General features: G+C 42.5%; 2 protein-coding genes and 1 pseudogene across 2 annotated transcripts; 2 read left to right on the forward strand and 1 right to left on the reverse strand.

Annotated features, from left to right (window-relative positions):
* Nucleotides 1-70,990: 70,990 nt before the first annotated feature.
* LOC147432304 (putative membrane protein At3g27390) lies at nt 70,991-190,246 on the reverse strand. Its single transcript, XM_086492269.1, has 10 exons — nt 189,993-190,246; nt 189,806-189,914; nt 146,399-146,591; nt 145,250-145,386; nt 144,875-145,163; nt 115,131-115,237; nt 114,788-115,007; nt 114,507-114,711; nt 93,834-94,077; nt 70,991-71,804 (listed from the first exon to the last, which is right to left on the reverse strand). The coding sequence occupies exons 1-10, from the start codon at nt 190,084-190,086 to the stop codon at nt 71,522-71,524; spliced, it is 1,881 nt and encodes a 626-aa protein (XP_086348395.1). The 5' UTR covers nt 190,087-190,246; the 3' UTR covers nt 70,991-71,521.
* LOC147432305 (uncharacterized) lies at nt 181,624-182,295 on the forward strand. The gene is made up of 2 exons (XM_086491774.1): nt 181,624-181,668; nt 181,751-182,295. Exons 1-2 carry the CDS (start codon nt 181,624-181,626, stop codon nt 182,192-182,194), a joined length of 489 nt encoding a protein of 162 aa, XP_086347900.1. The 3' UTR covers nt 182,195-182,295.
* Nucleotides 190,247-243,875: 53,629 nt separating the features above from the next.
* Nucleotides 243,876-257,997, forward strand: LOC147432306 (ABC transporter G family member 11-like; annotated as a pseudogene).
* Nucleotides 257,998-288,358: the final 30,361 nt, after the last annotated feature.

Here is a 288,358-nt window from a genome sequence, read left to right on the forward strand (position 1 = left end):
GAACGTCTATGTATGACCTTGTGGATTTTGGATGTTTGGTAGCATGCTGGCTTTCCACGGTCCTCAAAAAACCTCTCTTTTTCTGGATCTGACCACAGAGTAGGAGGAGTGAATCTATCCAGGGTAGATCGCTTCTACGCTAGTGAGCACTTTTGTGACTTGGGTGGTTTAGTTTGCAATTTGGTAGGAACTTGACTTCTCTGATTATATGGCAGTGATCCTTACTCTAGCTGATAGTCAGAGAATGGGTTGTTATGCATCCCTAAGAGGATTTTTCTAGATATACATCTCAGCAAGCAGGTGGTAATATTGTGGACCAAGAGTCTTGATACACAAGGAGATGTTGTTAGAGTGGCCAATCACCGTAGGGAGCTTAGTCGTTTCTTTCTTTAAGAGTTAATAACACGATTGGCTGCTGCCCAAGGGGAGGAGAAGCGACTAGGTCGGGGCATTGCCTCCTTACAGAGGATGCGAAAGTAGCACCCTGGTAGTGCCTAGATGGAGGACTATATACAACATGCTCAACAAGAGTTAATGCAATGTTTAACGGCACCTTTTGGGCTTGAGTCCCTTGACGTGGGGAAGATGGGATCTCCATTTCTTCGATAGGATCAAGTAGTCCCTCCGTAACCATTCTTTCCATCAAGAAGTGAGTACGCCCACTTTCCCATGAATTTAAGTCACTTTCTTCTTGGATGACACTAGGTATGTCTACGGGTCTATGGTCTCGGTGAGGTTGTTGTTGCGTAGGGAACACGGTGTCTGTAATCTAGATCTTCCTAGGTGCTGGTTCTAGATCCCTTTGGGTATCTTCTACCAAACTCCTTAATTGCTTGACTCGCTCGATCTCCTCTGTAGGGTTTGGATAAGTTCCTATCTTCTTCTTGGATCCTGGCCATTGTGGCTCATGAAGATCTTCCTTGTTGGTTTGATGTGACAGAGATTAGAGACCAGTACCACCCAAAGATTGTTGGGCAATTGAACTAGCTCATATAAGATCCAAAAGTATTCTTTTAAGAGTTGTGGGCACCCCCTTCATTGATGTACGCTAGACTACATTTTTGGTATAGGATAGAGCTAGCTAGATTGCATGCCATGATTGTATACCCTATGCATATATATAGCCTTGTGATCCTCAAAATATCCAAGAAACATACAAAAATTACCAAGACTACTTAGTTTTCAAAAACAATGTCTTAGATATTCTAGCGGATAGGATGAAGAGAAAACTTGTCTCCACAATGACTTACGACAAAAGCAACTCAAATGCTAGTTATGGTGACCCACTGGGGTCTCAACAAAAGATATGGCTTACTAGAGTCTAGAGCTTGAAACACTCATGTGTCCTAGCTCTCTCTCTCAAATGACTTATGAAGAGACGCAACTCAAATTCTAGATATGGTCATCTGGTGGGATCCGTAACAAAGAAATAGCTTACTAGAGTCTAGAAATTGAAAGGATCATGTTTGCCATCTCTCTCTCTCTCTCTCTCTCTCTCTCTCTCCACTTGCCTGTAGTGTTTACCCTGCATACAGCATGCATAACTTTTGAACAAGTTAAAGTGGAAGGATAAGGCTCACCATGAATACATGTCCTCCTAGGAGGAACTAAATTTCACCTCAAATGGTGTTAGATTATGCTACAAGAAGATGATTTATAGGTTTTTTCCGCTAGAAGAAAAAATTAGATGCCAACTATTGCAAACACACCTACTGCATGAGGATGGCAAACATGTGAAGCATTGCCCCCATGCAGGGATTGAATATTTACATAATTACATAAAATTTTGTGTGATCACAAGGAGTTATTAACATGCTAACATAACCACAATTAACATAATCACAAACAAACCAGTTTAGGACGACCTAGTAACCCACAAAAGGCCCGTTGGGAAAATATAAAAGCCCGATGGGCCCGTAACTAAATATATACAAGGGCCTGCTTGGGCCTGTGGGGTGTTTTTTTGTGAGCCTTCCACACACACACACACACACACACAGATAGATAGATAGATAGAGAGAGAGAGAGAGAGAGAGAGAGAGAGAGAGAGAGAGAGAGAGAGAGAGAGAGAGAGAGAGAGAGAGAGAGAGAGAGAGAGAGAGAGAGAGATGACCTCCTACGCAGGTACGTTGAGAGGAGAGAGGGAGTGTGGGGGTTGTGTGGGAGCGTGCTTTGCATTACAGTGCGCGGCAATAGCGGAGTATCTAACCAAACAACTCAAGTGTTTGTGTTGTGTATGGATTGTGTGGTAACGTACCTTTTGTCGTATTGTACAACAATAACAAGGTACCTTACCACACAATGTGGATGTGTGTGTAAGCTATTCTATGGAGTAATGCTTACCATAGGAACATCACCTCGGTTTGGTGGGGAATATGATGTCGTTGTGGTAAGTATTTGCTCACTGTTTGGGTACTACATCAGTAATGCGATGATATTGATATCCTTATGGTGAGTCAACTTCCCTTCTCCTTGAAAAAAAACATATGGGCATGGTTGGTAATGTGGTCATATGATGTTCGTATGCAAAATATTATTACTCTTTAGATTCGAGTGGCACTTGGTCGATAATGCGGCTATAGAGTGTCGTTTGATAGAAGCATTTGTTTTTGCATAAATATGGCATTCAAGCTGTTAACCCGGCTTTATGAATGTCATATAATCTGTATGTGCATCTGTTTATTATGTTTTTTAAGTATTAAGTATATGAAATACTTGGTCGGTAACACGAGCGTAAAGAGTATTTCATATACAAATTTTTGTATTGTTTGTATTTTCTTTTAAGTGTCTTTGTCAAAATTTATCACATCTAATCATATTCAAAAGAAAATATTAATCATGTAACAACTATGTGTTCAATTCTTTATCAATCATCGTTGCTTTAATGATACATGAAATCAATCATCATTGATTTACTCAAATGATATATTTACAATAGTCATAAAAAATATTTTGTTCAATCTCAATCGTGTCTACCCCATTGAATAACATCTTTGCAAAACAATAGTCTACATTTCACTAAAATTCATACTCTACTTTTCTGTATTTGTCTACAAAATAGATTTTTTAATCTCAATTGTAAAATTTATATACACATTTTCATTAAATTTCTCACACCAATATGTTTTTCAAGAAATTATACACTATGTTTGTGAGTTTAAAATCTTGAATCGCTTTGTTAATTGAGGTTGGCAATACATTCATTACAAATCTTGAGTGTTGCCTTGTTATCGTTTCAAAATCTTTATGGATGTGAAACGTTATATTCAATCTATAAATTCTTTGTTAAAATTGCACGACATTTTCATGATTTGTCCTTCATAATAGTAATTGGGTCAAATATCCACTATCATTTCAGTCGTGTGATTCACCTTGTAACTGAAAATATGATGCGCATGTCTTCTATTGTAACCTTGTTTTTTTAAAGTGTTAACATGCAAAATGTGAACTCACATCTTATGGTCTAGCAAATTTGTTTTTATTGTTAAGAATTTTCAAACCGTATTGTTTGATCTGGGTGGTTTTCTAATGGCTTAATTATTTTTAATACATACTTTACAATCAAACGTAGCTTTTTGAAGTGAAAATAGTTATCAGCCCGTATTAATCTTATCTTACAGAGACTACAGTTTTTTGACCTCTTTAGGATTTGTCCAAACTAGTGTGTGAGATATTGGTTGCGCTTTGAAACTTTATTTGATATGTTGTTTTTTTATTGTCCAGGGTGGAAATGATGCCCGAGCAAAAGAAAATCATTATGCATGCTCAGTTAAAAGTAGTGTATGTTGGCAATATCCTCATGTACAGACGGTCGCATTCAGCAAAAAATCAAAGTGACATTTTCATTAAAGACCTCACTAGAACTATTTGAGAGAACACAGAGTGCAGATTGCGTTCTGAAGGCCAATACAAGTTGTTGCTGCCTTAAGAAAATTTGAAACCCCCCCTCCCTCCCAACACACACACACACACACACACACACACACACACACACACACACACACACACACACAAGATTAGGATTGTGCTTGGAAATATGAAAATATGTTGCAGAGATTTGAAAGAAGATCATCTTTTCGCTTGCCATATGCCAAAAATAGAGATGTGGGATAAAAAATGGGAGGAGAAAAAGATAAAGATGAAGCAGGTCAATGCCCAAGACCAGTCCACTTTACCCAAGTTAAGTTTAAGATGGTGCAAGATGTGCAAGGGGCCATGGGTGGTTGATCAGATACCACGACACTGGCACAATCGTGCACACAACATTGAACGCCAAGTGAGCATATCTGATCGGCATTCCGCATGAAGCACTAGTAGAAGGTACAAGGATTGGAGCAGGCTCTTTTGGTGTATACACACTATACACTATTAAAAGTATTTTGTTCTTTCCAGGCCAGAGCATATCACGTATATAGAAAAATACTATAAGGAAGGGGAAGAAGTGAAGTTTGATAGCTTCCAGATAGAGCAAGGCATGAAAACACTTCACCCCTCCATTGTTAGATACATTGGCTTTACCATCGTGGCCCCCTGGATCACAATCTTTCCATACTACAATGGGGGCACTTTGGGAGATATGATGTTTTCCATTCGTGCAAGGAGCGTTCAGACGCTACACACACATGCTTCAATATGGTTGGAGGAATTTTCCACCAATAAATCAACAATTATCAGAGATAGAGGCTGCATGTGTCAAAGCAGTGATTGAGTATATGCCAGCTATTTTGCACGCTCTAATTGATGGCGTTGCGGCTACTCACTTTGCTGGTATCGTGCACAAGAACTTACATCCCTACAACGTAATGCTAGATTTTACACACGCAAATAAACCTTGCATTGGCATTATTCATTGGGGCATGATGCTTAGAACCCCAACCAAGCGTGCATCAAACAATTTTCACTACAAGAGGTACTTCACATTAGCAACGCTCACAGTGCGATGCTCAAAAGTGAAAATTCACGGCGTCGCTATGGGTGTCACTATGAGCGTCGCTAGTTCATTTGTAACATAGCGACGCTCATAGCAACGACCATAGCGACACCGACAGGGATAAAAATTAAACCGAGAGCATCCAAAAACTAAGATCTCAGATTTGAGTTTTCGACGCTCAAGCAAAGAGGTAACCCGCGCTCTCCCTCTCTCTCTCTTCTTCTCCACACACACACACACACACACACGAGGAGAGGAAGGAGAGCCAGGTATGCTCCTTCCCTCTCCTCTCTCTGATGTTCCCTTTCCCTCTTTCTCTCTTTCTCTCTCTCTTTCACACACACACACACACACATTGTGTTTTTGAGAGAGAGAGAGAGAGAGAGAGAGAGAGAGAGAGAGAGAGAGAGCACATGCATAAACCAAAAAAAAACACCACACACATGCATAAACAAAGAATGAATACACACACACATTGAGAGAGGAAGAGAGAGAGAGAGAGAGAGAGAGAGAGGCATAAAAAAAGAAGAAAGAGAGAGGAGAAAACAAAGAGAAAGAGAGAGAGAATAGAAAACGAAAGAGAGAGAGAGGGGGAGAAAATGAAAGGGAGAGGTAAGGGGAGAAAACAAAGAGAGAAAGAGATTAAGTTAAAATTTAAATTAAATTAGGTAAGATTACATTTAGATTTATGTTTATGTTGAGTTTAAAATTATGTTAGATTTAGATTTACGTTAGATTAGATTTAGGTTTATTTAGGTTAGATTAGATTAGATTTAAGTTTATTTTGAGTTAGATTTACGTTAGATTAGATTTAGGTTTATTTACGTTAGATTAGATTTACGTTAGATTTAGATTTACATTATATTAGATTAGATTTAGGTTTATTTTGAGTTTAAAATTAGGTTAGATTTAGATAGATTAGACTTTAATTTATTTAGGTTAGATTAGATTAGATTTAAGTTTATTTTTTGAGCTATTTACGTTAGATTAGATTTAGTTAATTTACGTTACATTATATTGGATTTAGGTTTATTTTGAGTTTAAGATTAAATTAGATCTAGATTTATGTTCGATGGACTAGCTTTTTTCATATTTAGGTTAGATTTTAGTGCATGTCAATGAAGGTGCGCTTTGTCCAAAGAGCAAACACTAGTTACACAACAATATGTATATTCCCATCAGAAACTGACACCTATTAACTCACACACTAACCATATTCAATTAGCCGCGAATCACCACGTGTTCAATTAGGTTAGATTTAAGATTAGATTTTGGATTGAGTTTTTATACTAGAGTCTACCTTCGAGATTACGATTAAAAAAATAGAGTTAGATGAATGGTGATCGCTCTCTTCCTCTCTACGGATGCGACCTTAAGCTGGAAAGCTTTCAACGGCATGATACTCAGAATTGAGGCCAACATGTAATGTGCTAAGTAATCCCTCAAACAAAGATCTACTGTGAAAAGATGTTAAGATGTTGTGAAATGCTACAGCTAGAGAAGAGGCAAAGGGGTTTTGTCCATTACATGCATTCTCATGTAGACGTAGGTGTGTAGATTTCTTGTGACCACAAATATAGGCATTGACCAATAAAGACGAAATTATAACCCGGTGGTTCTGATCTCCGTGTACCTCTAGACCGACGTGTGTGGGGATTGGGCATGACTAGAGAATGTGAGGTAGTTTACAATGTGAACAAAGAGAGAGAGAGAGAGAGAGAGAGAGAGAGAGAGAGAGAGAGAGAGAGAGAGAGAGAGAGAGAGAGAGATAAAAGACGGAGAATGCCAATAGAAGATTAAATTTGTTGTCCAGGTTATAAGGTTTTTACCCTCATTATGAGTAGTGACGAGGATGTGGGAACGTCCAACCGAAACCTATCTCTCAACGAGGATCTTATGTCCTTGTAATCAATGCAAGAATGCTATGCGACGGACAAGACGCGTTTTTTTGTAGCACGTTCACAAACTTGGCGAGTTTGATCCATCTATTATAGATCAAGTTGTTGCCAATTATAACTCATCGGACTACTCTGACGCTGGGCAACAGGCAGCAATCTTGCAACGTGTTCGCAGGCGCTTTGGTCAAGCAGCATATGTGAGGCCACAAGATGTAGCCTCTGACAGCTCTGGGGATGATCATGCAGACCACATTCCCAACGAGGCAATATTTGATCCCGAGATCAATGAAATGATCGAGACGATCATGGATTCAGAAAGGCTTATCTATGATGATATGAAAAGTGAAGGCGATACGCCATTGTATGATGGAGCACGTGTGTCTAGATTGAAGGTGCTCCTGGTTCTTCTCAACATGTAGACAAAGTTTGGATGGAGTGACACTAGCGTCACAGCGCTTTTCAAGTGATCTATTACAATATGTTTACTTTAATAAAAAAACTCTAGATGTATAATGATCTGATAGATTTTTACACAACTGTACCGTATTTTTTTTTCTGTGTAGATTGCTCAAAGAGCACATACTGCCAATTGATAACGTGATGCCAAATTCCAGAGAGGAAGCAAGAAAGATCTTGTGAAACTTGGGAATGGATTACAATTCAATCCACGCTTGTCCTAACGACTGCATTCTTTTTGGAGGGGAATACATAGACATGGAGAAGTGTCGGAAATGTGATTCCGAGAGATATCGAGTAGATCTCCACGGAACAAAAATTCCAGAAAAGGTTTTGCGAAATTTTCCTCTGCTTCCTCGCATCAAGCATTTCTTCGAATGTAAGTCCATGGCCGCCCTAGCATCATGGCATGAGGAGAATAAATCTTTGGATGGTGTGCTACGGATTCCTGTATATTGCGTAGCCTGGAAACATATAGATGAAACATGGTCGGATTTTGCCAGGGAAGCTCAAAATTTGCGCCTAGGCTTGGCTATGGATGGTGTAAATCCATTTGGTCAAAGATCAACATCTTGCAGTGTATGGCCCGTTGTCATCGTCAACTACAACATTCCCCCGTGGTTGACTACAAAGAAGGGGCACCTACGGCTAAGCTTGATTGTGCCGGGGCGGTATAAAGTGAAGAATATGGATGTGTATCTTCGTCCACTATCGTAAGAGCTACAACAATTGTGGATTGGCATAGAAGTTATCCCTATGATCTACGAAACTTCTCAAGATCCCCCTCAAATTTCAATAATTCCCAGAAAGTGAGCATGCCATAAACCTCCTTTCGTTCGTTGTATATTCGCATGAAGAATCTCTTCGTCACTCGTTTTGGACTCTTATACATACTCCTCATATTTGGCCTTCAATTCCCAAAATTTCCTTCAATTCTCGTATTTGGCCTAGTATACATACTCTTCATATTTGACCTTCAATTCTCCAAAATTCTTAAATTACCCCTCATTAAGCTCACAAACATCTCCAAAGGCAAAACCTTTTGCAACCATATTGGTCTTTCCCAATAGAAAATGATACAATTAGGAGTTTAGATGGTATTGTGGGCTTTTCAGATGAAATTGTTGATCATTTTTAGACACAAATGCCTTTATTCGTGAGCTCATTGGTGCATAGTTTTGATTAAGACTCTTAAAGATATATCTGCATTGCCATAAAGATGAGATCCTTTAAGTTTTCTTTGTAATGAAGCCCTACTATATTCATTTGAACATTTTCATTATGAAAGTGTGTGTGTGTGTGTACGTGCATCTCTCTCTCTCTCTCTCTCTCTCTCTCTCTCTCTCTCCCCCCATTAACATGTCAAATGTGTTCTAATAATCCCTCAGTTTATTACAAAAAAATATTATCTCAAGTAGTGGCTAAATTCTCGAACTTAGAGCCTTTGCAAGAATTTTTTAGAATGGTGATGGGCCAGTGTTGCCAAATCTCATCAAGAGATCCCTCCTCCTTGTGGATGAGGTAGATCAAACCCTTGCTCATGCTATGAGGCATCTCCCCAGTGTGTAAAATGTGCTACTGTGCACTGCATAGGTCTTGTCCAATCACCTCCCAGTACTCCAATAAAAATGTAGGAGTCAAACCATTCTCTACTGGGAACCTACCACGAGGGAGTGCTCTGAGCGCCTCCTAAATCTCCTCTAGTAAGAGAGGGCTCTCAAGCACGTGTCGCATATTCTTAGTGACAAGGCAAGGAAAAAGTGTCCACACCTACTCTTTGCATGCATCCTTGTACTATGGTTGTGGCTCAGTTGAGAGCAACTCTCGATAGAATTCAGTAGCTACTGCTTGTATGTCCTCAGGCTCTTTGGAAACCCTCCCATCTTGTCTACTCAATTGGCAAACATTGGTCTATGCATGGGAAGGACCCACCATCTCAAAAAATTCTCTAGTAACTGTGTTTCCCGCTTGGGTCCATTGAGATACATGTTGGTGGCAGACAAACTCACGACGCTGCTCCTCAATGGTCGCTCACGATGGCAGATTGGGCAACCATTTGGAAAGGACACCACAACAACAATCCGGCTCCGTGTCCTCCACCAAAAGGTATGTCCAGGTATTCCATATTCTTAAGGCTTCCATATTGGAAGGACTTAAAAATACAACACCTCTTGGATCCCATACACATATTAAAGAATGTAGCCCAAACACTATGGGACCACATTATTGGCAAGAAGGACTCTTTGGGTGTGAGGGAGGATTTGAGGCTTTTAAAACGTCTCCCCACCTCTGCTGCTCCATGTCGTGCCCCAAATGGAAAGATTGTGCTTCCTAAAGCACCATGGATGCTAGCCAAAGAAGAAGTAGACAAGGTGAAGGGTACCATTGCCTCTATTTGCATACCAACAGGATACATGAGGTTGCTAAAGGGAGCTTTCACAAAAGCGAAGAAGGGTGGAAGCGTTCAGTTGTATGGGTTGAAGTCCCATGATTGGGACAAGATGCTTCAGGTAATCTTCATACTCCCTATTCTATCTATAGTTTGCGTGTATGACTATCACTCACTTTCCCTTCCCCTGATTTACATTGTAGTTCATTCTGCCGGTGAGTATGTGTATATGTCAAGACAAGAAAACCGGGGACGCTATTTTCAAAGTAGGAGAGCTAGTAAGGTACACCACAAGACTCCACTCAACTACACCTGTTTTATGTACATAATAATTTCAATAGGCACTTAGTGTATCCTTGTGTGTTTTCTTGCAGATTTGTGAGCTCTAAGGAAATCGAAATAGATGCTATCCCTGCTGCTCAAACACTTGCTACCGAAATAGATGCTATCCCTGCTGCTCAAACACTTGCTACCGAAATTGTGTGTGCCATTGAAGATGCATTTTTGCGATCAGTCCTTCTTAGTCAAATTCACCTCTTGGTTCACGTGGTGGAGGAGATTGCTATATGTGGAGTAATGTACGCACGATGGATGTTCTTCTTAGAGAGGTTTTTAAAGACTCTCAAAGATTTTGTGTGGCTACGGTCTCAACTAGAGGCGTGTATGGCCAAAGGGTGGATCGTTGAAGAGGCATTCGCTTACATATCAGAGTATTTGGCACAAGGTGATCCTTCAATGCCTCACATGTGGTCAGACGAGGAAGATGCAAGGATAACTTCACAGTTGCCAAGTGGAAAGAGGAAATTACTTAACATAGATATGAATCTATCCCGAGTGGTCAATAACTTTTGTACTCTCAATGCAAAGATTATGACCAAGTGGGTGGACTTGTGGACAGTGGCAAAGGCAAGGCGTTTGCAAGAGAGGGAAGCAGGGAAACAAGCACATGGAGGAAGGAGGGCACCCCCAGTGCCTAGACACCTTGCATGTTTCCCAAATCTCATTAGTGCAGAGTGGATTCATGAGAGAATGACCGAGGCAAAAGCGCACGGAGAAGACATCACTTGCAAAGAATGGGAGTATGCATGAGGCTGCGTATCAAAGGTAGAGCACTCATATACCTAAACCATATTGTAATGCTATTTTTTGACATATCTTTAATATGTATTTGATAAATTAATATATTTTTCTACTTTGTAGTGCCTTTCCTTTAACTCTATGTGGTCAAAGGGTCGTCACTTTCGTACGTGCCACATTGACGAGCGTAGAACCACCATGGATTGTGCCATCATAGGCAACTTTGACACAGACGGTGATGAAGTTAAGTACTGTGGAACTATTGAAAGGATACTAAAGGTTAATTTTAGAACCTTTCATACCTTCATCTCCGAGTGCAATTGGTTTGCAAATGTGTCTAGACAACATGAGAATGGCCTCTACATGGTGGACTCTAGTGTGCATCACACAGGGAGGTATGACAATTTAGTTTTACCGTACAATTGTGAGCAGGTGAGTGACATGTACCTTTTTTATTCTTATTTGCTTGTAGCGTTAGTTATACCAATGTTACTCACTTTGAGCTTCTATTTTATAGTTCATCTATATCCCATCAATCCACCAACCAAAACTTTGGTTCATAATTCCTGTAGCACCTCGGGGGAGAACTATTTTTTCCACTAATGAAGTGGAGACTATCTTTGACCCTCTTCCACCTCCGAATTTGGATGAGGTGGAAACAGAGGAGAGGGAGGTCGATGAATCAAGTCCGGCGGCATCAAGTCTTAGCGAGGATGATTGTCATGATGATGAAGATGATGATATGGAGGATGATGAACTCGAAGATGATGAAGGCAATGCATCCACAAACGACAATTCCGTTTTTGTCTTTATTGATTTAGGAGCCATGGGCCTTAGAATTTGATGATGCCTCATGTAGAGATCTTTTGGAAGATGATTCATAAACATTTTGCAATTATGAAGTTTTTTGGTCGTGTAATCCATTCATCTCTCTCTCCTCCCTTTCCTCTCTTTAGATTTGGGAATATGCTCACTTATGTTAATCAATTGACAGTGATTATTTTACTTGTAGCCAAGTGGAATCTTGTACCCCCCCCCCCCCCCCCCTCTCTCTCTCTCTCTCTCTCTCTCTCTCTCTCTCTCTTTCTCTTTCTTTCTCTTATTTTTAATATTTAAAATTTTATACGATATTCTTTAGTTTTTATTGAGAGGAGGGAAACACCAAAATTTGAGAGGGGGGGGGGGTTAAACCAAAAATTGAAAGTTTAGGCGCTAAATTTGACTGTCGGATATAACAACGATAATTTATGTGGTAATAACAACAATAACAAATGCAATAATAATAGCAAAAACAATCACGGTAATATTCTAAACACAAAAAAACCCCATCCTCCTCTCTCTTGTTTCTCTACTTGAATTGCACCTTCTCTCTATAAAACGCAGTAAACACTTGGCTCTTTTCATAGTGATTGACAAACTTTTAAAAATGAAATGCACATGTATTTATTCTCCAAATCCAGCGTAGTCAATTTTCTCTTATTTCTCATAAAACCGGAGAGAGAGAGAGAGAGAGAGAGAGAGAGAGAGAGAGAGAGAGAGAGAGAGAGAGAGAGACATGTTATTGCAGCTGGAGGGAGAAAGGAGTCTTGGTTGTTGATCACACAACCTAGTGCAAAACATATTTGAGGAGAAAAACGGTAGGACAAATGGTGGTCCTTGTGCTACAGAACGATTATGCAAAGGAGACCGTTGGGTTGCAATATATAAGATGCATTGCCAAACGAGGACATACATAGATTCACATCAACCACCTATGAATAAAGTAAACATGTGCATAGTCTATTGAGTATTGTAATACATAACGTGAAGTGCCAAACTGTGAGAAAAGAAGTGGGTTTATTTGATATATAGATTCAATGATGGAGATTGAGCATGTGCTACTGAGAAAAACATGTGGCTAAACTAAACTTAAGGAAGCATTGACGAACTGAAAAGATACAAAAAGCATCAACAAACTAAAAATTGAAATGTACTACCGGTCTGGTAATTATGTACGAGAGTCGTCCAATTGTGCAAGCCGGAGGACAATGTTCGAATCAAGCTACATAAAAGCAATGTGAATAGTTAAACATTTTGTTTTGAAGTTAGACACAAAGTGAAAATACTAAATATATACAATATACATCATGCAGAAGTGCTATACAAAAGTATGGTGGAGAGTTGGCACTATGGTCTCTCAAAAAATTATAAGAAATAAAAGCCGTGCATGTCACCGTAGGATTTATATATTGCGCCAAGCAAATGTATAGGCATAAGGAATTGAATATAGATAATGGACCTTGCAGTAGTGTCGAGATGTAGTCGTACTTGTGCAGTCGATATGTCCACTACTGCAAATATATTTCCTCTCTGTCAAACACAAAACAAGAGTCAAGACAAATAAAAAAGATATAGGATATTGATTAACCTTAGAAAGAAGCTGAGGTAACTTTATATTGTACGTCATAGACGATGTAGAAATTATTATAGAGATGAGTTCTTAGTTTGAAAGCCCCACTAGAACCTAGTGAAGCACATCGTTTCCATGGGCCATCTTACAAATTACAAAGTTTACATATCTTGATCATTGGAAAATCTCTTCTTTTGAAAACATAGCTGTTGCTGAAGAAGTGGCGGGTGTTGGACTTGTCCAAATTAGGTAGGCAAGTGTAGTGGTTTTGAGCGCTCTGGCAACACCTCCACCATGCTCATTGTATCCTTCCGACCAGCTATGGACCAAGGTTTAAAGCTTTCAAGCTATTATCACAGGTTGTATCAAAGGTGGTGGAGGCAGGGTGGGTCCTATAGACCCCAACTATAGCTGGTAATGGGATTCCACAAGCGTCGGTGGCATCATTCAACAGAATCGAGGCGACTAATATAAGGACATACATCATCGATATCATTCAGCAAAATCGAGTGTGTCTTACATAAGACAACTGAATTGAGTGTGTTTCTTGTATGTCCGATATAGGATATGTAGCACATGGCTTTCATATGTTGTACTAGTTACCGTTTGTTGGCAGCTTGATCGTGTGGAGAGCCATCAAACGGCCGTGGCATGGATACATGGGTGAAACAATAGCGCATATTTACTTAGCACCACTAGTCAGTCTCTTCTAGATCGCCTACAACCTCCTCCCTAGAGAGAGGGATATGCACTGATTGATTCGGTTTGCAAATGCATAGGCATGGAAAATTCGATGCAGATAATCGACCTTGAAATGTTCTCAAGCTAGAGTCATGATTGCTTGCACCTCAATTGCTCCTGCTTTGATCTCGTGCTCATCATTGCCATGCTTTCCTGCTTCTCAGAAGACCCAATGTCTCTTTCGAGTCGACACTTCTCCTTAGTGGTAAATTTTTTCAAATCCAACACTCTCTGCTCTATAAATTTTGCAAATAACTTGAGGTTGGCTTGCTTGAAAGTTAACCTGAAAGGATTGTGAAAGCCTCAGTGGGGAAGTCAAATGTGAACGGGGCTATGTCCACGCTCGATGCCCAATTTAGCTATGCTCGCTACCTCCTCTACCAAAACACCAACACTCCCTTTTTTCTACAACTCATCAATTTTTTCTCTTTGAAGCTACTCTCGTCAACTTCCTTTAATGATACCCCCTTCATTATTCCATGTCCGCAACCGTCCACCCTCCATATTGGACCTCCATTGACATCACTATGCTCAGTCCTTCATGCCGTCACGGCCCAAAACTTTACGTATGTTGTGGTGATAATTCCCTCACCTTAGCCAAGTAAAAATGTTAGGTCCCTTTCATGGACCTAAAAAAAAACTGCACCAAAACAACACATGAGGGGCCCTTGAGCCTAGGCACAACAGTATGGCTGGGTCTATAGTGGCCAGTAGCAGCTGAAATCTGATAAAATATAATTATGGGGCAAGAGAGTATCTCATAGCCTCAACTTGCAACACCAACATAGGGCTCTATAATTGAAAACAAAGTGTGATCAAGAGCTCTCTAGAAAATGGCATTCATTAAAGAGGATGACACCCCACACAAAACACCAGCAAGCGGCTTCCAAGAACCTTTAAAAGCAACAACGTGCTCTAGCCCTGCAGGGTCCACACGACTTCACAGACAAACAGCGACAATAGCTGGATGAGGGCACCAACACAACAACCTATAGGTTTGCCGGCCTACTCAAAACTCTATTGCGTAATAGGTATGTTCAAAATAGACCAGCTTGACCGTCAACAAGAGGGATTGGTACCACAACCCACTGTGGTGCCAATACTGAGAGAGAAACTAGTACCCTGCTCCTCTGAACCTGCTCTCTAACATATGATAACATTCCAAAATTCTAGTTTTTGTATTGCAAAGCACTGTCAACAACTCTTGACTAAGAATCTCATTGAATTTTTTTGCTTGTGTCAAGATGTTGCATAATGCCACATGTATTCCAAATGTAAGCATATGTGATCTCATTTGGCAAGATGCTCTCACTTTGGAGAAATGTCGTCACATGCTTGGGCATCCCAAGTCGAGAATCGGACACGACACACGAAAGAATCACTTAGAATACTTCACAACTTTAAAATTTGAGTCGACATGGCCCGATGTAGTTCCGTGTCTAAAGGTGTTGGCCCCAAAACCTGGTGCCCCTTTCGATATTTCTTTATTATATTAATGCTTGAGAAAAGTACAACACTCGAGTGGTCCTCTGTTCTTAGACTCTACGTCCACATGCTCTTAAGAGTGAGGCCCCTTTGGCTTATTTATTCTTACAAGGGATGCCCCAAAAGCTTCTCAAAAGCAAAAAGTTCCAAAAGCAACTGGTCTCAAAAAATGCAAAGAAGCAATCACCACAATTTGCAAAAATCCGTACCGTTTGTCCATGTCAGTAGTCAGTGCAAATCCAAGAGCAATCTACCACGTTATTAATTGTGGCATATCCCCCTCTTAAAAGAATTGTAATCACCTTCGATTACACCATAAACCTATTAATTAAACACTGACTCTAAGTACAGATGCACTTGATGACACAAATTCAGCACTTGTACAAAGACAACAGTCACATCCCATCACATTCAAGTCATATCACATAGAATCCATTCAAATCTAGGACCATGATTCCTGGCAACATATTTAAAAATGGCATCTAGAATCATACTGGACCTCACTGATGTCGGATTAACTAATCCCATATTGCGATCATGTCCATAGATTTCTCGAGACTAAAATGCTGTAATCATTTTGTCAATCATTACATCTTCACTCAAACACCGTCATGTACAAGTAATCATTTATAGAGATCCCAATCCATCAATCAGACACTGAGTTCATATTGAACCAAGTGTTTCAATCATTCACTTCTAGCTGTGTGGCCATCCCATCCCACAGGAACTCTTGATACGCTTCAATCATTTATCATGATTTAAAATTCTTGATTCTTATCATTATCAGGTTCATTTTTGGAGCTGTCATTGATCCAAATTTGTCATCATTTCAATCTCTATTTTCACCTGTTATCTGAACACAAAGAGAAAGTTCTTTCAAAAAACATTAATTTCATACATAAATTAAATTTATCTCCATTTCAAAGTTCTTTATTGATTGAACATGCAATTCAAAAGTCACACACTTAGTTCATACTAAACACAGTGTTTCAATCATTTAGTCATCTCATCCTGATTATGATCTTGAATCGACAGATTCATTCATGAGTTGTTGTCGCTTCCAATTGCTTTTAGATGCACATTCCTTGCCATGTCATCCTCGATTTCACGTGCAAAACAAGAAAAATTTCAAGCAAATGGTTCACCTTGTTGCAAAAGAGTCGATGTCTGGCTCCATGCTTCCAAATGCTTTCATATGCATGTTCCTCTCTCCTTGTAGTTATCCGCACATTGACAACAAGAGCTTCCAAAAACATTCATTCCATACATACTGATTTTTTTGTGCAAAAACCCCAATTTTTCAAAGTTGTTGGATATAAGATCTATTTGTGTTAACATGTAGAGCTTGTTGAAAGGATCAACTTTGTCTTCTATTGCATATCCAAATTCTCAACCGTTGAAGAGATTTTTGAATGTCTTTTGGCGAATTTCGTTGCCAAAAATTTGTCCTATTCTATCCTTCACTTCTCCCACCGGATTTCAACTTTTCTTTGCCTTCCTGCTAAAAGGTGTTATCTCTATCTCATTCTCCACCAAACCCCATGTGTAATTTGGGATTCTTTATGGCTTATGCCCTGTAAGATAGAGCGATCAAGATGGGAGCATGCCTGATGCGCGATGAAGTAAGGGTGGAGCAGCTAGTAAGTCCGGGGTCCGCACATGAAGATTCTTCAATAAAAATTTTCAAAATGTCCAGGACCGGTATGCTTTGAGAAAAGCACACGCTTGAAGCTCTAATACCACTTTCACAGACTTGGGCACCCCAAGTCGGGAATTGGCATGATACATTAAAAAATTGCTTAAAATACTTCACAACTTCAAAATTTGAGTCGACACGGCTCGGCATAGTTCTGTGCCCAGAGGTTTTGGCACCATCTCGCACCCCTTTTGGTATTTATTTATTATATTAATGCTTGAGCAAAGTACAACACCTGAGGGTCCTCTACTCTCAGACTCTACTTCCAGATGTCCTGAAGAGTGAGGTCCCTTGAGCTTATTTATTCTTACAAGGGATGTCCCACCAAAAGCTTCTAAACTCAAAAGCAACTGGTCACAAAAACTGCGAAAATCCGTCTTCACAATTTGCAAAAAATTGTAAAGGCTACCACGTCATCAATCAGTGCAAATCCGTACTGTCTGTCTACGTCAGCAATCATCAGAAAATCTAGGAGCAATTTGCCATATCATCAATTTGTGACAAATGTCTTGCTTTACATCTGATGAAAACAGTCCAAAGCATCCTGGCCCTACCCTTTTGGGAAATATCCTACAATCAATGCGCTCAAAGAAACAAGATATTGGATAGCCCTTGATTAATAATATCATTGTGGGTTCTTATGTCCATTTCATTGTCTTTCAAATTTCCACATGACTTCAAGATGCAAGCATATGTGATTACATCTAGAGAAATACCCTCGCTTTGTATCTGCTGAAAACAACGGAGAGCGAGATAAGGAAAATAGAGCAGGCGAGTGAGATTGCTGTCGATCATGATGCTGATGCGATCTCTTCAAACGCAGAGGATGTGAGAGGATTAGAGAATGATGATGATGATGGTGACAAAGAAGATGATGGCAAAGATCTGTGCACCTTTGTGCAAAGTTACATCGATGTAATCCATACTATGATGGTTATTACTTCGTTTCTGTAGAGGAGAAGAAGAAGCATCCATCACGCCCTGTGAGAAGAAGCAGTTGCTATAGAGGAGGGAGATTTGAGCACACTCCACCAAACACAAGGGTACTGAGTGGCCCCCTTGTCACAGAAAAAGGCCACACCCACACTCCCCCTTTTTACTACTTCTTGCACCCCAATCTCTTCGGCTACAATCTCTTTGTTCATCATCATCATCACCCCCATCATATGCATTGTGACTATCTCTATGCTCGTCATGCAACTCTCTGTGAGTCCTTTGAATACCTGTGGCTACGGCTCCTTCTATACACTATAAGAGGAGTTGTCTATAACCGCTAACATTGCCGCGGAAAAACAAAGGAAAAAGGAGAGAAAAATTTGTGGGGGCGGCAATAACAGCGGCTATGAACGCGATAGTGGTTTATTAGCAATAAGAGCGGTAATAGTCGCGGCAATATACCCACCGCTGCTATTACCATGATCTTTGCCGTTGTTATTACCGCGTAAATTACTGCTAAACGCCAATTCAAAAATAAAGGTGCTCATTTGGGCCACCCAAATTATAAGCACCTTTATTTATGACCTGCATAAAACAATAAGACATCAATTGTTTGGAAGAGTATAAAAATTCCAAAGAACTGAAATTGAATTTACTTTACCTTGACAATTAAAAATGTAGAAGATCAACTATTTAAGAAAGTTACAATGAAAAGTAAATAGTTGTATATACATTGTGCCACATTAGGACTTTACGAAAGTTTTGACAAAACACTTTTTTATCTAATCCTCGTCGTCATCCTAAGGCACGTATGTTGGATCACTTTGACTCTACATAAACCCAAACCAAATTAGACAATTATCCACATCTCAAAACAAGTGATACAAAATTACTTGTTTAAACTTACCGCTTGTAGTGGTCCAACCGCCGCATCAAATTGCTCGTGAGAGATGTGGTTGTTTTCAAACAACCATCGCCAAGTATCAAATTCTGTATGTTGCTCTCGATACTTGACTATCTCTCTGGTTAGTCGAGAGAGAGTGACATTTTCCTAAGTTAGCAATAACAATACCAAATTATCAACTACAATCTTTATAATCAACGATCAACGTTATAATTCAAATAATCTTACATATTTATCATTCCAAGCTCCCTTGCCTCCTGAGCCATAGTGCATGGGAGTTTGTCTTGCACGGGCCTTGTGTTGTTGTCTATATGATGAGCTTGTCGTAACTTGATCGCTCTTCTCTTGAATTGTCCACTTCCACTCCACGTCTGTCATGTTGCCACCGCGGTAACTCCTGTCTGGATCTCTGACCTGGTTGACTGCTGCGCGTCGCACGCTGGACTACTTGTTTTTTAGAAATGTCTTTATGTAGCCCTCCAACCATTGTTGTGAAAAACGTTGATCGGGGCCGTTTGGAAATCTAGCTAACAGAGCGTTCTCAATGTACCGTGCATGATCGAGCAGTTGGTCTCTGAACTTTATAGAACAATTCTTATACGTTCATGAATGTATAAGAATTTGTAGATGGCGTCAAAATGTCCTGCCCTGTGCTGTGCCGAAATCAACCTCCCCGCCATATTTAACCCTGTAATAGCGCACATGCGTGTCTGGCACGGGTGCGTCAATATCCTCGTCTGCTGCGTCAGGGGCGGCACGCTTTGAAAGTGGGGACTTCGTTCCCCCGCCACCACCAAAACATGAAAAACCACAAGATCCGCCGCCGCTTCGTCTCTCACGGTGCTCGCTGCCCCGAGACGAGCGTCGACCCGCTGCCAGAGGAAATCCGTCGACGATGTTCTGGTGAAGCCGGAGTGGAATGGAGTGGCGTAGGACCCTGTGATGCGATGGGAGTAGGACCCTACGATGGAATAGGAGTAGGACGATAGGAAGGGAGAGGAGAGGCAGGTGCCGTCGGTGCGAGGCTCTGTAGGTAAGGAGTCCCTCCCTGACTCCCCCATGGTGTAGTCTACGGAGAAATGCCATAGGTCGCAAGCTGCTGCGGAGTGTAGCGGCCAAACAAATCCTCCATCAAACGGAGGTATTTCTCTTGTAAAGAGATAGCCCATTGTAAGTCAGGATCTACGACCGGTGCGTGAATCTGAGAAGGGTAGGTGTAGGATGGCCATGCCTGCAAATAACAAAAAAAAAACCTATGACACTCATGGTTTATGGCTAACTACATAGAAACATTATTTATTTCTTTGCTTGTTCTCATCGACTCAAGACTCGGGTCTACTGGAGGCGATGTCCACCCTGGGTGGGAGCCCACCTGAGATGTGAACTAACCAAAAGAAGAGCCAGTTGGCTGCTCCTCACCAGTTGGTCTATCGTTTGACATCTACATTACAAAGAGCAATATAAGATTAAGCTTTCCACCCTACTTACTCATCTAAATATACGTACACAAGTATATTACCACACAAACACGTAGATATATATACATACTAGTAGACCTAAGTAGAGGCTAGTAGTGCCAAAGGTCAACTGCACCTCTTTAGATATCATCATAGTCTCAACCATGGTAAAACCAAAGGTACGTTGCAGTAATCCATGCATGAGTGGATCAATGACCGCAACGCCACAATTAAAAAAGGACTATACTCAAAGAGGAAGCGTCTAATCTTTGGATGCTATGCTCCCGTACTTAGTGCCTACATACATGCATAAACAGATATATATGTTCACACATATATATGTTAAGGTTTTAAATGTATCCCTATTTCCCTCTCTCTTTCCCTATCCCTATTTCTCTCTCTCTTTCTTTCTCCCTCTCTATCTCTCTCTTTCTCTCTATCTCTATTCCTCTCTTTCTCTCTCTCTCTCTCTCTCTCTCTCTCTCTCTCTTTCCCTCTCTCACTCTATCTCTCTCTCTTTCTCTACCTCTCTCTCTCTCTTTCTTTTTCTCTATCTCTATTCCTCTATTTCTCTCCCTCTCTATCTACTCTCTCTCTCTTTCCCTATCCCTATCTCTCTCTTTCTCTCCCTCTCTCACTCTCTCTCTCTCTCTCTCTCTCTCTCTCTCTTTCTTTCTCTACCTCTCTTTTCCTCTCCCTCTTTCCCTCTATCTCCTTCTTTCCCTCTCTCACTCTATCTCTCCCTCTTTTCCTCTCTCCCTCTATCTCTCCCTCTTTCACTATCACTCTCTCCCTCTATCCCTATCCCTATCCCTATCTCTATCTCTCTTCCTCTTTCCCTATTACTCTCTCCCTTTATCCCTATCCCTATCTCTATCTCTCTCCCTCTATCCCTATCTCTCTCCCTCTTTCCCTCTCTCACTCTATCTCTCCCTCTATCTTTCTTTCTCCCTCTTTTTCTCTCCCTTTTTCCCTCTCTCACTCTATCTCTCCCTCTGTCTTTCTTTCTCCCTCTTTTTCTCTCCCTTTTTCCCTCTATCTCTCTCTTTCTCTCCCTCTTTCCCTCTCTCACTCTATCTCTCCCTCTTTCCCTATCACTCTCTCCCTCCATCCCTATCCGTATCTCTATCTGTCTCCCTCTATCCCTATCCCTATCCCTATCTCTCTCCCTCTTTCTATCTCTCCCTCTTTCCCTAACATAAACTCCCTCTATCCCTATCCCTATCCCTATCTCTTTCCCTCTCCCTCCCTCTCTCTCCCTCTCTCTCTCTCTCTCTCCCTCTTTCCCTATTTTGCTATCACTCTCTCTCTATCTCTCCCCCCCCCCCCCCCCCTCTCTCTCTCTCTCTCTCTCTCTCTCTCTCTCAATCTATCCCTCTTTCTCTCCCTCTTTCTCTTTATCTAACATTTCTCTCCCTCTCTTTAAATCTCTCTCTCTCTCCCTCTCATTAATTCTCTCTCTCTCTCTCTCTCTCTCTCTCTCTCTCTCTCTCTATTTATCTACCTCTATCCCTCTTTCTCTCTCACTCTCTTTATCTATTTCTCTCCCTCTCTCTCTCTCTCTCTCTCTCTCTCTCTCCCCCCCCCTCTCTCATTGATTCTCTCTCTCTCTCTATTTATCTACCTCTATCCCCCTTTCTCTCTCTCTCTCTCTTTATCTATTTCTCTCTCTCTCTCTCTATCTCACATTTCTCTCCTTCTTTATCTATATCTCTCTCTCTATTTAAGATTTACCTCTCTTTATCTAACATTTCTCTCCCTCTCTCACTCTCCTTATCTATTTCTCTCCCTCTCTTTAAATCTCTCTCTCTCTCTCTCTCTCTCTCTCTCTCTCTCTCTCTCTCTCTCTCTTCATTTATCTCTTGAGTCTCTCTCTCTATTTCATCTAACACTATCTAAACAATCATTTCCAAAACGTGCGTGACAAATCAATCATTTTCAAACGTGCGTAGCAAAGTAACCATTTTCAAACGTGCTTAGCAAAACAACCATTTTAAACAAGCCGTGCGAAACAACCATTTTCTAATGGACGAGGTATGTTATAATGGATTCTCTATTTTCTCTATTTATTTATTTGTGTGTGTGTGTGTGTGTGTGTTAGAAAACAAACGGGGAAGAGGGAGGATGTGCTTTTGTGTTTACATCTTCTTTGTAGAGTGGTTGAGCTTCGAATAGGTTGAGAGTCCAAAGAAGATGGTGGAATATCCTCTTGCCAAAACTTGGACGATACCCTCTTCGATGAAACTTGAGAAGCTTGGAGAAGGAAAGAGGGGGAAGGGAGAGGTGGGGGGGGGGGGGAGGGGGGGCTTGAGAGCGATGTCGGAGAGCAAGAACGCATGGTATGCTGCAAAAACGCGGCATACTCTGCCTTCTTTCCTTTTTTAGGCGTCAGTTATTACCGTGGCTATTATCACGCCTATTACCGCGCTGATTACCGCCCATATTACCACTGCCAGTCATTTCAAACGGATACATGCGAATCTGAGGTTGCAGGGGGGGGGTACAAACTACCCCCCTACCCTTAGCTATAAAATATTTCATTTTTTAGCCTTTTGAGTTTTTTGATGAAGATTTTTAATTTTTTATGGATACTTTATTTTGTAGTACTTTTAATTGAATTTTTCAAAATCTCTTTTAGTTGAAAAATAATTTTAACACTCATTGTCATATATTTTCTTTGACTTTAACTATATGTAATTTTTTAAATGGAATTAAGTGTTTTCTTTTTTTTTTAAACATGACTAAATAAACAACCTTTCGCGTGTGCAGGACATCGATTGGGATGATCGTGGTCCTCCTGGAGGCCGAGAGCGAGATCGTTGGCTCAAAGAAAAACTACCTTGTCCTTGCGCCAAGTACAAAAGGGCAATTCCTCGCTTGAGACGCATTGCTTTGGAGCACGTGGAGAACGAAGGGCTTTGACATCCTCGAAAAAGCGCTCGGAGAGATGATAGCACGACTCACCCGTCGCTTGAGGAGGTGCCCCATTGGTCTGTGTTCGGTGGTGGTGCACTGGCGTGCAAGGCCGAATTGTAGAGGCAAGAGCGGCTGGGCGATTTGGGTGCACCGCATGGTGATCCTACCGTTGGCTCTACGTCGACAGCTTCTACGGCGTCTTCGTCACACTTTGAGGTAGAGGATGAGTATATGTTCGATATGTGTGATGAGTTACTATCTCATGAGCGTGACGTGTGCGAAGAGGATTGTCAGCCTTGCACTAAACGGGCTGCCGAAACGGAGGATAGATTGATGACGAGTGCCCGAACACCTCTTTACGACGGTGCACGGTACTCAGAGGCATATCGAAACTCAATGGCCAGAGTTTGGGTTGGAGCCTCGGCACTTGAGGCTTGGGTTAGCAAGTGATGGTGTGAACCCCTTCGGCACTAAGTCTACTTCATGGAGCACTTGGCCTGTGGTGATCTTCAACTACAATATTCCACCATGGGAGACAACCAAGAAGGGAAATATACTTCTTTCCTTGCTTGTGCCAGGGAAGTACAGTGTCAAATATTGACATTTACCTCGAGCCCCTCATTGAGGAGTTGGAGGAGTTATGGAGAGGCATTCCTGTTGTCGATGTCTCACTTGCAAAGGGGGGGAGAGAGGCTCAAATGAGGGGAATCCTTATGTGGACTATGCACGACTATCCTGGGCTTGGAGAGATTTCTAGTAACCCCCTGTCCTCTATCTCTCTTTCCCTCATTCCCTCTCTCCCTTTAGCTCCCTTTAGCTCCCTTTAGTTCACTCATCTCTCTAACCATATGATATGTATGCAGGGTTGTCCACATCGGGCCACAATGCATGGCCTACTTGTGGGCCATCATTGGTGACGGAGAGGCCAGATTCCTTACGCAAGGTAATCTATCCAAACAACTATCGTTTCTTACCCCAAGGGCATATCAAGCACAAGGCTCCAACAAATGGGAAGGCTCCTCTAAATCTCAAAATGGTAGATTGGGCAACCATTTGGGAGGAACACCACAACAACAATCTGGCTTCGTGTCCTTCATCAAAAGGTATGTCAAGGTATTCCATATTTTTAAGGCTTCCACATTGGAAGGACTTAAAAATACAACACCTCTTGGATCCCATGCACATATTCAAGAATGTAGCCCAAACACTATGGGACCACATTATTGGCAAGAAGGACTCTTTGGGTGCGAGGGAGGATTTGAGGCTTTTAAAACATCTCCCCGCCTCTGCCACTCCACGGCGTGCCCCAAATGGAAAGATGTGCTTCCTAAAGCACCATGGATGCTGGCAAAAGAAGAATTAGACAAGATGAAGGGTACCATTTTGCACACCAATAGGGTACATGAGGTCGCTAAAGGGAGCTTTCACAAAAGCGAAGAAGGGTGGAAGCGTTCAATTGTATGGGTTGAAGTCCCACGATTGACACAAGATGCTTCAGGTAATCTTCATACTCTCTATTCTATCTATAGTTTGTGTGTATGACTATCACTCACTTTCCCTTTACCTGATTTACATTGTAGTTCATTCTGCCGGTGAGTATGTGTATATGTCGGGACAAGAAAGTCAGGGATGCTATTTTCAAATTAGGAGATCAGCTAGTAAGGTACACCACAAGACTCCATTCAACTACACCTTTTTTATGTACACAATAATTTCAACTAGCACTTAGTGTATCCTTGTGTGTTTTCTTGCAGATTTGTAAGCTCCAAGGAAATCAAAATAGATGCTATCCCTGCTGCTCAAACACTTGCAACAGAAACTGTGTGTGCCATTGAAGATGCATTTCCTCGATCGGTCTTTCTTAGTCAAATTCACCTCTTGGTTCATGTGGTGGAGGAGATAGCTATATGTGGAGTAGTGCACGCACGATGGATGTTCTTCTTAGAGAGGTTTTTAAAGACTCTCAAAGATTTTGTGCGGCTACGGTCTCAACCAGAGGCATGCATGGCAGAAGGGTGGATTGTTCAAGAGGCATTTATTTACATATCACAGTATTTGGCACGAGTTGATCCTTCAATGCCTCGCATGTGGTCAGATGAGGAAGATTCAAAAATAACTTCACACTTGACAAATGGAAAGGGGAAACTAACATGGATATGAATCTATCCCGAGTGGTCGATAACTTTTGCATTCTCAATGCAAAGATTATGACCAAGTGTGTGGACTTGTGGACAGTGGCAAAGTCTAGGTGTTTGCAAGAGAGGGAAGCATGGAAACAAGCACATGGAGGAAGGAGGGCACCCCCAATGCCAAGACACCTTGCATGTTTCCCAGATCTCATTAGTTCAGAGTGGATTCATGAGAGAATGACCGAGGCAAAAGCGCGCGGAGAAGACATTACTAACAAAGAATGGGAGTATGCACGAGGCTGCGTACCAAAGGTAGAGTACTCATATACCTAAACCATATTGTCTCACTATTTCTTAAAATTATCTTTAATATGTATTTGATAAATTAATATATTTTTCTATTTGTAGTGCCTTTCCTTTAACTTTATGTGGTCAAAGGGTCGTCACTTTCGTACGTGCCACATTGACGAGCGTAGAATCACCATGGATTCTGCCATTATGGGCAACTTTGACACAGACGGTGATGAAGCCAGGTACTGCGGAACTATTGAAAGGATATTAAAGGTTAATTTTAGAACCTTTCATAGCTTCATTTTCAAGTGCAAGTGGTTTGCAAATGTGTCTAGACGACATGAGAATGGCCTCTACATGGTGGTCTCTAGTGTGCATCACACAGGGAGGTATGACAATTTAGTTTTACCGTGCAATTGTGAGCAGGTGAGTGACATGTACCTTTTTTATTCTTATTTACGTCGTGGTAATACTTTAAACACAAAAAAAACCTCCCGTCCTCCTCTCTCTTGTTTCTCTCATTGAATTTACACCTTCTCTCTACAAAATGCTATAAAACAACGTGGTAAACACTTGGAGATTTTCGTAGTGTATATTCATCCTCTGGCTATCATGGACTCATTGTTCTCTCATGTCGATCTTGTCTACCGTAATCTCCATCCTCTTGTTGATCATGTCTATTGTGATCTCCAACACCACTATCTCTTTTGCAACTCCTGTGACACCAGCTTTTTAATACACTCGTTAATCTATGCAGGCAAACCAAAAGCATGGGGGAGGGTATAGGGTAACAACTATCAATTAGGCATGGTGCAAGGGGGCTCTGAAGAGTAGAGGTCAGTTTGCGAGTCGAATGACTCTAGCTTCATCAGAGAGAGCAGCGGATTGTGGACTAGAGCGATGCATGGGTTGCGAGTTAGGGGCGAGGGCTTGGGGAATGGTGTTCTACCCTTAAGATGGCCCCCCATGGTTGTAATCATGGTCTCAAAGTAAAATTGGCCCTCATTCAATAATCCCGAATGAATGCATGCATATTCAAGCACAATGCTAAAAGTCTTCAGATCTGTCTTAATGCTTTTCTCTATCAGCTTCACAAATGACTTGGCAACCAATTCATCCTTCCTTGATCGAGAATGTCTTGCTAGTAATGCATTCATGGTTGCCACATTGCAATCTAGAAGCTCATCGAACAATTCGTGCACCTCTGTAAGCATTCTAGAAGTGGCATACAATGAGTGTCAAGAACCATAGATCAATGTGCAATGGCCCCTTAATGGCCCATCCCTAGCTATGTCAGCATGTATTTCGTGGCCCTTGCATGAGGCTCCTAAGATGCTACAGGCTTTTATTATAAAAGAAAAAGTGAACACATCTGGTGTCATGCCAATGTTGCACATCTAAGAGATTCATCGCTTCATCACAAATCTCATGCTGGATGTAGTGAATTCCAATTTTTTCTAAACGAAAGCCTGTTGAATATCTCCTGTGCATGATGCACTTTGCAAACATATCAAGTAAGGAGTTCACAGGAATGGTGATGTCTGAAGCTTCTTGGGCCTTTGATGTTGCGCCGTTGCTTTTTGACGGTGGAACATTGATGCTTTTCAATACTGGAACGCAGACGATAACACGATGTTACGTTGGTGCTTTTCAATGCTAGAACGCAAGCGATCACAAAACGTTCGATCTAAATCTCAAAGGAGGGTTGGGATTGAGCCAAGTGGCTTAACTCCGTGGCCTCCTTTAGGAAAAGCGCCTTAGGCTCACCAAGGAATGAATACTTGTTCACACGGGTACGGAATACCCTTTTTGGTTAATCGAACCATAGACAATGCTCCCATTAAAGCTAAGATTATAAGAAGCGATGCCCAGCACGCAAAGGCAATTCACTAAAGCATATTGAAAATTTACAAGCTTGCAAATATAATTTTAGGTGTGTTACCTCCGTCTGCACTGCATCAAAGATAATCTGTCTCTCTCTCTCTCTCTCTCTCTCTCTCTCTCTCTCTCTGCGTGCGCGCGCACCACCTGCGCGATTTCATCTTGCTGTCCTTTGCACCGTGGGGAGGACCAGGAGAAGTCGGCGAACATGTTGGCGATTTCTTCCATGTCCTTGAGGAATTGCTAGTTTCTCAACCTGATGGACTCCGGATCCCTGGTATCATAATTTGGCCCTCGTGCCTTGATCATAGGAGTAGGAACGTGCTGCATCGCTCTATGAAGGTCCACCCTGGTTTCAAAGCCATGGGGCCTGTAGAAAATGTCGTCAGTATCAAAATAAATCTCCTGCACACTGTCATCAAACCCTGACTGATGCTCCTCGTACTTGAGGACGCCACCATCATCTTGTTGTTTGTCACTGCGCTCTGTAACGTCGCTGAGCTGCTCATGACTCCCTTGCACCTTGACCATATGCATAGGTCTCTGCTGCATCCCTGCAACCAACAGAAGAGAGGGGAGACCATGGCAGGTGGCGCCGCTACTCGAAGTGACAACGTCTGAATCATGTCATTACAAGTTTTGGATCGTTTCATAACTGTGAAAACGAGCGGGAAAAACGCGATTCACACCCACTTAGTAAGAAAACGACTTTTTTATACGCCCAAGCGTGAAAAAACCAAGGCTGAAAAGCTACTTTTCTGTTGGAAAAAAAAATTCTCACTCTTGGAACAGTCACGGCGCCGTGACTGTTCCAAAATGGAAAATTTCACATTTGCTATAAAAAATTTTGCTTTTCCCATGAGAATCTTATTTTTAATATTGTGAAAGTTTTACACGTGGTCCAAAATTCTTCGATGAACTGTGAAAATGGGTGGAAAAAAGGCCCTTTTTTTCAACTTGTGAAAAGATCGAAAACTTGTAGTGTGTCATTGCATCCCTGCTGCAGCACGAGGACCTGACGAAGGCATCGCTACCCGCAGACGTGCGGACATCATCGCTGTCGAGAAGAAAGAAGATCGTCTGGAACGCATCATTGCATATATGAGTCCGTGTCAAGTTTTTAGGCAAAATTTGATGCTTCTGCCTGTATTTACACTAAAACTTGTGTAAATTTCCCGGTTTTCTTCAAGGCCACACTGGACACCAGTTTTTTCTAACACTGGTTACACTTAACCCTTACACATGAGAAACTAGAAACCAGCTAGGGTAGCATACCATAGCACACAAAAAAGGGTTGTACCTTGAGAGCTAGCCACCACCTTAGGGTTTGCCACCCCATCCGAAGGTGCTCACAACACAAGGTGAAGAGAACAGTCTTAAGACACCGAGGCCCAAACCGAGGCCTACCATAAACATCGCCTCCTTGAGGGCACTATTAGGATTTGAAGGACAAGTACGAGATCATGAACAAATTGACTATCTTTGCTCTACTGTGGAAGGGAAGAAGCACATGTTCCCATCTTGCACTTCTTAGCTGTAGCCCCAAAGTTCTCTTGAAGAAAGGCTTGTTCATCCTTGGCCATATGTTGTGGACTAATTTTGAGATGATGCTCTGGTTTGGATTGCATCTAAAGTTGTTGCTCTATGGGTACCTTGACTATTGCCCACAAGTTTTTCTCCATCTAGTAGCCTCTTAATTTTGTTTGCTAGGTATATCCCTACACTTGTTGTGCTCCCAATATTTGAGAGGGGATATAGAGTTTTGAAGGTCATCTCCTAGGTTTTTCGAGGGGATGCCCGGCCTTTTGAGGCTCATCCCACATATAAAGGTCCTTGGTAGTGCCTAGTTATGTCCTTAATTTCATATTCCCCATTCAAGAGGTTATTTGGATCAAGTAGTTTTGTTGCACCCCTATAGAAGAGGGGACAAAGGGGTAGAATATTGGTGGACTCTTTGTATCATCTTTGATGTGTAGAGATTTCCCAAAGAGCTTGTCCCATCTCTCTCTATCCCATGCCCTCATGCCATCATTCCTTCTGATAGATAGTACATGCAATCCATGGCTATAAAAAGAGAGAGTAGAAGATAGTGCAAGGAGGAGACTCTAGAGAGAAGGATTTTGTGTGAATTGAAGAACAAGAAATAACATACTTCGTTGATTGATTCATAAAAGGCCTCTTTTATAGGGATGTAGGTGGAATGTATATAGCTATTAGGGATCCTCTGCTTCATGGCTACTGTTGGCCTGCTCGCCTACCTAGGAGTAAGGGGGGGCTCAAAGGAGGAGGGATGGGTGGGGGACGATTTCACAGTAGATGAGTATGTTGGCACGGCATGGAGGCAGCCTCAAGGTGTTGGGCAAGGATTGTGTCCCGGGTGGGGGCCTCTGGCCTCTCACCCTTTGCACCCTATCAGCAAGACATTAATAGCTATTTTTTGGATGATGGAATGGAGGGCACCCTATCCACCCCCATATGGGGTATCAAAGTGCCGGTTCATGGTGGTCTGCTAGCAGGTCGGTAAGATTTCAACTCGTGGTAGAATCCGGGGTGTTGGTGACAACGGTCTGTGGTGGAGATGGTGTTGGCTTGGCCCCCCATTGCTTGCGGCTTTTTTTGGTTTGATGGCGTTTGATAGCTTGAGGAGTAATCATCTCATTGTGCATGGCTCACCAAAATAGTCTATTTCGATGCTTGGATCTGTGATTCTGTGGACACTATCCAAGATCTGATCTTTTTGCTTACCGAGAAGGTGGGGTGCGTGGTTCCCTTGGTGATAGCACGCAGGCCCATGGTGGCACTCTCTCCCTCCTCAGGTTTTTTTTGGTTGGTGATGGAGTCGTGGGCTCCCCACATAAGCGACGATATGCTCTCCTTTGAAATATTGTATTCTTTGGTCTCTGTTAGTCTTTATTATCCTCAGTAGCCTTATGAACTTGATGTAATTATGTTTGGACACCACTTGATGCTCTTGGACACCTATGGTGAGGAGCTTCTATGGATCTGTAAGTTCCACTAATTATATTTTTACTACTCTCATTTGTATGGAAAAGACCGTAAATAGCATTTAGTCATTTTGTGTGTTTAAGAGCTAAGAGTTCAACGTAGAAGATAGTATGCGAACAAAAGCTTTTGTAGAGAAAGACTCTGCAAAATATGAGTGAGAATTTTGATATGTTGGAGCTCAACTCAAAAGTGTGCCTGCGGCTGCTAAGTGAGATGGTGCTTGGATTCTAGTTCATTTTGTTGACTCTACTTGTACTTTTGTAGAGATGTATATCCCATCAGATTTGTAGACACTAGACTTGTATGTTTTGAAATTGGCCGACATATTGTAAATGGATTTTTTAACATAGTGATGGATTCTATTTCTATCTCCTCTCTCTCTCTCTCTCTCTCTCAACACTTATGGTGCAAAGTGATTTAATACAATATGTGATGTGGTGCATTTATGATTTAAATTCGGATGATGCAGTCATAAATTGAGTCAAGTGATGTCGTTAAAGTCAACAAAGATCATCAATTGTTGATAGTGTGGAAAGAACAATTTAGTGAACAATGTAAACCCAACATGGTGGTCTTGCTATTGGTGTCAATTTTTCCTTGTTGTGCTTAACACTAGGTTGGTAACCTAACACAACATAAAAGTATCTTTTTAGGGTTTTGAAAAAAACCTCCCAACTCATACAAATCCATTGTTTTTGAAAAATCATTTCTTTTGGTTGCTGTTAAGATACCATTACTTATGGAAAAATAATAAAATTTATAATTTCCTCACTATTTGTTCATGGTAAGCCTCAAAGTTGATATACCATATCATTTCACTCAAAAACTGACGAATGTTTTGAACCATATCATAAATTTTTCCATAAACTTCAATGAGTTAGCACGATCATAACATGTCGTTCTTTTAGCCTCACGAATTTTGTTTGGGGACAAAGCATACAGTTTAAAAAGTAGCATCTTTCCCATTCTGCTGACATCTCATCAAAGATTATACATCCAAGCTCATTGTGCTAATAACACTACAACACGTTGGAGAGGGGGAATAGGGAACACATCCAGCACACACAATACTTGCCTCTCTATAGCCCAGGGATTCCACAGCACCCCTAACCTCTCAAAAAACACCTTCAAATTGGCATATCTCTCCCCATATAGCTCCGTTTGACGAGCCATCTGGACCAGCATGGAAAGCACACTGAGCACCACATTCTAGCACATAAAACCATCATCCCGGGCACAGAAGTCCATCACCATGCTTAGCTCTTTGCAACACACCTTTGGCCAAAAAACATCGCATCAAGCATACATTCTCATAGCCACCTGGCTGCACATGCACTTCACACCTGCTGTAGCACCTCCTCCTCCACCTGTAGGCATACACACCTCCACTTGTGCCCACTTCCAGTGTCGACAGGGTTTGGCTGCACCATCATTGCCCACCCCCCTGTTGAGCATTTATGCTCAACCACAAAAGAGCTTTATTCCACTATAAAGTGCAAAACCTGGCACACACTATGAGAAAATTGAAAATTGAAACCCTCTATCACCTAAACCTTCAAGTGGGTTGCCCCACCCCCTGCATAACATAGCTTCCACCTGGATCAAACACCTGGATCTGTTCACTTTCATCCATCTGCAACAACCTCCAATAGTGCCCTACCCAAGCACGTAGCCATCCATGAACACAAAAGGCCTATAGCACTTTAGCACCTCTTCGGAAATCATCTTGTCTCATCAACCTATATGGCTCTGCAAACAGATTACTCGAACCAACCGAAAGAACTGGTTCTGTAACCACATCATCTGTACGAACCAACACTTCTGACCCTCCCTCCCAACCATGTAAGTAGAGCTCCTCTCAAAGGAACCCCGTATCTGATGGATAACATACTGCACAGTTTCACTTACAAGCATACCTTTCAACCATGGGTTGCATACCTCTTTTGAAAGCTTGGACACACCCTGGGAATCTCCTCCATATGCCATAGAACACATCTCTTGCACTGGCTTTGTCATAAAATCTAATATCTAACCAACCCAAATGATTTTCTCATATTAAATTGATCACTTAATGTGGGAGAATAAACGGGAACAAGTGTTAAGATATAGATATGTGCTTATAGATCTATCTCAACACGGGGCCAATAGTAAAGGGGCCCAAATGGGAGATGGTCTATCAAGAGCAAGGCTAACCAATGGAGCATAAGACCTTCGGGTTAGCTTCATTGAAGACCTCCAATAATGTGTGTAAAAGTCCTTTGACCTTAGGTAAGCTAGGGCTGAGCTTGAGGTGGGAACCCGGCCCAAGCTCGAGGTGCTTGTCGTGCTTGAGGTGCTTGATTAAGATGCTTGAGGTGCTTGACTTGGTGCATGATTAAGGTGCTTGAGGTGCCTTGAGAAGCTTGCCTGAGATGCTTGTGGGAACACCCCCTACTTCAAGTGCTTAGTCATGCTTGATGACTAAGGGGCTTGCTCATCCAAAGTCAAAAAGATCCCTACAAGGAGGGGGGCGAGCCTACAAGGGGGGGGGGGATGAGAGAGAACACACACACACACACAAGGGAAGCCCCAGCTTGAAGAGGCAGCAAGGACACTTGTCAAGGTCCTCCTCATGTTGCCCTCATGGTGTGCCTGAAGCCTATTGGTTGGCCACCCAAGGGGTCCAATGATAATTTAGGATATTTAATTAATTGATTTTGCATTTATCAAGTCCTCTCTCTCAAAGGGGAAAGGGGGACACTTGTCCCAAGGCTACCCCTGTTGCTTGTAATGGCTCCTTCTTGTGATTGGCTAGGCCTGGAAGGGTCCAATGAGCTTCAAGCATGAGCTACAAGGGGGGGTCGAACCAAGCAAGCTAGGGGGGTGCTTAGGGGGTATACTCACCCACACACACTCACAAACACTCTCATTGTGTGCTATGCAAAGGGCAAGAGCTCCCTCTCCAAGCAAGTAGAGGTTGAGAGCCTACACCAACACTCTTGGCTATGGAGTGCAAATCCAACCAAGAGCCATGCTTCAATGCTTGAGCTTGTCATCTCCTTCTTCTTCATTACTATGCTATTATGTATGCTAGCTCAAGAGTTATGATAAGTGAGGAACTAGCTCTTTCTCGTATGAAATGTTTCTTCTTCCTCTTCCCTACCCTCATTCCCTGCTAGCTCTCTCCACCTTCGAAGGTGTTTGAGGTCTTGGGACTGAGGCTTGGTATAGTTAAAGATTTCTTCAAGTTTAGGTTATGCTATGATGGTGATGCATGAAGCTTTCCATCTTCATTGCTTCACCTAGGTCACAAGGAACACAAAGAATGTATTGTAACAAGTCTCTCTTTATGGGAGAAATCATAATACAAATACCTATTGGAGGGGGGACCGGCTCCACATAAATCCGGTCCTCAACTGTTGTCATGTTCTCTAAATTCTCTCTCTTGCAAAAGTATTGTCTATGCCAAGTTAACTAATTTCTATGATTATGTTGCTATCTTCAATTATGTCTACCCGCTATGCTCACAAAATCATTTCTTGAAAGTATTCTCATTAAATTCCGCTACTCTCAAATTGAATAGGCAAATTCCATTACATTGGTATCAGAGCATTTGGTTTCTCTTTTCTTGCTTAAGAATAGAGGTCCTTAAGTAGCCTATAGATGGTTGATGTTGTTAATTATAATAGAGTAAATGGAACTGGGATCTAATATCGGTTTTGTTAAGCCCACTATGTGGGGGATGGTGCACACCTCGGGAGATTTGGACTTAATAATGGAGTCTTTTTAGACTTGCCTACGGCTTTACCATTATTGAGCCATAAGAAGTCCGAAAGGAGCGAGCCCTTGGCAACTCTGCTATGTTAGACCTACTCCTCTACTCTCTATAATTAACCACTTTGAGCCGTGGGTGTAGATACTTAAGAGCCGATTTTCAAAGGCTAAGAGGAGTGGCAACTAAGGTTTTGTATTGCCAAAGCATACACTAAGTATAAACCTAAATTTTGTTAACATGGATGACAATAATCAAGAGAGTAGAATGAACATTGATAGCTTTGATTTTGCACATGAAGGTGCTAATGATGATGCTCCCATGTTTGTGAATTATCTCGTCACTAGGTTGCAACAAGCTATGGGCAACCCTGTTTTGCAAGCCGAAGTTACTCAACAACTTCGTGCTTATGGAATTTCCCTTCCTCTCCCAGAGGAGAGAGAGCTTAGGAGGCCTCTTGAAGAGACCCCCAAAAGAAGACTCTCTCCCATTCGAGAGGAGGAATCCAAAGAGAAAGAAAGCAATGACAGTCTAAGTTCTTCTGAAGATGTGGCTCCACGAAGACAGCGGTCTAGACGATCGCCTACTCCTCCCAAGAGGAAAAGAGCAACCTATAGTCCTTCTCCTCATCACTCTGAAAGGCAAGAGAGGAAACAAAGGAAGAAAAGGGCTAGGAAGAGGTCACCCTCTTCTCCTTCTTCTTCACCTTCCTCCTCTTCCGATGAAAGTTATGGCTATTCTCCTAGAGAATACAAGAGGGGAGGACATCGCAAATCATTTCCTGCATGGCGAAGGTCACAAAAGATAAAGAAGTTCAAGGAGGGAGGAAAGAGTATCTCTTTTCTCACCTACGATGGCACCTTTGGTGCTACCGACAAAGTGTTGGCCTTCATCCAGCAATTTGATGCGGCCTTTGGGGATGAGGGCTTCACAGAGTCCTCCAAGCTACGCCATGTAGCTATGCACTTCCAAAAATCAGCTCGTCAATGGTGGGCTAACCTTCGTGGCAATGGAGAAGCCCCAAAGACATGGAAAACTCTACGATTTTCCATCATGAAGCAATTTCTTCCAAGTGATACTAAAGATAAAGTTCTTACCGAATGGCGCGGCTTGAAGCTTCTCTCTCATGAGTCTATCAACAAGTATGTAGACAAGTTTTGGGATTTACATCTCAAAGCTACTGTCTTTCAAAAGATAGACTTTGCCGAGCAAAGACAGCAATTCTGTGCGGGATTACCTAAAGAGATGGACGAATACATCAACTCTCAACGGCCCGGTACTATTACCGAAGTAATCCACCACACCATGGTTGCTTCACGCATCAATTTCCATCAAGGGGCTAGACGTAATGTCAAGCCCATGGAAAACAAAGATAAAAATGATGCAAAGGGGAAATCCAATGCTCAAAATAATTCCCAAGGCACTTCCAACAACAACAATCGATCCAAGGAGAAGGGAGTTTACAATGGTAAAAACAAACTCTCTCCTGAAGAGCTGGAAGCTTTTCGCAAGGACCATAAGTGTTTCAAGTGTGGGGAGCAAGGACATGGCTATCGTTCTTGCCCCAAGAAGAATACTCGCAATGAGGCTCCTAGGGCTTCCACCATCAAAGCTCCAAAAGAGGATGCTCATTGCAAAGGATCATCACTCTCCTATGCTTGGGGAAAGGTAAGAGAGCATGATGCCTTCATCTTGTTTGACCCTGGCTCTACTCTCAACTTCATATCAATAGAGTTGGCCACCAAGTTGGGCATTCAAGCTTTTGAGATGGGAGATATAGTAACAGCTGATGCAGCTTTCAAGGGACAACAAGCCTCCGTTACTCCCTTGATTGGGAAGTTGAGGCTTCATGTCCAAAGCTATGTCGACAAAGAAGACTTCTTCATCTCTCCTCTCCAACATCAGGATGTTATCCTAGGGGCACCATGGTTTGATCGCATGGCTGCCAACATGAAGTTCCCTGAAAGGAGAATTTACTTCACCTACAGGGGAAAGAACATGTATATAGATGCTAGTGAGCGTGGTCGCACTATTCCACTTGTAAATTCTCTTTCTTTTGATAAATCAATGAAGAGCTCAGTTTCTGCGTACATGATTTATGTCAAAGAGTCTCTAAAAGCTAATAATGTTTCATCAAATGAAAATGATAGGAATCAAGAAGAGTTAGACTTGTCTACTTTTCTAAAAGGATTCCAAGATGTGTTCATCGATGATATCCCTATGGACCTACCTCCAAAACGAGGGGATGATGACCATCGTATTGAGCTCCTTCCAGGAAGCTCACCGCCTAACAAACCTCCTTATCGAGTCTCACAAGCTCAACAAGAGGAGATTATGAGGCAAGTACAGGAATTGGTAGACAAAGGGATGGTGAGGCCTAGTTCCTCTCCCTTTTGTTCTCCAGTCCTTTTAGTGCAAAACAAAGATGGTACATACCGTATGTGTGTGGACTATCGAGCACTAAACCATATCACTATCAAAAACAGATTTCCCGTGCCTCGGGTAGAAGATCTGTTTGATAAGCTACAAGGCTCTACCTACTTCAGTAGGATTGACCTTAAGAGTGGCTATCATCAAATAAGGATAGTGGATGAAGATATCCTAAAGACCGCGTTTCGCACAACATTTGGTCTTTATGAATATCTAGCCATGCCTTTTGGCTTGACTAATGCACCAGCTACTTTCAATCGTCTCATGGAGAAAATTTTTAGACCATATCGTAAATTCACTGGAGTGTTCTTTGATGATATCATCATCTACTCCAAGTATTTGGAGGAACATAAGCAACATCTCCAAGTGATTTTTCAAGCCTTGAGGGAGAACAAACTTTTTCTCAACCAAAAGAAAAGTGAATTCTTCCTTCAAGAGATTCAATATCTAGGTCATATTATCTCTCACGATGGTATTCGTATGGATCCATCAAAGTTAGAGGTAATAAAATCATGGCCTAAACCAAGGAATCTACATGAGCTAAGAAGCTTTATTGGTATGTGTGCATACTATAGACGCTTCATAGCAAAATTCTCTCAAGTAGCAAGACCACTACACGACTTAACAAAGAAGAACGTTAAGTTTGTATGGACTGCTAAGGAGAAAAATGCTTTTGAAAAACTCAAAGAGAAGCTTGCTTCCCAACCAGTCCTCGTGCTTCCGGATCTCTCAAAGCCATTTGAGGTCCAATGTGATGCTTGTGGTGATTGCCTTGGAGCGGTTTTGCTTCAAGAAGGGCATGCCATAGCATATGAGAGCCGAAGGCTCAATAGTGATGAACGAGTCTTGGGCATTTATGAGAAAGAGCTTTTAGCTGTTCTACATGCCCTAGACACATGGAAGCACTACTTATTGGGGACTCCATTTATCCTACGAACCGACCACCAAAGTCTCAAGTATTTCATGACGCAAACCAAGCTTTCCGACAAACAAATGAGGTGGGCAAATTTTCTTTCGCAATTTAATTTCCATATTGCTCACATAGCTGGTAAGCACAATCAAGTTGCCGATGCACTTTCACGACGACAAAAAGTTAATGCGGTGTCTATAGCTACTCACAATGATCTATCCTCTATGATAGATGAGTATGCTACTAACCCTGACTTTAGAGACATAATGTCAGCCCTTGCTTTGGGGAAGAAAGAGGAACCATTCACCTTGCAGGATGGTTATCTTCTCCACGGCAATAGGCTATGTGTTACCCATTCCCTTCATGAGAAGGTTATGTATGAATCCCATGATCCTCCATATGCAGGGCATAGAGGTATTCAACCTACTCTCCGAGGAGTAGAGAAGTATTTCTATTGGCCTACCCTGAAAGTGGACATACAAGAGTATGTTTCAAAATGTGTAGTATGCCAAAAGACCAAGTATGATAGAGGGAAGCAACCTGGATTACTCCAGCCATTGCCTATTCCAAATTCACCATGGGAGAGTATATCCATGGATTTCATCTTTGGATTACCCAAGTCTATCCATGGGAATACAGGAATATGGACAATAGTCGACAGGTTTAGCAAGCAAGCACATTTTATTCCTGTCAAAAAGACTATTAAGGCACATCAAATGGCAACTCTCTTCATATCTCAGATTTTCAAGCACCATGGATTACCCACATCCATCGTGTCAGATAGAGATCTTAGAATGACCAGTAATTTCTGGAAAGGTCTCTTTGAAAATCTAGAAACAAGATTGAATTTCTCTTCGGCCTATCACCCACAAACGGATGGCCAAAGTGAGATAGCCAATCTTACGATACTCGATCTACTCAAAACTTATGTTACCGAAGTAGATCAACGCTCACAATGGGAAAAGTATTTACCGCTAGTAGAGTATGCCTACAATAATACTGTACATACTTCTACGGGGAAAGCACCTTTCGAGATCATAGAGGGAAGACCTAAAAGTCCCTTGCTACTCAAAGTACATGGGAAGATCTTCGCCGCCGATGAGTATAGCCGTGACCTACAAGCATCTTTTCAAAAGATTAGGGAGGCTATAGCCATCTCTCAACAAAGGCAAAAATCTGCTGTTGATCAGCACAAAAGAGCCTTAATGTTCAAAGAAAATGATTGGGTCTTACTCAAGTTTCCTAAGGCTCGATTAAGGCAAACGACGGGCAAAAATCCTACGGGCCATCAAAAGTATTATGCTAAACTAGCAAAAAGATACTATGGTCCTTTCCAAATCTTGAAGCCTATCAATGAGACGGCTTATCAACTCAAGTTGCCCAACCATTGGCTTATACACAATGCCTTTCATGTAAGCCTACTTAAGCCCTACAAAGGAGAGCCACCAATTGAACCAATTATTGAAGACCCTCCCGAAGTCGAAGACCAAGAAGAGGTGCTACAACCCGAAGCTGTCCTTCGGCATGAAGACAAGGTACTACGACATGGTAAGATAATCCGACGGTATCTTATTAAGATCAAAAATTATCCTTTTGAAGATGCTAAATGCATGCAAGGAGTACAACTTAAGGATAGTATGAACCTTTTCAATGCTTACAATGCTACATTAGAGTAAGAAAATGTACAAATTTCTTTTAAATGACTCATGTTTTTGTCTTATAAGACTAGTCCTCTTTTTAATTGTGCACAAATTTAACTAGTATGCATGCTTAGAATCATGTTTGTGATGACGACATCTCTCAAACACCAAGTAGAATTTGTCACTCTACTTTGGGAGAATGAAATGGACTAAAGAGCAGACATGCTTGCGGCAGCTATGTCTCCCAAGCACCAAATGGATTAGTCATCCATCTTGGAAAGATGTCGTAGGGTAAAAAAGGGATCCTCTACCCGCTAAGTACGATTGACTAATGACTAAGGCTTTATCTCTTCTACCTCATAGTCCAGGACGACTATGATTTCAAGAGAGAGGTAATGTCATAAAATCTAATATCTAACCAACCCAAATGATTTTCTCATATTAAATTGATCACTTAATGTGGGAGAATAAACGGGAACAAGTGTTAAGATATAGATATGTGCTTATAGATCTATCTCAACACGGGGCCAATAGTAAAGGGGCCCAAATGGGAGATGGTCTATCAAGAGCAAGGCTAACCAATGGAGCATAAGACCTTCGGGTTAGCTTCATTGAAGACCTCCAATAATGTGTGTAAAAGTCCTTTGACCTTAGGTAAGCTAGGGCTGAGCTTGAGGTGGGAACCCGGCCCAAGCTCGAGGTGCTTGTCGTGCTTGAGGTGCTTGTCCTACTTGAGGTGCTTGTCATGCTTGAGGTGCTTGACTTGTTGCATGATTAAGGTGCTTGAGGTGCCTTGAGAAGCTTGCCTGAGATGCTTGTGGGAACACCCCCTACTTCAAGTGCTTAGTCATGCTTGATGACTAAGGGTCTTGCTCATCCAAAGTCAAAAAGATCCCTACAAGGAGGGGGGCGAGTCTACAAGGGGGGGGGATGAGAGAGAGAACACACACACACACACACACACACACACACACACACACACACACACACACACACACACAAGGGAAGCCCCAACTTGAAGAGGCAGCAAGGACACTTGTCAAGTTCCTCCTCATGTTGCCCTCATGGTGTGCTGAAGCCTATTGGTTGGCCACCCAAGGGGTCCAATGATAATTTAGGATATTTAATTAATTGATTTTTCATTTATCAAGTCCTCTCTCTCAAAGGGGAAAGGGGGACACTTGTCCCAAGGCTACCCCTGTTGCTTGTAATGGCTCCTGCTTGTGATTGGCTAGGCCTGGAAGGGTCCAATGAGCTTCAAGCATGAGCTACAAGGGGGGGTCGACCCAAGCAAGCTAGGGGGGTGCTTAGGGGGTATACTCACCCACACACACTCACAAACACTCTCATTGTGTGCTATGCAAAGGGCAAGAGCTCCCTCTCCAAGCAAGTAGAGGTTGAGAGCCTACACCAACACTCTTGGCTATGGAGTGCAAATCCAACCAAGAGCCATGCTTCAATGCTTGAGCTTGTCATCTCCTTCTTCTTCATTACTATGCTATTATGTATGCTAGCTCAAGAGTTATGATAAGTGAGGAACTAGCTCTTTCTCGTATGAAATGTTTCTTCTTCCTCTTCCCTACCCTCATTCCTTGCTAGCTCTCTCCACCTTTGAAGGTGTTTGAGGTCTTGGGACTGAGGCTTGGTATAGTTAAAGTTTTCTTCAAGTTTAGGTTATGATATGATGGTGATGCATGAAGCTTTCCATCTTCATTGCTTCACCTAGGTCACAAGGAACACAAAGAATGTATTGTAACAAGTCTCTCTTTATGGGAGAAATCATAATACAAATACCTATTGGAGGGGGGACCGGCTCCACATAAATCCGGTCCTCAACTGTTGTCATGTTCTCTAAATTCTCTCTCTTGCAAAAGTATTGTCTATGCCAAGTTGACTAATTTCTATGATTATGTTGCTATTTTCAATTATGTCTACCCGCTATGCTCACAAAATCATTTCTTGAAAGTATTCTCATTAAATTCCGCTACTCTCAAATTGAATAGGCAAATTCCAGTACAGGCTTCATGCTCTCTTGCACCTCCTATTCGAACTCACTTACACTGTCATCAAGCCCTTCATCATCAATTGGCCCTTCAAGGTCACTCATCACTTCCTTCTATCCAGCTTCAGTCTCCTGCTCTTCAATCACCTCTTCCACCGCTGCATCATGCTCCTCTAAGGAAGAGAAAAACTTGTTCGCTACTGTATCCATCTCAAGTTCCTCCATAGACATGGCTTTTTTATCCCTCGTGGCAAAAGTCTGCACATGTTGCACCACCATGGCACATTCCACCGCTACTTTCATCATCACAACCATTAGCATGGCACCACACAGTACCTTCACGTGCATTCCATCATCTGTAGGTCTAGATCGCACCTTTTGGCTTTCATCAACTACCTAGGTTTGCTCTGTTCCCTGCTCTTCTTGCACATGTGCTATTACCATCTCATCAAACATATAAGAGGGCAGCTTTACCTTTACCAATTTGGGTTCATCAGATTCCGTCTCTTTGTCATAGGATGTGGACTCATCCGCTCTATCCTCTTCGCTTGTCTCCCAGAAAATTGAGCTTGTATCCTCATCGGCATCGGCATCATATACCGACTCCGTATCAGCACCTGCATCCACTTGCTGCTCCACAAAATCTTGACCATCTTCACCACTTTGCAAACTTTATTCATCAACTTCTAAACCCTTGGTATCTGCATTTCTATTGCATTCCGCTACCTTTTCATGCAAACTTTCAACAAGACCATGCTTTACCTCTTCAATCCGTACTGGAACCTCCACATCTGCTACCACTTTTGCATCTTGGTTCACCTTGACATGGAGCTTACCCTTGTTGACAAGCTCTTCCACCCTCGGCACATACACATCACACACTGGAAATATCCAAGGAACATAACCAATAGTAGGTCTTACCTCCACAGGCCTTGCATTTCGCACAATTGAAATCACCTTTGGCTGGACTCAAGAGCCCTTCGCTACCTCCGCAACAGGTATATAATCTGCTAGCTTTAGCATTCCCAACTCCAGCTTCCGCTTCACCTTTCAGCTCTTTATTTTTGCCAGATAGACCATGTCTTCATAGGTATCCGCACCATCTTCGACCTTTTCTCTAATCCTTGGATGCAAGCACTCTAACGGCTTTGACAACTTCAAAGATTGATTGCTTTTGACCCGAGTAGCAATCTCTAACTGCTTCCAACACGCTTCAAACTGCTCAATGAAAAGAGAGAAATCTTTACTTACATCCTATCGTACCGTACCGCCTTTAGCCTTGCACTAGCCTTTTCCGCCGTAACCACCTCTCGAAACCACTCCAGAAACTGACTCTGAAACCTTTGCCATGTTTCTTGATCATTGCTCTCTAAGCCATCGAACCACACCTTGGCTCGTCCTCGCATCAACAACGGCGCCGTCTGTAATCTTTGCGCATCCGTCGACATACGCATCGACAACAACCATAATTCGAAATCTGCTAACCAATCCTCAGGATCTTGGACGCCCATAAAGACGGGGCTAAAACCTGTCTCCACCATCTCTGTCAACTTCAACCTCAACCATTAAACATCTCGACCATCCGCCAACCACTTTGTTGGCTAAAAAACACCACTTCGAACCGCAAATTGGAGCATCAGACAGCTCCTCCGTGGGGGCACCAGAAGATGGAGAGGGGGAATAGGGAACACACCCAGCACACACAATACTTGCCTCTCTATAGCCCAGGGATTCCACAACACCCCTAACCTCTCAAAAAACACCTTCAAATTGGCATATCTCTCCCCATATAGCTCTGTTTGACGAGCCGTCTAGACCAGCATGGAAAGCACACTGAGCACCACATTCTAGCCATAAAACCATCATCTCGGGCACAGAAGTCCATCACCATGCTTAGCTCTTTGCAGCACACCTTTGGCCAAAAAACACCGCATCAATCATACATTCTCATAGCCACCTGGTTGCACATGCACTTCACACCTGTTGTAGTACCTCCTCCTGCACCTGTAGGCATACACACCTCCACTTGTGCCCACTTCCACCGTCGACAGGGTTTGGCTACACCAACGTGCACGAAAATCGACGTGGATATCGGCGGCTCAAAGTTTGTTTTAAAAGTAAAAAATCTTGGTATAAGCATCGGCATTGTATCGTTGATATATGCATCGGTATATAGAACGTCAAAATATACAATGGAATACATGCCGACAAACACACTGAAATAAGCATCGAAACAATATTGTGCATATTACGAGGCCTATACCAATGATTCAATACCGATACCTGTACTGGTATCAAAATCTACAAAAAAATAATTGGGCAAAGAGGGCTAGGAGCTGATGCTGCATGTACTGAAACGCCAAGAAACAACCCTCTCTGCCCAAAGGAAGAGTGCAAAAGCAACCACACTCCACCTACAATTTGACATTGAAAAGCGAGTAAGTACATGACAAGTTTAAACATGGCAAGTTTCCAAAAGCATAATCATAACTTCGACTCCCAAACCATAGGCACAAGGACATGAAAATTTTCTAACCATAATTAAAAGATGATTCGAAAACTGTATGTATAACCATGACGCGATTGCCAAAAGAGATTTGCAAAACCAGAAACATAGTCTACTTGCCATACCATAACCATAACCATAGCCCTCTTGTCATACCATTACCATAACAGCCATATCATCATTGCAAAACCATAACCATAACCTGATTGCCAAACCATAACCATAACATAATTGCATACCATCATTGCAAAACCATAACCATAACATGTGTGCCATACCATAACCATACCATGATTGCCATACTATAATTGCATAACCATAACCTGTTTGTCATACCATAACCATAACCATAACCTACTTGTCATACCATAACCATAACCATAACCTACTTGTCATACCATAACCATAACAATCATACCATTGTTGCAAGACCATAACCATAACTTGATTACCAAACCATAACCATAACATGATTGACATACCATCATTGCAAAACCATAACCATAACCTGATTGCCAAACCATAACCATAACATGTATGTCATACCATGATAACCATACCATAATTGCAAAACCATAACCTTAACCTCATTGCCATACCATAATCATAATCATAAACGGAATGCAAAACCATAAACATAAGTGTGAAATTGTACATGTATACAATGAATGAGCACAATTGTATCAAGAAGACCACAGCTACCAAAAAAACATATATGGATGATGTCACCCTCATGGTAATGCCTCCCAATCGACGGCCTCTCTCTCCTCTTGCACCTGAGTCAAAAGGGCCACAAGTCTATGCTTGTACCCACACTTCTCCTCTCGGCATGTTGGAGGGCGCTTCACGACACTTCTTGCAAAATAAAAAACTAATCACAAGATAAATCTCCAATAACATATATAAATTTGACAATTTAAAGCATACGTGTAATACTTACAAACTCATATCGAAGTGTGTTGTAGACCCCACTCCCAAGATGTGACGCTCCAGAAAACTTCAAACATGCTTTGGCTGCATCTCTCTTCTACTGAAATCTCTAAGGATTGTCTTGTGTCTCTCGTGCAATCCCCGCCTACCCCTCTACGTCCAACCATACCAGCTTTGGATTGGCGTCCCTGTACTTGTCTCTCATCTCTGACTGATGGTGTGACATTGTGGAAATCACCACGCTCAAGATCCAGTCATTTGAGACTGGATCATACCCCTCTGCTAGCCTGCACTCTCTGTGAATGGCTTCGACGATGTAATTATTTCTTTCATCATCTTAATCATCCCAAATCTCCATCATAGAGTGGCCAAATTAAACTATATAGAGCTGCAAAATCCTTTGTCGCATGGCCTTTCTGACCCTATCCCCACCATAACAACCCCATCTTTGCTCTTGTACACCTTGATAGGATCATGCTCGTGTGATCCCCAAGGTGTACGTGGTGTGCTAATCGGTGAACTATCTACTAAAGAGAGTGGTAGACGCTCTCTTGGTGGTGTGAACACATCGATAGAATCGCTACCACAACAACCACCGCCTTGAGAATGATGCCTATTTCGTCTCGAAGACGAACCTGCCGTCGGTGTAAGGGACACACTCGACTGAGGTGTAGGGCCAGTCTGTGTAGGGGCACACTAGTCCTAGGGATAGGGATGGCCGTAGTAGGTCTAGAGGAACTAGCTCCCCAAAGGTTCTGTGCACGAAGATTAAGACCACCAGGTAATAATCTTGTCTTTACTGGTCAATGCCTATATATTAGGACTCGACATAAGTCACTTTTTAAAATTTGTTTGCATTTTTGAAGTCTATGTGCACTATTGAACTCCGTTTGCGTTATTCTACTTCGTTTATTGAAGTCCGTTTGTGTTTTTGAAGTACACAAGTCGTTTTAGAAGATCGTTGCGTTTTTTAAGTCCGTTTGCGTTTTTTCTACCCAGTTTTTTGCTAGCTCTAACAACCTCACATTCTCTAGCCATGCCCAATCTCGGCACACCTTGGTCTAAAGGTACACAAAGATCAAGATCACTAGGTAATAATCTCGTCTTTATTGATCAGTGCCTATATATTAGGATTCCATATAAGTCTGTTATTTAAATCTATTTGCGTTTTTTAAATTTGTTTGCATTTTTTAAGTTTATGTGCGTTATTAAAGTCCGTTTGCATTATTTTATTTTGTTTGTCAAAGTTTGTTTACATTTTTGAAGTACACAAGTCGTTTATGAAGACCGTTGCGTTTTTTAAGCTCGTTTGTGGTATTTTTTACCAGTTTGACGCTAGCTCTAACAACCTCACATTCTCTAGCCATGCCCGATCTCTGCACACCTCATGGTAGTTCGTAGGCTAAACACATAAGCGACTAGCCCTACCTTAGTAACGAAGCCGGTAGGCCTAAACATTTCGATGGAAAGAGGCTATTAACACTAGGGTTGTGTGAATATAAGTCACTTTAGTGGCTGTAAGTAACTTTTTTGTAAATTCTTATTCTCACCAATCATAGAAAATTTCACCAAAAGATTTCAAGGATTTGTGTTCCAGGCAAGTAGGGAGTTGAAAAAAGATGTAGATAAATAGTTCCATATAAAATTAGTATTTTTCAAGGGTCATCTTTTAGATACAATTGAACAAATCTTGCTCAAAATTTTTTATAACCCCTTCAAAACCTTCAAAGCGCATTGAAACTTAGTTAAAAAATACTTGGACATGCATACGATAAGAATTTATGCATATACTATTTTTAGGAAAAAGATTATGAACTCTTTTTAGGCCTCAAAGACATGTATGCTATCAAAATTTTAAGCCAGTTTAGTGGCTTTTTACTATTTTTAGACCATCATCATTTTTCATTTTGAACTTTTTGGGGATAAAGATATACTAAAATTTTCTTCTAAGTGATAGGACCTTATTGATATCATGGTTTCATGAAAATAAGTAGTCTTAAATTAACTTTTATAGAATGAGGTGCCAAGCCACTTAAATGGCTTAAACATAAACCTAGTGTTAACTTAAGCGGCAAGCCCTAAGCGATAGGCCTTAAGCGGTCTGAATATCGATTCGCCTTAAGCGACTAGCCTTAGTTAAGCGGCTAAACAACTAAATAACAAAGCAGGTGGGCCATAGCGACGCGGCTAAGTGACTAAATACCTAAGAAACTGACCTTAAGCGATCAACCCTAATTAAGCAATGTGAATACCGATTAGCCCTATATAACTAGTCATAAGCGGGTAGGACTAAGCGATGTGGCTAAGAGACTAAATACCTAAGCAACTAGCCCTAAACGGCTAGTCGAAGGTGGATAACACTAAGTGGCTAGCCCTGCCTTCAATGGCCTAAAGACGGAGTAGTCCGATCTGAGCGCCTAAGCGACTACATACCTAAGTGGCTACCTTTAAGTGGCAAGCCCTAATAAACCGTATGAATATCAATTGGACCTAAACGACTAGCCCTAAGTGGTTAAGTGGCTAAATAATGAAGCTAGCCGAGTCGCGTGTAGGACTAAGTGGGCTCGGTTAAACGATTCAATACCTAAGCAGCTAGCTCTAATTAAGCAGCTAGCCTTCGCCGGTTTAAATTAAGTATGGACTAGTCTTAAGCGATGAAATGATTTATTACCTAAATGGTTAGTCTTAATTCAAGGGGGTAACCCTCATTAATCAAATAGCCCAAAGTGAACACGTACGTCCGATTGACATAATGTCGCTTTGTCCTAAGAGATCGACATAACAACGCGGATCAACGATTTGCAAATTAACGAATAAACCTAATCAAACAACAGGTACTTAGAACCTAACAGTATAAAGTTTCTAATTCACATTCACAACACCTACGACAAGTGACAATCAAACAAGTAACAATATAATTTTTTAATTTTTACATTTAGTTACACAAAAATAAAAAACTAATTATAAAATAACACAAATCAAAATAAATCTTTCTTTTAATGATCAAATAGCGTTATCTTTCTTTGTTAGTGATGATATTTGATTATTATTTATAAAATAACAAAAGCTATATTTTCTTTCATTTTTTGTGTATTTAAAGTGAAAAATATGTGTGTGCGTCATATATAGTGTGTTTATGTTGTTTAGTGTGCATTTTTGTTTATTGCGTGCATGTTTATGTGAATGTGTGTGTGTGTATGTGTGTATGCAACAAAAGAAAATGATAGAGCACTCAATTGCCTTTCTAGACTTTGATTATGATCTTGTTACAACCATGACTTCAATGCACCCACTACTCTCATGAATATCCTAAGTTAATGGAACATGATGGATAAGGTGTAATTGATAAAACATGTACAATCAAGCAATAAAGAGGGCTCAAGAATAGGCAATGACATGATATGATTGTAACAAAAAGTTCTCCAATACAATGTGAGACCTTATGACCATTAATCAAATCAAGCACATAGTGTTTATAAATTATTATCATCTATGCACACATGGACTAGTATTATTGAATGTGCTTAAAGAAAGGCTTGCTCTAGAATGATGGTTGGTGCAAAGGGTTTCCAAGACAATATGCAAGTAATTGATCTACACCCTTGTTGTGCAATTGAGCTTGTATGTGCCATAGGTACAAAGGCTATGGAGGACATTGCTACTTCTAACCATTCGAATGTAGGGAGGTTTTGGCATAGTTGACGTTGGACTAGATACACTACAGATTGTGATGAGATCTATGGGGATGGTGGAGATTGAGAGGCTCATGCCTTGATTTGTAATTTATTCTCAAGAAATATCATTTCCTATGGGATTTGGGCTATAAGGCACCTTTGTTGAGTGACCATGGAGAGATTCCAAGGTGCAACTTTAACATGGGAGGTGGTTCGACCACCCCTACCATATAGACGAGTTTTATATGGTGCCCATGCTAGCGCGGTGTTATCTTGGTATGGATATGTGCATTTGTGGGTGAAAGCCAAGATAAATGTAGTTTCACCTTGTGTAACGGAAAGCAATCTCAAGCTTTTGGAGATGAGATAGTGTGAGGGTTGTCCATTTCAAGGAGTGTGCTTAGTATCGGTCATGTGTGACATTGACCTTGTATTTGAGAGTATGAAGCTCGATCCATGTGGAAGGTTCACCTTGCATAAATAAAAGAAATTGAAGTGGCTTAGAGTGTCCAACAAGAGCATCTTGTCCATGACACATTTACCTTTAACAAAGGATTTGAAGTCAGGAACTTGCGTCATCAGAAAATGATGCTGGAGATGAGCTTTCACATTTTTGAAAATGTTCCATAAAATGTGGAAAATTGAATGTCATTCTTGTTTGCAATCTCCCTAAGAACCTGCTAAACATTGCATCTATGTCTTCATGTGTAAGACCCACCATTAAGAATAACAAATGCACGGTTTTGAAAACACCACTTGCTACTAGCAAAGATAAGTATGCAAATAAATATCAATTCTTATTCTCTCATGCACAATTCTCTAGTTGTATCAAAAGATACGATAATCGATGTGGTAATAGCCGCGACAATGGTTTGTCAGCAAAGGACTACAAATAATTTTCTATCTATCCAAGTCCTCCTCCTCGTCCACATGCATATATGTTTGATTGCCATGACTCTACATTAACCAAAACCAAATTAAACAAATTAACATTTGAAAACAATTATTATAATATGGTTTTCCTAGACTTATTACCTCTAGAGATCCGACCGCTGAGACAAATTTCTCGTGATATGTGATGGTTCTCCAACAACCATCGCATCTCAATGATGACCGCTCCACCTATGAGCTTGCCTTAACATTCCTTTTTCCTTCGTAGCCTCCCTTCTTTTCTCTGTCACACTCCACTACTCCACCCTCCCCTCTATTGAACGCAAATCTTATCCTCTCCCCCCTTAATAAACCCCCTAAACCTTGTCCTATCTATTTCATCCCTAAACTTCATAAACCATCCATCATCTCTCTACCTATTTGTTCCTATAAAGGTTACCTCTTTGAGAAAGCCTCTATTTGGCTCCATTTGGAGCTCTATCCAATCCTCCTTTGCCAAAAGCAACACCTACAGAGCTCCCTCACCCTAATCCAAGACACATACAAACTTCCCCTTCGACCTAACACCCTCCTCTTTACTTTTGACGTAAAGGCCCTATACCCTAGCATCCCCACTATTCAAGAACTTACCACTCTCAAATCTACCATATTCTCTCGCTTTTTTGACCCTCACAAAACCAATTTTGTCCTCTAAGTTGCCTCCTTGATCTTATCTCATCATTACATCACCTTTAAAGGAAAATTCTAGAACCAAACCAAAGGTAGTACCGCCATGGGCTCAAACTTTGCCATGGTATTGTCTCTTCCTCTGTCACTTGGAAACCTCTTGCCTCCTCTTACTCAACCCTAACCTCCTCTATTTCAAGCGGTATGCTGATGATGCTTTTGGATTATGGAAGGGATCCCACAATACCCTTACCCATCTCTTAAATTCTTATGGTGAACCTCTCCAAGAGCACATTAAAATTTTCAGTCCCATCTCCCATACCCGTGCCATTATCCTTGACTTCGAATTATTTAAAAGTGACCGCTTCACCTCATCTAAGCCTCTTGGACTCCCAGTGCTATCAAAAACCTTTGAATGCCAACAACTACATCCCTTAGATCTCATGGCACCCTACCCATCAAAAGGTTGCCTTCATCATCTCAAAGCTCAAATGGTATATTATTTAGGAATCAACCTTGAAGGGATACCTCTATCTCTGCAACCTTTTGTACCTATGCCTTTCAGCTAAGGCCTACCCGACTAGTTTTCTTCTAAAAGTTTTTAACAAAGTCTCATACCACAACCGCACCTCACTCCTCCTACCCTCGCACAAAATAACAGAAAATCCACCCATTGTGCTTAAAATTCCCTTCACACCCACCACTAGAAAAATGCTACCCTCCCATTGTATTAGCAATCCCATTTCTAAAGCTTGCCAACTCGATGCCAATCTTTCCCACCTCCCTAGACCTACCATTTGTTGGACCTCCTGGCCCAACATTCATAGCCTTCTTGTACATAGCTTACACCCCACTTGATACAAGTTTTCTCTTTATGCCTTTCGCTCCACCCCAACCCCGCTGGCCTACTCTTTTGGTTTCTTAAAAAAGTTTCAGTTTTCAGTTTTCCTTCCGTCTTTTCTCTTACACTTTACCCCCTACATCTCAAAATTTTGGAGACACTGGAACCCCTTGCCTCCCTCCCCTAATATTACTTTTGGACTCTTTTTATGCCACCCTCACGAAGTTTACCTTTAACCACTTTAATGTTTACTTCTCACCTAAAGAAGCCCCTTGTTCACATTTCTATCCCACCCTCTCTTTTCCATAAAACTCTACTCTCAAATTTGTACTCTGGTACCTTGGATTTTGACCTATGCCTAAATCACCTTAACTCCTCTTAACTCCTCTCCCTGTACCCCGGTACTTAGTCTTGAATTCCACTCCTCTCCATGCACTTTGGTACTTAGTATTCCATAACACTCTTTTCAAAAATATTGTTAGCCCTCAAATCGTAACCAAGCACCCTTTATAAACCCTACCTCCTCCCCCCTTACATACACATTTTACCAACACCACCACTGATGAGCTCTTAAGACCAAAACGCGTTTGGTGGTACTCCCCCTATTATTGCCAGCTATATCTCTCTCCCTCTTTTCCTCTACCTCTATCTCTCTCCCTCTCTATCCCTATCTCTCTATCTCCCTCTTTTCCTCTACCTATATCTCTCTCCCTCTCTTCCTCTATCTCTCTCCCTTTCTATCCCTATCTCTCTATCTCCCTCTTTTCCTCTCTCTTCCTCTTTCCCTCTCGCTCTCTCTCTCTTTCTCTCCCTCCCTCTCTATCTCTATCTCTATCCCTCCATCTATCTCCCTCTCTTCCCTCTTTCCCTCTACCTCTACCTCTATCTCTATATCTCTCCCTCTCTCCCTCTATCTATCTCCCTTTACCTCCGTCTATCGCTCTCCCTCTTTCTCTATCTTTATCTCTCTCTATTTTTCCATTTTTCCCTCTCCCTCTCTCTCTCTCTCTCTCCCCCCCTATCCCTCCATCTATCTCCCTCTTTCCCTCTACCTCTACCTCTATCTCTATCTCTCTCCCTCTCCCTCCCTCTATCTCCCTCCCTTTTCTCTATCTTTATCTCTCTCTCTCTCTCTCTCTCTCTCTCTCTTCTATTTCTGTAATCACACTCACAAGCTAATTATTTGCTGACCACAAGCTAATCACACTCTCTCAAGCATTGCCGCGAATAATCGAATACTCAAGCAATCAAGCAAAGTGAGGCAAAGAAGCAAACACCCTCTACAAATATGCAAGATGTATGCGATTTTTTCATTTGTCTATCCTAATGTATAGGTGTTTAAGAAAATAGGGTGGGGTAGGTTGTTAAAAGAGCTTACCTCTATTCTCTATCTTTGCACTTGTATCTTCTTGCGTCCTCTTGTGTGTAGAGCTTTTGCGCGATCGTTTCTTCTATCTCTCCGATCCACTCCTTTTTCTCACGGTCCAACGGCATTGAAAAGGTGCTCCACCAAAGGGTCTTGTGTGTGTGTGTGTGTGTGTGTGTGTGTGTGTGTGTGTGTGTGTGTGTGTGTGTGTGTGTTTGCTTGTATGGGTGTGTGTGTCTGTGAAAGAGAGAGAGAGAGAGAGAGAGAGAGAGAGAGAGAGAGAGAGAGAGAGAGGTAGATCTTGATAGGGAGAGATGGAGAGAAGAGAGGAAGCATGTACGATAGAGGCAATGCAAATAGAGCAAAGTATGCCCAAAAACACGCATGTCTTGCTCTGTTCCTTTTTGAAAAGCGCCAAAAATTACCACCGATATTACCATGGATATTATCGCGCATGTTACCGCCACGGATATTATCAGGTGTATGAAAATCAAACATTCAAAAAAGGCACCCTAGGTCAGAGCCTTTCCTCCACCCTCACCCTAATTTTCCATCCCATTTGGTACTTTTTTTAATTAATTTTTAGCCCCCTTTTTCTTTTTTACTCATTGCATCTTTAAAAATTATATTTTAAGTAGTATATTTGATTTTTAAAAGTTTTTCTCTCTTTTTTTACTCATTACACTTTATTTAAAAATATTTTTAGTCATTTCTCTCAATTTTCTTATTGAAAATCTAGTTGACACTTAACCTACAAATTATTTATTTTTTAGAGCACATGTTATTATTAATACAATGTACTACTCATTGCACTTTAATTATATATATTTTTTGTCATTTCTTTCAATTTTCCTATTGGTACGATAGCTGACACCTAATCTATTAAGTAATTGTTCATTTTTTAAGCACATGTGGTTTTTAATAGATTTTTTGAATTAACATGTCGTTGTGTCATGCATGTGCATGATGATTCGGATGCTCATGGCCCTTCGAATGGCCTCGAACATAATCGATGGCTCAAGGACAAACTCCCTTGATGTTGCGCCAAGTGAAAAAGGGCAATCCCTTGCTTGAGGTGCATTGCTTTGGAGAATGTGGAGAACGAAGGGCTTTGGTGACCTCGAAAAAGTGCTTGAGTAGATGAGAGCGCAGCCGCCTCCTCACTTGAGAAGGTCCCTCATTGGTCTATGTTTGGTGGTGGTGCTCTAGCATGCAAGGCCAAGAGACAATGACAAGATCTACTGGGTGAAGGCATGGTGCGTGGTGACACTCCCACTACCTCTACTTTGACAACTCCTCCATGTGCGTCTTAGGGACACTTTGAGTTTGAGTATGAGCGTATGTTTGACATGGTCGATGAGTTATTGGCTCACAAAGACAACATGTGCGAGGAGGATTGTCAACCATGCACTCAACAAGAAGCCGCAATGGAGGACAGATTGCCGACGAGTGCCCGAACACCTCTCTATGATGGTGCACGATACTCGGTGCTCCAGCCATAATTGAAAGTCCTCAACCTGTAAGTGAAATTTGGTTGGAGCAATTCAAATGTAGATGCACTCCTTGGGTAAGTTCTATCAATGGATTTTTATACATGTTACTCACTTCATGGTATGGGCTTGTATACGTATTAATAATCTCTTTTCAGTGTAGTTTGGTGGGAAAATTTCTTCCTAAAGATCATTACATGCCTCTAGATCGAAGAAGGTCTAGATCGTATGTCATTACACTTGGCATGGATTATGATCACATCCACGCATGCGTCAACAATTGCATACTATACTGCAATGATCATGCATATGCTACTTCATGTTCTGTGTGCGGGGAAGCACGCTACAAGACCGGAGTGAGTGGGACACACCTACCCCGTAAGGTATTGAGACAATTTCCACTAATCCCTCGCATTCATCACATGTTTAAAAGCAGGTCTACCGTGGAGCTACTCACATGGTACACCCACCACTACTCAAATGATGGAAAGATGCATGTCCCTGCCAATTCACCTGCACGGAGGCACATAGAGACACAGTGGCCAAAGTTTGGGCTAGAGTCTTGACACTTGAGGCTTAGGCTGGCAAGCGACGGTGTCAATCCCTTTGGCACCAAGTCCACTTCATGGAGCACATGGCCTCTGGTGATCATCAACTACAACATTCCTCCATGGGAGACAACCAAGAAGGGCAATATCCTTCTTTCCTTACTTGTGATGGGGAAGTACAAGGTGGAAAATATGGATGTCTATCTCGAGCTCCTCATCAAGGAGTTGGAGGAGTTATGGAGAGGCATCCCTGTTGTAGATGTCTCACTTCCAAAGGAAAGGAGAGAATCCAATGTGAGGGAAATCCTTATGTGGACCATGCATGACTATCCTGGGATTGGATAGATTTTTGGTATGAATCCTTTCATTCTTCTCTCTAGTTACCATCTGTAGTTTGAAGCTTCTCTCTAAATATGTGATATGTGTGCACATCGGGCCACAATGCCTGCCCTACTTGTGGGCCATCATTGGTGACGGAGAGGCCAGATGCCTTGCGCAAGGTAATTTATCCAAACAACCATCGTTTCTTACCCCAAGGTCATAGCAAATACAAAGCTCCAACAAATGAAAAGACGCCTCTAAAGCGCATGATGGCAGATTGGGAAACTACTTGGGAAGAGCACTGTGACAACAATGATCCAGCCCCGACTACTCCACCAAAAGGCATGTCAAGGTATTCCTTATTTTTAATGCTTCCATACTGGAAGGACATAAAAATACAATACCTCTTGGATCCCATCCACATATCCAAGAATGTAGCTCACACCTCTGTGGGACCACGTTATTGGCAAAAAGGACTCATTGGGGACGAGGGAGGATTTGAGGGCCTTGAAACATCTCCCCACCTCTACCACTCCACATGGAGCCCCCAATGGGAAGATTGTGCTTCTTAAAGAGCCATGGATGCTAGCCAAAGAAGAGCTAGATCAAGTGAAGGGTACCATTGTCTATTCATACACCAACAGGATACACACAAAAGCAAAGAAAGGTGAAGCGTTAATTGTATGGGTTGAAGTCCCATGATCGGCACAAGATGCTACAAGTAAGTCTTTCTCCCTTTCTCTCTATTGTTTAATTGTTTAAGCAAGTAAGTCTTTCTCCCTTTCTCTCTATTCTCTCTATTGTTTAATTTTATGGCACATATGATTTGTGTGTATGACTTTCTCTAACTTTCTTGTTTATTATTTTCTTATTTTAGTTCATTTTCTCAATGAGTATGTGCATATGCCGGGACAAGAAAGTGAGGGAAGCTATTTTCAAACTTGGAGAGCTAAGCTAGTAAGGTAAACCACAAGACTACACTCAACTAGGATTTTTTATGTACACAATAACCTGAACTAGCACTTAGTGTATTCTCGTGTATTTTCTTGTAGATTTGTGATCTCCAAGGAAATTAAAAAAGATGCCATCCCTGCTACTCAAACACTTGCAGTGGAAACCGTGTGTGCCATTGAGGATGCATTCCCCGATCGGTTCTTTTTGGCCAAATCCACCTCTTAGTTCACGTGGTTGAGGAGATCGCTTTATGTGGAGTAGTGCATGCATAGTGGATGTTCTTTTTCGAGAAGTTTTTAAAGACTCTCAAAGATTTTGTGCGGCTACGGTCCGAGCCAGAGGCATGTATGTCCAAAGGGTGGATTGTGCAAGAGGCGTTTGTTTACATACCAGAGTATTTGGCACAAGTTGATCCCTCAATGCCTCGCATGTGGTTAGACGAGGAAAATGCAAGGATGACTTCGCACTTTCCAAGTGTAAAGGAAAATTATTTAGCACGGATATGAATTTATCCCGAGTGGTCAATAACTTTTGTATCCTCGATGCAAAGGCTATGGCCAAGTGGGTGGACTTGTGGACAGTGGCAAAGGCAAGGCATTTGTAGGAGAGGGAAGCATGGAAACAAGTGCATGGAGGAAGAAGGGCACCCCAAGTTCCTAGACACCTTGCATGTTTCCCAGATCTCATTAGTGCCAAGTGGATTCATGAGAGAATGATCGAAGCAAAAGCACGTGGAGAAGACATCACGGACAAAGATGGGAAGTATGCACGAGGTTGCGTACCAAAGGTAGAGTACTCATATACTTAAACCATATGTTATATTAAATGTAAATAAATGACACATACTTGCACAAAGAGAGACACGGGTAGACAAATAGATTCAATTGAAATAAAGATATAACCAAATGGTCATAATCATCTCACTGTTGCTATAAAGATTTCAATTGAAAGAAACATTACAATAGAATTCATGAATATAGATTTCAATTGAAGAAAAAGTTACACCCAATAGAATTCATCCAAGGTACACCGGCACGATTTGAACTTGGCCACTTAGCTCTCTACAAACAATCTTTTTTTCCCTTCGCTGCATTACTTTGCCTCCCCCTAGTAAGAAATAGAGCTATGAGGGCTCATTGTCCGCAGTCTCCTCCACTATGTCATGTTGGAGTTGAAGAAGGTTGGATTGATCTCTTATTGTGATCAATGTCACAAGGTTGAGCTCTTTGTCCACCATTTCCACATCTATGAGACCATTGTCCTCCAAGCCTGTCGACTCTCAAAAAATAGAAACAAACTGAGAGCAGCTTGCAACAAATTGAGAGCGCTTGTACCAAAAAGAGATGAGAGGTGACTATGTGTCGATCATGTACTTGGCCACCAAAGTGTCCAGTGTAACTTCGCAATGTATGCCATCCACCTCCTTAATATACCATCCTCTATCAAGAAGCTTGTCACAGAAGCAAGAGTCTAGAGATTTACATACTAGCATAGTCTTCACAACATGTATGTGGAATCTGTGAAAAGGCTCCACAAATAAGCTTATATGACAGAAATTAGCAATCTTCACCAATTTAATGGATACAAGTTTTTTAGAGACCTCTACACATCCCTAAACAGCTTTCTCTGGAGTGTTTCATGTTGAGGTAAAGGTGTTGTGCCTCTTACCTCGGTGGGACACATCAAAGACGTTCGATCGTCCATTACTTGTACACACCTTATTCTTTACTAGATAGAAGAATAAGGGGCTCTCTCACACACATAGTGTTGAGCTGCTCCATCGACATCCTCTCTCTCTCTCTCTCTCTCTCTCTCTCTCTCTCTCTCTCTCTCTCTCTCTCTCCGCATAGGCACTGCATTCACACACTTACAATTGGTATCAGAGCATGACAGCTTTGAGAGCTTTGAGGTGATAGCTCGCTCTCTCTCAGTGGTGGACAGATCAAGAAATCTTGAAAGCTTTGTGAGAATGCAAGCTGAGAGTGATGTATCCTCTTGTTGAAGCTTAGAAGACAGTGTGAAAGATTGTGTGTAAGTGAAGGTGCTACCATAAAAACCGTGTGTGAATCAAGACTATTTTCAGATTCATTTTTCTCCTTGTAGAAGATAGATTTGAATATTCTCCTCATGCCACCCATCCGTTTTGACATGGTTTACAACTTTGCAGAAGAAACGTTTTGCAAATTCCTCACCGTTTTGCTGATATTCAACTCAAACTGAATGTATATAGAAATTGTTTTTTTTTTGCTTTTGTATAGTATGCGAGTTTGATGCACTTTTGGAATCATGGCAGGTGCTCGAAGTTAGGTGCATAAATTTTGAGCTGAAGATGCAATTTCAGATTGTGCAAAGCTTGTGGTTTGAGGGTTTTTGGTAGATTTGGGCAATGAAGTACGGAGGCGTTTACACACCATCGAAGTGGCCTCTTGAGAGACACGGTTTTTGGAGCACAAAGGTGGAGATTCTTTCACAAGTTCTCACAAGATACTTTGGTAGTGATTTTGTGCTTGGATTCATGGTCTTTGCGGATCGATTTGCATATGGTTATGATGCATGGTTTATGCCCACTATACATGCATTCTGGCGAGCACTTTCAAGTACCGGTGAGCTCTCTTGAGAGCATTGTTTTTGCATTGATCAAGTTTTTGGATTGCAACTTTTTTGGTGCTTGTTTATCTGCGACACTCCGTTGATGTATGTTAAGTCTGGATTGCCATTGTATTTGAAAATGTGGAGCCTTTTTGGCATTTCTATTCATTGGCATTGAGTAGTGTTGGGTAAAAGCATGTTAACGTGACATGCTTTTTGTGCTAGTTAGCATATTCAAGTTAGCATATCTAAAAAAACTTGGGCTCACGGTAAAATTCTCACAAATAATATCAAAATTTGTCAGAGTTTGTACAATTAGATTCCTTCTTTTGAGAGATTTCTATTGATTGTACTAGTTAGCATATGTCAAAATTGTGTTAATTTGCACTGTCAGGGACAGCAAAAATCATGACACATTAACATGCTTTCACCCTGTTATGGCTTATGGCTTAGAGTCCTCTTTCGGAGACTATAGTGGTCGAGGTTTAATCCCACTTTGCCATACTTTTGGTTGACAAATTTTTGTCAGTTTGTAGTGGTTGAGAGCTTCTTCCACTCTGGCATCTTGTATGCGATTTTACGGGTGATATTTTTCTCTAGTTACAAAGGAGACTCTGCTAAATTTTTGCCAGGTTTATGCGTTTTGTGATAGGCGTTAGAGAGCTGTTTTAGCCACAATTTGGCTTGTGCCTATGTGGATGGTCATTTCGCTTGCGCTCTCATTGTGTATGGTCACTATTTATACATGATTGATTTTTGGTTTTGGTAGAGGGTTATGCTCTTTGTGCAATGTTTGCCATCGTTTTAGTGGCAGCTGTTTGATCAGCCAGTTTTCATTTGCATTGTGTTGAGAGGTTATGCTCTTGTGGACAATGCATTTACACTTTGTGTGGGCTGATCTATAGACTCATTTTGTGCTTAGTTATGGCATCTTGTAGTGACATTCTGTCATTGGATATACATGTTGGTGTGTATAAGGCAAATCCCACAGGGGCAAACATGTGGTTTGTTGGCATTGTGGCAGATTAGGGTACACGAGGAGACGTTGTTTTAAGTGGTGGAGGTAGCGGAAGTTTCCATTGGTTGTTGGTGAGAGTACGAGTGTGGTAGACACTCCTACTTCTGCAGGTTCACCTAGACATGCATGGAATTTGTCTCACAATTGGACAGTAGTGCTTCATACCATGTTAGTCCTTGCAGGGAGTGGCTTAGCACGTTTTTTGCTTTGAGACGCGATGGTAGTCATGGTGTGGGTGAACATTCATTTGCACTTTGCAGGTGGGAGTATGTTTCCACTCCATGATGTTTAGTATGTGCATGATGCTCATAGGAGTTTGATCTCCATCTCGCAGCTTAGAGATCATGGGTGTCATGTTCAATTGATTGATGAGTCTTACTTGATGAGGAGCTTGTGATAGCATGAGGCCATTGTCGTACTCGTTCGACTCTTCTCTGATTTCTTGGTGTCAAAGACGCCATAGTCTTTGTGAGTCCGTTGCCATGCAGACGTTCACAGTCTAGGCAAGTACACTTTGTTGATGAGCAGTGTGACACTTCACTCAATGTGCATAAAGGGTCTGAGGATAGACATGTAAAGCAAAAAAACTTCTTGAGTGTATGACTAGAGCAGTCACCGCGTGGTGGTGATGGATTTTGATGCTTTGCCAGTTAGAGAGCAAAGCAGTGAGTCACGTCTGCGAGACAATGTAGTTTTAGTGACTTTGTAGACATGTACTTTTGCAGATGAGCTCCAGAGTGTTGTGCATGACATGTTTGTAGATGTAGAGTTAGAGAAGCCATGCTCTAGCAAGACACAACAAATTGATCCTTTTAGGACAGAGATGTCTCCTACCATGGAGATGAGCGATATGGAGTTCTTTGGCATGCTCATGCTAGAGGCTAATATGGTGATGCCAGGACATGAGCATACACTCCCTATGGATGACGAGGGAGTGACGACTATCCTAGAGTCAGGATTGATGCATCTATATGCGACTAGTTCTAGTGGTGATGCAATGAGGGTTGAGATACCTACTATAGATAGATTGGTAGAGGTCACTACACATGGATTTTATGCAACTGGTATGAATATGCTGGTAGAGATTATGTGTTTGTCATCAGCCTTTGGGACCCTCATGTACGGCCTCTTAGTTTTGACACCCGGCATATCAGCTGTAGTGGGAGCATTTGCAGTTGGGGTTGCTAGTTGTGCAATGCTACCTGATAGTAGCATGATGATCATGGAGTAGTGCAGCTCATTACAGGATACTTGCAGGGTATGCATGTTGATTCTAGCAGAGATATATGCTTCTGCACACCCGATAGAGCCTACACGACAGCATGCATTAGCTTTGAGAGAGCCAATGGGCATAGGGTGAGATGAGTTTCCTCCGTTACCTACTATACATACTAGTAGGTCCTATAGTAGTACCACTTATCGGCACATTGCCTTTAAATGGGAGATTTTTGAGGTAAAGGCGTTGTGCCTCTTACCTCGGTGGGACACATCAGAGACGTTCGCCTGTCCATTACTTGTACACATATTATTCTTTACTAGATAGAAGAATACGGAGCTCTCTCACGCACATAGTAATGAGTTGCTCCACCCACATCCTCTCTCTCTCTCTCTCTCTCTCTCTCTCTCTCTCTCTCTCTCTCTCTCTCTCCTCTTCTTGCTCTCCGTACATGCACCGCAGTTGCGCACTCACACTTCACTCACTGTTGTGTCCGGGATAGGCCAATCCATGGAGTTCCAATTGGTAGGAAGAAGGAGTTTAACCAATGTACCTTTGTTATGTCTTTGGTTGAGCTGATAGAAGTAATCGTGGAAGAAAATGCCCTCATTTGCAAGGATCTTGCTAGATGTTCCAACATACTGCAAAACACCAATGTGAGCGTGGATTACATAAATGAGCCCTACAATACACTCCAATATCTCCCATTCCTCATATGAAGAAGGATAGACATCTACAGGTAATAACCAAATGTAAGAGACCCCTTAGCCGCCGCTAAATAGAATGTAAAAGACCTCCATAGACTACTACTCTTGAGAGCAGTGACTTATACATTTACATAGCTCTTCAAAAGGGTAAAAAAAGTAAGACACCAAGTTTTGAAAGGAAGACTACAAAAGGAAGGTCTTATAGTTGCATCGTGGGTGATGCACCATTGAGACATTGCCACCATTCGCAATCACGTTAGAGTGAGTGTAGACATGTTCTATTAAAACCTCCCTCGCTGTCTTCTTGCCGACCTCCACTTTGAAATCTAGCACTCGTGCTTTCCATCTTGAATGCAAAAGATTTGTTGAAGAGGATCATTTTTGCATTCTTGGCTACATGAGAACCCATGAACCTTTGCATATCGTCTGCTCCTGCCATTAACTATCTATAGTAATAGAGTTTGAGATGGATACAGAGCAGATGTTGTTGAGTTGGCCTCCTTGGTACACTAATGGTCAGGCTAGTTGGAGAGAGAGTACAACAATCCCTGAAGCTTTTGGGTTGGGAAGAAGAAGAAGAAGAAGCCATGGTTCTTTCTGAGTGAAAGAAGAAAGCCTCAACTTGCTTGTAAATAATTTTGAACACTGTCTTTCAGTACCTTTTTGTGGTCGGACTATGATAGCTTTTTGTAGCTGTCTTTCAATACCTTCAAGGCTATTAGAATCTTTTTATAGCGGGTCCACATATGGATACTACAAACCCCCAAAAATAAAAAATTACCTCACATTTGAACAATTGTTTTAGTATTTCTTCTTTGTTTCAGCTATTTTATATGTTATGTTGCCTTCTGCTAATTGGACACGCTTCCTTTTCTCTCTCTTCAATATGGCCCTCTAAAAGACCTCTAAAATATCCTAATGAGAGCACAAGATTAGAATAGGAGGCAACCCGACCATTAGGCAGAATAATTATTAGATCCATTAAGTCATAGTAGAGAGAGAAGGAAAGGTCCACATTCCCGAATTGAGGACAATAGAAGTAGAAAGGAATTATGGTAGTTACCCATAAGACCAAAAATCTATCACTTTCATTATACCCAACAAAAGCACAGATTCACCCATTGAGGGAAGTATCACGTCCTAAATCATGGAAACTACCCATACAACACAGTGACCATCAACATCACCATGCACATCTTAAGACATCGCCTGGCCTTGTACACTGGAGGCTAGAATCTCCTATTGAGGAGAGTGTAGGGTACTTATAGTAGGGTCATTAGAAGACTATAGCAAGAAAAGAAAATCATAGTCAAGTCTAATGACCAGTTGTGTGTGTGTGTGTGTGTGTGTGTAACTCATGGAAAATATTCTAAGTAATTACCACATGACAATATAACCCATTAGCTCTATTAAGGATATTAGAAGGCAATTACAATAGCGGCAAGATAGCATGCAAAAGCTTCTTAATAAAAAATGTAATAATGGGCTAACGATACTTGGCAGATTGTAACGAGATGTGGTCTTCAAAGCCAAGTAAATTGATCAAGTGACTTGCCTAGGAGGCAAGAAACCATTTTGACTTAAAGTGACAATATAATCATTACTCCATCAAGCCTAGCATAGGCCTAGTATAAGTCAAAATCTCCTATAAAGGAGAGCACTATATAATCATACATGTTGTTTATTCATAAAACACTAGGAAAGCACAGATAAGCATTCTTCTCAAGCCATATGGGAAGTCCTGTCTAGGTAGGTCATTAGGTCGGGCTAAGTATAGTGAAAAAATGTGTGTGTGGCATGCGTGCGTGCACACCCACTCTATGCCATGCATTGTACTAAATGAGATAGTACCTAATGCCTTATCAATAAGATGAGATTACTAATGTTTGATTTGATTTTAGGCGAGCAATTCTCAAAGCGTACCTTAATAATAATATTTGTGACGTCTGTTTTCCTGACTCCACTTGAGTATCATTTATTCCATACTCTAAAAATCTCCTAAAGGCAATGAAGGAGGTTGTTGAGGAATACACAGTGAGGTGAAGGATACCAAGGCAAGTACTCAGGGAGTTGGTAAAGGGTTCCCAAGTTTTGTTTCCTAGAGATGAGGGCTCTACTATAGCCAGATAGGAGTCAAGAATAAGAAATCTTCATATAGAGGTGTGTGTGTTTGAAATGCAAAGCCTAACAATAGTTTTGATTATTCCAACTATTGAACCATACCATGGAGTAGATCAGATTTTACATAGGAACAAGGGCAATGATAAATGTACAAGGACACTGACAATATACCCAAAGGATAACACCATGACACATGTTTATTTAATAATTTACATTAGCCTAAACCTCTACTGAATGAAAAAATGTTTGATGTAGAGCTTCCTTTCTCCAGGTATTGCTATTGATATGATCCACTTTGAAGATATCCAATCCCTAGAGACAAACCTCCACTAATCCTACAAGGAGAAGAATCTAGTTGTCACCTGCATCCATACAAAAGCATTTAGTTACACACTAGCTATGCGTGTGTGTATTATAGGTGTCAACACTGGGTCCAGTTGTTATCCATGTCACACGTACTAAATTAGTTTATAGCTTATCCTATGGACTCTCATATGTCAAATGTATCATCAAAACCAAAAAAAAAGAAAAAGCTTTCTTTGCAATTAAAATTAGATAGCATCTTGTTTGTATTTCGGCAAAAAGCCACAGTACTTGCCATCACTTTGGAGACCCTCACAAGAAGGTTAAGTCTTTTAAACAATTTAGAAACTTATAAATAATCTTGTAATCATTAAAAAAATAGCATTATTCTTTATGGGATTCAATGCTCTTCACCATGTTAGAAATTTGACTATAATGTGTAAATCTAAATCAACCTTCATGCAAGAAATCTTAATAACTTCTAAGTGTGTATCTTTTGTTCCATTACAATATTTTTTTATGTTAAATCAAGAAAATCTAACTAATGCTGGACATCAGTTTGCTGCAATTTGAAATAGATACCCAAAAAGCTCTCTAAAATCGACACCCCTTGAGTTCGGATTAGGGTTATTACAAAAAACATAAATAGTATTGATTTTGCAAAGGATTCTGTCTACGACTGAACCTAATCACCATCTATACAACTTAACCATCATTGTCAATTTTGTGCAAGCATACAACACTCAAAAAAGTACCCCGCAGCTAAGTCAAGTTAAATGTATTCTTGAGAGAAGTCGCATTTCCATTTCTTGCTTGAATCAAGGTAATCAAAATCTCAATTTGTAACAATACCGCCTGTCTAACCAAAATCGGACAGAATATTGCCTGTAAATAGATCAATTTTTCAAAAAATTCGTTTATGCCATCTCACATTGAGATCCTCCACGGGAGGTTTATGGCTTTCCAAACGTAGTAGGTATGAAATGTGATCAAAACCAAACTTCATAGTAAGTGTCAACCACAACCAGCCACATAACTATTTACTTTGCAATTGTATCAAACAAGTATGGCACAACCTCATAAGACCCTTTAAGGCTCCTACATACAGTAAAAGCACCTGCTAAGTCCAGGCATTGGAAATCCAAGTTCTACGTTCACATTTTTTAAGGATATTAGTTGCATACATTATTGGGAACAAATGTGACTTGAAAGTATGATTCTCAAAGTATAAGTTTTTAATAAAGAAACCAATCAACAATCTGGTCTTTTGTGAATAACCATGGCACAAACCATTTCATCATTATGACTGGTATCTTATTTTTGCAAAACATCCAAATCCAACAAGTTATGATGCAAACTTATCAACAAATAAGCATGTCACATTTATCTTCTAAGTAGGTGCATGAGCACCTACCTGCTTGTAGGTCTGGTAGCTAGCCCATTTTGGACGTATAGATTGTTGTAGGCTTTGACTTGAAGGTACTCCCTATGTGTGTGTGATGATTTTGCCAATGTTGTCTGGCATCATCCTTGCATACTCCATGTATGTGTGTCTTTGTTGGATAAAGTATCCTGAGATACATGTAGATAGGCCAGCCACAATGATGACTTTGAAGGGTTGCCAATCATGGATAATCTACAAGGGAAATATGGGCATATCTATGTGTACGCTTGTGTGTGTGTGTGTGTGTGTGTGTGTGTGTGTGTGTGTGTGTGTGTGTGTGTGTGTGTGTGTGTGTGTGTGTGAGAGAGAGAGAGTTCTTGTGTTGAAAGAGTGGATAAAGGGATAATACCAAGGGCGAGAAAATGAGAGGGGAACAGATGCGCCCCAAGATATCGTTGAATGGAGCCCAACCCACTCAATTCGAAATAGCCTCCTCAACATAGGGGCTCTAAGTATAGGTATGTCACTTCGTCTCTAGACCAAAAAGAGTAGGTTGTGTTTGGTAGTGATCCCTTTACATCTATACTATGATTTAGGGAAGCTAAGAACATATTAGATGTCCATTTTTTTGGTCTTTAACAACCATGGTTCTCATTATGAGGAGGTGTAGTGTAGGTATAGTATTCACGGATTTTCAAAGTGTGAATCATCATGTTTGAGCACTGGTTAGTTTCATTATGGAAACCGAGATCCCAATTGTGCCAAGACACTGTCTTCAAGATAAGTTTGTGTGTGTGTGTGTGTGTGTGTGTGTGTGTGTGTGTGTGTGTGTGTGTGTGTGTCTCCCTCCCCCATCCCAGAGGAAAGATCCACTTGGTGGAGGATAGTCCACCAAGTGTAGTAAATACTTCTTTAAAATTTCATTGTTTAATCCTCCAAGGAGAAGAATATGATACTATGAAAACTACATACCTGGAACCTCATCTTTTTCGTTGATGTGTCACTCCAAATTTGTGAACTATGTCATTGTGGTGGTTACTATATTCCAATTCTGCAAGACAAAGATCAAATGAAATTCCACTTCTGTTCTTAGGTGTACATTGATTACAATACATGGATTTTATGTAATCTTGTAGGTACTTGACAAATTTAGGAGCCAAAGAGCCACAACCTATCCCTTTGGATTGGGTAGGTCAAGCTAGTATTAATGTAACTTGTAGGTGCAAGAACAATTTAGGAGCTAAAGAGTCCCAACCCATCCCTTTGGATTGGGTGGGTCAAGCGAGTATTAATGTAACTGATCTTCTGCCATTGTATGGTGCTAGCCCGACCAAAGGCTCGCTAGGAAAAAGTGTGTGTGTGTGTGTGTGTGTGTGTGTGTGTGTGTGTGTGTGTGTGTGTGTGTGTTTGAAATGAAAAGCCTAACAATAGTTTTGATTATATCAACTATTGAACCATACAATGGACTAGATCAGATTTTACATAAGGACAAGGGCAATGGTAAATGTACAAGGACACTAACAATATAACCAAAGGATAACACCCTATCAGATGTTTATGTAATAGTTTACCTTAGCCTAAACCTCTACTAAATAAAAAATGTTTGATGTAGAGCTTCCTTTCTCCAAGTATAGCTATTGATATGATCCACTTTGAAGATATCCAATCCCTACAGACAAACCTCCACTAATCCTACAAGGAGAAGGATCCAGTTGTTACCTGCATCCATACAAAAGCATTCAGTTTAGAATTGGCTATGCGTGTGTATATTACATGTGTCAACACCGGGTCCATTTTTTTTCCATGTCACACCTACAGAATTAGTTTATAACTTACCCTATCGACTCTCATATGTCAAATGTATCATCAAAGCTAAAAAAAATAGGTTTCTTTGCAAAAAAATGGACAGCATCTTGTTTGTATTCTAAAGAATTTGTCAAAAAGCCACATTACTTGCCATCACTTTGGAGACCATCACAGGAGGATTAAGGCTTTTAAACAATTTAGAAACTTTTAAATATTCATGTAATCATTAAAAAAACTACATTAATCTTTAGGTTATTCAATGCTCTTCATCATGTTAGAAGTTTGAGTATAATGTTTAAATCTAGATCAAACTTCATGCAAGAAATCTCAATAACTTCTAAGTGTGTATTTTCTGTTCCAAAACATTATTTTTTATTTTAAATCAAGAAAATCTAACTAATGTTGGACGCCAATTGCTGCAATTTGAAATAGATACCCAAAAAGCTCTATGAAATCGACATCCCTTGAGGCCCACAACAAAAGGATTAGGGTTAATACAAAAATCATATATAGTATCGAAATTTTTGTCTATGGCTGAACCTAGCCACCATCTATAAAACTTAACCATCATTGTCAATTCTGTGCAAGCATACAAGACTCAGAAAAGTAACTCCCAACTAAGTCAAGTTAAATGTATTCTTGAGAGAAGTCGCTTTTCCATTTCGCGCTTGAATCAAAGTAATCAAAATCTCAATATGTAAAAAAACAATACCGCCTATTTAACAAAAATCGAACAGAATCTTGCATAAATAGATCAATTTTTCAAACAATTCGTTTATGCCATCTCACATTAAGATCCTTCACGGGAGGTTTATGGCTTGCCAAACGTAGTAGGTATCAAATGTGATCAAAACCCAATTTCACAGTAAGAGTCAACCACAACCAACCTCATAAAAAGTTACTTTGCAACTGTATCAAATGAGTATGGCACAGCCTCATAAGACCCTTTAAGGCTCCTACATACTGTAAAAACACATGCTAAGTCGTGGTATTTCAAATCCAAGTTCTACCGTTACGTTTTTTAAGGATATTAGTTGCATACATTTTTGGGAAAAAAATGTGACTTGAAAGTATGATTCTCACAGTATAAGGTTTTAATAAAGAAACCAATCAACAATTTGGTCTTTTGTGAATAACCATGGCACAAACCATTTCATCATTATGACTAGTATCTTTTTTTTGCAAAACATCCGAATCCAACAAGTTACGAGGAAAATTTCTCAACAAATAAGCATGTCACAACTATCTTCTAAGTAGGTGCATCAGCACCTATCTGCTTGTAGATCCGGTAGCCAGCCCATTTTGGACGTATAGATTGATGTAGCTTTTGACTCGAAGGTACTCCCCATGTGTGTGATGATTTCACCAATGTTGGACCGGCATTAGCCTTGCATACTCCATGTATGTGTGTCTTTGTTGGATAAAGTATCATGCGATACATGTAGATAGGCCAGCCACAATGATGTCTTTGAAGGGTTGTCGATCATGGATAAGATACAAGGGAAACATGGGCATGTCTGTGTGTACCTATGTGTGTACGCTTGTGTGTGTGTGTGTGTGTGTGTGTGTGTGTGTGTGTGTGTGTGTGTGTGTGTGTGTGTGTGTGTGTGTGTGTTAACAACTTATGGGCACGCAGAAGATGCGTCAAGAGAGGGTGATGAAACAAGGTTGAGCAGATGTAGAAAACATACCAACAGAAGGAGATTATGAGATCCGCGAGCATGTAGAGAATGCACTAGGCGGAGGTGAGAATGAGAAGATCACGGCTTGCGACAAGTAGGGAGTGCTCCTGAGTTCTCATGTTGAGAACGTAGATAAAGGGATAATGCCAAGGGCGAGCAAAAGAGAGGGCAAGAGATGCACCTCAAGATATCATCGAATGGAGCCCAACCCACTCATTTCAAAATAGCCTCCTAAACATAGGGGCCTCTAAGTATAGGTATGTCACTAAGTCTCTACAACAAAAAGAGTAGGTTGTGTTTGGTAGTGATCCCTTTACATCTATACTATGATTTAGGGAAGCTAAGAACATATTAGATGTTCATTATTTTGGTCTTTAACAACCATGGTTCTCATTATGAGGTGTAGTGTAGGTATAGTATTCACGGATTTTCAAAGTCTGAGTCATCATGTATCGAGCATGGTTAGTTTCATTATGAAAACCAAGATCCCAATTGTGCCAAGACACTATCTTCAAGATAAGTGTGTGTGTGTGTGTGTGTGTGTGTGTGTGTGTGTGAGAGAAAAAATCTCATCTTTACAAAATGGTGTACAAGACATGATACCATTGATCAAGAATACACTTATCTAGAAAAAGTTTTGTACATTATACACGAAAAATTCAATAATAAAGACATTCAATTCTTTATAAAATTCCTTGGTACATTAGCATGGTCTAAAACATTCCAAGCAGCCCATGATTGGAAGGAAGAAACCTATACCTACCAACCAACCAATGATCATAGTTAGTAAAAACTAAGGCTGTAATTAATGGGTGATGGTTTGACCAAGTATCATACAATTTCGTCTTCTTGTTATTCGTTGTTCTCAAGTCAACAACTCCTCTTCTTATTCCCCTCCACATAAAAGGCAAGAGGGAGTAGTTTGGCTTTTCTAGCCATGGTTGGAAGATGTGTTGGGTCTTTATATATTTTAATAGGTTTTCTAGTTTCCTAATGGGGTCCCTAATCGCTATAGGATTGTCTTTAATTAACAGCTTGTTACATACTTCTTGAATTTTGTTTGCATCCCGAATGACACTCATTCCAGCAAAGAATTTTGGTCCATTGGAGTCGGAATGTGTGAGCAAGATATCGATCAAATTCAAAAATGATCTCTTATTATCTTAAATAAACCCAAAAGTCAAATAATAATTATACTCCAACACGCTGATGGTGCTTAGGTTACATAGTCATGTTTTCTATGCTAGGCCTATTGACCCATTGAATGTATTTGAATATATACCACGCAACAAACTTTCAAATTTTTGAACATAAACAATGCAAAATTTTGAGATAAATTTGCAAGAGTTTCGTTTGCTTTTAGGTTGTTTTCTCAATAATAGTCATTCCTCTCCTTTGAAGAGCCTCATTTGAGGATTTTTGATACTTTCAAAGTGATAAGTTATAGCATTGAAAAAACTCACATATTCTATCGATATATGGTAATCCTATTAATTGTTACCGATTTAGTGGTCCTGCTCACTTATTACTGATCATTCGGGCTAGAGACGGCCTCATGCCAAGACTTTATTTGTTAAAAAGTGTTTGTAGACATGAAAAATCCATAATGTACAAGATTTAACACAAGATTAGAACGTGTAACCATATCCTCTCAAGAGTTTTATCACTACCTAAAATGTCGACGTTGAAGCCATCCTTTTTTGTCAAAGTTTTATCTTGCTACATAGTCTTGTTTTCATTTAATCACGGCCTGGAATATGGTCAATGATCCATAGCTTACTCAGATTCTTGTGCAAGTATATGTATGTGTAAACATGTGCATGCATGTGTTCATCTATATATGTGCATGTATATGCACTTTTACATGTGTGTGTGAGAAGTCACTTTGTATATCTTTCATAGAGTGCACTAATTAGATGCTTAACAAACTATTAAGTAGCTAATCAAAAATGTGTTCTATAGATGTGCGTGTATATGCATTTATACATGTGCGTGTGAGAAGTCACTTTGTATATCTTTCATAGAATGCACTAATTAGATACTCAACTATTAAGTAGTCATCCAAAAATGTCTTATCAGGTTATGTGTGTGTGCTATTTGAATGTGTGGGTGTCGATAAACTTACGATTATGCCTTCATCAAATCAAGTCAAATATGGTGCTTTTTTTACTTGATACCAACAACCCAACCCATTATCTAGTAATCCATCTTGTATGCACATGTAGGTGAAGGTGTGTGTATGTATGTTTAAGTGTATGTGGTGGCATGACGCACATGGTGTGCAATATGAGATCAATTTCAAGCATTGAAGGAATGATTGCATGTGTATGTTGGCGCACATAAGTATGTATAACCAGGAGCTCAATATCAAGGGTCTTGATGGAGTGCCTCGAAGAAGTTTGCCACGTCGCATATTTTGCTGCCTTGGAAGGGGGTTGCACGATTGAATATGTGTATGTGAATATATTGCACCTTGTTCATGTGTGTGTGTGTGTGTGAGAGAGAGAGAGAGAGAGAGAGAGAGAGAGGGAGAGAGAGGAGCAATACTTGTGTATGTGAGCAATACCCCCAGTATTACTGTAATGCTAGAACTTGTGCCATCATGCACCTTTGTTTTCTAATGTTTCATATAGCTTAGCACACAAACTACGAGTCATTCAATGTAGCCTTACTTAATGTGGGATTCTTGAATCAGCAACAAAACTGTCTTTCAGGTCTACATACTTGGATGGCAATTCCATGTCTGTAGCAATGTTTATAAAGAGCTCTACAGATTCATGTGATGGTACTTTTACAAAAATATCCTTTAGGTTGGACATGGAAAAGGAAAGTACATACCCTGCATCTTGTGAAGTCCAAACTAAAACTTCCATAAGACATCATACAATTGCCCTTCTTAAACTCTTCTGCGAGTAATTTCCACCATGTACTATATACAAGAAGCTCTGACCTTGTTACAGAAAAAAATTCATGCATACATTGATCAATCTCCAAAGCTCCTCTATATGGATGTGTCCCACCATGGCTTGCCAAATTGGAGAGACACTGAGAAACCCCCCCCCCCCCTTGCAGGGTAAAAACCCCTTCCAAAAACAATGAACATTCCTCTACCTTTTCTCCCCTTCCTTTCGAAACCGAAAACAAAGGAGGCACAAAATGGATCAATGCCAATACAGTGAATCACTTCTTGTCGATCACACTCTATCGTCGTCATCCACCGAAGAATACCAACTGCCTCCTGCAATTTTCCCTGGAGATATTGTTCTGTGTGGGCTGGTCTCAGTATATCTTGCACCTTGCGACTTTACAAAGCGAACACTGCCCTCCGATGAAAAGCTGGTATCTGGACTACCCTTGCTCTTGCCAACTGGAGATGAAAAATTTCCATGTGCATAGGTGATCAAAAGTTTAACTACCCCTTGGTAACGGCGTCTAAATGTGGGCAATCGAGAAACTGACGTTGCTATTCCCTGGACCCTGTAATCAGCACCATTAGTTCATCTTTGACGAGGCAGAAAATCTGGAAATGCCTTTAAGCTAAGGCAACATGCATATGAAACAGCAACACGTTTTTTCTTTCACAAAAATACTAAACTACTTAGGCTAGTAAAATTGTTGAACCAGAAGCAAGACCAACCCGATGTTCGTGATTCACGTGACCCAAACCCAATAGCTTCAAGAAATCCTAGCAGTCTTCTCGTGTTCTTAATATTGGAGTCTCCTCTGTAAATGGGTCAAGGGTCCTCGATCAAGAACCCTGATTCCTGAATCCTAATACATATACCCCAATTCCCCACCACAGTATCTTAAATTTTCTTTGGTGACTGGCTCATGAAAACGGTCATACAGCACGCTGACTAGAGCTTTTTTAATAAAACAAAGCCAGATTTGTAGACTTAAAACTCGTTGCTTTTTCACTGGAAAGTGAAACCAAACAAAGAATAAACTCGTCTTGTGTTTAATTACTGGCGCAAGTCCACCGTGCATGAAATAAATTCTAATCAATAATAACAAAAATTGTGTCCTGTTCAAATTTTCTGCACAAAGAGAATCAGAAAGCACATAAACAAAATGCCTCCATGCACGAGCGCACACTCTTTCTTTTAAGAAAGCATAACTATTTTTATTACTGGTGGGAAGCCTCAAGGGGAGGAAAGCCCACAATGAGTATAATGCACAATAAGTAGGTCATAACTCATGTCAGAACAAGCTCACATGGCATGACCTACGCCGGACGGGAGGAGGAAGAGAACCTGCCAAGGCCCCAGGGACGCACCGAAAAGGAGGATCAAGAACTGAGTTCCCAGGCACGCAGCACGGCATTTCCGTCGTCATTTGCAGCAGACTTTTAGCCGCAAATCACGGGGAAACTATACGGAAGGGCTGACGTGGCATCTCTAGCACTGACCTGCTTTTTCTAGTGTCAATTATTTAAGGCATGATTTTTTGAGCTTTTGGGAGCACCAGTTTTTTAAACAATAGATTTTCGTGCTTTTGAACACTTGTAAAAGGAGGAGTTCAAGGACCTATAAATATGGACCTTGGTGAAGCTTCAAATCATTCAACTTTTGGACGAGTGCTCCTCATGACAACTGTGTTTGGAAAATAAGTAATAGAGAAATACCGCAAGGGGCGCCTGGTTGAGGGGCCGGTGCATCTGGGAGTTCAACTCCACCATTTGGTGTCTTGTCTCAAGTGTTCATGAAGTGTTCTTTCAGTTTAAATGCCTATACTATTACCAAATCTGTATCGATTGTCTAAAATTCCGTTCCATGATTTTTTGAGCTTTTGGGAGCACCAGTTTTTTAAACAATAGATTTTCGTGCTTTTGAACACTTGTAAAAGGAGGAGTTCAAGGACCTATAAATATGGACCTTGGTGAAGCTTCAAATCATTCAACTTTTGGACGAGTGCTCCTCATGACAACAGTGTTTGGAAAATAAGTAATAGGGAAATACCACAAGGGGCACCTAGTTGGGGGGCCGGTGCATCTGGGAGTTCAACTCCACCATTCGGTGTCTTGTCTCAAGTGTTCATGAAGTGTTCTTTCAGTTTAAATGCCTATACTGTTACCAAATTTGTATCGATTGTCTTAAATTCTGTTCCAATTGTTATTCCGTTAGCACGTGGTGCCCTTTCTGTTTTAGTGTATAAGAGCATTGGCTGTTGCGCTTATAGCCAAGCAAATGTCACGTGACACATCCAATTCTATGTGTCCGTGGACAACGACAAGGGTTCAGCCAGTCCAGTCACCAACCCTATGTGTCCATGGACAAGCTACAGCACAACAAGGGTTCAATCAGTCCAGTCAGTCTAGATTAGAAGTGTTCTAGCACTTTTGTGAGTCTGTTCGCAGACAGTGCATGCCCAGTCACTTAGTGTAGATGCATATCCTCTAGGTGCACACAGCATGATCATAAGCATTCCCATCAGAATCCTTCAGGGGAATTTTTTAGTGCATTTAGCCTATTTTCCCTATTTTTGACATTTTTCACTTGTTATTTTTAAGTGACTTTTGTTGGAAAGTAGGTAGGGCAAATTGAGTAAGTATATAAGAAAACCTAGACTAGCACTAATTGGCAGAAGAGGCAGCAGGAGCACTCGCTCAACAGGCAACTTCTCAACAGAACCCCAAGCCCTAGCGTTTTTGCTCCATAGCAACCACCGAGCGTTTTTGCTCCAGATCAGCCAGCGTTTTTGCTCTTGCAGATTCCTGGCGACAGAAGACTCAGCAAGAGACCTAGCGTTTTGCAGTTGCAGGCCATCCGGCGACAGCAGAGCCATTTTCAGCCCTAGCGTTTTTTATTTGCAGATCAGCCCCAGCGTTTTGCAGATTTACCGCGACGAAACATCAAGAACCATCAGCGTTTTCAGTTTTCAGCCCTTAGACACCGCAGATCAAGCCCCGAACCTCGCAGACCTCACCTTCCCGCAGCAGTTCCTCGCCATACGGTCAGTTTCCGCAAGGTTTACAGTTTCAGCCCGGAAAACGTAGATTTCAGCATCTGCGTTTTCAGCGCGTCGTCGTTGCATCGTCGTCATCGACATCGTCACCAACATAGAGTCAGAATCCAGCAGATAAAGATTTGCAGATTTCAGCCCTTAGCGATTTCAGTTTTCAGCCCGTCTCGTCGTCGTCCTCATCGTCGTCGACATTGTCGGCAAGTCCAAGCATTGTAGAGATTTGTGCAATCATAAGTAGACCGCTCTCGCCATAGAGAGTGGGGCCTTCGGAGGAGGGTTTGACAACATCTCCGGTGTCGTATTCTCTTCTCTCTCTATCTCTCAGTCTCATACACTTGCACGCACAGTGTCCATTCACTTTGTTTGTGATCATTGCACTCTCTCATTAAGAACGGAAGGCTCTACCTTCCGTAAGAACGAAAAGGAACCTTGAGCACAGTTCGGAGCACTCATCTTGAGCAAAGTTCAAACATTCATTCTGCTGCACCTTACAGCAAACGAGTATATATCTATATGTAGTATGTATGTATATATACATACATATGTGTGTGTGTGTGTGTGTATATAAATATGTATGTGTAAATATATATATATATGTATGTGTATATATATATATACATATGTATGTGTAAATACATACATACATATATTCAAACATTCATTCTGTTGCACCTTACAGCAAACGAGTATATATCTATATGTAGTATGTATGTATATATACATACATACATATGTGTGTGTGTGTGTGTGTGTGTGTGTGTGTGTATATAAATATGTATGTGTAAATATATATAAATATGTATGTGTAAATATATATATATATATGTGTAAATATATATATATGTGTGTGTGTGTGTGTGTGTGTGTGTGTGTGTGTGTGTTGCTGTTTTACTTAAATACATAAGCACAAAAGAACCACTCTTGTTGATCCTCTTGTTGTTTTCTTACAAATAACAGGTAACAAGATTGAGGAAGATGGACTCACAAAGACTTGAAAGTACGGAAAACTGAGATTCACTCCTATAAATACGAAGAGAACTATTTGTTTGATCATTGATTGAACACCTATTCTGAAATACTGTTCGGGTATTGTTTGAGCTTGTCTGAGTTTGTTTGGACCTATTTGAACCTTGTTTGGGTACTGTCTGAATTTGTTTGATATTGATGAAATTTGTTTGCATCTGCTTGGCTTCTGTATGAACATATTTGACTTGTTTGGAATTCATGAAATTTCCCGCCTTGGCTGAGGGTTTTTCCCACCTTGGCCGGATGGACCAGAAAAATGATCCTGCCTTAAGCACGTGCTTGGACAGCTGTTATCTCCTATACAATCAAGCAAGAGTCTTGATTTCATACATTTGAACCACTCTTGGCGGATGGACCTTATGTATTCATGTATATGAGAATTGTAACAGACTTGGACACTCCAAGTCAAGAATCTACCGCGAGAGCACCAAATAACCACTTCATAACAGTTCACAGTTCACAATTTATTCGACACTGGCCCGGCGGAGTTCCGTGCCTAGAGATATTGGGCCCAAAGACTGGCGCCCCTTTCGGTATTTCTTTTTGTATTAATCTAAGTTCAAAGTACAAGAGTGCGAGTAGGCGCTCACACTCAGACTCTGCGTCCAGATGCTTTGAGTTGTGAGAGACCTGCTCACATATTTAAAGGTACAAGGGTTGCTATAAGCAGAGCCCCAAAAGCTGAAATCAAAAGCTTCAAGTAAAAGCTTTGAAAATAAAGCAAAAGTTCTTCCTCTCTCTTTCTTTTAATAAATAAAGCAGAGAGGCTTTCTCTTTCTCTCTCTTGCTAAAATAAAGCAAAGAGGGTTCTCTCTCTCTTTCTCAACAATTTGCGTAGAAAAAAAACGCCAAAAAGCTGCCCAGCTTTCCGTAAATCACGCTGATGTTTGTACAACAAGCCACGTGTTAGCCCGCCATGTCAGCAAATCAGGGTTAGGGTTAGGATTAGGGTTAGGGCAGAAATAGGGTTTTTGATTTTAGGGTTAGGGTTTCAAGCAAAATTAGGATTTTTGGTTTTAGGGTTAGGGTTTCAATAGAATTAGGGTTTTTGGCAACCACGTCATCACTTTGTGACAAGAATGCATCTGTGAGTTGTGCATATGTGGGCATTTGCATTGGCATGCCATTGTATTGCATCTGTGAAGCATGATTTCTCAGAATCTCACTATAGTGCATCAAGAGTTTCGGCTTGGATGAGACTGTTGTTGAGATGGGACGCTAGTGATTATGCAGTTGGTGTAGCAATTTGTCAAGATGCACGTCCTCTTGTGTTTGAAAGCACGGAGCTTTCTGACGTTGAAATGCGTTATCCAATGTATGAGAAAGAGCTTATGTCGTGGTCCATGCTCTGAAGTGACAACATTGTTTGTATGGCTCTACCTTTGTTGCATAGACTAATCATCACTCTTCATGATATGCTCGTGATCAGGGCAATCTCAAAGGCCAAAAGGCTGGATGGGTTGAGCTTATGTAAGAGTTTGACTTTGGACCCCGAACAAGAAAGGATCCAACAATCAAGTTCTTGATACACTCATCCGGAATCCTGATGTTAATGCTTCATCCATGGCTGAAATCTTGACGGATTCCTATACCTCTCTTCATAAGCTATAAGGCCAACCAAGCTATCAACTACCCATGCTTGATTGTACTTCCCCACGAGTCCGCACGTTGTCTTCATATTCAAGCCTTGCCAGTCCTTAAAACGGGGGTGCCCCAGTATTGGGAGTTTTACCCTAAGACTGATGCTAGCAACTTGTCCACGTGGCTCAAGCGCAATGCGCACGTGACAATTAGAATTTTGTTATGCAAATGCTTGCTAGCTTAAGAGGTTGTTTTCGCTTTATCACTTTCTCTTTTTAATTCACGCTTGTGACACTCGACCTGAGCAACTACCAGACCATCATAATTTGCGACACATTGGCCAAACTCTATGGAGCAACGTTGGAGGAAGAGATGAGTTATTATATAGAGAGAAAGGGCCTTCTCTACCATCACCACATCTTCACTCTGCCTTGCCTAATTCATCACGCAAAGGTGCAAAATAAGTTGTGACAGGTTTTAGGGTTAGGGCTTTTGCATCGAGGTCATAGACTCAACTGATCATTGTGTTCGTTTGATCAGCCACACTCTCTCTCTAGAAAGGTGGTCCATTTGTCAAACCAGAATCCTTCGCGACCAGAATCCTCCCTAGATTCTAAATTTCCCTAGAGGCACTCATTTTCTCTTCCTAGAATTTGCTGATTTTCTCTCTCTAAATCTGAATTTCTGATTTTCTCTATACTGCAGACTTTCTCTCTCTAGAATTGGACAAAATTTTCTCTCTAAAAACAGAGTTTTTCTCTCTAGAGCTGATTTTCAGTAAAAATCACCTTTTACAGCTATTTTTAAATCTAAAACACTGGCGCCACAAGAATCTCGTATTTTTACAACAAAAACCCAGGCACGCCCCTAAATCTGCAAAATCAGGTGTTTTTTGGCTGGTGATGGCTAAAAAGGGAGCCTAGGGAGCCTCTCTCTCTCTCTCTCTCTCTCTCTCTCTCTCTCTCTCTCTCTCTCTCTCTCTCTCTCTCTCTCTCTCTCTCTCAGGTGCAATTGCAAGAGAACGCACAGGCGCAGCAGCAGGGGGGCGTGTAAGCAGCAGGTGCAATTGCAAGGGGCTCTCTCTCCCAGCTGACAGACTCGCGCAGGTGCAACTGCAAGAGAACGCACAGGCGCAGCAGCAGGGGGGCGTGTAGCGGCAGCAGGTACAACTGTAGGAGAGCACGCAGGCACAGCAGCAGGGGGGCGTGTAGGTGCAACAGCAGAAGGGCGAGCAGGTGCAACAGCAACAGCAAGTGCCTCAGCACACGAACCTTCATTTTGCTGCAGCGACCTGTTCTTTCACCAGTTTTCTACATTTGCTGCCCGCAGACCTGCAGGGATTTATTTGCAAGGAATTTGGAAACTGCAGAGCTCACAGAAATTGCAAATTGACACATACAGAAAGCAAACATATGCCATGTAGGCTGAATGGGGAAACATATGTATGCATAATGCGGTGCGTATAGGTTGCTCTCTCCTCTCTCTCAGAAAGTGAAACAAATAAGGCAAGACAAATGGCGGCGCACTACATGGTCACAAGCAAGAGGATGACAGCCATTGAAAAGGAGTTGAAAGAATGCAAAGCCCACATGGATGAGTGGAAGAAAGAGAAGAATTTAATTCTCGAATGGAAAAAGAGGGAGGAACAGGCGAGGGAACTAGAACGCAAGGAGTTCCGGGATGAAATTCAAGCTTAAAAAAGTAGCATCTCAGCCCTTCGGGAGGAACTAGACGAAACCAAAGAGGGAAGACGCCTTGAAGATGGGGAAATTCAGCCATCAATGATTGACGAGTTGAATAGTATACGAGCACAAGTCAAAGAAATAAAGGAGGAAGGAGAAATGAAGACCTCATGGGTGGAGGTTCTCTCCAAAACGCAAAAGAAAATGGAGGAGGCTGAAAAATGGATTGAAGTTGTCAAGAAGGGAAAGGGCAAGGAAATTCCGACTACACCCGACATCATCAACAAAACACTAGAAGAGGAACAACGAAGAAGGGTACGCGCTCTACACGTGAGAGTGACCGGCCTAAAAGATTCAGATAAGGTGGACCAAGAGGTGAAGAGCCTCATGTCCATGATGGGGGTGGAGAAGCCCTCGCACACACAAGCTTGGAGAGTGGGCAAGAAGAGTGAAGGTATTGGGGAGAGTTCAAAAGGACGGGCTCTCATTTTGCGCTTTCCCTCCATGGAAGAAAAGAAAGACTTTTTAAAGAAGAGGCCAACCCTCAAGAAAACAGGTATCTTTTTAGGAGATGATCTTACGCTCTCACAGCTTGCACATATGAGAGAGGTCATGCCAGAGATTATAGCAGCAAGGGAGAAGGGGAAGTTAGCTTTCTACAGAAATGGACGAGTAGTGATTACAAAGCACCGCTCTACATGACGGTGCGAGACCTATGGGACCACTCTCAGGATGGCAGTTTGGAACTGTAATGGTTCGTATAGACTTGATGTGGGGGCCTTTGAGGATAGCTTCAGAGACAGAGACATTGTTTTCTACTCAGAGACTCATCAGACTCCACGACAGTTGATGCCGCACATGTCAGGATACAGATGGGAGACAGCTTGTAGGACGTGCACCAGAACTGCGCATGGGACTAGAGGATCAGGAGGTGTAGCAGTTCTTTTCAGAGAGGAGCTCCAACCACTATTGCACATAGTTCAGAGAGATGATCAGGCCAGATACTTGTGGGTGAGGCTGAGGGCAGAGACTGGACGTTTCTTGTACATCGCCATATGCTATTTTCCTCCCAGCAATTCAGTATATGCTTCACCCAGAGAACAGTCTCCTTACTCTGTACTTGATGATGATATCTGGGAGTTCTCCAGAGATGGAGACATCATACTCCTGGGGGATTTCAATGCCCGTACAGGCAGAGCTCACAGACAGTCTTCTATGACACATCAGAGGAGATGCTTAGAGAGCTAGAGCCAGAGGAGTTGGGACTTGAGAGATGCTCACACGACAAAGAGCATACAGAGTATGGGAGATACCTGAGAGAGATGACGACTACTCACAGTTTAGCCATACTGAATGGCTTAACGACTTTCCCATTGTCTACAGGTTTTACTTGTTTTCCACATAGACATGGGTCCAGCACTGTAGACTATGTTCTGACACATCCGAGCTTTATCTCTCACATTCAGGATTTCACAGTGGGGCCCAGGCCAGTTGGGATAGCAGTAGATCATGCACTTTTAACATTATCAGTCTCCTTTGAGTACAATACATCTCAGGCCTCACGGGGTGGTGGACATACACGCTATACTTTTACACCAGAGACTGACTCAGTATATGTAGAGGAGATACGTAGGCTTTTATGCACATCAGAGCCAGTATACACAGTGGAGGAGATCACATCTATGCTGACAGTGACATTACATGGGGCAGCGACAGAGGCATATCCGCACACTCAGCCTGGGCAGAGACGTCGTTCTGGGCACATGCCTCAGAACAACTGGTATGATGAGGAGTGTCGACAGAGGAGAGCTCAGATACAGCGGGACCTTACATTGGGAGTGATCACCTATAGACAGTCTCGCATTGCTACACGACGACTTGTGCGACGGAAGAAGCGAGCTTTCTTGGTCCAGATGGAGCAAGATTTATATCAGCTCTTCCTTAGTAGAGATTCAGGAGAGGCTTGGCGTCTATTCCATGAAAAGTCTCCCCCACCAGTGATTACTTCTACAGAGATATGGGGGCAGTATGCAACATCTTTATACACTATACCTGGACAACCACCATTACCAGACCCACCACAGCCATGTCCGGCTACAAGCACCTTCTTTACCGCTGAGATGGTAAAGGAGGCCATTGACAGGATCAAGACCAGAAGGGCACAGGATCATGAGGGTTTGGTAGTAGAGCACATTATACATGCTGGGGATTTGTTGGCAGAGATGCTTGCACGGCTATTCAACCGTGTCATGTGTGAGGGTCTCCCTGAGTCTTGGAGATTATCTACTATTGTACCTATCTTCAAGACAGGTGACCCCACAGTGCCGGGGAATTACCGTACTATCATGGTAGGACACACATTGGCACGGTTATATGCATCCATCCTCGAGCATAGGCTGAGCAGTTGGGCAGAGATTATGGGCATACGAGCACCTGGGCAGGCTGGTTTCGGAAGGGGTTTCTCCACACTAGATCATGTCTTTACACTCAGGGCTATCATTGAGGAGGGTCGAGCACATGGTAGACGGATATACTGCAGCTTTGTGAATTTTCGCAAAGCCTTTGACACAGTGCCGAGGGCCAGATTGATGCACCGGCTTATGGAATTGGGGGTACCCACAGAGCTGATGTGGGGGATCATGGCATTGTACAGATCAGTGATGGGTCATGTACGCACATCAGAGGGGATATCCGACATAGTTCACTCCACCATCGGAGTGAAACAGGGATGCCCACTGTCCTCTACTTTATTTGGTATGTATGTTGATGGGGTCTCTGATTATATTGACAGAGGAGGAGATAGAGGTGCACAGCTTGCAGGGACATGGATCCCTCTTTTATTGTATGCTGACGATATCGTGTTGATATCAGAATCGCCAGAGGGTATGCAGAGACATTTGGACGCATTGCATAGTTTTGCATAGGATAGTGGATTGTCTGTCAACCTTGGTAAAACCAAGGTCATGGTATTTAATACCACGCCACAGTGGGTTAGGAGATCAGCACCTACTTTCACATATGGACAGGACAGTATGGAGTACACTGATGCATACACATATCTTGGGGTGGTCTTTAGTGGACCGAGGTTCACACTGAAAGTGGCAGCAGACACTAGATTGACTCGTGCCTATGCAGCCCTAGGTGGTTTAGAGAGGATTTGTTCGCAAGTTCAGTTCCAGGAACCTCGAACAAAGCTCTGGCTTTTCGATACTTTGGTCGCTTCAGTTATGCACTACGCGGTTCAGGTTTGGGGCCTGTCTATTGACAGTGCTGGATGGACTAATATGGAGAGACCCCTGATATCTATGATTTCTAGACTGATTAGAGCCAAGGCCTCAGTCCCACATGACATCATACGAGCGGAGCTGGCTGCCCCACCTATGGAGGTTGAGGCACTCACCAGATCAGTATCATTTGTACACAGCTTATGGGACACCACCAGGGACAGGTATGCCAAGCTTGCTCTCGAGTCATTTAGACAGCTGGCATTACAGGGAGATACATCACGTTGCTATGCACAGATGAGCTCATGGTTTCAGAGGCATGGTTTCAGCATGGACAGGCTGCCCCCTTTCCAGTATTCTCTTGATGCACCATCCTTGGCTCTTACACGGATGGAGACTACTAGACTCATTCGGCAGGATCTTATCCAGCTTGATAGCAAGAGGACATGGATAGAACCATCACGGGAGTTGGGTACGAAGAGGGTTTTCTATAGAGAACATCTTCTTCAACTCACGACAGACGGATTTGTCACACGGCCCAGTTACATGGACACACATCTATCTCATAGGTTACGATGTGCTATTGGCCAGATTCACACATCTTCACACCAGCTTGGGATTGAGACAGGTAGATTCAGAGGCATACCAGCAGACAGTAGGATATGTCCGTTATGCCATGCAGAACCAGAGACAGAGTTTCACTACATATGTCGCTGCACAATCTACTATGAGATACGGGGACGCTTTCATTGTCTATTCAGAGATGGTTTTGACTCGTTAGACAGAGTCATGAGATATCAGGATCAAAGATGTCTCGGATTATTCCTACTTGAGATTCAGAGACATAGAGACGCTCTATTGAATGGGCAAAGACAGAGACAGTCCCAGAGACGCATCTCAGATTTCTTCAGTCTGAGTACCACAGAGTCAGAGGGGACACCACCACCAGAGAGCTCGGTTCCCACCCATACACACATCAGCGGTACTCTCATTGATCGAGCTATAGAGTTAGGGAGATCGAGACGACCGCGACTGAGGAGGGGGGCCACGCAGCACCGGCGGAGATTGCGGCAGAGGATCCACAGGATTCTAGCACGACACCCAGAATGTCGATCGGGATAGGCTTCATGCTACTGCTATATTGTATCATGGTGACACTTATCCCCACTCTGTACCTTTATGGCATGATACCATTGCTCAGCCTACCAGCCACCCATAGGAGTCCGTAGCACTCCTATCATTTCTTTGTTTGTAGTTTTCTTGTTTGTACCCAGACTTGGTACTAGACTCATCATTGTAATCAGTTGGTCTCATAGGTCATTTTGGCCTCTTGTAGACGTTAATATATCATTTCATTTCATTTCTCTAGCGCCCTGGCTTCTGGCTGATGCTGGCTATTATTGTTGCGCAAGGTTGACACGTACGGTCACGTACAACGGGTACACGTACGAAGACGTGCAGTACTAATCGAACTAAAAGAATTAAGGCGTACATTGACGTAACGTACAATGCAGAAAAAAATCCATACCTCTTACACATTACAAGAGAGACTAAACCAAGAAGTTTTCAAACTCAAAAGTTAGAACATGATAGATCATATGAGTCGTGACATAGACCTTAGTACTTAGTACTAAGTACTTGCAACTTAAGTCTTACAAGTTAGAACATGAAAGATTTGTCCATGGACATTGGAAACGGCAATGTTCGAAACAAGAAGAATCGTGATCTCCAAAGTGGTGCCGGCCATAGTAGATCCGCCACCCGAGCCTCGCCGCGCATAGGTCATGGTTCTTTGAGCCAATGCAACCATTGGGCTCTTGGTCAAATGCTATCGAAATTGCGAAACGATTGCACCCACCAAAAGGGGGAAAGGGGGGGGGGGGGGGGGGGGGGGGGGGGGGGGGGGGGGGGGGGGGGGGGGGGGGGGGGGGGGGGGGGGGGGGGGGGGGGGGGGGGGGGGGGAACAAAAAAAAAAATGAACGAGTCATGTACGAAGTCGTACGGTGCGGTACGGAACATACGAATCGTCCCGTACGCCGCACGAGGACAACCCTGCTGCCCCGAGGAGGAGGCAAAAGAAGCGCCCCCCCCCCCCCCCCCCCCCCCCCCCCCCCCCCCCCCCCCCCCCACCACCACCAAAAAAAAGCCCCTTCACTTCCACACAAAGGACAGAACAAAGCTAAAAAGCATGACAAAAAGCAAAAGAAAGGCGCTGACTTCCTGGGTTATTCGGGTCGTCAGTCTGAAGGAGTACCCAGTTCTTCTTCTTCTTCTTCTTCTTCTTCTTCTTCTGACAGTTCTTCTAGCTCTTCTGACTCGAACGAAGAAGACAGAAAAGGCAAAAAGCGAAGCAAAAAGCAAAGCTTCGGAAAGGGCAAGAAAAAGGCAAAGAAGTCTAAATCTCGCCCCGTGGTTGACAGTTCTACAGAGGACTCGCCTTCAGATAGTTCGGACTCTGACGACAACAACTTTAACGCAAAGAAGAAGAATTTTTATAAAGCCAACCAGTATGACTTTCTAGAAGACAAAAGCAAGAAAGTCCAAGAGTTTAAGGAAGGTGGACAGTCAATTAAATTTGACATGTTTTCTGGTTATAGACATGCTTCGAAGGCTTTGTCTTTTATACAGCAATTCGAGCACTCTAAGATTCGAAGAGCTACCTCTTACTTTAAGGGGAATGCTCGGACAGTGCCACTTAAATGGCTGAAATTCAAAAGGCTTTTTATTTCTTCATGGCTCACTCGAGAGTATGAACGCGATATACGAACTGCTTGGAACCATCTTCGGATGACCAAGAAGGATACAGTGGACGCTTATTGCGAGAGATTCTAAAGCTCTTTTCTACCCGCCTCTTCATTCAAGAAGACCTCGTTCAAGGACCAGATTGAGCGGTTTACCATGGGTCTACCTAAAGAGATCCGAGATCACCGCTTGGAACAAAAGATAGCTTCCATTCAGGAGTTGATGAGTCATGCGAAACGGGGTTTTGCCATTCACTCTGGTAGTCCGACCTACCCCACAGATGAGATCATGACGCAAAGAGCCGAACAAACTTCGAAAAATGAAAGTAGAAAGAGAAAGAGCAACCCAGAACAGAAAGACAAGGATGCACGACCCAAGCTTACTCCTCAAGAGAGGGCTCGCTTCATATAGGAGGGGGAGTACTTTGGATGCGGGGAAACTCGGCATATCTCCGCGAAGTGCCCTAATAGGGCACAGAAAGAACAGAACGACAAGGACGACGAAAGGCCTGAGAGTTCAAGAGCAGCTGAGGACCGTGGAAGAAAAGACAAGATGAAAACAGGATTGGTTCCAGATTGCGTGGGTACTGATCCCAGCACGATGGACGAGAGTACAGAACTTTGCCGAGCTTGGGGCAAAGTGAAAGACCAAGAAGCCCTGATCTTCTTTGATGGAGGAGCCAAGGTCAACTTCATTTCACCGGAATTGGAGGCACGGCTCGAGATCACTCCCGATCGGATGGGACCACTTGCAGAGGTAGTTCTAGCGGCACCCGGCAAGGACGTAGCCATTACACCTATCATTCGCAAACTTCAGTTGCATTGTCAGGGGTATTTGAGGCATGAGGACTTTTACATAATGCCTTTGGAAGGTTGTGATGTTCTCTTGGGAATTCCCCGGTACCACAAGAACAACCCCGTGGTCGACTATCGGACGAAGAAAGCGACATTGACCACAGAGAAGGGTAGAACCATTGTACTCGATGAAAAACTTAAGGACAAGTCTGTCCCGATTGTATTAGCTTTGAAATCCAATCTGTTTGTTTACTCATTCTTTTTGAAAGAGTTGAGTAATGAGGATAGGACAAGTATGTATGAACTTGATAAAGAACGCCAAGATTTTCTCCACGCTCATGCCGATTGCTTCTCAGAGGGCCTGGCAGGCGAGTTACCACCCACTCGTCCTGAAGATCATACCATTGACCGTACTGCTCTCCTGTGTTGTTGGTTTTAAAGAAAGACGGATCTTGGAGAATGTGCATCGATTATAGAGCTCTCAACAAAATCATCATCAAGAACTGATTTCCGATTCCTAGAATCGATGATATACTTGATCGACTTCAGGGATCCTCGTGCTTTAGCAAGATCGACTTGAAAAGTGGATATCATCGGATTCGAATCGCACGGAGACGTCTACAAGACAGCCTTTCGAACGACTTTTGGGTAATTTGAGTTTTTGGTGATGCTTTTTGGCCGAACTAATGCTCCTACGACATTTGACTGAATGATGGACAGGATTTTTCGAGAGTACAGACTATTTGTTGGCACTTTCTTTGACGACATCATTGTTTTCTCCAAGGATGAGGCAGAACATAGAGAACATCTGCTTCAGGTCTTTCAGGCATTACAAGATCACAAGTTAGTGATTAATGCAAAGAAAAGTGAATTTTTCCTACCAGAGATAAACTGTTTGGAACACATTGTGTCAACAGCCGGAGTGCAGATGGATCCAGCCAAGATAGAGACTACCGTGATTGGCCCGATTTGAAGAATGTCCATGAAGTTAGAAGCTTCTTGCAATTGTGTTCGTACTACGGGCGGTTCATTAGAAAGTTTGCAGAGGTTGCTTCCCTTTTGTATATCTTGACATAGAAAGAAGTCGCTTTCTCGTGGGGACCCACAGAGGTGACTGCCTTTTAGACATTGAAAGAGAAATTGACTACAGGACCAGTTTTGACTTTGCCGGACTTGCAGAAGTCATTTGAAGTATATTGTGATGCTTGTGGTCGTAGTCTGGGTGCGGTCTTAATGCAAGAAGGCCATGGCATTGCTTACGAGAGCCGATTGTTCTCAAGGCCGGAATTGATAGCACAGATTTATAAGAGAGAGCTTTTGGCGATTATCCATGCTCTTACTCACTGGCGGCACTACCTACTCGGAGCGGATTTTACTGTCTTTACAGACCATCAGAGTTTGCGCTACTTCTTGTCACAGAAGCAACTATCGGAAAAGCAGATGCGGTGGGCGAACATCTTGTCACAGTTTCACTTCCAAATTGTCCATGTGCAGGGACAGAAGAATTTGTTGGCAGATGCTTTGTCTTGGAAGCCGTTGCTTCTAGCTATTTCCGCGATACATCATAGGAGCTCTGAGGATATGCTCGATTAGTATGCCACAGATACAGATTTTGCAGACATTTTCACACGGATACAGGCTGGGGAGATAGTAGCCGGATATTCCATTCGGGATGGCTACATGATGAGGAAAACCATGTTGTGCGTTACGCAGCTATTGAGGAAAAAGGTTATGACCGAATGCCACTATCCACCTTTTACGGGTCACTGCGGCATTGCTATCACCTTGAAGGGGTAGAGAAATACTTCTTTTGGCCGAGACTCAAGAAGGATGTGGACGAGTTTGTGCGCAGTTGCTTGGTATGCCAAAAGGTCAAGTTTGACAAGCATAAAGCACACAGATTGTTACAACGTTTGCCCATACCGACCCGCCTTTGGGAAAGTATTGCAATGGATTTCATTTTTCATCTCCCGAGAACACAGAGTGGTCACGATGGTATCTGGACTGTTATTGACAGATTTAGCAAGCAGGCTCATTTCATTCCAGTAAAGAAAACAATCAAACCAAATCACTAAGCGAGACTTTTTGTGGCCCAGATTTTCAGATTACATGGCATGCCTGAGACGATTGTCTCCAACAGGGACCCCAGATTTACGAGTTTGTTTTGGAAGGCAATTTGGGAGAACAATGGCACGCGGTTGCAGTTCTCGTCATCGTTCCACCCGCAGACTGACGGGCAATCTGAGATTGCCAATTCAGTGGTTTTAGATTTATTGAAGTCTTATATCTCGGATCAAAAGACTCAATGGGAAAAGTATCTACCCTTGGTGGAATTTGCCTACAATAACACGATACATACTTCGACAGGGAAGGCGCCATTTGAGATTGTTGAAGGTGCTGCGAAGGTTCCACCCTTCCTAAGCACGAAAGATAAGATTTTTGAAGCGGATGAGTATACGCGCGACTTAGACACGGCTTTTGCCAAGGTCCGCGAGGCTTTGCAGAAATCTCAAGAACGACAGAAAAAGGCAGCGGATCGCCATCGTCGCGATTTGAAATTGAAGCAGGATGATTGGTCCACTTACGTTTTGAGAAGGCACGCCTAAGAAAGAAGAAGGGAAAGGAGAGGCTTTTTCCAAAGCTTAGTACACGATACTACGGACCTTTCCAGATCTCCGAAAAGATCAATTAATGTCTCCTTCCAATTGAAAGTGCCTAACACTTGGAGGATTCACAATGCATTCCATGTGAGTCTCTTGAAATCTTTTAAAGGTGATGTGCCTGATGATGGGGAGCCCGATGAGCAACCCGAAGTGGAAGAAAACGAGGAGATCCTTGTTCTTGAACAGATTTTGGCACATAAGGACACAAAGAATAAAGGTAAAGTCCGAAGGCAGTTCTTGGTTAAATTCAAGAAACTATCCTGCATTGGATGCGAAGTGGATGGAGGAGGAGGACCTAGCAGATACTCCTCAGATTGTGAAACTTTACTTGGATGCTTTTGGTTTAGCATAGTCTATTCCAAATGGAACCCCGAATTCAGCTTGGGCGGAGATCTGGTGCAATGGGTATGCATGAGGGGAGTTACTCCGCTTCTTTGTCAACAGATGCCTTGATTTTGGAATACTAGAGTCACTGATGTCTCTTTGAGCTTCAGGGATATTGAGAGCTGACAATATTCTGTTGTATGACTTTATGAAATGGAATCCCAGATTAATATGAAACTGATTTGTTCTTGACTTGTGTAAGGGCAGGAATTGATAGACGAAATGATTGCAGCATTTTGGTCTGAATGATCTCGAATAGACATGGTGCAATCGGGGTTAGTCAATCGGGCATCTATGCGGTCCTGTGTGGATCTAGATGCGATTGCTAATTGCATTGCCGATAAATCATGGTCTAAGATCCGAATGAATGTTAAATGTGATTTGTCATGTGATGTCCTGTGATGTCAAGTGATGTCCTGCAATGTCGTGTGATGTGACTAGATGTGCGTTCCTAGTGCGTCGGTACTAACAATCAGTGCCTACTAAGACAGTTTATGGCCTCTATTTGTTTTGCAGGCGTAATCGAGGGCGATTACAATGCTTTCAAGAGGGGGGTATGTCACAACCCAGTGACGTGGCATGGTGGACACAGTACACACACACACACACACTACCCCTAGGGCTGAAAACAGGCCCGTAGTTAAATTCCTTGCAGAGAAATGCTGACGTGGCAGCCTCTGCATTTTGCGGCGTAATTCACGGGCAATGTACGATTGATCACGTGGTAGTAGATTTTTACGGTAGCTTTTAGGGGCCAGCTTTATTGTACGCTGGGGGCTTTTTGGGGAATTGTTTTATTCTCCACTTAGCTTGAGAGAGAGCTCTTTTGCTTTATTTTTAAAAGCTTTTGATTCACCAGCTTTTGGGCTCTGCTTTTAGCATCCCTTGTAATCTTTAAATATGTGCGCAGGGCCTCACAACTCAAAGGCATCTGGACGCAGAGTCTGAGAGTGAGCGCCTACCTGCACTCTTGTACTTCGAACACAGATTAATACAAAAAGAAATACCGAAAGGGGCGCCAATCTTTGGGACCAATATCTCTAGGCACGGAACTCTGTCGAGCCAGTGTCGAATTAATTGTGAACTGTGAACTGTTTTGAAGTGATTATTTGTGTTGTCGCAGTAGATTCTTGACTTGGAGTGTCCAAGTCTGTTACAGTGTCTTTTGTCACATCACTCGCCAAAAGTGATTACAGAGGCACCTACATTGCTACTTTGTGGATTTCCACGGATCCTTTGACATAGTCTTACTCCCTATGCCACTAGAGATGATTTGGGGGATATACTCTCTGTGCGAGCAGGTGACAAGTCAAGTGCGCTTCCCAAGAGGCACCTCAAAGCCCATTGCTAGCACTATAGATGTGAAGCAAGGCTATCCACTCTCACTTCCTCTATTTTGCCTCTACATCTACGAGATATTGTGACAAGTTTTAGGGTTAGGGTTTCTACGTCAAGGTCATAGACACATCGGTCCAATTCGTTTGTTTTGCCTGCCTCAGATTCACTCTCCCTAGAAAGGTGGTCCATGCCAATCTCTTGGTCAAAGCCAGAATCCTCTGAGCTTGAACAGTTCTCTCTATGTGGCATTGCATCACTAGAGCATTTGAGTGACCTTCGGGTCTAGGACTAACTCGGCTGTGTTTTGCAGATTCCGGCCGAGGGCCCTAAAACCTAGAGAAAGAAGAGGTATCAACTTATGGGTGTTCAACAAGGGGCCCAAGTTATTGAAGTAAAAAGAAACTGACACACTCCCAACTTATGAAGTTTTGCCAAGGGGCCAAGTTTAATTAAAAAAAGGGCACACACAATGCGTAATAAGGCGATGACCTGGCAAACAGTAGGGATCTTCTGCAATTTCTACTACAGTGATGACGTGGCAAACTACGGCATCTTCCGGGATTTATGTTGACATGCCACGTGGCAGATAATACGGATTTCTGCGAATCCTACTGGCTAGGCTGTTGGCAGTTTTGTTTAAGTTTTGGGGGGTCACTGCTTTTGGATAGGATGCTTTTAGAAGTGATGATTTTGGGGGCTTTGCTTTTAGCAACCCATGTACTCTTTATAAGTGCCCCTAGGGCTATTCTTTCAGGCATATGGATGCAGACCTGGAAGATTTGGACCCAACAAGAGTTGTACCTTTGCAAGTCAATAATAAAGAATATCGAAAGGGGTGCCAGCCAATGCATTTTGGCTCGAAACTCCGTTAGGTCGTGTCCTCTTCTCTATCTTTTATTCAAGTGTTTAAAGGTTAAAGTGTGAAGTTTGAAGTTATCTCTTTGTTTCCGTCCGAACAATCGTCGGAAGTGATTACAAATATCACAGTACGTTCTTCGAGCAAGAGACGCAAGCGTGGATCTAAGAGGTACTCATAATCATATATGTAGTATGATAATGATATTGTCTTCGTCTATGAGCAAGGACTATTGCTCCGTTTGCAAGCCTTGGATGAGTTTTGCACCAAGGGAGGACTCACAGTGACCCTTGGGAAAACCAAGAATCTAATTTTTCATACGTCCATACAGATCAAGAAAAGAGCCCTATTCACACTAGCCAGAGCCTGAGTCGAGGGGGTAAATATACCTTGGGATTACTTTCACAACTATCACAAGCCTCTATAGAGAGGAAACTCCATTGCTCGTGTCATCTATAAGTGCGAGTGTGATCTTTCCAGTTCTTTTCACGTCCTACAACTGTAGTTTTACGTGTTTTGGTGAGTCATTGTTCGGTGGGTCAAATGATATGCCCTAACTAAGCATTACTTAATGCTACTACTCCTCAAGCCATTCCTTTAGTAACTTGTTTAATTGTCAAAAAATCTAGTTGAGGATTGAGTTCCTCTCATTATGTGAGAGGCGTATGAATGGTCAGTCTAGATCGTATTGAAATGGTGAGAGCCCCTGTATATCTAGACCATGTGTGTTGAACCAGTGTATCATTTGTGCATACCGTGATCCACTCTACAAAAATAGAAAAACACAAACAATTATTCACTTGAAAATGCTTTTAGAGAAGGCATAGTCAAAAATGTTAAAGAAGCTTACTTGGATGCAACTTTAAATTCATTGCTTGTCCAAACATGAAGAAGAATGTTATCACCTTTATTGTGCACAGCTTGGACAACAACTATGATATCCCTGCTCATGTCATCAATGCCCAAGAGTAGGTGTTGGGTCTCAAGTCAAGCGCCCCCCAAGACAATTCTATATTTATTTATTATCAAGAATTTGAACACCTTGCGCCACCACTCGCTCATTAAATTGAGTATACAATGGCTCTATTGCCATTTAAAGGCACCCCTTGCCCTTCAAAAGGAACTCCGAAAACCACTTCTAATGATAAGTATCACAACATCAACTGGTTCCAAGCAGAGAAAATCTTTAATTCAAAAGCATCAGTGAGATAATTTTTGGCAAAAGCAAATTTAAACTATGTCCAAGCCTTTGGAGAGTAAGGTTAAGCTATAAGGGCACTCCACCACTTCTTTGAGAAAACCAGCAACTATGGAAAGTTTAGACTCTTCCACGAAATTGCCGTTATTAAAGACAACATTAAACTATTGGATAAATTGTAAAGCGTTTGGTCAGTCTTGAATACCTCAAAAAGTATCAAACTTGACCATGGAACCGCCGCCTTTAAATGGTTTAGGGTCACAATACATTGGATAGGGTACGGACATGGGAGGATAAAAGGATGCAAGTGGTGGTGACAAAGTAGAAGAACTATAGAGGTTGAAGAAAGAGACAGAATAGGGTTCTCATTAGCCATGGTGTAAAAAACTCCCATCCAAGTGGACTATGGAGGACAAGCAATAGAAGTTAAACTGGAGTAAGAAAAATCGGCATTCAGTAGAAGGGCACATGAGAAGGTAGAGATCCCATAGATGTCCGAATAGAGGAAACACGGGGATCGATTGGAGCAACTGAAAGCCAGGGTTGAGAAATAGGTGTCGACCGAGGTAAAGTAGTTCCCACAATCTCATAAAGATCTCGATGATCTTCTCCTTCTACATAAGGTGCTTATTACTCCAAAGTAATAGCCGCATGCAATTTTTAAACAAGGTCCACCAAATATTCAGCATCAAAAGCAATTGTCCCGGGAGCCTTTGAAACTAGAGGATTTTATTAAGCAGGAGTCGTCAATGAGGTTCCATTTGTTGCTTCTCCTGAAGTCGAGGGTTGATTTGGATTGCCTCCGTCCAATAGGATCGCCCTCTTGTGACAACAAGAAGAAGATTGAGCTCTAATCCCACTGCAATGACCCAATGCATGGAAGACTCACCAAAACACGTAAAACTACAACTGTAAGACTTGAAAAGAACTGGAAAGATCACACTTGCACTTCGTAGACAACACAAGAGTGGCCCTCTAGTCATGCGCTTTTGGCAGTATTTCTTATTATCAAAAAAATTTACTTGTCCTACCACACACTCATAGATTGAGTTTAAAATGGCTCTATGGCCTCTTAATTGACGATACCCTTGCCCTTCAAAAGCAACTCTGAAAATCACTTCTTAAAAACAATTCTAAACGCGTCAACTCTCAAAGGCATCAAGCGTCAATTGTGTGATAAAACTGGTGTCCCAAGAAGCTCCCCCGAAATCTGCAAAGGGACATGCCTCTTCACCAACAGCGACGTCTTTTGACAGTTGTCTACATACCTTCCCCAATCGAGTGTGCCTCTTCATCAATTATTTGCGGCTGTTCACTCATTGATGTAGTCTACTGGTCTAAGGACATGTTTATTAATCATCTTTGTCTCCTTCATGAGGAGCCTATTGTCACATTGTTCAATGAATCAGTCTACTAGTCAATCTCAATTCTATGAGTTCATCAATTGGTTGTGGCTACTCGCTCAGTGATGTGGTCTATTGGTCTAAGAACGTCTATTAATGATACGGTGTGTTTCTTGAGATGTACATCTTCATCTTGTATATAAGGAGCTTATTGTCACATTCTTCAATCAATCAATCTATTAGTTTATCTCACAATGTTCAAATAATCTATCATTTTATCTCAGTTTGAGTATCTAGATCTTAGTTTTCAAGTCATAAAGAGCTAATCACACATAAAATTTATCTATACCCTCACATACATGGCAATGGCATGTAGGAGCAGATAGGGGGGTACTCATTAGTAATACTACAAGTCAACTTCATTGACCGAGTCTACTTACTAGATTGATGGCGCACTTATCTTGCCAACTCACTCCATAGCGATTCCAAATGGAACATAAAATACAGTTCTAGTTCGTGTTGGATTCCAGTTTGTTTTTGTAACCATATCATTTTTAAGTAGCAAAACATTTGATTGTCTCTATCAGAAGGTTTAAAAAATAAATTGCTCCATCTTGGACCACACCCGAGTATGTTCTGGGGCAATCACAGTGCTAAGATATCATAGCCTGCAAGCTGAAAAAGTTCTTAAACAGATGGTTGGATAAATACCTTCTACTCCATGCCAGCAACTCGCCTTTCCTCACCTCATCCTCGGGAAGTAAGCTTGTTGCTTGCCACTCATTCCATCGACTCACATCACCACATGTAAGTACATATTTCAATAGATAGAGCTCCTCGTTTTCTTTCAGGTTGGCTACTCGAATTTGTTCTTTTAAAACTAAAAGTGGCTCAAAAAACCAGTCAAACACTCGCTCTTGAGGCCGATTATCCATGGTAACCTCATAGCCATCAACTGTATAAAACAGAAACATGGATTCAACATTTTACAAAGAGATCCGTATAATACTTTCTATAGAAGAAAGGCATGCCCCATACTCATCAATGCATTAAGCAACAAATTCAATAGCAAACATTTAAAGGGGTAAAAGAGCTGCAAACAAGCAATGCCAACCTTGTAAAAAATCAGATAAGCTTTCAGCCATCTATAGAAGAAACACGTAATCGTCAAGGAGTGAAAGCCTAAGGCCCCGCTAGTATTTTCAGCAAGTTCTCTACTTCCACATTTTCACACTGAGGACACTGATTGAGCAGGTGCCAGGCACCAAGAGAGAGAAGGAGACTACACAATTAAATTGTGGATTTCCGCAAAGCTTTTGTACCATGTTTGGTTGATTCTGAAATGCGTGGAGTCTCTGAAATGAACTATCTTGAGATATGGCTTCACCATCACTACAGTGTAAGAACAGGTTGGCAAAGTGTAAGATGTCCTTGGGATGGTCATAGGATCTCGGTCATGTGCTTGTGTGTATGTTTATCTGTGCGTAGTCACACAAAAACGCGTTGCACCCCCTAAACAGGAAACAAAACACCAAACGCTCGAAATGTTTCAAAACAAACATGAAAAAAAGGGATGAAACATGTTTCTCAGGTGAAAATATTTCAGGTCTAATTTTGTAGCCTCAGAATCAGCCATGAAGCAGTGCAAAGTATATCACCACTCATGAGAGCTTCTTCTCATGCATCTAAAAGTAGTTATTGCACGTTTCCCAAAATTCTCCAATTCCCAATTGGCTCAATTTCCTCAATCCCCTTGATCCCCCATTCTCTCAATTTCCCCCAATGCAAATTTTCCCTATCATCAATTTCCAACTCCCAATTCTCTTCACTACCAATTTTTCCCAAATCAAAATTTCCCTAATTCTCAATTCTCTGAATTTCCCAATTCAAAATTGTCAAATTCCAATTCTCCCAATAACCAATTCCTGATTCCCAACCCTCCCAATTTCCCCTTCCCCAGAATTCCACCAACTCCCAACTCACACAATTTCTCCCATTCCCAATTCTCTAAATTTCTCCCAATTCCCCTCATTCCCAATTCTGTTTCTCGATTTCCCCCCCCAAATGCCTTGATTCTCAATCCTCTTTACTTTCCCAAATTTTGCACGTTTCAATGTACTAACTTCATAACTTGAAAGTCGCAAGCTATTGAAAAAAACAACCATAATGTGTCTTAAAGCTAACTTCTAAGTTTGCCACCATGTATATAAGATGCTCTCTACATATTATGTTTTCTATAACTTCTTGAAACCTATTGTTCCTTTTTTTTTTTTTGCTTGGCATTTTTTATAAAACACGAAACATTTCTAGTAACTATGGGTCACCATGACTACTACTTCCATCTGTAGATGAAACAATGATCTAGGTACATTTTTCATACGCTTTGAACTAAGATAGGTGGGGAGCGATGTCAAATGCAGAAGTTCAAAAGGACAAAAGCATAATTGTTTTCTGCAAACTAGATGGAGGAGCCTTCAACGTAAAGAGCCCATAATCCCCTTGCCGTAGATGGTCATCTGCGTGCATCTATAGTTCTAGACTAGATGAGATGACCAGTGTTCAATGTGAACTGAGTGACTGATTTGTGGGATACATGCTTGTCTTGTGGAGATGGTCATAGGCATGTCTCTATTAAATGTGAGAAAAGATTTGAATCCGATACTGACATCCGTGAACAGATCAGCACGTTCTGGATGTGATTGCTAAATAAGCTACAATATTCATAATTTATAATGTGATGTGATTGTTCAATGATTGGTGTCTTGTGCAAGTGCTAGATGTGTACAGTCTAGTGCATGGAAGGATAGAGTCAGTGTCTGTTGAGCTAGTTTTTGTCCTTGATCTGTTTTGAAGGTGTAGTCAAGGGCGATAACTCTTCTTCTATGCCATGTCACAAGTTACTAATGAGGCATGGCCCTAAATGGGGTTACGCCCCTTCAATGTACCCCTGCAATGAACGGACCAGTCAAAAAGAAACAAACCCTAAAACTTGTGTCAGTTCTTGCAAATGTGGCAAGTCAACCGAAAAGGACTTGTTTTAAGCGCCTGAAAGTGGCAAGTCAAACAAGTTTGTAGCCTGAAAATATGATGATGTTGCACCTGTACGGACATCCGGAATTCGTAGCGGATTTTTGTGAACGTGTTTTCGGGCACTAGCTTTTCATATTTGATGTTTTTTGGCCTTGGGTTATTAGATATGGCCCCTCTCTCACACTCTACAACATGCAAACTCCCCTACTGTTGTACTTTACATGTCGAACCCCCCCCAACCCTCTCTCTCTCTCTCTCTCTCTCTCTCTCTCTCTCTCTCTCTCTCTCTCTCTCTCTCTCTCTCTCTCTCTCTCTCTCTCTCTCCACCAGAGAGCTCGGTTCCCACCCATACACACATCAGCGGTACTCTCATTGATCGAGCTATAGAGTTAGGGAGATCGAGACGACCGCGACTGAGGAGGGGAGCCACGCAGCACCGGCGGAGATTGCGGCAGAGGATCCACAGGATTCTAGCACGACACCCAGAATGTCGATCGGGATAGGCTTCATGCTACTGCTATATTGTATCATGGTGACACTGATCCCCACTTTGTACCTTTATGGCATGATACCATTGCTCAGCCTACCAGCCACCCATAGGAGTCGGTAGCACTCCTATCAGTTCTTTGTTTGTAGTTTTCTTGTTTGTACCCAGACTTGGTACTAGACTCATCATTGTAATCAGTTGGTCTCATAGGTCATTTTGGCCTCTTGTAGACGTTAATATATCATTTCATTTCTCTCTCTCTCTCTCTCTCTCTCTCTCTCTCTCTCTCTCTCTCTCTCTCTCTCTCTCTCTCTCTCTCTCTCTCTCTCTCTCTCTCTCTCTCTCTCGTTATTGGCAACATACAAGCATCAACCCTTATTGCCTATGCAAAGGCGTCCGGAGCCAGTGGTGGGCAGCTTGGAGGTGTGGAACCACAAACGTGGGCTGGCTGTAGCAGGGTGCAGGCTGCACAAAGCAAGGCGCAGCCAAAGGACAGTCAGTCAGGAGCACGCAGGAGCTCTCCCAGGCAGCGCGTGTAGCAGCACACAATGAGCAGCAGTCGCAATGGTGAAGCTGACGCACAGCAGGTCAAAGTCAGTGTCACAGCAGGTCAAATTAGGGTGCAAGAGTGACGAATTAGGGTTCTGCCAACAGCTCGAATTAAAGTTCCACCAGCAGCACAGCAGAGTGACGAGTTAGGATTTTGTCAACAGCACAGCAGAGTGACGACAAATTTCGCAAGCAACCACAGCGTTGGTTCACATAGCACCTTCAAAGTGGTGGTCGACTGCTTTGGAAGGGGTTTGAGCCTTCAGGAGCAGACACAACGCATCATCTCTCTCTCTCTCTCTCTCTCTCTCTCTCTCTCTCTCTCTCTCTCTCTCTCTCTCTCTCTCTCTGATGAGGGCCGACCCGACAGCTTTCATCCGGGTAGCCTTGGCACCAGACCCGCCCATGTACCACATCTTACATCCCCCCATTAGTACGAGATGGAGCTAGATAGCTTGATGCATTCTCATGATTGTACTACCTTGAGCATATAGACATGCATATACACCCTAGAGATAGAGCTCCATCCCTCCTCAAATACTCCACTACCTACATTCAGTTCAGTTTTGTATCAGTTTTGTTTCATTTGTCTTTCCGATAGACGGATGACATACACACCATGTACATTTGATTTGTCTCATAGGCCGATTTCGGCCTGACATAGACGTTAAAAATCTTTCTTTCTCTCTCTCTCTCTCTCTCTCTCTCTCTCTCTCTCTCTCTCATAGTTACCCGGAACGCGGAACGCGGAACGGGAACGGCAACGGGATCCCCGCGGAACGGGGGAACGGCTAGGGGTCCGGAACGGGAGGTATAAAAAACACCCAAATAGTGCAATTTTTAGCTCCTTGTGTTTAAATACAAGGAGTATTAGAGTGCTTTGACTCTAATACTCACAAAAAACTCGTTTTGAAGACCATTCAACCTTGCTATGACTAGATGATGAGAGAGAGAGAGAGAGAGAGAGAGATGGAGAGGGAGAGATTTGAGAGAGTGGGAGGGAGAGGAAGAGAGCTTGAAGGCTTGAAGCCTTGAGCCTTGAGAGAGTGAGTCTTGAGAGGGAGAGATCTTGAGAGTGAGAGGGAGAGAGCTTGAGCCTTGAGGATTAGCTTGTGAAGAGAAAGGGGGAGGGGGGTGCATTTTATGAGTCCTTGAGGCCTTGCACACTTTCAAAAGAAGCCCAAACATTTACTTCAATTTTTTCAATTTTTGCCAAATTTGTTTGTAGCCGTTGGCCGTTCCAGGGGCATTCCGGAACGGTCCGGGGGCGTTTCGGAACGTTCCGGAACGGCCGTTCCGGTTTGCATTGGCCACCCGGAACGTCAGACATTTCGGGACGTTCCGGAACGTTCGGGAAGGGAACTGCCCCCCGGAACGCCGGAACGGGGGCTAGGGGGCGTTCCCCGGTAACTATGCTCTCTCTCTCTCTCTCTCTCTCTCTCTCTCTCTCTCTCTCTCAAGAAGTGAAACAAACAAGCAAGAGAGATGGCGGCGCACTTCATGGTCACAAGCAAGAGGATGACAGCCATTGAAAGAGAGTTGAAAAAATGGAAAGTTCACATGGAAGAGTTGAAGAAAGAGAAGAGCTCACTTCTTGAATGGAAAAAGAGGGAGGAAAAGGCGAGGGAACTAGAGTGCAAAGAGTTCCGGGCTGAAATTCAAGCTCTAAAAGGTAACATCTCAGCCCTTCGGAAGGATCTTGCCAAAGCTAAAGAGAGAGGACGCCTTGAAGATGGAGAAATTCAGCCATCAATGATAGATGAGCTGCATATTATACGAGCGCAAGTCAAAGAGATAAAGGAGGAAGGAGAAAAGAAGACCTCATGGGTGGAGGTTCTTTCCAAAACGCAAAAGAAGATAGAAGAGGCTGAAAAGTGGATTGAAGTTGTCAAGAAGGGGGGGCCTAAAAGATTCAAATAAGGTGGACCAAGAGGTGAAGAGCCTCATGTCAATTATGGGGGTGGAGAAGCCCTCGCACACACAAGCTTGGAGAGTGGGCAAGAAGAATGAAGGTAATGGGGAGAGTTCAAAAGAACGGGCTCTCATTTTGCACTTTCCCTCCATGGAAGAAAAGAAAGACTTTTTAAAGAAGAGGCCAACCCTCAAGAAAGCAGGTGTCTTTTTAGGAGATGACCTTACCCTCTCACAGCTTGCACATATGAGAGAGGTCATGCCGGAGATTATAGCAATAAGGGAGAAGGGAAAGTTAGCCTTTTATAGAGATAGGCGAGTAGTGATTACAAAGCGCCACTCTACATGACGGTGCGAGACCTATGGGACCACTCTCAGGATGGCACTTTGGAACTGTAATGGTTTGTATAGACTTGATGTGGGGGCCTTTGAGGACAGCTTCAGAGATAGAGACATTGTTTTCTACTCAAAGACTCATCAGGCTCCAGGACAGTTGATGCCGCATATATCACGATACAGATGGGAGACAGCTTGCCGGACATGCACCAGATCTAAGCATGGGACTAGACGATCAAGAGGTGTAGCAGTTCTTTTCAGAGAGGAGCTCCAACCACTACTGCACATAGTTCGGAGAGATGATCAGGCCAGATAAATGTGGGTGAGGCTGAGGGCAGAGACTGGACGTTTCTTGTACATCGCCATATGTTATTTTCCTCCCAGCACTTCAGTATATGCTTCACCCAGAGGACAGTCTCCTTACTCTGTACTTGATGATGATATTTGGGAGTTCTCTAGGGATGGAGACATCATACTATTGGGGGATTTCATTGCCCGTACAGGCAGTTCACAGACGGTTTTCTATGACACCTCAGAGGAGATGCTCAGAGAGCTAGAGCCAAAGGAGATGGGGCTTGAGAGATGCTCACACGACAAAGAGCATACACAGTATGGGAGATACCTCAAGGAAATGACGACTACTCACAATTTAGCCATACTGAATGGCTTACCGACCTTCCCATCATCTACATGTTTTACTTGTTTTCCACACAGACATGGGGCGAGTACTGTAGACTATGTTCTGACACATCCGAGCTTTATCTCTCACATTCAGGATTTTACAATGGGGCCCAGGCCTGTTGGGATAGCAGTAGATCATGCACTTTTGACATTATTAGTCTCCTTTGAGTACAATACATCTCACGCCTCACGGGGTGGTAGACATCTACACTATACTTTTACACCAGAGACTGACTCAGTCTATTCAAAGGAGATACCTAGACTTTTATGCACATCAGAGCCAGTATACACAGTAAAGAAGATCACATCTATGCTGACAATGACATTACATGGGGCAGCGACAGACACACTCAGCCTGGTAGGAGACGTCGTTCTCGGCACATGCCTCAGAACAGCTGGTATGATGAGGAGTGTCAACAGAGGAGAGCTCAGATCCAGCGGGAGCTTGCATTGGGAGTGATCACCTATAGACAGTCTCTTATTGCTACACGACGACTAGTACAACGGAAGAAGCGAGCTTTCTTGGTCCAGATGGAGAAGGATTTATCTTTATCTCAGCTCTTCCTTAGTAGAGATTCAGGAGAGGCTTGGCGTCTATTCCATGCGGAGCCTCCCCCACCAGTGATTACTTCTACGGAGATATGGGGGCAGTATGCAGCATCATTATACACTGTACCTGGACAGCCACCACTACCAAATCCACCACAGCCATGTCCGGCTACAAGCACCTTCTTTACCACTGAGATGGTAAAGGAGGCCATTGACAAGATGAAGACCAAACGAGCACAGGATCATAAGGGTTTGGTAGCAAAGCACATTTGGGGACTTGTTGGCAGAGATGCTTGCACGGTTGTTCAACCGTGTTATGTGTGAGGGCTTTCCTGAGTCTTGGAGATTGTTTACTATTGTACCTATCTTCAAGACAGGAGACCCCACAGTGCCGGGGAATTACCGTACTATCATGGTAGGAAGCACATTGGCACGGTTGTATGCATCCATCCTTGAGCATAGGATGAGCAGTTGGGCAGAGACTATGGGCATACGGGCACCTGGACAGGCTGGTTTCAGGAGGGGTTTCTCCACATTGGATCATGTCTTTACACTCAGAGCTATCATTGAGGAGGGTCGAACGCATGGTAGACGGATATATTGCAGCTTTGTGGACTTTCGCAAAGCTTTTGACACAGTACCGAGGTCCAGATTGATGCGCCGGCTTATGGAATTGGGGGTACCCACACAGCTGATATGGGGGATTATGGCATTGTACATTTCAGTGATGGGTCATGTACGCACCCTAGAGCGGATATCTGACATAGTTCACTCCACTATCATAGTGAAACAGGGATGCCCATTGTTCTCTACTTTATTTGGTATGTATGTTGATGAGGTCTCTGATTATATTGACAGAGGAGGAGATAGAGGTGCTCAACTTTCAGGGACATGGATCCCTCTTTTATTGTATGCTGACGATATCGTGTTGATATCAGACTCACCAGAAGGTATGCAGAGACATTTGGACGCATTGCATAGTTTTGCAGGGGATAGTGGATTGTTTGTCAACCTTGGTAAAACCAAGGTCATGGTATTTAATACCACGCCACAGTGGGTCAGGACATCAGCACCTACATTCACATATGGTCAGGCCAGTAGGGAGTACACTGGTGCATACACATATCTTGGGGTAGTCTCTAGTGGACCGAGGTTCACACTAAGAGTGGCACCAGACACTAGATTGACTCGTGCCTATGCCCTAGGCGGTTTAGAGAAGATTTGTTCGCAGGTTCAGTTCCACGAACCTTGAACAAAGCTTTGGCTCTTCAACACTTTGGTCGCTTCAGTTATGCACTACGGGGTTCAGGTTTGGGGACCATCTGTTGACAGTGCTGGATGGAGTAATATGGAGAGGCCCTTGGTATTTATGATTTCCAAGCTGATTAGAGCCAAGGCCTCAGTTCCACATGACATCGTACGAGCGGAGCTGGCTGCCCCACCTATGGAGATTGAGGCATTTACCTGATGAGTATCATTTGTACATAGCTTATGGGACACCACCAAGGACAGATATGCTAGGCTTGCTCTTGAGTCGTCCAGACAGCTGGCATTACAGGGAGATACATCATGTTGGTATGCACAAATGAGCACATGGTTTCAGAGGCATGGTTTCAGCATGGACAGGCTGCCCCCTTTCCAGTATTCTCTTGATGCACCATCTTTGGCTCTTACACGGATGGAGATTACTAGACTAATTCGGCAGGATCTTATCCAGCTTGATACCAGGAGGACATGGATAGAGCCATCACGGGAGTTGGGTACGAAGAGGGCTTTCTATAGAGAGCATCTTCTCCAACTCACGACAGACGGATTTGTCACACGGCCCAGCTACATGGACACACATATCTCATGGGTTACGATGTGCCATAAGCCAGATACGCACACTTCACACCAGCTTGGGATTGAGACAGGTAGATTAAGAGGCATACCACCAGCCAGTAGGATATGTTAGTTATGCCATGCAGAGCCAAAGACAGAGTTTCACTACATATGTCACTGCACAGTCTATTATGAGATAGGGGAACGCTTTCACTGTTTATTCAGAGATGGTTTTGACTCGTTAGATAGAGTCATGAGATATCAGGATCAGAGACGTCTCGGATTATTTCTACTTGAGACACAAAGACATAGAGACTCTCTATTGAGAGGGCATAGACAGAGAGTCCCAGAGACGCATCTCAGATTTCTTCAGTCCGAGTACCACACAGGCAAAGGGGCCACCACCACCACAGAGCTCGGTTCCCACCCATATACACACCAATGGTACTCTCATTGACCGAGCTATAGAGTTGGGGAGATCGAGACGACCACGACTGAGGAGGGGAGCCACGCAGCACCGACCGAGATTGTGGCAGAGGATCCACAAGATTCTAGCATGACACCCTGAGTGTCGATCAGGATAGACTTCATGCTACTGCTATATTGTATCATGGTGACACTTATCCCCATTTTGTACCTTTGTGGCATTATACCATTGCTCAGCTTACCAGCCACCCATAGGAGTCGGTAGCACTCTTATCTCAATTTCTAGTTTGTAGTTTTCTTTGTTTGTGCCCAGACTTGGTACTAGACATAGGTCATTTTGGCCTCTTGTAGACGTTAATATATCATTTCATTTCATTTCATGTCTCTCTCTCTCTCAGCATAGACAGATTGCCTCCCTTCCAGTACTCACTGGATGCACCCTCTCTGACTCTTACACAGTCCGAGATCACCAAGCTCATCCGCCAGGACTTGACTCAGCTACACACCAGGAGGACATGGATATAGCCAGCACAGGAGTTGGGCACGAAGATGGCTTTCTACAGAGAGCATCTGCTCCAGCTTACGGTTGATGGTTTTGTGACGAGGCCCAGATACATGGACACCCACTTGTCTCATGGGGTACGATGTGCTATCGGCCAGATACGCACATCTTCACACCAGCTGCGGATCAAGACTGGGAGATACAGCGGAGTACTAGCAGAGGCTAGGACATGCCCCCTGTGAGACATCGAGCCTGAGACAGAGTTGCACTACACATGCCACTGCCCCGTCTACTACGAGATACGAGGCCGCTTCCATTGCTTGTTCAGAGAGGGCTCTGGACCATTCTCCAGAGTCATGCAGTACGAGGATCAGAGATGCTTGGGTTTGTTTTTGCTCGAGCTACGCAGACATAGAGAGAGCCTGATGAGAGGAGAGGCTAGCCAGTCTCAGAGACAGATCACAGATTTCTTTAGAGCTGCCAATGGACACCTGGAGGAGTTACTACCACAGCAGAGCTCGTCGTCTCACACCAGAGGCACACTGATCGACCGAGCGACTAAGCTGGGGAGATCCAGACGCCCACGACTGCGGAGGACTACACAGCATCGACGGAGGCTGCATCAGAGGATTCGGATCACTTTGGCTCGACATGCACGACGCCCGGTCAGACTACTAACCTTGGAGGAGATTGATGAGATCCGCCAGCGACCGATGCTGGATCTCTTGTGATCTAGCTATCCCACCTAGCTGCTTAGTTCACACCTAGTAATTTAGGATTCCATAGTATGTTATTGTAACATTCGTCATTTCATTTTTGTCATCTTGTTACTCTGACTTTGTATCAGATCCACCACATTGTAACTTTCTGGTCTCATAGGTCACTTTGACCTTTTGAAGACGTTAATATAACATTTCATTCTCTCTCTCTCTCTCTCTCTCTCTCTCTCTCTCTCTCTCTCTCTCTCTCTCTCTCTCTCTCTCTCTCTCTCTCTCTCTCTCTCTCTCTCATAATGTAGACAAAGACGTAAAAGAACCCATGGCTTTCATGGGGGTTCATGAGCCGATGCACTCAAGAGCTTGGAGAGTGGGCAACAAGAAAAATGGGAGCAATGGGGAAACCTCGAAAGAAAGGGCACTCATCCTCCGTTTCCCCTCCATGGAAGCACAGAAAGACTTTCCGAAGAAACGACCAACTCTTAAAAAAATGGGTATCTTTCTCGGGGATGACCTTACCCTCTCACAGATCGCTCATATGCAAGAGGTAATGCCAGAGATTAGAGCAGCAAGGGAAAAAGGCAAGATTGCCTTTTACCAAGATGGAAGAGTGGTGATATTGGAGCGACGCTCCACATGACGGTGTGAGGCCTATGGGACTGCACTCAAAGTTGCTACCTGGAATTGTAATGGATCTATGCGTCTTGATGTAGGTGCTTTTGAGGAGAGTTTTTCCGGGAGAGACATCATCTTCTACTCTGAGACGCATCAGGCCCTTGGGCAATCTATGCCTCACATTAGTGGATACAGATGGGAGACAGCCTGTAGACCGGAGACACGATCGAAGCACAGAGGGTGGGACTCGAGAGGAGTGGCAGTGTTATTCAGGGAGGAGCTGCAGCCATTGATACATATACCTCGCAGGGATGAGCAAGCTAGGTACATGTGGGTGATATTGAGAGCAGAGACAGGCAGATATCTTTACATTGCTATTTGCTACTTTCCCCCGAGTACGTCAGTATATGCACCACCTAAAGGACAATCCCCCTTTTCTAGCTTGGATGATGACATATGGGAGTTCTCTAGAGATGGTAACATTATCATTCTAGGGGACTTCAATGCTAGGACTGCCCATCATCAGACAATATTTTATGATACCTCAGAGGAGATACTGAGAGAGTTGGATGTGGTGGAGACGGGCCTATCTAGACGATCGTTGTCACAAACGGGAGCGCATAACAATATAAAATACATTCAGATAAATAGGATTTATCACTTATTACTGAAGCCAGAGGATATAGAGAGAAATAAATAGAGAGAGAGATAGAGAGTGAGAAGATCGACACAGTACTGGGGACCAGAAGATGGGTTGGTCCCCCCCCGTAATAGTATCTTTATTACTGAGGAGAAGTCTATACAAGCACTTGAACCGAACGTATTACCACGTTCGTTCTAGAATAAGACTTGATGGTTCCCGGAAGCCTCAGCTTCCGATTCCTAGGGCAAAACCCTATTCCAAGGAACTTCCGTTCCTTATTCCGATTCCTCGAGAATCAAGGTTCTCGCCTCTGGATCTCACCTTCCAGACTCAGGGCATGGCATCCCTGCAACTCTTTTCCAACTCTCTTTCCAGAGTCCTCTTCCCACAGAACAACTCTGCTTTCCCGGACACGAAGTCCTTACTTGGGAATCCCAACTTCCGGATCACAACTTGAGAGACTACCTCTCTCCGATCCGTGGATCTACTTCCCAAACTCGGGTACGAAACCCTTGGGCTGATCTGGCTCTAGTTCCTCAGAGAGCTTTTCTCTTGCAGAGGCTCATGCCTTCCTCTGCTCCTACTCCCTCACGAAGAGGAAGTACACCTGCAATCAAATACTCAAAGATCATAACATGAAAATCGTTACCTTCAAAGTCTCGACGCTCGAAACACAACTCGGTTCTCGAAAAAGAAATTCCCCAGAAGAGATCTCTACATAGAAAATCCTCTCTTCCAATCCTACACACAAAAGAGGTGTGTTCTGGGGTTCCTTCTCGTATATCAGCCCCGTCTACGACGTTTATGGGCTGAAAACAGAGAAAAACAGCAACTTGTCGCGATGGAAACATGCTTCGTAGGCACTTCTTCGCAAGGCAACTCGCGCACTGGGTCTTGGCGACATCTGGTACACTTGGGGCAGCCATGGGCATCACCGGCAATGTCTTCTTTACGGCTGAAATCTGCAGCAGCATCTGCTCCTTGCAAAGATTGGTCCTCCCCTCTGAGTGAGGGCATGTGATACTTTTATAGCTCCTAGCCACGGGCACGAATAGCTGCTCGCGTAGAGATCGCGGCCGTTTTTTTTTTTTTTTTTTTCTGTTCTGCCAAGAAAAGAGAGAGAGAAAACGCTGGCTGATCTGTTGCCTTATTTATCAGATGGCTGCCCACTTATTAAGTGGGCGGCCGGCGTATTTTAAAAAATAGTTTGAACTTGTCCAAAAACTCAATAAAACATTATAAGTTAAAAACAATGCTTTCACAGCACTTCCCAGGCGTCCCTGGATGCAATCACATGCACAATTGCAATGCAGACATAGACTTCCTCGCGGGAAAGCATCTGCTTTCCCGAAAAGCAATCCCGCTTTCTCAAAAAGCATCTGTTTTTCCTCAAAGTTTCCTCTGAACCCATCTTCATTCAAGTGCTTGCTTTTTCCTTGTGCACAATTCTAACACAGTTCGGAATTTCCTCCCGACTATGGATATTCCCTTTCCGATGCACCCGTCACCCACCATGTGACGCATCAGGAATACCCATCACCTAGTCCTTTCCTACCGAACTTACGGTACAATCTCCTTCACGATGCTCTATGTCACCCATCCTATGATGCATCAGAGATGTCCGTTCCCGGATGGTCGGATACTTCTTCCCGATGCTCCCTGTCACCCATCCGATGTGACGCATCAGAGGTACCCGTTCCTGGTGGCCTTACAGATATTCCCTTTCACAGTGCTCCCGTCATTACTCTGTATGACGCACTAGGAATATTCTGTACTCGATGTCTCCAGTGAGAAAAACCCTCTCACTTAAAATTCCAATAATTCATTTAGAATTATTTTTCCTTGGTGTTCCAAGCGAGAAAACCCTCTCACTTATAAATCCAATAATTCATTTAGAATTATTTTTCTGTCAGATAAAGCCAATTTGGCAACAATCGCAGGATGGGGAATATACTGAATATGGATGGTACTTGATAGACATGGGGACTGCACATGGATTGGCCATCTTGAATGGCCTATACAAATTTCCTGCTGCGGGAGGTTTCACATGCTTTCCACACAGACATGGAGCCAGCACAGTGGATTGTGTCATGGCACAGCCAAGCCTCATCTCTAGTATCCAATATCTCACTGTTGGGCCCAGACCCGTTGGGGTGGCAGTGGATCATGCTCTTGTGTCGTTGACCATCTCTTTCCAGTTCAGTGTAGCACACAGGCCACGCGCAGCTGCCCCTACTCGCTACACCTTCACGCGGGAGACGGACTCGATATACATAGATGGGATATACAGACGCTTGTGCACTGAGGAGCCAGGACGACCTCTGAGGAGCTTACTACTATACTGACACAGACTTTACATGATGGAGCAGCAAAGGCATACCCGCACACTCAACCTGAGCAGAGACGCCCTTCTGGGAGCATGCCCCAGAACAGCTGGTATGATGCGGAATGCCGCGAGACTAGAGCTAGACTTCAGAGGGAGGTGCTTTTGGGAGACGTCACTCACAGGCAGTCACAGATTGACTTCCGACGCCTAGTGCGGCGGAAGAAAAGGGCATTTTTGGCTCAACTAGAGCAGGATCTTTACCAGCTATTCTTGAGTCGGGACTCACATGAGGCGTGGCGGCTCTTTCATGAGCAATCCCCCCCCACCTGCCATTACCTCTACAGAGACTTGGGGCCAGTACGCATCATCTTTGTACACAGTTTCTGGACAGCCGCCCCTCCCCGACCCCCCCCGATCCATGTCCACACACATGTGCTTTTCTCACCGCTGAGATGGTAAGGAAGGCCATTGACAGGATGAGGACTGGGAGAGCATATGATCATGATGGCTTAGTGGCTGAGCATTTCATACATGCCAGAGATCTACTAGCAGAGCTTCTAGCAGTTATGTTTAATCGTGCCATGTGTGAGGGCTTACCTGATACTTGGAGCCTTTCTATGATTGTACCCATCTTCAAGTCAGGAGACCCTATGGAGCCTGGGAATTATCGCAGTATCATGATTGGACACACATTGGCACGATAGCAGCAGCTGAGTAGATGGGCAGAGAGGGAAGGGATACGTGCAGCTGGGCAGCCACGTTTCAGGAGAGGCTTTTCTACTCTTGACCATATCTTGACACTCAGAGCCATCATTGAGGAGGGCAGATCACATGGGAGACGGATCTATTGTAGCTTTGTGGACTTCCGCAAAGCATTTGACACAGTACCCAGAGCTAGATTGATGCGCAGATTACAGGAGATGGGAGTACACACATAGCTCATTTGGGGGATCATGGCATTGTACAAGTCGGTAGTGGGGCATGTACGCACCCCAGAGGGATGTCCGCACCGGTTCACTCCACTATTGGTGTGAAGCAAGGCTGCCCGCTCTCTCCTACTCTATTTGGTATGTATGTGAATGAGGTTGCTGACGCACAGCTGGCAGGGACATGGATTCCACTATTGCTCTATGCTGATGACATTGTGTTGATCTCCGACTCTCCAAAGGGGATGCAACGTCTGTCACCAGCGTGTGACTACTATCTATCCTTTTTGTTGATTTCTTTCTTATTATCTATTTACTTTCACTTTTTGGAAACACCCCTCGGGAAATCTAACTGCCCTGCATTGCATAGCTAGTGTGGAACTGTCCAGAGGGAGTCCAGGCCTGAGGGCAAGAGAGCACTAAGGTTGGACAAGGACTATGGTTAGCCAAGTGGGGTCATTGACTAGCCAAAGTGGAATCCTTTGCTACAGAGGCTACATTTCAGTTCTGGATGTGGCCGCAGTGTACAAAGAGGGTCGGATGACCTAGAAAGATACAATGGCAGCATCTCCTAAAATTTAGGGAACTGCTATTTTGGGACCTGAAAATGTGTTGGCGTCATTACCTCCGGAATGACAAAGGGAACATTTTCTTACTCTGCCGTGAAGTCAACTGGGCAACCGGTTGGGATATTTTTAGGCGGCAACCCCGAAACGGGAAAATGCTTGTAAAAGTGCCAAGTGGCACCTTCTGGTGCACTTGCCTTATGCAACAAGAAGTGGCGCTGAATTTGAAGAGGAGAGAGCCTCATTTTCAGATTTTGTCACAGGTTGAGAGCTATGGAGTGCTTGCTTTCCCTCTTATGCACAGTGCGGTGCCAGGAGTGATGCCCTGCACGCTACGCACTGCCCTCTCTCTCCCCTTTGGCAGTATGTTATGCCCCTCTAGTGGGCTCTTCATTTGACCAATGTACAGTTGTGTGGGTTCATGCGCGATTGCCGAGGCAAGAGCCTCTTGCACAGGTACTGGATTAGCTAGCGGCTAATCCCCCCGCAGGTACAGGTGAATTCGGAGAGGTTTCACGCCAGAAATCTCGTCCGATTCAAAGGGCAAGTAGCCCTACAGGTGCGGGAGCTCGAGGACTTGCTACGGATGCGACCGGCACGCGAAACGGAGCCCGAAACAGTGAATTACAGCCTGCTGTGTATTTTTGCAGGTTTAGGGTTTTGGCCCTAAACGGACCCTAATACCCCCAGGAGGTTCGGGGACGCAAGGGGACCGCTGTACAGGCGATCTGGTGCATTTTCAGGGCTGAAAACAGAGAATTCAGCGTGCTGCAGATTCTCGCCAGGTTTTGCAAAGTGCCCGTATGCGTCGGGAAAGTCAGTCAATGCGTGGGAATACTGACCGTGAAGGGTTCTAGTACAGTTATGCTGCCGAAATCGGGCTGGAACAGTGGAAATTCAGCCGAGTTTGTGCGGGGCAGCTTGTAGGAACCACAGCGTTTATTCCCTCTTTTGAATAATAAAGAAATACCGAAAGGGGCGCCTAAGTTAGGGGCCAATCTGGTGTCCGTCTACTCATACAGGTGCAATCTAGCAGCCTGTATCCCTCTCCCCTTTGATGTGTCTTGAAAGTACAGGTAAAATAGACGACTAATAATGGGTGAAAGCTAAATCAAGGTTTATAGTAAAGTCTACCGCCCTTTTTGGATCGAACAGGCCGGTTACAACGTCACTTGGATGCTCTACATAGATTTGCCCACGAAAGTGGTTTGTCTGTCAACCTTAGTAAAACCAAGGTCATGGAATTTAATACCACCCCACAGTGGATCAGGAGGTCAGCGCCCGCATTCACATACGGCCAAGAGACGGTGGAGTACACAGATGCTTACACTTACCTTGGAGTGGTTTTTAGTGGACCAGCATTTTCACTGAGGAGAGCAGAGAGACTAGATTGACCAGAGCCCATGCAGCATTGGGCAGATTGGAGAGGATGTGTTCACAGGTTCAGTTTCGAGAGCCTCGGACGAAGCTCTGGCTATTTGACACTTTAGTGGCGTCTGCATTGCTCTATGGAGCTGAGATATGGGGGCCTTCATTGGATCATCACGGGAGGACAGGTCGCACTGATGGCTGGGGGGACATGGAGAAGACTTTGGTCTCAATGATCTCATGGCTCATTAGAGCCAAGGCTTCAGTACCACATGCCATTATCCGAGCAGCGCTTGCTGCCCCCCCACTAGTAGTCGAGGCGCTTACCAGATCTGTCTCCTTCATACACCACATGTGGGAGCTTCCCAGAGACAGATATGCCCGCCTTGCACTTGAGTCCTCTCGACAATTAGCCATGCAGGGAGATACAGCATGCTGGTATGGTGAAATGACATCATGGTTTCAGGCGCATGGGTTCAGCATAGACAGATTGCCCCCCTTCCAGTACTCATTAGAGGCACCCTCTCTGACTCTTACACAGTCCGAGATCACCAAGCTCATCCGACAAGACCTGGCTCAGCTAGACATCAGGAAGACATGGATACAACCAGCGCAGGAGCTGGGCACGACGATGGCTTTCTACAGAGAGCATCTTCTCCAGCTTACAAAGGATGGTTTTGTGGCGAGGCCTAGATACATGGACACTCACTTGTCTCATGGGATACGATGTGCTATTGGCCAGATACGCACATCTTCACACCAGCTGCGGATCAAGACTGGGAGATACAATGGAGTACCAGCAGAGGCCAGGACATGCCCCCTGTGTGGCATGGAGCCAGAGACAGAGTTGTACTACACATGCCACTGCCCCGTCTACTACGAGATACGAGGCCGCTTCCACTGCTTGTTCAGAGAAGGCTTTGGGCCACTCTCCAGAGTCATGCAGTACGAGGATCAGAGATGCTTGGGTTTGTTTCTACTCGAGCTGCGCCAACACAGAGAGAGCTTGATGAGAGGAGAGGCTAGCAAGTCTCAGAGACACATCACAGACTTCTTTAGAGCAGACACTGGACACTCGGAGGAGCCACTACCACAACAGAGCCCGTCGCCTCACACCATAGGCACACTGATCGACCGGGCAACCGAGCTGGGGAGATCCAGACGCCGACGACTGCGGAGGACTACACAGTATCGACGAAGGTTGCATCAGAGGCTTTGGATCACTTTGGCCCGACATGCGCGATGCCCGGTCAGACTACTACCATGGAGGAGATTGATGAGATCCGCCAACGACCGATGCTGGATCTCTTGTGATTTACCTACCCCAACTAGCTGCCCTCCCCCGTTCACACCTAAAAGTCCAGGATTGCATAGTATATTTGTTTTGTCATTTTGTCATTTTGGTACTCTGACTTTGTATCAGATCCACCACATTGTAACTTTTTGGTCTCATAGGTCACTTTGGTCTTTTGAAGACGTTAATATAACATTTCATTTCTCTCTCCCCCCCCCCCCCCCCCACCAAGTTCAATCATTGAGTTTCTCTTCGTTTATTGTAATTGCTTTCTCACTTGGACCCAAGCCTGTTGCAAGTGTGCCATAATTCAACTACAAGCAATATAATAAATCTTTTTTTTTCATATCTACATGGCAATACCTGATCAAGTGTAAACATCGTACCATATCAACTGCGGCTCAAGGGTCGGCGAGGTCTCTTAAAAAGGTCGTTTCTCTAGTTGCATTACCAAGGAGAATGCCAAGAATAGCAATTCAAACTAACCAGGGGAGTGTTACGCCTCTAGACATGATAATGGGCAACTACAAATTTTCTCGCTATTACGGGCGGCCCCAACGCATCGTTAGTCAAGGGACATTAAGAGAGGCCGTTACGGAATCTTATACATGCATCCCAAGGACTATTTGTTAGCTCTCTTGTGCGATCATGACACTTGGACTAGAGCACTTGGTAGTCCTGCTTAGACACCCAAGCTAGGGTGGGAGTTGGTGGTGTATGGGTCTTGGGGATTCCAATCCTTGAGATGTGGCACAAGGCCAGAGTAGCTACACTCTCTCACGCTCAGATCCAGATCTTTGGCTGGGAGATGAATTGAGAATCTCTTTTTTATGCTGTTTTATGTGCGTGTGGCTGTGGGTGTGGCTTCTATTATGTCATGTCTAGAGGGGTCCTTGGGGAGTACTAACACAAGAAGCAATGATGCTAACCAAGAAAAAGCAACCAATGCGTGCACACAGCCAAACAGCACAACATCACCACAAAAAAGCATCCGCATGTTTTTTAAATGTTGAGCTAAATTTGTACAATGATTTTCGACAACCTTCTATCGTTTTGAGAGGCTTTCTAGAGGTAATGGACCTCAAGGCCACTTTGTAACACACACAACTCAAAACATATAACAAGAAGCCTTGTGTGATTGCTAGCAATTCCCACTCACAGCATGGTTGAGAAGTTGTACAAGTACAATCCTGTGTCTTTAAAGAGATTAAGAATCGCCGTAAGGGACACCAGTTTCAGAGTCTCGCCCTCTCTGCCAATGGGTCTCGTTAGAGTGTGCAAGAGGTAAATTATTTTACAGTTTTGTCTCTCTCTCTTAAAGCGGTGTGGCTTGGAGATACAGTGAGTCACGAGTGGCCACCCCTCACAGGTGTATCAGCTGCATTGCACTTCCCTTGCAGGCATACACCAAATGCAATTATGCCTATGTCACAACTGAATTCCTCGAGCTACTCTTCAAGTTTGAAGACCGACAGTCACGGATTGGAGTACTTCCAAAGAGCATGAGGAGGATGGAGAGCCATTGAGACAGAGGGATGGATTCTGACTCCACCTCAATGCTCATTATATATATTCCACATGGCATATTTATGCCACCTCATTGCAAATGACACGTGGCATAAAAAATGTAGATACACAAACTTTGATCCTCAAATGACCTAGGAACTGGATGGTGGTCTTGCCTCTAGCCAGCCTATCGGGCGGACATGGCTGAACATGCCTTGTACAAGTACGTCTATCTCACATACTACCGGGCACAGGCACAAAACAGCCTTCACACCTGAATCTGCTCCTAGGCGATATCGAAGCCACCACCGGACAAGAAATGAAACTCTAACATCATCATCAGATGGACAAGAAGTGAATAACAACACCATCAGACAGCAGCTGCCATCAGGAGACTGGTGGTGCCACATCAGCACAGCACCACAATAGAACAGTGCCATATGGAAGTAGGGCAGCAGCCTGAGCCAGACATAAGCAACCAGTGTGTGCGCCCAACCAAACAGCACAACATCACTGCAGAAAAGGGTCTGTACGACCAGATAACAAGACCGCTTGGAAAAACCTTCGCAAAACTTACTTTCAAAAAGCTCTCACGTAATAAGACTTATTCGGGCTGTTGTTTCAAAGATGTACACCAGTTTAGGGAGGGCTTTTGTTTTTGGAGAGAGGCTTTTCAGAGCCTACATAGTAGAAAATGATGCCCTTGGGATCACTTCTAACACATACAACTCAGAACACAGAACAAGAAGCCTTGTATAATCACAAGCAACTCCCACTCACAGCCTGGGTGAGATGTTGTACGAACCCAAAAGCGTGGACAATCTTGTGCACGTATAATTTGTATAGAAACTAAGCGATGTTTCGCCTGTTCTCTTCTAGACTACACTATGGCAGGCATTTCAAAAACCATCAAAAAGCCATGGAAGCTATTTTCGAAGGTAAAACGCAGAAGAAAAACCAAACTTCCATCAAATTGGGTGCCTTGTGGTACCTTCCTAAATTGTGCTGCAGACACACTGGTGTCGGCGTCTCATTATCATCCCTTTGTCACAGAAAGCCAGCATAAATACCTTCTTTTTTGAAGTGAAATAAACAAACAAAACTTGCATTGCACGAAAGAAAAGCATCTTACGCAAAAGTAGGCCAGAAACTCCAGCCTTTCCGGAACGAATAAGATTTTTAAGAAGTGAATACGCTGGTAGACCAACATTAATGTATTTCCCTTTGGCACTATTACTAGATCGTACCCATTCCTCTAGGTCCCCCAGCTTGATTGCTCCTTCCTGTAGAAGGGCTCTTCCATACATTTCACATGTCCTGAACATGTTGTCCCATATCTAAAATTGAAAAAGAAACGTAAATAGAAGTTTTTATAAACTAAAGTTCCCACCAATTACAACCACTTTGATATACCTGGACCATCTTGACCTCCTGGAGCGTTTGTCTGAGAGACCTGGAATAAGTTAAGGAGTGAGCTGTGCTGCTTACTTCTGACCCTGACCGAGACCCTAAAGACCCAGTGCTCTTTGGGGTAGGAACTGGTGATGTTGCCTCCTCTGTGGACCACTGCCGTCTGGTAGGTCCAACTGAGTAACTTTCAGTACTTGCAGCCGTCCTCTTGCGATAACGGGGCCTGGCTGCCAGTATCCATAAACATTATAACTACAAGTATATAACAAAGCTCCAAATTGAACAGACAAGGAAAGCGTATGGAATAGCAGGATTTTAAAAGCTCCACTTTTTCAAAGTTACGCACCTTGGAAGGCATGACCCCTCCTGCAAATAAATCAAATCATTGGTGTACTCATCAAACTGCGCCACCACAGCAATAACATAGGCTAGACCACACTGAACCGAGCTCTCCTAAAATAGAAAACTACCTCTTTAGACCTCCAAACTAGAAAACAGCAAAAGGTAGTGAAAATCGAGCACCCATCAAGCCATCAAAGCTATTCCTAGCAAACACAACGCTCCAGCACAGAACTGAACCTTGCATGCAGTAACGAGTCTAGCACATAATCTGCTCTACATTCATCCACATAAAAACAACCACTGGCGCACACAATTTTCATATAATTTTGCAGCGATACCAGTAGTTAAAGTCTTCTGAATCGAATCAACCTCAAAACTCTATGCTTCTTGAGCCTTTTAAATTAATCCCCTCACAACCTTAGTGGTTACTAGTTAGGGCTCCTAGTCATTTCAGCTTTGTAACTTGCACTGGTTAATTCAACAATGGTCCTCCCAAACCTTTAAGATACATTACAAGCAAGGGTTCTATTTTACCTTCAGATCTTCTTTCGTACATACACATACATACAGATCATTTATATAATGCACACATACATTGCAGCTTCTAGTCACTTAAGCATTGTAACTTCTCTGCCTCGATTCAATGATGGTCCTCCCAATGCAAGCAAGGGTCCTATTTTACCCTCAGATCTGCTTTCGTACAAACCTAGATATCACTATATAATCTCCCCCCCCCCCCCCCCCCGCCAACACGTGCGCACGCATGCACCCATGAGCATGCATCAATGGGAAGTTCTGTGCGCAAAGCTTTTGCCATGGCTTTAGAGATGCAGAGCAAACATAGCCATAACGAAGCCTCGCAATAGAAGAGCATTACGCAGCTTGAACTAGGGTAGAGGGGCCAGTAGCAAGACGGGTGCCAATAACAACACTAAGCACCCCCCAGAAGAAGCACACCGGCACTTGGGTTGTTGGCTTAGGGGAGCTGATGTGGAGTCTTGCCATTCGTTGAATCCATGGTTCAAACCCAGATTGCGTGTGTCCCTATTTTGGCCTCCTGCCAACTCTAATGTCTTGACGTCCTCTTTTTGCATCGATTATCGTGCAAACCTGTCGCAAATGCTTTGTCTGACAGTAGCTTTGGAGCCACCTATGCCGTCTGGAAGCCCTACTCACTGCGCATCTTTTGCGCCCCTTGCAGCTCAAAATTGGCCATGGAACAAGAAAATCTGTCGCGTACAAGTTATTTGTCCCGCTACTGGCCCCTCTACCCTAATGCACTAAGAAGATACTTCATCAAGCACAAGTGCACCAAATAAGAATGAATTTACTCAATATCAATTGGTTGCACTTGGACAAAAACGTCACAATATAATATTTGCATATCCGCTATACAACTATACCATAAACGCAGATAAGTTCAAGACAAGCCAGATTAGAGGAAATGCAAGTTATAGACTCATGGTAGTCATCCACAAGACAATATAATCATTAGCCTGATCATGCATGGCATTGAAATACTATGTCATCCCCCCTAACCTCATCAATGCCCAATAAAGGGGGTAGAACTCCACACACACGCACACATGAGCATACAGCAACACAAAGGTATGCCTACTGAGTTTTGTTCATGGCTCTTAATATGCACAACAAAGTCCACTATAATGAAACCTGGCACTGAGGTAGGAGAACTAATACATGAATGATAATTTAACAGGGCATACACACCACTTGAGATTGAAAGCAGTAACTCAATATCAAGGATCATTCAACACAGGAAAAATGCACGTCTCTTTGCGTTGTAACATGCACCCAGATTAATCCAGGAAAAGCCCAGCTTCACCTTTAGAGGGAACTGTCACAACCAGCTGACGTGGCATAACCCTTTTGGACAAAAAGAGAAAAAGGATGAGCCAAGCCCAAACTTAATCGGAAGCGTGGAGCTGAGTTTGAGGCTAGCCATCCGTAAAACGTGGCAGAAATCACGGAACAGTATGGACAGGAGGGCGTGGAAGTTCTGGCGCTGAGTTGCTTTCTGATAACTTTTTTTTTAAGCTTTTACAGCAGCCATTCAAGGTGGAAAGGTACGTGTTCAGAGCACAAGGTACGTAGTATCAAACAGTGAGTTTTAACAATCGTAAAAAACTGTACCTTTATAGTTTTAAAGAAATGTACAAAAGAATATCGGATATTCGTAATATGTTCATAAACAAATAAGATCACAAATCGTAACACAACTCTTGATATGAACTTACAAATCACAAGTCAAATGACACACATCTCTAATGTCTGTTCTCTAAGACAAGTCTCTTGTGTCTATTCTATAAGAAGTTCCTATTAGGTGCAACAGAATTATTTAAGGATTCTAACCAAGAGCTAGTACTTCGCACAGACACAAGGTTCCTTTACTTCACTGAAGAAGAAGAAGAAGAGAAACCGAACACAACGAAAGAGTGAGGCAGACAGAGAGAAAGAGAGATGACACTGGATGTTGGGTCCCAACTACCCTCAAGGGCTCCCTTGCTCTGCCGCCAGAGCAAGCATTTGCTTCTTATTACTGCTGCAAACTGTTACAATGGTTGAATGCTGATGAGATCCATTACTAAATGCTTAAGTGGTATGGAGGTATTGAAGGTAAAAACGCAATGGACACTGCAAACGCAAAATATTATGCTGAAAATGCTGATGCAGACGACTGTTTTTGCTGATGGAAACGCCAAGAGATGCGCAACGCTCCAAGGAGAGGAAATGCCAAAGATGAAAACGTTGGATGCTGATGTTGGGTACTAGGGTGCTGGCTGCCCATGCAAGGGATACTTCTCTGATCTGATGAAGGGTGAGCCAGGGCTAACGTATATGCTATTCATAGTGGAGATCAAGCAAAACTTAAATCCCACGATTCCACTTTCAATATGTAATAAGTGGACTAAGGGACTGTTCACATGCTTAAGTGACTTTATGAATGCATCTGTGCAAGAGGATATGCACTCAAAACGGTCTGCCTCATCATGCACGTCCTTATAGAGGCTCACAGAGGGCCAGACTAGATCCCTAAGCTTTCCTAACTAAAAATGATGCTTACCTGTAGCAGAAGCATGTCCACGTGGCTTAAGTGCATTTGGTCATTACTATGTTTTTGTGAGGATCCAATAACTTCGTTTTGGTAAAGCAATTAATAGCCAAAGAAAAGTACGATTTTGTAGTGTAACTTTTGTAATGTACCAACATACAGTGCAATCCATATAAACGGATCCAAGCACCGTACGGCCAAACGGGATGAATGGATCCATATGCTGTACATATCGTACCTTGCAACAGTTATTGAAAGCTTTGACTTTTTGAAGCTTCCTTAGGGGCCAAGTTGTCTATAAAGTAAAGGCCTTGTCTGAGCTATGGGCATCTAGTTGTGGAACCAAGCTCATACTAGCAATTGTACTGCCTCACTATGTTTCATCTCAAGTGTTAAGTTCTCCTTCAATTCAAATATTTCAAGCGTTTGCAGATTTGTTCCAGTTGTTTAAAAGGTTGCTTGAGTCAATCCCCCATTGGCAATGATTCCAGGCCAATGTGAAACATACGTACGAAACAAGGTTTCCTAGGTATGAAACACGTTTCCAAGAGCGTTTGAAATGTCCAAAACGCATGAGTAAAAAGAATCATACCTCTAAGGATATTTATTATCCCACTTTAAAATTCTTGTAAAAAGGGTTCTATAACAAACTGCTGACGTGTCAAAGCCTAAAGAATGGACCCAACTTACAGATGTGGCCAAGGGGCCTAAACCCTAAGAAGAAGAAGTACTACCAACTTATGAGGACCCCGTTCGATGGGGCCCCAAGTGACATAAAGGAAGAAAATAAAGCAGGATCCGGACGCACGCAAAAACTGATGACGTGGCAGATTTCCGCTAGCATGATGACGTGGCAATTGTACGGATTTCCGTGATTTACGCTGACAACTTTTGACATTGCTTTTTGGACCAGATGCTTTTGAGTTTTAAGGCTTTTCACTGTAAATGCTTTTTAGGCCAAGGGCCTTTAAATATGAGGTTAGGACTCATTCTTTGGCATGCTTCCTGGAGAAGGTGCAGAGTTTGGAGTACCGGCTTCTACTGTGTTGATGCAATATAAAGAAATACCGAAAGGGCACCAAGGTTTGGGGCCAATACTCTCTGGGTTGGAATTCCGCCACTCCGTGTCACCTGTCGTCTCTCTCTTTCAGTTCAGTTGTTATTGAAGTGCTAACAGTCTGTTCAGTCTGTTCTTTTCTATTGGCACGTGGTGCCCGTCTTGTGCCAGTGGTATCAAAGCATCAGGCGTGTGCTTTTCTGAAAGCATACCAGTCCTGAAAAGAGTAGACTTCCACCCTTACTTCCTCGCGCATCGGGCGCGCTCCCATCTTCACCACTCATGTCTTACAAGGCATAAGCCAATTAAGATCACTTGCAAGAGAAGGATCCAGATTTGTTTCAAGTCGCTGTTTTTCTCAGAAGCAGTGCCATGCAGATGTTGATGTCTACAACTACCAAGCAGCATACTCCAAGTACTTGGCAAGCTCTCAAGAGGAAAAAAAAATTACCCGAAGTTATATGGTTTCTGACATCTTCCTTCCAAGTGCAACTTCTGGCAGAGTGGGGTATCCTGAAATGCTTGCCATGGAAACCCTAGCAGATTATAACTTGAAATTTCTCGACATCTCTCAGTAGATGTCTCTTCACGAGAAGATGACCTTGGAGGTTCAGTGTGATTGCTCTCTCTTGGGACTACCATCGCCGCCAAAGAAACATTGTCTGTCCAAGAGCTGATGGACCATGCTGTGCTCGACTACGACCTCATGGAAGGAACCTAACCCTAATTTTTTGTGCAGGTTTCAAGATAGAAAGTCAGTCGCCTTTTCGATCTCGACTGATGTCAAGATTGCTTTTTAAGTTTGAGTTATGTTTGATCTTGTTTGGTGATCCTGTTTGAAATTTGTTTGAAATGGATGGTATCTCTTTTGAACCTCTTTTGGTGCCGATTTGAATTATTTGACTCTGGTTTGATACTGGTTTCAATGATTAATGATTTTACTCCCGGGTGGAGAAGTGAGAAATACTATTTTGGTATTGTTTGAACCTTGGAACGATGCATGCCGATGCCTGGGGAGCGTTCCGTTGTATGCTAGAAAACCTCCGAACGACGCAGGCCGATGCCTGGGGAGCGTTTGGTTGTATGCTCGAACATCCAAGCGACGCAGACTGCGGTCTGGGGAGCGTTTGGTTGTATGCTTGAACCTCCAAGCGATGCAAACTGCGGTCTGGGAGCGTTTGGTTGTACACTCCTCTGAGCTCACGGCCCGGACCTTTTTAAGTTATTTGCGGGGGGGAGTGACGAGGTAGTCGTTGAGTAGCTTCATACCGCAGACCGTTTGTCTCAGGGGAGTGCTCAGCGGCGCTGTTTGTTGCGTCTTGTAACATGCATATGTAAGCATTTGTGTTGCATTGTGATGTGCCAATTACTGAATATTCCTAATTGGATGAGATTACTTGGGTATGTAATTTTAGTGCATCAAGACACCCATGGAAGATCAGTACGGTCTGGGTGTGATGGCTAATTTTACTACGCCAGAATATCAAGACTTCCGATCTGGACGAAAGGAGAAGCTAACTCCTTAATCAAAGAGCAGAAAGGAGAAGCTAACTCCTTGATCAAAAGAGCAGAAAGGAGAAGCTAATTCCTTAATAAAAAGAGCAAATTGATTGTCCCTCGAAATATCCCTCGGAATGACCCTCAAAAAATTTTGAGCTAACTTGAGTTGTTTTGCAGATATGCTGTAATCGCGGATGATTACTCTCTTTCAAGAAGGGGAGATGTAATAAATTGATAACGTGTCAAAGCCTAAAGAATGGAGCCAACTTACAGATATGGCCGAGGGGCCTAAGCCCTAAGAAGAAGAAGTAACAGAAGAAGTCCTACCAACTTATGGGGACCCCGTTCGATGGGGCCCCAAGTGACATAAAGGAAGAAAATAAAGCAAGATCCGGACACACTCAAAAACTGATGATGTGGCAGATTTCCAAATTTGCGCTCGCATGATGACGTGGCAGGCTGTACGGATTTCCGCGTTTTGCGCTGGCTGATCACGTGGCAGCTGTACAGATTTCCGTGTTTTACGCTGACAACTTTTGGCATTGCTTTTTGATCTAGATGTTTTTGAGTTTGAAGGCTTTTCACTATAAATGCTTTTTAGGCCAACGGCCTTTAAATATGAGGTTAGGGCTCATTCTCTGGCATGCTTCTTGGAGAAGGTGCAGAGTTTGGAGTACCTGCTTGTACTGTGTTGATGCAACATAAAGAAATACCGAAAGGGGAGCCAAGGTTTGGGGCCAATACTCTCTGGGATGGAATTCCGCCACTCCGTGTCGCCTGTCGTCTCTCTCTTTCAGTTCAGTTGTTATTGAAGTGCTAAAAGTCTGTTCAGTCTGTTTAGTCTGTTCTTCTCTATTGGCACGTGGTGCCCGTCTTGTGACAGGTTCAAAACCAAAAATTATACACATGAATAAGTACAATGAGTATGATGTATGTGACAGTTACAAACACGCTTTCAAAGTTCAAACAAACACCAACATATTGATAGACGAGGCCATTGTCTCCACGAACCACCATATAGAAGTAAGAGTCGCATCCATAGATGAACAAAGATGTCTAAACTCTCATCCAATGAGCCATCAAATGCTTGACACACAGACAATGCATAGCATAGTATATAAGCCAAATGCACATGGAGTTTGTTGCAATAGAATCCAGAACACCATTCCGGTGTTCCCTGGCCTACAAGGGGCGTTCCCGGGTAACAACGGTTTGAACTTGTCGAGGACCCATACCCCAACTCGACACAATGGTTGGACAAAGCCGTTTTCAGGGCTTTCACTACACAATTGGATGCACATCAAGAACCTGTTCTAACGGTTTTCGTGTAACCGTTGGACACAATTAGATTTCAGGCATCTCTCTGGATTCGTGTAGTCGGTCCCAATCTCTCCAAGCGACAAGTGTTAGGGAGTGAGGGTTGTTTTGTGGCTATGCCTAGCCAGTGTGAGGTAGGTTTCTCATGTCGGGTTGTGTTTAGCCATGTTTAGCTCGGGTTTTGGCTTGGTTCCATGGCCAGATAGGCTCTTCGAGGACTGGGATTTTTTATCCAAGTCCCTCTATTTTTCCCCAAAGCATTTGGTGCTCCTCTCTATAACAAGCTTGGACACCCCAAGTCAAGACTCTACCATGACACAGCAGAGATTCACTTCAAAAACAGTTTACAATTCACACTTGAGTCGACACGGCCCGGCGTAGTTCCCTGTCAAGATGTATTGGTCCCAAAGACTGGCGCCCCCCTTTCGGTATTTCTTTTTTGTATTGATCTGTGTTCAAAGTACAAGAAAGTGGGTACGTGCTCACGCTCAGACTTTGCGTCCAGATGCTCTGAGAAGTGAGGCCCTGCCCACTAATTTATAAGTACAAGGGATGCCCCACAAGCAGTAAAACTTAAAAGCTTCTCAATTAAAGCAACCATCCCAAAAGCTGTTATAATCAGCCAACGCAATTACAGTAAAAATCCATACGCAGTGCCATGTCAGCAGCGCCGCAAAAAGTGAGATTTACGTACAGCCAGTCAGTGGATTTTAGGGAGCGTCCGTACGGTATTGCCACGTCAGCCTGTCGGCGCGTTTTGTGGGTCCGTACCCTTCTGCCCGACTCTGTGAGTGTGTCCAAGGGCCTGCCACATCACTAGTTTGAGACATACCCCCCTCTTGAAAGAATTGTAATCGCCCTCGATTACGCCTGCAAAACAGATAGAGGCCATAAACTGTCTTGGCAGACAATGATTGTTAGTTTCGACGCACTAGGTACCACACATCTAGCACATGTACCAATCGACAGTCACATCATAGGACATCACTTGACAAATCACATTCAAAATCATTCCAAATCTCATACCATGATTAATCAGTAAAGTATTTAGCAATCGCATCTAGATCCAATCGGACCTCACAGATGCCCGATTAACTAATCCATATTGCAATCATGTCTATAGAGATTTATGAGAACGAAATGCTACAGTCATTTCGTCTGTCAATTCTTGCACTCAAACAAGTCAAGTAAACATCAATCAATTCATATTCAATTTCGGGAATTCCAATTCATAAAGTCATACAACAGAATACTGTCAGCCCAGTAGTATCCCTGAAACCCAAAGGGACATTAGTGACTCTATAACAATAATCGGGGTAATCTGTTGACAAAGGAGTGGAGTGACTCCCCTCCTGTGCATGCCCCCTGCACTAGATTCACCCATGCTAAAATCGGGGTTCTATCAGAGTAGACTATGCTAAACCGAATGCTTCAAGGTAAAGTTCCACAATCTAAGGAGTATCTGCTAGGTCCTCCTCCTCCATCCACTTCGCATCTAATGCAGGATAGTTCTTGAAATTAACCAAGAACCGCTTAATCACTTTACCTTTAAGCTTTCTATCTTTATGTGCCAATATCTAATCTAGAACGAGTATCTCCTCGCTTTCCCCCACTTCCGGTTGCTCATCTGGCTCCCCATCATCAGGCACATCGCCTTTAAAAGACTTCAAGAGACTCACATGAAAAGTATTGTTAATTCTCCAAGAATCAGGCAGCTTCAGTCTAAAGGAGACATCATTTATCTTTTCTTTTATCTAGAAAGGTCAATAGTATCTCATGCTAAGCTTTGGAAAAAGCCGCTCCTTTCTCTTTTTCTTTCTCAGGCGTGCCTTCTCAAAACGTAGGAGCACCCAATCGTCTTCCTTCAATTTCAAATCGCAACGGTGTCGATCTACTGCCTTCTTGTGTCTTTCCTAAGATTTTGCTAAAGCCTCCCGGACCTTAGCAAAAGAAATGTCCAAGTCCCTCGTGTACTGGTCGACTTCAAAAATCTTATCTTTCGTGCTTAGGCAGGGTGGAACCTTTGTAGCACCTTCAATAATCTCAAATGGCACCTTCCCCGTCAAAGAGTGGATCTTGTTAATGTAGGCAAATTCCACCAAGGGCAAAACCTTTTCCCATTGAGCCTTTTGATCAAAAAAGTAAGACTTCTGTCACAAACGGGAGCGCATAACAATATAAAATACATTCGGATAAATAGACTTTATCACTTAGTACTGAAGCCAAAGGATATAGAGAGAAATAGATAGAGAGAGAGAGATAGAGAGTGAGAAGATCGACACAGTATTGGGGACCAGAAGATGGGTTGGTCTCCCCCCCGTAATAGTATCTTTATTACTAAGGAGAAGTCTATACAACCACTCGAACCGAACGTATTACCACGTTCGTTCTAGATTAGGACTTGATGGTTCCCGGAAGCCTCGGCTTCCGATTCCTAGGGCAAAACCCTATTCCAAGGAACTTCCGTTCCTTATTCCAAATCCTTGAGAACGAAGGTTCTCGCCTCTAGATCACACCTTCCATACTCAGGGCATTGCATCCCTGCAATTCTTTTCCTACTCTCTTTCCAAAGTCCTGTTCCTATAGAATAACTCCGCTTTCTTGGACACGAAGTCCTTTCCTTGGGAATTTCAACTTCCGGATCACATCTCGAGAGTCTACCTCTCTTCAATCCGTGGATCTGCTTCCCAAACTTGGGTACGAAACCCTTGGGCTGATCTAGCTCTAGTTCCTCAAAGCGCTTTCTCCTGCAGAGGCTCGTGCCTTCCTCTGCTCCTACTCCCTCACGAAGAGGAAGTACACCTGCAATCAAATACTCAGAGATCATAACATGAAAATCGTTACCTTCAAAGTCTCGACGCTCGAACGCAACTCGGCTCTCGAAAAAGCAATTCCCCGGAAGAGATCTCTGCATAGGGTTCCTTCTCGTAAATCAGCCCCGTCTATGACGTTTATGGGCTGAAAACAGAGAAAAACAGCAGCTTGTCGCGATGAAAACACGCTCCGTAGGCACTTCTTCGGGAGGAACTCGCGCATTGGGTCTTGACGACATCTGGTACACTTGGGGCAGCCATGGGCATCACCGGCAATGTCTTCTTTACGACCGAAATCTGCAGCAGCATCTCCTCCTTGCAAAGATTGGTCTTTTTCTTTTCAAAAAAAAAAAAAAATCTTTTTTTTTTCTGTTCTGCCAAAAAAAGAGAGAGAGAAAACGCTGGCTGATCTGTTGCCTTATTTATCATATGGTCAACCACTTATTAAGTGGGCAGCCGGCGTATTTTAAAAATAGTCAGAACCTGCCCAAAAACTCAATAAAACCTTATAAGTTAAAAACAATGCTTTCACAGCACTTCCCAAGCGTCCCTGGATGCAATCACATGCACAATTGCAATGCGACATAGACTTCCTCGCAGGAAAGCATCTGCTTTCCCGAAAAGCAATCCGGCTTTCTCAGAAAGCATCTGTTTTTCCTCAAAGTTTCCTCTGAACCCATCTTCATTCAAGTGCTTGCTTTTCCTTGTGCACAATTCCAACACAGTTCGGAATTTCCTCCCGACTATGGATATTCCCTTTCAGATGCGAGCGTCACCCACCTTGTGACGCATCAGGAATACCCATCACCTAGTCCTTTCCTACCGAACTTATGGTACAATCTCCTTCGCGATGCTCTATGTCACCCATCCTATGACGCATCAGAGATGTCCGTTCCCGGATGGTCGGATACTTCTTCTCGATGCTCCCTGTCACCCACCCGATGTGATCCATCAGAAGTACCCGTTCCTGGTGGCCTTACAGATATTTCCGTTCTCAGTGCTCCCGTCATTACTTTGAACGACGCACTAGGAATACTCTGTACTCGGATGTCTCCAGTGAGAAAAACCCTCTCACTTAAAATTCCAATAATTCATTTAGAATTATTTTTCCTTGGTGTATTGCTTTTTCGAGAACCGAGTTGCGTTCGAGCGTCGAGACTTTGAAGGTAACGATTTTCATGTTATGATCTCTGAGTATTTGATTGCAGGTGTACTTCCTCTTCGTGAGGGAGTAGGAGCAGAGGAAGGCATGAGCCTCTGCAGGAGAAAGCGCTCTGAGGAAGTAGAGCTAGATCATCCCAAGGGTTTCGTACCCAAGTTTGGGAAGCAGATCCACGGATTGAAGAGAGGTAGACTCTCGAGATGTGATCCGGAAGTTGAAATTGCCAAGGAAAGGACTTCGTGTCCAAGAAAGCGGAGTTATTCTACAGGAACAGGACTCTGGAAGCAGAGTCGGAAAAGAGTTGCAGGGATGCAATGCCCCGAGTCTGGAAGGTGTGATCCAGAGGCGAGAACCTTCGTTCTCAAGGATTTGGAATAAGGAACGGAAGTTCCTTGGAATAGGGTTTTGCCCTAGGAATCGGAAGCCGAGGCTTCCGGGAACCATCAAGTCCTAATCTAGAACGAACGTGGTAATACGTTCGGTTCAAGTGCTTGTATAGACTTCTCCTTAGTTATAAAGATACTATTACGGGCGGGGACCAGCCCATCTTCTGGTCCCCAACACTGTGTCGATCTTCTCACTCTCTATCTCTCTCTCTCTATCTATTTCTCTCTATATCCTTTGGCTTCAGTACTAAGTGATAAAGTCTATTTATCCGAATGTATTTTATATTGTTATGCGCTCCCGTTTGTTACAGTGGTATCAGAGCATGGTCTCCTCTCTTTCTCTATAAAGGAGGACGACTCTGGGAAGATACGGGAAGAACCCATGACAAGCCAAGAGAGAAGTAAGCAGGCGGAACCCTAAGTCCTGCAAGGAAAAGATTGCAGAGTTGAAATTTTTTTCTCTCTACAGAAGTCGACACAAGACTTGGGATTCTCTGAGAGGGCGACAAGAGCATGATGCTCAAGAACCTAGAGAATCCAAGGAGAGGAATGCTCAAGATCCTTAAGAATCCTGAAAATATTCATGAACATCAATCCAGAACCATAGCCAAGAAATCCCGTCATCTCGGGAAGGATATGAAGACGGTCTCTAGACCTAGAAACAATTCAATCAAGTTTGATACTTTTGACGGAAGGGAAGATTTTCTGAAAGCTACTGCTTTCATTCGACAGTTTGAAGTTTCCTTTGCAAACAGCAATTTTTGAGAAGTATCGAAGGTGAGGCATGTGACCAAACACCTCAAGGGGATTGCAGGTACTTGGTGGTATACCAAAGCTCTGCAAGGAACCTACAACAAGAATTCAAGGCTGAATTCTCCGACAAATTTTTTTCCTCTACGCTTTGAGGAAGGCATTCAAGAAGATTGGGATCGGTTTGCCTAATAGGACCACGAGCGAGTCAAAGCAAGTAGTGGTTCACTCTTGCCAAGGTAGCTCCATTCTTGATCCTCTCTGAGGAAGGAAAGATGAACAAATTTAATGAAGGACTTTTGCCCGAATTTTGTAAACGCATCTACAAGATACTTTGCAGCAAATGGTGGAGTCATCAATACAAGCTGAAAGTGTACACCTCTGTGTACATAGAATCTAATCCCCACAGTGGGACGGGAACCATTGAACACAGAAACAATGAATTTTTGTTACCTCTCCTCGAAGGACACATTGCTATCCGGAGAAAGTTTGGAGTAAGAGAATTCAATCTAACTTGTGAGATTTTGAACAAAAGACCCTCGAACTTTAAGTGAGGGGGCAGGTCTTTGATCAAAGTTAAATCTTTGAGGAACTCATAAACTGTGTATTGCTTTTATGCACAAGATATGCATGTGTCTAACCAGGACAATCACTCTCAAGTGTTTATGAGAGTAGAATTGAGTTGAAACATTGCTTTATGCGATGAATTGGTTTGCTCAACCATCCGGAAGGTCAACTATTGATCTCGTATCCGGTAGTTCACCAACAAATTACGTGCTATTGCGGGTAGGACGGCAGAAAGGAAGGAACCATTCCGAGATTTCAACCAAAGAAAAGCTTTCAGTAAGCTTGAGGACCTTATGAACCAACACCTCCTACCCGGTAAGGGAAGATATGGTAGTGCTTTTCGCACAAGTGAATGAACACTCTCATTACGAGGGAAGGAACAAGAGACAACTACGGCCTGTGCTCGAGGAATCCAAGGATTGAAATCCTAGATTATTTGATGAGCGGGTTTTGCTCTAAGATCGAGCCAAGGGATGGTGAGGTGAGCGTCTTCGCTCTAAGGATCTTACGAAGGGAAGGCAATTTCCCAGGTTCACCAAAACTTTTAACATAGCTTAAGTATTATGTACACTTTTGAGTACATGGATAACACACGAAGATGCAGAACTATGCCAAGGACCTCGAGAGTTTGTTATACTCTCTTGAGCGCCTTTTTGCGCACAAGGATATTCCGACACGAGAATCTCTATTTGAGATGTGTTGGGTAGAAGGAATTCGAGTTTCTCTACGGAGAAGAGGTTTTCTCATGGTCGTTGATCATTGAGTACGCTATGTGCTTTTACCATTACAGTAGCAACTTTTGGTTGCAGTATATGTTTCTCCATGAGCAGGTCAAGTAGCATCTACATGCTGCTGGAATAAATTCGAACTATTATGTTCGTAAGAATATAGTTCGTCAACCGTTTCAAAATGGTAAGAATCAAAGAGGGTTCGCTCTATTGTGAACGAGGTTTGAACGTACGTTCAGAAAATGCTATGGCTAGAATCTTATCTGCCTGAGATTTTGCAAGTCGTCATTGATGCTCGCAAGGTGAATCATTTTTTACGATTTTGTAAGGAAGAGACGCTAATGGGCATCGAGAAAACACTGTTGGTGGTAATAACTCGCAGGAGGAAAAGATTGGAAGGAAGTGCCGCCGTGCACAAAGAATCTTCGGATTGGAACCGTCCGCCTACGTTGAGCGACGGCCCGGAACAAGAACCTTCTTTAAGGTGATCGCAAACTTTGTTTGTGAAAGAAAGACGTCGAGCTTAATGCTCTATGACTTAGGCATTCCCTATGTGGGAGGACACAAGAGGTTTAATACCCTCTGGACTAACAGCGCAGCATTATGCGCAAGGACAGATACCTAGATTGATCTCTAGGAAGATTATTCTTCTCGAATTTAAGAAGACGGAATCAAGTTAACAGAGTCTCGGATAAGGAAACTTTGGATCAGAACAATTGGCTAACCAAAGCAAAGGCTCCGGAATAAGAACTTACTTTGGTAAGATGACACACTTTGTCTGCCTCAGGAAGATTGACATGAGCTTAATGCTCTCGACATGCCCTACGCGAGAGGACACAAGAGGTTTAATATCCTCACGACTAATAGCGCAAGGTTATGCGCAAGGGCAAAGACCTAGATTGATTTCTAGGAGGATTATTCTTATCGGGATTGAGAAGGAGGAATTGAGTTAACAGATTCTCGGACGAGGGAACTTTCGATCTGTTGGAAACACGCGAATGATGAGTTCTTACATGGCGTGTAATTTTGATGATTGGTGAAGGATATCCTTGAGGTACTAGAGGAAGGAGATGAACCGGTAAGGTAAGTATTCAATGTTTGAATTTTTGTTTATTTAATTTTAAAGTTCTCTTTTGAGAAAGAACCAGCTCAACTCACCATTGAGTAAGATTTGGAAATTTTCCACTTTCTCCCCGGGCAGTTCAATTGGACCTCTACAGTTGAGGAAAATTGTTTATAAGTGAGAGGGATGTTGCTAAATTGGCTTTATCTTACAGAAAAATAATTCTAAATGAATTATTGGATTTATAAGTGAGAGGGTTTTCTCGCTTGGAACACCAAGGAAAAATAATTCTAAATGAATTATTGGAATTTTAAGTGAGAGGGTTTTTCTCACTGGAGACATCCGAGTACAGAGTATTCCTAGTGCGTCGTTCAAAGTAATGACGGGAGCACTGAGAACGGAAATATCTGTAAGGCCACCAGGAACGGGTACTTCTGATGGATCACATCGGTTGGGTGACAGGGAGCATTGGGAAGAAGTATCCGACCATCCGAGAACGGACATCTCACATCTCTGATGCGTCATAGGATGGGTGACAGAGAGCATCGCGAAGGAGATTGTACCATAAGTTCGGTAGGAAAGGACTAGGTGATGGGTATTCCTGATGCGTCACAAGGTGGGTGATGGGTGCATCTGAAAGGGAATATCCATAGTCGAGAGGAAATTCCGAACTGTGTTGGAATTGTGCACAAGGAAAAGCAAGCACTTGAATGAAGATGGGTTCGGACGAAACTTCGAGGAAAAACAGATGCTTTCTGAGAAAGAGGGATTGCTTTTCGAGAAAGCAAATGCTTTCCCGCAAGGAAGTCTATGTCGCATTGCAACTGTGCATATGATTGCATCCAGGGACGCCTCGGAAGTGCTGTGAAAGCATTGTTTTTAACTTATAAGGTTTTATTGAGTTTTTGGGCAGGTTCAGACTATTTTTAAAATACGTCGGCCGCCCACTTAATAAGTGGGCAACCATCTGATAAATAAGGCAACAGATCAGCCAGCGTTTTCTCTCTCTCTTTTTTTGGCAGAACAGAAAAAAAAAAGATTTTTTTTTTTTTTTGAAAAAAAAAAGACCAATCTTTGCAAGGAGGAGATGCTGCTGCAGATTTCGGTCGTAAAGAAGACATTGCCGGTGATGCCCATGGCTGCCCCAAGTGTACCAGATGTCGTCAAGACCCAGTGCGCGAGTTCCTCGCGAAGAAGTGCCTACAGAGCGTGTTTTCATCGCGACAAGATGCTGTTTTTCTCTGTTTTCAGCCTATAAACGTCATAGACGGGGCTGATTTACGAGAAGGAACCCTATGCAGAGATCTCTTCCGGGGAATTGCTTTTTCGAGAACCGAGTTGGGTTCGAGCGTCGAGACTTTGAAGGTAACGATTTCCATGTTATGATCTCTGAGTATTTGATTGCAGGTGTACTTCCTCTTCGTGAGGGAGTAGGAGCAGAGGAAGGCATGAGCCTCTGCAGGAGAAAGCGCTCTGAGGAACTAGAGCTAGATCAGCCCAAGGGTTTCGTACCCAAGTTTGGGAAGTAGATCCACGGATTGAAGAGAGGTAGACTCTCGAGATGTGATCCGGAAGTTGAAATTCCCAAGGAAAGGACTTCCGTGTCCAAGAAAGCGGAGTTATTCTGCAGGAACAGGACTCTGGAAACAGAGTCGGAAAAGAGTTGCAGGGATGCAATGCCCTGAGTCTGGAAGGTGTGATCCAGAGGCGAGAACCTTCGTTCTCAAGGATTTGGAATAAGGAACGGAAGTTCCTTGGAATAGGGTTTTGCCCTAGGAATCGGAAGCCGAGGCTTCCGAGAACCATCAAGTCTTAATCTAGAACGACCGTGGTAATACGTTCGGTTGAAGTGCTTGTATAGACTTCTCCTTAGTAATAAAGATACTATTACGGGGGGGGACCAGCACATCTTCTGGTCCCCAATACTGTGTCGATCTTCTCACTCTCTATCTCTCTCTCTCTATCTATTTCTCTCTATATCCTTTGGCTTCATTACTAAGTGATAAAGTCTATTTATCCGAATGTATTTTATATTGTTATGCGCTCTCGTTTGTGACAACTTCAATAAATCCAGTACAACTGAATTTGCAATCTCGAATTGCCCATCTGTCTGCAGGTGGAAACATGATGAGAACTCCGACCGTGTGCCAATGTTCTCCCAACTAGCCTTCCAAAACAAGCTCGTGAATCGGGGATCTCTATCAGAGAGTATTGTCTCAGGCAGGCAATGTAGTCTCAATATCTGCGCAATAAACAATCGCGCTAAATAATCCGGCTTGACTGTTTTCTTCACTGGAATGAAATGAGCTTGCTTGCTAAATCTGTCAATAACAGTCCACATACCGGCATGCCCACTCTGTGTCTTCAAGAGATCAAAAATGAAATCCATAGCAATACTTTCCCAGGGGCGGGTGGGAATGGGTAAAGGCCGTGCTTTACGCTTGTCAAACTTGACCTTATGACATACCAAGCAACTGCGTACAAAATCGTCCACATCCTTCTTGAGTCTCGGCCAAAAGAAGTATTGCTCCACACCTTTCAAGGTGGTGTCAATGCCGCGGTGACCCGTAAATGGTGGACAATGGCCTTCAGTTAGAACCTTTTCTCTCAACGGTTGTGTAACGCACAACATCATCTTCTTCATCAAGTAGCCATCCCGAATGGAATATCCTGCTACTACCTCCCCATTCTGTATTCGATTGAATACATCAGACTGATCTGTGGAGTATTGATCGACCATGTCCTCGAAGCTTCTATGGTGAATAGCAGAAATAGCCAAAACCAACGGCTTTCGAGACAAAGCATCTACCACCAAGTTCTTCTGCCCCTGCACATGGACAATTTGGAAGTGAAATTGTGACAAGATGTTCGCCCACCCCATCTGCTTTTCCGATAGCTGCTTATGTGACAAGAAGTAGTGTAGACTCTGATGATCATTGAAGACCGTAAAATCGGCTCTGAGTAGGTAATGTCACCACTGAGTAAGAGCATGGATAACCGCCAAAAGCTATTTCTCATAAATCTGTGTTGTCAATTCCGGCCTTGAAAACAATCGGCTCTCATAGGCAATGACATGGCCTTCTTGCATTAAGACCGCACCCAAACTACGACCCCAAGCATCACAATATACTTCGAATGACTTTTGCAAATCCGGCAAAGTCAAAACTGATCCTGTGGTCAATTTCTCTTTCAAAGTCTGAAAGGCAATCCCCTCTGTGGGTCCCCACGAAAAAGGGACTCCTTTCTGTGTCAAGATAAGCAAAGAGGAAGCAACCTCTCCAAACTTTCTAATGAACCGCCAGTAGTAAGAACATAAGCCCAAGAAGCTTCTAACTTCATGGACATTCTCCAACTTCATGGAAATCTGTCCTTGATGGTGATTTTATTGAGAGCTCTATAATCAATGCACGTTCTCCAAGATCTGTCTTTCTTTAAAACCAACAACACCGGAGAGCAATAGGGTAAAGTACTCGGCTGGATAAGACCCTTTTCCAAGAGGTCCTTCACTTGGTTCATAATCTCTTCATTCTGGGCTCGGCTCACACGGTAAGATGGCCGGTTCGGTGGTGTGCTTCCAGATATCATATCAATAGTATGATCCTCAAGCCGAGATGATGGCAACTCGCCTGGCAATCGGCAGGAGTGTGGAGAAAATCTTTGCGTTCTTTATCAAGTTCAGACATATTTGTCCTGTGCACATCATTTAACTCTTTCAAAAAGATCAAGTAAACAAACAAGCTCGATTTCATTAATTTTGAAACGGCCGAAGCCGATACAATAGAGACAGACTCGCCCTTAAGTTTGACATCAAGTACAATGTTTCGGCCCTTTTCAGTAGTCAATGTTGCTTTCTTCGCCCAATAATCGACCACGGCGTTGTTCTTATGGTACCAAGGGACTCCAAGGAGGACATCACAACCTTCCAAGGGCATTATATAGAAGTCCTCGTGCCCCAAATACACCTGACAATGCAACCAAAGTTTGCCAATGGCTATGTCTCGTCCGGGTGCCGCTAGAACTGCCTTTGCTTGTGGTCCCATCCGATCGGGTGTAAATCTCGAGCCGCGCCGCCAATTCAGGTGAAATGAAGTTTGCCTTGGCTCCTCCATCAAAGAAAATCAGGGCTTCTTGATCCTTCACTTTGTCCCAAGCTCGGCAAAGTTCTTTACTTTCATCAATGGTGCTTGGGTCAATACCCATGCAATCTAGAACCAGCCATGCTTTCATCTTGCCTTTTCCGCCACGTTCCTCAGCTGCTCTCGAACTCTTTGGCCTGTCTTCATTGTGTTCTTACTGTGCCTTTTTAGGGCACTTCACGGAGACGTGCTCATGTTCCCCGCATCCGAAACACTTCCCTCTTTGATATAGTTGGCCCTCTCTCGAAGAGTGAGCTGGCGTCGTGAATCCTTGTCTTCCTTTTCTTGGGACTCTCTCTCTTTCTACTTTCATTATTAGAAGTCTGTTGGGTTCTCTTAGTCAAGATCTCATCAATGGGGTAAGTCAAATTGCCTGAATGTATGGCAAAACCCCGTTTCGCATGACCCATCAATTCTTGAATAGAATTTGACTGCAGCAAAACCGCTCAATTTGTTCTTTGAATGAGACCTACTTAAATGAAGAGGCCGGTAGAAAAGAGCTCCAAAATCTCTCGCAGTAAGCGTCCAAAGAATCTCCCTTGGTTATCCGAAGATGATTCCAAGCAGTTCGTATATCTCGTTCATACTCCCGACTCAGCCAAGAAGAAATAAAAAGCTATTTCGAATTTTAACCATTTAACTGGAGCTTCCTTTCTAAGTAGAAGGGTGGACCACCACGTTCGAGCAAGATGTAGCCCTCCGAATCTTGGAGTGGCTTTGAGTAATGCCCTCTAGAGAAAGCTATGTCAAACTGCTTATGAAGGCTAAAGTCCTCGAAGCATCTCAAAATCCAGAAAAAGAGTCAAACTTAATTGACTGTCCACCTTCTTTGAATTCTCTTACTTTCTTGCTTTTATCTTCGAGGAAGTCATATTGGTTGGCTTTATAAAAATGCTTCTTCTTTGCATGAAAGATGTGATCGTCGGAGTCCGAATTGTCTAAGGATGAGTCCTCTGTAGAGCTGTCAGAAATTGGGCAAAATTTAGACTTCTTCGCCTTTTTCTTGCCCTTTCCGAACCTTTGCTCTTTGCTTCACTTTTTGCCTTTTCTATCTTCTTCGCTCGAGTCAGAGGAGCTAGAAGAACTGTCATAAGAAGAAGAAGAAGAAGAACTGGGTAGTCCTTCAAACCGTACACGTTCTTCTGCTTTCTCACCGATGCAAAGGAAGATTGACGGCCCAAATAACCAGGGTAGTCAATCCCCTTCTTGCGCTTTTTCACTTGCTTTTTGGATTGATTGTTCATGTCCAAAAGCCGACTGATCTGTGTCTGAACCACCTCCTATAATTCCTGCTTTGTAAACATCCTCGGAGAAGGAGGTTTCTTGATATACCTTCATAAGTTCAGAATAGTCTGAACTCACAAATTATAAGAGGGAATAAAGCACTCATAAAACTATAAAAGCAAGGGACACAAGAAAAGAAAAGAAAAACAAAAACAAACAAACAAATAAACTAAATCACTTTGTTTGCTACGAAACAAAACTAGAACCGAGTAGGCCGAGGTAGGCCGTACTCTTCCTCTGATTGCTCATAAGAATCTTCTCCACGATCTCCTCCTGCATTCGCAGATGCAGAAGAAGTCGACTGATTTCTGTTGGAATCCATAAGTGTCGCGAGAAAAGGATCGGATTTCCTGGTAGAAGAGAAATCAGCCGGGCTTTGATACCACTGTAAAAAACCTGGACACCCCAAGTCAAGATTTTACTGCGACAGAGCAAAGATTCACTTAGAAAACAGTTCACAATTCACACTTGAGTCGACACCGCCCGGCGTAGTTCCGTGCCAAGAGGTATTGGCCCCAAGGATTGGCGCCCCTTTCGGTATTTCTTTTTGTATTAATCCGTGTTCAAAGTACAAGAAAGTGGGTAGGTACTCACTCTCAAACTCTGCGTCCAGATGCTCTGAGAAGTGAGGCCCTACCCACTAATTTATAAGTACAAGGGATGCCCCAAAAGCAATAAAACTTAAAGCTTCTCAAATTAAAGCAACTGTCCCAAAAGCTGCTATAATCAGCCAACGCAATTTCAGCAAAAATCCGTACGCAGTGCCACGTTACCAATGCCTCAACAAGCGGGATTTCCATAAAGCCAATCAGCGGATTTTATGGAGCGTCCGTGCCGTACTGCCATAAATGCCTGTCGCCGCGTTTTGCGGGTCTGTACCCTGCTGCCCGACTCTGCGAGTGTGTCCCAGGGGCCTGCCACGTCACCAGTTTGTGACACTCTCCTATTGCTCGCCGATTTCTCTACCTTTTTTCCAAGGTCATAGAGCTGGAGGGCTGGGTCAGGCAGATCCGTGTAGGCCTCATGGCATGCATTCAGCCCCAATGTGGGGGCGCCCTCTAATGGACCCAAGGGGCAGCAGGTGGAGGTCATCGGCAGGCAGCCCTAGTGTTTTCACCAACAGCCATAGCGTTTTTGCCTGGCCGCACTCAGCGTTTTTGGTGGGCAGCCATGGCAGAGTTTGCAGATGATGACGGGCTTCTTGTGGAGGTGATCCTTTGCTAGGAGAGACAGGCAACAGATCTTCCCCTTCGTGCCATCCCCTCATGGCAGCCCATCTTGTGGGCATTTCAATCAGAGGCATAGCACCATCCTTGTGTGCCAACCTAGAAGAGCAAAGATCATTTCTCTCTCTCTCACAACATGGCAGAGATGCTTGCACGGTTGATCAACCGTGTCATGTGTGAGGGCTTTCCTGAGTCTTGGAGATTGTCTACTATTGTACTTATCTTCAAGAAAGAAGACCCCATAGTGCCAGGGAGTTACCGTACTATCATGGTAGGACACACATTGGCACGGTTGTATGCATCCATCCTTGCGCATAGGCTGAGCAGTTGGGCAAAGACTATGGGCATACCAGCACCTGGACAGGCTGGTTTCAGGAGGGGTTTCTCCACACTGGATCATGTCGTTACACTCAGAGCTATCATTGAGGAGGTCGAGCACATGGTAGACGGATATATTGCAGCTTTCTGGACTTCCCAAAGCTTTTGACACAGTACCACTGGGCCAGATTAATGCGCCGACTTATGGAATTGGGGGTACCCACAGAGCTGATATGGGGGATTATGGCATTGTACACTTCAGTGATGGGTCATGTACGCAACCCACAGGGGATATCTGACATAGTTCACTCCACTATCGGAGTGAACAAGGATGTCCATTGTCCTCTACTTTATTTGGTATGTATGTTGATGAGGTCTCTGATTATATTGACAAAGGAGGAGATAGAGGTGCTCAACTTGCAAGGACATGGATCCCTCTTTTATTGTATGCTCACGATATCGTGTTGATATAAAACTCACGAGAGGATATGCAGAGACTTTGGCCGCATTGCATAGTTTTGCAGGGGATGGTGGATTGTCTGTCAACCTTAATAAAACCAAGGTCATGGTATTTAATACCACGCCACAATGGGTCAAGAGATCAGCACCAACATTCACATATGGTCAAGATAGTATGGAGTACACTGATGCATACACATATCTTGGGGTGGTCTTTAGTGGACCAAGGTTCACACTGAGAGTGGCAGCAAACACTAGATTGACTCGTGTCTATGTAGCCCTAGGTGGTTTCGAGAGGATTTGTTCGCAGGTTCAGTTCCAAGAACCTCGAACCTCGAACAAAGCTGTGGCTCTTCGACACTTTGGCCACTTCAGATATGCACTACGGGGTTCAGGTTTGGGGACCATCTGTTGAGAGTGTTGGATGGAGTAATATGGAGAGGCCCTTGGTATCTATGATTTCTAGGCTGATTAGAGCCAAGGCCTCAGTTCCACATGACATCATACGAGCAGAGCTGGCTGCCCTACCTATGGAGATTGAGGCACTTACCAGATCAGTATCATTTGTACATAGCTTATGGGACACCACCAGGGACAGATATGCTAGGCTTGCTCTTGAGTCGTCCAGACAGCCGGCATTACAGGGAGATACATCATGTTGGTATGCACGGATGAGCTCATGGTTTCAAAGGCATGGTTTCAGCATAGACAGGCTGCCAGATTTCCAGTATTCTCTTGATGCACCATCTTTGACTCTTACACGGATGGAGATTACTAGACTCATTCGGTGGGATCTTATCCAGCTTGATACCAGGAGGACATGGATAGTATAAGGGGGAAGTGAATGTTGAACTTTGCTCAAGATGAGTGCTCCGAACTGTGCTCAAGGTTCCTTTTGCTTATGGAAGGGAGAGCCTTCCGTGCCTTTAGTGAGAGAGTGCAATGGACACAAACAAAGTGAATGGATACTGTGAATGAAGGTGCTGAGAGTGAGAGAGAGAGAGAGAGAGAGAGAGAGAGAGAGAGAGAAGAGAATACGACACCGGAGATGTTGTAAAACCCTTCTCCGAAGGCCCTTCTCTCGATGGCGAGAGAAGTCTATGCTATTGATTGCACAATCTGGTACAAGATGCTGATGCAAAACTAAGTGATGCTATGTTGAGGCCGACGGTGGTGCCGACGATGACGAGACTAGGGCTATACAAAGACGTCGGAGATCTAGGGTACTTCGTGATGTTGATGATGCGGCAAGGGGCTGCAATAAGGCAAATCACTAAACTTCTTGAAGGCTAAATACCGAGGCTGAATCTGCAATCGTCTTGCTGCTGTTTTTATTCGCTAAATCTGCTTGCTGAAAAACGCTGGCCTGATGGGGCTGAAAACGCTGAATTGCAGGGCTGAAAATGGCTCCTGCTGCAAAAACGTTGTGAATCTGCTGGTGCAAACCACTAACGCTAGGGCTGATTTGTCCTCTGATGTCGCCAGGCGAATGCAGATGCAAGAACGCTGGCTGATCTAGGTTCTTGATAGAAAACGCTAGCCTTGTTGCAGATGTTGCAAACGCTAGGCATCCAATGCTGATAGGGGGTCTTGCTGAGCAGTTGCCTGTTGAACAAACTATTCCTGCTGCCTCTTCTACCAGAAAGTGCTATCGCTAGGTTTTCTTATATACAAACTTAGTAAATTTGCCCTAGCTAGTTCCCAATAAAAGTCACTTAAAAATACTAAGTGAAAAATGTCAAAAATGGGAAAAATAGGTCTATGCACTTTAAAAATGCTCATGATGGGTTCTGATGGAAATCTGATGATCATGATGTGTTCAACCAGAGGATATGGATCTATTCTAAGTGTCTGGACATGCACGGTCTGCGAGCAGACTCACAAAGGTACCAAATCACTTCCTATTCTAGACTGACTTGATTGAACCGAACCCTGGTCATGTTGTAGCTTGTCCACGTACACATAGGGTTGGATGTGTCACGTGACATCCCCTCCTTTTCAAAGTGAAGTATTGGTACCGAACTGTATGGCGTCGAGGGAGATCGCCAACAAGGTCTGGAATCCTGGAAAGGACTCTCCGCCGGCCCACTCTGATGAGTGGGTCATGCGATACTTGAACTTCATAAAGGTCTGCAACGCTTGCTTCTTTGGGCCGCGCCGAAAGCGACACAAAGTCATCTCTGGCTCCTTCAAAACTTCAACTTCGTCTATAGTCATGCTCTTCTTTCTTCAAAAATCTCCGAGGATGAAAATTCCTAAAACCACTACCAACACAAAAACATGAACATACCCAATCCATGTAAAGTGACTGGAAAAATGCTAGTCTTTCGAAAAAACTGTGCATGCAATGCAGATGAACAAAGTGACGGAGTGCCAAACGGGTCATCAAACACACGCAAACAATGGGGTCGAATCTTGACTTTCCGATCTAAATCAATCAACTGTGGCAAAACACAATGGAAATGCCCATGCTTGGTGCTTATACTTTCATGTGCTCTTTCTACGACTGTGTCATGCCAAAGAAGAGACATGGAATGTGACTTCCTTGAATGCATACTTTTTAGCTTTCATGAGAAATCCGCATACATCCGTGCTCATCCATGAGTGAATCGTGCTCAACGTATAATATGTCATGCCTAGGAAAAGAGAACACGTAAAGACGCTGACTAAAATACAGGAAAGCATCACGAATGAAACACTGAAACAATGTGTGCTGACTAATCATTCGAACACATAGTACTTCATGTCAGGGTTCTTTGAACCTAGGCTCAAGAGCCAAGATCGGTTCTTCGTGAGGAATCGAAACTTCCTGAGGGGGTTCTTTGGACCTCGACTCGAGAGCCAAGATCTGTTCTTCGTGATTGATTGTCTCTGCAATGAGGTTAGCTTCACTAGAAACAGTATCAACTAACCCATCATTCTTGTGAACAATCACATCGTGGTCATACAAATCATCATGCTCGTGAGAAATCACATCTTGATCATCATGCAAATCATTATGCTTGTCCTTATCATCCAAATCATCATGCTCATCATTATCATGCAATTCATCATGCTTATCAGCATGCAAATCATGTGTGTCATGCTTTGGAGAAAAAAATACTAAAAGAGTCTCCTTCTCCTGATCCTCTTGCATCTCGCAACAACTCTTGAATGTGTCAGTCGTTCATTGCTTGTCTTGCTTTGTTCTCGCGATCTGCTGCCTGTCTGTCTTTGTTCTCGAGATCAAGTTCTGCTTCTGATCCAACTTTGCTTCTCATGCTTTGGCTTCCAAGCGTGCTTGCTCGTGCTCATGCTCTATAGCTGTCATTCTTTCTTCGTGTTCACGATCTATTTTTGCTTTGCTTTTCTGCGGTCTCCAAGCGTGCTTGCTCACGCTCACACTCAAAGTCGACCATTCTTTCTGCTTTTCTTGCTTCGCGTTCTAACTTCCTTTCCATAAAGACCTGCTTCAACTCCTCCATAGGAGTTAGTGCAATCCTTGGCGTAGATGGGAAAGAGGGAGGGTCAGAAAAACCTCCTGGTGGGGAAAATTCTTCTTCGCCTCTCTCATGCACATCACCTCCGAGCGAAGTATCCATTCCACTTCGAGTGATGACCATCCACTGAAGTCGTGGGTTCTTGTGGGTTCTTGTGGTCTTGGGTTCTTAAGTTCACGAGGAACTTGGGTTCTTGGGTTCTTGAGGTTCTTGAGGTTCTTGGGTTCTTGAGGTTCTTGAGAGCCTTGAGGTTCTTGGGTTCTTGAGTTCTTGAGGTTCTTCTTTCGCTTGCAATCTGTGTTAGAGAAGGATCTTCTCTTCACCCGAGTTCTGCTCTTTTCGTGCGGGCGCACCCTTGGCGGCCTTGCACTCACACCAAGGTTGCTTTTTTCCACCTCACGTCGATTGGCCGGCCGCTAAGTGCACGGTCCGCTCTCAATGAGTGAAAAGAAGCACAAGGGGAGATTGGACAAGCCCTTCTTTCTTGGGATTCTTGTCACTCTTCAATAACACGATTAGGAATCGACACATCCAAGAGGACTTGGGTTACGTGCGACCGCAACAAGCAAAAAAAAAAAAAAAAAAAAAATCTTGTAGTTCTTTCCTTGAGTGATACAGAACACTGTCAAAGCTCTAATACCAATGTAAGGTGCAACGGAAGTAAATGTTGAACTTTGCTCAAGATGAGTGCTCCGAACTATGCTCAAGGTTCCTTTTACTTACAGAAGGGAGAGCCTTCCGTGTCTTTAGTGAGAGAGTGCAATGGACACAAACAGTGAATGGACACTGTGAATGAAGGTGCTGAGAGTGAGAGATAGAGAGAGAAGAGAATACGACACCGGAGATGTTGTAAAACCCTCCTCCGAAGGCCCTTCTCTCGATGGCGAGAGAAGTCTATGCTATTGATTGCACAATCTGGTACAAGATGCTGATGCAAAACTAAGTGATACTATGTCGAGGCTGACGGTGGTGCCAACGATGACGAGACTAGGACTATACAAAGACGTCGGACATCTAGGGTACTTCGCGATGTCGATGATGCGGCAAGGGGCTGCAACAAGGCAAATCACTGAACTTCTTGAGGGCTGAATACTGAGGCTGAATCTGCAATCGTCTTGCTGCTGTTTTTATTCGCTAAATCTGATTGCTGAAAAACGCTAGCCTGATGGGGCTGAAAACGCTGAATTGCAGGGCTGAAAATGGCTCTTGTTGCAAAAACGTTGTGAATCTGCTGGTGCAAAATACTAACTCTAGGGCTGATATGTCCCCTGCTGTCGCCAAGCTGATGCAGATGCAAAAACGCTGGCTGATATGGGTTCTTGATGGAAAATGCTAGCCTTGCTGCAGATGTTGCAAAACGCTAGGCATCCAATGTTGATGGGGGGTATTGCTGAGAAGTTGTCTGTTGAACAAACTGATCCTGCTGCCTCTTCTGCCAGAAAGTGCTAGCGCTAGGTTTTCTTACATACAAACTTAGTAAATTTTCCCTACCTAGTTCCCAACAAAAGTCACTTAAAAATAATAAGTGAAAAATGTCAAAAATAGGGCAAAAAGGTCTATGCACTGTAAAAATGCTCTTGATGGGTTCTGATGGAACTCTGATGATCATGTTGTGTGCAACCAGAGGATATCCATCTATTCTAAGTGTCTTGACATGCAAGGTCTGCGAGCAGACTCCCAAAGGTGCCAAATCACTTCCTATTCTAGACTGACTTGACTGAACCGAACCCTGGTCATGCTGTAGCTTGTCCACGTACACATAGGGTTGGATGTGTTACGTGACAGATAGAGCCATCACGAGTGTTGGGTACGAAAAGGGCTTTCTATAGAGAGCATCTTCTCCAACTCGCGACAGACGGATTAGTCACACGGCCCAGCTACATGGACACACATCTATCTCATGGGTTATGATGTACCATAGGCCAGATACGCACATCTTCACACCAGGTTGGGATTGAGACAGGTAGATTCAGAGGCATACCAGCAGACAGTACGATATGTCAGTTATGCCATGCAGAGCCAGAGACAAAGCTTCACTACATATGTCACTGCACAGTCTACTATGAGATACGGGGACGCTTTCACTGCTTATTCAGAGATGGTGTTGACTCGTTAGATAGAGTCATGAGATATCAGGATCAGAGATGTCTCGGATTATTTCTACTTGAGATACAGAGACATAGAGACTCTCTATTGAGAGGGCATAGACAGAGACAGTCCTAGAGACGCATCTCAGATTTCTTCAGTCTGTGTACCACAGAGGCAGAGGGGCCACCACCACCACAGAGCTCGGTTCCACCCATACACACAACAGTGGTACTCTCATTGACCAAGCTATAGAGTTGGGGAGATCGAGACGACCACGACTGAGGAGATTTCATTCATTACAGTAGATTTCATAGCCTACTCATACTAGAGGTACACTGCTTGACCGAGCCACTGAGCTTGGCAGATCCAGACGCCCACCACCTTGGGGGGTCTGCCCACTACCGACGAAGGCTGCAACAGAAGATACAGATCACTCTAGCTCAACATGCAAGACGCCCAACCAGAGTATTGACCATGGAGGAGCAGTCATTACAGTAGATTTCAGAGCCTACTCATACTAGAGGTACACTGCTTGACCGAGCCACTGAGCTTGGCAGATCCAGACGCCCACGACCTCGGGGGGTCTCCCCACTACCGACGAAGGCTGCAACAGAAGATACAGATCACTCTAGCTCAACATGCAAGACGCCCAACCAGAGTATTGACCATGGAGGAGGTCGATGAGATCCGACAGCGACCGATGAGAGATTTCATCTGAACCCCACCCCCCCCCCCCCCCCCCTATTTCTTTTTCCTTAGTGTTTTAGTGTTAGTTCTTTGTAACTTTGTAATTTCCGTACTGAGACATGGTATCAGATTCACCAATTGTAACTTTTTGGTCTCATAATAGAACATTTCATTTCTCTCTCTCTCATTCTCAGATGTCCTGTCTCTTTCTACCCGATTGATCTCTCTACTCCACAGGTGCCTTGTTCATGTGTTTGGCATTGCACGTGTTCTAGATCGGAGTCGAGGTGTTCACCGGATCACGAGCCAGTTCTTGTCTTCATTGCATCTTCCGCTGCCACCTTTGACAGACACATGTCCAAGTTCTGCTCTACACAACAGATGTTGCACTTAATGTATTCATGTTCAAGTGAATGCATCTGTGATTGTGCATCCATGAATTGTATTGCATTTGTGGAGCATTAACTCTTGAAATTTCAACTCGAGTGCATCAAAAGTTCTACTTGGATGAGATGAATGGATAGATGGTGAATCTAGTGCATCAAAAGTTTCCGAAAAGGATGAGATGGCCGGACAAAGCATCATTCTAGTGCAACAAGAGTTTCAAAAAGGATGAGATTACTAGATAGAGTAGGATGACGTGGCAAGACCCTTTGGACCAAAAGAGGAAAGAGGATGAGCGGAGCTCGAACACGACCAACGGAGCATAGCTAAATCTAAGACTGGCCACCCCTATATCCCGGTGGAAATCAAGCTATGCTTTGCGGGAGAAATCATAAAACAGTACAGACGTGATAAGGCGGTCAGTTTTGGTGCTGAGTTGCTCTCTGGCGACATTTTTTTTGAAAGCCGAGCATTTGGGGCAGTAGCTATTAAAAGCTTTGACTTATTGAAGCGTTTAATAATATTTATTAACGCACTTGCTTTTAGGGGCCAAGGTGCCTATAAATAAAGGCACTTGCAATTGCACGCACGGCCTAAAAGCTTAACATAAAGAAATACGGCAAGGGGCGCCTAGTTGAGACGCCAATGCATATGAGTGGGAAACTCCACCTCACTGTGTCTCATCTCAAGTGTTGAGTTCTCTTTCAGGTCAAATATTTGAAGTGTTTGCAGATTTGTTGCAATTGTTTAAGAGTCTGTTCCAATCGATCTTTCCAACTGGCACGTGGTGCCCTTTGGTTGTAGAAAGTCCCAAGTTATAGATTCGTGTCAGTCATCCACGAGACACAAAGAAAATATCCATATCAGCCAAAATTCTTGAGTTGAAGAGAATTATATCTTAGAAACGTGCTACAAGGCAGGAGTACAAAGTAAAGAGAGCTCTTACAAAGACCCTTAATAGAGAAACAGAAGCCACTGTTTTGGTGCACACGCCCATCTAAGGTCTAGTTTGACTCCAAACACATGTTGCCAATGCAATTACTTAGCTCATGTCATTTCTATAATGTACAAGCTCACAGCACAAGTGGTTGCATTTGCAACTTGGTAATCTAGCAGCAACCTCATATGTTGAATTTTTCCTCTCTTCGGTGATATTTAGAAAGCATCTCTGTATATACACTGTGGTCTCTCCCATCCACAAAAGCAAAACTTATGGACCTCTTCTTACTCAAAAACAAACTCGCTTTATAAGAACTCATTCATCAGAAAAGCACCTGGTATACAACGACAGCTCCATACAAGCCAATGAAAACACTTGACAACGCTGCACATAACACGGCTATGACCACCACCAAGGGCCATAATAAAACGGCAAGGCCAGCAACAGGGACACATACTGTCTCCAAAAAGGGCCCTTCACGGCCAATCAGATCTTGCAAGAGCCTTCTCCATCCTCTTATAAGCATATAGGGACTTTTTACGATTGCAACGCAAATTATCAAAGGGACATCGAGCAGCAACCCTAACAGTCCAACCACAACACAACCTGGAAGGTCAAGCACCCTGGAATCCAAAGAGTGCTTTTCAGAAAACCTGTTTGTTTAAAACAAAACATTTCAGTTAACAGATTTGATATGCAAACAATTCACTTGATCTCATATGGTTCAAAACTTGGATCCGGCTCCTTTAGGTATTCATCCAAGTAAGAAAAATAAGAATGAAAACAGAAGTCAGTGAAGTCGCGGACCACAGTACAACTTCCTCTTATGGTATCCCACACTCCATCCTGCAGAAAATGTCACTTATATGTTAGAAAGTTGCAACTCTCACCATTAAGATACTCTGCGAATAACATGGACAACATGGCAAGCATAGCAACGACACCAAGCTGGGAAAGTGTGCACTGCACATGCATGAAGAGGAAGAGATTTTTACACACAGCTTGACCAAGAAACAAGTTAATAAGAGCTTCAAACAACCACTCCATGTTTGCCTCCCTTCAGAAAAAGGCAACCACAATTCTTGGAACATACTAAACCTGTAAAAACGATCTATCTGCATATTACCAAAGCTGGAATGTGTAAAAGTTGGCTCAAAGAGTAATAACATAATTCTACCAGCAATTGTCAATTGAACAAAAACCTGAACCTAAGAGCGAAACATTCATAAACTAGAAAAAACAGAGCCCTTCCTACCTCCTTTTCGTACCCTGCTGCTCATGAAACCTGTTCTGACAGATCCTACCCCTGTCACCTGTCCTTACCTCTGCTGCCCCTGCAGTAGTTAGTCCCCCCACCCCTCTTCCCTTTCAGCTTCTCTTATGTGCTGTCCCTGCAGTAGTTAACTTCCCCTCCATGGTGGGCCCCATGAAGGGTCTGCACCGAGGACCGGTAGTTATGTAATGTAAGGTACCATAATTTTAAGATAACCTTATGTAATTGTTACTTCTACAATATAAAAGCAGAAGTCACAGCTAAGCAACATCAATTGTCTGAAATAGGATAGAAAAAAAACCCACACTTTCTTTGAAGCAAAGGCTGCCAGACCTCCCAAAGACAGATAACAGAAATGACCAAAATAGTTGATGGAAGGTTTGATGCATATAATGTCAGTCTTGCTCACGATACTCATTTATACATACAATGGTCTACAGAGAAACCTACAACACAATACTCATTTACACATACAATGGTCAACAGAGAAATGACCAAAATAGTTGATGGAAGGTTTGATGCATATAATGTCAGTCTTGCTCACAATACTCATTTACACATACAATGGTCACCAGAAAAACCTACCACAAAACAGTGAAAAAACTTGTTTTCCCGTCCTTCTCTCACAGCTTCAAATGTTGCCACCAATGGTGTGAAAAACCCATAACCTATGCCCACAAGCACACTTCCAGCAACTCCAAACACCAGTACTAAAAGAAAGGGAGCTGGCAAAATTAGAAGCAATACCACCCTCAGCACTGGCCCAAGCCTCCTTGTCCTGAAAATGAAGAGCTCTAAGATGATTTGCATGGTATAATCAGATTAGATTGCAGTGTCAAATCCAAATCTACCAATACATAACAGACAAATGTAATATAAACCTAACTTCTGAAACTAAAGATAAGAAACAAAATTAAAACTTAATGTAAATCGCAAGCACACACACGATTAGAAGGCCTAAGGGAATGAAATTGGCTATGAAAGCGTTGAAGAGGAAGGGGAAGAGACTACACAAGAGCTCAAAGAATGGGAGAAAATTTTCAGAAAACAATTACACCAAGTCACAGAGATGGAAGCCTTTGAATAACAGCAAAAACGAAAAAGTGCAAGAGGTGCTGGCTCTTCGATTCTACCACCAAAGACTGAAAGAAATAAAGATGGAGGTGTAAATGCTTCAAGAGGACTTATCAAGGATGAACCGAGCCACAACCACCATAGGCCGCTCAATCCTAAAGCAATAGAAGCCATGTGTCACGAGATTGTGACAACCACTACATATATTTGCTGGTTTCTTTCCCTAGATTTTTAGTTAATTTTTGGGACCCTCTTGTTGATATCACAAATGCCCGGACATTGCATGGCCAGTGTGAAACGGCCATTGGCCAAGAGTTTCACCCATAGTCAAGAAGAGCCGGTTGGCCCGACCATCCGGCCATTGGCCAAGAGTTTCACCCATAGTCAAGAAGAGCAGGTTGCCACGAGATGGTCGGGCCAACCGGCACTAAAATCCGAGCAGTAAAAGGTTGGTTAGGCTCAATTCAAAATCATTTAGGCCCCTCGGCAAGACTTTATAAGTTGGTGGGTACTAGGAAATTAAACCAAAAGGAGTCAAATGGACACTTGGCAATAGGGGAGCTGCATGCAGGCCAACACACAGCTTCCAGAAACCTCATCCGAGAGGGGGCGCCCAAAAGTGAGGCAAAAGGCTGATTTTATCATAAGTGCTACACAGAGTGTGTGTGTGTAGTGGGTGCAGGTGATCACAGCTTTAATGGAAAGTTTACCTTTTCTCTTGCTCTATGTAGCGCAACGATTTGCTCTTGCACATCTCTCTCCCGCCTTAGCACATATGGTAATGCCCCTCTAGTTGGGCTTCTCACATGACCATGTACCGTTGTGGGGGTTTTATGCACGTTTGCCATGGCAAGAGCCTTCTGTACAGGAACCTGATTAGCTAATTGCTAATCCCCTTCACGTACGTACAATTCCATCGCGAAGGAATGCGAAAACGAAGACTTTTCTGTTGGGTTAAAGGCCTAAATAACCCCTTTTTGTACATTTTTATACTTTGTCCAGGTTCAATATGAACCTGGACACAATTTTTTAAAGGTAACTTATAATAAAAGTGGGAAAACCCAAAACTCACTTATTGAGTTTTCCCCAAAAACATGAGCCCTCTCTCTTCTGCTAGCGCTTCCTCTCCTGCTGGCCTTCGCTTCCCCTCTCTGCACACACACTGCACTTCCTCGCGTGCTCTTTCACTTGCACACACCGCCGTGCGCTCATCAATTGGTATCAGAGCCCGATTAGGGTTTGCCCCCAAACCTGCAAACGCTGAATTTCAACCAGGAAGGTCAACTTTAACGCGAGATTTTGCAATTTCGTCGCCAAAGGACTCGTCCTCGGACACTAGAGAGCTCCCGGCAACCCAAATTGACCCAAAACAAGCTGAAATTAGGTCAAAAACAGGAAATTACAAGTTATGACAACGAAAATACAGGTTTTGCAAATGATGTATTAAGGTGTGGGAATACTTTTGCTAAGTCCCCGCTCCCCGAAAACCCTAAAATTGCCGAAAAACAAGCCCTAAAACAAGTGTTTTAAGCAAATTTCAGATTTACGCAGGTTTTTGCAAGTGTTTTTATGGTGCAATTACATTGGGGAAAGTGCAAATAGATGCAATCCACGCACATTTGACAAATTTTGTCGATGTATGACCATCTGTGGCTCAATTTCATGCAATTTTGATGCTACAAATTGGGGCTTTTGCGCCTACATGCTTCTAAAGGCTATGTATTAGCCTTATGTATGTCTTCTGAGGTTAAAAACAACTAAATTTGTTGTTTTCGAGCACAAATTCGCGCGCTGAAATTTCCTGCGCATAAATTTCAGAAATTGAATTTTGTGCCCAAATCGACCTATTTTGCCCCAAATTACTCCTGTGACCATTTGGAGCTGTAGTGCACATCTCTGTGAGGCTATACTCCGATTTTTGCGCATTTTGCCCAAAAATTCAGCGTATTATCCCTCTTATTTCGTGCAACTATGGCCTCATCTTCTTCGGATGTGAAGAACCTCTTCGAGATTAGGAGGTTCGATGGTACAGGTGTTGATCTTTGGAAAGACACAATTCAAGGAATCCTGTGTCTTAAGGATTGCGAAGGGGCGCTTGAACAGGTGAAGCCACAGAATATGACAAAATGAAGCATGGGTAGCATAAACAAGAAGGCCGTTACATACATTAAAATGGCCATGACAGATGAGACCGTCATTGATGTGAAAGGTCTCACGACTGCTCTTGATGTGTGGGAGAAGTTAAAGGAAATATATGAAAATACAACGCCTGTCAACCAGGTGCACTTGATGCGAAAACTTGTTGGCATGCAACTAGATGAGTCCAAGAGCGCGGCAGAGCACTTGTCATTGTTCGCAGGTACTTTGTCGCAGTTACAAGATTCTGGCTTGCCCCCTTTTGATGATAAGCTGAAAGCTATCTTCTTGCTTATGACCTTACCTGAGTCATGGGAAACTTTGGTGGTTTCGTTGTCCAATAACCCCAATTTGACCTTTGATGGTGTTAGGGGTTCTATCTTGAATGAAAAAATCAAGAGGAAAGCAAGTGGAGAGGGAGGCAGCTCTGCCAACATGGTTAGAGGCAGGACAGAAAAGAAGAATGCTTATGCACAAAAGAGTAAGAGTAAGAGTAAAGAAAGGGGAAATGCAAGCAAAGGCAAGGGTGATGTGACTTGCTATCAATGTGGCAGGAAAGGTCACAAGAAACCCGATTGCAGGTACTATAAAGCTGAGTTAGAAAGGAAAAAGAATGGTGGAGACAAAAAGAAAGAGAAGAAGGAAGTCAAGGCAGATGCACAGGATAGCTCAAAGGACAAAGAGAAGGCCAATTCGCTTCTAGTGTCGTGATTGAGGGGCTGTCAGATGTAGAGGACATCTTGTGTGCCACTTTGTCAGATGATGATGCTTATGACTTTGATGCCTCTCTAAATGTTCATTCACAAGACATGCAGATCACCAAGAGAGATCACCAAGAGTGATCTTATTGATGCTTTGTTGACTGTCAATGATGCATTGTCCCAGACTTGGATTGTTGATTCCGGTGCTTCATTTCATGTGACTCCTATCAAGGAGTGTTTCTCTACTTTTGATGCGGGCAAGCGTGGCCATGTATACCTTGGAAACAATCATGCATGTTCCATTGAGGGTATTGGCACTGTGCATCTCTCCATAGATGGCAAAAATGAGCTTGTCTTGCATGATGTTCGATATGTGTCGGGAATCAAGAAGAGTCTGCTTTCTGTTAGTCAGATGGATATGCATTGTTACAGCATCTTGTTTGAGAGAGGATCAGACTAAAGGCTAAAGGCTGATTGTAAAGGGAACAAAGAAAGGGACACTTTACTGCATGCATGGAAAGGCCGTGTTGGGCAAGTTTATTGCATTGGCTGAAATTAACTCTCACATGGAGTTGTGGCACAAGATGCTTTGCCATATGAGCCAAAAGGGCCTTTCTAAGCTTTGTACTTTGAACAAGCTTGATGCTAAAGACACAAAGCTTGACTTTTGTAATGAATGTCAATATGGCAAGCAAGTAAAGCGTTCTTATTACTCTGGTGTCTCTCGTAAATCTTGTGTGCTTGATCTTGTACATTCCGATGTATGTAGCATGCCTACTAAGTCTATGGGTGGTGCATGTTATTTTGTCTCCTTTGTTGATAATCATTCTAGGAAAATTTGGGTTTATTTGCTTAAGTCTAAGGATGAAGCCTTTGCTGCGTTTAAGAGATTTCATGCATTTGTGACCACCCAAACAGGTAGAAAGCTAAAATGCTTGCGTACAGACAATGGGGGGGGAGTACACAAGTGCTGAATTTAACAAGTTTTGTGAAAATTTGGGCATTAAAAGGGAGCTTACTGTACCATACAGTCCCTCTTCTAATGGTGTGGCTGAAAGATTCAATAGGACACTTTGTGAGAGGGTGAGATGCATGCTGTCCACAGCTAATCTCTCTCATGGATTTTGGGGAGAAGCTTTGAAAACTGCATTGCATATATGCAATCGATCCCCTCACATGTCTTTGAAAGGTGACATCCCTGAAGAGGTTTGGTCTGGCAAGCCTGCTTCATACGATCACTTACGCATTTTTGGTTGCGAACCTTTTGTGCATGTTAGACCTGAGTTGAGGAGTAAACTAGATGCGAAGTCCATTAAAGGCCTCTTCATGGGATATGGTGAAGAAGGCGAAATGGGTTACAGGATTTGGTTACCTCAGCTCAAAAGGGTTGTACGCAGCCGGGATGTTGTTTTTAATGAGGCAAGGCTGCTTCAAAACAATTATGCCTCAAAGCATGACCATAAAAGGGTGAAATTTCAGCATGACCAGCCACCTGTTAGGCCTATTTTTGATACTCAGGATGCACCACAAATGGCTGAAAATGTAGATGATCCAGTGGTGTTTGAGCCAGATGATGTTGGACAGCAAATTGTGGCTCCTAAAGGGCATTTGCAGCCAAGAAACAATGCTGAAAATGATGTACAGCAGCCCATTGTTGATGATTTTGTAGTGCCACCTGATGTAAACCTATTGCCGAATAATGTGGATCATTGGGTGAGGCGGTCTACTCGTCAAAGACGGCCTGTGAGTCGATATGACCCCTCTTTGCATTACATTATGTTGACAGATGAGGCAGAGCCTCTTACGTATAAAGAGGCAAAGACATGTGAGCACAATGACAAGTGGGAGCTTGCTATGCAGGAAGAGATTAAAGCTTTGCATGCTAATCATACTTGGGATTTGGTTGAATTGCCCAAAGGAAGGAAGGCTATTCCTAACAAATGGGTGTACAAAATCAAAACTATTGATGCAAAACCAAAGTATAAGGCAAGGCTTGTGGCAAAGGGATATGTTCAAACCAAGGGCATAGACTTTCAGGAAGTATTATCTCCTGTTGTGAAGATGACCACTTTGCGTGTATTGTTTGCCATTGTGGCTGCTCTTGATTTGGAAATGGACCAAATGGATGTACATACCGCTTTCTTGCATGGTGATGTGGAAGAAGAGCTTTACATGAAGCAACCCGAGGGTTTTGTCATCCCTGGCAAGGAACATTTGGTATGTATGCTCAATAGAAGCTTGTATGGGCTGAAACAATCATGTAGACAATGGTACAAGAAGTTTGATCGCTTCATGCTTAAACATGGTTACAAAAGAAGCCATGCAGACCATTGTTTGTATACCAAACGTGATGAGGATGGCAGCCCGATCATTCTTGTGCTCTATGTAGACGACATGTTGATAGCTGCAAAGAAAAGAAGCACTGTAGATGCTCTTAAAGGGCAGCTGAAATCTGCGTTTTCAATGAAAGACCTTGGGGCAGCTGAACATATACTTGGAGTGCGTGTTACACAACAAAGAGACAAGCGACTATTGTATTTATCGCAAGAAAAGTACATTGAAAAGGTGCTGGACAGATTTAACATGGCTGAAGCAAAGCCTCTTGGTGTGCCATTACAGCCATATGTTAAAATTTCCAAGGATGATTGTCCCAAGTCAAAGGAAGAAGCCAATGACATGCAAAGTGTACCTTATGCTTCAGCTTGTGGTTCACTTATGTATGCTACGGTTGCTACTAGGCCTGACATAGCCCATGCAGTGGGAATTGTTAGCCGGTTTATGGCTAATCCAGGCAGGTTACATTGGGATGCAGTGAAGTCCATTATGAGGTACTTGAAAGGGACTAAAAACAAATGCCTCTACTATGGTAAAGGACCAATGGAGTTGAAGGGATTTTGTGACTCTGACATGGCTGGTGATGTGGATACACGGAAATCCACAAGTGGCTATGTATTTACTCTTGCGGGAGGTGTTGTTTCATGGTGTTCTAGATTGCAAAAGATTGTTGCATTGTCTACGACAGAGGTTGAATATATTTCAGCCACTGAGGCTTCCAAAGAAGCTATTTGGTTAGCACGCCTATGCATTGAGTTTGGTTTGCCTGCCAAGGCGCCTATGCTTGGTTGTGATAGCCAAAGTGCCATATGTCTGGCAAAGAACGCCATGTTTCATGCACGCACAAAGCATATTGATGTGCGGTATCACTTCATACGAGAAGTGCTTGAGGATGGCCTTATTACATTGGTTAAGGTCCATACATCACATAATCCAGTCGATGCTCTCACTAAGTGCTTACCCAAAGCACATCATCATCTATGCATAGAGATGGTGGGAGTCACGTAGCTTAAAGGCGCCATTTATGCCTTTAAGTGGGAGGTTGTTGGGTTAAAGGCCTAAATAACCCCTTTTTGTACATTTTTATACTTTGTCCAAGTTCATATTGAACCTGGACACATTTTTTAAAGGTCACTTATAATAAAAGTGGGGAAACCCAAAACTCACTTATTGAGTTTTCCCCAAAAACGTGAGCCCTCTCTCTTCTGCTAGCGTTTCCTCTCTTGCTTGCCTTCGCCTCCCCTCTCTACACACACACTGCACTTCCTCGCGTGCTCTTTCACTCGCCGTGCGCTCATCATTTTCTCGCATGAAAACTTGTCAGATTTACAAGGGAACTGTACCATTGTGTGTGGGAACCTCTGAGACACGCATAGATGTTTGCCCCCCTCAGAACGATGCGAAACAGAAAAATTACAGCATACTCTGCTTTTTTGCAAGTTTAGGGTTTCGCACCTAAACTGCAAGTTATCACCACGGGAGCCTCGGGAAAGCCTTGGGTGCTTGTACAGGACAATTTAGAGTCGTCTAATTCAGAGGGCAAGTGACCCTACACGTGCGGGAGCTCAAGGGCTGGGCAAGTAGACGAGGATGCGTTTAGGACACAGTTGTCTGCTGTTGTGAATGTGTTTTCTCCGTCGGTGCACCAACAGCATGCAGGGCAAGGAGCACTCGCATGTTGCGGAGTCAGTTGAGGCTCCAAGGCAAATTCCTTTTGTTCGTGAACAAGTGGTTAGGACGCCAGTTCCACAGGCTTTACCAGTTCAGCCAGCCACCTTTCGGAGTCCAAATGTTGGTTTAAATGGATAGAGAACCAACTTTCAGGCTATGCAACAGGTTTTTCCACCACCCACGGGACATCCTAGGTATTTCGGGGGTGGATTAGTGTTTCAAAGCATGGCTGGTTATGCGCCTCAAAACCAGCAGTATATGCCAAGAACAGTGTTTGGGGGTATGCAAGGCATGATGCCAAACCCCATGTATGGTAACATTGGCATCCAGCAAGGGTTTCAATGCAATAGAAATATACATCATTTGACAAAAGTATGAAGGTCTCATTAAGTCAATTGTACACATGTTTGACAGTTTTTCTTGCGGATGAGAGCGATGATAAAAGGGTGCTTACCACACTAAATCATCCATGGCATGTACAGTCACCAAATGTATTGCAGTGTTACCTTGAAGCTGCAATCCACGTATATCCCAACTCAGACCACTTCAATGGAGCAGAGGTCAAAGGGCTTGGTACGTGCTCAAAAGAGGGGTGATGATAGAGCTAGCACTTCACATGTACGTAAAAATTCAGTGCAATAGAAGTGTACATTGCTTGACAAAAGTATGAAGGTCTCATTAAGTCATTTGTAAACATGCTTGACAGTCTTTCTTGTAGATGCATGTGATGATAAAATGCTAACTACACTAAATCATCTATGGCATGTATATATGGCATGCAATCGAGGACGTTTGCGATTTTAAGAGCGGGGTATGTCACAAAATTGTGACAACCACTATATATATTTGCTGGTTTCTTTCCCTTGATTTTTATTTAATTTTTGGGACCCTCTTGTTGAAATCACAAACGCCCGGACATTGCATGGCCAGTGTGAAACGACAGTTGGCCGAGAACTGAAATCCGAGCATTAAAAGCTTGGCTAGGCTCAGTTCAAAGTCATTTAGGCCTCTCAGCAAGATTTTATAAGTTGGTGGGTACTAGGAAATTACCACCAAAAGGAGTCAAATGGACACTTGGCAGTAGGGGAGCTACATGTAGGCCAACACACAGCTTCCCGAAACATCATCCAAGAGGGGGCACCCAAAAGTGAGACAAAAAGATGATTTTTATCATAGGTGCTACACAGTGTGTGTGAGTAGTGGGTGCAGATGATCACAGCTTTAATGGAAAGCTTGCCTTCTCCCTTGCTCTATGTAGCGCGATGATTTTCTCTCGCGCATCTCTCTCCCCCCTTTGCACATATGGTAATGCCCCTCTAGTTGGGCTTCTCAGATGACCATGTTCGGTTATGGGGGTTTTATGCGCGTTTGCCAAGGCAAGAGCCTTCTATACAGGAACCGAATTAGCTAATTGCTAATCCCCTTCAGGTATGTACAGTTCCATCGCAAAGGAATGCAAAAACGAAGAGTTTTCTCGCGTGAAACCTTGTCCAATTTACAAGGGAACTGTCCCTTTGCATGTGGGAGCCTCTGAGACACACACAGACGTGTTTTCTTTGCTCAAAATGATGCGAAGCAGAAAATTACAGCCCACTGTGCTTTTTTGCAGGTTTACGGTTTCGCACGTAAACTGCAAGTAATCGCCACGGGCCTCGGGAAATTCTTGTGCGCTTGTACAAGACCATTTAGAGAGATTTCCCGCGAGGAATCTCGTCTAATTCAGAGGGCAAATGACCTTACACATGTGGGAGCTCAAGGGCTACCCACAGAAGTGATTGGCACGCAAATCGGAGCGCAGAACAGAGAATTACAGCTTCCTATAATTTTTGCAGGTTTAGGGTTTGGCCAGTTTTGATGCCTACATGTCCAAGGAGCTTCGGGGAAGCTAGGGAATCACCGCACAGGTGTTTTGGTGCAAATTGGAGGCCAAAAACAGATATTTCAGCGTGCTATAATGCTCTAAAGTGCGTGGAAAGTCACTGTTTGCTTGGGATTTTGTCCGTGGAGACTTCTACTGTGGTTATGCTACCGAAATCAGGTTAGAGTAGGGGAATTTCAGCCCGATAAAAGCGAAAAAGCTTGTAGAAGTTTAGAGGTTTTTCTCAAGTGCAACAAGAATAAAGAAATACCAGAAGGGGCGCCAATCTTTGGGGCCAACAGGGTGTCGTTGTCTGCTTGGGAGTGCTTTAGCTGCCAAGCCATGTTTTGTTTTGAAGTGTTGAATTCCAGTCCACAGGCTTATTCATGAAGTTCCTTTGTGTCATAAAATTCAAGTAAAGTTCAAAGATCGGGTGAAAGCTTAAGTCTACCACCCTACGGGCCAGTTTCACCATGGTACCTTATGTCACTCGCCATGATGCAGCAACAGGAGGCCAACCCAAGAAAGAAAGGAAGAAAGTTTTATTAACATCCAGGAGAGGTTGATACCTATGGGAAAAATCAACTACATCCTTTACAGCGTCCCCCACTCCATCAATAAGAAAAACTCAAACTCAAACTCGGTAGCTCAGAGCTCCATGGTCATGAGCTGACCATTACAAGAATGTATCATCCATGATTCTTACAAGAATATAAACATATATCATCCATGATTCTTACAAGAATACAAAAAATTTACAATCATGTGTTCCTGAATCTGCTAATCTGGGGATGAGGGGATGACTTGTTGACAAAATCTCCGATGATAGCTTTCCCGCCTCTATACACTGCACATTTCCCATTGTTCCTTGCTTCTCTCACTTTTGCTAACTCGGATGATCTATTCCTTAGTTGAATGGGTATGAGCTCATCACATATCCACATTGATGTTCCCTTTAGTGAGTTTGTCTGCTTCATGGCTGCTATCTTATCCCTCATGCCATAGCATAAGACCTTTGCTTGCTTCTCCTTGACCTCCACATGTATTAATTCTCCTAGATTAAAGAGTGAAACTACTGTAGACAATCTTTTTGTGAGTGTGTCCGTTAGTGAAGTGTATTCTGGCTCATCCTGCGGGCCAAGGAGTTTATGAAGCCTATCATCAAGAGATTCCAAAGAAAAGAAGCCATGAAGAGGAGTGTGACGAACCAGAAGCTCAATGATAAAGGTGGATTGAGGAGAAGGTAGAATACGATTACATAAACAAGCTCATACGGGATCAAGTATCCCATGCTCATGCAATGATGAGCCTCTGATGATGGCTCAAAACCAAATAATGCACTAAAGATCTTGTTGTCCGCTCTCATATGGTCTGAATCTCCATCTCTAAACAATTTGTAGGTGTAGGCACCTCTGGCGCCAAGTGGGGATGATTTTTGCGCTAGACTAAAAATCCACTTCTCCTCGCCCAAAAAACCCACTTCAAGCACAACAACAAAACAAAACAAAAACCAAAAAGAAGGAAAAAAAAACTATTGTACTGTACGATCCGTACAATATGCTATAGGGTACAGTACAAATCCATACATAGAATATATCCAACCTTGCTTCCGCATGTTTCCTTGTCACCACACCTTCCATTGCACTGTAACATGGTATCAGAGCCTAGGCTTGGCAGCACCTAGTGGATCTAGAGCACAAGAAAGGGCTGATTCTAGCTATGTTTTTCAGCCAGCACAAGGCCTACTAATGACTCCGTTTTCGTTGCGGAAAGCACCATTGGACCAGCGTTTTTGCATCAAGAGGGGTTGATCGGTTTCTATTGCGTTTTTGTCCTTGAGTAGCTACGATTTTCAGCCAGTGAAAGATGCAAATAAAGTCTATCCAACTTACAGAGCCTAGCTGAGAGGCCTAAATTAAAGAAATTGACGCTCAAAGTTGTACCAACTTATGGTACTCCAACCGAGGGGCCTAAAACCCTAAAGACCAGAGCTTGCACTCTGAAAGAGGGTTCCATAGATCGCGATGGCATGCTCATGTGGCAGATTGTACGGATGTTGGCGTGGCATGCTGTACGAAAATTCCGCGTTCCATGTTGGCAGCTTTTGGGAGCATACGCTTTTGGGTTTGCACTGCTTTTGATACAATGCTTTTGAGGCTCTCACTCTGCACAGCATCTGGACGTAGAGTTTGAGAGTTGAGGTCCCCGTGGAGTTGTACTTTGCAATGATTAATGATAAAGAAATACCGAAAGGGGCGCCAATCTTTGGGATTAATAATTCTAGGCGCGGAACTCCGTCGTGCCGTGTCCTCTCTCTCTCTCTCTCTCTCTCTCTCTCTCTCTCTCTCTCTCTCTCTCTCTCTCTCTCTCTCTCTCTCTCTCTCTCTCTCTCTCTCTCTCTCTCTCTCTCTCTCTCTCTCTCTCTCGCGCCATGGCTTTCTGCTGCTGCACGCCACTTGAAGAGCTAGGGAAGCTTACGCAGTAATCTCTCTCTATCTCTCTCTGTGCGCCCACAACTACGCCAACTGTGCACACTACCATCGCACCTGCAGCTGCATATTGAAGTTTGCTACATCAAGGCAAGCAGCAGCACCCTCGTCCGTCAGCAGTCCAGCAGCTCTGCAGCATCCCGATTGTCCAGCCTCCCCATCCAGCCCATCCAACCCCACGCCATTAGCCAACCCAACATGGAGGGGCTGGAGTGACCCTCCCCCCCACCTTCCCCTCCCCCCTCACCTTCCCCCCCTCTCTTCTTCCTTCACTATTGGAGGTCGCCATGACTTCCATGGAGGACCGACTCAAGAAAATCGAGGCGGGGCTCCATTCCCTTGTGAAGGAGAACAAGACTAAGACAAACTCCACACTCACTCACATCGAGAACAAGCTATTGAAGAAAATGAAAGCAATGGAGAAGACCATCAAAAGCCTCGAGTTAGAGAATGCGAAACTCAAGGAGGAGATCATCTCCTTGAAGGAAGAAGTGGCCGCATCAAGAGAGCTCAAGGAAGAAGGAGAAATACAAGAAGCTGACAAGGTGGCCATCAAAGAAGAAATCACCAAGGAGCTCACCAAAGCAATGGAGGTCAAGATGGAAGCCACCAAGGAGGGATGGGTGGATGTAGTCCGTAACAAAATCAAAAAGGAAGTGAAGGAGGAGAAGAAACATGAAGAGACACTAGGGATGCACGCCACCCTCAAAGAGAAGAAAATGCGAGAGGCCCGCATGCTTAATGTGCGGGTGAGCGGCATCAAGGAGGAGGGTGGGGCATCACCGGAGAGCGATGGGCGCACGTTGTGTGCCAAGTTGGGATACACAACCACCCCCTTCACTAAAGCATGGAGAGTAGGGAAAGACCCGCAAAAGAGGGTCCTCATGCTACAATTCAAGGACCTCATGGACAAGATTGCCTTCTTAAAAAAGAGGATCGCATTGAGAGGATTGGCGGGAGAGCCAATATACATTGATGAGGACCTCACCAAAACCCAAGTGGAGCATCGAAAGCTTTGCATGCCAAAAATCATGCAAGCAAGGAGGGAGGGTAAGAAGGCATTCTATCGGGATGGGCGGATCTTTGTGGATGGCAAACCCATCGCATAGGGATTCGCGGCCTATGAGACTATGGAGACAATCAAGGAAGCGGCACCTTCTGAGATCACCATTAGGGTATGGAATTGTGATGGTTGTTTATGGACTCAGCCAGGACGTCTAGAGGAGGTGATGGAGGGGAGGGATATCATCATGCTCACAGAGACACATGAGCGCCAGGAGAGAGGTCTCCCACATGTTCGCGGCTATCATTGGGAGTCTTCGTTTAGGAGGTCCACAGGGAGGCAGCCAGCATCACAGGGATCAGGAGAGATCGCCCTCCTAGTACGGAGAGAGCTACAGGACAGAGTCACAGTGATGAGCAGGGACACAGAGGCCCGCTTCATGTGGGTACGTATACAGTTAGCTCCGGGAAGAGCCATCCATGTTGCACTATGCTATTTCCCTCCGCGCAGATCACATTTTGCAGAGCATGCAGAGACACAGCATGAGCCTACATTGGAGGGGGAGACTCTAGAGGAGGATGAGGAGGAGGAGAGTGTAGCTGAGGAGGAGGAGGGGCCACAGACACAGTCACCTTTCTCAGTTCTATCAGAGGATATCCTTCACTACGCGGCATTGGGAGAGATCCTACTTGTAGGGGATTTCAATGCCCGCACACAGAGCTGACAGTGTGAGATATATGACTTCGATGATCCCACCTTACTACACACCATAGCAGCAGAGGACGTGGGGCTAGGGCGGACCTCAGAGGATAGAGGGAGTGACTCCACCAGATATGGGTCACACTTATTGGCATTGGGCTCAGCACACCTCTTGATTTACAACGGGATGTCCCGCTGGCCGACATCGAGAGGGTATACGTGCTTCCAGAAAGGGGGCAAGATGGGGCATGGAGGCAGGAGAGGGCAGAGCATAGTGGATTACATTTTAGGCTCCATAGGGGCCATGGATATCATTAGCTCTTTCACCATCCCACCACGACCCATTGGGGCAGACCATACATACATCAGTCTATCTATCAGGACTAGTTCACCCACATTACCTCCTCCTCCCTCCACACAGCATACCACTATACACTTCAGTGAGGAGCTATCAGAGATATACAGATACCATGTGTAAGCAGGGATTCGACAGCTAGACCCAGACGCCCCACTCTCGACGCTCACCAGTGAGCTGACTACCATTCTCCACTCTGCGGCACTAGAGAGTTTCCCCTTCACCACACACTCTAGTGATGCACCACGCCCTGGGACGATGCCCCAAAACAGATGGTATGACGACGAGTGCAGACAGCTATACCGGAGCCTCAGAGCACAGCATGTCACTGGACAGATCTCAGAGAGACAGATGCACAGGCAGATGGGCACTCTTACTAGACGTAAGAGGAGAGCCTTTGAGGAGACACAGTGGTGGGACATGTATCATACACTCACGAGCAGAGAGGCAGCAGTCTCCTGGAGAGACATGAGACAACGGGCCCCCCCTACACCTATAGAGGACCCTGCAGTTTGGCATGCATATGCTAAGACACTATACCAGATGCCGGACCAGCCTCCCATCCCACACCCAGTGGAGCCCCGACCCACAGCTCCCACTCTATTTACCATAGACATGGTGAGACGAGGTATCCAGAGTTTACAGCACCGACGGGCTGCGGACCATATTGAGCTTCAGGGTGAGCACTTCATGTATGCTGCACACACTTTGGCTCCATTGATTGCACATATGTTTAGCAGGGCACTAGCAGAGGGATTTCCAAAGAGTTGGACTCTACACACCATAGTGCCTCTACACAAAGAGGGGGACCGTATGGATCCAGCTAACTACAGGACTATCATGATTGGCCATATGATGGCCAAGATCTATGGAGTAGTCTTAGAGTCTAAGTTGATCAGATGCCCTAGCGGACTTTCACATAGCATCACTAGCACCATTGAGGTGAAGCAGGGTTGCCCGCTCTCCCCTACTCTCTTCGGCTTATATATAGATGAGATAGCATACTACATCAGACAGAGTGGAGGAGCAGGTGCCGACCTCTCAGGCACTCAGGTACATATTATGTTATATGCAGATGACATTGTTCTACTTGCAGAGTCACAGTAGGATCTACAGCTCCACATACAGGCTCTCGGCTCCTTTTGTACAGACAGAGGGGTGACAGTGAACCTTGGCAAGACCAAGGTTCTGATATTCCACACTTCAGGGATTGTTCGGAGGAGATCAGTCTTCCCATTTGCAGATAGCCAGATTGAGGTGGTAGAGTCATATGTGTACTTGGGCATCACGTTCACTGCTAGGACGGGCCGCTTCTCCATGGCACAAGCTGCTAGAGACCGCACCACCCGAGCATACACAGCGCTAGCTATGCTTGAGAGGGGCTGCCATCAGACACATTTTCAGGAGCCTCGCTCGAAGAGCTGGTTATTTGACACCTTAGTCACTCCAGCCCTACTATATGCTGCCCCAGTATGGACCCCAAATCTTTCAGGGCATGTGGAGCAGACTTGAGAGGCCACAGATACTGATGCTTGCCCGGATGATTCGAAGTAAGCCATCAGTTCCCCATGATATTGTGAGAGCAGAGTTTGGTGCTTCACCTATGGTAGTGGAGGCACTATTCCAGACTGTGGGATATCTTCACAGATTGAGAGACATGAGAGCAGACAGACTACCTCGCCTTGCTCTAGAGGCGTCTCGAGAGCTAGCAGACTCAGGAGATCAGAGGTCATGGTATGCTAGTGTGACTAGGTGGCTTCAGACTTATGGTTACTCTATGGACAGATTGCCTCCTTCACAGTATGATCCAGATGCACCACACCAGGTCTTCTCACACACTGAGAGGAACACAGTCATCACGTATGAGCTCATATAAAGATACACAGAGCAGACCTGGATTACACCTTCGCGGCCATTGGCCACGAAGATGGCATACTACAGAGACCACTTCCTCACGCTCACTGAGGATGGGTTCATACAGCGGCCTAGATACATGGACATATATCTACCGCATGGCACGAGGGTGGCCATTGGACAGCTCAGAATATCATCACATCAGCTAGAGATAGAGAGTGGCAGAGCAGCCCGCATCCCACGTGAGGCCAGGCTATGCAGATTGTGCAGACAGGAGGTAGAGTGTGAGAGCCACTTCCTGTGCAGATGTCCCCACTATGTTGAGATCAGATCACGATACCCCATCCTGTTTGATAGACCGAGAGATTCACTACAGTCAGTGATGACATCATTGGATCAGAGGCTGCTGGGGAGATTCTTGATAGAGATGCACCAGCATAGAGAGCGAGCCCTTGAGATGGGGGAGGGTAGAGCTGAGGACAGACAGACACAGCTCACGGATTACTTCCAGGCTCTAGCACCTACACAGAAGCAGCCACAGCCACCCGCATACCAGGGGATGACTCTAGCACGAGCTGAGGAGGCCAGAGCTAGACGGAGACCACGGCTACCAGGATATCGCTCTCGAGCATCCCAGAGACATAGGAGAGAGGTTCAGGCCATCAGGGCACGACATGCAGCCCACATTCAGAGCAGAGCAGAGCAGACGCTTGACCTAGCTCACATAGCTAGACTCATCATATCAGGCTCGCGGATGTATAAGATACTACACCCTACCCTCACCAGTGGCTGGAGCTGACTCAGCCACATACACCTTACACCCTCCTCCCTCCTATCACAGTTGTATATTCTATCATGTATACCGGATGTTTTGTTATTACCCGGTCACACTACATTTTGTACACAGGATGCTTTGTTATTACCCGGTCACACACGCCATTGTATATACCAGATGTTCGATTATTACCCGGTCACACCCCACATTTTTGTTACTTCGCACGCACACAGGATATCAAGCGGATATATACTTTGTACATTGATTTGTCTCATAGGCCAGTTCTCTTTGGCCTTTTGCAGACGTAAATAAAATCTCTCTCTCTCTCTCTCTCTCTCTCTCTCTCTCTCTCTCTCTCTCTCTCTCTCTCTCTCTCTCTCTCTCTCTACATTATATATATATATATATATATATTAAAATTCAGTGATTTTGAAGTTTTTGTTCGTGTGTTGCTATTGATTTCTCGCTTGAAGTGTCCAAGCCTGTTACAGGCTGCAAAAACGCAGATCTGCGACGTAAAACGCAGCAGATCTATCACGTAAAGCAAGGCTGAGAACGCAGATTTCAACGATGCCAATGATGGACAGCAATGGAGCACTCAATGCCGGCAAGGGAATGGCCAAGGACAAGCTCAATCGGCTGCCAAAGCACCGGACCGCATCTGTGAAGGCTAGTGTTAGCAGGTCTCACACTTCTCCGTGACGGGATGGGCTGAAAACTAAAGCGCTGGCTGATCCACTGGGCTGAGGGCTACCGCTGTGGCTGATCTTGGCGTTTTGTGCAAAACGCAAGGGTAGATGACCACTGGTAGCAAACGCTAGCTGACCTTGAAGCAAAACGTTGGGTCTTCTATGCTCCTCAAGCTAGCGCTGGCTCATCTGTAGAGAACGCTCGCTGCCTGGCTTCTTTTATAGGTGAGGAAATAGGCCTTATAAATTTATTAAGGCCTAGGTAGAGAAAATTGTCCACCATACCCAACAAATAATTGATTTATTAATAAGTTAGGTCAAGGGATGTAAGTTTGGGTGAAATTGTCGCACATCTGCCCACCCAAGAATCGGATCGAAGCAAGGAATGGCTCGTTGGATTCTTCTAACCTAGTACTACATGCACGTCATGCCAGATGCTCACCATAGTGTAATAACATCTGTCAAAATGCGTATAAAACCATTTATGCAAGAGGGTTCCAAAACTGGAAAACATGATCTAATGGACTTGTTCGGACTCCAATCTAGGAAGAAGGTAAAAATTGGCTTTGGAAGTCGATGAAGCATGTCCACATGGCACACAGAGCCATGTGCACGTGACATCCCCTCCTGCTTAAAGTGAGGTACAGGTACCGATCTACATGGCCTCCATGTATGAGGCTAGCAAATCTGAGTAGTCGATGAAAAATTCCTCATCCACCCAAGCGTATCCCTTGATCCTTGAATTTGAGCTTCTTATTCCCAAACTGAAATTGCAGCATTGGGAAACGCTCTGGCTTAATGCCGTTAACTCGAACAATGATCTCTGGTGGTTTCTTTTGGATTGCTTCTTGGAAGTCCACACTTGTGGCGGCAACTCAATAGGTCCACTTTGGAAACTTGTTGTGCCTCCCGAAGATGCTCCAAAGAAACGGCCAAGTGAGGTTTCGGCTTCCAGAAATTGACCATCCTTGTTTTAAGTTTCCTAAAATCCACACAAAACTCAAATGAGTTTGGTTTCTTACAAACAAAGAGAACTGGTAACCCAAAAGACTGTACCTTGGGAGTGTTAAGAGTTCACGCATCTCTCTTGGTTCATCCAGTCGGTCCCGATTTCTCCCACGGATAGGTGCTAGGGAGTGAGGGTTGTTTTGTGGCTGTGCCCGCCTAATGTGAGGTAGCTTACTCATGTCGGCTTGTGTCTAGCCATGTTTAGCTTGGGTTTTAGGCATGGTTCCATGGTCATTAGGCTCTTGTAGGCTGGGAATATTTTTCCCAGCCTTGCAATATTTTTTCCCCATGGCCACTGATATTCCCCCCAAACCAAACCCCCCCCCCCCCCCCCCTCCCCCCATTTTGTAAGGTCGTGGCTGGTGGACAGCTGCCCAAGTCCAATAATGAAAGTGGAAAGAAGAAGAGCCCCCAAGAAAAGAAAGATAAGGATGCACGACCCCAACTCACTCTTCGGGAGAGAGCCAACTACATCAAAGAGGGGAAGTGTTTTGGATGCGGAGAAAATGGACACATCTCCGCGAAGTGCCCTAAAAAGGCACAGAAAGAACAAGATGAAGAAAGGCCAGAGAGTTCGAAAGCAGTTGAGGAACGTGGACGAAAAGGCAAGATGAAAGCAGGATTGGTTCCAGATTGCATGGGTAATGACCCAAGCACGATTGATGAAAGTACAGAATTTTGTCGAGCGTGGGGCAAAGTCAAAGATCAAGAAGCCCTGATTTTCTTTGACGGAGGAGCCAAGGCCAACTTCATTTCACTTGAATTGCGGCGCGGCTCGAGATTACACCCGATCGGATGGGACCACAAGCAAAGGCATTTCTAGCGGCACCTGGCAAGGACGTGGCCATTACACCTGTCATTGGCAAACTTCGGTTGCATTGTCAGGGGAATTTGGGGGACGAGGACTTCAACATAATGCCCTTGGAAGGTTGTGATGTCCTCCTGGGAGTCCCTTGGTACCATAAGAACAATGCCGTGGTCGATTATCGGGCGAAGAAAGCGACATTGACTACTGAAAAGGGCCGAAACATTGTACTTGATGTGAAACTTAAGGGCGAGTCTATCCCTGTTGTATCGGCTTCAGCCGTTTCGAAATTAATGAAAACCAGTCTGTTTGTTTACTCGATCTTTTTGAAAAAGTTAAATGATGAACATAGGACAGATATGTTTGAACTTGATAAAGAACGCCAAGATTTTCTCCACTCATGCCGATTGCTATTCTGAGGGCCTGCCAGGCAAGTTGCCACCAGCTCGTCCTAAGGATCATACCATTGATCTGATACCTGGAAGCACACCACCGAACCGACCACCTTACCGTGTGAGCCGAGTCCAGAATGAAGAGATTATGAACCAGTGAAAGACCTCTTGGAAAAGGGTCTTATCGAGCCAAGTACTTCACCTTACTGCTCTCCGGTGTTGTTGGTTTTGAAGAAAGACGGATTTTGGAGAATGTACATTGATTATAGAGCTCTCAACAAAATCACCATCAAGAACAGATTTTCGATTCCTAGGATCGATGATATTCTAGGATCCTCTTGTTTCAGCAAGACCGATTTGAAGAGCGGAATCATCAAATCCAAATCGCGCCGAGAGATGTCTACAAGACAGCTTTTCGAACGACCTTCGGTTTATTCGAGTTTTTGGTGATGCCTTTTGGCCTTACCAATGCTCCAGCGACCTTTAACCGAATGATGGACAAGATTTCAGAGAGTACAAATCTTTTGTTGGCACTTTCTTTGATGCCATTATTGTCTTCTCCAAAGATGAGGCAGAACATAGAGAACATCTGCTACAGGTCTTTCAGGCATTGCGAGATCACAAGTTGGTGATTAATGCAAAGAAGAGTGAATTTTTCCTACCAGAGATACACTTTTTGGGACACATCGTCTTAGCAACAAGAGTGCAGACGGACCCGGCCAAGATTGAGACTATACGTGATTGACCCGATTTGAAGAATGTCCATGAAGTTAGAAGCTTCTTGGGCTTATGTTCTTACTACCGGCGGTTCATTAGAACGTTCGCAGAGGTTGCTTCCCCTTTGCATATCTTGATATAGAAAGGAGTCCCTTTCTCGTGGGGACCCACAGAGGTGACTGCTTTTTCACACATTGAAAGAGAAATTGACTACGGGACCAGTTTTGACTTTGCCGAATTTGCAGAAGTCATTCGAGGTATATTGTGATGCTTGTGGTCGTAGTCTGGGTGCAAGAAGGCCATGTCATTGCCTATGAGAGCCGATTGTTATCGAGGCCAGAATTGACAGCACAGATATATGAGAAAAAGCTTTTAGCGGTTATCCATGCTCTTACTCAGTGGCGACATTACCTACTCGGAGCCGATTTTATGGTCTTCACAGTTCATCAGAGTTTACGCCACTTCTTGTCACAGAAGCAGATATCGGAAAAGCAGATGCGATGAGAGGACATCTTGTCACAATTTCACTTCTAGATTGTCCATGTGCAGTGACCAAAAAAATTGGTGGCAGATGCTTTGTCTCGAACCCATTGGGTCTGGCTATTTCCGCGATACACCATAGAAGCTTCGAGGACATGGTCGATCAGTACGCTACAGATCCACATTTTGCAGAAGTATTCGGTCAAATACAGCATGGGGAAGTAGTAGCGGGATATTCCATTCGGGATGGCTACTTGATGAAGAAAACGATGTTACGCGTTACACAGCCGTTGAGAGAAAAGGTTCTAACCGAATGCCACTGTCCACCATTTACGGGTCACCGCGGCATTGACACCACCTTGAAAGGTGTGGAGCAATACTTATTTTAACCGAGACTCAAGAAGGATGTGGACGATTTTGTACGCAGTTGCTTGGTATGCCAGAAGGTCAAGTTTGACAGGCGTAAAGCACAGGAATTGTTACAGCCTTTACCCATTCCTACCCGCCCTTGGGAAAGTATTGCTATGGATTTCATTTTGATCTGTCGAAGACATAGAGTGGGCATGATGGTATCTGGACTGTTATTGACAGATTTAGCAAGCAAGCTCATTTCATTCCAGTGAAGAAAACAGTCAAGTCGGATCATTTAGCACGATTGTTCATTGCGCAAATATTCAAACTACATGGCATGCCTGAGACAATAGTCTTTGACAGAGATCCTCGATTCACGAGTTTGTTTTGGAAGGCTATTTGGGAGAACATTGGCACACGGTTGCAGTTCTCGCCATCTTTCCACCCGCACACAGATGGACAATCTGAGATTGCAAATTCAGTCGTACTGGATTTATCGAAGTTTTACATTTCTGATCAAAAGACTCAGTGGGAAAAGTTTTTGCCCTTGGTGGAGTTTGTCTACATTAAGACGATCCACTCTTCGATGGGGAAGGCGCCATTTGAGATTATTGAAGGTGTTACGAAGGTTCCACCCTGCCTAAGCACAAAAGATAAGATTTTTGAAGCCGACCAGTACACGAGGGACTTGGACATTGCTTTTGCTAAGGTCCGAGAGGCTTTAGCAAAATCTCAAGAAAGACACAAGAAGGCAACAGATCGACACTGACGCGATTTGAAATTGAAGGAAGACGATTGGGTGCTCTTGCATTTTGAGAAGGCACGCCTGAGAAAGAAAAAGGGAAAGGAGCGGCTTTTTCCAAAGCTTAGCATGAGATACTATGGACCTTTCCAGATAAATGATGCCTCCTTTAGACTGAAGCTGCCCGATACTTGGAGAATTCACAATGCTTTTCATGTGAGTCTCTTGAAGCCTTTTAAAGGCGATGTGCCCGATGATGGGGAGCCAGATGACCAACCCGAAGTGGAGGAAAGCAAGGAGATACTCGTTCCAGAATAGATATTGACACATAAAGATAGAAAGCTTAAAGGTAAAGCGATAAGACGGTTCTCGGTTAAATTCCAGAACTATCCCGCATTGGATGCGAAGTGGATGGAGGAGGAGGACTTGGCAGATACTCCTCAAGTTGTGAACCTTTACCTTGAAGCATTCGGTTTAGCATAGTCTAATCCAATAGAACCCCAATTTCAGCTTGGGCGGAATTTGGTGCAGCAGGCTTGCACAAGAGGGGAGTCACTCCGCTCCTTGTCAACAGATTGCCCCGATTTTTGATAATAAAGTCACTGGTGTCCCTAATGGTTTTCAAGGATACTGTGAGCTGAAAGTAGTCTGCTGTAGTGACTTTAAGATTTGAAATTTCCGATAATATGATATTGATTTGTACTTGACTTGTTTAAGTGCAGGAACTGATACACGAAATGACTGCAACATTTCGATTTGATAAATCTCTATAGACATGATTGCAATAAGAATTAGTTAATCGGGCATCTATGAGGTCCTGACTGGATCTAGATGCGATTGCTAAATACATTGTCGATTAATCATGGTCTGAGATTGGAATGATTTTTTAATGTGATTTGTCATGTGATGTCCTGTGATGTCAAATGATGTCCTATGATGTGACTGTCGATTGGTACATGTGCTAGATGTGTTGTTCCTAGAGCATCAGTACTAACAGTAAGTGTCTGCTAAGACAATGTAGGGCTTCTGTCTGTTTTGCAAGCGTAATCGAGGGCGATTACAATGCTTTCAAGAGGGGGGTATGTCACAAACCAGTGATGTGGCATGCCCGGATACACCCACAGTGGCTGGCCCTTGGATAGTGACACGTGGCATACTGTACGGAACCCCCGCCATATGCGCCGATAGGCTGGTACGGATTTCCGAAAATTGCGACGGGTTTTACGACGCAGAAAAAGCTGAGCTGACGACGTGGCACAGCGTACGGAATCCCTTAATTTACGCTAGCAGATCTGTACGGTAGCTTTTGGGGCTTGATGCTTTAATTTTTAAAGCTTTTGGGACAACTGCTCTATTTGAGAAGCTTTTGGGGCTCTGCTTTTTGGCATCCCTTATAACATATAAATAAGCGGGCAAGGCCCTCACTTCTCAAAGCATCTGGACGCAGAGTCTGAGAATGAGAACCCTCCCACTCTCTTGTACTTTGAACACAGATTAATACAAAAAAGAAACACCAAAAGGGGCACTAGTCTTTGGGGCCAATATCTCTAGGCACGGACCTTTGCCGGCCCGTGTCGAATCAATTGTGAATTGTGAACTGTTTTGAAGTGAATCTCTGTTGTGTCGCGGTAGAATCTTGGCTGAGAGGAACCCCAAGGGCCGCTAGAGCAAGCGCAGGAGTAGATAACCAGGTTGTACAAGCCTTGGAAACCCAGATTGCAGCTCTACAAAGGGAATTAAAGTTAGAGCAAAGACAAAGAATCCATATTGCAGAAGGGTCTTTGGCAGCATAAGAAAGATTAAAAGCACAATAACAAGAGCTCCAGAAAGAGAATGACGAGCTAAAGCAACAATTGGAGACGATGCAAGAGCTACTGCTCAACAATGCAAAAGAGGCAACAAGAAGAGATGAAGTGGTGCAGGAGCAACTAGCAGACCTAAGACAAGAGGTAGAGTAGGCACAGGGTCAACCTACAGACCCGGATCCAAGCGACTAGAGTCAACGCCCAGCAAGAGCCTATGGAGCTCATAGAAAGTTCAGAAGAACCCATATTGGTGGAGATACCTCCACAAATCCAAGAAGAAGGAAAGGTGCTAATTGCAGAAGAAGTGGCCTGCCTCCATAGTTTAATAGAGAAAGCCATTGAAGATAGTGCCAAAGCCGCAATAGAATGGGAGCAACGAATGCTACACTCTGTAGGTGTTGTCACAAGGCGGGCACCACGTGCCAATATAAAAGAACAAACTGAACAGACTTTTAACACTTCAATAACAACTGAATCAAGAGAGAGAGAGACGACGCGACACAGAGTGGCGGAATTCCACCCAAGAGTATTGGCCCCAAAACTTGGTGCCCCTTTCGGTATTTCTTTATATTGCATCAACACAGTACAAGCCAGTACTCCAGACTCTGCACCTTATCCAGGAAGCATGCCAGAGAATGAGCCCTAGCCTCATATTTAAAGACCCTTCGCCTAAAAAGCAATTACAGTGAAAAGCCTTCAAACAAAAAAGTATCTGGTTCAAAAGCGAAGCCAAAAAGCTACCAAAGTAAATCACGGAAATCCGGACAGCCTACCACGTCATCATGCCAGCGCAATTTTCGAAAATCTGCCACGTCATCAATTTTTGCGTGTGTGCAAGTCTTGCTTTATTTTAATCCTTTATGTCACTTGGGACCCCTCGAACGGGGTCCCCATAAGTTGGTAGGACTTCTTCTTCTGGTACTTGTTCTTCTTAGGGTTTAGGCCCCTCGGCCGGCATCTTCAAGTTGGTTCCCTTCTTCAGGGCTTTGACACGTCAGCAGTTTGTTACATCTCCCCTTCTTGAAAGAGAGTAATCGTCCACGATTACAGCATATCTGCAAAACAACTCAAGTTAGCTCAAAAAAAATTCCGAGGGACAATCGGTTTGCTCTTTTTATTAAGGAGTTAGCTTCTCCTTTCTGCTCTTTTAATCAAGGAGTTAGCTTCTCCTTTCGGCTATTTTGATTAAGGAGTTAGCTTCTCCTTTCTGCTCTTTTGATCAAGGAGTTAGCTTCTCCTTTCGTCCAGATCGGAACTCTTGATATTCCGGCGTAGTAAAATTAGCCATCGCACCCAGACCGTACCGATCTTCCACGGGTATCTTGATGCAGTAAAAAAGTACATACCCAGGCAATCTCATCCAATTAGGAATATTCAATAATTGGCACATCATAATGCAACACAAATGCTTACATATGCATGTTACAAAACACAACAAGCAGCGTCGTTGAGCACTCCCCCGAGACAAACGGTCTACGGTATGAAGCTACTCAACGACTACCTCGTCACTCCCCCTGCAAATAATCTAAAAAGGTCCGGGCCATGAGCTCAGAGGACTGTACAACCAAACGCTCCCCATACCGCAATCTGCGTCGCTTGGAGGTTCAAGCATACAACCAAACGCTCCCCAGGCATCGGCCTGCGTCGTTCGGAGGTTTTCTAGCATACAATGGAACGCTCCCCAGGCATCGGCCTGTGTCGTTCCGAGGTTTTCAAACATACAACGAAACGCTGCCCAGGCATCGGCCTGCGTCGTTCCGAGGTTCAAACAATACCAAAACAGTATTTCTCACTTCTCCACCCGGGAGTAAAATCACCAATCATTGAAACCAGTATCAAACCAGAGTCAAACAATTCAAATCAGCACCAAAACACGTTTAAAACAGATACCATCCATTTTAAACAAATTCCAAACAAGATCAAATAGAACTCAAACTTAAAAAGCAATCTCGACATCAGTCGAGCTCGAAAAGTCGACTGACTTTCCATCTTGAAACTCGCACCAAAAATAGGGTTAGGTTCCTTTCATGAGGTCGTAGCCCACCACAGCATGGTCCATCAGCTCTTGGACAGACAGTGTTTCTTTGGCGGCGATGGTAGTCCCAAGAGATAGCAATCACACCGAACCTCCAAGGTCATCTACTCGTGAAGAGACATCTACTGAGAGATGTCGAGAAATTTCAAGTTATAATCTGCTAGGGTTTCCACGGCAAGCATTTCAGGATACCCCACTCTGCCAGAAGTTGCACTCCAAAGGAAGATGTCAAAAACCATATAACTTCGGACAAATTTTTTTCTTGAAAGCTTGCCAAGTACTTGGAGTGTGCGGCTTGGTAGCTATAGACATCAACATCTGCATGGCACTGCTTTTGAGAAAAACAGTGACTCGAAACAATTATCGGATCCTTCTTTGCAAGTGATCTTAACCGCTTATGCCCTGTAAGAGATGAGCGGTGAAGACGGCGGATGTGCGATGAAGTAAGGGTGGGACTTGGGAGTGGTTGATATGTCCAGGTTGGAGGGCGAAGATACCTCAAATAAAAGTCCAATAGCTCTATCTGCTCTTTTGTAGGACCGGTATGCTTCAGAAAAGCACACGCCTAATGCTCTGATACCACTGTCACAAGGCGGGCACCATGTGCCAATATAAAAGGACAAACTCAACAGACTTTTAACACTTCAATAACAACTCAATTGAGAAAGAGAGAGAGAGAGACGACACGCGACACGGAGTGGCGGAATTCCACCCCAGAGAGTATTGGCCCCAAACCTTGGCGCCCCTTTCGGTATTTCTTTATATTGCATCAACACAGTACAAGCCAATACTCCAGACTCTGCACCTTATCCAAGAAGCATGCCAAAGAATGAGCCCTAGCCTCATATTTAAAGGCCCTTGGCCTAAAAAGCAATTACAGTGAAAACCCTTCAGCATCTGGTCCAAAAGCAAAGCCAAAAAGCTGCCAACGTAAATCATGGAAATTCGTACAGTCTGCCACATCATTAGCCATCGCAAAACGTGGAAATCCGTACAGCCTGCCACATCATCATGCCAACGCAATTTTCAAAAATCTGCCACATCATCAGTTTTTGAGTGTGTGCAGGTCCGGCTTTATTTTAATCCTTTATGTCACTTCGGGCCCCATCGAACGAGGTCCCCATAAGTTGGTAGGACTTCTTCTTCTGTTACTTGTTCTTCTTAGGGTTTAGGCCCCTCGGCCGGCATCTTCAAGTTGGCTCCCTTCTTCAGGGCTTTGACACGTCAGTAATTTGTTACAGGTATCCTACAGATTGATACAAATGTGATCAGAGAGGAATGGATGTAGCCATCCCTTCCCTACCCTTTACTTAAATATGAAGTGCTTTGTTACAAACGATGCCGATGATGAACAGCAATGGAGCACTCCATGCCGCCGAGGGAATAACCGAGGACAGGCTCAATGGGCTGCCAAAGTACCGGACCGCATCTGTGAAGGCTAGCGTTAGCAGACATCACACTTCTCCGTGACGAGATGGGCTGAAAACTAAAACGCTGGTTGATCCGCTGGGCTGAGGGTTACTGTTGTGGCTGATCTTGGCGTTTTGTGCGAAATGCTAGGGCTGATGACCATTGGCACAGACGCTAGCTGATCTTGAAGCAAAACGTTGGGTCTTCTGTGCTCCTCAACCTAGCACTGGCTCATCTGTAGAGAATGCTCGCTACCTGGCTTCTTTTATAGGTGAGCAAATAGGCCTTATAAATTTATTAAGGCTTGGGTAGGGCAAACTATCCACCAGACCCAACAAATAAATCAATAAATTGGTTTAATCATAAGTTAGGTCAGGGAGTGTAAGTTTGGGTGAAATTGTCGCACATCTGCCCACCCGAGAATCCAATCGACGCGAGAAAAGGCTCGTTGGATTCCTCTAACCTAGAACTAAATGCACGTCATGCCCACCACAATGTAATAACATCTGTCCCAACGCATATACAAACCATTTATGCAAGAGGGTTCCAAAACTGAAAAACCTAATCTAATGGACTTGTCCGGACATGCAAGTCCTGTGAACAGGCTCACAAATTTGCCGGTACTAATCCTTCTAGAATTTCAAACACTCCTATCTAGGAAGAAGGGGAAAATTGGCTCTAGAAATCGATGAAGCATGTCCATGCGGCACACAGAGCCATGTGCACATGACAAGAAAGTGTCCCAAAATCTCTAAAAGTAAGTTTCTAGGGTGTCTTCCTTGGTCATCCTCAGATGATTCCAAGCTGTAATCACATCACGTTCGTATTCTTGAGTGAGTCATGAGGAAGTAAATACTCTTTTGAACTGAAGCCACTTTGTTGGTGCCTCCCTCCGTAGAAGCAGGGTAGACCACCAAGTCTAGGCGTTCCCCTTGAGGTAGGGTGCCGCCCTCCGGACTTCGGAGTGCTCTGGATAGCGTCCTCCGGAGTATGCAATAAAAGCGAGGGCCTTGTGAGTATCCTTAAAGCCAAAAAAAGTGTCAAAACTTTATTGCTTGCCCGCCCTCCTTAAAATCTTTGGGTTCCTTGTGCCTGTCCTCAAGGAAACCATATTGGTTGGCTCTGTAAAAATGCTTCCTCTTTGCAAACATCGGCCCATCAGACTCTAAACTGTCCGAGGAAAAGGAATCCTCGTTTGAACCATCAAAGTACTTCCGAGATCTTCTATGGGATCGACTAATCTTTGCCTTCTTCTTGCCTCTGTTGTGTCTCTGGATCTTTCTTCTCTTCCTGCCCTTTCTTCCCTCGTCACTGCACTCGAAGGTCGAAAAACTGTCAAAGCTATCAGAAGAAGATGAGGACGAACTGGAAACATCCTCAAATCTAACTCATATTTTTGCCTTCTTGGCATTTTCAAAAGTAGGTCTCTGACCCAAGTAGCTTGGATAGTCTCCTGCTCGACTCTGTTTTCCGGGCCACTTCTTGGTCTTCATGAGTGCTGATTCGTCATTCTACTCCTTCAAACTCAACCTCCAAATACACCTTCTGAGCAAGAGTCCTAAGTGTGGTCGGCTTCTTCAGTGCTGACTTCAAAGGTGATCTGAAGACGGAGCGCCATCTACAATGCATCTCGTCAATTGGGTACTTGGCCAAAAATTTCACATATTGTGGATCCTTGGAGTACCAAAGCATCGGTTGGGCACAAGCGTCAACCTGGTGTTGCCGCTGCATCTCTAACAGACTTAGTCACTCCAAGTCAAGAATCTACCACGACAGCACCAAAAACCACTTCAAAACAGTTCACAGTTTACAATTGATTCAACACTGGACCGGCGGAGTTCCGTGCCTAGAGATATTGGCCCCAAAAACTGGCGCCCCTTTCGGTATTTCTTTTTGTATTAATCTGTGTTCAAAGTACAAGAGTGCGGGCATGCGCTCACACTCAAACTCTGCGTCCAGATGCTCTGAGTTGTGAGTGGCTTACCCACGTATTTAAAGATACAAGGGATGACAAAAGCAGAGCCCCAAAAGCTGAAAAATCAAAAGCCTAAAAATAAAGTAAAGGCTCTTTCTCTCTCTTGCTTGTAAAGTAAAGCAAAAAGGGGTTTTCTCTCTCTCCTCAAGCTCTCTTGAGCCTCAGTAAAGCAAAAGCAAAAAGAGCTTCCCTCTCTTTCTCTCTCTCAACTTGCGTAGCCAATAAAAAGCGAACTCCACACAAATCTGCCTTGCTTTTTGCTGCCGGAAACTGCGCCGCTTTTTACGGGATGACATGTCAGCAGTACGGCAATGCCACATCAGCAATTAGGGTTAGGATTTTTTTGGCAAAATTAGGGTTTCATATTTTTTAGGGTTAGGGTTAGGGTTTTTGGCAAAAATTAGGGTTTTTGTTTCCCTGCATTTAGGTTTAGGGTTTTAGGGCAGCCACGTCATCACTTTGTGACATAACCCCCCTCTTGAAAGCATTGTAATCGCCCTCGATTACACATGCAAAACAAACAGAGGCCATAAGCCGTCTTAGCAGACACTGATTGTTAGTACCTAGTTGATAGGAACACACATCTAGCACGTGTACCAATCAACAGTCACATCACACGACATCACAAGTCATCACATGACATTCAACATTCATTCGGATCATAGAGCATGATTTATCGGTAATGTAGCTAGCAATCGCATCTAGATCCAGTCGGGACCTCATCGATGCCCGATTGACTAACCCCTATTGCAACCATGTCTATTCGAGATCAATTAGACCAAAATGCTGCAGTCATTTCGTCTATCGGTTCCTCCACTTACAAACAAGTTAAGAACAAATTAGTTAAATATTCAAGAATTCCATTTCATAAAGTCATACAGCAGAATACTGTCAGCTCTCAGTATCCCTGAAGCTCAAAGAGACATCAGTGACTTTAGTATACAAAAATCAAGACATCTGTTGACAAAGGAGCGAGTAACTCCCCTCTTGTGCATCCCATTGTACCAGATCTCCGGCCAAGCTGAATTCTTGGTTCCATTTGGAGTAGACTATGCTAAACCAAAAGCTTCGAGGTAAAGTTTCACATTCTGAGGAGTATCTGCTAGGTCCTCTTCCTCCATCCACTTCGCATCCAATGCAAGATAGTTCTTGAATTTAACCAAGAACCGCCTTCGGACTTTACCTTTATTCTTTGTGTCCTTATGTGCCAAAATCTGTTCACGAACAAGGATCTCCTCGTTTTCTTCTACTTCGAGTTGCTCATCAAGCTCCCCATCATCAAGCACATCACCTTTAAAAGGTTTCAAGAGACTCACATGGAATGCATTGTGAATCCTCCAAGTGTCAAGCAGTTTCAATCGAAAGGAGACATTATTGATCTTTTCGGAGATCTGGAAAGGTCCGTAGTATCGCATACTAAGCTTTGAAAAAAGCCTCTCCTTTCCCTTCTTCTTTCTCAGGCGTGCCTTCTCAAAACGTAAGAGGACCCAATCATCCTCCTTCAATTTCAAATCGCGACGATGGCGATCGTCTGCCTTTTTCTGTCGTTCTTGAGATTTCTGCAAAGCCTCGCGGACCTTGGTAAAAGCCGTGTCTAAGTCGCGTGTATACTCATCCGCTTCAAAAGTCTTATCTTTCGTGCTTAGGAAGGGTGGAACCTTTGCAACACCTTCAACAATCTCAAATGGCGCCTTCCCCGTCGAAGTATGTATCATGTTATTGTAGGCAAATTCCACCAAGGGTAGATACTTTTCCCATTGAGTCTTCTGATCCGAGATATAAGACTTCAATAAATCTAAAACCATTGAATTGGCAATCTCACATTGCCCGTCAGTCTGCGGGTGGAACGATGACGAGAACTGCAACCGCGTGCCAATGTTCTCCCAAATTACCTTCCAAAACAAACTCATAAATCTGGGGTCCCTGTCGGAGACAATCGTCTCAGGCATGCCATGTAATCTGAAAATCTGGGCCACAAACAGTCTCGCTAAGTGATCCGGCTTGACTATTTTCTTCATTGGAATGAAATGAGCCTGTTTGCTAGATCTGTTAATAGCAGTCCACATACCATCGTGACCGCTCTGTGTTCTCGGGAGATCAAAAATGAAATCCATTGCAATACTCTCTCAGGGGCAGGTGGGTATAGGCAAAGGCTGTAACAATCCCTGTGCTTTATGCCTGTCAAACTTGACCTTCCGGCATACCAAGCAACTGCGCACAAACTCTTCCACATCCTTCTTGAGTCTCGACCAAAAAAAGTATCTCTCTACCCCTTTCATGGTGGTAGCGATGCCACTGTGACCCGTAAAAGGTGGATCGTGGCATTCAATCATAACATTTTCCCTCAGCGGCTGTGTAACGCACAACATGGTTTTTCTCATCAAGTAGCCATCCCGAATGGAATATCCCGCTATTGTCTCCCATTCCCGTATCCGTGTGAAAACGTCTGCAAAATCTGTATCTATGACATACTAGTCGACCATATCCTCGAAGCTCCTATGATGTATCGCGGAAATAGCCAGAAGCAACGGCTTCCAAGACAAAGCATCTGCCACCACATTCTTCTGTCCCTGAACATGGACAATCTGGAAGTGAAACTGCGACAAGATGTTCGCCCACCGCATCTGCTTTTCCGATCACTGCTTCTGTGACAAGAAGTAGCGCAAACTCTGATGGTCTGTAAAGACAGTAAAATCTGCTCTGAGTAGGTAATGCCGCCACTGAGTAAGAGCATGGATAACCGCCAAAAGCTCTTTCTCATAAATCTGTGCTGCAAGAAGACCATGTCATTGCTTACGAGAGCCAATTGTTCTCAAAGCACCTAGACTACAACCACAAGCATCACAATATACTTCAATGACTTCTGCAAGTCCAGCAAAGTCAAAACTGGTCCCGTAGTCAATTTCTCTTTTAATGTCTGAAAGGCAGTCACCTCTGTGGGTCCCCACGAGAAAAGGACTCTTTTCTGTGTCAAGATATGCAAAGGGGAAGCAACCTCTACAAACTTTTGAATGAACCGCCTATAGTATGAACACAGTCCCAAAAGGTTTCTAACTTCATGGACATTCTTCAAATCGGACCAATCACGGATAGTCTCTATCTTGGCCGGATCCATTTGCACTCCTGCTGCTGCTGACACAATGTGTCCCAAAAAGTGTATCTCTAGTAGGAAAAATTCACTTTTCTTGGCATTAATCACTAACTTGTGATCTCGTAATGCCTGAAAGACCTGAAGCCGATGATCTCTATGTTCTGCCTCGTTCTTGGAGAAAACAATGATATTGTCAAAGAAAGTGCCAACAAATAGCCTGTACTCTCGAAAAATCATGTCCATCATCCGGTTAAATGTCCCAGGAGCATTGGTTAAGCCAAAAGGCATCACCAAAAACTCAAATAACCCAAAAGTCGTCCGAAATGCTATCTTGTAGACGTCTCCCGACGCGATTCTGATTTGATGATATCCGCTCTTCAAATCAGTCATGCTAAAGCACGAGGATCCCTGTAATCTGTCAAGTATATCATCGATCCTAGGAATCGAAAAACTATTCTTGATGGTGATTTTGTTGAGAGCTCTATAATCGATGCACATTCTCTAAGATTTGTCTTTCTTCAAAACCAACAACACTGGAGAACAATACGGTGAAGTACTAGGCTAGACAAGACCCTTTTCCAAGTGGTCTTTCACTTGGTTCATAATCATAATCTCTTCATTCTGTGCTCGGCTCACACGGTAAGGTGGCCGGTTCGGTGGTGTGCTTCCAGGTCTCAGATCAATGGTATGATCTTCAAGACGAGCAGGTGGTAACTCACTTGGTAGGCCCTCTGAGAAGCAATCGACGTGAGAGTGGAGAAAATCGTGGCATTCTTTATCAAGTTTAGACATATTTGTCCTATCCTCATCACTCAACTCCAAGGTTGTACCAATACGTACGTGTGGAACCGTACTATACGGTACATCCGTATTGATCCGTACAGTACGCGTACGAATCGTACAGTACGATGATTTTTTTTAAGAAAACTTTTAAAGCCCTTTTAGGCTATCTGGATATCGATTTGCGTGACTTTTTCGCTGCCCAGTGCCATTGCCAAGCGTTACAAAGAAAGGCTTTTGCAGACTGTGCAGAACCAGGTACCTACTAGCCCCCCCCCCCCCCCCCCCCCCCCCCCAACTTTCTCTCTCCCCCCTCTCTCCCCCTCTCCCTCTCTTTCTCTCGAGTCTCTCTCTGCGAGAGAATACACCAGTCAAAGCATCCACTAAATCCTCGATTCCTCTGAGCTCTCTGAGTCTCGACTCTCACCTCTGACCTTATTATTTGCATGTTTTCAGCAGGCTGTTTTCATCATGTCGAAACCTACGAACCCTTTGTGGAAAGAGCACACCAATGTAATTGAAGTTGTGAATACTCCTCGGAAGGCTGGATCAGGTTGTCGCAAGTGGTCATGCAAGTACTGTGGTTTCACGCTGTCGAGTACAATCACTCGAGTTGTGATGCATCTAATTGGCATCAATTGCACAAATAATTGTGGCAAAGTGTAAGATGGTACCTCCAGGTGTGCGGGAAGCATTGATTGCTGAGAAATTCCTTGCATTTGCAACAACAGACAAAGGAAAAGTGGCAAAACAAACACAAGACCGTTTGCAAGATGCTCTTCTTGGACAGCTTGGTGACTCTTCTACACAGGTGGAGGAGAGCTCAAGGTCTCAGCAAATAGCAAACAGGAAGAGGGCTCATATCATGCAGGAAGAGGAGAATGAGGAGGTCGGTGATGTGCATGTGCGTAGGCAGACCACCTTGCCTTCACGTGTGTATTCTGTGTCTTGGATAAAAGAGCGTCAGAAAGTGGCTGAGATGGAGATTGCTCGCACTCTCATTGAGTGCAACATCAGTTTCAATGTCTTGAAGAATGAACAATGGAAGAGGATGGTGAGGTCCATTGCCCAGGTAGGTGCTAGTGCCACAGATACATGGTATGGCCTCGATTACAAAAAGATGCGCACCACAGCACTGGAGGAGCAGAAGGCCTTGATAGATAAGGCGTTGCAGCAATTTGGATGCACCATCATCTCTGATGGATGGAGTGATGTACGCAGGTGACACATCATTAACATACTTGTGTCTTCTTGTCTTGGTACATATTTCTTGCATGCTGTGGATGCAGGAAAGGCAGGAGATAAGATCACGAGTGAATTCATTTTTTAGCATATTTCAAGGGCCATCTATGACGTTGGTAAAGAGAATGTGGTTCAAGTTGTCACAGATAATGCAGCCAACTGCAAAGCTATGGGAGAAATGGTAACGGCACAGTTTCCTCACATTTTTGGACTCCATGTGCAGCCCATTGTTTAGATTTGTTGATGGAGGACATAGGCAAACTGCCTTGGGTGCAGCCAACAATTTCAAAGGCTACCATTGACCACATTCTTCCGAAAGAAGCATCAGGCCTTAGCCATCTTTCGTAGCCATAGTACCCTTGATATGGTGCGGCCCTCCAAGACCAGGTTTGCATATATGTATTTGGTGTTGCAAAGACTCTCCAAGGTGAGGGATCCACTGTTGCAGACAATTGTGGACCCAATTGGAGAAACATGGCTCGTGCAAACAGTGAGAACACCAAATCCATTCAGAGGCATGTGTTGGATGAGTCTTTTTGGACAGAGGTCCATACCTTGATAGTGGCTTTGCAACCAATGTATGTCTTGCTACGAGTCACGGACATGGAGGGCTCGACATTAGGCCTTGTCTACCATCACTTCATGCAAATGAAGCGCCACATCACGGCATGCCAAGCCTTGACTCAGGAGCGGTGAGTGTCAGATTTTTGCATGCCATTCTTTTTACATCTAGGCCATGAATCCATTGCTAATTTGAGTGTGATCATTGCTGATTTTTTTGTAGGCGAGATGATATCCTATTCTTTATAGAGAGTAGGTGGAAGTTTATGAGCCGTCCTACTCATGGGATGGCTGCTTTACTCCATCCTTTTTACAAGACCCCAGAGTTGTTTCATGAGAATGATCTCCTCACACTAAAGGACGAGTACATTAATGATTCGTTTGAGGAACACGAGCAGCTGGCAATAGATGTAGAGATGTGCAAGTACATGAACAACTTGGGGCCATCGTTTTCACGTCAGGTAGCATTGCGTCCAGAGGCAACCAGTTGTCCTCTCACTTGGTGGCAGAGTTATGGTCGCCAAGGTCTTCCATGCCCGACTACTATGGCTCTACGTTTGCTCTCGCAGGTATCTTTTAAATCTCACTTTATTTCTCTATCTTGGGTCTTGCACAATGCGTTTAAATCCTGCCAACGACACCGGCAAATGCTTTAATGCAGGATTGCTCAGCGGGTGCTTGTGAGCGCAACTGGAGCGCTTACTCTTTGATCCATACAAAGATCCGGAATCGCCTTAGCACTTCTCAGTTGGAGAAGCTAGTGTATTGCAGGGCCAAAATGAGGCTTGTGCGCTCTTACCACGCTTTGGGGACACCCAAGCAGGTAGTATGACGATGTAGTATGACATCCTATGTATATGTTTCTTATTTACACTATTGTTAACAAAATGTACATTGTACAACAGGTTGATCCCTCACGTATCAAGCTGGTAGTTGATCCTGTTGTGGAGGAGGCAGACCAGCATATCAGAGATGAGCAAGAGGAGATAGTACGCATGCTTCATAGAGAGCTAGAGGATGTTGATCGGCGTGTGACAAGGTCTCGTGCACATACTTACAACATTCCATTACGCCTCCAGGATACAGGTGAGGGGAGTGCACGACGGAAGAGCATTCGCAAAGGCAAGCTACCCATACGTACTCCTCGGCAGTGTGCGAATGAGGCAGTCCGTCTCATTCACACTCCAGAGGGAGAGGAGGATAGTGATCCAGACCCAGTTGGTGCAGACGAGGCCACATATGCTATGGTGATAGAGCCAGAGTTTGATGACGAGGGCAATGTCGCGGCAGATGGCGACATGCTCTTTTCAGCATCATCTTCTTCTTCTTCTGACGATGAGTTTCACTAGGCACTAGTGACTGGTTACTAGTCAAGCGTCTAGACATTTTCACATATTTCAGCAGGATGTTGTTTTTTATGTACGCTCTATCAAGAGCCATTTTGGCTTGACATTTGTCATTATTTTGGTTCCATCCTTATTAGCAGTTTGTGCCATGTGGGCTACTTGACTCTTGAAGCAATGTTTGTACAGTTCTGAGTTTATTGTCAGCAACTTACCTTTTGTTCAATTGCTTCATGCTTGAAGGTTTGTCATTGTTCAGAGTTCTCTTGTCAGCAGGTAGAAATGTTTTTACGTTGTTCAATGTATATTGTTTCTTGAAGGTTGGTACTTGTTTTGAAGTTAAGTGAATCTCTAGTGGATAATGTGTGTAGTAATGTGTCCCCAAGTACTTTGCATGATATAGATTGGTTAACCCTCTAACGAGGAAAATAAAATTTCCTCTCATTTATTGTTTTTTTACAAAGGTACGTATTTTTACGTACCTAAAAAATTTATCCATACGGCATGACATACAGTACGTACAGTCACGACCCGTACAGTACGTATGGTACAACCTTGCTCAACTCTTTCATAAAGATCGAGTAAACAAACAGACTCGATTTCATTAATTTAGAAATGGCCGAAGCCGATACAATAGGGACAGACTCGCGCTTCAGTTTAATGTCACTGTAACAGACTTGGACACTCCAAGTCAAGAATCTACCACAACAACACCAAATAACCACTTCAAAACAGTTCACAATTCACAATTGATTCAACACTGGCCCGGCGAAGTTCCGTGCCTAGAGATATTGGCCCCAAAAACTGGCGCCCCTTTCGGTATTTCTTTTTGTATTAATCTGTGTTCAAAGTACAAGAGTGCGGACAGGCGCTCACACTCAGACTCTGCTTCCAGATCTCTGAGTTGTGAGTGGCCTACCCACGTATTTAAAGATACAAGGGATGCCAAAAGCAGAGCCCCAAAAGCTGAAAAATCAAAAGCCAAAAATAAAGCAAAGACTCTTTCTCTCTCTTGCTTGTGAAGTAAAGCAAAAAGGGGTTTTCTCTCTCTCTCAAGCTCTCTTGAACCTCTGTAAAACAAAAGCAAAAAGAGCTTCCCTCTCTTTCTCTCTCTCAACTTGCATAGCCAACTCCAAGCAAACTCCAAGCAAATCTGCCTTGCTTTTTGCTGCCGGAAACTGCGCCGCTTTTTACGGGATGACACGTCAGCAGTACAACAGTGCCACGTCAACGATTAGGGTTAGGGTTTTCTTGGCAAAATTAGGGTTTCAGATTTTTAGGGTTAGGGTTAGGGCAGAATTAGGGTTTTTGGTAGAAATTAGGGTTTCTGTTTCCCTGCATTTAGGTTTAGGGTTTTAGGGCAGCCACGTCATCACTTTGTGACAGCATCCCCATCCTTTCGTACTCAGTGGGAGGAGATGGCCGCTCCAAATCTTCAGAAGATGGACAATGTCCATTGGAATATTCATTATTCTCGTTCGGGCCGGAACGATCGCGCGCCACAGTTTCCTCCCGGCGGGATTCGTCGACTAAATCCATGCATGTTGTGAGTAAAGGGATCGGATCCTTCATAGAAGAAGAATCGATTGAGCTCTAATACCATTGTAACAGACTTGGACACTCCAAGTCCGGAATCTACCACAACACACGTGAGCAAACTAAAAGAACTGAACAAAACTGAGAGAGAGAGAGAGAGACGATACGGCACAAGGAAGTTTCGTGCCTACAGAGATTGGCCCCAAAGACAAGCGTCCCTTTCGGTATTTCTATATTATAAATGCTTCAAAAAGTACAATGTCCGAGGCTCCTCGTCTCAATAGTGCTCCCTAGAGTAACTGTCGGGGACTGAGGTCCTGGCACTTTACTTATAGGCCTTGGGCCTTCCAAAAGTAGTGCACATGAAAAGCTTCGTGTCTAAAAGCATCTGGGTCCCAAAAGCTAGCGCTCCAGTAGCCAACGCAATTCGCGGAAATCCTTACAATCAGCCACGTCAGCAACGTGAATCGCGGGTCCGTACATTTGCTACATCATTAGCCTTTTTTTACGACTCTTTTTAGTCTTTAGTCCTATTGGGCCCCATCAGACAAGACCTATAAGTTGGTACAACTTATAAAAGTGAAAGTCCTTTCATTTTTTGCTTCTTAGCTTGGTTCTGCAAGCTGGTACGGCTTTTTCTATATCTTTCAACGAGGCTCTGACCTCTTTTTGTCCAGAGTCCATCCCTTAGGTAATGCCACGTCATCACTTTGTGACATGCCATGTAAACAATAACCATAAGAGTTGATGGGCAACCTTATTACTGTCAATCGATATCACCTTGATATTGACTTGACAATGGCGGCCTGTAAGATGCAACGGAAGTGAATGTTGAACTTTGCTCAAGATGAGTGCTCCGAACTGTGCTCAAGGGTTCCTTTTACTTACGGAAGGGAGAGCCTTCTATCTCTTTAGTGAGAGAGTGCAATGATCACAAACAAGTGGAGGACACTGTGAATGAAGATACTCAGACTGAGAGATAGAGAGAGAAGAGAATACGACACCAGAATGTTGTCAAAGCCTCCTCCAAGGGCCCCTCTCTCGATGGCAAGAGAAGTCTACGCTATTGATTGCACAAATCTGGTATAAAGGTGCTAATGCAAGTTCTTGATGCTATCATGCAAAGACAATCTAAGTTGATTAAGACGGCGACGACAAGGCGCGACGGCTGGCTGAAAACGCTAACTTCGGGGGGGCAAAAAGATGGAATGTCTGGCTGAAAAACGTTGCAGTCCTGGCTGAATATCACCGCTGAAAACGTTGATGTAGTAGGTCTGAAAATGCTCTTTTTATCTACTGAGAACGTTGGTACATCGGCGCTGAAAACGCTGGTTCTATTTGTGGACAGCAGGGCTGAAAACGCCAGCAAATCAGGGCTGAAAACGTTGGCGCTATCTGCCGGAATACTTGCTGAAAAACGCCAGGTTTGTTGAGGGTTCTTGCTTGAGAAGGAATGCTAGAGGGCCTACTGCAAGAGGTTGCATGTGCTCTCTTTGCTTCTTCTCCTCTACTGAGTGACTGCCAGTTTTCTTTTATGTTAACTTAGCAAAATTGCCCTACCCAGTTTCCCAACAAAGTCACTTAATATTGATAAGTGAAAAATGGCTAAAATAGGGAAAATAGGTTCTGTGCACTGTAAAATGCTCCTCATGGCTACTGACTATAACACTGATGATCATGCTATGTGCAACCAGAGGAAATGCAACTACTATGTCTGGACATGCACGGCCTGCGCACAAGCTCACAAAGATGCCAGAACACTTCCTAAGACGACATGAACCCTGGACTTGAAGTAGCTTGTCCACATGCACATAGGGTTAGATGTGCACCTGACATCCCCTCCTTTTTCAAGTGAGGTACTGGTACCGATCTGCACGGCTTCCTTGTAGGCTGCCAACAATTCAAGATAATCTTTGAAAAACTCTTCGTCGATCCACATTGCCTCTTGGGTTCCTCGATCCTCGAACTTCAAAAAGTATTGTCTCACTTGCTTCTTCGAACCATGGCGAAACCGATGCAACAACACTTGCTCCGGCTCCATGACCTCAGCTTCATAGATGATCTCCGGTTCTTCTTCTTCTGAAATGTCCTTTGGAGGTATTCCCTGAAACACTTTCAACCATGGAAAACGTTGTACATTGACCATGAGTTAGGCAACTGCAATTTCATCAAAACCTCATTTATCTTTTTAATGACAGGAAATGGACGTACATTTTGAAAGACAACATTCGACACTTCTTTCCAACTTGCTTAAGACGTTGCTTCATGATTCTTAAATACACCCAATCCCCTTCCTTGATCGAAACATCCTGACGATGCTTGTTAGCCTGGCGTGAGTAAGACTCCTGCGCCTTGCTTAGCCGAAGCTTCACACTCAGAAATCTCATCCAACAACTGACTTTCAGCATTGGCATCAGGCATTCGACTGACCGAGTGAGTCAAAAGTGACTGGAACGGACGGCCAAAAGCTGCCTCATATGGAGTTCGACCAATGGCAGAGGAAAAAGAGTCATTCAAAATAGCCTGAACAATGGAAGATAGAGCTCCCAAAGAGACTACTGATCATGAACATATGACTTTAAAACATCAAAAGCCAACTGATTGTAAATCTCTGTCTGACGATCTGACTGTGGATGAAAAGCCGATGAAAAATTCAACTTAGTGCCAAAATTTCCAAAGAGTGCGCGCCAAAAATTGGACGTGAACTTAACATCCCTATCTGAAACAATCGATTTTGTCAAACCACAAAGGGGGTACCAATGCTTTATGAACAACCGCGCTACATCTTGTGCGGTGACTGTGGCCTTACAAAGAATCGACATGCAAAACTTGTTAAAATGGTCCACAATTGTCAAACATTGAGTGTTCCTTGAATACAAACTAGGTGGAAGGTTAGTCACAAAATCCATGGAAATATCTTGAAAAGGTTCATCAAGAATAGGCAACGGAAGCAAGAGGCCTTTCTCCTTACCCGGACCTTCTGACAAATAGTGCACTGTGTGACATAACGAAATACATACTTTCACATTTTAGGCCAATAAAAGAATCTTTCTATTTTTTCCAGAGTGGTGTTCATTCCCCTGTGCCCACCCGTGAGAGTCATGTGAATTGTGCAATACAATTGTCCTGAGAGAGGACAACACACATGGACGGTGACGAAAATATAACACACCATCACGAATGAGATAGTTGCTTGGTCCTTGGGAAGCAAGAGCCTGCAACCATGCTTACCAAACTCGGAATCCGCATATTGGTTCTTCATGCTGTCGAAAGACACACCCTAAAGAGAAACTGTGGATCGTGACTCAAGAGCAGGGATATGTCCTTTGCAACTTAACGCATCTGCAACAGGGTTAGCTTTTCCAGGCACATACTCAAAGGCCAGCGCTGATAGCCAAAATGTAATAGCCAGGTGTAAGAGCAAAAACACAAGCAGTTGATGCTTTCCAAAAAAACTAGCTGATCTGATCTTGGGAGGGTGAACCTGATGCGTGTGAAGCGCCTTGGATCATGAAGAGCCTGAAGCTCTGATACCATGTGATGCATGAGCTCTGTGAAGCGCCTTGGATCATGAAGTGCCTGAAGCTCTGATAACATGTGATACTGCTCTGATACCATGTGAGTGCGCGTGTGCAAAAGCGTGAGAGAGAGAGAGAGAGAGAGAGAGAGAGAGAGTAGAACACAAACAAACGTTGATGTGGGAAGAGGGGGCGATCAGCCCCCATGACTACCATGAGCAGAAGACCTGATACACAATGACCAGATGATGGGAGTGGATACCCCCTGGCCCCATAAATAGGTGCCCAAGGGGAGGTAGAGCAATGCCAGATAAAATCCCCCAAGATCCAACAAGAAAAGAAATATATATGAGGGCGCGCCGGCATGGTGGGCAGCCGGCCCCAAACTCAGGCGGCCGGACCAGGTACAACCTAGACTATGGGTGGCCAGCCCGGAGACATACTAGTCGTACAAGTATGCCTAGACCCATGTGAAGCAACAAAGTGGTGTAAGTCTTAACACTGGTGCTGTAGGGATTTCCACGTTTTGCGCTGTTGGCCGCTGGGCATTGTTACGAGATGCTTTTGAGAGCAGTTGCTTTTGGGTGAAGTGCTTTTGAACCAAATGCTTTTGGGGCTCTGCTTTTGGGCATCCCTTGTAAGTTTAAAAGAGCACTTGGGCCTCTCACGCTACAGAGCATCTGGGCGTAGAGTTTGAGAGCAAAGGACCCTCGGGAGTTGTACTTTGCTATGAGCAATAATAAAGATATCCGAAAGGAGCGCCAATCTATGGGCTAGTGCTTCTACGCGAGGAACTCCGACGTGCCGTGCCATGCCGTGCCATGCCGTGTCGACTCTCTCTCTCTCTCTCTCTCTCTCTCTCTCTCTCTCTCTCTCTCTCTCTCTCTCTCTCTCTCTCTCTCTCTCTCTCTCTCTCTCTCTCTCTCTCTCTCTATATATATATATATATATATATATATATATATATATATATATATATATATATATATATATATATATATCTAGTAAAGTTTAGTGATTTTGAAGTTTTTGTTCGTCTGTTGCTATTGATTTCTCGCTTGGAGTATCCAAGCACGTAACACAAAAGGTGTCATCCCATTAGATGTAGGAGACCTTCACAAAGGGTTACTTATTGACTCTTGATAGAACCAAAGTTTCATTTAATGCATAAATCACCATTAGGGTCTCACAAGAGAAAGCCAACCATTCAAAGGAGGCTCCCTAAATCCTAACAATCTTCCATTTTGGAGTAGCTATCCTCTCAATCTTTCCCTCTCCCTTGTGTTAGTAGTAGCCTCTACAATGAGCCCTAGAGGAACGATAATTGCACCTTTGTATCAGTCTATTGTGGGTGTCTTTATCATAGCCCAATCCATCCACATAAAGCATGTTAAAACAGCCCCCTGGCTTGCATTTTCAGTTTGCCTCAGCAATCCAGACTGTTTACCACAAGGCAATCTCATTGAGCACTAGTCACCAAGTACCCCCATCCTTTGCGTTTTCCAACGATACCAATCACCCTTCTGGTTGGGAGGATTTTTTTCAGATTGTAAAGGCATCCTGGAAAAAAGTATAAACTCTATCACAGTATATCAGACCAAAACTCTATGTTTGCAACCCATTGAAGTCATCTTCAGCCAAGCAACGTCGGATCCAAGGCCATCATCCTCGCCCACATCAGCTCAAGAGATCCCTCTTTGTATTGAAACATTAGGGTAGGAGTTAAAACCATTCAAAGGAGCAAACAGATTCTCTGGAATAGCTCATTTCCAAGTCCTCTATCGATTAGGTCTTCATAAAAGGCACTCTCATTGTATCAGCGGTAGCTGTGGTTTCCGCATACAATCAATTTGTGCACCGAGAAGCACGTACCACTCTCATAGCGAGGTGGGGGGGCCCTTGAGAGGTGGAACCCCATGTTGTGTGCTATCTTCCCCAAGAGGGTTAAAGAAAAATCTCTAGAAGCTCTTTTTGAAAAGAATAAGCAACAAAGCCAGTGTTTTTCAATTAGCGTAATAAATAATTTTTGTGTCACGTTTTATCATCTACCACACCTAACACTCAGAGTTCAGTGCATCGAATAACATACGCAAGCATGCTCTACTAGCTTGTGCACTTGCACATCAAACTTGATGAGATTGTCTAAACCATACTCTCCTTCTTAGTGTTCATAAGCTGCAAACCAAACTGCATCACTTTGGTAGAGTGAGACATCACGATGCATGATCTACATTTTGCAAATGAGTCCTCCTGAAACTCATCCCGCTGTAGGTGAGAGGCCGTTCCTTCGTTTCAAGTTCCATGTCGCTATGTGAAATGCAACTGCTGCTGAATGCTTCATTGTGAAAAGCCGCTAAACGCGTTTTCATTGTCCCAACAAGCACTGACAAAAAGGCTTGTCAATCTCATGCTGAGAAACTACCCTGCAGGCAGTTGTTTATTCCTACACATTTGCCAAGGTTTCTAGTGTGATTTTTGTGTGAATAGTGTACGCACACATGTGAACTATTTTGTAGAGGAAATAGTATCATCCAGCAATCGTGATAAGACTGATAGCAGGTACCTTGCCACACCATAGCATGTGCAAACGACATGAGCAGGCCATAGCCCCAAAAGAACAGCTGTGTTGCCAATGCTCAGCACGGAAATGCTGAACGGCAGCACCAAAAATCCTGTAAGCAGAAGGCTCAATGTTAACAGCATGGCTTTACCATGGAAAATTCATGCATGCAGAAGAAACGGAGAAGTACCTTTGAGTGCTCCCAGCAGGAAGAGGCCAAAGAAGAAAGGCAGGAAGAAGAGGAAATTCCAGAACACGGAAGGCCAACTCACAATAGCATCCATGGCGTCCCTTGCTGCGATGCGTTGCCACTATTGGGCTGCCATGGCACCGCGACTCTGTGTGTGTGTGTGTGTGTGCGCGCGCGCGCGCTGGGTAGCTAGCTCGCGTGCCAGCTAAAAAGCTTCGCTGTAGAGTCTGTGTGCTATTTTGGGAGATCTAACGAACAAATATGTGCGCTAGGATGTGCCGTGTATTGCTAGTGCCTTTCCGGGCGGCTTACATGACCGGTCAGAGGTGTATTAGTTATTACCCCTCTAATTTGTGGAAATACCCCTCAAATTTCAAAAATTTCCAAAATACCTTTGTATCTATTTTGGTTGAATTATTCAAGCTTATCATTCCTTTCATCTTTTCTGACAAACAAGATCCGTTTTTGAGTGCTTAGCATGTAATTTATCACAATTTACCTCGCAAAAAAGGGCAATTATATCTAAAAATAATGAAGCAATTCATCTCCAAAGCCTACATAACCTACTCAAATTCTAGTTTTAGTATCTTGTATTGATAGACAATCAGTCTTCTTATGATAGGTACAATTTTTTTAATCTTTGAAAAAATTTAATCCCACAACCAGGGGTATTTTGGGAATTTTGGAAAATTTGAGGGGTATTTTGGGAAATTATAACAAAATGTCGGGGGTATCGGGGGTATTTTGGGAATTTCCACAAATTAGAGGGGTATTTTGGTGTATTTTGGTAATTTTCCCTATTAATTGTTACCAAAATATCCCTCTAATTTGTGGAAATTCCCAAAATACCCCTCAAATTTAAAAAATTCCCAAAATACTCCCATAATTTGTCATAAATTCCCAAAATGCCCTTCAAATTTTTCAAAATTCCCAAAATACCCCTGGTTGTGAGAATAAATTTCTCCAAAAACAAAAAAAACTGTAGCTTTTCATAAGAAGAATGATTGTCTACCATACAGTATGCTAAAACTACAATTTCAGTTGGTTATGTAGGCTTTCGAGATGAATTCCTTCATTATTTTTAGACATAATTGCTTTTTTTTGGGAGGTAATTTGCAAAAAGTTACATGCTAAGCACTTAAAAACCAATCTCAATTGTCAAACAAGTAAAGATTAGAAAATCTTGAAGATCCAACGAAAATAGATATAGGGGTATTTTGGGAATTTTTGAAATTTGAGGGGTATATTGGGAATTTCCACAAATTAGAGAGGTATTTTGGTAATTTTCCCTAATAAATATAAGGTATAGAGTCCTAGATTTAGCAAGTGCCAATCTTCAACGATGTGCCTCCGGCCATCGTTGCTTCCTATGCCCTGCTGATCAAAGGGCAGTTTCGCACGCAAGACAAACAAATGATATCAACCCATTTGGACGTTTGCTCCGTGCAAAAGTTGAGCATCAGGAAGCATGGTTGTCTTCTTCTTTAGAAGGCACAGGTAGAAAGCTCCATTTCCCAACTTTTAATATTGGTTGTGTTGAAAATAAAAGCATTGATTGATGATGGAGGCAAAGCGGGGGTAGAACTTGGGTGTGCAAAACTGCTTTAAAATAACACACTGTGCAATCCCATCTTTTCAATCCGATGCCCGTATACACTTCCACCTCTTTTAGTTTTGATTGCACAAGGGGAGTCTTTGAACCTTGTAAGCACTTCAAAGCAGCCCATTCAAACTACATAGACAGTACAAACGTAAAAGCCCACAAGATATGGTGCAACCAATAAAGTGGTGATCTTGGTGGCCTTCCCACAAATCCATGCATTGGACACACAACACAATATGAACCTAGCCTTATTCAGAGTGGGTGTGTTCCATGTGGACTTTTTGCACAAATTTGCAATGCTTATGTATAATTATGGGTGTTTACACCCCAACATCCAAGCTTGGACAACCATTGTGCGTGTCAATGTGGATGATAGCCGATCACACAAAGGGATTTGGCGCGCTAATCATAGGTTGGACAAAAAGTTGGGCACTATGTGTCCAAGGTTGGACAGGTATCAAGCTCACCATGTGATTGGTTATTTTGCATGTTGAAGCTTTAGGCTATTCAGCCATCGCTGCCAACTAAAAAGGAAGAAAAACAAATTGAGTTAGTGTGAACAATGCACCTTCCCATCCAAAAAGTGGACTGACAAGCTTATTTCAATGTGTAAGTGGCCTCAACCTCTTCTGTCGGACAAGATAAGTGTGTGTATTCCTAGTGTGAAAGTCCAAACTTCCAAATCCTTATACGAGTGGGTCGCTAACCCCAAATTGACAATGATCACACACAAAAGTTATGTGCTCGCACATCATGGCTTCAATTCTACCTTTTACATCAAAAGATGATGCCCCAAGAATTTAAGAGGATATAGGATTCTTCGTGAAGTAATTTACTAACTTCACTGACCATGATGGAAAGGATAAACAAGACACCATTTTGGACCACACATAATGATGAGACTAAAGTAAATAGAAGATGTTGGGCCAATGTTGCATACATTAATTACTTTCCTTCCAAGATCCCTTCGGCTCCTTAATTTCAAAAGTAAGCACTCGGTTGGACGCGGTACACACGCCAATACCTCATCCTCCAATAGTCCTATCTGCCACACTCCTCCTCTGATGGTCCTCTCTGGCATGCAACTACAGCTGCAGCACTCCCTGTTCGCATCTCCTACCCGTCCCATCCCCTGTCGGCCCTCAACTGGACCTTCATGAACCCTTTACTCAGCACCACTGGGGAGACGAACCATGACAAAAATATACCCCGCTTGGTGGATTCCTCGCACTCTCCGTCTCATGCGCACGATCTTTCAGTAGATGGACTCTGCATCCCGCTCAGCTCCAAGGCTGCCAGCTCTTGGCTGCCTCATGCGCACAATCTTTCAGCAGATCAAGTCTCCATCCCGCTCAGCTGCAAGGTTGTCAGCTCATCGCGTTGCGATCACCTCTGGTTGCGTCAAACCACACACACACACACACACACACAGATTGCTCCCCTGCAAACCTTCGCACGGCCTTCCTGCGTCTCCCTCTCGTAATCTCTCTGCGTTGCGCATGCAGTTTCCAAAATATCAATCTCTCTACCCACACACAGACGCACGACATTCAAACACCCTCTCTCTCCTATCCACGCGCCATAAAATCCACTTTCTGCCTCGAAGGCAACAAAGCATCTAGCCAGATTCTCCTTAACGAGATGTGCTTCAAAAATCAGAGCCACATACTGATGAGACTAAAGTACATAGAATGATGAGACTAAAGTACATAGAAGATGCTTAGCATCCGACGGGAGCAAGATGGAAATATGTGACAATGGTAGTCCTTTGTTCCAAGGTATAATGTCATTGGAGCCTTTATAGCAAATGCCAAAAGGTCTAAAAAGTCTTATCTCAATTTTGAGTTATATAGGAAACAAGCACTAACAAGATAAAGAGAAGAATGGAGCCCGGATTGCATCTGGGATTTTGCAAACAATGAGGACAATTTAACCAGAAACGGCCAGTTCTAAATATTAGAAGAAGCAAGCAAGCTAGCCAAAATGTTTTATAAGAATATTTTAATATTGTTTTATAAGAAAATATAGATTTGATAAGCATAGAAAATAATAAAACAATTTAGTGAGATGAAATTTGTTGAAGTCTTTAAATGAAAGGACCCTTTATCAATTCCTCACATCATGGGATCAAACTCGCTCTTTCTACTCTCATTAGATCGAATCTTCATAGATCCCACATCAACTTAGCAATTCAAGTTCGACATGTCTCAAATAAGCAACACGCAGTGAGCGACCTTGACCTCACAACCTCACCAAGCAAGAGATAAATCTTCGGGTTGAGCCACTCCACCTGCGAGCTATTTGATGCAAGAAAGACTAGCCCAGACATATAAAAAAAGGCAATTTTCTTCTCCTAGCTTTGTGATGCAGTCTCTCCTGCCAACCCTCATATCACTTCTCCAATTGGTAGGTTGCCCACCATTTTCGACCTCCCTCCTATGACTTTGCTTGTGATTTCCTCCCTTCGACAAAGCGACATCTCACTTAGACTAAAGGCATCAATCACTTAGACTAAAAGTTGTATGCAAATATTCATATCCTTTATTCTCTAAGTCTTTTTCAAACATGCCCAAAAGTGAAAGAATAGCATTTGAAAGGCTAAGTCTTTTAAGTCTAGCAAAGAAATTTGAACGACCTTCACCCTTGGGGTGCTAAGGCCTTCAAGAGGCCAACAAAAAGTAGTATGAAAGTAGTATGTAAAACAGGAGTCTCTTATAGTTTTCATATGTTTGAAAAACTAGGCGTGAAAATTTTGACCTGCACATTGTAAATAGATATCGTACTTATATTGTTGATCGAACACGTTGTTTTCTTAGTACGTGTCTACGATTTTGGATGTATTTGTTTTTGTAGAATCCAACACGGTTCTCTTTATAGTCTTCATTGAACATGTCGCCAGGCTACAAAATTGACTTGTACTTTCATTATGTTTTGCCATTTCTAAGGGCAAAAATGAAATATGCTCTTCCATAGGGAAGGGTACTACTTCCTTGTCCCTTTCTTTTGAAAGAAATGGGAGCCCTTCAATCCTAACACTAAGAGTGATTGTCGTGACCAACTCAATTTGACTCAAGTTCTATAATTAGCTATTTGTCATGTGACTATGCATCACAATCCATGAAAATATTAGCTTTTGAGGGGCTTTCAGCGTGTCCGCCATGGTTCACCACTTGCAACATGCAGGTGTGGGTGTATGGGCGCAATCACGTAAAACTAGCTGAGATTTCAAAAAAGAAAGCCTTCTTTGGGACTCTTGGTGAATTCCAACTCCAATCTAATTACAAGCTTCTATTATTATGGTCATCATATTTGAGATAAAAACTTAGTATATAGAACCACAGTCAAATGATAAGCTCTTAAGATCCTTCTATTGCCTTCCTAAGTGAATTTCCCTAAAAGTGTATGCATGTGCTTGAATGGAAAATTCAAGTGATTAGAGATACAAAGTGTGTATTTTTCAATTTGTATCGAAAAGTTCAATACAAAGTAGGGAGCCAAAACGACTTTTTCAGAAGTCGTTAATTAATTAGTTTGGGGGGGAGGGAAGAAAAGGGAAAGGGAAGGGTGGGGGAAAAAAACGCGAAAGGAGAAGGGGGGGGGGGGGGGGGGGGGGGGGGGGGTGTTGTATCCTTTTTTTAATGGCTCAAAGGGAACTCAAAGACGAGCGAAGGCATATAGCCTAGTGGTTTAGGTTGAGTTTCATAGTATGTACGCGATGAGTTCAAATGTTACTCATTGACATTGGTTTTAAATGGTGACATGCATGGACATGCTAAAGGATCTTGGGGAGATTCTATGTAATGAAAAACAAAAGTAGGAGAAGTGCACTATATATACATAGCAAGTCTAGCAAGTGGCCTTTTTTTTGGGAGGCATGTTAGGTTCTTTCTAGCATTTTTGGAAAGGGAAATTTGACAAAATGCCTTTATATTTTCTAGAAACTCCTAGAATAACCCACAAATTTCAAAATTCCTAAAATAGTCGGCATGAAATGCCAAAAAAAAATCCCAAAATGCTCTTACATTTTTCCAAAATTCCCAAAACACCCCAATTCTTGCAAACGTCTTGAAAGATTTATATTTTTCCCCAATTCTTGATAAGAAGATTGGTACTCCCTCGATAGATGATGATAGAAACATTAATGTAAGACTTTGTATTTCCAAGTCTTGATAGGAAGATTTGATAGAAGTTGTAGAAGTCAATGAAAGTAGAAAGTTTCTTTTTTTCCGCCAATTTCACAAACGTGAGTGGAGATTGTATTATGGGCTCTCAAGATGAAAAGTTTATTTATTTGTAGATATATATTCCTTGGTCAATCTATGTTTTAACAACACAGTCGAAAAGAATAAACTATGCAGAAAGTGGAAGAATCTCTTCAAAATTGGAACAAGGGTTTTGGGAAATTTGAATTTTGAGGGGTATTTTGTGAATCTCTACAAATTTCAAGGGTATCTTGATAATTTCCCTGTCAGAAAGGCAAGACAGATACTATCATGCTTTTTTTTCTTTAAAAGCTCTTTGTGTATTGGTGCTATCCAAGAGGGGTAAACATCCGAGCTTCGCATACATGTTCTTTTATTTTTGGTAGAATAGCGTGGACATCATTTCTCAGCCAAGGGCGTGTCAACACATTCCTATCACTATTTGGCCTGGAGGGACCCCTTCAAAACAGATATGTTTTTTCTGTTAGGCACGGTGGATCATGAGGCAGTCTTGAACATTGGATCACTAGGTCAACTAGGGTGAGTTGGAGATAGGCTAGTTCATCATTCTCAATACATCGACTAGTTCACCAACTTACTTCCATGGGTTGAGAGTGTCCCGTGGTCCACAGTGCCTAGCCTTAACCATGGATACCCCCAACTATCACGTGATGTTTGTAGACATACTACACACCCACATAAATAATTTACCACTATGATATGACCCCATTCGTGGTCTCATCCTTTAAAATCCAAAACTACAACATTGCTAGTTACTTGTAGCGGTCTTAAGTTTGCAAAACACTGGATTTTATTGTATTTTTAAGCGGGTAAAATTGCAAAATCTTGCGTAGACCTTGAAGAGAACTGGAAAAATTTAACAACCCGCACTGTAAATTTACTGGAAAGTGCTTCAATTTCAACGTACAAACCAAGAAAGTTTTAAGTGTGCCCCTTTTTTTTGTTAGAAAAAAATTCTTTCGGGAAAGCGTAGATTGCAAAAAAAGGAAGGTTTTTTGCATAGCTCTTAATGTTTTTGCATACCCTAGGAAACTCTTTGGGATGCACACTTTTGAAACTTTTGACAAGGACCTTCAAAAGTGAGATGCACAAAAGCATGTAGCTCAGCTGCTCAGGTGTTTCAAAATTCAAACAAAAGAGACCCAACAATTCAAATTCAAACGGAGGCTACTTGCCTATATTTCTTAGAATGACATCATTTGCTAGTTACCTTAAATTGACATTCTTTTTGGCAAACACAAATATGAACTCCCAGCCAAAAGGAGGGAGGTTAGAAAGGGTGGACTGGTAACCAACCAATTGGAGGAGTGACTTGACGGTTCGCAAGAGAGGCTACGTCACAAAGCTAGTAGAAGAAGATTGCCTTATATATATATATGTATATATATATATATATATATATATATATATATATATATATATATATATATATATATATATATATATGTGCTCGCCTGTCTCATATCGAATAGCTCGCAGGTGGAGTGGCTCAGTTCAAAGATTTCTCTCTCGCTTGGTAAGGTCGTGAGGTCAGAGTCGCTCACTGCATGGTGCTTATTTGAGACGTGTTGAGCTTGGATTGTTATGTTGAAGTGGGATCTACGAAGATTCGATCTAATGAGAGTAGAAAGAGCAAGTTTGATCCCATGATGTGAGGAATTGATAAGGGTCCTTTCATTTAAGGACTTCAAAAAATTTCATCTCACTAAATTGTTTTATTATTATTTTTTATTAAATCTATCTTTTTTCACAAAAAACATTAAAATAATATTTCATTAATGTATCTTTTTATTTTATTGTTTTATTACATATAAATTCTTCATAAAATGTGAGAATTACCAAAAAATTTAATTTTATTATATCTTATGCTTATTAGACTTACCTTTTCCTATGAAAATGTTAAAATTTTCTTTTGTTTTAATTTGGCAATGGTCCCCTTTAATGTTTTTATAAAATATATAAAATTTTCACAAAATGTGAGATCAAATATTTTAATTTTATTATATCTTATGCGTATTAGAGCTACCTTTTCCTATGAGAATGTTATTACTTTTTACTTTAATTTGTCAATGGGTCCCTTTAGTTATTTTACTTCCTTTTCATTTTATTTTGTTTTAGGAATGTCAATGTGAGCCTTTCAGTTTGTTGTTTAAGTCGAGCCCTCCGTAACATATAATGCATTTGTGATTATGTGTGTATAATGGATGATAAAATTATATATTAAAATACAAAAACATGACATGTGATTGTAAGCACTCATTCTACTCGCATCCTCCATGATGATGGATCTTATCTTTAGGAGGCCTTTGTGACTCTTCACCTTTTTTAAAGGAATCCTAAGGATCGAGCAAGATTCTACAAGCAAACCAAAAACCAAACAAAACCTATCTAGGGTAGAGGAGTTAGTATAGAGGTGGTGATATTGTGGCGCTTCAATCAGGAGCTTTGGTGGATGACTTTGAGCACTAAAAAGCGGAATCAAACCTCTTAAGGAGGGCTACTTGGCAGATGAGGCGATTTAGCTCGCGATGGAGTACAAGTGCTTCGCGATGTAGATCTTCCCATCACTGTGTAAAAAAAACATGCTCCAGTAAGCAAGGTTAAGCCTTCACCGAAAGAGATACGTCTTAGCGCGGGATTCAAACCAGTGAACATACCAATCCGTGAGACGCACGTCATGTGTTGTACACCAAATACTCCATCCTTGTCATCTCTGTTCAGGAGCGCACAAAACTTTTTTATTAGGGGGTAAAAAGTATGTCTTTTGGAGCCTGGCCACGTATCTCTACCCTATGTAAGTGAGGCGCTTATGTAGCCCTGCCAACTCTATCAATACAAAATATAGCTTTAACCGTTTCTAACAGAATTCATCCAAAGCACACTTCTAAACTAGAGGGTGCACCTATAAACATGTATTTGTATTATTTGTGCTCGATAGGAGGATGTACAATAACTCATAAGAGCTACATGTTTACATCGAAAAGAGGGGCATTTTAAAATTGAATTTTGAAAATATGCCATAGGTTTGTGAAGAAAGAGGGGTTATTTTATTCAAAGTCAATATGTGTGTAGAGAGGGTTTTTTATTAATCTCGATGATCACAATGATATCTAGGATTTTTGAATAGTGTACCCCCAAGCTTCTATACTATATCTAATGCTCCTTGCACTGCCTTGTGCCACATGACACAAGTTAATTCAAGGAGTGTTCCACAAGCGAGGAGTGGAGACCAAGGGGCTTCAATCCCCCCCCCTCTCTCATCTTGTCTCTCCCTTTCTCTCTCCGCTGTTCTAATTGTAATATTCATTGCCATCGCACCCCCTCCTACCCCTTCCTCACAAGCTATCTGTCATAAAATCTAATATCTAATCAATCTAAATGATTTTCTCATATTAAACTGATCATTTAATGTGGGAGAATGAAACGGAAACAAGGGTTAGAATATAGACATGTACTTATGGATTTGTCTCAACACGGGGCTAAGGTTAAAAGGATCCAAATGAGAGATGGTTTGGTAAAGAGCAATGCTACCTAATGGAGCTTAAAGACCTTAGGGTTATCTTCATTAAAGACCTCCAAAAGTTAGTGTTAAAAAGTCCTTTGATCTTAGGCAAGCTAGAGCTGACCTTGGGGTGGGAATCCTACCCAAGCATGAGGTGGTTGTCGGCTTGCTAAGTGTTAGTGGGAACCTTGCCCAAAAGCTTGAGGTGCTTCTCACATGCTTAAATGACTAAGGTTCTTGAAGTGTTCAATTCAAAAAACCCTCAAGAGGTATCAACGTCTCCATGCTTGATTGACTAAGTTCTTGAAGTATTCAATTCAAACCAAATGACTTAATAAGCATAAAAGACACATGTTGAAATGATCCTCCACATGTGGCCCTCATGATGTGCTTGAATGCTATTGTATATGTTTTAAAAGGGTCCATTGAGAATTTAGATACATAAAAATAAATAATTAAGTTCTTTTTCTCAAAGAAAAAAAAGAGGACATGTCCAAATGAAATAATGAAATAATGAAATAATACGAGAGAGAGAGAGAGAGAGAGAGAGAGGGAGGTGTGGACCAAGCATGAAGGGGGGGTATACTCTCCCCCCCCCCCAACACACACACACATTCTCTCATTGTATGGAGTTCAAAGTGCAAGAGATCCATCAGCTTGTTGAGAAGTGGAGAGCCTACACCAACACTCTTGGCTATGGAATGCAAATCCAACCAAGAGCCATGCTTCAATGCTTAAGCTTGCCATCTTCTTCATCTTCATTACTATGCTATTATGCTATGCTAAGCAACAAGAGTGATGATAAGTGAGAAACTATTTCTTTCTCCTATGGATGATTCTTCTTCCTCTTCCCTACCCTCATTCCCCGCTAGCTCTCTCCACCTTCGAAGGTGTTTGAGGCCTTGGGTGTTAAGTATGGAGCTTGATTTACCCTTGTAATTTTCTGTGGTAAAAGCGCACATTTGTAAGGCCCCCATTATGAGGAGAAGCCATCGTGCGTGAAGGAAAATCACTCACCGAAAACCAAAATTTTCACGGACAAGAATCAGGGGCAACTTAAAAGGCCTCGGGGGCGGAGGGCCCCTGAGACTTTTTTTTCGCCGGAATATTATGGCCGGACGGCGGTCAGAAAGTGGTCGGAAAACAACTGGTCGGTTGGCCGGTGGCCGGTAGTCAATGGCCGATGGCCGGTGGTCGGAAGTCAATGGCCAGTGGCCGGTGGTCGGAAGTCAATGGCCGGTGGCCGAATTCAAAAGCGGACTTGTCTTCTCAAGGGCGGCCACACATGGGCGGATTGGAGGGTCCGATTTGGACTTATTCGCACAAGGGCGGCTACACATGGCTGTCTCTCATAAGAGAGGGCAGCCCTTTTGGCCTATAAAAGGAGGCCATTTCTACACACATTTCATAGTGTGAAGGTGATGCAACAAGGTGAGTGTGAGGTGGTGAGAGTGAAGCAAGGCGGGAGCTCTATCAAGGGTTTAATCCCTTTGTAAACTACTTCTTTTGAAGTGCTAAAGCCATTGAGTGACTGCGTTCCCATGGACGTAGCCCACATTGGGTGAACCATGTATATCGTGTGTACTCTCTCTCTCTCTCTCTCTCTCTCTCTCTCTCTCTCTCTACTCTATAATCTCTTGTGTGTGAAATCTATCTCTCTCCATTAAGTAATCTACTCAAAAATCTATATAGCTACGTCTTATTTCCTAACAACTGGTATCAGAGCAAGGTTTGCTCGTAGCTAAATTATCTCAAGGAAAGGATTCCTTGAATTGAGTTGGAGTTATGGCGGAGGAAGGGAAGCTCAAGATTGAGAAGTTCAACGGCAAAAACTACCAACATTGGAAGATGCAGATTGAAGACTATCTCTACCAGAAGGACCTCTATTTGCCACTAGGCGGTCTTGCGAAGAAGCCCGCAACAATGGCAGATGAAGCATGGATTGTCCTTGATCGAAAGGCACTGGGAACAATCCGATTAAGCTTGGCGTCAACGGTGGCCTTCAATGTTTCGGAGATGAATACCACGGAGGACTTGATGAAGTCACTTGACGACTTCTACGAGAAACCATCGGCATCCAATAAGGTATTTCTTATGAAGCGCTTGTTCAATCTAAAGATGGCAGAGAATGGTTCAGTTGCAGAACACCTAAATGACTTTAACACAAACATAAGTCAACTTCGATCAGTGAAAATCAATTTCGATGACGAAGTGCGAGCTCTCCTTATACTATCATCTCTACCGGATAGTTGGAACAGCCTTGTGATGGCTGTAAGTAATTCTATCTTTGGCACAAATACTCTTAAGTTTGATGATGTTGTGGGTGTTCTCCTAAGCGAGGAAATGCGAAGGAGAAGCACAGGAGAATCATCAAGTGCTGCACTATCAGTGGAAACAAGAGGAAGGCTTAAGGAGAGGTTCAAAAACCAAAAGGGTCGTGATCGCTCAAGGCGGAGCAAGTCACGCACAAAGTCAGTTCTTGAATGTTGGAACTGCGGCAAGAAGGGCCACGTCAAGAAGGATTGCTGGTCCAAGAAGAAGAAGGAGACAGAGTCTCAAGACAACAAGCCAACATCGGAGGCCAATGTGGCAGGTAAAGTAGAGCAAGATGCTCTAATTCTCTCATTAGACAATGTGTCTAATTCCTGGATAGTAGATTCCGGGGCTTCATTCCATGCGACACCACACAAGCAACATTTCCAAGACTACACCAAAGGTAATTTTGGGTATGTATACTTGGGAGATGATGAAGCTTGTGAGATTGTCGGCAAAGGTACAGTTTCTGTCAAAACTGCTAACGAAAATGAATGGAAGCTTAAAGATGTTAGGCATGTTCCTTCTCTTCGCAAAAATTTGATCTCTACAGGACAATTGGACGATGAAGGTCACAACATTGCATTCGGAAACAAACGGTGGAAGATCTCAAAGGGATCTTTGGTGGTTGCCAAGGGTGAAAAAGTCGATACACTTTACTTGTGTACTGTTAGCACGCAACCTTCAGCTTGTGCAACAACTACAGAAGTTGACAGTGCGGTGTGGCACTACCGACTTGGGCATATGAGGGCCAAAGGAATGCAAATCCTTCAAACAAAGAAGCTTCTACCAGGTTTGAAAGAAGTGGACTCAGAGTTCTGTGAAGATTGTGTTTATGGTAAACAAAAGAGGGTAAAATTTCAAAAATCAGGAAATGAAAGAAAAAATAAAAAACTTGAGTTGGTTCATTCTGATATTTGGGGTCCTGCTAGTACACCATCACTTGGTGGCTCATTGTACTATGTAACATTCATAGACGATGCGACTAGAAAAACATGGGTTTATGTCATGAAGAATAAATCCGATGTATTTTCCATATTTCAAAGGTGGAAAGCCTTTGTGGAGAATGAAACAGGTACCAAGGTTAAATGCCTCAGATCCGACAATGGAGGCGAATATTGCAGCCAAGCTTTTGAAAGCTTTTGTGCTAGCAATGGCATTCGGAGGCAAAGGACAACCCCAAGGACACCTCAACAAAATGGGATTTCGAAAAGGATGAACAGGACAATCATGGAACGAGCACGAAGCATGCGGCTACATGCAGGCCTACCGCTTAAGCTTTGGGCGGAAGCTGTAAGTACGTATGTGTACTTAATCAATCGGTCACCCTCAACGGCATTGGATGGGGGAGTTCCATAAGAGGCATGGACAAGTAAACCGGTGAATTATGCATTTCTCAAAGTGTTTGGGTGTGAGGCTTTCATGCACATAGATAGAAGCCTAAGATCAAAGTTAGATGCAAAGTCCAAAAAGTGTTTCTTCATTGGCTATGGAGAAGGAGACTTTGGGTATCGCCTATGGAATCCTGAAGATGGTAAAATCTTAAGGATTAGGGATGTAATTTTTAACGAACAAAATATGTACAAAGATTACTTGGAAAGAAAACAAACAAAAGAAACAGATGATGAGTACATGGAGCTTGAGGACGGTGAAGACTCAAGGACTGCAAACGGTGACAATGTGCAACAACGTCAACCAAATGAGGAGCCTCAACCTATTCCCCGAATATCTACAAGAGCAAGTAGACCTCCAGAAAGGTTTGTTCCTTCCTTCAACCATCTCTTGATCTCAGATTCTGGAGAGCCGGAATCATATGAAGAAGCTATGCAACATGAATCCAAAGAAGAATGGACGAAGAGCATGCAAGTGGAGATGGACTCACTACATCGCAACCAAACATGGGAGTTGGTTGAGTTGCCTAAAGGTAAGCGGGCACTTCAAAACAAATGGGTGTACAAGCTAAAGGAAGAAGAAGGTGGGAAGAAAAGGTACAAGTCTAGGCTTGTGGTAAAAGGTTTTTCTCAAAAGAAAGGTATTGACTTCAATGAAATATTTTCTCCTGTTGTAAAAATGAACTCAATTAGGCTTGTCTTAAGCCTTGTGGCTGCTCATGATCTAAATCTCGAGCAAATGGATGTAAATACGGCATTCCCTCACGGTGACTTAGAGGAGGAAATCTACATGCTTCAACCAAAGGGGTATGAAGTAAAAGGTAAGGAGAAAATGGTTTGCAGATTAAAGAAGAGCTTGCATGGTTTAAAGCAAGCATCAAGACAATGGTACTTGAAGTTTGATCGATGGATGTTGGATCATGGATTCACAAGATGCAACTCGGATCACTGCGTCTACACGGAGAATTTGGGAGATGGGAAATTCATCATCCTAATGTTGTATGTTGATGACATGTTGATTGCAAGTGCTAACATGCAGGACATCAAAGACCTAAAAGAGGAGCTGTCCAAATCTTTTTCAATGAAAGATTTAGGTGCTGCAAAGAGGATACTTGGTATGAAAATATCAAGGGACAGGACGAAGAAGACAATAAAGCTATCTCAAGAAGATTACATCAAGAGGGTACTAGAAAGGTTTGCAATGCAAAATGCAAAACCAGTTTCTACACCTTTGGGTGGTCATTTTAAACTAACGAAGGATATGTGTCCAAAGACACAAGAGGAGATAGCCTATATGTCTAAAGTTCCATATGCTGCAGCGGTAGGTTCTCTAATGTATGCTATGGTCTGGACAAGGCCAGACATTGCACATGCAGTGGGAGTTGTGAGTAGGTTCATGGACAACCCAGGTAAAGAGCATTGACAAGCTGTGAAGTGGATACTTAGGTGTCTAAAAGGGACAACAACAAATGCTTTGTATTTTGGAGGAACTGATATTTTTCTAGAAGGGTATGCTGATGCAGATATGGCAGGTGACAAAGATACTCGAAGGAGCACTACTGGCTATGTGTTCACGGTTGGAGGCACAGCAGTAAGCTGGGCTTCAAAGCTGCAGAAAGTGGTTTCACTTTCTACCACGGAAGCAGAGTATGTAGCAATGACGGAGGCAAGCAAAGAAATTCTGTGGCTTCACAGATTCTTAGAAGAGCTTGGATTCAAACAAGACAATTGTGTCTTGTACAGTGATAGCCAAAGCGCTATCCATCTTGTGAAGAACTCAGCCTTTCATTCAAGGACAAAGCACATTCATGTGAGATATCACTTCATACGCACTCTTTTGGAAGAGGGACAACTAAAGCTAGGAAAGGTGCATACAAGTGAAAATCCTGCAGACATGTTTACAAAGGTGGTCAACAAGGAGAAGTTGAGCTTTTGCTCATCTTCAATCGGCATTCAAGGATAAGAAGCCAGAATGGAAAGCAGTCACAAGTTTGGTTTGGAGATCAGTCTCCAAGTGGGAGATTGTTAAGTATGGAGCCTGATTTACCCTTGTAATTTTCTATGGTAAAAGCGCACATTTGTAAGGCCCCCATTATGAGGAGAAGCCATCGTGCGTGAAGGAAAATCACTCACCAGAAACCAAAATTTTCACGGACAAGAATCAGGGGCAACTTTAAAGGCCTCGGGGGCGGAGGCCCCCTGAGACTTTTTTTTCACCGGAATATTATGGCCGGACGGCGATCGGAAAACAACCGGTTGGTTGGCCGGTGGCCGATAGTCAATGGCCGATGGCCGGTGGTCGGAAGTCAATGGCCAGTGGCCGGTGGTCGGAAGTCAATGGCCGGTGGCCGAATTCAAAAGCGGACTTGTCTTCTCAAGGGCGGCCACACATGGGCGGATTGGAGGGTCCGATTTGGACTTATTCGCACAAGGGCGGCTACACATGGCTGTCTCTCATAAGAGAGGGCAGCCCTTTTGGCCTATAAAAGGAGGCCATTTCTACACACATTTCATAGTGTGAAGGTGATGCAACAAGGTGAGTGTGAGGTGGTGAGAGTGAAGCAAGGCGGGAGCTCTATCAAGGGTTTAATCCCTTTGTAAACTACTTCTTCTTTTGAAGTGCTAAAGCCATTGAGTGGCTGCTTTCCCGTGGACGTAGCCCACATTGGGTGAACCATGTATATCGTGTGTACTCTCTCTCTCTCTCTCTCTCTCTCTCTCTCTCTCTCTCTCTACTCTATAATCTCTTGTGTGTGAAATCTATCTCTCTCCATTAAGTAATCTACTCAAAAATCTATATAGCTACGTCTTATTTCCTAACATTGGGCTTGAGGCTTGGGATAGTTAATGCTTTTTGCAAAGTTTATGTTATGCTCGTGATGCATGAACATTTCCATCTTCATAGCATCACTAAGGTCACAAGGAACACAAAGATTGTATTGTAATAAGTCTCTCTTGATGGGAGAATCTATAATACGAACGCCTTCTGGAGGGGAGACTGGCTCCAAGTAAATCTGGTCCTCAACTATTGTCATGTTCTCTAATACTCTCTCTCTTGCAAAAGTATTGTTCATGCCAAGTTAATTAAGTACTATGTTCATGTTGCTATCATCAATTAAGTTCACCCTCTATGTTCTCAAAGTAATCTCACAAAAATGCTCACTCTAATTCTCTTAATTTCGTTATTTTCAAAGTTCATAGGCCATTTCCATTGCATTGGTATCATATGAGAGTCTTCTTTTGGGGGTCTCATCAAGAGGCCTTCTAAGCTCTCTCCTCTTGGAGAGGAAAGAAAATCCAAAGAACAAGAAAGTAATGAATCCCTAAGTTTCTCTGAAGATGTGGCTCCACGAAAACGGCGGTCTACACGATCGCCAACTCCTCCCATGAGGAAACGGTCAACACACAGTCCTTGTCCTCGTCATTCCGAAAGGGAAGAGAGGAAACAAAGGAAGAAAAGGTCAAGAAAGAGGTCACCCTATTCTCCTTCTTCTTCACCTTCCTCCTCTCCCAATGAAAGCTATGGCTATTCTCCTAGAGAATACAAGAGGGGAGGACATCGCAAATCATACCCTACATGGCAAAGATCACAAAAGCTCAAGAAGTTTAAAGAGGGAGGAAAGAGTATATCTTTTCTCACCTATGATGGTACCTTTGGTGCCACCGACAAAGTATTGGCCTTCATCCAGCAATTTGATGCGGCCTTCGGAGACGAGGGCTTCCGGAGTCCTCCAAGCTACGCCATATAGCTATGTACTTCCAAAAATTGGCTAGTCAATGGTGGGCTAGCCTTCGTGGCAACGGTGAAGCCCCAAAGACATAGAAAACTCTATGAGTTTCCATCATGAAGCAATTCTTTGCAAGCAATGCAAAGGACAAAGTACTTACCAAATGGCACAATTTGAAGCTTCTCTCATATGAGTCTATTCACAAATATGTGGATAAGTTTTGAGATTTACATCTCAAGGCTAATGTCTTCCAAAAGATAGACTTTCCCAAGTAAAAGCAACAAGTCTATGCGGGATTACGTGAAGAAATGATCGAGTATTTCAACTCCCAACGGTCTGGTTCTATCACCGAAGTAATCCACCACAACATGGTTGCTTCTCGCATCAATTTCCAACAAGGGCCTAGACAAAATGTCAAACCCATGGAAAACAAAGATAAAAATGATATAAAGGGAAAAACCAATGCCCAAAATTCTTCCCAAGGCACTTCCCACAACAACAACTACAACAACAATAGGTCCAAGGAGAAGGAGAAGGGAGTTTACAAAGGTAAAAACAAACTCTTTCATGAAGAGCTTGAAGCTTTTTGCAAGGAACATAAGTGTTTTAAATGTGGGGAGCAAGGACATGGCTATCGTTCTTGTCCCAAGAAAAATGCTTGCAATGAGACTCATAGGGCTTCCACCATCGAAGCTCCAAAAGAGGATGCTCATTGCAAAGGACCATCTCTCTTCTATGCTTCAAGAAAGGTAAGGGAGCATGATGCCTTCATCTTGTTTGACCCTGTCACTAATCACAACTTCATATCTACGGAGTTGGCCACCAAGTTGGGCATTCAAGATTTCGAGATGGGAGATATTGTAACTTACCCCTTGTAGAGTATGCGTACAATAATGTCCATACTACTACAGGAAAAGCACCTTTTAAAATCATAGAAGGAAGACCTAAAAGTCCCTTGCTACTTAAAGTACATGGGAATATCTTTGCTGCTGATGAGTATAGCCGTGACCTACAAGAATCTTTTCAAAAGGTTAAGGAGGCTATATCCATCTCCCAACAAAGGCAAAAAGCTGCTACTGACAAGCACAGAAGGGCCTTAATTTCCAAAGAAAATGATTGGGTCTTACTTAAATTTCCCAAGGCTCGACCGAGGCAAACGATGGGCAAAAATCTTACGGGCCATCAAAAGTATTATGCTAAATTAGCAAAAAGATACTATGGTCCTTTTCAAATCTTGCAGCCAATCAGTGACATGGCTTATCAAATCAAGTTGCTTAAACTTTGGCTCATACACAATGTTTTTCATGTGAGCCTACTTAAGCCCTACAAAGGAGAGCCACCAATAGAACCAATCATTGAAGACCCTCCAAAAATCGAAGACCAAGAAGAGGTGCTACAACCCGAAGCTATCCTTCGGCATGAAGACAAGGTACTACGGCATGGTAATATTATCCGATGGTATCTTATTAAGTTCAAAAATTATCCATTTAAAGATGTTAGATGGATGCAAGGAATACAGCTTAAGGATAGTATGAACCCTGTCAATGCTTAGAATGGTGTACTAGACTAAGCAAATGTAAATGATTTCTAAATGAACAATGTTTTCGTCTTATAAGACTAATTCTCTTTTGTGCACAAATTTAAATATTATGCATGCTTAGAATCATGTTTGTGGTGACGACGTCACTCAAACACCAAGTAGGATTTATCACTCTACTTTGGGAGTATGATATGGACTAAAGAGTAGACATGCTTGCGGCAGCTACGTCTCCCAAGCACCAAATGGACTAGTCATTCATTCTAGAATGATATTGAAGGGTAAAAAGGGATCCTCCACCCGCTAAGAAATGGAAACTAATGACTAAGACTTTATCTCTTCTACCTCATAGTCAAGGACGACTATGATTTCAAGAGAGAGGTAATGTCATAAAATCTAATATCTAACCAACCCAAATGATTTTCTCATATTAAATTGATCATTTAATGTGGGAGAATAAACAAGAACAACGGTTACAATATAGACATGTGCTTATGGATCTGTCTCAACACAGGGCCAAGGTTAAAGGGGTCCAAATGAGAGATGGTCTGTTAAAGAGCAATGCTACCTAATGAGGCTTAAAGACCTTAGGGTTATCTTCATTAAAGAACTCCAAAAGTTAGTGTTGAAAAGTCCTTTGATCTTAGGCAAGCTGGGATGACTTTGAGCCGGTGGGAATCCTACCCAAGCATGAGGTGCTTGTCGGCTTGCTAAGTGTTAGTGGGAACCTTGCCTAAAAGCTTGAGGTGCTTCTCACATGCTTAAATGACTAAGGTTCTTGAAGTGTTCAATTCAAAGATAAACTCTCAAGAGGCATCAACATTTCCATGCTTGATTGATTAAGTGCTTGAAGTATTCAATTCAAACCAAATGACTTAATAAGCATAGAAGACACATGTTGAAATGATCCTCCACATGTGGCCCTCATGATGTGCTTGAATGCTATTGGATATGTTTTAAAGGGGTCCAATGAGAACTTAGATACATAAAAATAAACATTAAAGTTCTTTCTCTCAAAGAGGAATAAGAGGACACATGTCCAAATGAAATAATTAAATAATACGAGAGAGAGAGAGAGAGAGAGAGAGAGAGAGAGAGAGAGAGAGAGAGAGAGAGAGAGGTATACTCCCTCCCCCCCCCCCCCCACACACACACACACGTACACACACACACACATTCTCTCATTGTGTGGAGTGCAAATTGCAAGAGGTCCATCTCCTTCTCCAAACTTGTTGGGAAGTGGAGAGCCTACACCTACACTCTTGGCTATGGAATGCAAATCCAATTAAGAGCCATGCGTCAATGCTTAAGCTTACCATATTCTTCATCTTCATTACTACCTAAGAAAGAAGAGTGATGATAAGTGAGGAACTATTTCTTTCTCCTATGGATGATTCTTCTTCCTCTTCTCTATCCTCATTCCCCGTTAGCTCTCTCCACCTTCGAAGGTGTTTGAGGCCTTGGGCCTGAGGCTTGGATAGTTAATGCTTTTTGCAAATTTTATGTTATGCTCATGATGCATGAAGCTTTCCATCTTCATAGCATCACCAAGGTCACAAGGAACACAAAGATTGTATTGTAACAAGTCTCTCTTGATGGGAGAATCTATAATACAAACGCCTTTTGGCGGGGGGACCGGCTCCAAGTAAATCCAGTCCTCAACTATTTTCATGTTCTCTAATACTCTCTCTCTTGCAAAAGTATTGTTCATGCCAAGTTAATTAAGTACTATGTTCATATTGCTACCATCAATTAAGTTCACCCTGTATGTTCTCAAAGTAATCTAACAAAAATGCTCACTCTAATTTTCTTAATTTTGCTATTCCCAAAGTTCATAGGCCATTTCCATTACATCCCTCTCTATCGAGTGCATATTCTCTCTCTCTCTCTCTCTCTCTCTCTCTCTCTCTCTCTCTCTCTCTCTCTCCCCCCACGGTGTCGCTACACATCGCTCGGGACTTGCACAATTTCCCTTGAAGCTAAAGTTGTTGCACTACTGGACGTCCTTGGAGCTGTATAAGTTCCCTTGGATCAAACACTGCAAGTAGCCCCTCCCCCAATGGTTTGTGATTATGTTAGAGAGAGAGAGAGAGAGAGAGAGAGAGAGAGAGAGAGAGAAGAAGAAGAAGAAGAAGAAGAAGAAGAAGAAGAAGAAGAGAATTTTAACATCGTAGGAAACTATTCCAAGAGATCTCTCCGATGAGGAGAGTTGAATGTGTGTGTGTGTGTGTGTGTGTGTGTGTGAGAGAGAGAGAGAGAGAGAGAGAGAGAGAGAGAGAGAGAGAGAGAGAGAGAGAGAGAGAGTACATGAGGTAAGCATAGCCTTCAAGACCAAAGCATAGGTGGAGAGATGCCCTCACTTTGCATCCACTGAAAATAGTCCATGGCTTTGTGGCCCTTCCCCTATTGGGCTAGCTAGAAATTGGTGCACTCCAAGCGATGGAATTTTGCACTTCTGGCAATGGATCTATACTTTGCCCGACTACCCATGCTATCGGTGCCCGTGCAATTCTATACATTGATATAGTTAGAGTGCATAAGGGGCCAATCATACATTGGAGTCTTTCCACCCATATCTTTGTGTTCCTGTGTGTCTTCTCCTCACTGCACGGCACCCGTGCACTTGCACACTCCGCACCGCACACTCACAAAAATGGTATTAGAGCAGGTGAGAGCTCGATAGTCACCATACAAGAGATTCACACAGAAAATCTTAGCTTGGAGAGAGCCTCGAGAAAAGAGCTCAGCCATGGAGTACAGAGCTTGAGGGATTGGAGCTCGCAACAGAGGAAGAGTAGAGCTAGGAAGAGATTCAAGATTTGAGCATGTAAATTGAAGCCTTTGGAGGTGATCTCTTCAGCATTGGAATTTTGAAATCCTGCAATAGTGCAATATAGAGAGCGAGGCCAACCTCATAAAATTAGTGCAAACAGCTAATAAGCATAGCAACATTCAAATCAAATGAAGGTAACGCTAAACAAAAAGTCAAGCCAGCATTGGTGTCTTTTGGGAAATAGCATTGGCCTTCTACTATAACTCCACAAAGAGGGAGAGGATGAGCAATGAGAGAAGAGCGTGAGCTTTTGGGCATGTGCAAGCATCAAAAGCATGTGTGTGTCATGTGCGCGTGCACACACACACACACACACACACACACACACTTTTTGCAACACAGTAGAGAGGAGAGAGAAAGGGTTTTGTGAACCGACGGGAAGAGGCGACAATCGACGGTGTTCCTTCTTTGACATCAACTCCGGTAGATTGAGCGAGGAGAAGGGAATCGAAGGTGATTCCTCTCCGGCTACTTTCGTCTTTGACTAGAATTCAATTGATAATTTTATCTTTGGCTAGTGAGAAGAAGGGAATCAAAGGCGATTCCTGTCTGGCTACTTCTGTCTTTATCTAGCATTCAATTGCTAGTAGAGGTACATGTACATGTGTGTGGTCCTATACGTTCATGCAGATTGAGGTCCCCACATCAGGTGTTCGTTGTTTTGATAGTAGGTGCTTGTTTACACACTTTGGTAGCTACTGTATCGACGACAATTTTTTGACACACATAGGTTTTGTCTATGTTATGTCATGGCATCGTGGTTCTTCGTGACACTTGGTTGACTATGCTTTATGCTCGTTTTTCTAGTGATTGTGGCATTTGCTTGAGATTGGTATTATGGTTTATATGACATTGTGCTATTGGATTTTGTTTGTTGTGCGTCGAGGATTTCGCACATGGTTCGCTCTCAAGTGTGAGAGTGGTATTGGTAGCAGGTTTGCTCTCATGTGGCAGTTTGTAGAGATTTGTTACATGTTTGAGTGCAATTTAATGCACATTTTGTTCCTCATGTTTTTGAGCGCGCACTTATTGTTGTTTATTCAGGTTTGATAACCATTTTACTACCAAAACTTTAGTAAATTTTTCCTATAAATTTTATGCACATGATTTGATGCAATCTAGGTCATGGTTGCAGGTGGCATTCAGGGTTTTATGTGCGATGTTCTTTTCAGGTGGGAGATAGTGCGTGTATGCATTGATACTCCATGATGTGAGCTTGGAAATTAGCTCACGATTGCTAGTGTTTTGGGAGAGTAGGGTTTACCAAATTTGTTACCAGGTTTGTAACAAGTTTTAGAGAGATGCTTGAGCTCGATTTTGGATCATGTTCATAGATGATCTTCTATTTGCACTCTCATTGACAATTGTCACACTTATGCATTGGTGGCAATGTGTTTTGGCAGAGAGATTTTGTGGTGGATGGGGTTTATGCATTGAGAGAGATTGTCTCACAGTTTTGCATCCTCAGGTGCCATACTTTTGGATAGCTGGGAGGTGCTTTGGACAAGTAGTTTTGCCTCTTAGTTTGCTACTTTGGTCTCATGGCAGAGAGAGGTGATCATTCAGATTATGATCCCTCATGGATGAGCAGGTTTGATGGTTGAAACTTTGCATCATGGCAAGAGTGTATGCTTCATGCATTGACACAATGAGGTTTGATTTGGTCGGAGTGTGCATGTGCGGAGTGTGCTAGAGAGGGAAGGAGAAGGGGGAAGAGAATTGGGGAAGAAGAAGCTGCACAGAGAGTTGGGTTAGTGGAGAGGAAAGTGAGAGAGTGAAGTCAACTCTCTCACTTTCTCTCCCTATATTGATTAAAGGGTAAAAAGGTAAGTAAAGGTGGTTTTTCCACGGCCACCTGGCCTACACTCCAGCAACCTCCCACTTGAAGGTCATGGTGGCCAATAGTGGCATCAATATAGTTAGTCTATACAAATTTGATGAAGCATCACCTAGGCCTTATCCTACATCCATAAGCTCTATGCAATGTGTAAATTGCTCTGAGGCTAGGCTCTTTGTGAGAGCATCTGCGGGGTTGTCGTCAGGTGAACATTGACAAGCTCGATGCACTTGCCAGCCAATGCATCTCGTATGCCATGGTATTTGACCTCTATTGTTTCAACTTTGAGTGAAACACCGGATTCTTTGCCAAAGCAATGGCACTCTGACTATCACAATGCAATACTGGAACCTCATGAATGCCCAAATCTCCCACTAGACGAGCTAACCATATGGCTTCCTTGCTTGCGTCAGACGCAACAACATATTCTGCCTTAGTGGTAGATGAAGACGTGCAGTCTTGGAGACACTATCTCCAAGAGATAACTGCTCCAGCAAACATGAACACATAGCCAGGTGTGGATCTTCTACGATCCACACAACCTGCATAATCTGCATCTGTGTAACCTACAATAGATGCATCGTTGTTTTTGAAGTGTAAACACTTGCTAGCTGTACCCTTCAAGTATCTGAGGATTTTCTTCACTGCTTCCCAATGCTTCTTGCTAGGGTTTGCATGTACCTACTAACCACTCCCATTGCATGTGCAATGCCTGGTCTTGTGGCTACCATAGCGTACATCAAACTGCCAACTGCTGAAGAATATGACACTTTCACCATTTCCTCTTTCTCAACAACTGTCTTGGGAGAATCGTCCTTGCTAAGTTTGGAGTATGCTTGCATTGGGGTACTCAGTGACTTCCCCCCCGCATACTAAAACGGTACAAGACTTTGTGGGTGCACTTTTCTTGAGATAATTCAAGAATTCCACGTTGCCTGTCTCTCTTGATTTGCATTCCAAGAAAGTGATCGGCATTTCCCAAATCTTTCATGGAAAACTGAGAGATTAACATCTTTTTTCAACTGATTGATCTTTGTTGGAATTAGGGTTGCAGAGAAACGCACATAGCTTGGAGAAGACGAAGGAAGCTCAAGGCATACAATAGAGAGTGTGTTACTTAGTGTGCAATGGAAAGGTGGATAGCCCTAGAGTGATGGGCGTATATACAATGCTCGGGGGAAAAAACCTCCTAAAGAGGGAAAAAATGCCCCGGTGGTCCTAGTGTGTTCACACACATCACTACCACATGCATATGGTAACAAATCCCCCATGGCGTGATGCGGTGAACGAGAGCTGGCACATGAGTAAAGGGAAGTGCCATGCACTGAGGACATGATCAGTCCACAAAGGGGAGTAAGCCCAAAGCTTTGCGGAAAGCTTCAAGCTTCTCACGAGACAATGCCTTGGTGAAAAGATCTACAAGGTTGTCCTGTGTTGGCACATAAGCCAAGCTGATCTCTCCTGCTGAGAGCCTCTCCCTGACATAGTGGTAATGCACCTAAATGTGCTTTGTGCGAGCATGAAAAATTGGGTTCCTTGCAATTGCCAATGCGCTCTGACTGTCAGTGTAGATAGTGTTGGCAGTGTCCTGTCCAACACCCAAATCTACCATAAGGCGTCTGAGCCATACACACTCAACCGTAGCTGTGAAGACTGCCCTATACTCAGCCTCACAACTCGAAGTGGCCACACTAGGTTGCTTCTTGCTCAACCATGATATACATGAACTACCAAGCATGAAACAAAAACCACTTGTGGACACTCGTGTGTCAAAACAACCAGCCTAATCTGAGTCCGAAAAAGCATGTAAGTCTGGCGGCAATAATCCCCCCTTGGGATAAAACAATCCAAGATGTAAAGTGCCACTAAGGTAGCGGAAAATCCTCTTGACAGCCTGCCAATGCTTAGACCTTGGGCAATTCATAAATCTGCTGACCTGTGAGACTGCAAATTGAATATATGGCCTCGTGTTGCATACATAATGAGGAGCCAACAATAGTTTGGTAAAGAGTGACATCAACAGGTAGACTCAACTTCAAACCTGTTTCCATGGGAGTGGCAATAGGTTTGCAATCCTCAAGTCCAAACTTACATAGCAATGTCTCTATGTAACTTTTCTAACACAAGGCAATACCACCATCACACTGCTTAAACTGTATACCCAAGTAATAATGCAACATTCCCAAATCCTTCATCTTGAAAGTAGAATTCAAATCAGCGTTAAATTCGGCAATATGTCTCTCATTTGGTCCAGTGATCAGCAAATTATCGACATAAAGAACCACAATGAGAAGTACATCACCCTCACGCTTTACATACAATGTGCTTTCTGTTGGACTGTTACGAAAGCCTTGTTTGACCAAATGAGTGTCAGCTTTCTCATACCAAGCACGAGGAGATTGCTTCAACCCATACAAAGCCTTCTTACATCTGCACACTTTGTCCTCTTGTCCTTTTATGACAAAACTACGAGGCTGCGTTACATAAACTTCCTCAAATATGTCACCATTTAAGAAAGCAGTAACAATGTCTGATTGATATACATCCCAACCAAAATGAGCTACCAACGCACATAAAAAATGCACAGTAGTCATACGACAAGTGGGAGAAAAAGTCTCTTCATAATCTATGCCTTTTTGCTGTGCATAACCCTTTAGAACAAGTCGAGCCTTATGGCGATCGATCGCACCATCCGGCTTGCGTTTCAACTTGTAAACCCACTTTGTACCAGTGGCCTTTTTGCCAGGAGGCAAATCACATAAAGTCCATGTGTCATTTTTTATAAGTGCATCATATTTTGATTGCATGGCACCCATGGAATTTTTTGAATTTTGTGCTTCATCAAACGACAGAGGCTCCTCAACATCATATAAGCTAGACACAGCCAAAGCATAACAATCAGATGCATAAGATGCATGGCAAGAGCTTGAACGAGTACGACTAGACAAAGGTGCATCCAATTTACTGTCACGCAAAGTGTGCACCAACCATTTTGGCATACCTCTAGCCTGCTCATTTTCAGCCCTTTCCTCATCAAGTACATCATGTACATCTGCATCAGTAATAGGCTGATCTAAAACATTTTCAGAAACCCCTATAGGCTGTACATTTGCCTCATTGGAACTTACATTCGTATTTCCACCACTGAAAAGAGGCAACAAAGTGTCATAAATGTCCTGTGAGCTTACATTATTGTCTCTGGTACATGACAGCAAGGGCTGAACAGAATCTTCCACAAACACTACGTCCCGAGAAACCAGAATACGTTTTGTTTGCGGATGATACAACCTGTAACCTTTGCTTTCAGCACTATAACCAACAAAAATACATTTGACAGCCTTATCATCCAATTTTTTGCGCTGCACTTGTGGCACCAAAGCATATGCCAAACAGCCAAAAACACGCATGTGCTCAATAGAATGCTTTCTATCATGCCATGCTTCATATGGAGTAATAGACTGCAAAGCTTTCGTAGGACACCTGTTTAGTACACATAAATGGGCCATTTGCACTAACTGAGCATCTACTACACAAAACTACTACTGTGTGACTGCCATCTCGGCGTCAAAGCACAAAAAATGTCCATATATATATCCTATGGTGAGGGTACCGTAAGTGGGAAACTACAACTACTTATATCATCGAAGGTGTCTCAATACTCAAGCACACCCTAGCTCAAAGAAAACCTCACGCTATCGACCCTCCAAAGGATAATGCAGACACAAATGGACTAGCCACAGTCTCAGAAAGGGATTTTCTAGTCCGAGTCTCAGAAACGATCGGGAAAAAAACTATCAAAATAGCCAAGAATGGCTCCCCACATAGTACAGTGGGCAATGTCCGCAACTCAATGTACATGAGTAAACCGCGCTCAAACAGGTGCCAAGAACTTCTGCATGCAATAAAAGTGATCCCTACGGGGATATCTGTTCTCAAAAGAGCTCAGTAGCACTGGGTGTGCTCACAACAAAATGCATCTATTAGTGCATCTGTTCGCAGAGAATCTGCTGTTGAAATGACTGCCAGATTGCCTATGAAAGCATTGTGTCTAATAATATGGAGAGTCTATTTGTGAATAGGCTGAAAAACCCCCTATAGCTTGTAATCTATGTGTCGATGTCGCTATGTGCGGATTTTTGCCGTTGGGCAAAAATGCGCTAGTCGAATAGCCGCTAAAGGTGTCGTAGCCAAAAACTGTGCCGTACAGTGCGATTGGTGCGCTCGCTACCGATGCCGGGTGTCACTCCTCTGTGGTAGAGGTACCTCACCTGTGCGTGGGCAAGCATAGCTATCGATCACGGAAAAAAGTCATCCGCGTGAAATCGACGTCGGTCCGATATCTAGGAATCCGCCGCAATGTGTAAGGAGCCGATGGTCTAGAAATGGTGTCAGAAATCAATGTGCCGATGTGGAGTAGTATATCACTGATGTCTGTGTTGTCTCTCGCTGCCGGACGAGAGTGGCTAGCCAAATAACCATAGACGTCTATGCTTGAAGCCGCTATCGAGTCGTAGACAACGAGTCGGAACCCATGCCGAGTCGTCAAAAAGTTGAAGCCGAGAAGAAGGAGAAAATCGCCAAGAGGGTCGACAAAGTCGGGCCAATGTTGGGTGATGTTCGGGCTTACTCGCCTGCACCTGCACACGTCGGTGTGTGTGCGCGTGAATGCACGCCAAAAAATGCTCGCTCTTAATCTCTTTCTCACTTTCTCGCTCTCTATTTCAAGCTCTCACTCTCTCATGCTCGCACTCTCTCTCTCACACAAGCTGTCTCATGCCTGGGTATGTATGAGCGGGGGGTCGGAGGGTCAGACTTGTTCGAAGATCGTAGGATTGACGGCTAGCTCTCTTTCTCTCTCTCTCTCTCTCTCTCTCTCTCTCTCTCTCTACGCACACACGTATCTGTCTGCGATCTTAGGGTGTCAGAGGATCGGGGGGGGGGGGGGGGGGGGGGGGGGGTGTAAGTCGAGACACCCAATTAGTAAGGCTCAAAATTAAAAAGAAATTGAATTTTTTGTGCACTGTCAAATATGGCCGAGTCTTGACTCTCGACTTTTGATGAGGACTGCCGGGCTTGAGAGTGTGTGTGTGTGTGTGTGAAAACGACATGCTACTGCCAGGCTTGAGAGTGTGTGTGTGTCATGCTTGCGAGTTCTCAGCGTTGCCAAGCCCTTGCAAATTTGATTCTGTCAAGATGCACGCTACCTGCCAAGCTGCTGCCTGAGTGTGCCCTCAATGCCTACTCGCTTTGCCAATCTTCTGAGTGTGTGTGTGTGTGTGCTTGCTGCCTACAATCTCGATCTGCTCGCCTGCTCAATTGCTTATGAGCTCTCCAATTTACAGCTTGCATTCAAGTGCAATGCTTCAATTTTCCAAGGTCTTGCACTGCAGACTTTTCTTAATTTCATCCAATGCTCCAAGATCCCGACTCAAGATGTGGATTGCCTTTCCACTGCAGTGCTCAATGGATTCAATTTCTTCTCACGAGAAATGATTGCCCTCGAATGCTCAATTCGGTAGGTTGAAAGAGATTCTCACCTACCTTTCTTGTACATAGTCATTACACTAGGCTCTCTTGCTTAGAAGCACATTGGCCTTTGAGTGGGAGATTGATGGGGCAAAGGACTCTATGCTTTGTTCGATCGCCTAGGCTATAGATGTCCACCCACTTCTATACATTGATAGAGTGTATAGGGGGCTTCTCATACTCTTGGAGTCACCCCACCCATATCTTTGTGTTCTTATGTGTCTTCTTCCTCACCGCACCGCACCGCACCCGCACGCTCCGCATCGTGCACACTCAATACATGCTGACCAAGGCATTTCCAAGAATGAATAATGCTCCTTGCACTGCCTTGTGCGACATGGCACAAGCTAATGCAAGGAGCATTCTAGAAGCGAGGAGTGGAGGCCAAGGGATTTCAATTTCCCTACTCCCTCTTGAAAGGGAATGACATTATGGCAAAAATGTTAACGATTCATTCTAATTAGTGTGCTAATTACAAAGAGATTATACAAAGGTTGACACTAATATAGGTAGCAAATCATGAGTAGATTAATGAAAAACTAATATGAAAATGGTGGATACAAAGTGGGCTAGAGTAATGGGTAGTGCATGGATGTAAGATAGAAACAAAGTGTGTTGCTTAGCTTCTTTTATAGAGTTGGGAGAGGGCATCTGATGACCTAATCAGTGATGTCAAATTTGTAGGCTCCAAACTAGAGAGGGTTCTCACTTAAAGATGGTGCAAATGTGTCACACACCCCAACAAGTCTTCTCGTGTGTGTCATAGTAACACCCAAATGTACAAAGGTATCTTCCCGTGGAGAATTTGATAGCAAGGTGTAGTACCAAAGTCAAAATATCCTCCCCATAGAATTGTCAATTGGGCATAAGATCAAAATATGCATGTTCCTTGAGAATTTGACAAAAGGATATAGGCCAAATACACCTCCCCTAGAGATTGGTAGGCAACTAGGTGGTAGGTCAAATACTAATGGGGCTTTCTCTGATGTCAAAGATAAAATGTGAAGTACTATTGCAAATTGTCAAAGTACTTTGTGTTGTGGTTTTTTGTTGATGTCTGATGCAAAACGATGCTTCTCCTCCCCTCTCCAAATGTGTCATCAAAATATCCAAAGTAGATGCCAATGTCGGCATGACATGTGTGTCATATTTTGTACAAAGATGTGCTATGAGGATGGTCTCACCCATTGTCGAGCAGTGTCTGATCCTTGTACAAAAGCAATCATCTTTCTGAAGTTGAGAATGGTTGTGCTTTGATCCAATGCAAGAAGTGAATACAAAATGCAGAGACAAGTGCATGCAAATGCATGGATGAAGCTAGTGGGGTTTTGGAAATCTTGGGATTGAGTATTACATACATTGCTCGGTCTCGTGCTTATGTGCGTAGTGCCATATAGAAAATAGTGCTATGCATGGATGGTTTTATTTACAAGGTGCTTGAAATGAGATTTGGAAGGGCTTATTTTTGTGGGAAAAAAAACTTTTGAGAGCTCAATTTTGTTTTGGTCTTTGGTGGCTTCAGCCGTGTGGAAAGACCTTAAAAATGGTAGGGCTAGTTGGCAGGCAAGCAGCAATATGTGACAACCCTCCCTCAAAGACTCAAACCTTGGGGCAAGCAAGACCGCGGGAAGGTATTCTAGGAGAGGCAAAAGGCTACTTGATGGAAAAAGGCTTAAGATGTGAGAACTCAAGCTTAAATTGAATTTCAATTTTGTGCCGAAAGTGTCGTCTGGAGGCGGTGGGGCCCGTAAACGTCAAGTAGTAGCAAACACAGTTGTGGCGTGAAAGGAGATGTTGACACTGAATGGCAAGGCTTGAGGACAAGAGCCAACAATGGCTTGACACAATAAGGTGTGCTGATGCAACAGGAACGTGTAGGTAGTTTTGCAGGAGAGCGGATTGATTAGTGTTTAGGACTTGCTTGACTGCACTTGGTAAGCTTAGCTTGAGCTAATTGCAGAAGCTTGAAGCACCTATGCTGGCTAGGGGTAACAAGTGCAATGATATATGGTGAGAAAAGCAGCACAAGGCCGGTAGGAGCAGTAGAGTTGATGAGGGTTGGTGATGATGCAACCATGGGTGACTGCTTTGGATGAATGGCTAGCGCACACACGGCTAGCACACAAGTCACTTTGTGTGGAGGTTTATAGTAGATTCAACACCAATGGTGTTGTTGATGCCAGGTGTTGAAATTAGCTTGGGTAGGGCAACTAATGAAATGAGAGCTGAAGTGATCAACATGTAGCAAGAGATGCGGCATATTTTGTGGGCAACAGGAGAGCGTCATTATTGCAAAAGATATAGGCAAGTAGCTAAAGCATCCAATTTAGGGATGGGAATCCAAATTGTTGGAGAAAATCTAGGTTAGAGATTCTCTTAAAGCATAGGGAATAATCCTCAAATGGCCAACTTGACCAAAAAATACTCCTTGTGCCTCCTCCTCCCAAAATATGTGGCCGATTTTTGAAAGTTGGTTAGCCTTTTCACACTTGAGCCTCCTCTTTGATTAAGTCTTTGCCGAGATGACTTCCATAGCTTGATCTCCACATGCCATTATGCTCTTGATGATAAAGTTCTAAATGAATGCAAGGCTGAATGAGATAATGCAATGCCCTATTAGGATCTAAGGTTAGGTTAAAACCTAACCATGCTTTGATACAACATGAAAGGGAATGGCGTTATGGTAGAAACATTAACGAGACGTTGATGGCATAATTAGTCTGCTATTTACAAAGAAATATTAGAGAGATTGACACTGGCACAAGTAGCAAATCATGAGTAGATTAATGACAAACTAATATGCAAATGGTGGATACAAAGTGGGCTAGAGTAATGGGTAGTGCATGGATGCAAGATGGATACAAAGTGTGTAGCTTAGGCTTCTTTTATAGAGTTGGGAGAGGGCACCTAATGACCTAATCAATGATGTCAAATATGTAGGCTTCCAAACTAGAGAGAGTTCTCACTTGTGGTGGTGGGGATGTCTCACACACTCCAACACACCTCTCTCTCTCTCTCTCTCTCTCTCTCTCTCTCTCTCTCTCTCTCTCCCTCCTCCGCTATTCTAATTGCAATCATTTGTCTCTTTATGTATCACAGCTACACGTAATCGGGAGCTACACAATTTCCCTTGAAGCTGAAGTTGTTGCGCCGTTGGACGTCCTTAGATCTATAGAAGCTCCTTGGAGCCACTAATCATTGCTAGTAACCCCTTTCCCCAATGGTTTTTGATTATGTGGGTGTGGGTGTGTGTGTGTGTGTGTGTGTGTGTGTGAGAGAGAGAGAGAGAGAGAGAGAGAGAGAGAGAGAGAGAGAGAGAGAGAGAGAGAGAGAGAGAGAGAGAGATTTGCATCTACTGAAAATAGCCCAAGGCTTCTTGGACCTTCCCCTGCCCTGGTTGGGCATATGAATCAGTGCATTCCAAAAGAGGACATTTCGGAGAGGCAACTCCTCAAGCACTTTTTGTGATTTCTGAAGTGCACCACATTTGGCATACATGTTGACGAAGGCACTGCTAAGCACTATGTTTTGTTATGTTTTTTTATTATGGTTTGTGTGAGAGAGAAATGAAATGAAATGTTATACTAATGTCTTTTAAAGGCAAAGAGTTACATCATGGTGAATTTGATACAATGTGTGTGTGTGTGTGTGTGTGTGTATATATATATATAAAGAGAGAGAGAGAGAGAGAGAGAGAGAGAGAGAGAGAGAGAGAGAGAGAGAGAGAGAGAGAGAGAGAGAGAGAGAGAGAGAGAGAGGCAATGGGAATCCGGGGTAAGCATAGCCTTCAAGACCAAGTGGACATATCCCCTACCATTTATAAAATATATCCTTGTATTGTGATTTTTTTTATTATGAGCACATTAGGGATAGAGGGAGAAGAACTACTTACTGGAAGAAAGGAATGAGTTTATGAGGAGAGAGAGAGAGAGAGAGAGAGAGAGAGAGAGAGAGAGAGAGAGAGAGAGAGAGAGAGAGAGAGAGAGAGAGAGAGAGAGAGATTCCTTATTTAGCTTGGGGAAGCATAGGATTACAACATATGAAACTCATTCAACATTGATGAAAATGTTTCAATCCGGGAGGTTTTATACCCAACACAAAAGATAGAATACAACAGTATCTCTAAGTCAAATGCATAGATACATTTTTCAGATTCATCACCTACAGAAGAACAAAGTTGGTAGTAGATGGCTGTCCTTATTGAAATCCAACATAAAAAGAGCATATATACAAAACATCTTTGTATTTTTGCGTTGACCACATATTTTGCTCTTTATTGTAGGTCATCTTCGTGTTGGTTACTGCCCTGCACATAAACGCTCTATGAGATGGTTGTTTATTAGTGTTTCTATTTTTCTTCCAAAAAATGGTTTATTTAAGTGTGTTGATTAAGGATTGAATATCAAACCTTATGCCTGGAAAGTTTCCTTTTGATAAAAAATGTATGATTAGTGATTTGATTCGAGTTTGTGTGAACCCGATAGATGGGAACATAAACCATAATCTTTGTAGATCATTATAGGCAACACTCATACTTGAACCATTATAAATGATACTTCTTGTATAAATGATACTTGATGTTCTGGTAAAGCATCCTTCTTCCAAGCAGTTTCTGTGGTGTATTCCCCGATAAAAGGTCTTTGTAAATTGATTTTTGTGTTCAAATATATGAAGCCAGCATCTATATGTGTTTTCATCACAAAAATGATATCCAATGGATAAATTGTAAAGGGGTCCTCAGGGGACAAGGGTTTGTTGTGGTTCATGCATTGTGTGATGAACATATTGTTGATGAAAAAAAGATCATCCATATATTTATTTGAATGAAAAAAAAGGCAAAAAGCATATCTCTTTCCTTAAGACGTGATAGCTTTCTAATGTAATTGAGTTCAAACCAAGCCAAGTACAGGTTACACGATAACGGAGAGCATGAGTATCTCATAGGAATACCTTTAGTTTGTCAATATTTGGCTGCCCCTAGTTTTAAGAAGCAGTTGTCTAAAACAAAGGTATTCATAGTCTCGAAGAGCTCAAAGGTCCATTTTACTTTGGATTTTTTCTTTGTAAGGATGATTTTGTTTCTAGAAGGTTTAAAGCCTTTATATCCGCGACTCAAAACTATTTTTTTGATGTTGTTTAACGCCTCTGTAAGGCTATGGTTCCATGATGAGAATTGCTTCGTAGCAAGTTTTTATGTCATAAGTATGAATATAATGTATCTCACTAGGAAGGTTAATTACTACATTATAATGGTTGTATGTGATCCAATATGCGTTAATGTTTATTTTGCAAAGGTTTTTAGATCATTGTGGAGGTTTTTTGTGTGTTCCATAATCCCGTCTGTAATCCCCAGTAGGAATTTTGTGATCATATTTGTTATAGGGGAAAACGCACAATCATGGGCATTTGTTATCCAATGAAACGTAAATGTATGAATCTTGTAGTTTCCCATGATGTATGGGAGACCTTTGTCTTTTGATGGGGTAATGCCAAGTTCTTGGTTACGTGTGTTTATGAGTGAGATGATTGTATGATTATCCACATGTATAGTTGAGAAACAAGGGATTCTAATCTCTCTTTTGCATGCAATCTAATGATTTGTTTACATATAAAGACCGGAGTCTGTGTTGATTTATCCAAACCACATATAAACATATGTTTTTGGATAAATTCTATTTCATCTGTGATGTCTTTTTCCATGAACCAGGGTTTTTGATTGTGTCTTTAGTTTGGGAAAGTTTCATGAAAAGCTTTTTCGATCCTTTCCTCAATTAGGTGCAAGTAATAGGGTGTACATTTTATGTTGAGCACGTGGCAAAGTTTTTCCCACCCAAGTTTGAATTCAGCCTTGACTGACTGTAAATGTATGGGGACAAGGGGATTATGGTTGAGACCTTTGGTTATAATATAAGTAGGTAATGTCATATAAAGGTAGGTTGAGTAGTTAAAACATGCTTATCATAAGTACCAAATCTCTCAAGAAGCCACTAAACCTTTTTTGGTTTGTGCAAACACAAGGTTTTGTGATATCAAACAAATTTGCAAAAGTGCTAAAAGGTTTACACAAATATTGTCCGATACATTCGTATATTTCTAGTCGAAACTGATACAAAAATCCTCTAGATTTTTTATGAATCCAAGATCTTCTAGCAATTTGTCAAAAAACATAGGTGGGGGTATGAAATCCATAAACTTATTGCAAAAAGTTAAATGAATGAATCTGCTATTTACTTTATTACCTTGTTTAAAACAATGTAAACCATTTGTTCGTGTGGATAGATATCGTAACAGGTTTTTTGTGCTGTATTCCAACATTCTAGGAGTATCTTTAATATCTTCCGAACCACGAAACTGCCTTGGTTGTTTTGACAATGAGGTTGTATTCCTTGGAGTGCAAGCAATCCTTTTGAATTGCTCTTTACTCTTTGAAGGCTTGAAAATAGTGTCGATGGTCTGTCCAAGTGGGTGATGTTGTACTCTAGGAAGAAATGATGTCCCTGGTGTATATAATACCAAGACTTTAGTTGCATCTAATAAATGCTCATGAATAGCATAAAAAACCACAACTACATGTCGAACCTCAATGGGAAATGAAGTTATTCAGTTGATAAAAGCATACACTTGTGCATATCCAGAAGAGTAAGGAAACAATCTTGGAAGATTTTGAAATACAAACCATAGAAGGTGGTCAAACCATATGATTGTTGAGGGGCAGTTGGATCCTGGATTCCATTTGCAATTACACTTTATGAAGGGCATGTACGTATTCCAATAATTTTTCTAGGAATTTTTGGATGTCGTTTTCTTTGTCGTTGAGTGATAAACCCTTTGTACGGGCAACCACAAACACATTTGCACACTTCTTACTGTCAATGTCTGACAGCTTGAACTGTTTCAAAGTAAAAGCCTTATCCTGTGATAGTGAGTGTTTAGATTGTAAAGTTGAAGTTTTGCATTATTCCACAACTTCAGGAGGAAGACTGCAAACTAGAGCGAAAGATTCAAGGGTAAAGGGCGCACATTGATTCAAGATCTCAAAGTCCAAAAGTTTATTTTCTAGATGGATGGCATCCAATTCAATTTGTCTGTGGGGAAGAAGTGGAATAATTTCAAAAAAATGTATAGGCATAGATCTCTCTATTTTTTGAAAAGTGGGGTCATCTGTGAAGCCTAGGGCAAACTTCTCATCTTGCACTAATAGATCAAGATCTAAAAGAGGGTTTATAACTTCATGAGATTGTCTAATTTCAATAGGGAAAATAGGGAGGTTGTTTATGAAATAAAGTTTGTTAACAATAGTGGGTAAGGAAGAAAGTAAAAAACCAAATCAGCAAAGTCTTGGGCATCAATAAAGCATAAGGAGGCTAAGAAGGTGCCTAAGGCAATATTTAATTGAGTAGGGTCTTTCCTTGCTAATGCTAGGAGTTTTAACCAATTATTTAATGAGTCAGTTTTCCAAGCCAGAGTTGTTCCTGTAATGCCTTTTTCTCATAATCTAGAAGATGCTTCCGTTCCTTTAAAGCATGAAAGTAAGCATTGGGTACCGATAGGGGGGATAGGGATGTCTTTTTCTTCAGAATAACCAAGGTTCAAGGCATGCTAAAGATTCTATCAAGCCAACTTGAAAGAGATTTTTATATATCAAAGTAACCAATAAAAATGAATGAAATCAAGTTCAGTATATGGTGGTTGTCCCGACCAAGGACAACCTGGGAAACAAGGAGAGAGAGTTTATATTTGAAATCCCTTAATTGAAAACCATACACTGACATATGACAAACTGCAATTGAATGACATGAGACAAAGGACATTTTTTATAAAATAAAGTTATTTCGGTACATTCGTTTCTGGTAGGAGACTGAACAAGCTCCAAAACCATTAAAGAATAGGTCTATACTTGCCACCATCCAACAAAAAAGCATCTAGTTAGAACTTGGAATACCTTGATGGGAAGACAAGTATCCAAACAACCCATTCTGCTTATTATCGTTGTCCCACAGTCCTAGACCCCCTCACTCTCCTTGTGTATATTAGGAGGTAGGTTTTTTGCTTTCCGCTGTGGCATAATCCGCTTCATAATGGCTTTTTTCCTACTATGGTACAGTCTAGCTTTATGGATACTTTAGGTTTTTTGAGAAGCCTTGGTTGACATCCTTCTGGGAAATCCCTTATGGCAGACGGTCGAGGTTTTCCATTGGGTAAGTATTCAAACTTATGCATATTCGGACTAGCATCCTCCAAAGAAAGTCTATGTCCTGGAAATGGAGTACATGTATCGCCCTTCACATAATAAATACAATTCAATTTATGATAACAAGAAGGGGTTTTCCTTATAAAAATCTTCGAGGAGGAGGGGAGGTAATTGAAGGTCATCCTATCAACAACTACGAAAGTGTTCATGTACTCTTTCTACGTGAGCGGAGAAGTATCTAAAGATCACCTCTTATGTTTTTTCATCTTTTTATGGGAAGTCTAAACTTATCTCTTATGAAACAACCTTTTATGTTTGTACAAACTTAAAAAATCACTAAGTTTCCTAGATTTTTTGAAAATTTTGCATAGTTTCGTCTGTTTTTTGATGTTTTTTTCAAAAATAATTGCATTTATCTAACCATGCATGGTTACCTCACATCGAGGCTTTTTCACACCTTCATGCTTTTTCAGTACGAGTTTCATCCCTACTGGCATTCTATTGATCATTAGCATATAGGAATGTCATAGTGCGTCAAAATCTTGATATTTTGAATATTTGATATATTTGAGACTGCCTATCACTATTTTTCATACGTTTATGTCCGTATTTAGTTTCGTCAATATGTTTTTATGTTTAATCCAAATCTACTCTTGATTGCGCTCAAGCCATATACAAGTTTCTTTTCTTTAAACTAAAATTTTTAATGAAAAATTTGTGTTTTTTGATACAAGGTAATGACCATCATAAAAAGTAAAACAAGAATACAATTTTTTCATAGACGCATCGGCATCGCACAACTTCCTGCTATGATCAATTTTGTACAAGAGATTAGTTTTTGTCACAAATTATTGAAAAACCTTTTCTTAAGATAAGAAAAACCAATCTTAGTAGACTAAAAAAGTCTACTTGGTTTGAAGTTCTAGTCGTGGTAGAGATGTCGTAGATTGCTTTTGGCAGAGAAGGTAGACGTGCCGAATGTTGCTGCAACTGTGTGTGATTAGAGAGAAACCTCCAAGCCTTTGCTGCAGGTCCGAACCGATGTAGTAGCATTTGATTGCTAGCGTATTGTAGTACACCTGTGTGCGTATGTGTGTGTATGCAAGTGTATCACCACACAATAAGCAGCCCGGGGTAACACTGTCAGACTAAATCCACAGCCATATGGTAAAACCTCCAAGCCTTTGCTACAGGTCCGAACCGATGTAGTAGCATTTGATTACTAGCGTATTGTAGTACACCTGTGTGCGTATGTGTGTGCAAGTGTATCACCGCACAATAAGCAGCCCGGGGTAACACTGTCAGACTAAATCCGCAGCCATATGGTATTTTTGTGCGTGTGTGTGTATGAGGGTGTGTGCTCATAGAGGTATGCCGTTATCGAATGTGCTCGAAAATGTAGTAAGACCTGCGGTAGCGTAGGCTGAGAGGAAGCACATATGCACAATAGGCAACCCTGGATAACGCTGTTAGACAGAGAAATCCGCAGAGTAGGGATGGTATGTGTGTGTGTGTGTGTGTATGAGGGTGTGTGTGCTCACAGAGGTGTGGTATGCAGCTATCGAAGTGTGCCCAGAGGCGTGCCCAGAGGCGTACTAAGACATGTTGTAGCGTAGTGTTAACTGAGTCAACATCAGTTAACAGGAGCTGCTAAAGACCAAAGACGTACAGATGCACATTGAGTATGAACACAAAGAAGTAAAAAATATTGGAGTTACATATTTTTCGCATTTTCCAAAAATGGTCACGTATTGTAAATTCCCGATTTATTTCAAGACATTGTAATATTTTAATGTGTTACGGGCTCAGTGGGAGTTCCAAGCTGTAAATAACAGGTCAGTTAGTGTGCCTAGGTAGCAGATTTAGTAAGTGGTGGAGCCCTAAAGGCCTTGGGCACTCGAACATTGCATATTTTTACCCTAGGTACATAAGGCAGTGTGTAAAGGAAATGAGGGTTCTCAAGCTCATTTGTTGATAGCACTCTTTGGTGAGAGCTCTTGAGGTGTGTGGCTATGGATCCTTGAGCTTCTCTTTGCTCATGAGACTTGATTAACACTAATCAATGATTCATTCTCTTTCACTATGCCTCTCTCATGCTTCTTATGATTGCCTATGATACTTAGATTTACTAGATTTTAACTAATTAGTGGTTAATCCCTCTCTAATCTTGTGTGATTGCCCTCTTTTGCTTGTTGTGCATGCTGGTTTGATTGGAATGTGGTGCTCGATAGATCTATGTGTGTGTGCTTGCAATTAGTGTGTTGCATTATTTTTACCCTAGGTACATAAGGCAATGTGTAAAGGAAATGAGGGTTCTCAAGCTCATTTGTTGATAGCACTCTTTGGTGAGAGCTCTTGAGGTGTGTGGCTATGGATCCTTGAGCTTCTCCTTGCTCATGAGACTTGATTAACACTAATCAATGATTCATTCTCTTTCACTATGCCTCTCTTATGCTTCTTATGATTGCCTATGATGCTTAGATTTACTAGATTTTAACTAATTAGTGGTTAATCCCTCTCTAATCTTGTGTGATTGCCCTCTTTTGCTTGTTGTGCATGTGTTGGTTTGATTGGAATGTGGTGCTCGATAGATCTATGTGTGTGTGCTTGAAATTAGTGTGTTGCATGATAGGATTAGTGTTGTGTGCGTCTTGCAATCGTTAGTGTGTGTGATTGGGTTGATTGGAGGTGAAGAGAAGTGGATGTGGAGATTGCCCTTCATTGTGGCTTAGCTCCTCTGAGAAGTTCACCTTGTAGAGTTAACCATTTGTGTTGCCATGATTAGCTCACTAATTGTGTGAGTGTTTCCATGCCCAATCTGGGTAGCTCATCCCTCCGGATTGATAATTTTGTTGGTCATTGGAGGTATGCAATGATGGGACCCCCAACATTTGGTGTCGTTGCCGGGACGATGGCCTATGCTAGTGTAATTGTGGCATAATCGAATGTGTTTCCTCACTAATTTCACTTGTGTGTTTATGTTTTTGTGGATTTTGGATGTGTGTGCATGAAGCAATGTGTTCATAATTCCCTAATGTGTCACCGTATCTTGCCAATTGTGTGTTTACACACTCTAATTTCACACTAACCCATTGCTAATTTCACTAATTTTTGCTAACTTATTAATTTGCTATGAAGGATTGGAGCATTCAACCATTCAATTGATCTTCAATGGAAAGGTAATCAAGGTGGTATTCTCAACCTCCCTAGAATCTAAGGATGTAGAGATCCCACCATGATGCAATGTAATGTTGATGCTATGTTGGATTGAAAATTGTTCGTTTTCATGCCGTCATAATGCCGAAATTTTTAAGATTTGGTGGCGTCTGAATTTGACAAGTTTAATTGTTGATTGGTGTTTGTACATTGCTAGTTGGGTGCCTAATTGAGTTAATTGCATGCTTGGATGGTCAATTGCAAGTGTGTGTGCACTAAAATCAAGTGTCTGTGCATTCTAATCTCGGGGGATCCACCATGGAAAACTTCCTGCACCACATAAGTGCAGGGGAGAGGGTTTTTTTAACAAGTCACATAAGTGTATAAGTTAGGGGTAGGCCCCCAATCATTTATCTCCAAGCTTGAAATAAGGGAGGGGGGTATCATATTTATGGGAGAAGGGGGGGAGTGGAAAACTTCCCGCACCACATAAGTGCAGGAGAGAGGGTTTTTTTAACAAGTCACATAAGTGTATAAGTTAGGGGTAGGCCCCCAATCATTTATCTCCAAGCTTGAAATAAGGAAGGGGGGTATCATATTTATGGGGGAAGGGGGATAGTGAGAAAAGGGAAAAATGAGAGGAAATTTTTGTGTTTCAAAGTCATGGCTTTCCAAAAGAGTCTTCCCTTGAACTTGTGAGTCAATAGCTACAAGGATACATACAATAACTAACACTGATTTATATCAATTTCTTGTTTTGTGATTATAGTTCATTTGTTGAGGGATGAAAGTTATAAAGAGTTTGTATAGATGCAAATTTACACGGAGAACCTAACACAGCTTTATAACCATGTTTTTTGAGTAGTTCAGATGGTTCAAAATTGGACAAGTAGTGGACGAGTACCCAGAGTGCATGCTGATCGTGCACATAGTTTGAAAGTCAAACTAAGACACATTGAGGGTACATCTAGTTATCAACAAAAGTGGTTCCTTAGTACGTTTCCAATCACTATGCTACACACTCTTTGACTAGTTTTACTTAGTTAGATCATGTGAGACCTAAATTTTATATGTAAGATAGGGGTATGACAATTTTCTTCATTTATTGTCGTATAAGCATAGAAATGGGGGTGTATTCCCTAATATGAGTTGTACATAGGGGTTTTATCAAAGTTGTGTGCTCGTAGGTGGCATCCCGTTTTGTATATAGAGTGAATCCCCCAAGATTCTAATTGAGTGTGTGTTTGCCTAATTTTAGGTGCATGTGCACTATTTTGCCCATGTTTGTGCACCTAAAAATCAATGTATGCTTAATGATTTTTCAATTGTGATGATTGATTACTTCGTTATTGTAGGAGCGTTTTCTGAATCCCTCCCCTCTCATTCACCCACGTGGCAGCGCTTTCCAGCGCTAAAAAAAAGAGCTCCTGTCAAAAGCTCATGCGCCGTCAAAAGCTACGCGGAATAAAAACAATGGAGTAGTTCGGAGGTTGACAGTGTGCAGGATTGACGGCAGGTTGATCTTCTCTAGAGGCAGCCTCAGGTTCTTTCTCCACAGGTAGGTTCGTAGCCTCAGGTTCTCTCTCTCTCTCTCTCTCTCTCTCTCTCTCTCTCTCTTTCTTGCAGCTTCAGGTTCTCTCTCTCTCTCTCTCTCTCTCTCTCTCTCTCTCTCTCTCTCTCTCTTATCCACAGTTGCTTCACAGTCCGGGGCAGGTCTGCTCGCGCTGGCTGAAGCACCACAAAGCTTGGTATCTTTGATTTGTTGCAACTTGTCTACGAGTGTGCAAGCCACATGCTTAGTGAGATACTGGGCATGCAATACAAGCAAAATAAGCTTAGAGGAACCATGGGAGGCCTTCAAGAATGCCATGGGGTAGTGAATTGAAGATTAAATAAAACACACGTCTCATCAAGGTGCCACAGAGCTAGATTTGGTTTTATAAGCGATGTCAAGATGCTCAAAAGCCAGTAAGGGGATTGGGATGACAAAGAGGCTCTATAAATCAAGGTGTCACAGAGCTAGTCCGGGCCTGAAATAAAACACACGTCTCATCAAGGTGCCACAGAGCTAGATTTCGTTTCATAAACAATGTCAAGATGCTCAAAAGCCGGTAAGGGGATTGGGATGACAAAGAGGCTCTATAAATCAAGGTGTCACAGAGCTAGTCTGGGCCTGCAACTCGACAAAGAGCAATACTCTCGAAATCTACTTCTTGCGTTCTTGAGTTCGGGCCTGCAACTCGACAAAGAGCAATACTCTCGCAATCCACTTCTTGCGCTCTTGTTCTAGAGTAGCCGTGAACATGCAAGTGTAGGTGATTATCGTTGTGGATACGTAGGAGCTCTAAGGGGCTCAACTGGGTGACAATGCATTGCTGGCTTTTCCAATCAGATCTTGCGCAATTTGTTGTCCCACTTTGCACTATTCATCTCTCGAAAATTCAATGCTCCAGGGTTTGTGGCGATGATGCAGAGTGTGGTAGTAGCGTTGATGCAATACGATCTACTGCATGTTGTCGGTAGGAGTAGTTGGAGGACCTCGAGGGCCATGGAGTACACAGATGGTGTTAGCAGACCAGGGCTAGTCACAACGCACAACACTACTAGCAAATCCCTCTTATCAACTCTAATTGTTTGCTTGGTGATTCCTCGTTTCAAAATGCTGCCAATTGTCCTGTAGATCTTCATTACTTGCTAGTGCATCTTGCATGGATAACTAATTTGATGTTTTGAGACCATGTCCACCTTGTGCAACGTCTAGGAGGGGAGAGTTATTATGCACGGGTAGGGGGTGTCCATGCTGAGGATAAAGGGGTCTCACTGGCAATTATAGCAGCTTCGTGTGTATCATGTCCACGTTCAACTACCTTACTCAGCTCGTTTCTGCAGGCGCAACTATTTATGGCCTAACTCTACCGTGTTTCACTGCAAACAGATCAAGAGAAACTTGGAAAAATCTCCTCTTCATTTGCAACGATGACATATTGCAGCGTGTGGTGAGTACAAAGTGCCACATTTTAATCTTGAACGCTGAAGACACAGTAAAAAGGAACACACCGAAAATTGCATGCTGCTGTGGGAATGGCACGTTCCCTCATATTATAAAAATTGGGGAGGACTGTGCAAACTCCACCAACTCACCATTGAATCTTTCATTTAAGCCATTACACTGCGGGTAATAAGGAGTGGTATGCTGGTGCCTAATCTTCATCTTTGTGCATAAGAAGTCTAGAAGTTTAGCTCTAAATCTTGGCCCCTTATCTGAAAGTAGCTCTAATGGCACCCCAAACTTGCAACATATTTCATTATACACAAATTTTGCCACATCCTTTGCAGTGATCTGTTTTACTGCTATAGCCTCTGCCCATCTAGAGAGATAGTCCACTGCCGTCAAGATATAGCTTTTGCCCCTGCTTGTGATAGGTAACAGGCATATTGCATCAATCCCCCACTTTTCAAACACATCAAACGCCATAATGGTTTTTCGTAGCTTTGGCTTCAACACTCTCTTCCCAAATGATTGACACCTATTGCAAGACCTACACCAATGGTGAACATCCTTGTGCAAACTAGGCCATACATACCCCTCTTGCAAAATCTTATGCAAGGTGATCTTTAGAGCAAAATGGCCACCACATGCGCCTTCATGATTCTCTTCCAACACTCTGTAAAGCTCCTCCCGGCAAGATACACGTCTCAACACGAGATCAGCCCCTTTCATGTATAAGACATCACCAATCAATTTGTACCTGTATGCTCTACGCACAAAGCCATACTTCTTAGACTTTTGAATCTCCTTTGGAATGATTCCTGTTAGCAAAAACTCCTCTTCTTGAGCAAAACCTTCCCGGCCATGATAAAGAGGTAAAGTGGTCCTCAACACAAATAGCTCCCCAATCATGCCTTGAGCTGCTTCATGTGCCTCTCCATTTAGAGCACGTTCAATGTGTCTGATGATCCATGCTTCGAACTTTTTTAACAGGCCTTTAATTCTGAAGCACATTTCCTTCAGTGAGGTGTTCTTGCTCTTCCACACACCCATCACTTGCTTCACCACTAACAAGGCATCACCTTTTATGCTCAACCTTCGAACCCCATGCTTCAAACAAATGTGTAATCCGGCTTCCAAAGTAGCATATTCAGCCTCATTGTTACTATGAGCATCCAATTTGAACCCTCTCTTGCATACTAGCTTCCCCTTTGGATCATAAAGTGCTATACCCCCTGAAGCTGCATCATGGCTCTTTCTGTATGAACCATCAAAGAACAACACATGTGCATTGCTGATCTGTGGCACTTCTTCAACTACCTTTCTTACCACCTCTTCCTTAACAATAAGGGGATTCTCCTTGTAGGTCAACAAATCAGCTAGGGTAGCCCTTGTACTGTCTTCCACTAGAAAAGAGAACTCAAACTCTTGCAGCTCAATTACCCATTTCTTCACCACATTTGACATGTTAGTATCATTAACTTACTGTGGCAAAAAGGCATAACTCGTCAAGAAAACAAAAGGTCGTGGTAGCAAGTAATGACGAAATCGTTGACAAGCAAATATTACACTGGCCATCACTAGCTCTACTTCCGAGAACTTTCTCTCCGCTACCAACTTCACTCGACTTGCACAATACACTGGCCTCATATAATGGCTGCCCTTCCCCTTTTGCAATAGCATGGCTCCAATGGCATCATCCCCTATTGATGGATTTACATAAAAAAATTTCTCCCAATCAGGAGCCTGCATGGCTGACAACCCCCCTAACACCTCTTTCACCTCTTGAAACACTTCTTCACACTTGTCATCCCATTGCAATGGATCATGCTTTGCCACTTGCTGTAATGGATAAAGAAGCTGCGAAGACAATGGAATAAACCGTGCCATGTACTTCACTTTGTGTATAAAAGTTGCCAATTGCTTCGTACTCGTAGGTGATGGAAGAAGAATAATAGACTTAACCTTATCTGGATCAGCCTCAATGCAATTTTCTGACACCATATGGCCCAATAACTTCACCCTTGGCTGTGCTAGATGACATTTCTTTGGATTTAGTTGTCCTCCACATTCATCACATCCAGCCAATACCATCTGTAGCTTCTCATGGTGTTCAACCCTACTGCTATAAACACAGAAGTCATCCATAAAAGCTTTAACACAACTACCAATGAATGGTTCCAACACCCAATTTGCTCTCTCTTGATAGAAGGAAGGTCCATTTGACAACCCAAATGGCAATAATGTGTAGCAATAGCAGCCCCATGGCGTAATAAAAGTGGTCTTTGTGTGGTCTTTAAGAGCAATCTTCAATTGAAAATAGCCTGAAAAACCATCACACACACACACTGTACCTCTCATAACCTGCCACTGAATCCAAGATCTGATCGATGAATGGAAGAGGATATGGGTTCTTCTTAGTGGCTGCGTTTAAGGGTTTAAAATCTACACAAATTCTCCACTTCCCATCCTTCTTTGGACTGACTACAACTGGACTCACCCATTATGTGGTCTCCACAGGGACTATGAACCCTGCCTTCAACAACTTGTCCACCTCTTCTCACAAGGCTTCCATTTTCTCTTGACCCATCCTTCTTAGCCTTTGCCGCACTGGCTTAGCACCTTCTTTCAGCTCTATATGCATCTCTTCGCCTTGAACCCTCTGATCTCTTCATATGAAGTAATGAACAAATAAGGAAAACTAGCCAGCATGTGCAAATATATATCCTTCTCCACAGCTGAGAGGTCTCCACTGATCATTTGTGTCATCAATTCCTGCTTCTTTGACAACTCAACCTTGGTTTGCATCAGCCCTTCAATCACTTCATAAGGCCCTTCACTTTCATCTTCAACCTCATTCGCAAATGTAACTAAACCAAACTCCTGGATTTCTTTGTCCATCAAAAGAAATGCAACATCAGCATCCTCATCACTGCTGGTAGTGCTATCACTGTCCTCATCTGTCACTGTTGAAGAGTCTTCATCACTAGACTCATCCTCATCTTCATAAAGCTCTTCTAATCGTTTCCTTGTGTCCATATTATAAAGCTTCTTGGTACCTGTCTTTCCATAGAGGCTAATCGTACCATGTCGCCAATCTTGAACAGCTCCCACTACACGTAACCATGGTCTGCCCAGTATAATAGGATATGCTCCCAACCCTGCTGGCATCACATGAAAATCAACCACTGCCTTTGCATCATATGCCTCCACTTCTAAGCTCTTTACAACACCCAAGCATTTTACTTTTTGATGGTTTGCCAATCTGATCCGAAAACCTGACACCCCAGCCACTGTGAGACCCATCTTCTCAACGCATGGGTGTGTTATGACGCATATTTGGGCTCCGACATCCACATAACCTTGTCCCAAATTTTTCCTTTTATGCCACACATCTACTATTGGACAAATGTCTGGTAGCTCATCCATTGCCAACACCTTTACTGAACCTCTCTCTGGCTCTTTCTCCATTGGGTTAACCATCCTCTTCCACTGTCGCTTTAGCTTAGGCACCATCTCTATAAGCTGCCCAAAAGTAACATCTGCCTTCCTGCTCGTCAGATCGCTCTCCTTTTCCTCTTGGCCTTGACATCCTCGCCTTCATGGCTCTTTCCTTTCTTCTTACTAGGACTTGGGGCACTTCTTCCTTCCTTATCCTCTGTGGTCCTCTTCCCAATAGGCATCACTAATGTATCCTCTAGCTTTGATGCCTTCTCCAAGGTGACTATTCTTAGCACTTTTGTCTTTCCCTTTTCCTGCTGGGTCAGTCCACTGGTTCCTTCGTCTCCCTTAATTTCGATGCCATAATCATTTGACCTAGTTAGCACCTGTCTTGGCAATGGATACATGTCTCCCCCCATCCTTGGTGGCTTATCACATTGCGGGCTGATGTGACCCAACTCTCCACAATTATAACATGTGCGTGTCTGCCACCAAAACCTACCATTGCTTTGTCCAACACCATTCCTAGGCCTTTCTTCACCTCTTGGCTGATTTGCAAACCTCCCTCGACCTCGATTATTTCCCACTTGACCTAGCATGTTTAGGCTGAGATTCTTCATCAAATCTACCACTTGCCTCATGTCTTGCCTTAGCCCATCATCTTGCACCGATGTAGTGACCACTGCTAGCATAACCTGAGTAGTAACAGGAACCACTGGTTCATGATGAACCCCTGACATGCGACCTTGTAAAGACTCTATAGGCTGAAATTCAGACCTCATGGGCAAAGACTCCACCCCTAACTGGCTCATTTTCCTCAACTTCCACTCTTTGTTCCTTGCTACCTCTAGTGCATCTTCATATGTCCTAGGCTTCTTTAGCTCCACTCTCCAACGTATATTCTCCCAAAGACCAGCCAAGAACCTATCCTTCTTCATCATGTCAGGCGGGGGTACCTGTGGTGCTAAGGCCTTGCACATCCGCTCCCATGCCAATGAAAACTTACGTATGTACGCATCTACTGGCTCACCTTCCTTTTGCACTAAAGCCTGTACTTCTTGCCACACTTTGTCAGGATCTTGTGTCTTCACAAACTCCACTTCCAACCCATGCCTTAGATTGTCCCAACTCAATCTTACAGGTGGATCCGCTGCACACAACTCCTCTTCAAATGTTTTGGACTAGACTCTTGCATCACTCTTCAGACAAATTTGGAGAAGACGTAACATCTGCGCAGGGTCATGAATCTGGTTGCTAATGCAGGCAACCTCCATCTTTTCCAAAAAATCTTCCACATCTTCATCACTTCTTCCATGAAACTCCGGATAAGAGAAAGCCATGGCTACCCAAGTTACAATGCTTTGAGAACCCCTTTGAACACACGTGCAAGAACCCAAAACTTTTGACTACCCAATCCCCAGAAACTTCAATGGAGCTCAACTTTAGATAAGGACGAACACATGCACATCAAATGAGTTTTCATAGTTGCTCATCGGAATTACAACAGGCAAAGGACATTCCAGTATCTCTCGTAATCTTCTTGGCCCGAACATAAAGACTATGCGCTGCTGGAAAAAGATCTTCCTGGACACATGAACATTAATCTGGATTCTTTGAGTTAAATGAAAAGGAGTGAACTGAGGTCCATTTAGATCATCCATTAAAGTCAACCATGCAGCTCCCAAGAAAGCACACCTGACTTATCCTCTGATTTTGCTAGAATTTCGGCAGCATAACAACATAAATGGATTAAAAGACCAAAAAACCATCCATCATAACTTGGGAAAATTTCTACAAAGTTTTCCCAGAATTAGAGCAGTAAGAACCCAAAATATAGACTGTATGTGTAAGCATAGGCTGCCAACAATAGAACTCGAGCATCAAGTAGGACTCACTAGTACATAGCCTATGGCGAGGTCACAAAAAGGGTGCTCCAGCTACCTGTATCACCGAAAGGATCTCCACATTTGAGAATCCCCCAGCTCAATAAAAACCTCACGCTATCGACCCTCACACGAAGGCTAATGCAAATCGCGTATAGTAAAGTCTCAGAAATGACTATCTTCCAGACCAAGTCTCAGAAATGGCTAGGACTGCCAAATACAACCAAGTATGGCTCCACAAATGCGTACAATGGCAGTTTCCACAAGTAACGTACAATCCAGCAGACAATGCACTCAAATAGGCGCCAAGTCATGCATACCCACAACAACTGCAAGTGACATCACTGCTAGTATATCAATGTACTCCAGCTACCTGTACCTGTGTGAATCACCTGTACCTGTACCTGTCCCTGTAACCTTTAACCTGTAACCTATAACCTGTAACCTGCAACCTGCAACCTGCAACCTGCAACCTGCAACCTGCAACCTGCAACCTGCAACCTGTAATCCCGAATCTTGAAGCTCGAAGCTCGAACCAGAAGCTCGAAGCAGAAGGTACTCGAAGAAGATCCTCCGTGGGGGCACCAAAAGAATGTGAGCGGGATGGAAACACACACAACGCCTCTATAATGACCCGACACACACTCTTGGGATGATACACACACACATTATGGGGCACCACTCGGCTTACACAACCAGCCTGGCCGAGACAGGAAACACACAGACGGAGTGAGAAGAGAGAGATTTTCCACTTGCCCACTCAACACTCACACATACATACTCACACACACACATACTCTCAATTCAGCTCAAAGGAGGCAAATTGCTGTTGTTTAGACTCAATGAAGCTCAGCCCAACACCAATGGGGCAAATAGTTTACACAGTATTGAGGAAATACACCAAATACAACCACAAAGTTAAGCAGAGACTTCACTCACCGGAGAAGATTACACAGAAAAACAGCAGAAAATATGTGAGGAATTTGGCAAAATGGACAGCGCCATTGCGTCCGGAACGCCCAAAAACCCCACCCTACAATGTCACAGCGCTCAAATCCGACCTCGGATGAGCAGTTTAGGGCCAAAAAATGCTCCAAAAACAGCAAAAAACACACTTGCGGCTGTTCCTCCTCTCTTATCCACGTTTTTTCTGGTCTTCTCTCTATTATTTCAGTTCCCACACTTAGCTTTATTAGTTGGGCACCCGTGGCCTTTTAGATGACCTCAAACGGACCCCGAACAGGCCAAAAACTGACCTCACAGTGCATAGTTGTCACCTTTTTGCATCATCCGCACACCTGGCACTCAGTTTTTCCAAATAATGCATCCCGCAACCACATGAAGTGGCCCCAAAAAGTGGTCTTCATGATGACCTTTCTGCATAAGTATCACAAGAAAACACCCGCGTCATGTCCATACTTCTCCGCGTGCAAGTATTGACCCCGTTCGACCTCCTGACGCCACTCGATGCCATCTGACGCACCTGCTTACCTCATGTCGTCGGCCCGCAGATAGCTTCCTCGAGAAGTTTTACGCGCTACCAACTCCTCCTTATTGTAGAAAAAACACAGTGGTACTGGTAATAGTGAAAATCGATGCACTATGTACACCCTGTCCTACCTGTACACATGTGGGCCCAACGTAACCACCTGGCTCTGAAAAATGGGCAATTCTTTATTTGATGCACCATGCATGTATATGTACATATGTGCAATCCCTTGCCTTAAAAAACTCTTGACATAGTTACTTCCAGACTACACAAGAAGAATACTGAACGGAAATCAGCTTCACATACAACTACTGAGCGTCATTGACATATCTATCAATGCCATCTCAACAGTGACAACAATTGCACGTGGTACACTAGACAGACGTTCAATATTAGATAACCCTCTGCTATCATGGAGTAAAGAGCATAGAACAACCTTCACAGAGCAAGACCTAGCTACATCACAAGTGACAGACATACTTGCATTCAATCTTGAGAACAACTTCGTACTCCAGAAGTACATGTCGATGGCTGAACGACCGAATAAGAAGCTTGGCCTCTGCATACTAAGTCAAGATAGTGTGAGCAAGATCATTCAACAACAACAAGACAACGCACCGTTTGCACTGATGGCGCAGCTTGACACAAGTTTGATGTTTGGTATCATCGAAAACATCGTTGAACCAGCCAGGAGAAGAGCATTCACCGCTAGCGATACCTACAAATTTGCTTCTCTGTAGCTCCGTGGCTGTCAACAATTGCTTGAGAGAACAGTTAATTTCAAGCCCAACGGCATGCCTGCCGTATCAAGCTCTATGAACGACATCACAATAGAGACGGCAGCGTTTCCATTCCTGTTCCCTTTTGGGAAAGGCCAGTATGATGGTAAAATCATTTTCAGTATACATGTAAAGATACGTGCATCAACTCTGTTCTCCGTTTACACCCTGTACAAGCCATACCTGCTCATAATGTACCAACTAAAGCAGGCACTTATGTTGGCTAACAATACACACACGAGCTTGTTGCAAAAGGACATTGACAACTACAAGAGGGCCAATCGTACAACATCTGACGAAGATACTGTGAGACATGTGCTTCAGTACAGCACCCCTTCCAGCATGCCAGGTTCCTGCTCGTGGCACCGCAAGAACCTAAAGGACTTGATAGCAATGGTGGACAAATGGGGAATGCCTGATTTCTTCTTGACTTTCACTGCTGATGAGGTCACAGACACAAGATGGCCTGGGATTGACACAATCGAGCTAATTGCACGTCAGTTGAACGCCTCCTTCACTTGGACAGACTGCCCAGTCGAATGAGCCATCACCTTCCACTCTAAGTTCCAAATGCTTATGTCCAAATATATACTTGCGAAAGGTGTGTTGGGCCGTGTGCAACACCACTTGGTTAGATATGAGGTCCAAAATAGAGGATCATTGCATGCTCATGTCATACTGTGGATCCATGAAGAAGACAAAGAGCAACTATCTGCTGAAATAGCTGCATATATCCCAACAGAAATTGACTCTGTGGTTTTGCTAGAAGTAAGCAGGCTCTGAGAACTCGTACTTAGGAAACAACTTCACAAGTGCCGTACAAGTTGTTACCATGGTCAAAGAGATGGAGTATGTAACCACGGGTTTCCATTTCATGCGTAGCCAAATCCAAACCCACTCTTCAACGAACAAAATCACAGATGGCAATACTTCAGGCCTCGGCACGAAGATAGAAATGTCGTACCGTACCACCCTACACTGCTCTTGCTATGGGGTGCACATATGAATATACAACGGGTCACCGATTCATCGATGTCCTACTACCTCTTGAAGTATGCACTCAAAACTGAACCAATGGGCCATCTCAACATCCGCTCAGAAGATGCAGAGCGCTTAGGCCTACATGGCCTTGACACTGTAAAATTGAAGCTGATCTCAGCCTTTTTACTGTCGAAACCTATTTCAGCAACAGAAGTGGCATTAAATTGTTTGCAAATCCCAATCATTTCAAAGAGCGATAGCGTCCAATACATCGACTCATCACCCCCGGCACTACGACAACGAATCATTTCTCACAACAAGGATGTCATCCTGCACCATGTTGATCTGTATTGCGCAAGACCACAAACTCTGGAGAAGCTTACATTCTACGACTTCCACAAGAATTACATAGTAACAAAGGGAAAAGAAAGGAAAAAAAATATTTCAGAGGAGAATACCTATGGCCAATCGCTGCAGCGACAACACCGATTGGTCCGTTTCAGTGACTTTCACCCAGGGCATCATCCGGAGGCTTTCTTTTACAATGTGCTGCTAAAGAGCATCACCTTCAAAAATGAATCCCAGCTGCTCTCACCAGAGAACACGTCCAGGTCATACTATCTTGAGTGCAAACTTAGAAATTTGATACTGACAGATGAGGATCTTGAGATGTACATCACAGAGTACACACAACGAAATATGCTCACGACAGACCAAACACACCAATTTCACAACATGATACTACAAAAGACATCCTCAACAAAAGCTGCCTCATTTCAATCTCTAGATGTGCAAACAGACTACGAGCAACATGACACGTCAACTCGTATCTCTGCCCTTCTAAATGAGCTTCAAAACGTCCAAAACGCATCACTGACATCTGAACAAGCAGAGATCTATAAGAAGCTCACAGCGGCAAAGGGTGGACTGCATGTGATCACAGGCACTCCTGGGAGTGGCAAAAGCTTCCTCATAAGATATATCACAAGCCAACTCATAATGCAAGGGAAAACTGTCACAGTCGCTGCTTCGACTGGTGCAATAGCCACGAGGTTAAGCAGCATCGCAACAACTGTCCATTACCAATTCAAGATACCAGTGCGCACACAACAATATCCCCTATCAATCTCCGAAATTGATGACAGATACGTTAGTATCAAAGAGGCAGACACGATTATCATAGACGAGATTTCTATGTTAACAAAGCAAACTTTTGATCTCATAGTACGACAAATTGTGAATGTCACTAACAGCACACTGCTAGACCCATTCAAAGATAAAAAGGTCTTTTTGTTCGGTGATTTGGCACAATTGCCACTAGTATGCAGGCATAAAAGTGATCAGTGCTACTCATGCCACATCACAAGCTCCACTTATTGGTCCACTGCTACTACATACATTATGTCTTGCTCAGTGCGCCATGCAAAAGATATCTCTTTCATAGAGTTCCTCAATACAATAAGAGTCAGGCTCCCCACAAAGAAAGAGATCCACGATGCGCTCGGTGACCGCATCATAAAGCAGGATCAAATAGAGCAACACATGGATAGGAATATGACAATCATTTGCACACACAAGAGTGATGTTCGATATTATAATAACCTTCTCTTGGAACGCTTCCATCGGCATAGTCACATCATCCAAATCGGCCTCAAAACAAATGCGCCCAACGTCCCTGAGCTCCAAGAATGGCTTGAAGATCCCGACTTCCACACAATTGACAGAATAGTAGACGGAGCAAAGGAGCTGATAACAGAGAACATTGACTTAACAATTGGAGCAGCCAATGGATCAATATGTCGCGTAGACGAAATCTTCCAAGATGAAGAAGGAGGCGTCAAAGCAATCAAAGTCACACTGGAAACATCTAAACAGGAACTTACACTTCGACGGTCTAAGCATAGCAGGCGGACATTCAATGGGCATTGGTACCATAAATCCACATTTCCAATAGCTCTCGCCTAAGCTATGATTGGACACAAGTCCCAAGGCACAACAATCAACACCAACGTTTTGCTCATTGTAAAAGAAGTTTTCGCCTCTGGACTTCTATACGTGATGCTGTCACACGTCACTGAGCAAATCCGGCTACATTTACTAGAGCTCCCTACGCCAGAGATGTTCACACCATCTAGATTTTTGACTATCTAAATGTGAAAGTTTCCTTCCCCTTCTTCAGTATCAATTCCTCTTTCTATTAAACAGATTCAATCGCCTTGTAACTGCCTTCTATACAAGCAGGAATTTTTGTTCAACTGCTCATCTTCTCTTCTGTTGACTTGTCATGTTCAATATGTTGCACTGCTGAGACATTTTCCCTATCACCCCTGCTCACTCTGATCCACCTTTTGCAACTTTACTACTCTTCCTTTCCTCACTTCATTCATTTGTGTTTAAACGTTTTTCGGATCTTATGCTTCAAAAATACTCTAAGAGGTCATAAAAATAAATTTTTTTACATGCAAGAAACTAAATCAAACAATGGATCACAACACGATACATTTTGAACGCTTCTCTGATCTTGCATCTGCCTGTGTATACACATGCGAATCACTCACTCATCTTACTGTGCAGCTCTTCAAGCAATACACGAACAACGCAAAGGAAACACAACCAATGATAGAACCTAAGAGATTTTACCTCACGACTAAGAAAATGAGATTGGCAAACTCAGCGGCAGGCGAGAAACCCCATGCGTATATTGAGGGGTTTTATACTTTTCAAGAGCGTCGCAACTTCATGAATAAGTGCGACGCAAGATATAAATCTTTAGACCAAACGATGGCCACACCAAACACAGACAAGATGACAACAGGTACTATTAGAAAAGGAAAATATAATGCCTTCTATCTGTTGTGCTAACCAGCTTGCTCCTACATCCTGCAGGTGTCATGAAGCAAATACTTGAAGAGCTTGATATCCAATACGAGGATGATGAGAGTATGTTGCGTAATGTTGAAGCACAACAACTCCTCGAGACAAAAGCTGAAGGAATTACATTGTACGTGATGGAGCAGCTGCGGTTTGGTTACAACATTGATTTGGCTGAACTTTCAAAAGCTACTCAAGAAAAATGTGCCGCTATATTGACAAATTTCATGACTTCGGCAAACCACACGCACGACGCAACTAATCCATCTATCACAATCCAGAGGTAGCATGGCACTACAGCGAACACAAGGCAGTAAATTACGGCCAACCAGCCTCTCCATATGAGCTAGTTGCAACAGACCAAGGCAAGTATGGATAACAAGTATCACTAGCTTCCATTCATTTCTCCGTAGCACCGTCATTTTTTAATTTACCTAACCAATCTGCATGGACTGCAGATTTAGACACTCATCAACAACTAGAGACGAGCATCGTCCTTCCACCCCAGAAAAAGCAACGTCGCGGCAAGAATACATAGTCTACAGTATACGATGCACGAAAAACGATAGGAGATATATCGGAGTTACGAATAACATCCATAAATGCATTGGCCAGCACAAGCGCAATCCTTCGAAGAGAATGCGAGCGGACATGCAGACACATATTCCTTTCGAGGACAATATTGAAATTACAACTTTAGCAACTAGTACCAATATACATAAAGCTAGAAACTTATAACATTTCTATATTAAACAACACAAAACAACAACTGCATTAGGTTATAACGTTTGTTCCGGACATCCACAAGGTTGAGAATATATTATTTTTTGAAAAATCACAAGAAAATATAGCTGCGAACTACTATCGTCTTTATTTCATTGTTTTGCTCACTGGCTTTGTCACATAACTTTGATCATTGCCTACAACAATGTCTTTTTGTGGACAATTTTGAAATTACCACTTTAGCAACTAGTACCAATATACATAAACCTAGAAACTTAGAACATTTCTATATTAAACAACACAAAACAACAACTGCATTAGGTTATAACATTTGTTCCGGACATCCACCAAGGTTGAGAATACATTATTTTTTGAAAAATCACAAGAAAATATAGCTACGAACTACTGTTGTCTTTATTTCATTGTTTTTCTCACTGTCTTTGTCACATAACTTTGATCATTGCCTACAACAATGTCTTTTTGTTTCCATTCAAACTATGACAGACATGACAACTTATCAACTGCTCTGATTTAAATGCTTTTTCTTTTTAGTTTAGAATGGGTAGGCCAATTCATGCTGATATGATTGAGCAGCAGCAGCCAGAATTTGAGACTGCAATGTACAAGTTGCAATACCGTCTTTACCCAAATTTGCAAGAGCGGGTGCTCAAACACTACATGCATAAATGGACTGAGTTCATTCCATGGCCAGTTCAACCACCTACACCATGGCATCCTCATTACATCAATTGGAATACACTCAATCGACAAATCACCATCGACATCGCCGTGCTGGCTAGTTGCTCCACAAAACACCATTGTATGTTGTTCGTGTAGATTGCGGACGTGCTCGGCCTACTCGAGACTATAGAATTAAATCACTCTAATGTGGTCTCCAACCACCTTCAGTTAGCTAAACAATTCATTTCGCGCTATTTCTCTATCAACCAGTTACCCACACGCGCAACTTTGAAGAGGATCTTACCGATATAGTCCTCCTCCTCTTCTCCATGGAAGATTTGTCCATTTCATTATAAAGAAATCTGCATGCTACATTCAAAGTTTCGTTCTTAATTCATCAACTTTTTGGCATACTATTTTCATCAAATCGTTTGAGTCACTTACACTCACACTTAGCGTAAGAAGATTTGTGCAAAACAAATAATAAGTGCTCTCTCTCTTTCTCTCTCTCTCTCTTACCTTTCATTTCTACAATCTTCTTTACGGATCTATACTCTTGTTCAGTGCTTGATCTCTCTAATTGCAATTGCCTTGAAGGCTTGTACCTTTATACCAGTTTGTTATCCACTTCCGGTTATACAGCCTAACGAAGCACTCTAGTTTGTGTTGTGGTCATGCCCAACTAATGATTTGTGAAGTCACATTGCAACTTCGACAAAATTAACCATTTTTTGTGCGCACCTAAATATTGGTAAAAACTGTCAATTTTATTAGTGTGTGTGTGTGCCTAAAAAGTGCTTAATGTACATGATTAATTTGATGATTTGATTTCATGCTTGATGTGTGTAATGGTTGATTGCTACGTTTTTGTGTTCAAAACAGGGATTTACACAATTCAATTGCGTCAAATTTTGACCTAATTTTACCGCATTGCCTAGTCTTGATTTTATTGATGAAATTGTTTGGCAATTGAATTGATGTGATTTTTGTGATTTTATTTAGCTGCACTATTCCCCTAGGTGCGGAGAATTTGAAGAAATTTTTTGGGTATTTTTCGGATAATTTTTATAATTTTTTGCTAATTTTTTCTTAATTCCATAAAAAAATGATATTTTGTGATCTTTACGAGCTGTTTTGTGTGTGCGTAATTACGGCATCATTTTGTTTCCATTTTTGTCCTCTGTGGTCAAATTTTTAGCGTTTTGCTATTGTCGGCAACCAGATTGATGATTGTGTCGTAAATTGCATTTTTAGTAAAATCTACTATTTTTGGTGTGCTTTTGCATGTCGAAAATATCGGTTGTAAATGACAATGATTTTCTAAGGTATCTAGAATTTTCCAAAATTTTTGGGGATTTTTTGATAATTTTTGGAATTTTTGGTGCGTTTTCTGCTAATTTTCGACCTATTTTTGGCATTTTTGGAAATTTGAAAGTAATAAATAAATAAAAAACTGGTTCGAGCTTTGACGCCCGTGCCTTGCATCGCATAAAATTCCTTGTCGAATAGATCTTTACGGTCTCTTGAGATAGTTTCCTACGACGTTAAAATAATTCGCTTCTTCTTTTTCTCTACCGGCTGTTCCCTTTTTCTCTATCTGAGTGAACCCACTCTTACTCTCTCTCTCTCTCTCTCTCTCTCTCTCTCTCTCTCTCTCTCTTCCCCCACCCCTCCTCATCGCGATTATTAACATCTCTCTTTAACCCCCTCACTTTCTCACTAACTCCCTCTCTCCCCCCGCTGACCCTCTTTCTCTCCCCTCCTTAGACCACCCTCACAACGCTGCCAGCCCGGGCCCCGAAAACCTCTGTTGCTTACCCTTTTCCGCCCTCCTCTGGCGTGTACCCCCTGCCCGCTGACAAGCACACCCACTCTCTCTCGCCCTTTTTTGCAGGTGCCGTTAGCAAGTGACCGCCTGCCACATTTTACTCTCTCTCCCCGATCTGCCTCGCCTTTTGGTGCAGTCCACACGTGCGCACACACACCCTCTGTTTGCCGTCAGCGCACTACTGCTCTCTCTCTCTCTCTCTCTCTCTCTCTCTCTCTCTCTCTCTCTCTCTCTCTCTCTCTCTCTCTCTCTCTCTCTCTCTCTCTCTCTCATACAACGTGTCAGCAGGCCGCCGCCGTGGTCGTGTTGCACTTGGTCAACGTTGCCCGCCTTCAAGCACCGTGAATGTCCGCGTGTAGCTAGGTAAGTGGGTAGGTAGTTATTTATTTATTTATTTTAATCTAGTATGATAAATAAATAAATAAATAAACCCAAAAAAACAAAAACCATAAATTTCAATAAAAAGTACAAAAATCACAAAATTCCAACAATTTTTTTATAAAAAAGATTATAAAATCACATAAACAATAAAAATAAGAAAACATAAAGAAATTACAAAAAAAACTCATAAAAAAATTATAAAAAAGCGAAAAACCTCACAAAAAAATAAAAAAAAATCACAATTACACAAATAAAATGCAAAATCTGTAAAAAATTCATAATAATTCACAAAAAATCCGTAAAAATTCAAAAATAGATAAAAAAAATTCAAATAAATCATAAAATTCATAAAACCTTCATAAAATCCCAATTTTTTTTTAAAATTCACAATCTTTTTTTGTAAAAACTCTAAAATTCACAAAAAAATTGTAAAAAATCAAAATTTTTTAAAATAATGAAAATACTAATTTTTTAAAGAAATTCAAACTTTCATAAAAATAAAGAGAAAGTCGTCAAAAAAGCCAGAAAGACCACCGTCAGAGAATCACACCAAACAAACCGCGTAAAAGCGAAGAAGTCGAAAAAGCAAAGCCGGGAAGTGTACCGCAAAGCGAATCAGATCAGCCAAAAAAAGCGAGCAAAAAGACCAACTCGGAGCAGTGGAGCGTCAGTCAAATTTCAAAAATTTTGTAAGCTAAAAACGGGTAGGTGGAAGTGATTACATTGCAAATTAGCTTCCAAATGGACGAATAGGGGTCACTCACATGTGATAGCATATTAGGCTAGTACAAGCAGCAAAAATTTTGCTAATCAACAACAAAATCTGCTAGGAGAGAGTTTCTGCAGATTGAGTCAACATGGACTCAAGTCGAGCTGTGAGTTCAAGTACAACAGAGCAAACCAGTAGCAATAGCAACACATGCACAACTGCAACAGAGAAAATTTTACAGCTATATGGCTACAATGGGGATAAATTTTTGTACACAGATTCAGAAGGTCATAGGTATCTTATGAGCAGTAAAAGCAGCACAGGAGCCAAGATCCTAATGATCATAGTAAAACCAAATTTAGAGAACTCACAGATGTTTACATATCTCAGTGGAGCCAGTTATTACAAGCTCAAAGATGAAGAGCAGATAGAAGTTCAAAAAGTTAACCCAAGTGTTTATCTAGAAATTTGCAGAAGCCAACAAAACATTCATTTAGTGCATATGCAATCAGATACATTGTACATGGATTACAGTGGTCAGATCTATAGTCGAGAACCAAAAATGGAAGATCCAACATATCAACCAATAGAAGCCAGTCTAATTGGAGAACCAAGCCAAAGACAATACAAAGGTCAAGATGGAGCAGTCTATAGCTTGATGCTCAGTGTTTCAAAAGAAGATGCCAATAATTTGGCAAGCATAGAAACAGAAACTTCTCAGCTCGAGCTTGACATGACAGAGCCAATTGAAATACCACCAGTCATGGCGTATTGCTCAGATTGTGGACGAAAAGGTGGACTTTTTTTTGAAGATTGTCCAAGAAATCCTGACAACAAGGACACTTCAACTGCCAAGCAAGGTACAGAGAAAATTGGAAATGCCAATCTTGATGTAAGTGCATTTCGCTCGTCACTTTTACTGCAATCGGATGATTCCGCATTACCATTAGAAGCATTGGTAAAAGCACTGCAAGTTCAAAATGAGAATAAAGATGCAATGGCACCTGAAAAGCTTAAAATTGACTCTTTGAACAACAAATTCCTATATGAATTTAGTAAAGGTGTTGAGATATCACCAAAGGTTGTTAAGTTTGTAAATGATTTTGCATCCACTGCCACAAGTGTGCAATCATTCACGAGTCTAAGGGACACATAAAACAGAATGATGTTAGCATTGTATGGTACACATAATTCATATGCACACTATGTAGACCAGAAAGGGCAACTGTACAAAAATGATCAACCAATGCTTGAACGGCCCACATACCAGCTCATAGAAGTGCGTCTAGTGATAGATCAGAAACGATGGTTCATTTCAGAGGAAAGAATCTACTATAGCCCATCCTCTCTAGAGATGAAGGATATTACCCGAGTGAACCCAGAAATCTGTCTAGATCCAAACTCTCCTCCATCAAAAATCAAGCTTCGATGTTGTGACCAAACGAGCATATACTTTGACCAAAACAATCGTAGATATAGACGAGAGTCTAAAAAGGTGAGACTAAACCAGAGCTAGACAATTTTGAACTCTTACAATGAAGCAGGCTATAGTGATCACCCTAGGAAGGGGGAGCTGCAAATCCATTAAGCTTAGCTTATGTACCAGGAAATGCTATACCAGTTAGAAGCCCTAGAGCTTCTAACCAACAGACCCCTTCAAAGCAGAAACCATTGAAAGATCATATGGTTGTTGAAAGTTTCCAAGTTTTAGCTGATCTCCACAAGTCAAAGTCAAAAACCTACAAATCCAATAGTGTTTAAATAGTTACATGTGACCAAGCTCACATATGCATATCAAGGTGCAGATGGTAACGAATATCAACAAGATCATGATCTTGTACAAACTCTTATGGATGGTACGATTGAAGTCAAAGACTATCTGAAGATGATGCAAAGCCTCAAGCTGCTAGAACAGTGACAAAAAAGTCAAAGTCAATGGGAGCTAAAGTCCAAAAAGCTATACAAAGGTCACCAAAATCTCCTCCAAAGAGACAAATTTTGCAAGAAAGTACAATGGATCTTCTAAGATCAAAGGTTACCCAGATGTAGGTAGACAATGCTCAACAATTGCAAGCAAAAGATGCAATATTACAGTCAATGGCGTCAACATCGATTGAGGCAGGTGATCAAAGAAAAGAAACTGCAAATAAAGCTCAACCAAAGGATGCTGCCACAACAAAAGCAGTCAATATAGAAAGAAATTTTGAGATGATCAAGTGCAACATTGTTGGTGAAAATGAAGAAAAGCTATCAAGTGAAGTAAAGCTAGATTTTCAGTTAGACAAGAACCTCATGTCTTTTCGCACTTGGAAAAAATGTGGTCAACCACAGCTAGAAGATGCTCTTGAATTTGTGAGCATATCAAGAAACAAACAAGGAAGAATGTTGGGGAATCATCTCCACCGCCATTGAAGTAGGTTCACAAATCATCATAGCTCAATTCCATGTGATCATAGCAAAAGATATGCCAGACAACATCATAATAGGAATGCCAATGGGCCAAAAGATGTTAGAGATACAAAATGTAAACATGATGCAGTCTTCAGAGACAATCAAGAATGAAGACCAAGATTGGTTACCTGCGGACGACAAAACAAAGTCCTCAATCACAATTAAGATGGAAACTTATATTAAAGCAGATCATTTTGAAGACGATTCATCTCCATCGAACACAACTTCAGAAAAGCTTAAAGCAAATCAAACAATACCAAGTGCAAGACAAATAGAACAAAGAGCAATTGCGGAAGCTATTGAGCAGAGAATCCCATCAAAGCCAGAAGTTAAGAAGAACGGGGTTACAGACAACCAAGAAGAAGCAATAGGAAGTCCAAAGATCATTCACTCATTGCCAATTAAATCAGCTGATGTAAGTTAGAGAAGAACACAAAGTCTCAAGCCACCTTCCATAGAGACACATTTAGATCAAGATGAGACCATGGCAAAAGCAGGACAGAGATCTTCATTAGAACCAACAACAAGAATAGCTATATTTCTCAGTAGTGTAAATGGAGCAAGTGTCAGATGAAATCCTCTACTAGATAAAGAAGCAAATAGCAATATGGTTGCAGACAACATCCAGAGCATTCTAGAGATTACTCAGGGCAAGCCAGATGACAGAGAAATCATGGGTAAGTCTACAAGTCAACAAGAGATGGTTGCTATCCTTAGCATCCAAAATCATGAAGAGCATGTAAAGTTTCAAGTGAAGCCTTCAAAAGACATGCTTGTAGATGTCATCCTTGGACATCCGTGGTTAAACCAACACGATGCCTACACAAAAGATACAATGTTGATACTCTCTTTTGCAAGTGTTGGCAAGTAACATTTACAGATACTGTTAATGTTAGATTCAGAGTTGCAAAAGTCACAAGGATCGAAGACAAATCTTGCAGACAAAGGTAAAGCTAAAGTGGACCCTTCACCGATTAGCAAACAAGGTGTGACATCATATGCCTCTACATCAAAGAAACCTCATGGATCAGCTTCTTCAGGCAAGTCAGGCTTTCAAAAATTCAAGTAAATTGCTGACCCAACTCAAACCACTAAGGAGACACCCAGAAAAGCAAAGGTATATCAACCAAAGTACTCAAGAAAGCAAAGAAAAGTCAAGAAAGTGTTTGTTTTGAGAAATTTAGTCAAAGTCAATGATCCAATTTGGATTATGGACAGGAAATCAGTACAAAAAGACAAACACATGGGATGGATAACATCACAATGGAGCTTAAAAGAACACGAGTGCTATGGAGGTAATAGACAGATATGGGTGCCAAAATCGCAAGTTAGAACATATGAAGTAATTTAAAGTCCCTCCCAAGAAAGAAGGCCCACAAGGTATCAATCTCGACGATATCCTAGGATACCTAAGAAGCAAGTATACAACAAAACAACATCGAAAGATGCTAAAGTCAACCACAACTCTCAAGAGGAGACAGAACAAAGATGGATCTCGAAGAATGTTCCTCTTGGACAAGGATTCTACACAGGGTATACAAAGGTTTGGCTACCAGTCAATCATAAGCCAACTGCAACTACACCAGACCTGCATGAAGATTTCAAGAACTCAACAAGACCTAGAGCGAAGCAAAGTCAAGAATGGAGATACAAAGGTCATAAAGAGATTTGGATTCCTAAATCTTCCAATGCTCTGAGTGAAAGGCCAAATGCCAACAGTGAACAGAGGCCTACAACAACATCAAAGACTTCTTACAACAGGCCCAATTGGAGAATCAAACAAATAATGGAGTCTTCACAGTCAAAGAAGGACAACCCAACCTACGAGAATGCAGATTCAAAGATGATAAAACAGGTATGGCAAAGAAACCTTCAATGCCTACTTGGTCCTTCACTAATCCTCTTTTTGAAGATTCAAGCTTACTTTTACTTGAAGAAATGTTTGTACTAAGCACAACAATGTAAAATGTCAAGTTGCCAGGGTGCAAAAAGCACTCTATGGCAAAGTCGGACTGTTGAGCCATAAAATGGGTAAAGCATTAGTCCCAAAGCTTCAAGTCATATTTAACTATGTGCTAAGAGTCATAGTTATTAAGCTTACGCTCAAGCTGGAAGAGTTGAGCATATCTAAGTCATGTCGTTCATGCTGGATGAGATGAGCATAAGAGTTGAAGTCTATTAACTTACAAATGATGGAGTGTCGTAGAGTCCAACACTCACGCAGAGTGCACAGTAAGATGAGAGCACATATCCAACAAAAACTATTCTTAAAGGGGTGCCACCTTGCAAAGCCATGTCGTATGCTTTTATAGCTACACCATCTTCCTGAATAACTTCTCAAAATCTTTCTTGCACAGCATATTGTTTTCCATGCAGTTCTGTGTATGCATAAATAGGATGTCCCATTATTGAACATATGCATTAGACACTCTTTTTGCTTCCACCTATGCACCTTGAGTGGACTACAACACGCAAACCAATGTTCCATCATGCTACCCTCTCATATTTGCTGCCTTTTTAATTCCATATCTATCAGCAAATAATCCCTTACTTTATTAATATTTTCCATGCTAATAAGTACCCCAATAATGCGCGTATCCCAAAGGCACTTTTTTTCCATTGGGTTTTTTTTTCTTTTTTCATCCATGTATTCAACCCTAATTTAGAACCTCATCATTCTACTTCCCTTGTATATAATTTTCATAAATAAAGAGCAGCCTCATCATTATGCTATTACAAAACGGACAAATCCAACATCATCTCTCACATCAGACATTTTTAGACCAATGAAGATGCTGCAAAAAATTGAACCTCATCGACAAATTCAATGACAAATGAAGACAATCAACCCATCAACAACCAATCAAAAACCTTCCAGATCCTTCAGGACGCTTCTCAACAGTGCTCGAGGAGGAAGGGCACTAAAATGGAAAGGGGGGAATGTTAACTGAGTCAACGTTAGTTAACAGGAACTGCTAAAGACCAAAGACGTACGGATGCACATCGAGGATGAACACAAAGAAGCAGTAAAGATTGGAGTTACACATTTTCCACATTTTTCCAAAATGGTAACGTATTGTAAATTCTTGATTTATTTCAAGCCATTGTAATATTTTAATGTGTTACGAGCTCAATGGGAGTTCCAAGCTGTAAAGAACAGGTTAGTTAGTGTGCTTAGGTAGCAGATCCAATAAGTGGTGGAGCCCTAAAGGCCTTGGGCGTCCAAACATTGCATATTTTTACCCTAGGTACATAAGGCGTGTATAAAGGAAATGAGGGTTCTCAAGCTCATCGTTGAGATCAGTCTTTGGTGAGAGCTCTTGAGACTTGTGGCTATGGAGCCTTGAGCTTCTCCTTGCTCATGAGACTTGATTAACACTAATCAATGATTCATTCTCTTTCAGTATGCCTCTCTCATACTTCTTATGATTTCCTATGATGCTTATTAGCTAGATCTTAACTAATTAGTGGTTAATCCCTCTCTAATCTTATGTGATTGCCCTCTTTTTTTGTGTATGCATGTGGGTTTGATTGGAGTGTGGTGCTTGATAGATCTATGTGTGTGTGTGTGCTTGCGATTAGTGTGTTGCATGATAGGATTAGTGTTGTGTGCGTGTTGCAATTGTTAGTGTGTGTGATTGGGTTGATTGGAGGTGAAGAGAAGTGGATGTGGAGATTGCCCTTCATTGTGGCTTAGCTCCTCCATAGGTCGAGAAGCTCACCTCGTAGAGTCAACCATTCATGTTGCCATGATTAGCTCACTAATTGTGTGAGTGTTTCCATGCCCTAGACGGGTAGCTCATCCCTCTGGATTGATAGTTTTGTTGGTCCTTGGAGCTATGCAACGATGGGACCCCCAACAGGTAGGCTGAGAGGAAGCGCAGAAAAACCTTTGGGTTGTGTTACAGTGAACACAGAGTTTGTTTTTATAAGCTATGGCCAGGGCTAAAATAGGTTTGGTTATTGATTGCACCCATGTGTGGTTAGCTGGCTAAGGTTGATAACGCTTAGTTTGAGAGAGAGAGAGAGAGAGAGAGAGAGAGAGAGAGGGAGAGATGAGGGAAATTTCAAATTGGTTTGAGTTTTTATATGTGTAAAAGAACTTCAATAACCTCCTTTTTTCCGAGTGTTTTTACCAAAAACGTATTTCTTTTCGAGAGAAATTATAGAGAGGGAGATCGAGAAAGTGGGAAGGGAAATAATAGCCTCCTGTTTAGATGGACTTAAAAAGTGCGATAGACAGAGAAAGAGAGAGGGAAATATATGTAGAGAGAGAGAGAGAGAGAGAGAGAGAGAGACCAATTTTTTTTTTTTGGGGGGGGGGGGGAAGCGTGAGAAAGAAGGAGAGCTACTTTTTTTCCAACTCTTTGGCATGAGAGAGAGAGAGAGAGAGAGAGAGAGAGAGAGAGAGAGAGAGAGAGAGAGAGAGAGAGAGAGAGAGAGAGAGGCAACAAGTACTTGAGATAAGCATATCCTTCAAGACCAAAGCATAGTTGATTCTATTTGGAGAGACATCCTCACTTCACATATGTTGAAAATAGCCCAATGCTTTATGCCCCTGCCCCCTATTGTGCATATCCAAAAATCAATGCACTCTAGTAGGTGAAATCTTGCATCTTGGCATACATGTCGACCAATGCATTGCCAATCATTATGTCTTATCTCCACAGCCCCTGATTAACATGAATTCTTTTCCACATGCCATCGTCTTCAAGATGCAAGAATAGGTGATTTGAACTAAAGACATTCCCTCGGTTTGCATTGTCGTAAAGCAGCCCAAAGCTTCCTCGCCCTAACCTTGTTGGGCATATCCAAAAGTCAGTGCACTCCAAGAGATGATCTTCTGGAAGAGGTAGTTCCTTAGACACTTTTTATGCTCTCTAATGTGCACCACATTTGGCATACATGTCAACCAAGGAAGTGTCAGGCACCACATTCTCTTTCATCAACCCCTAACAAACAATATATGATTTTTTTTGCTCATATCAGCATCTTGACTGGTGCAATACACCTTCAAGATGCAAGCATAAGTGATTGCATCTGGAGAGATGCCCTTGCTTTGCATCCTTTGAAAACAGCCCAGAGCTTCTTGGCCATGTCCCTATTGGGCATATCATGGAATCAAAACACTCCAACCAAGGGCATCTTGGATACATAGCTCCTCAAGCACTTTTTGTGCTTTCTAAAGTAGATGACATTTTGCATACACGTTGACCATGGCATTGCGAAGCATGATGTTTTCTTTCAATAGCCCGTGACTAACAATATGATCGTGAATTGTTTTTCCATATCAATGTTGCGTAGTGAAAATGAGCTTTGTGTGATTATGAAAAAATGGGCATATGCATGGTATGGTTGTTGGTGTATGTGGTTATGTTTGTGACATCCACAATAAGTGTAAGTATTGTGATGTGACATCAGGCCACCCTTGCACCGCAATGGTTGACTCCCATGAGATTCTCGTCGATGGCCAAGGACAACAACTGTCACATGGAAACTCTGTAAGTAAGTGGGCATCTTTTTCTTGTAAAAATCTTGACTGCCTTGGCTTTAGTGACACATTGCTTTTAGTCATGGCATCCTACAATGGTGCTTGAATGCATTGGAGTAGGCCTATGTAATTTAGGATGACTTTCTCATTGCAACATTAAACACATATGAGACACCGATATATTTGGCCCATCTCCTAACAACATGACTTTATTTGAGAATCAGTGAAGAGTGAAAAACACTATATGAGAAATAGGTCTGCAAGAATGCAAAGATACAATTGTGGTTGGTTGGTATACCTGAGGTTGAGCGGGGGCAAAAGAGTCGTCTTAGCATCTCCATTGAAACTCTCAAGCAACGACCGCTGTTGCTACTCCTTAATGAGCCCACAAGTGGCTTGACAAGTAAGCTGTGCATATCAAACATAAATTGTGATGTATTTTAATCCATTGCATTAGCAATGATCTAGATGCAAAATAATTTTCAATCCCTTTGAGAGGTAAACTTGCTGATTAAGAACATGAAGTTGCACACGCATTGCTAGCATTCATTTACTAGAGCATATTTTCCATAGATGGCTACAAAAAACTATATGTTGTTCTAAAGCTGTTGTTTCACAATGAATTTGTCAATGCCGCTGCATTCCATGTTGTCAAGAGGCTCCAATTGCTCACCAAGTTTGGAAGAACATTACTTATCTTAAATCATTAGCCAAGTAATAGTGATGTTTTTGAGCTCTTTCATCACTTTGTGCCTACTCTCTTCTGGTCAAACAATCTACTTTGATGAACAATAAAATAAAAGAAATAGAAGTGTGTGGTCAACAGGAGAGTCATTTAAAATGCTTTGTTGTAGACGATGTCGGATTTTCTTGCCCTCCTTATCGGAATCCCTAGGGCCATTTATTATGGTTTGTTAATTCAGATTTTGAAGAGGTATTATTTTAGTGTGTCAAAGGAACCTACCATGTGACTAAGTCTTTCTTGACATATTTCTCATGAAGATGAAGGCATGTGCTTTTCATGTGTTTTCTAGAAAAAAGATGAGGAGCTAGGCAATGAAACAAATTCACACAGATCTCAAACTCTTATCAGAGCATATGTGAACTCACATATGAATAAGGTGGTGGCTATAAAAATACAACAAGTATCACAAAAGGTTTCAATTGCTTACATCGAATGTAGAATCATAGCATTTGCTCACATGACGAATCTTAGCATTTTTTGACATGAAAAATCTTAGCATTTGCATATCTTCTAAATTATAAGAGCACATAGTGTATGCCATTATGATGTTTAACTTTTGATCTTGGTAAAACGAGCACCTTGAAACAGACCTTGTACCTTACATCAAGATCCTTCACAATCATGACAAGAGACATTGCATACTACTGGTTCTGTCTGTTTGTCTATACAATGTGGTCAATATGTGTAGTCACAATCTACTTCAAAGTGGGACAATCTTTTTGATGACATAAAGGTAAAAGGTTAAAGCATGTGGTGTACATACACACTTGCATTAATGCAAAATGCTTACATCATATTACGCATCACATCTTGACGCCCAATTTAGTGTACATTCGGACACCCATTTGTGCTTGGTTTTTGTGATATTGCATCTAATAAAAATAGGCCATAGCTTTGCATCCACTAACAATAGTCCTGGCATAGAATCCGATGAAAATAGCTCAGAGCTTCGTGTCCTATCCCTATTCGGCATATTCTTGCAGTTACTGCATTCCAAGAGTTGACACTCTGTACATGCAGCTCTTCAAGCACTTTTTGTGCTTTCTGAAGTGCACAACACTTGGCATACATGTTGACCAAGGCAGTGCCAAGCACAATGTTTTTTCAACAACCCCTGACTTATAGCATCATTGTGGTTTTTTTTCCCATATCAGCATCTTGCGTGAAAACATCCCAAAGCTTCCAAGTTATGCCCCCTTTGGGCATAATCGGAAACCAGTGCACTCCAAGAGATGACATCATGGACAAGTAGGTCCTCAAGCACTTTTTGTGCTTTTTGAAGTAGATCACATTTGGCATACATGTTGACTAAGGCACTGGTAAGCACCGCATTTTCATATGAAGAGATGCCCTCATCTCACATCCACTGAAAACAACCCAGAGCTTTGTGGCCTTGCCCTGCTGGCATAGCCAAAAATTAGTGCACTCAAAGATATGACATCCCGCATAGGAAACTCCTCAACCATCTTTGGCATACATGCTGTCCAAGGCATTGCCAAACATGATGTTTTTTTTTTCAATAACCCTTGATTAAAAATATGAACGTACTTGTTTTTGCACATAAAGCGTCTTCACATGCCTTCAAGATGAAAGAGTGTCTTCATCTAGAGAGATATCCTCATTTTGCATCTATTCAAAATAGCCTAGAGCTTCCTCGCCCTACCCCTATTTGGCATATCCCACAATCAATGCATTCTAAAAGTTGACATTTTGGATAGTGTTACCATATACATGTGGACGTGATGTGTGTAAACACACTTAGGACCGTCTGGGCATTTTTTCCCTCACTAGGAGGTTTTTCCCCCATGCATTGAAGATACACCCTCACTCTAGGGCTAACTTATCTTTTATTGTGCACTAAGCAATTCATACTCTATGTTGCATGCCTTGGGCTTCTTCTTCTTCTCCAAGCTGTGTGTGTTTCCCTGCAACCGTATTCCAACAATTTGTATCAGAGCAGGTTGAGTCCTCTCAAGCTTAGTCACCAGCATCACCAACACACGTCTGCTCACTTTCTCAAATTTTTGTGAGCTTTGGTGAGCGTAAGCAGGTCGATAGAAACTTCAAGAGAGCTCATTGAGTGTAGTTTGCTCAGATTTTCCATTAGGGCCCATTTCGGCCTCTATTTACCCTAAGTGCTACGAAGGCAATTTCATCCTTTTGTGCAAAATTTTTGTCACAGTCCTTTACGCATTGTGCTACATAGCAGGTGTTGGTCTTACTTTGTTTCTCCTCTTTTTGGGCAGTTTTCACATCAGGTGCAGAAACTCCCCATGGTTGACAACAACACAGATGTGTTCAAGATGTTTGCTGTTGAGGATAAATCGGACGGGGACAATTATCCAATGTGGGCTTACAGGATGCAACGTGTTCTTGTATCAAAGGGCGTTTAAAATGTTGTGCATGGCATTGTACACCCTAGTTCTAAGGATACAATCGATGTTGAGGATGTTGCAAGTCGCACAATGAGGCTAAAATTGCATTGTTGCGTAAAGAGCTGGAATCGAAGATTATGCATGAGGAAGATGAAATGAACACTTTCCTTACTGGTTTCAAGGATAAAAATGAGAAACTTATTTCTGTGGGTGAAGTCATTTCTGACACCTGTGCAGGCAGTTCTTGATGTGTTGCCAGATTCTTTACATACTTTTGCTAGTACTTGGAGACTTATGACCCAAGGAAATCTTGAAGTTGTCAAGTTTGATGCATTATGCACATTGTTGTCATAAGAGTCACTTTCAAGAAAAAATAGGGCTAAACAACGTGCATTTGAACAAGCCTTTATTGTTGCTCAAAGAAAAAGTGGTAATGGCAATGTATCCACTTCTCATGGTTCTTTGGCTAGTGGAAAATCATCCGTTTACAATGCTTTTGCTGGCAACACCTCATCTGGGAATTTTCATGAAGAGGGCAAAAAGAATATGGCCTGCCAATATTATAAAACTAATGATCACTTGATCAAGCAATGTCCAAAATTGAAGGCAAAAGAGGCTATGAAGAAACATGCTAGTTTCTCTACAAGTGCAGCTATTGTAGAGTCTTCTCATCCGTTTTCAATGCTTTTGCTGGCAACACCTCATCTAGGAATTCTAGTGAAAAGGGCAAAAAGAATATGGGTTGCCAATATTGTAAAATAATGATCACTTGATCAAGCAATGTCCAAAATTGAAGGCAAAAGAGGCTAAGAAGAAACATGCTAATTCCACTACAAGTGCAGCTATTGTAGAGTCTTCTATGAAAGGAGATTGTGATTCTCATGTAGATGCATAATGAGCTTTTAGTGAATAATGCACTAAAAGCATAGTATGAAAGGAGATTGTGATGCTGATGTAGATGCATAATGAGCTTTTAGTGCATAGTGCACTTATGATACTACTATCCATGATGCATGTATGTTAGTTGCTGCAGATGCTCATGTGTGGTAATTTGAGAATGGGAATTGAGTCACTTGTGTCAACAATACCTCTTATCCAGTCAAGCGAGTTGGAAAGGTTGTGATGACTGTTGCAAGTGGTAGTTCTTTCACACTTGTTGATGCACTTACTATACCTGGGATAAAAAAGAACCTTTTGTCTGTGCCTACACTTGCTAGACTTGGTCTTGTTGTCAAATTTGTGGATGACAGATGTACAATTCTAGTTTTGGTGTGAAATTGTTGCATCTGGCATTTTATACCGTGGGGTGTATAGCCTCAATTTATATGACAAGTGTGGGAAAAATTTTGCAAATACAGTTATGGATTGAAATGCTGTTTTAGATGCAAAACTTTGATATGCACATTTTGGGCATCAAACACCTGTAAAGCATGTTTATGAAGGCTGTATTTTGGGTAAGATGCAGCGTTCAAAGTTTCCAAAGGATGGTTCAGTTAGGGCTACAGGCAGATTGTAGATTCTGCATAGTGATGTTTATGGGCCCATGCAAACTCCTTTCTTGGGCAATTACCTTTACTTTGTGACTTTCATTGATGATTACTCTAGGCATGCAGGGGTTATCCACTTAAAGTTAAGTCTGAAGTGTTATGTGCTTCATGCAATTTTTGGCTATGACTGAAAATGTCTCTAAATGTATTATGGGAACGCCCCCCGTTCAGATCTAGGGGGAGCGTATATGTCTTATCAATTTAATGCATTTTTTTCTAGTCATGGGATAAAACACCAATGTACAATTCGATATACACCCCAAAAAAATGGTGCTGTTGAAAGGAAAAACAGGTCGCTTACTGAGATGGGACAATTTTTGGTCAAGAGTCAAGGGGGAGTCAAGCTTTCCACATTCGTATGTACTTACTAGGTGTCCTACAAAAGCTTTAAAGTCTATGACTCCATATGAATTATGGCATGACACAAAGCCATCTATTGATCAGATGTGTGTTTTTTGTTGTTTGGCTTATGCTTTGGTGCCACAATGAACATAGCACAAAAAATTGGATGATAAAGCTATCAAATGCATTTTTGTTGGTTATAGTATTGAAAGCAAAGGTTACAGACCATACCATCTTCAAACAACACGTATCTTGGTTTTAGGTGATGTTGTGTTTGTGGAGAATTCTGTTCAACCTTTGTTGTCATGTACTAGAGACAAAAATGTAAACTCACAGGACATTTATGACAACATGTTGCCTCTTTTCAATGGTTGAAACTTAAATGTAGATTCCAATGAGGCAAATGCACACCCTAAGGGGGTTTATGAAAATGCTACAAATAAACCTATTTTTGATGCAGATGTACATGACATACTTGATTTGGAAAGGACTATGAATGAACAGGTTAGAGGCATGCCAAAATGGCTGGTGCATACTTTGTATGACGGTAAAGTGGATGCCCCTTTGTCTAGGCGTACTCATTCAGGTTCTTTCCATGCATCTAATGCATGAGATCGTTATGCTTTGGCTACTTCTAGCTTGTGATGTAGAGGAACCTTTGTCTTTTGATGAAGCACAAAATTCAAAAAATTGGATGGCTGCCATGGAGTCAGAATATGATGCACTTATAATAAATGACACATGGAATTTATGTGATTTGTCTCTTGGCAAAAAGGCAATTGGTACAAAGTGGGCTTACAAGTAAAAACGCAACCGGATGGAGAGATTGATCGCTATAAGGCTTGACTTGTTGCAAAGGGTTATGCACATAAAAAAGGCATAGATTACGAAGAGACTTTTGCTCTTGCTTTTTGCATGACTATTGTGCATTTTCTATGTGCATTGGTAGCTCATTTTGGATGGAATGTCAGGCATTGTTAGTGCTTTCTTGAATGGTGACATATTTGAGGAAGTTTATGTAACCCAGCCTCGCGGTTTTGTCAAGAAAGGACAAGAGGATAAACTGTGCAAATGTAAGAAGGCTTTGTATGGGTTGAAGCAATCTCCTTGTGCTTGATATGAGAAAGCTGGTTAAACGAGGTTTTCATAACGAACCAACAGAAAGCACTTGTTATGTGAAGTGAAAGGGTGATGTTTTTCTCATCGTTGTTCTATATATGGATGATTTGCTGATCATTGGACCAAACGAGACACATATTGCTAAATTTAAGGTTGATTTAAATTATACTTTCAAGATGAAAGATTGGGTCTATTGCATCATTACCTGGGTATATAGTTGAAGTAGTGTGATGGTGGCATTACCTTGTGTCAAACATATCACATAGAGACTTTACTATGTAAGTTTGGACTTGAGAACTGCAAGCATATTGCCACTCCCATGGAAAAAAGTTTGAAGTTGTCTTCATGATTCATGTGATCCTGCCAATGTCACTCTTTACAAAACTGCTATTGGATGCCTTATTTATGTATGCAATACGAGCCCAATTATTTAGTTTGTAGTCTCACAAGTCAGCATATTTATGCATAGCCCAAGGTCTAAGCATTGGTAGGCTATCAAGAGGATCTTTCACTAGTTGAGTGGCACTTTACATCTTGGGTTGTCTTATCTTAAGGGGGATCATTGCCACCAGATTTACATGCTCTTTTGGACTTGGATTGGGCTGATTGTTTTGACACACCAGTGTCCACCAATGGTTTTTGTTTCATGCTTGACAATTCATGCATATCACGGTTGAGTAAGAAGCAACCTACTGTGGCCACTTCCAGTTGTGAGACTGAGCACAAGGTAGTCTTCACAACTACAAATGAGTGTGTATGGCTCAGACGCCTTATGGTTGATTTGGGTGCTTGACAAGACACAACCAACATCATCTAAAGTGACAGTTAGAGTGCATCATGCTCGCACAAAGCACATTGAGGTGAATTATAACTATGTTAGGGAGAGACTCTCAGCAGGAGAGATCAGCTTGGCTTATGTGCAACTACAGTACATCCTTGCATATCTTTTCACAAAGGCTTTGTGTCTTGTAATAAGTTCAAAGCTTTCCGCAAAGCTTTGGGCTTACTTCCGTTTGTGGAACGATCATGTCCTGAGGGCATGGAACTTCCCTATACTCTATGTGCTAGCTCTCGTTCACCACATCACTTCAAGGGGGAAATTCTTACCATATACATGTGGTGTGTGAACACACTCAGGACCACTGTTTCCCTCATTAGGAGGTTTCCCCCCCCATGCATTGTATATATGACCATCACTCTAGGGCTAACTTATCTTTCATTGTGCACTAAGCAATACATACTCTCTGTTGCATGCCTTGAACTTCTTCGTCTTCTCCAAGCAAATTGTTTTTCCTTGTAACCCTATTTCCAATAGAGAGGAAGCTCCTCAAGAACTTTTCCTATTTTTTGAAGTGCACCACACTTGGCATCCATGTGGATCAAGGCAACGCCAAGCACTACATTTACCTTCAACTATTCTTGACTATTAATATCGTTGTGAATTCTTTTGCCCTTTTTAGCGTCTTGCTGAGTGCCACATGCCTTCAACATGCAAGCATAGGTGATTGAAAATTAGAGAGATTTCCTCAATTTCATCTACTTAAAACAACCCAAAGCTTCCAGGCCCTACCCCTTTTGGGCATATACAAAAATCATTTCACTCCAAGAGATGACATTGTGGGGAGTGGCAGCTCCTTAAGCACTTTTTGTGCTTTTTGAAATAGACCACATTTGGCATACATGTTGACCACAAAAGTGCCATGCACCACCTTTTTATATGAAGAGGTGCCCTCACCTTGCATACGTTGAAAACATCCTAGAGCTTTGTGGGCTTGCCCTTCTTGGGCATAACCAAAAATTAATGTACTCCAAGAGACGACATCTTAGATAGGTAGCTCTCGTGACCATGTTTGGCATACATGTTCACCAAGGCACTCAACAACCCCTAATTAACAATATCATTGTGAATTATTTTGCACATATCAATATCTTGCATATTGTCCCATGCCTTCATGACAAAAGCGTAGGTGGATTCATATGGAGAGATTTTCTTGCTTTGCATGCACTGAAAATAGCATAGAGCTTCGTTGTCTTGCTCTTGTTCTGCATATCCCGCAATCAGTGCATTCCAAGAGTTGACATTCCAGACAAGAAGCTCCTCAAGCACTTTTTGAGCTTTCTAAAGCACACCATACTTGGCATGCGTGGACCAAGGGAGTGTCAAGCACTACCTTTTTTCCAATAACCCCTGACTATTAGTATCATTGTGAAATATTTTACCCATAAAAGTGACTTCTATAGTGCCACACGCTTGCAAGATGCAAGCATAGGTGATTGCAACTGGAGATATGCCCTCGATTTGCATTCGCTGAAAATAGCCCAAAGCTTATCGGCCCTATTCAAAAATCAATGCACTCCAAGAGAAACATCACGGACATGCACCTCCTCAAGCACTTGTTATGCCTTTAGTAGACCACATTTGGCATACATGTCAACCAAGATAGTGCCAAGCATCACATTTTCATCTAGAGGGATGTCCTCACTTTGCATCCGCTGAAAATGGCCTAGAGATTTGCAGCCCTACCCCTATTAGGCATAGTAAAAAATCAATGCACTCCAATAGACGACATCCTGCAGAGGTAGCTCCCCAAGAATTTTTGGCATACATGTCGACCAAGGCATTGCCAAGCATGATTTTTTTCTCAATAGCCCGTGATTACTAATATCATTGTGAATTTTTTTTGTGCATATCAACATCTTGCATAGTGCCATGTGCCTTCATGATGAAATTGTAGGTAGCTTCATATGGAGAGATTTTTGCACTTTCCATCCGCTAAAAATAGCCCAGAGCTTTTTTGCCTTGCCCCTGTTTGACATGTCCTACAATCAATGCATTCCAAGAGTTGACACTCTAAAAAGGAATATTATTGTCTATATGTGGACATCTCCCTGCTGAAGCATGCCTTGCATAGTGGTTCCATGATAGCACTTACTAATGCATATTACGGATATGTCATGACCATGTTTCCTTCACTTTATAGATAAGAGCTTGTTGAGAGTTTTCTTGTGTGCCATCACATCCATGGACATCATTTGAGGAGTAGAGGTATGGAGAGATATTTTTGAGGGATCTTTATTCTTGATTTTTACTTGTAGTAGCAAAAATAAAAGAAATCTCCCTAAAAAGCTCCACAGAGAGAGAGAGAGAGAGAGAGAGAGAGAGAGAGAGAGAGAGAGAGAGAGAGAGAGAGAGAGAGAGAGAGAGAGAGAGAGAGAGAGAGAGAGAGAGAGAGAGAGAGAGAGAGAGAGAGATATTAATACACACGCACACACGCACACACACACACTCTTAATACATTAGTTGCACTTGAGGATTTAGCAGAAGAACAAACCCTTGCATCAATGTTTCATGACAAAAATCAGACCCTATTATTCAAATGAGCGTGCACACACACACACACACACACTCGTAACTCTAATGATAATTAAATAACTACAAGTAAAAACTGTTTTTTCACACAAGAAGATACTACATATGTCCTTATATGCCAATAACAAACAATAATAAGAGGTTAATATACGAATCTATATATCATAAGATAATCTAACTCTATAATGATTGCAGATACAAGAAAAAATTACTTCTAGGAGTATCGATTCCACTAGGAATCCTCTAAGCAATGCATGATCGGACAAATATCAGGGTGTGATACAATATCTTCAAAAAAGGTTATCATACTGCAAAGCTTCACCTACCTTGTAAATGGCATGAAGACTGCCTTTTCAATAAAATTTCGGATTTGTGTATTATTTATCGGCTTTATAATTCATATATTGTTTTGATTACTCTTAGATGGTGGGCTAGACTTTCAAGAAACTAGCTGGAATACATAGGCCTCATATTAATGTGGTGGGTGCTATGGAATGCCATCAAAAACCTAAAATTGGACTTCACATGTGGAATGGCTAGAAATAGGTACCTTACCTAAAAACTGCATGTGAAATAAAGTCTACCCATTTTTGGGCGAGGGCTAAGCGGTGCACTCTCCTCTGTGTAATGTGTTTAAATCGCTCCTCCTCGCGATGTCTCTGCATTCACAAACCCTGCATTGCAGTATATTGGCTCATTCCTTGTGATGTCTCTGCCTTCACAAACCGTGCATTGCAGTATATTGGCACATCTATCTTGCATACCTAATCTCTCACATGCACGTGGCTACAAGAGAGTACATACATACACCTACACACACGCACACACTTGAGAGGGATTTTGTCTACATCAAATGGCACTGGTCTCACTGCGGATAACGTGTGATTCCCCAAGTGGAAGGAAATCGCCTCCATTTGAGGATAAAACCATATTGGAGCATAACTACCATGTCAAATCAGCAGGTAGGTGTTTACCTATTGAGATTGTGAGGAGTACTCTGTATGCAGCAGATAAATGATCACACACACACACACACACACATGTACATAGGGAAGTCCACTGCTTTCTGTCTTTTTCAGTAAGATAATTGGAAATAAATGTATCACTTATAGCAGGAAAATGGTATCGACACATACATGGCTTAGGTAAGTGGAGCACTATGCATATCAAGTTTTTGTTGGTATTTAAACATGTGTGCTATACCTGTTTGTGGATTCATAATCAAACGAAGTGTTTCATGGTATGTAAAATATCTGGTAATCTACATGGGAGTACACAGTATAAACGGCATATTGGTTGGTCTCGCTCAGTTCGGATGCTGGATTGCATAATTATATACACACTAGACATAAAAGTAAAGCATTGGGAATAATACAACAAAAGTTTGGACGAGTATTCTGGTTCTCCAAATTACTGGTAGGCGGCATAAAGGTTGTGCAGGTCTTGCTGATGTGGAGGTTTAAAACTTGGTCTTTTTTGGACCCATTGCATATATAACATGCAAGAAGCTGTACTATAAATGAAAAGAAGAGCCAGTGGGTGTTTTTCTTGCATAAAAGTAGCAAGGTGGATTGAACATAAAACATAAAATGGTCATATGATTGATATATGGCTTTTTTGAGATTTTTTAATAAATACAAACAAAACGTTGTCCGGTATTTTACAAATATAGAACCATGTTCTGGCTCACATAATCTGAAAGATTTGTTTGATTGAGGGTTCTCTTGATCTCTACACTAAAGTTATATAGATTATAAAGCTATTCAATTATATGGCTGAGGTTGGGGTTGTAGGACCTGGCCTTCTTCTGGCACATTACATAAAAAAGAGTACTTGGTAACATATCCAGAGGAAGGTATAATACAGTGGGGGGTAGCCGATGGGTGAATCTGTTTCTTACATAGGTGGTATTGAAGATGCCAAAGTATATTGAACATTAAATGTCATTTGGTTGATACATGGTTTTTTTGAGAAATTGTACTAGAAACAAACAAAGTGCTGTCCGGCTTTATACAATTGTAATAGTATTAATTGAACTACATTTTGATACACATATGTGACATATTCTTATATTAGAAAGGATACATATGAATATGTGGTGGATATCATACTCGAGTTAACTCTCATAGATAGAGAATGACGTGATCAAAATTCTTATAATTTGATTATATTTAAAGTCTACCTTTACAACATATGACAATGATTACAAATATCTCATGAATAGATGTGTATTTCAGGAAAAAAGCTAGTACCATGGAAATTACTTAAAGAATTACAGCTAGGATGCATACATATATATACCCAGCCAGGATGGAAACCATCAATAGGAAAATGGAATTAGAACGAGAAAAGCTGGAACTGGAGTACCTTGTAACTAATCATGAAATACCAGTATCTAGACCTAGACAATATCTTGCCTGACTAGCCAAGAAAGATGTAATTTATCCTGAATAAAATGTATTGACATATAGTGGGCAGGAATTTTTTTTGGGATTGACAACGATAACAAGCGGTTGAGGTTGCATGGTACCTGTCTTCCCACAATGTTAGAGTATGTTCTAATGCATCTGTATTGTTGGATGGTGGTAGGTATAAACCTCAATCTTGTTCCTCTTAGGATTCGTTGCCACAACCTTGTTACCTTACTGTTGTATTTGGATCTTCATTAATAAAGATGGTTATCTATTGTTTTTTGTAATTTGTTTTGTACTTTGTTGGTATTTAGTGTAATTTAATTATACAATTTGTATATTAAAGGGGATTTTCATACTAAACACACACACACACACACACACACACACACACACACACACACACACACACACACACACACACACACACACACACACACACACACACACACACACACACACACACACACACACACACACACACACACACACACACTTGGTTCTGACTCGATGTATATCTATATCTATAGGATTTGGGTTTTTTTTTTTTTTTTTAAATTGGGTGCTTTGTCATGGATGAATGGCACCTACTGAATTTATTTATTTTGGCTAGAAAACAAGGCCATTTTCTAGAAGATTCAAACTGGGGGTATTTCTATTTGTTTTTATGGTATACCATATGCTATTTGTTTCATAATCTCGCCATATCACAATTACATGGGCATAATACACGGATGGGGTAGCTGTGTACCATCGACGGTTTTTTTCTGGGAAGGAATTGCATCACCTTCAACTGGAGTCTATCCTCATTGTACATCTATGCTTGCTTGCATACAGATCACTGAGAAAAATAGCTTGTCTATGCTAGACTTTCATAAGGTTCTGTTAGCATATGAAACACCAGACACTTCTTCTGTATGTCAGCTTTTACCAGTTGCCCTCCGAATCACGATGTATTGGGTACACATTAGCTATTGTCAAAACCATGCTCATTAGCTAGTGTCATAACCCCACTCACTTTCGACACGTTTCCAACTAGCTGCCTAGCTGGTTTGGATTTTATAAAAATGGCGTTTTCAGACATTATATTGGGATCAAAATAGTGGAATTGTTAGGTCTCATGGGTCATTTTGTTCTTTTGAAGACGTTAATATAATGCCTCTTGGAAATAACTTTAAGGTATCCTTAGATAGGTTCTTACAATGTTTGAATTCTCTTCTTCCTCTTCTTTTTTGAAACTCGTATCCGAAGCTAGGTTAGTAGAGAGCTACCCAGGGCTAAAAAATTATATTGAAAAACATAAAGGGCAAACTTAATGGCTCTGGGTTGATATCGCCTGTACTTAATTTGGTATACATGCAAGAACAAAAACGTAGGGTTATTATGGAGGTTCTGCATGAGTGACACTGATGACACCCATGCTTTGCATTAACACTAATGCATGAGAGCATGTGAGGGGCCGAGGACCCATGAGCGGCTGGCGGTGAGTTATGACTCATAACTACGAATTTTAACTCGGGATGGTGGCTTCAGATTCCCAATTCCCAGCTAGTTCGGCTTATGTGGAGTCACAAGGGCTTGCGGTCGTATGGGACCACCACCAACAGATAGGATTGCCGAATATAGAGCAGTTGATGGACATGCCAAATATAGGCCACTGAAGCCTATTTTATTAGGTGAGTCCTCTTGGAGAGACTCACTTAGCTTGTGATTACTGTTGTTTTTCTTTGTGCAGAATTTGTGTTGATCCTCTCTGGAGGGGGGTTATGGCAAAAGGCAAGGACAAGCTTGCTGTGATAGAGCATGCTTCTGCAACTTCTCAACAGGTTTATAAGAATGAAAAAACACTCCATGTGGGGTGATGGAGAGTAATCTTTCTAGTATGCGGGTTTGATAACTTAATTTGTTTTGTTATACTAAGGATGAAAGGTTGCTTAATGTTGGTTGTAAGCGAATGCTGGAAATGCTTCTTTGGGCTTTGTTATGTTTCGAGCTAATGAGACGTATGTAACAGAGTAATGGCTCATTGCTAGCTTAGGTGGGATGGTGGTGTGATGGACTTGTTACTCACACATGACATGAGGAGACTTTGTGTGAAGGGTACACTCACCTTTGGCTGACTTCTGTGCACTGTTATGTTCTCTTGAAATTTGCTGGACTAAACCCAAATCTGGCTATGTATGTTTGGCTATTTATTGACTCATTATACATGGTGATGATGCCTACTTGGTGTTTCTAAGCTAGAGCTTACATGTCTTATGGGGAATCGTGTCTTTACGGTGTCAACGGTATGGGATCTATCTTTGTTGGAAATAGGCAATCGGCATTTGGCTGGTCTACTAAGCCAGGCACTAGTTGGGTTGAGAATTCATCTAACTTTAATACTCTGCAGCTGGGTCACAGAAGGTTTGAGTGTGATTTGTGATGAAACAATTATCTGTCGAAAGGTGGAGGTTTGATAACTGAGGTGTTTTACCTCTAACTGGTTCTTGAAATTTGTTGACTGGGAGTAAAAATATTGGATGTGGTGACGTTGGGCTTTGATAATCATCATACATAGGATGGATTTATAAGAATTTTATGGCTGGTTACCGATCCGTCTGGATAGAGTGTTTGGCAGTATTCGTTACTCATGACGATCCTAAAGTGATTCACGTGTACTTGATTTGTTGCTCTCTTGAGATTGCATGAACTAACCTATAATTGTCTATGTGGGCTTAACTTCTCAATTGACCTGTACAGGTACATGTGACTCTGAGATGTTCCAAAGATCTGAGATCCTATCAGAGTATAGTATGGGATTTTTTTGACCTAGCTCAGTTTGTTTTCCGACTAAAACTTCACTATTCGCGGAGGCGGAACTACTTTGGGGTAAAGTAAGTGACTCTGCAGGGCGATAAAACCTATAAAAAATAATAGTTATTCAAGGCTTTCCTTGGCTAATAGTAGAAAATTTGGCAGTGACTTATGCTATACGAATCAGGTGGAGAATTCACTGCATGAATGAGTATACTATAGACGATTAAAAAAGAAGGTTTGCAAATTTGTTTATATTTGAGTTGGTACAAGTTTTAGGAGCAATGTGCTGAATTGAATAAGTTTGGATGGGGACTTGTATGTTTAAAAATTTATGTCTACCTTTTGCTTTGACTCCCTTAGGTCATGATGTTGTAATGATTGGAATACATCTTGTCACATTTATGGTTGCTTTTTCAGATTATACATATTGAAACAATACTCAATTCATTTCTTTTGCTGCATTTGGGTGACATGGATAACAATTGTGATGCCTAGCATCACCTGTGTACAACACTTGCTAACAAAGTGTTTTCTTGTGGCTATGGGTGCAGGTGAGGGCTACCTTCCTTAATGCTTGAGGAAATTGGATTGTTGGTGTACCAAAATACTACAGGAGTAGTGTGATGCCATATCTACATTAGTTTGTTGGACGGGGAGTTGTAACCCGTCATCACTTAAATTTTGGTGTAGAATATTGTTTAAACATCGAATGGTATTTGTACGCTACCCTGGTGCATGATGGTCTTTGAACATGTAATGTTCATTTGTGACGTAGTTATTATAAGTAACTTATACACTTACACCTCTAGCACAAATGGTAGATTAAGTCTCTTAACCTACCAGAGACCCATACTCCAGCACTCTTTGTATTATGAGCCTGTTATCTTTCATGTTTCTGGCTTATAATGGAAGGGGCTCTAATACACAGTCACGGTAGTCGGTAGACTTGACTGGTATCAAGTTATTAGGGCTACCACCTGATTTCTTGCTTTCTCTTGTAAGTTTTTTTTACCTCTCTTCTCTATTGTTCACCATTTATGACATTTCTTCTTTGTGACCTGTTCACATGAGGACCGTTTATATACTTTATTTATCACTTCTACTCTTTGGACGCACTTTTTTGGAAACATCGGTTGCTTTTGCATTAAAATTGTGTCTCATTTACATTTACTTTAGCTTATCTCTGACCGGGTTGGATGGACCATACTCTTTGGTAAGAAGAGTGTGACAGGATTTGTCACACTCTTCTTACTAAAGAGTGGGATTGGGTATTTGTCAACTAATTCCTATTGCATTATCTTATGAGGTGTCTTGCATCTTTTTTTTTGTATAGCCCCTACGATTGGTGGCAACTCCAGTTAGGATTAAGCTATAAGATAATTGCATTCTGGTCTTGTTTCAGATTGTCTCCTTGGCCCAAGGCCTTCCCTTACCGATGGAACCTCTATCCAAGGCCTCCCTTCTTGTTCTAAAATGTATTCAGGATGCGGAGGCATCAATGCTGATTACAAATGCATCTTTGGATCTGAATCTATCTCTCGTTCACTGGATTTCATTTGATCAATGGGTCAAGATCCTTGCTTTATTAGTTAAGGGTGGTTTAGATGGTGTTAAGCTTCTATCTAAAAATATAGCTAATCTTTTGGGAATGGCTAAAGCTCACAATCAGGTTCTGGTGCATTTCTCATCTTCAGGTTCTGAACTTTCTAATCAGCTTCGAAAGTTTTGTGGTCTCAGTCCCAACTTCGTTTCGGCTCCTACTACACAAGTTACATTGCCTATAAATAGTCTTTTTGCAGAGATGCTGCTGCCTTGGAGGCTGTGAGAGAATTTCAGAAGCATCTGTGTTCTCTTAGCAAATCCTCCCTAATGGAAATGGTCCCCAAGGTCTCTCGGGTTTATCTTTTCTTACCGATACGACATATCGAGTTGGAATCCCTAGGAGTGGAACATAAGCTATGGTTGCTTCCGAATAAGAGTTTTTTGGCACCTATTTCTATGAAAACTTGGGTTTTCCTCTCTAAATTACCAGCTGCAGCAATGGAGAAATGCAGAATGAAGACTCTCAAAGGCTTTCAGTTCGTGGACAAAGGTGAACTTATCAAGGCACCCTTCGATATGAGCTTCGTGGATGATAAGAAGTGTGGGTCTAATGCTGGTCTTTATGTTAGAACCAAGGGTACTATGACCTTTAGTAAGAATAATGCTGAGTATTATACTGAGATGCTTTGGAATGTTTTTAGACCATACCTCAAATGTGCATGCCGCTTCCTGCATCCTAAGGCTCCATGTGAGTCGAGTATCATTTGGTTTGTTCTCAATAGTCTAGAGAATATTTTTCCGGAAAAGGCTTCATAATTTCATCTTTACCTCCTTTGTTCATGGCTTGGGGGGCATGCTAAGGAGCTTGTTTTGGCATAGATTGCTTTTATTCAATTTTGATCATCGATGGGTGACATTCTTAAGGAGCTAAGGTCCGATGAACGTGGTACACTCCTTACTACTTATGGGGGTTACAAAGGGATCAAAAACATGGTGAGTCTTATCAAACCAAGTATCAAAGATGAGGAGTCACAAGCCCTCAAACGTCTTAATACACTTATTTCTCCATCCTCTTCTTTCACTTCTTTTTTAACTCCCTCGTCTTCTACTGATTCTGTGTTTGGTAGAGGCAAGTCTAAAAGCTTTACGAGGGGCAGAGGCAGAGGTTTTCCTGTCAGGAATTTATTGGATATGTAAACCTGCAAGTGTGGAGAAAGGAGGGTGGACGACTCTGCCTCCCAGACAAGGATGGTGTGGCGGATAGAATGTTTATTCACTGTCTCTTTACTAGCAAACTTCTGGAATTTATTCCCCCTGGGAATATTATATCTGAATGCTTTGATGCAATTTTTGGGACTTACAAAATGCCTCTAAATATCATCTTTGGCTGGAAATATCATGATTCAATTAAATCAATGTATCTTTGAATGAATTTCTTCATAGAGAGTTGGTTTTTGAATGTAATTGTCATTTTCTTTTGACTACTGCAAATGTTTTGAAGGTTTTGGTGAAGATGTATGTAGTACTGATTTGACACTTGTTACAAATTCTATTGCTAGAAGCCTCCTAAGTAAGGGGCTGAATCATATCCCCCTTCACCCTCTTAATCCACACCTAGCCTTTGCAGCCCTACTGGATTGTTTGGAAACCTTGGCCTTAAAGCTCCAACTGGAGAAAAAAGTTCAATAGAACTTAGCTCATACACTGGGCGCTATCTTTCTAAGCAAAATTGGTAATGTACCTCAAAGCTGGCTCAGCCTTGAAACTAGTTGGCTCATACCTGAGATTATGTGTTCTTTTTCCAGACTTACAAATCAATGGTTCGTTATTGGGTTGGACAAAGCATCAGATACGACATCCATTATGTGTAAACAATTGATCTTTGCGGCGACTACTAATCGGCTCAATGGCAATGAGTTCTATAACCTCCGGGACTCACCTGGTAGGATTGCTGTCCTACTCAATGAGGAGCTGAGTGGACTTGGTTATGAAACTGGGCCTGCAAAACTACGTGTCCTATTTCCCACATATAAAAGTCACCAAACATAAATTCTGATGGATCTCAGATGCATCCAATGGGGTGTTTACTAATATCACATGCGATGTTACAGAGTGCTTAAATCTGATACTCCTCGAACTTGAAGAGATCTATGCTGCAAAGAGGAGTGACTTAAAATGATTTCAGAATATGGAGTATAGTTCGTTTTGGCTGGTTAAAAATTCAGCTGATGTTTTTATTAATCTACCCCAAGATATCTTTAATATCTTCACCGCAGACATAATACAATGTTATGAGAATATACCACTTACTGGTACATCTAGCTTTTGATGTTCTATGTGGATTAACCTCATTAGCTTTTGCGCATAGAGCTTCTCTTGGCTATAAGAGTATTTCACTTAGCAAAAAAACCTGCTGGGTTCGGAACTCTAAGCTTAGGGCTCTGTATAATTTTGATGAAGCGAATCTTTGTCAATATATTATATGGATCATTAATCACTGTTTCATTCAATTGGGTGATACTTGCTACAGACAGATTATGGGCATCCCTATGGGATTATCTTGCTCCCCAATCATGTGTAACCTGTATCTTTTCTTTTTTTGAATATATAAATGGGTATTGAAAATGATGGGTGATTCGAAAAAGGTCAAACTACTCTCAAACTTTGATCACACCTTTTGCTTCATGGATGATCTACTGAGTATTAATAATCCTATGTTTTTAAAGTATCTAAGTGACATATATCCCTCTTTCTTAAAAATTGAGCCAACTCAATTACATACTGAACTCAAAAATGATAGGTGCTTTGTTACCTAGACTAACTAATTAAATATTCATTTTACTCTGTCATCTCCCTTCAAGGGTAACTATGGACCCGCTTTTTTTGGAACGGGATAATCTGGATCTGCTTGCCTCGGAATTTGTAAAGCGAAAGAGCAATAGATAGTTTAAAAATGCCTTGTACACATGTCTTGGCATTGTTTTTCTTATTGCTTACTCATCTTCTAATGTATTTATAGCTTATGAGGAGTTGTGCACACTTATGCGTAAATTTTGCAGCAATGGATTCAAAAAAGGGACTTAATCTCTTGTATTTGCAAATCTCTTCTGTCTCACAATTGGCCTAGGGTCAAATTTGATCCAGCTACTTTATGTACTCTAATTAGGTAGTAGGCCCATCTCTATGGGCTTACTGCCTAATAGAATGTGGAGCCTGGGAATGGGTGGGTGCACGCGCACATGCATGCGCGCGTGCACGCGCGCACACACACACTTGGTTTTGACTCTATGGATATCTATATCTATAGGAATTGGGGTTTAAAATAAAAATAAAAATTGGATGCTTTGTCATGGATGAATGGCGGCTAATGAATTTATTTATTTTGGCTAGAAAACAGGGCCATTTTTTGGAAGACTCAGACTCGGGGTATTTCTATTTGTTTTTATGGTATATCATGTGCTATTTGTTTCATATTCTTGCCATATCACAATTACATGGGCATAACACATGGATGTGGTAGCTCTGCACCATTGACGGTTTTTTTCTGGGAAGGAATTGCATCACCTTGTACTGGAGTCTATCCTCATGGTACATCTATGCTTGCTTGCATACAGATCACTGAGCAAAACAGCTGGTCTATGCTGGACTTTCATAAGGTTCTGTTAGCATATGAAACACCAGACACTTCTTATATATATCAGCTTTTACCAGTTGCCCTCCGCATCACAATGTATTGGGTACTCATTAGCTGTTGTCAAAACCATGCTCATTAGCTAGTGTCATAACCCCATTCATTTCCGACACGTTTCCAACTGGCTGCCTAGCTGGTTTGGATTTGATAAAAACAATGTTTTCAGACATTATATCATGATCAGAATAGTTGAATTCTTAGGTCTCATGGGTCATTTTGGTCTCCGAAGACGTTAATATAACGCCTCTTGGAAAGACCTTTAAGGTATCGTGAGATAGGTTCTTACAACGTTTGAATTCTCTTCTTCCTCTTATTTTTCGGAACTCGTATCCGAAGCTGGGTTAGTAGAGAGCTACCCAGGGCTAAAAAATTATATTGAAAAACATAAAGGGCAAATTTAATGGCTTTGGGTTGATATTACCTGAACTTTTTTTGGTATACATGCAGGAACAAAAACGTAGGGTTATTTTGGAGGTTCTACGCGAGTGACGCTGATGACGCCCATGCTTTGCATTAACACTAACGCATAAGAGCATGTGAGGGGACGAGGACCCATGACCGTCTGGTGGTGAGTTATGGCTCATAACTGCATATTTTAACTCGGGATGGTGGCTTCCAATTCCCAATTCCCAGCTGGTTCGGATTAGGTGGAGTCACAAGGGCTTGTGGTCCTATGGGACCACCAGTAGCACATCGGATTGCCGAATATAGAGCAGTTGATGGACATGCCAAATATAGGCCACTGAAGCCTATTTTATCAGGTGAGTCCTCTTGGAGAGACTCACTTAGCTTGTGATTACTGTTGTTTTTCTGTGTGCGGAATTCGTGTTGATTCTCTTTGAAGGGGGGTTATGGAAAAAGGCAAGGACAAGCTTGCTGTGATAGAGCATGGTTCTGCAACTTCTCAATAGATATATAAGAATGAAAAAACACTCCAGGTGGGGTGATGGAGAGTAATCTTTCTAGTATGTGGGTTTGATAACTGAATATGTTTTGTTATACTTAGGATGAAAGGTTGCTTAATGTTGGTTGTAAGCGAATGCTGAAAATGTTTCTTTGGGTTTCGTTATGTTTTGAGCTAATGAGACGTATGTAACATAGTAATGGTTGACTATTGGCTTAGGTGGGATGGGGGTGTGATGGACTTGTTGCCAACACACACACACACACACACACACACACACACACACACACACACACACACACACACACACACACACACACACACACACACACACACACACACACACACACACACACACACACACACACAATTACCATACATGTGGTAGAGATGTGTGTGAACGCAGTTAGGATCGTCGATGCATTTTTTCCCTCAGTAGGAGGTTTTTTCCTCCGTGCATTGTATTGCAGAAATCTGACATGGTTGCTTCTTTGCCGCCTCTTGAAGCACCTTTCAGACATGTTTGTGAAGGCTGTATTTTGGGTAAGATGTAGCATTCTAAGTTTCCAAAGGATGGTTCAGTTAGGGCCACATGCAGGTTGCAGATTTTGCATAGTGATGTTTGTGGGCCCATGCAAACTCCGCCCTTGGGAAATTACCTTTACTTCATGATGTTCATTGATGATTACTCCAAGCATGCATGGCTATATCCACTTAAAGCAAAGTCTAAAGTATTTTATGTGGTTCAAACAATTTATGGCTATGTCTGAAAATGTCTCAAAATTCGATGGGCACCCTCCGTTCCGATTGAGGGGGGGAGTATATGTCTCATGAATTTAATGTATCTATGGCTAGTCGTGGGATAAACACCAATGTAGAGTGCCTTATATGCCTCAGCAAAATGGCGTTGCTGGAAGGAAAAACAAGTCACTTACAGAAATGGCACGATGTATGGTCAAGTGTCAAGCTTTACCGCATTCATTTTGGCTTGCGATCACCATGTGTGTTATGTACTAAACATGTGTCCTACGAAAGCTTTGTAGTCTATGACTCCATATGAAACATGGCGTGATAGAAAACCTACTATTGAGCACATGCATGTTTCTGGCTGTTTGGCATATGCTTTGGTGCCACAAACACAACGTGGGAAATTGGGTGACAAGGCTGTCAAATGTATTTTTGTTGGCTATAGTGCTGAAAGCAAAGGTTACAGGTTGTATCATCTCCTCCTATATGGTTTTTTCCCCCCAAAACAACCCCCCCCACACACACTAAAATACTGAAAAATACCTACTGGAAAACAAAGTTCCCCCCCCCCCCCCTATTGGCAAGATAGGGCGCTCATCATCTCACTGTGCCACCGACTTTGATATGGGACAATGTCCTAGTACAAAAAATATAAGGGTTTTTTTAAAAAAAAAAGAGAGAGAGTGGAAATCCTCAGCCATCATCACAAGGGGAAGGCGGCCCCTTCCACCCTCGGACCATGAACCGTCTCTCTCTCCCAGGCAATGATATCCACTGACGCCTGAGGAGCTCACACAGTAAAGGGCGGCTCTACTCTTTCACTTCGGTCGCTCAAGATGCGTGCAAACCAATCTATAAATACTAAGGTGAGGGCACTCCTTAGCCCTCACTTAGCTTGAGATTAGTTTTCTTGTTGTTGTTATTCTGCTCTGTGTCGTTACTGCTTGAACTTCCTAAAGCTATGGAGCTTGCCGCTCAAAATTCTCAGGTACTGTGGTCTACCTAAGCTCTCGTTTACTTCCTCTGAAAGTCTAATGTGTGTGTTTACAAACGAATCTTTTTGTTGATATTATATCAAAGAGCTTGATATGGTAACCTTGGGCATGATACCCCCCCGCTTGTTATAAACTAACAAAGTATGGTATATACACCATATATGTGTTGCTCCTGACCTTGGACTGGTTAGGTCGCCTCTATGGTTTACTGTCGGGGGCTGTCTGGCTTTACATAGTGGGATTGGCTGGCACCTCTTGGGCTGGTCAATGGTAAGGAATGGATGTAATACTATGGCATATATTGGTGGTTAGTGGTTTTTCTGCTGCTTTGTATGGAAAGAAACTATGAGTAGTTGAGCTCATTACTGCATATGATCTTATGAATGGGTTCTATGTAAATCCATTGCAGGAAAATACCATATACAGGCTTTTGCATAAAAAACAACAGTCGGTGTTTTTTGATTGAAAGTAAAACCTGCATAATAGCCGGGTCTTGCCATAGTTGAATGAAATGGCTCTGTAAATAGCAGTCGAAGTACTTCACCTCTGCATAAATTAGTAGGTGTATGTGTGGGGCAGGATGTATGTGTGTATAGGTGTATGTGGATGGGAGCATGATGGTTGGCTTGGCTTAATGGCCGTTCTTAACATCTGATACATCGAGATATATACATTACTTGACGGAAAACTGGTTCTTTGTCCCAATTATGTAAATGGAAGCAACATTTTGGTAATGACCTACTGGTCACTTGGCTCTGACTCTAGCCGCTGCAGGATATGGAGAAAACCAGTGTGTTGAATTGTTCTGTCTCTATTTTAACTGGTTTTTTGGCCGGACACTACAGTCCGTGATAACTTGGAATTTTTTTGAAGGTAAGTATACATCAGTTAATTATTTTCGGGGAAAAAAAGGGGGCTATGTAGAGCGAGACACTACTGTTCTTAAATGCCGCTAATGACTTATGGATATGAAGGTAAGTATATGGTCGGGTTTTGTTTAGGCTTGGGTATAGCTACCAAGCTGTCACTCCTAAAAATGAGGTTCTACTCCAAAAAAAAGAGGCAGTCTTGATACTGTGTAGATAGGTTACACTGGTGTCTTATTGGTTATAAAAAAATGAGGTAGTCATCATCATCATTTGATACCTATGGTTGGCAAAAAGTAGTCGGATTTCACATCTCTTTGTATAAAGAAATACCTTTGGTACCTTGGATTTACCGATTTTGAAGGTAAGTATATGGTTTTTTTGTCTTAACAATAGCTACTGTGCTGTGGCTCTTGAAATCATTTGACTTTTTGAGGGACTTCACCATCTGGAAGATAGACTGTAAAGAAATAAGAAAGACTGCTTAACATACCAATTCTAAAATGAAATACTAGCTTGTCTAAAGTAATTAAAACCTATAAGATGGACATGGATAACGACTGATATAGTCCATTGATACCTGTAAAACACATCCAAGGCTAACAGAATTGTTGTCTTGTTTGGATGGATGCAAGTAAAGACTCTATCTTATCTTGGAGGGTTTCTTTTCTTTGGCAAGCAACATTACTATTATGAAATACCCACTGAAGAACGGGGAAGTTTTTTTACTACCAACCCCACTGAAAGAGGGCCTCTTTCTTACAATCATTGTACTTAGATAATTTTGATACTGAGTTATTTTTGTACAAATCAGTTCATTGTTCCTTGGCCAGTTGTCTTTTGAATTTAAAAGTTCAATTATGTCTTATTAATTAAGATTTAAATAGCTACACACACACACACACACACACATTTTTAGGTATTGATACAGTTGTTGCTCTACACCGGACCAAGATCAGCTTACAAACAAAATCTCACTGCCTGACAAAAATCGGGGATTTTTCCCACCAAAAAATGACCCTAGAATGGGCAATTACTTTGTATGCATAGGAATCCAGGACCCCTTCCGAATAAAACTAAAATTCTCCCCTTAAAGGCCTTCACTAGAAGAGCTTAAACTCTAAATCCCCATATGATGGGTCCCTTCACTGTGGTAAAATCTACGAGTAAAAATATTTCCCCCAAATGGGGCGCTTGGCTCATTTATGTGACATATTATTACCTACTGGTGTATGTGCACTCTTCATGTCCCACTCCTTTCCTTGCTCTCAAAAAGCTCTCTCTACTATGCATGCACATCGACTAAGTACAAGGCTACTTCTCTCTCCCACTAAGGTTACCATGACAACTGCTGCCTGTATCATAAGCCTTGGGATTGTGACGTGATGATGAATGAACGTGGAAGGGATTTTCATTGCTAGCGCTATTGAGTACATCCATTGAAGGTGCTCCACTATTTAAATGAAGTGAGGGATGCTCTATGCCCCTCACTTAGCCTTGTCCTTTGCGCATTGTGCACGTGTAAAAGCGAGTTTTTTTGAGGGCTTCCTCTGCTCGATTGTCTGATGTATAGTTATGGAATTGGTGGAACATGGGGATACTTCTCAGGTCGGTGGATTTCTGGAAACTTATCATTTTTTATTTCAAGCATAGCACCTACTCTCGCTTGGGTAGTGATATGATGAATACATTGAGTTGGGCTCTGTTTTTTTCCATTATGCTGCACTATGTGGTTTCATATGGTGGATGTTAATATACCTTGGTTTGCAGGAGCCCACCTATTACCTGTGCAATTGTGATTGTGGTTGGGTTGTTTGGTATGGGGTTTTATTAGCCACGTAAAGGAGACCAACATATCCAACTTACGTTATTTTGGTTCTCTCTGGCTCTTTACTGTATTAGACGACTTTTTTATATCGTGTTGTATGCCAAGAAATGGGCTTGAATATTTAGGAGGGTTAAAACACCTGTGGTTGCCTTTCGAGGCTCCTACAAAATTAATATCTTAAAACTCTAAAATAGGCTATTTTCTGACAGATATTGGCTTGGTATGATAATTGGTTACAACATAAAATGTGGCTTGGTTAAAACTCATGCTGCCTGAGTTGGCAAGGGAAGAGTCGGTGGGTTAGACCCTTGTTGTTTGCAAGCTTATACTATTGTATAGGAATCATTGGATACCCCTTGCCCAGAAGGCACCAGTCACATGTACTTTGGGTTTTCTGAGTGGGGAAATTTGCATAATACGTTTCATTCTATTGCTATGTGTGGCTGTTGTTGCATTTGATACTGGGATGCACTGCTAGCGTAATGGTGATGAAGCCTTTGGGTTATTGTACTACTCACTAGGATTCCGGTCATACTACAAGTTTTTATGGTTTTTTCAAATTAAGCCTGGTGATAGTACGCTTGTTGGTACAATCTCTATTTTTTGACATTTTGATACCTCTTGTTCAATCTAGTATGTGTGATTTGTTTTTGGCTTGATATACTTAGCTGAGCTTGATACCTAAACCAAACAAAAGACATTTATGGTTTGTCTTAGATTTGTGCCTAATGATGAAGTTTAAGCTATTATGGTTTGCCAATGGTCTTTTAGATAGAGGCGGTAAGTGGGATATGGTGTACACTTGGTTGATCTAGAAGAGCTGTTTAATTGCTTCTACTACGTTAAGAAAGAGCAGGACAACCTTGCAAAAAGTTTATGGTGTTATATGGCTGAGATATAGGTACCAAATATCTTTGGGCTTATAAATGGTATTAGGACACTTGGATTGGAAGTGGTGGTGGCCTGTCGAAAAGAATGATACGTATGTTAATATCTATTCAAGGTCTAGTAAAAATAGGGCTATATAAAAACCTTACATATAACTACTGCCATAATTCAAAAGGATAATGACCTTTTTACAAGCATTAAAATGAACTTATAAAAACACACACCTTGTATTTTATAAAATTGGAATACATATACACTTTGAACATTTGATTTAAGTTAAAAAAATTGAGAGTTGGACATGGATAACAATTGATATAGTCCGGATTCAAGGCTAACATGCTTATTGTCTTATTTGGATGGATGCAAGCGAGGACTCTATCCTTTCTTGGATTTTTTTTGGCTTAAAGAAAATGTCCGTCCTTGATATACTAGGCTCTTGTCATTTCATGGAACATACACTTTAAATCGACATTATACTTCTACACTAGGATGAGACCTCATTCTTATAGCAATGTACAAAAATAGTTCTAAGACTTGTACTAATCATTGTCACTTGTCTAAAGCTCGCTATCTTTTGAATTGAAATGTTTATTTATGTTGTAATATTTAAGTAAAACAACCACACACACACACACACACACACACACACTTGACTTCATTTGGTAGATTTTGAAGGTCTCTTACTACTCACATCCTAGGCTCTTTGTATCCCTCTCCCTCTCTCAAACCTTATTTCTACATCACTAAGATAATCTCTACAACCCATAGCATTTTGAAATGCAATGGGTTTGAATGGTATGGGAGCCTCTCTAGTACCATTCTCTCTCTCTCTCTCTCTCTCTCTCTCTCTCTCTCTCTCTCTCTCTCTCTCACACACACACACACACACACACACACACACACACACACACATTCATAATGGCCTTCTCATATGAGACATATGCATATCTTCATTAGATGCTTTATATGCACATACTCTTATACGACAAATACTTTCGACACGTCGTATTTTTTTGATATTGTTACACACACCCATGCATATGAACTCACTTTTTCAACTTCTATTAACATTCTTATATTCACACTTTCATTGTTAATTTAATTTGAGTTAAACTAAAGATAGGAGGTCTTTATCTTTACACGAAGATCTTGAGATAATCTTCAAAAAATAGTTCTTTGTCTTTCTTCTCCTCATGTTACCCTTTGTTAATGACGTTTAATGCTTCTCCGCCTAAACTTTTCTAATATGAGGACTTAGTAACATACACCTCACCTTTTATTTCTATAATTAGCTGCTCACAGCGTTCTGCTTTGAAGGCTCCTTGGAGTTTTCTCTCTAGGAGTTGAGGCACCGTTTCGTTTTGTGTATACTCTTAAAACACCCTTACATCCCATAGGGTGCATGAAATACTTACAAAAGCCTCCCCTTCTGCCTGCATAGCTTGTTCCCTATCAATTCTTATGCGACAATCCCTATCTGATAGATCGCATAAAATTCACGCATTTTTAATCCAAGTAGAATTGCAAGGCTTTGTGCTATACGGAGAATTGTAAGGCTTGGTGGTTACAGGCAAAGCCTCCTCAAAATTTTTCAAAGGACGAGTCCTTCTTCACAAACAAGATACTATGGCATTGCTACTTGCATCCCCCTCACAGGTTGGCTATCCAATTTATGTGTACGACAATATTTCTTTGGCCTCAAGATTTTTTGTACTGCTTATGTGATTGACCTAGTATGTTCATTTTACTTATAGAAATTTTTTGGTTATTGATTGTGGTCATCCACATTTACCAACACACACACACACACACACACACACACACACACACACACTCAAATTTGATGTGGTGAGTTTCTTTCCAACCTCAATTTCATTAAAACTTAGTTTTTGACTACTTCTTGTTCCCTGGTCGTTCTGCCTTTTCTATTTACAATTTAGCTATGCTTTGGATACACTTAGGAGTTAGTATTCAAAGATCTTTTTATGTTCTACAAGGTTGTGTTTTCGTAGCCTATGGACTTTTGGTTTTAGTTACTAGATGGCAGTTTTCCTGGGGCATGCCAAAATAGCTCGAATACTCACACACACACACACACACACACACACACACACACACACACACACACACACACACACACACACATGCTTATACCCACACGTATATGCAAACATTTTTATGCGAGTCTAATTGCTATGCATTTAGTTTAACGCACTTTAGCACATGTAAGCTTCAATTTGGCTATGTTTTTCACTCTATTTGGTGATAAAATTAGTGAATTTGATTTTATCTGGCATGAAATTTTTTTCTCTCCCAGGTTATGGATAATTTCGGGTCCGTACATGTCACATGGTTAAATTGATATCAAACTTGGTGATTTTTCACGATTTCCTTTGACATTGACAGAAAATCTAACCTAGATGCTTGACGGGACATCGATAACAAGTGGGAAAAGGTGGTGACACCTGCCTTCCCTTTACACAAACACGGTTTCTAATTTAGTGTTTTGTGTGTTGGATGGTGGCGGGTATAGCTTTTTCCCCTCGGATTGCGTTAAGGTGAAGGTTTTCTTACTAAAGCTACTAGCAGCTCCAAGTTCAACTTCAAGAATGTGAAGAGATCCTCTTCAACAACCCTAACTTATCTTAACCTTCATTGTACTTTGGCTTATTATATCCTCGGTTCAGATATTGGTGTCTTCATCTTTTGATAATTTCATTCTCACTTCTTATGAGACATATTCAAGTTGTATTAAGATTGAATAACTAAGGTGTATAAGTTGTGGTGTAAGGGATAGTAAATCATAGAACACACACACTGTCATCCCTCATCCTGTGGTAAGGTTGAACCCTGCTTATACCCCTTCTTATTTGTTTATTTTATTTTTAAAGAAAATTTTGTTCTTGCATTTTTTCAAGCTTACCTTAGAACACCTGTCATGTCATTTCTCTTTATTATCCACTTTAATTTTCCTTACATACTCCAGCTTTAACTTGCTGCTTTACATTTATTATCTCTACTAGGAAGGATTTTAAATTATTGGGGAATATATTGTGACTCTCCTTTATGCGGTTTAGCTAATAAGCTTTCATTTTTAATTTTAACAATATGATTGGATATTTTGCAGAAAAAGTGGATCCCACCTATTGCAAAGCATTTTGATAAATTGGATGCTACTCCACCATCTCACACTACTCAAGTGTTGCTCTCATGCTTGAAGAACTAGACCTTTCATGAGAGGTTAGCCAAGGAACTCAAAAAGGGAAGTGATAAAGGATTCTCTCTCCTTGAGGTCGCTTCTATTAATGACTAGATTATTTTATTGTTCTCTATTAATAACGCTGCCTCAAATAGCGCTACCATTTTGGATCATTTTTTTCAACACTTGGTGGGCTTGGATGCCCAAGACCGTATTGATTTAGAAGCCTTAGTTAGCACTCTTCCCAATTTGGTTAATGATCTTCTTAAATCTTTTGGGTTTCCCCCTCTGCCTCTTCCTTTTATTGAAGTGGAACTTCCCTCTAACCCTTTAATTAATCTTGATTCTCTTTCAGAAGAAGAAAAGAAAGCTCTTTCTTCTTTTACGTCTAATTTCAATCAAAAAGAACATATTAGTGCTCTTGATTCTATTGCTGCTTTTCATCCTTTTGCTCCTCTCTTGCCTCGTCGTCAACTTGAATTGGATTCTGAAAGGCTAGATCATAAGCTTTGGGCAAAGGATACACAAAATCACCGTGCTCCTTTCTCTACTGACTCTCTCATTCTTCTTAGCAATTTTAACCCTTCTGTGGCTGACCAATGTAGACTTGCTGCGATCCAAGCTAGTCATTACATTAGTAACAATCTTAATTTTGATCTCCCTCTTTTCCCCTTGAAAGCTATTGATCCTTCTAAATGTGATAATCTTTTTGTGTATTTTCGTACTAAATCACCTAACCTTGATACCCTGTCAAGGCAAGATGATTTAAGAGGTATTTGGAACATTTTTCGGCCCTTTTTGAAATGTAGATGTGCCATTGATTCTTCTAACTAATGTCGTGCTTCCATTATTTGGTTTGATCAGCTTATTTGGTTTGTGCTTAATAACCTTTCTACTTTCTTTTCTAATCTCTCTCCTGGAGCCTCTCAATTTTATGGCTCCTTAGCTTGGCTAGCTTCCTTCCCTCTTGAAGCTCGTATGGCTTTGGTCACATTTTATTATTTTCAGGATCTTTTCTTAGAAGCTACTAAGAATTTCACATCTGGAAAACCACTTCTGCCGCAACATACGGGCTCTCCAGCTGCCGTCCTTATTGAAGGAATCCTAAAGTCTTCTCCATGTTCTAAGGGCAAACCCCCTGTGAAGAGATTCTCCAATCAAGCAGCTTCTAATTCAACCAAGGAGTCGGTGCATTCAAGAAAAATACGTGGATTTCGCCCATCTCCTCAATTCTTTGGAGATACTATCAAGCAATTGGATTTCAATGGAGGATCCTAAAGCGGTCATGGATCATCTGAATCCTCACTCATCCAAGGATAATTGGATCTATCCACTTGATGTGATCAAGCTCAAACCAACCTTCTAAAACAAAAATGGCTCACTTCATTCCACATTTCTCACTACTCACTTTTCCAATATTTCGCCTATTATGGGCACTTACCACTCCTCAATTGCTTGGAAACGAGAAAAGCTGCCTATCAAAAGTTCCTCTTTCATTCATATTAACAGCAATAGGCCTAGAAAATTTTGTTACAATAATTGTATCTCACATTTTATGTCTATTATTTATGCTGGTTCTAGTGCTGAGGCAATTTTATTAGATTTGCATCACCTATTTGAGACTCTACATTCTAAAGGTTATGACAAAGGTTCCTTATTCACTTCATTTCTAGCTTTCATAGATAAAGATAATCTTCCGGGTATCAGATTTAGCCTCTCAAACTTGAGACATCGCCTTCACTTGCATTCAGATTTGGTTGTGGGGTAGGCACACTACTTGGTGTGTCCTACCCCCACCAAGTAGTGTGTGTATCCCCGTGGTTAGGGTGGGTCTCTCTCTCTCACACACACACACACACACACACACACACACACACACACACACACACACACACATTCATAATGGCCTTCTCATATGAGACATATGCATATCTTCATTCGATGCTTTATATGCACATACTCTTATACGACAAATACTTTCGACACGTCGTATTTTTTTGATATTGTTACACACACCCATGCATATGAACTCACTTTTTCAACTCCTATTAACATTCTTATATTCACACTTTCATTGTTAAGTTAATTTGAGTTAAACTAAAGATAGGAGGTCTTTATCTTTACACGAAGATCTTGAGATAATCTTAAGAAAATAGTTCTTTGTCTTTCTTCTCCTCATGTTACCCTTTGTTAATGACGTTTAATGCTTCTCCGCCTAAACTTTTCTAATATGAGGACTTAGTAACATACACCTCACCTTTTATTTCTATAATTAGCTGCTCACAGCGTTTTGCTTTGAAGGCTCCTTGGAGTTTTCTCTCTAGGAGTTGAGGCACCGTTTTGTTTTGTGTATACTCTTAAAACACCCTTACATCCCATAGGGTGCATGAAATACTTACAAAAGCCTCCCCTTCTGCCTGCATAGCTTGTTCCCTATCAATTCTTATGCGACAATCCCTAT

This window comes from Adiantum capillus-veneris, chromosome 20, assembly GCF_014529385.1.
Source record: "Adiantum capillus-veneris isolate H3 chromosome 20, ASM1452938v2, whole genome shotgun sequence".
NCBI lineage: Eukaryota > Viridiplantae > Streptophyta > Polypodiopsida > Polypodiales > Pteridaceae > Adiantum > Adiantum capillus-veneris.

Excerpts from the sequence above, each read along its gene's own strand:
- LOC147432305 (XM_086491774.1), top strand. The coding sequence starts at position 181,624 with ATGAGGCTTGTGCGCTCTTACCACGCTTTGGGGACACCCAAGCAG. Across the intron at positions 181,669-181,750 it reads CTTTGGGGACACCCAAGCAG|GTTGATCCCTCACGTATCAA; the intron begins GTAGTATGACGA and ends ATTGTACAACAG.
- LOC147432304 (XM_086492269.1), bottom strand. The coding sequence starts at position 190,086 with ATGGATGCTATTGTGAGTTGGCCTTCCGTGTTCTGGAATTTCCTCTTC. Across the intron at positions 189,915-189,992 it reads CCTGCTGGGAGCACTCAAAG|GATTTTTGGTGCTGCCGTTC; the intron begins GTACTTCTCCGT and ends TTCTGCTTACAG. Across the intron at positions 145,164-145,249 it reads TTTGAACCATATGAGATCAA|GGTGCTTGACCTTCCAGGTT; the intron begins GTGAATTGTTTG and ends TTTGGATTCCAG.